The sequence below is a fragment of the Tasmannia lanceolata genome, unplaced genomic scaffold (genome assembly GCF_043159265.1).
Source record: "Tasmannia lanceolata isolate RefF3 unplaced genomic scaffold, GAP_Taslan_0.1 ptg000008l, whole genome shotgun sequence".
NCBI classification, from domain to species: domain Eukaryota; kingdom Viridiplantae; phylum Streptophyta; class Magnoliopsida; order Canellales; family Winteraceae; genus Tasmannia; species Tasmannia lanceolata.
In genome coordinates, this window is record NW_027518685.1 from 9,981,980 (window position 1) to 10,270,337 (window position 288,358).

The 288,358-nt window shown below is 38.9% G+C and overlaps 16 protein-coding genes and 5 pseudogenes across 27 annotated transcripts; 10 read left to right on the forward strand and 11 right to left on the reverse strand.

Annotated features, from left to right (window-relative positions):
• Positions 1-5,872: 5,872 nt before the first annotated feature.
• LOC143884298 (septin and tuftelin-interacting protein 1 homolog 1-like) lies at positions 5,873-19,415 on the reverse strand. Of its 6 annotated transcripts, none has more exons than XR_013252809.1 (3): positions 19,314-19,415; positions 16,566-19,188; positions 5,873-6,982 (listed from the first exon to the last, which is right to left on the reverse strand). XR_013252809.1 is itself a non-coding variant. In XM_077387794.1 (2 exons), the coding sequence occupies exon 1, from the start codon at positions 19,154-19,156 to the stop codon at positions 16,619-16,621; it is 2,538 nt and encodes an 845-aa protein (XP_077243909.1). In that variant the 5' UTR covers positions 19,157-19,360; the 3' UTR covers positions 5,873-6,982; positions 16,613-16,618. The 6 variants fall into 6 exon arrangements, 1 of the variants encoding a protein (XP_077243909.1); XR_013252812.1 differs by having other exon boundaries at positions 5,873-6,532; positions 6,715-6,982; positions 16,566-19,360; XR_013252810.1 differs by having other exon boundaries at positions 5,873-6,589; positions 6,715-6,982; positions 16,566-19,360.
• A 4,224-nt stretch (positions 19,416-23,639) lies between these two features.
• On the reverse strand, positions 23,640-36,333 carry LOC143884299 (uncharacterized). The gene is made up of 7 exons (XM_077387796.1): positions 36,156-36,333; positions 31,548-31,758; positions 26,483-26,623; positions 25,190-25,298; positions 24,935-24,996; positions 24,446-24,549; positions 23,640-24,078 (listed from the first exon to the last, which is right to left on the reverse strand). Exons 2-7 carry the CDS (start codon positions 31,638-31,640, stop codon positions 23,970-23,972), a joined length of 618 nt encoding a protein of 205 aa, XP_077243911.1. The 5' UTR covers positions 31,641-31,758; positions 36,156-36,333; the 3' UTR covers positions 23,640-23,969.
• A 19,889-nt stretch (positions 36,334-56,222) lies between these two features.
• Positions 56,223-58,264, forward strand: MYB62 (myb domain protein 62). Its single transcript, XM_077387799.1, has 3 exons — positions 56,223-56,645; positions 56,754-56,883; positions 57,494-58,264. Exons 1-3 carry the CDS (start codon positions 56,498-56,500, stop codon positions 58,077-58,079), a joined length of 864 nt encoding a protein of 287 aa, XP_077243914.1. The 5' UTR covers positions 56,223-56,497; the 3' UTR covers positions 58,080-58,264.
• Positions 58,265-63,855: 5,591 nt separating this feature from the next.
• On the reverse strand, positions 63,856-74,103 carry LOC143884300 (alpha/beta-Hydrolases superfamily protein). 2 transcript variants are annotated; one of them, XM_077387798.1, is made up of 8 exons: positions 73,429-74,103; positions 71,280-71,324; positions 70,967-71,114; positions 70,679-70,748; positions 70,462-70,510; positions 70,016-70,113; positions 65,259-65,394; positions 63,856-64,211 (listed from the first exon to the last, which is right to left on the reverse strand). In XM_077387798.1, exons 1-8 carry the CDS (start codon positions 73,798-73,800, stop codon positions 64,053-64,055), a joined length of 1,077 nt encoding a protein of 358 aa, XP_077243913.1. In that variant the 5' UTR covers positions 73,801-74,103; the 3' UTR covers positions 63,856-64,052. The 2 variants fall into 2 exon arrangements, with proteins under 2 accessions (XP_077243913.1, XP_077243912.1); XM_077387797.1 differs by having other exon boundaries at positions 70,679-70,766.
• A 5,498-nt stretch (positions 74,104-79,601) lies between these two features.
• Positions 79,602-82,050, forward strand: LOC143882686 (transcription factor BEE 3-like). The gene is made up of 6 exons (XM_077386135.1): positions 79,602-80,100; positions 80,210-80,329; positions 80,458-80,523; positions 80,632-80,700; positions 80,792-80,860; positions 81,802-82,050. The coding sequence occupies exons 1-6, from the start codon at positions 79,708-79,710 to the stop codon at positions 81,895-81,897; spliced, it is 813 nt and encodes a 270-aa protein (XP_077242250.1). The 5' UTR covers positions 79,602-79,707; the 3' UTR covers positions 81,898-82,050.
• A 16,325-nt stretch (positions 82,051-98,375) lies between these two features.
• Positions 98,376-104,723, forward strand: LOC143882687 (acyl-acyl carrier protein thioesterase TE3, chloroplastic-like). 2 transcript variants are annotated; one of them, XM_077386137.1, is made up of 5 exons: positions 98,376-98,686; positions 99,264-99,364; positions 103,805-103,914; positions 104,082-104,216; positions 104,308-104,723. In XM_077386137.1, exons 1-5 carry the CDS (start codon positions 98,484-98,486, stop codon positions 104,425-104,427), a joined length of 669 nt encoding a protein of 222 aa, XP_077242252.1. In that variant the 5' UTR covers positions 98,376-98,483; the 3' UTR covers positions 104,428-104,723. The 2 variants fall into 2 exon arrangements, with proteins under 2 accessions (XP_077242252.1, XP_077242253.1); XM_077386138.1 differs by having other exon boundaries at positions 98,383-98,686; positions 104,121-104,216.
• Positions 104,724-106,452: 1,729 nt separating this feature from the next.
• LOC143884302 (universal stress protein A-like protein) lies at positions 106,453-111,732 on the forward strand. 3 transcript variants are annotated; one of them, XM_077387800.1, is made up of 4 exons: positions 106,453-106,782; positions 107,563-107,654; positions 108,289-108,407; positions 111,440-111,732. In XM_077387800.1, the coding sequence occupies exons 1-4, from the start codon at positions 106,554-106,556 to the stop codon at positions 111,516-111,518; spliced, it is 519 nt and encodes a 172-aa protein (XP_077243915.1). In that variant the 5' UTR covers positions 106,453-106,553; the 3' UTR covers positions 111,519-111,732. The 3 variants fall into 3 exon arrangements, with proteins under 3 accessions (XP_077243915.1, XP_077243917.1, XP_077243916.1); XM_077387802.1 differs by having other exon boundaries at positions 106,454-106,740; XM_077387801.1 differs by having other exon boundaries at positions 106,457-106,749.
• A 232-nt stretch (positions 111,733-111,964) lies between these two features.
• ENDO2 (endonuclease 2) lies at positions 111,965-115,499 on the reverse strand. Its single transcript, XM_077386139.1, has 9 exons — positions 115,197-115,499; positions 114,828-115,002; positions 113,998-114,099; positions 113,635-113,690; positions 113,446-113,529; positions 113,265-113,357; positions 113,044-113,111; positions 112,382-112,455; positions 111,965-112,295 (listed from the first exon to the last, which is right to left on the reverse strand). Exons 1-9 carry the CDS (start codon positions 115,302-115,304, stop codon positions 112,201-112,203), a joined length of 855 nt encoding a protein of 284 aa, XP_077242254.1. The 5' UTR covers positions 115,305-115,499; the 3' UTR covers positions 111,965-112,200.
• Positions 112,853-112,946, reverse strand: LOC143885659 (U6 spliceosomal RNA; annotated as a pseudogene).
• Positions 115,500-119,185: 3,686 nt separating the features above from the next.
• Positions 119,186-122,336, forward strand: LOC143882689 (uncharacterized). Its single transcript, XM_077386140.1, has 3 exons — positions 119,186-119,552; positions 120,567-121,040; positions 121,877-122,336. The coding sequence occupies exons 1-3, from the start codon at positions 119,188-119,190 to the stop codon at positions 122,160-122,162; spliced, it is 1,125 nt and encodes a 374-aa protein (XP_077242255.1). The 5' UTR covers positions 119,186-119,187; the 3' UTR covers positions 122,163-122,336.
• LOC143885714 (small nucleolar RNA U3) lies at positions 121,494-121,687 on the reverse strand (annotated as a pseudogene).
• Positions 122,337-127,179: 4,843 nt separating the features above from the next.
• Positions 127,180-151,293, forward strand: LOC143884303 (uncharacterized). Its single transcript, XM_077387803.1, has 9 exons — positions 127,180-127,694; positions 128,732-128,966; positions 129,264-129,433; positions 131,908-132,050; positions 132,265-132,442; positions 132,612-133,191; positions 133,921-134,033; positions 150,190-150,433; positions 150,859-151,293. Exons 1-9 carry the CDS (start codon positions 127,504-127,506, stop codon positions 151,084-151,086), a joined length of 2,082 nt encoding a protein of 693 aa, XP_077243918.1. The 5' UTR covers positions 127,180-127,503; the 3' UTR covers positions 151,087-151,293.
• A 3,288-nt stretch (positions 151,294-154,581) lies between these two features.
• Positions 154,582-155,868, forward strand: LOC143882690 (uncharacterized). The gene has a single exon (XM_077386141.1). The coding sequence runs from the start codon at positions 154,775-154,777 to the stop codon at positions 155,732-155,734; it is 960 nt and encodes a 319-aa protein (XP_077242256.1). The 5' UTR covers positions 154,582-154,774; the 3' UTR covers positions 155,735-155,868.
• A 5,527-nt stretch (positions 155,869-161,395) lies between these two features.
• Positions 161,396-162,389, reverse strand: LOC143882691 (VQ motif-containing protein 8, chloroplastic-like). The gene has a single exon (XM_077386142.1). It carries the CDS (start codon positions 162,183-162,185, stop codon positions 161,592-161,594), a length of 594 nt encoding a protein of 197 aa, XP_077242257.1. The 5' UTR covers positions 162,186-162,389; the 3' UTR covers positions 161,396-161,591.
• A 3,770-nt stretch (positions 162,390-166,159) lies between these two features.
• On the reverse strand, positions 166,160-166,296 carry LOC143885738 (5S ribosomal RNA; annotated as a pseudogene).
• Positions 166,297-195,152: 28,856 nt separating this feature from the next.
• Positions 195,153-198,363, forward strand: LOC143882707 (uncharacterized). Its single transcript, XM_077386156.1, has 4 exons — positions 195,153-195,448; positions 195,545-195,788; positions 196,008-197,348; positions 198,355-198,363. The coding sequence occupies exons 1-4, from the start codon at positions 195,153-195,155 to the stop codon at positions 198,361-198,363; spliced, it is 1,890 nt and encodes a 629-aa protein (XP_077242271.1).
• A 49,074-nt stretch (positions 198,364-247,437) lies between these two features.
• LOC143882692 (adenylate isopentenyltransferase-like) lies at positions 247,438-248,794 on the reverse strand. Its single transcript, XM_077386143.1, has one exon. It carries the CDS (start codon positions 248,465-248,467, stop codon positions 247,490-247,492), a length of 978 nt encoding a protein of 325 aa, XP_077242258.1. The 5' UTR covers positions 248,468-248,794; the 3' UTR covers positions 247,438-247,489.
• Positions 248,795-258,851: 10,057 nt separating this feature from the next.
• On the forward strand, positions 258,852-258,977 carry LOC143885660 (U6 spliceosomal RNA; annotated as a pseudogene).
• A 1,119-nt stretch (positions 258,978-260,096) lies between these two features.
• LOC143884304 (alpha/beta-Hydrolases superfamily protein) lies at positions 260,097-268,338 on the forward strand. Of its 2 annotated transcripts, XM_077387804.1 has the most exons (8): positions 260,097-260,403; positions 260,573-260,602; positions 261,148-261,277; positions 261,881-262,027; positions 262,451-262,581; positions 266,112-266,249; positions 267,345-267,443; positions 267,932-268,338. In XM_077387804.1, the coding sequence occupies exons 1-8, from the start codon at positions 260,161-260,163 to the stop codon at positions 268,148-268,150; spliced, it is 1,137 nt and encodes a 378-aa protein (XP_077243919.1). In that variant the 5' UTR covers positions 260,097-260,160; the 3' UTR covers positions 268,151-268,338. The 2 variants fall into 2 exon arrangements, with proteins under 2 accessions (XP_077243919.1, XP_077243920.1); XM_077387805.1 differs by lacking the exon at positions 260,573-260,602.
• A 1,046-nt stretch (positions 268,339-269,384) lies between these two features.
• On the reverse strand, positions 269,385-277,456 carry LOC143882708 (NADPH-dependent codeinone reductase 1-2-like; annotated as a pseudogene).
• Positions 277,457-280,555: 3,099 nt separating this feature from the next.
• On the reverse strand, positions 280,556-283,522 carry LOC143882693 (zinc finger protein STAMENLESS 1-like). 2 transcript variants are annotated; one of them, XM_077386146.1, is made up of 5 exons: positions 283,319-283,522; positions 283,103-283,227; positions 282,678-282,806; positions 281,659-281,712; positions 280,556-281,233 (listed from the first exon to the last, which is right to left on the reverse strand). In XM_077386146.1, coding segments are annotated over exons 1-5 (699 nt in total). In that variant the 5' UTR covers positions 283,321-283,522; the 3' UTR covers positions 280,556-280,844. The 2 variants fall into 2 exon arrangements, with proteins under 2 accessions (XP_077242261.1, XP_077242260.1); XM_077386145.1 differs by having other exon boundaries at positions 281,631-281,712.
• Between the last annotated feature and the right edge of the window lie 4,836 nt (positions 283,523-288,358).

Sequence of the window (288,358 nt, forward strand, 5' to 3'; positions counted from 1 at the left end):
AAAAATGAATGGTTTGGATCACCCAAATAATGTGGCCCCCACTGTATTTTAAGCTAGTGTGTAGATAACTTATCTACACATATGTGTAGGAACCGTTTTCTCTCTCTCTCTCTATATATATATATATATGATAATAGAGTTCCTAAGGTGTCACCTCATATAGCTTATATGAGGTGGCGCTCACAAAACATAAGGGGCCCACATTTTTGGGGTGATCGAAACCACTCATTTGAAAGGTCCTTAGATGGATATGGTGCCTACAAAAAATCAGGTACATAGGATCATCCTAACCCTTCCATTTATGGAGGTTTATACCCATCCATTTCAACCTCCACAAATGGAAGGGTTAGGATGATCCTATGAAGTTGATTTTTTGGGCACGCCCTATCTATGTGAGGGCCTCTCATATGAATGCTTTGGATCATCCAAACAAAGTGGGCCCCTTATGTTTTTAAGCACCACCTCATATAAGCTATATGAGGTGACACCTTAGGAACTCTATTCTCATATAAGCTATATGAGGTGACACCTTAGGAACTCTATTCTCATATATATATATATATATATAGAGAGAGAGAGAGAGAGAGAGAGAGAATATATATATATATATATATATATATATATATATATATATATATATATATAGAGAGAGAGAGAGAGAGAGGAAAGTGAGGCTACATCGCCGGTGTAGCTAACTTAGCTACACCGCCGGCTTAAAATACAATGGGCCCACATTGTTTTGGTGATCCAAACGATTCATTTGATTGGCCCTCACATAGATAGGGTGTCCACCAAAAATCAGCTCCATAGGATCATCCCAACCCTTCAAACTGTGGAGGCAAAAATGGACAAATTTGTGAAGGTTTTTACACGTTCATTTTTGCCTCCACAAATCGTAGGGTTGGGATGATCCTTTGGAGCTGATTTTTGGTGGACACCCTATCTATGTGAGGGCCAATCAAATGAATTCTTTGGATCACCAAAACAATGTGGGCCCATTGTATTTTATGCCGGCGGTGTAGCTAAGTTAGCTACACCGGCGGTGTAGCTTCACTTTCCTCATATATATATATATATATATATATATATATATATATATATATATATATATATATATATGAGAAAAGTGTTTCTAAGCACGTGCTTAGATAGCTTATCTAAGCACGTGCTCAAAAACACATGTGACCCCACATTTTTTGGGGGATCCAAAGCATTCATTTGGAAGGCCCTTCCATGGATAGGGTGTGTACAAAAAATCAGCCCTATAAGATCATCCTAACCCAATCAAAGGTGGAGTGGAAAATTGACAAACAATGTGTGACCATGTTTCTGTCCATTTTTTCCCTCAACAGATGGCAGTGTTAGGATGGTCCTATAGGACTGATTTTTTGTACACACCCTATCCATGGAAGGGCCTTCCAAATGAATACTTTGGATCTCCCAAATATGGGGCCAGATGTGTTTTTGAGCACGTGCTTAGAAACACTTTTCTCATATATATATATAAGAATAGTGTTATTGCGCAGCTGCTCAGATAGCTTATCTAAGCAGCTGCTTCAAAAACTCTTGTGGCCCACATTTTTGGGGTGATCCAAAGCATTCATTTGGAAGGCCCTTTCATGAATAGGGTGTGTACCAAAAATGATCCCCCTAGGATCATCCTAACCTTGCCATTTGTGGAGGGAAAAAATGGTCAAAAACAGATGAGTTTTTGAAGCAGCTGCTCAGATAAGTTATCTGAGCAGCTGCGCAAGAACACTTTTCTCTCTCTCTCTCTCTCTCTCTCTCTCTCTCTATATATATATATATATATATATATATATATATATATATATATAGAAGAAAGTGTTGGTGAGCTTATGGTGAGCTTAAGCGCCCAATCACATGGGGGCCTACTTTTTTAGGATGATCCAAAGCAGTCATTTGAAAGGCCATTACATAGATGGGGTGTGTACCAAAAATCAGCTCCATAGGATCATCCTAACCCATCCATTTGTGGAGGTCAAAATGGACAGACATTGTTTGTCCACAAATCTGCTCATTTTTGTCCTCCACAAATGGAGGGGTTAGGATGATCCTATGGAGCTGATTTTTGGTACACACCCTATCTATGATAAGGCCTTGCAAATGAATGGTTTGGATCACCACAGAAAATGTGGGACCCATGTGATTGGGGCGCTTAAGCGCACCATAAGTTTGGTGAGCTTAAGCTCACCAACACTTTCCTCATATATATATATATATATATAGGTTGTGCCCGTAAAATAGGTTGTCCCCATAAAATCATTTCTATAGGCTGATCCTAGCACTCCAATCTATAGAGGTTTCCATAATTAAAAAAGCATAAAAGAGGGGGGTAGGATTGAAATTATGTGGCTTTAATGGGTGCCTTTGTTAAAAAGCATAAAGGAGGGGGTAGGATTGAAAATATGTGAGTTGAATGTGTGCCTTTGTTAAAAAAGTCAAAAAAGTGATGTGTAATTCTCATAGAATTTTGGGAGAAATTCAAATAATTCTCTCATTTTCTCATCTGCTATATAGTATAACTAGTAAGACCCGACGTGCGATACACGACACGGCAAAAAAAAGGAATATGATACAAAAGAAACAATAAGCAAAAAAGTATGTATAACCACTTACCAAGTAATGAAAAAAATGCAAAAGAAACAGTTTTCTAGGCCGATAAAGAACTGTACGGACCACAGTGTAGGTTGATCCAAACCGTCGATGTGATGGAACACAACATCAATCGGTTGTGCCCATGAAATCATTTACATAGGCTGATCCTAGCCCTCCAATCGATGCACAGGCCGACAAAGAACTGTACGGACCACATTATAGGTTGATCCAAACCGTCCATGTGATGGAACACAACATCAATCGATTGTGCCAGTAAAATCATTTCCATAGGCTGATCCTAGCCCTCCAATCGATAAAGGTTTCCATAATTGTTATTCCTCTTCTGTTGCTCGGAATCCGTCAATATTTTGCAAGTTATCCTGCATGCTTAATATGAAGTAGCTTTTTTGTCATTGTCATATGTCTATACCTCTTCTTGGTAGTCTGTTCCTTAATTGTCATATACAAGCACCCTATGTCGGTACTTTTCGTATTAAATGACAAAGCAATTGACGAATTTACCCTCAAATAATTTCTCACAGCTATAGATGTTAGATAGCAGCAAAGGGGTTAATGGTAAAAGTGTAATGCCGACGTGTAAAGGTGATAAGGATTTGAGGGTAGAGGGGGTATTTGAAACTTAGAGGCGTGGGAATGTGAGGGCATATGAGGCATTTCTGTATTTTGGCTGGGTTGTAAATTCGACAAAATTTTGAGAAAATTCAAAAAAGCCTGGGCTTTTCCTCCCAGGTTATTGTAGTAGATAATATAGATAGATATATTGGATCATCCTAACCCCTCCTATGGAGTTGATTTTTTAGGGGAACGAAAGCATTCATTTGGAAGGTCCTTCCATGGATAGGGTGTGTACCAAAAATCAGCCCTAGAGGATCATCCTAACCCTGCCATTTGTGGAGGGAAAAATGGGCAGAAACAGTGTAAAGTATCAAATAAAAGTCGGTGAAAAAATTATTGAAGAGAGGAGCTTAGCTTAATTAGTAAAATATCAAATAAAAACCTACTAAGGTAACTAATTAAGAGATAGACATTCAAATATCCTAGGCAAGGAACAGATATGGTACTGATTTTAATACAAAACATTCTTAGTTATGCTTCCGTCCTACGACTGGTTGTTAGATTCATACAAGATTTCTTGATTTGCTTGAGATGGAAAGATACAACTTCTGTCTCTATGAACCTTCATGAGAGATGCCTTCTATTGAAAAAAATGCAATGAATTTATTTGAGAGTATTAAGAGCGTGAAACAACAAATTACTTCAAAAACTTAAGCAGTGAACGTTGGTGTTATTTAATCATTTATACTAATACTTGTTGGGTATATAGTATAACCGTAATTATGTTCTAATATAAGCCCAATAAGATAATGGACCGGTGTAGTGGGCCTACATGGGCTAGAGTCCATTAACCAGTCAATAACCCTAGTGTATCTCTATATATAGGGGCTGGAGGCAGCAAACTGGGTATTCCACACTAGATACCTAGGGTGTAATGCTTCAAGCACTCTTTGCTTGAATTAACAATACCTCCCCTCACGTGTGGCCCCTCTCTTTTTTTGGGTTGGTCATTCATGTGGATTTTTAATATCAAATAGTTGTTGGGGGCATAGAACCAAGACCTCACTGCAATAGTTCTGATACCTTGTGAAACAACCAATTACTCCAAGAGCTTAAGATGTTAGAGTTGGTATTATTTTATCATTTATACTTCAACCAAAAAGAACTGTCTCAACAAATTTGACTGTAGATCAAACATTTTTTTTCCTCTTTCTTTCTTTTGGGATTGTGTTGAAGGCTGATAATTTATGGGGTCTCAATGAATATAGAGAACAAACCAACATAGAGAAAGAGAAAAAAAATGAAGAATGTTCAAAAGGAAAATGATTTGATAAATGCTTTTCTCAGCTACGAATTGAAACTTAACAAACTAGGTTCTAAAAATTTCAAAGGCATCTATTGCCCTGAAACTAGGGTCAGAATCTCATGGAAAACACAAATGCCTTGAACAGAAGGAAAGCAAAACACTTCAAAGAAACCACTCTCAAGGAACTTCAATAGATTTATGAATGAAATTAAAGGAAAATAACAAAAGCATAAATCGCAGAAAAATTCCCCAAAAGAAAAACGATCATTGTTGTTTGAATGGAATTTACATAGATACAACTGTTATTATTATTTTGGTAGGTAAGCTGGGATCGAACCTGAGACCCAGGTTGAGATACAAAGCCTCAACCAGTGAGCTACAGTTCCAACCCCACCAACTGTTATTACTTATCATACAAGGAATACAAACGGAATGCCTACAAATGGAATGCCCAACCCCACCATTGAACTACAGACCCAAACCCAAGCAAAGATAATAATGGGGTCCACACTAATTTGTAAATAATAGTGGGGGCCGCACTACTTTCTTCCTTTACTTATCTACTAGTACTAGTATGGCTACTTTCTTCCGTTACTTATCTACTAGTACGGGTATGGCTGACACGGGGTCGCACCAAGAAAAGAAAACAGAAGAATCCCCAAAGTTCAGAAGTTGAGGAAGAGCCTGAGAATAAGAAAGTTTAGCCAGAAGATGGCAGACCTCGTGGATCACAGTAAACATGGCTTCACCTGAATATGGGGACCGACTCTAAGGATCGCGTGCCTCTCAAGCCCCACCAATTGTTCAAATTCAGCCCTTATATCTTCTTTTCTCTTGCTTGTTTTGAGTTTGTCTTGAAGGGTATCATGACCCTTGTTGTTTGGCTTCTTCCTTAGACATTGTTCTAAAGATTGGGCAATGCTCTTGTTCCTACTATTGTCGTCTTTTTTTATTTTATATATAGGTAGGGGTCCGCCTGACCTCAGCTTACCCATCAACAAAAAAGGGACACCCGCCTAACCCCAGCTTACCCATCAAGAAAAAAGGGACACAATTTGATCTATGGCTTCCACGAAACTCGGGATAGTTCGTTGCAGCTTCAAAAATGTTACCATGGATACTCTAGAATTATAACGACACAAATTATGCTTCAAAACTGGAGATTGTTTTTACAAAGGGAAAAACATATTCGCCTCCTTTTCTTCCCTGGGCCACCCCCTAGAGTGGAGTCATAAATAGAGAGGGGATTGGCCCAACGAAAAAAGAGGCAGCTAATATATCACTTCCCTTCTACAAATCAGAAATCAGATGTGTAAATTAAAGAGTGGCCAAAGCAGGGAGTTCGAATTTCATTATTTTCCAAATTTAATGAATTATTTACTTCACAAAAAAATGTCAAATTGATGGGCATTATTGTAGCAGGTTAAAGGAGAAATGCAATAAATCATAACATTAAAAACATGCAGAAGGAAAAAAACAGGACCTTTACTTAATATCACGAGCTTAATATATGAATCTAGTTATATGGCCTTCAATGAATTCTGTGAGTAAAACCAAGTTCAACCAGGACCAACTTCAAATTAGAAACCGGGCCCATCTATTGCAGTTGGTAAGTGTGTTAAATGCCAATTCTCTTCTTTACTCATTCTCTTTGGAAGCTTGGTTGAGCAATAGTTATTCTTCTGAAGGCACACTGCCAGGATCTCCGTTGATCCAAGGATTACGATAATCAAATCAGTGAGATTTTCTAAACCATAGCCCATTAAAAGAAACCAGCAGTAGATGGAGAACATCAAAGCCAACAGTAGATTGAGTATATCAAAACATTCCTGGCAACTGTTTTTTTTTTGTTCTTTTTTTTTTTCAATGGTACATTCCAGATAACTTTTGTGCTATCAGTCTTAGACTTTCCAGCTTTGAACATGCTTCAAAAATCTTCTTCAGCTACAAACAGCACAAAGTTCTCTGAACTTGAGACAGAGGCATCAGCATCAACAAGTGAGTGAGTGACAATAGCACCTTCTTTTTTGCCTGTTGAGAAGCAAAATTCCAATAGTTCCCATCATTAAGAGAACTAGAACTTTGTTCCTGCAAATTCCAACAGAGATTTCTAATGGAAGAATACCACAATCCCCATCTTTCAAATAACAAAATCCCTGAAAATTTTGATAACAAATGCTCAACATACTGAAAAAGAGAAATTGGAGAATAACCATGACTGGGAATTGTGCTCTGTATGGGGTGTTCCAGTTTTGGAGGCTTATTAGCTGAGCATTTCCAAGTATATAATGAGGCAGCAACTATGCACATTGCATTGTTCATATGCATGAGGATATGGTTTGGGTTAAGGGTCACAAATAAAGTTAATTGTTGGTGAGCTCAACATTCAGGCCACATTTCTTCGGCTTGAACCAGCTCTTAGCATGCAGTTTTGTTGAGACACTCAACTGTAAGATCCTATATCACATATTACATTCCAACCTGAAAGGAAAGAGAGAGAAAATGGAGGATTACATTAGATAAGTTTATGGTAGTGTGGCTAATGAGAAAGACAGATAATGTATAAACTATCAATACAAAAGAATGGAGTTTAAAAGTGCCAGCTGACTTCTCTTCTTTGGATAAAAAAGGTTCCTCTTAGTAATGCTGCAAAATGGCCAGAAGAAAATAAAAATGCCGTATCAGATTGTAGGACACTTAGCATTTCACATAGAAGCAACCCTACCACAAATAGTAGTAGATTTACCAGGAGGGGAATGGTAAGCCCAATTGCACGACTAGGATCAAGTGGAATGCCCACCCATACACATGGCAAATAGGTGTGTGATTAGGATTATGTGGTCTTGTGGGCCCCCACAAGAGTGTAGGGGTATGCCCAGTCCCAAGTCAACAAGAGATCCCACCAGCTCAATCAAGGCCTGCAAATATCTCCAGAGCATGTCTAGTTCTAGAAGTGGCAAAAAGACTACCCAACCACAATAAGCTCTAGAAAGACGTTCACTATGTGCTTCTTGTATGGAAATGAAAAATGGTATTTATCTCCAGAGCATGTATAGTTCTAGAAGTGGAAAAAGACATCTCATCCATAATAACTGAGAAGGCAAAGGGATCTTCCACATTGTCTTCAGTTAGAAAGTTAGTAGGTAGGTTTATGCTACCATGTTCTCTTGCAAAATATCATTAAATGACACTTCAATACCACTATCCAATAGTCTAAGATTTTATCCAGACTGCATACTAATCGTCATGGATCTGGATCTCATCCATAATAACTGAGAAGGCAAAGGGATCTTCCACATTGTCTTCAGTTAGAAAGTTAGTATGTAGGTTTATGCTACCATGTTCTTTTGCAAAATATCATTAAATGACACTTCAATACCACTATCCAATAGTCTAAGATTTTATCCAGACTGCATACTAATAATCGTCATGGATCTGGATCCCACTTCAATACAGATGTTTGACATCGAGTCTTCATGCAATGGCTTTTTGGTTAAAATATTTACAAGAAAATTGTAGCCCTTTCAAGTGTGATCAACTCTCAACTTCATTTGAACTTTGATGCCAGAAGAGTCTAACTCAATTTTCTTACAGTTTTTTTTTTGAAAAGCGACATATTTCATTAATATTGAATTAGCAATTGGAAGCAGTAGTCCCAGCCTGCTATTACAACATGATAAGGGAGACCTGGGCACGCCCAAGGCCAATACAAGGATAATATACTGGAGAAGGATTACAGTAGCCCAAACTCTTCAGATTTCCCTTCTAAATTAAGGATAGGCTATTACTTCCATTCCCTCCCTTTGAGCTCCAGCCTTCGCTAAGTTATTTGCCACCTCATTCGCCGATCATCTACGATGCTCGATCCTCGGGTCAAGCACTCTCATCAGGTCCAATATTTCGGTCACTTGATCCTGTAATCTCCAGGGTCCCTTGGAGGATTCAGGCACCCAACCTCTGATTTCCGCCTCATTAGCATCACACATACCTACTGGCCCAGAAAAAGTAGCGACTATCGAAAGTCGAAGAAGTAGAATTTCTGAACACTCCTCCTATACCAGCTTTCCCCGGGTTACCCAGTGAGTAGCCGTCGAAGTTACATTTTAGCCACCCCGGTGGTGGTGGGACCCATGTTGGTTTAGGTTTGGTTCTGATTGCCCTGTCCCAAATGACAGCCCACCAGTTTCTTACAAGGTCATCAATTCCATAAGTAAACTGTTTCTTGACTTTTGTCCAAGAAATTAGCTCACTTTCAATATCCGCTGCTAGATGAGCACGAGTTCTACTTTTTCCACAAATATCCTCCTATTTCTTTCCTTCCACACATTCCAAATTATAGCATAGGGAAAGGTCAACCATAGAGCTTTACCAATATCTCCAAAGGGGCCAGATTGCTAGCCCAAAATCAAAGAACTGATTGTCTGAGGGCATACCTAGGACATACCAAAAGCTCCCAACGCCTCTACCCATAGATGGTATGAGTATGGGCAGTGTAACAGAAGATGATCCAGTGATTCCTCATGCTGTGTACAGAGAACGCACATGCTGGCCAAGCTAAAATGTCTCCTCTTTAAGCGATCACAAGTGTTTAATTTCCGATGAACAACCGTCCATCCAAACGTGACCATCCTTGGAGGTGCAAAGGATTTCCATATGTGACTGATTGGAGAGGGTTGATTATCATTTAATGTCGAGAAAAAGGATTTGGTTGTAAAGTCACCATTAGGTGTCGGCATCCATATCCTCTCATTCTCCTTAAACTGGGTGTAGTGCTTCGACTCCAGTAATGAAAGGAGTCTCTGTAAGTCGAGAATCTCCTCCTCCTTCAGGTTCCTCCTTAATCTTTTATCCCAGAAGCCCCTGGCTGATTGACATTCACGCACCATATAGTCTGACACTGTTGCCTCCGGATTGACAGCAGTTCGAAATAATCTCGGGAATTCCATACTTAATAGGGATTTCCCACACTAGAGGTGTCTAGCCAAAATCTCACATTCATGCCAGTGCCCACATTATACCTGATTCCACGATCAAACTCATCTTTGACGGAACATATGGATTTCCATGCTCTCGATCCTTTCCCTCCTACTATTGGTTTCTTACTATTCCAATCCCCCCATTCGGATCCGTATTTTGTCCCAACTACTCGGTGCCATAGTGCTGATTTTTCTAGCCCATATCTCCAAAGTCATTTGCCAAGGAGAGATTTATTCCTCAGTCTGATTTTGCCTATCCCAATACCTCCGCTCATCTTGGGTTGGGTCACCTTCTCCCACTTAACTATATGTCTCAGCTTTTTTGCTTCGCCATCTCCATCCCAGAGGAAATAATTCCTCTGAATTTGTTCAATTCGCAAAGCAACTTTCACCGGAATCTTATAAAGGGACATAAAGTAGATCGGCAAATTACACAATGCCGCTTTTATTAGAATGATTCTGACCCAAATGAAATGTACCTCCTCTTCCATATGGCCAATTTTCTCTCAATTCTTTCTACCACTGGGTCCCACTGGGCAAGATATGGGATTCCAAACCCTATGGGAAGGCCTAGTTATGACAACGGGAAAGAACCAACACTACAACCAATTGTCCTTCACAAGCCTCTGGATCTCAGACGGATCCATATTTATACCCAAAAGCATGCTTTTGTTGAAGTTGATTTTTAAACCCGAGGTAGCCTCAAACCAGTTGAATATCTTCATAATATTAGAAATAGCTTGAGGGCTATTTTGCAGAAATACCAGTGTATCAGCCGCAAATTAGAGATGGGTGATATCCTCGGCATTAGGTCCGGCTTGAAGGCCCCGAATGAGTTCCGAGCTACTTGCTTTAGACAGCAACAGACTAAGAGCCTCGACCACCATATGAAGAGGTATGGAGCTAGGGGGTCCCCCTGGCGGATAATTTTCTTACAGTTTTTAAATACTCAAATCCCAGCCAGCCTCGAATTGCCCATCGAGGTTGAGCTTGAGAGTGACAACCGAGAGCTATTTCCATCTTGGTGCTATCATCCAATTATTTTTCCGCTCTATATCCCATTGCAATGCAAATCTTGTACCTTAGCACGCCAACTTCCTTGCCATTGTCCATTAAGTAACCAAGCTCTCGATCCACTCCACTAATTATAATTTCACAGCTAAATATTATGTTATTCATCTCCTTCCATACTGACAACATGTCCTACAACTATACAAGAAGACTTCCCATAAGATATAAAATTCTACACAAAAAAGGATGCCCATCGAACCTTCAGATGGTTCTCTGAATACCTTGCTATGAATATCCATCTCATTCCAATAATATGAAAGAAAGAAACACCAGATACATCTATTTTTCAGATTCTTTAACCCATTGCTGTCAGAGTGGGAAGTGGCTGCAAGAAGCGGTATGGGAAGCAAAAGCAGGAAGCGAAGGGCTTAGAAAAGTGAAAATGTGGGAAATGAAAATCTCTAAAAATGAGGAAACTAGTGGGAAACGTCATCGAAATTCACCATGAAGCATGTAATAAGCCTTATTAGAAGCAAACAAGTGTTATGAAAAAGAGATTGGGTACAAAAAAGAGAGTAGGGGTACAATAGGTTAGCGTTAATATAGGTCAAGATTACAACCAGTAAAGATTACATCATGACTGATTATAATTACAGGTTTTAGGGACTAATAATTTACAATGTTTTATTCATTTTGGGTTAAATATACATAACGATTACGAGATACTTCATGACTGATTAGAATTACAAGTTTTGGGGATGTATAGTTTTATATGTTTTATTCATGTAGATTTAATGTTAAGTCTTTGGAAAAGATCATTCAAAACTTAAGATGAGTTTTTTAGTTTTAAATACACTACTTTTTAAAAATATGCTCCTTCGGCACTATCAAAAGGAGAAAACACTCCTTTAGGAAAAAATAATCACTTTAATAGGAAGCAAACTCTTAATTAAGAGGAAATGTGAAGGAAGAGTGTGGGAAGAGTGCTTCCTCTAAATATGGGAAGCAAGAAGAACTTAGCTTCTGAAACGAGTTTCTGAGGAAGCAAGCTACCCATCTAAGTTGGAAGTTTCTGGTAACTGCGATTTAACCTAATTCTTAGCAAAACATGAGATAATCGAGAGGGGAGACACGGTGAAAAAAAAAACAGTGTCGAGTTGAAGGGGTTGCATAATAAAAGCCAGGTCCGAACTTGCATCTCTTGGATCAAAAGATTCTATAGAGCAAGAAGCAAAAAATGAGGAAGATAATGTGACACTGACTACAAGTTCCTAATGAAATCCTACTAAAAATATAAAGAATCGACACTTGAATCGGTGGCTTGAAACAAGTGAAGCTGGTGAAGTAGAAAGTGTCAAAACATCTTGAAAGGGATGCACATGCCACTAGTAGGCTGCTGTTGCGGCTAATAGTGCATAACAAGTGGCGTTCCTTTTGTAAGAGTTATCCATGGTTTGCAAACTCCAATGTTTCACCGGTTCGTTTGTAAGAAGAAAAAAGAGACATGGGCAAATGGTGAAAAATCGATCACATATTGTTTTGCAAATACGCAGTTCCTTTTAGGGAGGCAAATGGCCAAGAGTGTGTACTAGAATGTACAAACTACTAGAGAAATAAAATTATCAGCCCTCATACAGCTACAGAGATAAGCAAGGCAACACATCATTTCCAAATTAAGACTTCATCAATCACTAGTTGAAGGAATTTGAGAATCTCCGATTAGGGAAACAAAGATGTTTGCAAGGACAACAAAGATGAGTAGTCTAATCCTTAGAAGCAAGAATCTTCCTCATGGGTGCCGCTCCCAAGCTATAACCGTGATTCGGCACTCCTCAAGAAGGAAACCGCTCCCATGGCGCTCCTGAAGAAACAGGCACCACGCCCTTGACACTCCCAAGTCCCAACCTATTTCTATTACTCCATCAGTCTTACCATCACCAACTAACTTGCATCAAATTCCTCCAACTCTTCAAAGTACTTCATTAGAGGAAGCACAAAGGCGTCTTCAGAAGCATGAGGAAAGAGGAAATAAAAATGAAGATGATTAGAAATTACTATTTTTTTTTATGTACTTAGAATTTGAAAGATTTATAAATGAAGATGGTTAGAAATTACTATTTTTTGGTGTACTTGAATTTTAAAAAACATATAAAGAAAATATTACATAAACGCTCTCATGGCGCTCCCAACCATAAGACTCTTGTAGCTCCCCCCCCCCCCCCCCCCCCGTTTTCGTGCTTCTAAGGATTAATCATAACAATGCTGATAATGGGCGTAAGCTACTTAAGCGAATCTGTTAGTACTTGATATCAATGTTGTAGAAGAAACTACTAGAACACTGTCCTCATTCTTCATGTCATATGAATACATTTGCATTTAGTTCTTCCACGAGTAGCTCCTCCGCAAAGCACATTTTTCATTGCCAAAAAAACCCCACAAAGCTTTATTTCTTATGATCAGATTCCCTACACCAAGGCCTTCCCTTCTTGGCCCAACATAGTCCATCCCACTTCACCAAGTATCTGAATCTCTTCCCTTCCTCGTTTCCTTTCAATAAGAAGTCCCTTTGGAGCCGTTTAAAAAAAGGTCCCTTTGGAGCTTCTCCAACCATTGTTTTTGCCCAAGTTGACTCCTTTTTACCTTGGCCGAGTTATCGTGTGAGTCGGAGTTTTGTGCTACCATGTCATTCAAAAACGCCTTTGACTAGGCCGAGTTAAAGAAAAGCCGAAAGCGCTAGTCATTGACTTCCCCAAGTCAACTCTTTTTATCTTGGCCGAGTTCGAGTTCGAGTTCGAGTCCGAGCTTTCAAACATTGTCTCCATCCTTCGAGGTTCTTGCTATTACCTTAGAAATCTTAAAAAGGTCCACCCTTCTAGATATTTCCTTAGGAATCTTAATCTTAAAAAAAAAAAAAGACAATATGTTGGAAGGATGGATAGAGCCACCTTAAACTGAAAGATCGGAAACACTTCTGGAATCCTGCCATAACTTCCTTTCGATTCCTTCAATATAGGTTACTATAGGTTATTATTGCGACTTAGGATGTTTTTCCGCTCTCAAAGGCCAGGTGGTAGGATATGAGGAATACTTCCACCTTAATTCCAAACATGTTGGCTAGCTCCTCAACCCTCACCTTAAACTGAAAGATCGGAAACCCTTCTGGTATCCTGCCATAACTTCCTTTCCATTCCTTCAATATAGGATATTATAGCGACTTAGAATGTTTTTCCGCACTCAAAGGCCCAGGTAGGATATGAGGAATACTTCCACCTTAATTCCAAACATGTTGGCTAACTCCTCAACCCTCCACTCCATAATATTAAACGCTGCTATTGAGCTTTTCCCCGCATTTACCATTAAAGCCTGATACCAACTCAAACCACATCAAAGATAGCTTCAAATTTATCATGTGCTCCTCTGATGCCCTCTTCAAAGATCATTGAAGAAGAAATTTAAGAATTGTTGGTGTTGAAGTCTCTACTTTGTAAGCAGTAAGTGAAAGACATTGTTATCATTAAAAAAAACAATAATTGAAAGACATTGTTTGTAACTTGGGTTCGGCTAAATAATGTACTTTACTACTTTATAACTTTAAAATGTAATAATAACCTAACTTTGGATCTCATCAATTGTTAATGCTACGTCTATAATTTCTTTTGAAATAAGTATATTGCCAAATTACTGTGTGAGCCACTCAAGTTAGAGCTTCAAGTCTAAGTCTTCATCATTGTAGTCTCTATTTTCAGAATTTATTTGTTTCTTTAGAGAAATTATTATATTTCATATACAGACTTAATGGGTATGGACTTTATATTATTTTTTTCACATACAGTCTTCATCAGAATTGTAGTCTCTATTTTCAGAATTTACTTGTTTCTTCAGAGTAATTATTATATTTCATATACAGCCTTAATGGGTATGGATTTTATTTATTAATCCTGCCTTCATTAAGTCTGAAGCTCAAATCTCAAATTTTAAGAACAGGTACACAATTTGTATAGTGAGCGAAAGGAAATAGGTGGGTGAATCTTCTAGAAATAACAATACCCATGGGAAAGGATAGTATTGATCCCAGAAACACACAAAGAATGAGAAAACTGCAGCTTCACAATGATACCATGTAAATGGACAGAAATCATTTTATATTGCTGCTTGGGTACAACTTACAAGGATGGCACCCAGGTTATGCTTTCACATGCTTCATGCATTCTTTCAAAATTGCCTTTATTTTTTGACAAAGCACAGTCGACTAATACTTCTTATGTATTAGGTACAACAAATATGCACATATGCTGAACTAAAAATAAGTCATTCAGAGCAGGTTTCTTATTTCTGTTGTTAAAGTTGGGTATTCTGCTTCGGAATTATTAACCTGGAATATACAGTCCGTTACTCACAACTCACAGGTCAAGAAGCACCATTTAACATATAAAGAAAATATTGTTGCACTCAACATCTCTCCCATGATTAATCCAAATCTATCTTAGAAACTAGCGTTAAGGAATAATGTAAGCTTTCCACTCTGCACAAAACAAAATTGAAGTATGACAGAATCTACATAAGAGGAACACATGTCCTCGTGTCCACATTAAAATGTTCAGCATTCAGTATATCCAACCTAAAGAAACTTTACGTCTTTACACAATGACAACATTTGAAAAAATTCATAAAGCTATGGCAACCCCGTTCACAACAAGCTATGGTTGAAGTGGAAGCTTGCCTCAAGAGTTTTGTGCGATCGTAAAAGCCCTACCAAGTTCAAGGGAAAGTTTTATAAGACAGCTGTGAGGCCAGCCATGCTGTACGGCTCAGAATGTTGGGCCACCAAGAAGTAGCATGTGCATAAGATGAGTGTAGCAGAGATGCGTATGCCTAGATGGATGTGCGGCCACACAAGGTTAGACAAAATTAAAAATGAAGACATTCGTAAAAAGGTGGGGGTGGCTCCAATTGAGGAGAAGATGAGAGAGCACCGCTTAATATGGTTTGGACATATCCAACGTAGGCCTTTGGATGCTCCGGTGAGAAGAGACGACTCGTGCCAAATTGATGGAGTAAAAGGAAGTAGGGGCAGACCGAAAACAACTTGGGTAGAAACATTGAGGAAAGACTTGATAGCTAGGAAAATAACATAGAACATGACCCCAACTAGTTTGGGACAAAGGCTTTGTTGAGTTGAGTTGATATACAGCCTTAATGGGTATGAATTTTATTTATTAATCCTGCTCATCTTATTTTTAATTTTTCTTGTTCAAATTCTAGCGTAATTTGTCTTTTGCCGGTAATTTGAGTCAACAAAATTTGATTGAATCTAGAATCTCCTCCAGGTTGAGCCTTCATTAAGTCTGACTCAAATCTCAAGATTTAAGCACAGGTACACAATTTGTATAGTGAGGGAAAGGAAATAGGTGGGTGAATCTTCTAGAAATAACAATACACATGGGAAAGGATAGTATTGATCCTTGAAACACACAAAGAATGAGAAAACTGCAGCTTCACAATGATACTATGTAAATGGACAGAAATCATTTTATATTGCTGCTTGGGTACAACTTACAAGGATGGCACCCGTGTTATGCTTTCACATGCTTCATGCATTCTTTGAAAATTGCCTTTATTTTTGGACATAAGCACAGTGGACTAAAACCAGTATCGCTTATGTATTAGGTACAACAAATATGCACATATGCTGAACTAAAAATAAGTCGGAGCAGGTTTCTTATTTCTGCCATTGAAGTTGCATAACTGGAATACACAATCCGTTACAACTCACAGGTCAAGAAGCACCATTTAACATATAAAGAAAATATTGTTGCACTCAAGATCTCCCATGATTAACCCAAATCTATCTTAGAAACTAACGTTAAGGAATAATGTAAGCTTTCCACTCTGCATGAAACAAAATTGAAGTATGACAGAATCTACATAAGAGGAACGCATGTCCTTGTGTCCGAATTAAAACGCTCAGCATTCAGTATAGCAACCCCGTTCACAACGATGCTATTCATAACTAAACATGATTTAAGATATAATGATTAACAATCAAAGAAAAATGAGTGTTAGCAGACCAAGCAAACCTTGGATTTCTCAACTGCTTCATTGGGTACAATAACAATATTCATACCAAATTTCAGCGACGCCCCACACTCGCTTTATGATGCATCTCCAGCAACCATTCAAGGGATACAGCACGCCACACCCCCTCCGTTTGTGCAAGGAGTTTTTTCTTTACAGAATCCACACATATGCTTATGTTGCCAAAGCCATATACCTGAAGATTATCATGTGTTCTACCGAATTTGGGCTTAAACTCCAAGTCATTATCCTGTGCATAGGCCTCAATAACTTCCTTCAAGCTTAACTGAGGCACACTGCCCATACCATCCATATGGCCCCCACTCCCAAGTCCAGCAGAAGCACGCTGCTGAGCGTTTGCTGCCGCTTGCTGCTGAGCCTCAAACTGCCTTTGCTCCGTCACTCTAAGATATGTAATGTTCTCTCTAGCTCCAGGTTGGACCACCTCCATACCTTCCACAGCTTGATTCATCATGTCAAGCCCAACATTTAGCAGATATCGGATCCGCTCGTTTGCCAACAGTTCTGGTGGGAAAAGTCCTTTCCATCCCAAAAACCATTGTGTGACTTCTTCAAAATTTGGGTTCGAACACAACCAGTGATACAAAACCTGGTGCCACTTGGCGAAAAAACCTGCCTCCAACATTGCAACCATGTGCCGAATTGGGACAGCGGATGCCCACAACATGACCCAGTAGAACTCCTCGAGCTTCTGATTTGCTGGATTAACTTGGAAATCTTGCAAGACATTCACGAGTTTTGGGACTATGTACATAACAATAAGCTTTTCCCAACTTGCTGGATCAAAGACTGTTTTCCACGGAGAAAGTATGGCATGGGCAGATGCATCGCTTGCATGCCAAGCACGAAGAACGACACCCAGTTTGGAACATATTCTATGATACAAAATCTCCAATTTCTGTCCCATCAAAGGTAGCCACGGATGCACCCAGCCATGAATTGGGACTGTCTCTCGGCATGGATCCCATGTGTCCACAGCTTCTGATAGCTTTGGCATCACCACATTATCTAAAATGTGGTGAAGAACTGGCGGAGGCAGCAACTTGTCCCATGACTCCAAAAATCGAAGCATTGGTTCGGGGTCCCTTGCCATCCATGTATTTCTCCCTGATATCCCAATAGCAGGCAAAATTACCTCCATGACCAATTGGGTATAAGGAGAAGCCACAGTAGCTTCTGAATAATCATAAGGGTTATCTCCCTGCAGTAGACTCTTCCACAAAGACATCAACTCCAATCCGTGCAAGGGGTTCTGGAGTGGTTGCCAACCTTGAAACACTCTAATCAATAATGGAAATGCAAATGAACAGGCAATACAAGATAAGTTACACAGCTTGTAATCATCGCCGAATCTCTTCTGCAAATCACGAAACATTTTTGCAAGTGAATCCAATGTCAATGTCCCCAACGACTTTTCCTCGCCTAATCTATCCAAAACTCCTAAAATCTCCTCCATATTATCCAGCTGTTTCTTTTGTCGAGCTGCCTCCTTTTGGAGCTTCTCTTTCTCTATCTGCAAACCCGCAACAGTTTCCCTCTCAAGCCTCAAATCCCTATCCAACTTCTGAATATCGAGTTCCACTCCATCAAGGATCAATCTCACGTTATGTTGAAGCTCAGGCATTGGCACCTGATTTTCCCTTGCCTTCTCTTCAGCATTCAAGTTCTCCAAATTTGTCAAAATCCGAACTTGCGGTCCCCTCATATCAAGCACCTTCTGAACAACTTCCAACCCCTGTTCTTCCTTCTTTGCCAACAACTCGTCCACCGTGATATACCCTTTTTTCTTCTGCCGATTCTGCTTCGACCAGCGCTTCTCTTTGGGCTGAACCAATGCCGCCACAGGCTGCTTCTCTTCTGCTTCTTCCAAAACAGGCAATTTCGCTTCTTTGAAATCATTAAAACCCATTCCCATATTCTTAGGCCGCAATTTCGCTTCAATTGGGGCAACAATCCCTTGCTTGTTCTTCCCCAACCCACCACCTCTATACCCCATCTTTTCAAGCAATTTCATCCCAATCCCCTTTGTATGCCTCTCGAATTCTCCCACATCCCCAATTTCAGGCTCCCTCTTCCCACGAACTTTCTTATCCGTTCTCGATTTATCCCTTTCTCTCTCACGCCGCTGCGCACCCTCCTTAATCATTCTCCCAAACGCCGTTGGGAGAAACTCATCATCTTCATTAACTTCTTCCCCCTCATCCTTCTTCATCGATGAATCCTTACCAAACCCTAACCCTACCCCTTGAAACCCTAACCCTAATCCAGCCTTCTCTTCCCCATTCTCCTCCGAATTCTTATCAATTTCCTGATCTGGCATCACGGTTCCAGTCGAGACGAAATTAACAGGCTTTGTAAGATCAGATTTCTTCGATAAATCTCTTCTCCGCTTCTTCGAGGACGAATCGTCAACATCGGAATCAGAATCTGCGAAGACGCCGTAAAGGACGTCTTCCTTGTTCTGTGCGCGCTTCTCCTTCCTTTTCCGGTAGTAGAATTCGCCTCCGATCCATTGTCCGTCTTCGTAATCGTTTTCCATACCGAACCGCTCCATGTTTTGATATTCATCCATGGAATCTATCTAGAAATTTTCTGCTAGAGAGGATGAACGAAAGAAAACCCTAATTTTCTTAGAGGGATGAGTTTCAGCTCAGTTCTGTTGTGTGTGTTGTTTTCTGAAACCCTAATTTTGCAGAAATTTTAGAGATGAAGAGAGATTTGAAGCGTACCTGTTGGAGGATGGAAGCTACGGCTTGGAAGAGGCTAAATAAGGGACACGCCCCTGTACCCATATTTATATTTTATAGTCGACTCAGTCGAGTCAATATGATAAATATTAGTAATTAACAAAAAGTTGTGTGTGTATTATGGTCATTAAAACTTATTGATACATTCGAAATTTTGAACCACCCACCCACGCACTAAACAAAGACCCATAGTTTTGCTTCCGTTTGGTTGCCGGAAATTTTTTGGTTCTTGGGATTTTTGTGGAACAAAAAACTCCCTGGGAGATTGGTGGAAAAAACACTCCTCCGAAGTATCCCGGTAAAATAAAAATCTCATGTTTGGTTGACCGGACTATTGCTTGAACTGTTGGGAAGAAAAAAATTATTCTTTTGGTTATTTTGGTTCCTAGGATTTCGTGTCGCTGCTCCGTTTGGTTGCCAGTAAAATTTTTGTCCTATGAAGTTTTAGTAAAATTTTGGTCCCATCCCATGTTTGGTTGCCTTTTAGCACTAGAATTTTTGTAATCCCACTCTTGTACATGATTGCTTGTGTGGTGAATTTTTTTAATCCTACTCTTGTAAAGATTGCCTTTTCATCCCAGGAACCAAAAATAAGCTTGAGAAGAATTTTTTTCTTCCCAACAGTTCAAGCAACCAAACAAAGTTTTTTTTTTCCCATCATAGTCCGGTTAACCAAACATGGGATTTTTATTTTACCGGGATACTTCTAAGACTTTTTTTCCCCACTGATCTCCTTGGATTTTTTTTCCCCACTGATCTCGTTGGATTTTTTTTCTCCCACATAAATCCAAGGAACCAAAAAGATCCCGGCAACCAAACAGAGCAAATCATTTTGGTTCCTGGGATTATTTTGGGCCCACTATATAACCAGCAACCAAACGTGGGTTTCCAGCGGGAATTCCTCAGAAATGTCATCAGCACTACCATATTTTGATGATCGCACTCCTCACTTTATTAAAAAGTAAGGTATGGCCCGCACCATAGGATGATCCAAACCTTCCATTAGATGGGTCACAGCCTAAATAGGTTGTGCCCCAAAAATCATTTCCATAGGTTGATCGATCCTAACCCTCCGATCTATAGAGGGAGAGATCGGAGGGTTAGGATCGATCAACCTATGGAAATGATTTTTGGGGCACAACCTATTTAGGCTGTGACCCATCTAATGGACGGTTTGGATCATCCTATGGTGCGGGCCATACCTTACTTTTTTAATAAAGTGATGAGAGAGATCATCAAAATATGGTCATGTTGCCATCGTGATGGGTTTTGCTACTTTGAAGAAAAAAATCTCAAAACATATGTAAAAATCTAAATGTATATGTAAATTCAAGCTCCCAAGGGTAATTAAATAACGCTTAACAAGGCACTTGTTAGCAAAACCTTGCTAGTCTGTCGCATGTCAGACCACCGGCCTCTTGAACGGAGACAATTAATAACTAAGTAAAAGAAAACAATTAATGACTTTTCTCTACTTATTTAATTGTCTTTCATAGATTTTTCTCTATCAAACATTCAAACTCAACCAGGAAAATATAATACAAAGTCGGTCCTATGCATTGTACCTTCAATGCACACATTTTATTTTCCTTTCCCGTGCATCACATGTGCCTCTTTTACTATTGAGTTAGAAATGGAGAGATAGTGTGTGGTGCAAATACAAGGCCATGTAAATAGGGATCTTTTTTTTTGAAAAGGGCAACAGAATATATATATATATATATATATATATATATATATATATATATATATATATATATATATATATATGTAAATAGGGATCTTGTACTATGGATGCCCATATTTTTCCAAGAAAAAAAATATGAATGAGGAAGTAAAAGCAAAAGGTGGGCCCTTCTTATGGATGAGCCAGGGTGGAAAATCTACCTCCAATTTGTGGGTGGAGGCCTTCTTGGTGAATAGGGACTGTTGCTTTTTTATTTTATAAGCTAAAACATGGATTGTGCATTTTTAGGATTGTAAAATCCAAGTTTTAGCTTATAAAATCAATTTTTAGCTTGTAAAATCCATAATTTTACAATACTGCATTATAAAATCCTTTATCCAAACGGCTCCTTAGGGTTAGAATAGCCAATGGGAGTGGATTTTGCTCTATGGCTCATCCAAAGCAAGTCCTAAAAATAAATCAGACCAAAATATTAGTTCAACCTTCAATCATCCAGTAGCGGATTTGAAATCAAAGCGAAATGTTAATTCAACCTTTGATAGTCCTACATCAAATTAAGTGTACGTCCCAACCTTTGATCGTCCCACATCACCCATGTACTCTTTACCCTTTTTGCAATGTTAGGAAAATCATGTCAAGTATTAATAAATGCCACTATGATGCAACAAAGAAAAAATGATTTATATTATAGCTACTGGAAACAAACTTGTTGGATGGAAAGCTTGCTTCTCTGGAAGCTCTCCTTGGAAGCCAAGTACTTCTCGCTTCCAAATTTAGGAAAAGCACGCTTCCCATACGCTTCTTACGTGTTTCCTCTTAATTAAGAGTTCTCTTCCTATCTGGGTAATCGTTTCTTTTTAAAAGAATATCTTCTCCTTTCGATAATGCTTAAGTAGCATATTAAAAAAAAAAAAAACAGTTCATTTAAAACTTGAAAACTCATCTTAAGTTTCAAATGAAAATTATGTGGATCTTATCCCAAAAGTTTAACATTAAATACACATGAATAAAACTCGTGAAATGGTAAATTCCTAAAACTTGTAAGTCTAATTAGTCGTGAAGCCTTCGTTTCTACTTGTAATCCTTACTTAATAAAACCCTTCCTCCTTAACCTAGTACAATCCTTCTCTTTCTATGTAATTCTTATTTGCTTCCAATGAGGCTTCTTACATGCTTCATGTTGACTTTCAATTAGGCTTCCTAGACATTTTCTCTTTACTTTCTTTAGAGCATTTCGCTTCCTGCGTTTTCTTTTCTAAACCCCTTGCTTCCCACTTTTTCTTCCACTTTGGCAACTATGGTTTATTATATACTTCATCCTCAATAAGCTAAAGGTTGAATGTTCTTTCTTTTTTTTAATGACAAGGCTGATAGTTTGTGTTCTTTGCTTCTATTTCATTTTAGCAAGTTAATTGACTTTCTTGATGACTGACTTTCTTGCAGGTATTCCAAGTACTCAAATTGCAAGTAATGCTTTAGCCATGGGAAGAGCTGCTGTTCTTCCATTGTATTCATTGTGTTCTTTGCTTCTATTTCATTTTAGCAAGTTAATTGACTTTTATGATGACTGACTTTCTTGCAGGGATTCCAAGTACTGAAATTGCAAGTAATGCTTTGGCCATGGAAGAGCTGCTGTTCTTCCATTCCATACTCTCACGGTGAAGGCTCCTAGAGCTGAACTGGTAAATTTTCTTTGACTGATCTGGGGCTATAACATATATAGTTAATCATGCCAAAACAGTGACCTTGAATTTGATCTGAAGGCAATACATGTGTTCTTTTTCTTCTCTCTACTACAATATGAGCCTGAACTGCTTAGCAGACTTGCAGGCTTCCTCAACGATAGCAAGTTTGTTACTGAATTAAATTGCTAGTTTTCGCAATGTGATTGATTTGGACTTCATATGCAGACCATTAGAACCATTGAGAGTAGCATACCTTAACTTGTGCTTGGGTTCTGTATGTATATTTTCTATCTCTCTCTTGGACATCTGAAACCTTGGGGTTCTGTATTTATATCTTCTGTCTCTCTTGGACACCTCAAATTTTCAAATAAAAGACAGGACTATGGTAGCATGAAAATCATGGCACTGCAACCATGAAAAGTTGATATGGAGTCATTATGTGCAGAAAATGAACCCCTAAATGCAATTAATGGCAAGAGAAAATCCCAATTTTAAATAGTAGGAAATTTTAGAATTTTTTTTCCTTCAAAACTTTTCCAGAAAATTCCTGCAATCCAAACAGGATCCTCGGCCAAAACTGCAGAAGAAAAGGGTGTTAGTAGTACTCGTTCCCTTTACACCCTGAGTCAGGGATATAGATATCTTGCATGGGAACTAATGGAGATGAGCTCTTCAATTTGTCATCTTTAAAATCTGAATGGATATAAAGGCAGAGCTAAATTATTCCAGAGAAGTCAACATAAGTTGAGCAAAATCAAAGCAGACCACTTACCCATGTCAACAAATTACCTTTTCCACTTGCAACAACTAACTGTTCATATCATTATCTTGTGACCATGTGATTGTCAACTTCTGTGATGAATTCCAGGTTTCTGTCTACCATGTACACAGGAATTATAAGGACAATGATCTTAACATGGAAGGGTATACATATACTTGGATTCAGATTATACTTGTTGAATGCTCAATAATTGGTCTATGTACATATTCTCATTCAAAAAACTTGTTATTGATCATGAAAAGGCAAAATAAAAAGGAATAGAATTGTGATCAAAACAATCCCAACTCTGATTTCAAGACAAAATACAATTCCAATAAAATGTAGTAAAAGGCTGCAGCAAGCTGCCAGGAAAGAATTATATCCACGATTTGATATATAACAACACCGATTCTCCATTCAGATTGATTTATCCCATTGCGATCTTCAGCTGAAGTAAGATTTCTGGATCTTAGCAGTGGTTAAATGGTGTGCTTAAATCACTTTGTCTAAGCTGATGCGGGGCCAGCCACCCCTGCACGGAGTCTTAATGTTTCTGTGCGCTTGCTTCTCTCCATGACGTCCACTAACCACTCTATACCCTCTTTGATACCCATCCTGCAAAACACAGCTCTTCGTTTTCAAGCATTAACACAGCAATGTGGTGGTGTCACAGGCAAAAGTTTAAACATAAAAGCACTAAAGCAATGGATATCTCTGAAACAGGTATTCAACTCTTTCCTATTAGTATTTCGAGACGAAAGCTTTTGACTTCAACTTGTTCCATTGAAATTTCAAGTTTTAATTGTGCAGAAAATAGATTAATCAAGGAAAGAAAGATTAATATAACACCAATAAAATTGCCTTTGTGTGGCCATATGGGGGTGCGAAAGGGGACAACTTTATGCAGTCTGTTTCTTTTATGAAGGGGGATAAGGTACGGCCATTTTAATGGGACTAGTGAAATTTATGTAATTCTACTTACCCATCATATGCAGAAACAGCTTCAAACATGTATAGTCTTTCATCCAACTCTTTGAGATCCAAATATCTGGCAAGTTCTTCTGCTGATACAGCACCAGCAAGATCCTGCTATCAAATCTATCAATATGCAGCTAGGATAATAACAAATGCATAATCAAGGAACCCAGCTAAGTTTCATATCATAGATCACCCATCTCAGAAAAAGAAAAGAAAAATAAGCTCAATTTAGGTGCTTGAACACGGAAAGAAAAAAAAATGCAAGCTTCTCCAAGTTTCGGGGTAACGACAAAGAGAACTCCAAAACACATTCTTGATTTCCCATTTTGTCTGTGTGAACAGATCCATATCATCAATCACTCCACCTATTATATGACATGGTTATCTGATTTTTGATTTTTCTGCCTACAGTCACACCAATTCTTAAAAAAATGTGGTTTTACAAAACATTTTATTTGGGTCTGAAAGCAACAAACAGAATTGATGATACCACCTGCTTGTTTGCCAATATCAAAAGCGGGGCTCCCTGTAAATCTTCATGCCGAAGTAGTTTCTCTGATCAATAAACTCAAGGCATCAGTCCAACATCAAAAGATCAAATCTAATACTTCCAAGTAAGAAATTTATTATGATGGCATGTGAAGTGATATATTCACCCTTTTCTCTTCCTCGGGCCATCCCCCTTATAGTGTAAGAGTAGTCATAGATACAATAGAGGCAAAATGGGGTGAAAGAGAACATTACTAACCCAATGCGGACTTTGAATCTTCAAATCGTGATGGGCAAGTAGCATCAATTACATATATTATAGCGTGCGACTCATCATAATATTTTTCCCATATGGTACGAAGGCCAACCTGCCACCAAAAAAAAAAAAAAACCATGATCATATTGAGCAAGCCGTAAAAACCAAAAGATATCACTAAGTTATAACAAGAAACGTCACAACACACTTGGAAAGCATGCTAGTTGGACACCATCACACCAGTCATAAGACCTTGTCCCAAGGTCAGTTGATGGTGTAGGCTATGTTACCTTCTTTATTTTTGGTAGGTAAGCTGGATCGAACATCCGACCTCCAGGTTGAAGAACAAAGCGTTGACCATTGAGCTAGGGGCCCAATCCCAATAGGCTATGTTTCTTGTTCAAAAATAATAATAATGTAGGCTATGCCACTCTGAAAAACTCTTTGGACCCGAATCAAAACCATTTGATGCTGATTATTGAGAAGCTGATACTTGCTTGTGGGACACTTTTATCTTTTACCCAACAAACTGCCTAAAATGCTGTGTGTCAACTTCCAATTCAGAAACGATGTATTCGTGGTTTGCTTATTTATGTATTCCTGAGTAATATTCACGACATAGCAGATAATAGATGCAGTTCACATGATTAGAAATAGTTTTTTTTATCATAGAAAGGTCGACATTGCTGACCCCAACTAGTTTGGGACAAAGGCTTAGTTGAGTTGAGTTGAGAAAGGTCGACATTGCTTCTTAGTTTATTATAGCTTTGTGAGAGTTAGCACCTTATATTAAATACCCATTTTGAGGCAAGATGGTGGAAAAGTCAATTAGCTTCTTATCAGATAAAGGTGAACCAGTTATACATTACATGTTACCTTATTTGAGCATTCATTTTTCCAATAATTGAATCAAACAATCAATTAGCTTGATTGAGTGATCGACATTATTATATTTAAAATATGGTATATTCAGGTTTCCCTGATACCTGTATCATATATCTCAGCTCTGTCTTCGACACAAGTGTCCATGTCAAAGGTAGATAGATTTTTAACGTTTGATACTTTGATATGCTATCATAGAAGAAACTGATACAGAGATTTCATTCTAGGTATAACAATGCATAAATTTTGGAATGGAGCATGGCGTCTCCACAATTCATGTTATGAGTTCAAGACTTTCCATACCAAAATGCAGGAAATTGAATGCATTTCATTTTTTAATAGAAAATTTAAAATCTGCCAACCCCTCAGAGGGATTAAACAAATTGAATGAATGAGTGGAAACAGTTTGCATACCTGACCTCCTAGGTCCCAAAACACAAGTTTTGTCTTCGATGCTTCGATACGACCAATGTTAAGCCCAACTGTTGGAACAATTCGATCAGGGGGGAGCCCTTCCAAGTTTGAATACAATGCCTTCAACTTCTCCAGCAATGTCTACAGTTTTGGAGATACCAAAATGAGTACAGATGAAGCATCTGAAAGCAACATACAATGGTGAAACATATCTAATAGGGAAATATATCACAGCAAAGCCAAAAGAAGAGATAATGAAAGAGTATCACAGGAAATAAAAACACCCATAAAAAACACAGGAAATAAAAAGTTTTAACTCGAAGTTAGTAAGAACATTTATGCAATCAACTGCATGGTTCTCCTGTTTCAAGCTGGATTTTTTTTCCAGTAAAGCTTGCACGGTCATCTGTGATTTTCATTTCTACCAACAGCTGGCCACTGCATAATCAGTGGCTGATGCACATTAAGTGTATCAGGAAATACAGAATGAAAATCAATACATTTTACACAGGCAAATTAGCAGGCACACATAAACGACATATGTAAAGCAGAAGGCTCAAGTATCCTTACATAAAAGACATTATATTTACAAGAAAGGTGAAAAATATTGAGCAAATATTAACACTAATATCCCAGACACTTCCCCTCAGGCCAAATGTTTGTGCACATCAGACTTTTCACACATGAAAACATATCGAGTGTTTTAGCAAAAACCATATGCAGACCTAGGCACATCACGGGCCAAAAGGCGGCCAAAACAAATCCAAGTTGACTTGGCACGGCGCAGCAAGTACTCGGTTGACGCGGTCAAATAACTTGGGAGAGCCAAAGAATTTTTGATTGACTCTGTAGAGCAAAATTTATCTCCACGCTTGAGTAGAGTGTGGCAGTACAAAGCAAATCCTCATTGGCCTCCTTTGGTGCGGTTAATATTTGCTTCACCACGCAAGCAAACAATGTATCTACATCATTTAGGGGCTCATCATCGTCATCAGTGAATTCGTCGGCCTCCTAATTAGGATCTTCCTCCTTGGCTGTGACATCAGCCTCCTTCAACGCCTATGAGCAAATTCTTTGAAGGACATTGAAAAGCATAATGACCATTTCCTCTGCATTCAAAGCAACTATAATCACCACTACTCTTCTTGATTGATTTGTACAATGGCATCTTCCTCGTAGGTTGCGCAGCTAGTGTTGCTTTAGACCCACTAGGCTTGGCATTGTTGGCATTGCTGAAGGTGAGAGCCGAGTCCCAATCAGGGCTGAAGGTGAGAGCTGAGTCCCAGGCAGGGCCGAAGGTGAAGCCTCGACGGCTACTGTTGGCGTTGCGGCCCCAAAAGCACTTGGCCATGACGTGGAGGACGACAACAGCACACCGCGGCCATGACCCCAGGTAGTTATGGACATGTGGTTTGAGTCTGCAAACGAACTATCGCTAAAGAGCAAGATAGAGGAGTAAGTGAGCTGTGGGTGGGAGGAAGGTGACAAAGAAGAGATGTGCGTAGGAGGAAGGTCACAAAGAAGATAAGAGGATTTTGAGTTTTGAGGAGGGGACGGAGGTCTCTGCCGATTCGATTAGAACAGGGCAAATTGAACTGATCTTTTCGTAGTTATGACTAGTCAAATTTATAAAATTATTTTATTCTCATGTAGAATTTAACAGAGGGAAATCTGATATTCTGGGTTGAGCCTATTCCCAATAGCCGATGGATTTAATACTTCTCAAACAATCTTCCAGCAAGAAAAGAAATCCATATCTCTTGCATTAAATGTTAGAAATGATTGCTCATTAGATTCTATGTTATTTAATGAAAACCATAAAACCACATTAGTCAAAAAGAAGGGAAGTGATATATTCACCCCCTTTTCTTTCTTGGGCCACCCTTTGCTAGTGTAAAAAGAGTAGTGCTAAATACACTAAAAGGGAGTGGCCCGGGGAAGAAAAGGGGGTGAAAATATCATTTCCCAAAAAGAATTGCAGATAGGCAACTTAAAATATCGATATCTCTCCCTCTCTTCTCTGATTGAGTTGACGTTTGCAGATATATGAATCCTTTATGCTTACCAATTCAAAAAGAAAAGAATGAAAGACCATGTGCTCTAAAAGTACTGTACGGCTCAAACCAATGGCTAAGGAGAGTACTCTAGCCATCTTGTGCAGAAACAAACCCTACAAGGAGAGTCTTGAGATGAAATGATACAAGCTGTTCAATCATTTATAAAATAATGGCTACCACATAGCAGCATGTTGTATAGTGCTACAGATCGTACTGCCCTAGGGGTTGAATCCTAAAGATCATTGTTAACTTACCAACTTCTCCAAAAGCTTAAGCTGTTGGAGAAAGGCGTTATTTATCTTTTATACTTTAACACTCCCCCGCACGTGTGGCCCACTTGGCAAACACGTGGCACATGTGGTCCCACTTTGGGCCGACCATCGCATGTGGACTTTTCCTATCCGGGAGGTTTGAACTCGAGACCTTTGGCTTTGATACCATGTTAACTTACCAGTTAACTTACCAACTTCTCCAAAAGCTTAAGCTGTTGGAGAAAGGCGTTATTTATCTTTTATACTTTAACAATCATCATCGGTCTCACATGGGGCCTGAGCATTTAATCTGAACTGTTGATCTAGTGGGTCATTACAAGGTGCCTCACATGGTCATGTTCACATGCCAATTGGACAAGGAACTTCTCCTTGGGAACTGAACAACCTCATGGTGGACTGCCTCATGTTCTTCTCAATCTTCAAGGCCATCTATAAGGCATCTTTCAGATCATAGATACACATGGTAGCTATCTCCTTCCGAATTTCAGATCTCAACCTAGTCTTAAAGTGAGAGAGGTTTTTGCCTTGAATTTCATAACTTTCGCACCGAATAGATAGCTCATCAAACTTGCACTTATACTCAGTGACAGACAAGCTACCTTGCGGAATGTAAATATCTGATCATAGAGTTCATCACGAAAATCAGGTGGTAGTACTTTCCTTTAAGATTTACCTTCAATCCTTCATCTCCTCCCAAATGGTAACTGGAGGTTGCCCAAAGTACGTTGTTTCCTCTCCAGATTCCTCCACCATTCCGACCAATTTCATCTTGGCAAATCTAACTCTCAGTTCATCCATCATGTCATAACAGTCGAAGTACCCCTCCATGGCAGCAAGCCAATCAACGCACCTTCTTGGTGATATCTCGCATGGAATCAATAGACTCACATCTGTCCCATCCTAGCATATCACATACTTCATCACTCAAGGTGATTCCAGGTATTGGAGTCCTTACTCGGACAACCCTAGTGGTTGCTCTAAGGTTGGGAGCAGTTGGCTGACCTTCTTATTAAATGACTGAAAGTCCTGTGAGACCACCATCTTTCTGCCCATCAAGATCTCCAAGCTCTTTTATTTATTTATTTATTTTGAAATTGTAAATCTCCAAGCTCATTAGTTGATTCATGCCTTGGGGTACTGATTGATTAGGGACGACTTAGGTATGCTGATTTTATCATAGTGTAGGGAATTAAAAGGAATGGGTTTATATTTGCCATTCACGAAAAGGGAATAATGGAACAATTTGGATAAGTAACTGGCTAAAGTGGCAATACTGTAAGAGAAATCTGGACTGTTTGGACAGTTCAAAACAGTTTGAACAGATCTGGACTGTTCGCATAGCTAGGGATAAATCTGGGTTGCTGGGACTATTTTGGTGGACTGCTTGGACAGATCTGTGGACTGTTTTGGCTTGGATTGGATAGAGGTATTATGGACAGATCATTGACTGCTCTAAAATTTTAGTTGTTTAGAAATTTCTGCAATTTATGACAAATCTGAAAAACAAATATGCAAGGTCTTTTGGAATCGGAGAGTAGGGTTGGATCTGTGGTAGGGATTTGCAGGAAATTATCAAGCTTAGAGGGACCGGTTTGGTGATCGATAGGGACCAGTTGCAAGGTTAATAGTGTAGGGATAAGGGACTGTAGGTGCAGGCTTTAGGAGTGTTGGTTAAGATAGATCCAGAAATTGGGTCTGAGTTTTTATGTTCTTGGATAGGTAAGGGAGTAGGGTGTTTGGTGGATGAGAAATAAATATTAGGGATGTGGGCTGAGAATAGATGTGGAGTAGAGGTTTGGGGACTGTTTATTGAATCTTTAATCAGATCATAATACATCTATGAGAATTGGCAATTTGGTCCTGTCCTGTCCTTTTTCATCACTTTACAGGTGACATCGTTGAAATGGTTCATTCCAAATGTATACAGTATGGGATGGTTTGAGGGAACGTTTTGATTTGTAAACAATAAGAAACTTACATAAATCTTTACAGAAGAGTTTCAATGTTTCAAAAATGTATTGAGCATAAGATTCTCAAGAATGTTTAGCAGTTTGATTTTTAGGCAAATCTACAATTGCATGACATTGCACATAAATAAGAGAAAAAAAGGCTTGTTCTGACACACACGCATGCACTCACATGCACACAAGTATGAGGGCTAAAGAAACCATAAGCATAATACATCTATGAGAATTGACAGTTTGGCATGTGTGCTAGCATGCACAGGTAAAATGGAGGTTTAAAGCACAGCGAGTAGCTATATATCTAATGTATTAAGCATGTGAGAATTGCAAATAAAACCAAATACGAATGAAATTAATATTTCAAAGTTCAAACACCTTTGAGGAATATTATGATATACAAAGTGCTTATGGATTGTATTCAAGAAAGTGAATCAAAATAGAATTCCACTCATCAGTCCAGAGAACTAAAAAAGGGCGGCCCAGTGCACGAGGCTCCCACCATTGCGGGGTCTAGGGAGGGCTAGATGTACGCAGCCTTACCCCTACTTTGCAGAGAGGATGTTTCCGTGACTTGAACCTGTGACCACCAGGTCACAATGGAGCAACCTTACCAGTGTGCCAAGGCTCGCCCTCTAGTCCAGAGAACTAAGTAGAATTAAAAAACAAAACTAAATAAAAATGCAGTGGGAGAAAACAAAAAGGGAAAAGAAATAATAATAATAATAAATAATATGCCATTCAAAAAAAAGGAAAAAATAATAAAGTAGATTACTGTTTTCCCAGCTTTGTCGATTCCAAGAATAAGAACATGGAACTCCGTCTTACTGAAAATGTACTTCCAAAGTCCATAAAACAATGAGAACATCTCTTTGGCCTTTTGTATTCCTTGTGATATAATTTTCTCTACTATTATCTTCAATTGCCAACAGGCAAGCCTTTCATAACTTGTAACTTGATGTGCTTGTGCCTATAATTCCATCATCCTGGACATCAAAAGAGCGAATTAATGTTCTGAAGCACTATGTATGATAAAAAGATAGTGAAGGAATTTGACCATAAACGAGATTAATAAAAGAATGAGTCAATATCTACTACAATGAAACCGACATATGTCGATTTCGTCCGACATGAGTCGAATTCCATGGATATCGAAGTTTGAAGTTTGAGTCTTTGCATGCACCTACACAACCATAAAATCTCCCGTATATCTTGGAAATATTAATGCACATTCTATTAATAAGATAAGTTGAAAAGCACGATCACCAACTTTCAAAATATGTGAAATATCTATGTTTAGAATGAACCCTACTGTTAGTGCATGTCACTATTTTTACAAGATTTCCATGGACTTCCATATACTTTCATGAAATAGTTACACTTTCTTGGAGCCCGAAGTCTAGGATGAAATGGAAGTTCGATTCCTTGCTACATGTCAGTTAAAACAATGGCAAGTATCAATTGACCATGTACCCTTCCAAATTAACCAATCTATCGGGAAAGTCCTTCTAATACGAACAACTGGTTGGTGTATGATCACTATTTGAAAAAGGCATGATGCATACACCCAAGGCATAGGAAAAGCACCAATGAAGCATAAGGCTGCAGTGTAATGGTTATAAGTGTACACCATCAACCTCGAGTAGAGGTACATGCATCTCAATCGAGAGGATAAAGCTCTAAATGTAAAAAAATATTATCGTTAATTGTCTATTTATTTGCTACTTCTTTGCCCAATTATGTCCTAAATCCTTACGATCAGATAGGGTAGCATAGCACTTTTGAGGGTTTATTCAACCCATTTGTGTCTTCTCTAATTTTTCGTTTTAAGAGCTCAGAGCTCACAGCTTGTGCAGCGCTTTTGTAATTCTTGAATGATCATCCATAATGGTTTAACAACATTGAACACCTAGCGACATGCGTCGTCCTGCATGTCTGATAATTCAATACATACCACATTTCATATGTATAAATAATGCATATATTACATTTTACATTCAATTCATATAAGCTTCGGTATCGGTTTCCGTGGGGAGTAAAGCGGAAACATTCCGGTCATTTCATGTTGGTTTCAGTGGAAATTTAAAACCCAATGGAGTAGTGTAAGAGCCTCTGGTTGGAGAGGTATTTCATTTAGTGCCGTATAGTTCGAATTATGTAACTTGCTTAGTGTTTTTTTTTTTTTTTTTTTGATAGTAATCATCTCGGCCATCCACTTATATTTTCTTTTTATTTAATAAAATTGTTATTTCAGGATAGCTTTGTAATTTCAATGCTTGTTAAGATGAATCTTTTAGAGAGTACATATTTCTCTTGGGTTTTGAGAGGCTTATGGACTAACATGTGTGTGTGTGTGTGTGTTATTTAGTTATTATAATTTCATGTATACACTTCTTTTTGCTGGAAGTAATAGTTTTGGCTTTTGGAATGAGAATTTTAGATCTCTAATGAGTGCAATGCTACATAACTTGAATGGCATGATGTTGCTTAACCAAATTTTTAGTAAGTTCTAAAGCTTTTTTTGAAATGAGTTAAGGGGTTCTATTTTTTTTATTTTTTTTTAGAGAAATACGGTGATTTTTAACTGATATTTAGGTTTCTTTAGGTGAGAGGTAAATTTATTTGAAAAAAAAAAGTATTTCCTTCTTTCTATTTGAATTTTAACCACCATTAGGTCTTTGTTTAGGTCGACATTTGGAGGGTGCCATCTTTATGATTTATAGGGCTTTTATGATTTTCAATTGAATTTGAGATATAAAGGTAAAAGGTGAATAGAAAAAATTGAGGTGAAACTTTGGTGTTAGGGATAGGAAATTTTGTGACAACCTGGGACTTTCTTTTCTTATTGAGTTCGGGCTTTTGGAGTTGCTTGATCTTGTTCATATACATATGTGTGTGCATATATATATATATATATATATATATATATATATATATATATATTGTGTGTGTATCTGCACGTGTGTGTGCGTACACAATATTATGATTACAATGAAACTTTTATACTGTTTGCTAAAGTGGAAACACTAAGAACTTACTTCATTGTCCAATGAGAAAATGCGTACAATGTTTTATATTTCTTAGTAGAAGCATTTATCATGAGCTAAAAACAAATATAACTGGAATCAAGTTCAAAAGCAAGATACTGGGATTTAGTAACATGTGAGTCTTAACAAATCGTAAAGGATCTACAAGAAGAAACCCGAATCACCACATGGAAATCCATCCAGTCTAAACATCAATTCATGTATCTCTAACCCGTACACAGTATGTTGGAAGTGAAAAGTCACTTCAATGAAGGAGAGCGCTTGGCCAAGTGAAACAAGTAATATCATGTAGAATCAAAGGATCAGATAGCTGACATACTGGATAAATGATTACATTGTGCTAGTAATTGTTGACGTTCCAACAAGCAGGGGCGATGCCACTTGTAAGGAAAGGGGGGCAATTGCCTCCCTTATTTTTTGGAAAAAATATATATATACCTTTATTTTTTAATATTTTTTTATACTTACCCCTTTTTTAAAAATATGCCCCCCTTTCCCATCATCCCTAAGATAGAAAATAAGTTTAAAATTTTAATGTTACCATATTTATCTCCCTTCTTTGTGCAAAATTTACTATAATTTTTGCCCCCTTGTGCAAAATTTTAGATAGAAATTTTTTCTATCTTAATTTTAAGATAGATAAAAAATTACTATAATTTTTGCCCCCCTTGTGCAAAATTTCTGGCATCGCCCCTGCCAACAAGACCTGATGCAACAGTAGTGATACTCAAAGGGTAGTGTTACGGGGATAAGCTGTAACTTCCCTATTAATTATAAGACTATAAATAGTGGCCCTTCATATTTTTTTACTACTAAGGGTGCACTAATCAGTTTGACTGGTGGTAAATTGCAGTTACCTTAATAATTGCACTAGTTATAATAAAATTTTGGGACAATCACTTTTGTTTCTTGATGCTTTCTACGTCTTAGATATAATTTTGTTGAAAAACTGGAAGCTCTTCATGCTTGGCTTCTCCAAACTCCAACGTTTTTCCAAAAAAGGTACAACTCATAAACATCGTAACAAGAAGAAAATGATGAAAGTCATAATGCACAAGAGAAAATAGATCCTAGAAAATAGAAATGACATGTCACCTCGTCCTTGGGGCATTGTCCATTTTTTTTTTCTTAATGCTATTTCTCTTTGCCATTAGAAAACAGAAATGACAAGTGGAATTAGTAGGAGACCGGTGCATAACCTAAAAAATAAGCAAGTAAGAAGTTACATCTATGTCAGAGTGGTGTTTTGTTGCTAGACCAGCTTAATGAGACGGGTTACAAAAAGAATATATAATCAAGGCTGACACCTTGCATGAAACAATGGAAGAAGTAAAACCAACATCCTGGTCTGGCCGGGGTGGGGGAGTTTTGAGAAATAAGTTAGGGGAGGTAATAAGGGCCTTTGCAGGTCCCTTAGGGGTGGTGGATGCTATGGAGGCAGAGGTGCGTGCAGTCCATCAAGGATTGAAGTTGGTGGCGAGAGATCGTCTAAATAACGTGGTGGTAGAAAGCGATTCATCGAATGTTATCAGGTGGCTTAAAGGGTAGCAAAAGCTTCCATGGAGATTTGATAGATTGTTTGATGAGATGTTAGATTGGGTGAGATCTTATATTGTTGTATTCCAGCACGTCCGTCGCTCCGCCAATAAGGTGCAGATAGTCTCGCTAGAGATGGAGTGTCAAAGGAGGATTTGGCATTATTTGATTCCCTCCCTCCCTCGTATTGACCATCTCAGTCTTTCTTTGCAATAAAATTGGCTATCATTTTCAAAAAAGTGTAACCACTTTTATGTGTTCTGTGTGGCTAATTATGTCGTGTTTCCTAGACTTGAATCAAATGATGAATTTTTGGAGAAATACAGTAAAAAAAAAAAAAAAAAAAAAGGAGATCATATCTACATTGGTTCCTTGGGAATTGGGATGACCTCTCTGCAGTTCCTCTGTAAATGAATGGCGCATCAAATTCAGATGAAATTGTGAGGAAATGAAAACCAGAACTTGTGAGAAAGTTCAAGCAACAAAGGAAAAAGCACCAGATCTGGCACAACCTATATATCTACTGCCAAAATAAATCGAAAGAAAACATAGAATACGGAGTTCAAAACAGCTAAAAAACTCATCAGAAGAAGAGAAAAAAATCCATAGAAAAAGATAACCAAAATGCATCGCATAACAGATCTTCCAGACAAAACCCTAGTTTCTTGTACAAAACGAAACAACTAAGATAACGATAAGAAGTACCAATCCAAGGAAGTGATAATCATATCTCTTAATTTTCATCGAATAATGAACAGGAATAGAAACAAAAACAAAATAAGAGACAGAGAAATAGATACCTTGCAAGATCTTCGTTTATTGTTTACAGATTGACAGATTCCGCTATCGGATTCTCCGATTTAGGCAACATTGAACCTGAATAATTTGTTAATTTTTTATAGACTTACAGTTCGTAGGGAAATGATTTCGACACACTCTTATTTTGATAAGAGGCACATTCTACGCATTTCTGAACGGGAAACGCGCTAAAAAGAAACTCGCCTTTACGCTCTTTTTAATGCAGGGATTCGCTAGCGTCCAGCGCAAAAAGCCATTACGCGGATGGTCCGTTGCATGTGACAGACCTACCGCGAAATGCCTTTTGCGATGGACGCTAGCAGGTCCTATATAAAAATAATAGAAAAGGAATTAGATATTTGAGGAGAAAAATTCATTTGGTTGCCATTTACTAATCAAACATTGTTCTGGGGCTTTACGGTCCTGAGTGGGGGCTCATGAGTGGAGGCCTGCTTGGGCTTGGGACTAGATGGGAACCAACCTGGTATACGGGATTGGTTTAAAGGGCTTGCCACAACGTATTCCATCACTCTAGATATACTCAGGGCACTTATAATTAATATTTTCGGTGCCTTATTTTTATACAAAATATTAGAGCCTAAAAAGTAACAGGAAAAAAAAAATTATCACTCAAATTTTCTTGAAGTTTCACCACACTTTACATTTATTTCATCTTTAGCATTTAATCAATGCTTTAATATTGATAGAGAGAGTAGGAGGATAGAGATGAGGCTTACACTTGTCATTTCGAAGAGAAGGTGATGAGGCTTACACTTGTCATTTCAAAGGAAGAAAGAGATGAGTGTATTGTTAATGCTCTTTCACCAGCGTCTTTTTTCTTCATTCTCCTATTTTGCACCAGCATATAGTAAAATGCATGTACTTTGAACAACATTTTCTAGAAGGTACTATCTTATATCTTATATTACTTACATATTTTTATTTTTATTTATTAAGTATTAGGAATAAGAGATTATAAATTACCAATGTAGGAGCGATGCTGGTTCCTGGTCTAGCAACAGGATATAAGAGATTGTAAATTTATAGAGCATTAATTATGAGCGCCCCAACTGCATTTTACTGTAATGGTTAGTACCTAAAATACAGTACCAAAGCAACTATTACGTCACGTGTTCGAGAGGCAACTTGTGGAGAGGCTCACTTTGAGAGAGAGAGAGAGAGAGAGAGACCTGTTTTCCTTTGTGAGGGATTATTTTCCGCTCAATTTAGGTGAAATGCGAGCTTCAATTTAAGGTGCCACCTTAGCCGACAGGGCATTTACAAAGATTATGGGGGAAGTCAGATTTTACTTCTGCCAACCAAATGAACATTCAATGGCAATTGATCCGGAAAATCATGTGTCGTCCTATTTTCTTGATTTGCACGACCATTAAATGTACCCTTTGGGATTAGGATGCATTTGGATGCACCAAATAGGAAAAACCAAAGTAAAAGGACATATTTTCTTTTTCCTTTTAGTTGTCCTTTACTATTCGCATGACAGTCCTTGTGTAAATTTTCCAAATGCAACACATTTCTTACCATTTGACTTTCCTCTCAAATCAAGAGAAAAATGAAAGTTTATTAACAAAAAGTCATATAAAAAAGGAAAAATTATTAAAAAAATGCAAAGTTTTGTCTAAATTGTGAATAAAGGGTAGTGATTTGAAAATTATAAAAAAGGTGTTGTCAGGTGAGAGAAGATGGCTTTTAGGACAATATACCCCTCCTAATGGTTCCGGGGTATAAAATGTGGTTCCCTAATGGTTTCGGGGTATAAAATGTGGTTCCCTAGTGGTTCTGAGGTATAAAATGTGGTTCTGTAGTGGTTCCGGGGTAGAAAATGTGGTTCCCTAGTAGTTCCGGGGTAGAAAATGTGGTTCCCTAGTGGTTCCGGGGTAGAAAATGTGGTTCCCTAGTGGTTTCGGGGTATAAAATGTGGTTCCCTAGTGGTTCCGGAGTAGAAAATGTGGTTTCCTAGTAGTTCCGGGGTATAAAATGTGGTTCCCTAGTAGTTATGAGGTATAAAATGTGGTTCCGTAGTGGTTCCGGGGTATAAAATGTGGTTCCGTAGTGGTTCCGGAGTATAGAATGTGGTTCTGTAGTGGTTCTGAGGTATAAAATGTGGTTCTGTAGTGGTTCCGGGGTATAAAATCTGGTTCCATAGTGGTTCCAGGGTAGAAAATGTAGTTCCCTAGTGGTTCCGAGTAGAAAATGTGGTTCCTCAGTGGTTCCGAGGTATAAAATGTGTTTCTCTAGTGGTTCCGGGGTAAAAAAATGTGGTTCCCTAGTGGTTCCGAGGCATAAAATGTGGTTCGGTAGAGGTATAAAATTTGGTTTCCTAGTGGTTCCGGGGTAGAAAATGTGGTTCCCACGCCGAGCCCGTATGGGCCGGGTCGACCCGCGTGTCACCCTGATTTTTGCCGTATTTTTTAAGATGTTTTTGGGAAATGTTAACTGCACTACCGTATTTTGATGAGGACACTCCTCACTTTATTAAAAGTACGGTATGGCCCGCACCATAGGATGATCCAAACCGTTCATTAGATGGGCCACAGCCTAAATAGGTTGTGCCCCAAAAAGCATTTCTGTAGGTTTATCCTAACCCTCTGATCAGAATGTTAGAGGGTTGGTAAAAGCATAATTGCAAATGATTTTTGGGACACAACCAATTTAGGCTGTGGCTCATCTAATTGACGCTTTGGATCATCCTATAGGGGGCCATACCGTACTTTTAATTAAATGAGGAGTGCCCTCATCAAAATACAGTAGTGTGGATAACATTTCCCTTTTTTGTATGGGAATTTGCTAGCCACCTTTGCCGAGGCAACTTCTCGACTTGTGGCCCATCCTTTGATGCAAAGATTGGCAGAAGTAATATGGGTGCAAAGGTGGCTAGTAAAAGCATAATTGCAAAAAATAGTAATCATTACGGATTTGTGGCTGAAGTGCTAAGTTTTAAATGAAAAATTACAAAAAAAATGGAACAAAGTATTAAAATTACGAAAAAAATACCAAAATGATGCACTAACATATGACAATTACCGAACTACAAAGTTTGATTGTCTTCCATCGGAAATCCGAACGTTTGTTCGGAAGTCCGAAGTTTTGTTCGGACTTCCGACGGAAGCCGGTAGAATATGGATAATTCCAAAGATTTTCATTTTCAAATTAAGTAAAAATTCGAAGGATAATAGGGATATACATTGTGATCTTAGTGTCATGCAGGCAACCATAAATTGAAGCTTGATTTTGATGTTTTAGAATAAAAAAATGCAAAGAAAATGGATTTATCTTGAAAAATGGGGAAAACAACAAAATTCAGTTTTAAGTTCAAAATTCATTTTCTTTGCATTTTATAACACTGCTTCGATAAGTTTATCATGAATAAACCCTCATGATTACCAAACCCTGTTGTAAATGGCAACCTTCAAAACCCTTCCATGGACTTTTCCACGTTAGAAAAGTCTTGAGGAAGAAGAAGGTGGTAGGTAGGTGAGAAGGTAATAAGTGCATAGGGATAGGTGCAAAAAAGGTGGAGAGAAAAAAGAGGTAGGAGGGGTATATTTGTCCTAAAAGCCATATTCTCTCACCTGACAACACCTTTTTTATAAATTTCAAATCAATACCCTTTGTTCACAATTTCACATAAACTTTGCATTTTTTTTAATGATTTTCCCTTTAAAAAAATGTGCTTTATTGGTTTGTCATTTAATATTCTGTTAAAAACTTTCACAGTAAAAAACACACCATTTTTTTAGGAAAACATTTTAAATATTTTAATTGGCCAATTTTCCAACTTTAACCCACTATATTTTGTAAATGACAAAAACTTTAAATGCATTTTTTTGTCTTTCCATTTTTAACCAATACTGTATTAAACTCGAATTTTCCTGTTTAGATTTTATTTGGGAATCACTTTTTGCTAACTTATTATCAGAGCCCCAATGTGATCATCCCAGTTTGATATTTGGACCCTCCAAGTCTAAGCCCTATTTGTTTTGGATTTTGAGAATTGATTTTGAGCCCAAAACGGATTCTTGGAATAATTAGCATTTGGTTTGCAGTGTAAAATCAGTTCGGACTCATTTCGATTCTACATGCCAATAATTTGCATTTTTTTTGGGAAGTAGAATGGGTTTTAATCCAAAATAGATTCTACAATTGTGAACCAATGGCAAATTAACTATTCTCATTATGTGCTTCACAGAATAGGCAATTTGAGCTGAACAGAATTTGTAGAAGCGATTCTGGTTCTCTTTGTAAAATCCACATTTTTATTTGCACTCGACAGTCGGCTATAGGATAAGTGGGCCAAGCATGTCAGAGTTACCAAAACGTAATTCGGCAAAATAAAATAAAATAAAATAAAATAAAGGATGGGAAAAATTCGAGTTTAATACGGTATTGGTTAAACAAAGCAGTTAAAAAAATGGAAACACAAAAAAAAAGTGTTTAAATTTCGTCATTTAAAGAATATAGTGGGGTAAAGTTGGAAAGTTGGCCAAAAACAATGTTTAATACTATTAAAACTTGTTTTAAACATGTTTAAAACATTTTCTTAAAAAATATAAGCTTTTTTATGTATAAGTTTTAAACGGAGTATCAAAGGGCAAAACAATTAATGTGTGTGTGTTTTTTTTAAAAGGGCAGTTTAAAAAGGAGTTTTGCATACTATGCTCCCACCCCACTCCACTCCATGGGACACAAAAAATAAGGAAAAATTGCCAATGGGGGACATCAAAATACGAGAATTGCCAACAGGGGACACAATTTTCAAAAATTGTTAAAGAGGGTTGATAACCTCCTTTTGAAAGTTTGATAGCCCCATTTAGAGGGCCGATAACCCCCTTTTAGAGACTCGATAACACCCATTTTGTCGCTCTCTAACAACTTTTCAAAAGTCTGTTCCCCGTTGGCAATTCTTGTATTTTGATGTCCCTCCATTGGCAATTTTTCCAATAAAAAAAAGCAGAAAATTCAATTTTCCCAACATCAAAGGAAAGGACCCAAACAGCCAAATTTGCCAAAAATGGGTCCTGGACTCAAAATCCAAAAGAAAATAATAGGCCTATGAGTTAAGACTCCCTAGAAACCATCATCGGTTCTCTGAAATCTCTTCAAAATGTCTAGTCATAGAATTTCCAATGTATACTAGTTTTGTACTGAACCGTGGCCTTTGGTATCACCGGGAATTGACTTCCACATTGTGAGTCATGTGTTGGGACAAAGAAGCTTTGAAAATGTGGTCGCATATGCGTACAAAGTTGATTATTTGGTATAACCTTCCTAATCCTTTGGTTATACATACGTCTAGACTAATACCTGCACTACCATGTTTTAAGAATTGCACCAACTCACCTTGTCTTTTCTTTTTCAACTGCCTTCTTGAAGTGTTTGGGATTGTAATAAGCTTTGGCAGCTAGTTAAATAAGAAAAGACAAGGGGTGTTTTGATATCTGCACGACCATGTGTAGACACCCCATTTTGACAGCGTCCTAAACCCGTGTATCCGAATGAAATCCCGAGGTCAGGCGGAAAATGAATGGAATTAATCTGAGCCTAACCCGATTGGCAGTTGGAAATCTCAACCCGAATTTCACGAATCAACCCAGGTCGCACCCCAACCCGTGTCTCGAGCTCGAGCCGGGCGTAGCTTAAAGAAATATAAAAGGGAGGGTGAATTAGCAGGGCATGGGTGTGTCAATACTAGCTTACCATAGGCAAATCAAAAAAAATTTATTTTATTCCGCCCCCCCTTTTCTACCCGAGCCCCCCCTGTAAGGATAAGAGTAGTTAAAATACACTGGATAGGGCTGTCTAGAGCAAAAAGGGGGGGTCAATCATATCATTCCTCAAAATAAGGGTTTGGGCAAAGAGGAAATCAACCCATCTTTAAGGGTATTCTTGGATGTTCTCATTGCTTGCTTGAGAAGCAATGAGTCTAAGCCATAGGATCAAAGAGGAAAATGTATGGGTAGGATGAGGTGAGGAAGAGATTTTCTAGGGTTTGTAAAGGCAATGGACGAGATCAAGGGTGGAGATCACCCAAGGAGAGGAAGATGCCCCATAGAGGGTTAGGATTAGAGTTAGGGATTCAACCCTAAGTATAAAACAAAGAGGGTTCTTGCATGAAGGAGAGGGCTTAATTCAAAAAATAAAAAATAAAAAGAAAAGAAAAATCAATCAACAGAGGGGAGGGAGGATTTTCTTTCAAAGAAAAAAACCAAGAACAGAGGGAGGGGAGCTGATTCTCGTTGAAGAAAACACAGAGAGAAAGAGGCAGAGAAAAAAAAAAAAAAAATCCGCAGCCGCCACCTTCTTCTCCGGCAAGCCTACCCCCCACCTTCTTCTTCTTCCCTTCTTCCATTGCCAACCACCACCACCATCCACCCACAGCCGCCACCTCCTCCTCCATCCTCTCCATTCTCTGCAACCTCCACCACCAGCAAGCTTCCCCATCCTCCACCCACCTCCACCATCGTCTACCTCCAGCCACCACCACCCAACCCTTCGAAAATCCCCTCCATCTCCATCCTCACCTCCCTCCAAACCTAAAACCGAAATCCCCTTCCTCTACACCCCAAAAAAAACGAAACCCATTTCAAATAAAAAAAAAAAACCAAAAAGCCACCACCGGACTATTACCTCTGCAAATCCGGCAAGCCTCCCCCTTTGCCTCCACCAACCCACCTTCTTCCACCTCCAACCCACTCCACCGAGCCACCACCTCCATCGGCCGCGACCTCCACCATTGCAGCCACCATCATCAAAAAAAAAAAAAAAAAAAATCCGAAACCCATCCACCATTAAAACCAACCTCCACCGCACCAGCCGCCATCCTCAATCCCCAAGACCCAAACCCATTTTCTCCACTCCATCCACCTTCTTCCACCTCCAACCACCACCACCCTCGAACCACTTTTTTTGAGCTCCAAACCCCATCCCCATCGATTCCGGCGACTTTGCCGGAATCCAACCCACCGGCCATCCTCTCCTCCCTCATCTCCATTGACCACCGCCACCACCGGTCACCCTCTGCCATTTTTCCGAACCTATTTCAAAAACCCAAATCATTTTTTTTTAACCTCCCCCACAGCCGCCGGCTATCCACCCTTTTCCGGCAACCCCCATCTTCCACCACCTCCACCTTGCCCTCTCTTCCACCCAACCTCCATTAAACCACCACCACCTCTACCCCCCTTTTCCCAAAAAAGAAAAAAAAGAAAAAAACCATCTTGAAAACCCACATCTGCCGTTCGCCCATCAACTTCACCGACCATCTCCGGCGAGCTTGCCGGAATCCGGCAAGCCTCTCCACAACCCATCAAGCCTCTCCACTCCCACCCCATCTCTGCCCCAACCCATCTCTGTTTTAAAAAAAAAAAAACCATTTCGTTTAATAAGTTCGAGCAGAGAGAGAGAGAGAGAGAGAGAAGAGAGAGAAAGAGAGGGAGCTCGACCCTCAACTCCGTCTCCTCCAGTCGGCCTCTGCCCATCCACCAATCACACCCATTTCCACCGATCATACCATTCTGGCATCCCGCCATCAGAACTGAGTTTGTAGCGATCTTCAGGTACATCCCTTTCTCTATTTTAAGATCCTATTTCAAAGAAAATAGTGCCTTCAAGAGATAGTTGCTAATTTAAACTTTGCTAGAGTCAGCCTCAGTTTTCCTTCATATATATTTTATATTTACATTTGTTTAGTATGTCACATGCTTTAGGTAACGATAACCGATCCTTCTACATTTGGATTTTTGTTTTGGTCATTGTTTGAGCGGTATCTGATCTAAGTACATGCATGTTAATTTCCGAATAATGGGGCATCTGATGTTGTGGAAAAGGTATAGAGGGTTGGTGGTGTAAGTTCATTTAGTTATTTCAGCCCCATGTTTCGGCACAGGTTCGGCCTCGTTGCTGCCCCTGTTTCAGCACTATACTAGTCCGTTGCTGCCCCCTGTTTCAGCACAGGCTCAGCCCGTGCCGTTTGTGACTCAGCCCCTGTTCATTTCTGTTTATGCTGATCTTATAATTTTAGTTCTGGGGAGCGCGGGTTCGGTCGCATTGATTTATGGTATATATTCTTTAAGAAATATATATGAATATGTTGGTCATTTTCATTAGTCTCGGGCCCAGAAATGTAGAACCTGTATTGAATCCTATCTTGCTCAAGGTCGTCCGAAGCGGATATTGTGTCAAAGTGCCCTGTGCTTGTACTTTTATCTCCCCTTTTTCTCACCAAAAAATGAGGTCAATGACATCCCCTTCCACTTCAAGAGTTGTCCCATATGCCGGATTCGTCTGCTATTGAGCGCCATTATCTTTCGCTTTCCTTCCCTTTCGAGGCTTCTCTTAGTTTTAGAATTTTTCCCTAGATCTCAGGGTTCCCATTTTGTCCATCGATTTCAGAATTTTTCTGTCGGGTCTGGGCTATGACGGAATGTATCTTGAGCCAACCCCTTCCCTTCCTGCCTTAGAGTTTTCGCAGGTTAAGGGATTTCTTCCTCTTTAGAGTCAGTCCTAGAGGGTTTAGGAGTCTGTCCTTCCGTCTTTCAGAGTCAGTCTTCAGCATAGGATTCAGTCCTTCAGTCTTTTAGGAGTCTGTCCTATCATCATAGGGGTTAGGATTCTGCCGAACCCCTCATCAAGTCATGTGATTTTATCCGCTCCTGCAAGGTATAGGATGCTGTCCAACCCTTGCGGAGCTGTAATTCTGTTCATTCCCCCCCGCAAAGCATAGGATGCTGTCCAACCTTTGCGGGATATCGGGAGTCTGTTGTACCCTTATGATGATAGGGTCCTGTCTTCTCGTGTCAAAAATTCCAAAAAAAAAAAAAGGCATTTCAAAAACACTCAAAAACTCAAAAACATCTAAAAATCAAAAACCTCAAAATCTCGAGTCATTAGGAGTAGTCAAGTCCGAACTACGGATGGCTTGATCCCTAGCTGAGGGGTACGTAGGCAGCTCAGGCGTGCTGCTGGCATCCTGAGTGCAGTCACCATTTTGCAAATATTTCCCCCAACTTCATAACTTTCACAACTTCAAAACCTTCCAAAACTACAAAAATTCTTCAAAATAACTTTACCAACAATTTTCAAAAGATCCTCCCATAGAGTTAGGAGTCAGTCCTAGGCGTTTGGGGGTGTCGTAGAGTGGGGAGTCTGTCCTGATTGTGTTGCTTTGTCATGTCCGGTCGTGTGAGTGTCCCTAGAGTTAGGAGGCCTCAGGTTGTGGTCGGTTAGACACTTAGTCGAGCCGATGGCTAGACTAGAACGCGCTTAGATAGCCCACGGTTTTCCTTAGGACACACAGCCTAGTCACACCTAGGGTGTAGGGTTCACTGGCATTAGTTAGGGCATACAGGGAGTCCTAAAAATCACCATGCACTTGAACTTAAGTAATGTCGCAAGAAGCTTTAAAAACTAGTCGGGTCTAGTTAATCGAGTCTAGGATAGCGGTTCTAGAGGGTTAGGCATTGTAGTTTAGCATAGGTCGCCGAACTACGTTGGCTCTGATTCTTCCCGAGGCTGGGATACGTAGTGCAGCTAAGATGGATGACCATCTTGGTCCGAGTCAATTATCGCCTTAGAGTTTAGGGTGTGTCGTGTCGAGTCATTGGTTGTGTTGTATGTTTTGCTGTGTTTTCTTACTTTCATGTACAGATCCTATACCTTTAGATGTAGCATGCATGTGTGTGCCCACCAGAACTTAGACACCAATTAGGCATGGCACTCATAATCTAGCTATTCTTAGGTGACATCTTTCATTTCCTTTTTGTGCTTCTTATTCATCTCCGAGACATGCATGATTAGATAGACGTTATCTCGGAGATCTTCGTTCCCATTTCGCGTGATTTTCGCCCAAAATTCTTCAAAATTAATAATAAATGGCATAAGAGACCAGGTGCTCGCACTTGGGCGAATTGGGGGCGCCTAACCCCTTCCCCATTCGTCATCAGGCACAGACCTTTTATATATCTCTGGTTATCTGTTGCGACAGAGCACAGCATGGGATCCAGGGCCTACTTCCTTGGATGGCGACTCTTTCTTTGTTTAAGGTGCGTCTCGAATCCGGGCTAGTCCCCGAATCGAGAGGTATCTCACTTCACATCGCCGCTCATGCTGTGAGGGGCACTCTTTCGAGAGTTCCTTGGCGGAGCTCTCCTTCACGTGGATGATCCCGAGACTCGCGTGGGGGCACGTCCCCCGCCTCTCTCGGATCGGGTTCCACACTATGTTTTGATAATGGGCCAACCCAACCTGTTTTACATTGTTTTACTTTGCCCCGTTTACACAACATTTTGTCGGCCATATTATCAAAACATGGTCACTATTTGTAGCTAGCACACATATATGGCCATGGGACTTGCTTGGCAATTTCGCAGAAAGCAGTTTTGCATCTTATTTTTTCAGGAGAGAACAACCATCTCAGATGAATTAAATGAATAAGACAAAGTAGGCTACGAGGTTATTGAACTCCCATGAAAAAGTGGGCCACGAAATGGCTTTATGCAAAACTGTCTAGCAAGTCTATTTATAGGGACTATCTAGGCAATTTTTCAAAAGCATTTTTGCAGTCAGAGAAGTATTACCTCATATTAATTAAATGAATAGACAAGTTCGGCTGTGACTCTGTGAGGTGGTTCTTCTCCCTTGAAAAGGAGGGGCCACGAAATGGCTTTGTCTGAAATTGTTCAGCCATGCCCATATCAATGCCCCTTTTTAACCAGCGGTCAAAAGTTATTAAAAATTTCCCAAAAGGCTCTTAGCAGCCGATTACTAAAGTGTAAAACAAGTGTAAAACAAGGTGATTCGTCCCGTTATAAAAGTATAGTCGTGCTGATATCAATGTCCTATGTGCGTGTGTCATTTTCTATATTGGATGACGTGCTTGTCACTAATTTTTTTTTGGGAAATGATAAGTGCACCCCTTTTCATTACATGGACAGCCAATAGAAGCGTACATGGCAATCAAATCCGTTGAATCCTTCACATGTGATGAGAGTTACAACACCCCTTTGGAGTCATAGATACACTGCATCTGGTGTCCCAAGTAATGAATGAAAAGGGGCGCATTTGTCACTAACTTTTTTGGGATACTGACTACCATGCTTTAATAATTGCACATGCACAGCTTCTCTTCTCTTTTTTTAATTGGCTTCTGATAGCTTTTTGGGAACTGTAATAACTTTTGGCTTCTATTTAAATAATAAAAGACATGAAGAGTTAGTGCAATTATCAAAACATGGTAGTGCCAGTACCAGTAGCATTTTTTATAGCGAATCTTAACAAATTCTAGAAATTCCAGTTATAGCCGCTTTATCTTTCCACATTTAATTAGTCAACTTGATTTATCCATACTCAACAACCTCAACAACTGACTAAAGACCAAGAACCCAAACATACGAGAAACTAATACGAAATTTTTTTTTTCAAATTCGGCCCACCTAATTCATCATAATATAAGGATAAATTAGATGGGATGATCATTATCATGATAATCTAATGAAAGTAGCCCACATGCTTAATTTCTATGATATAGACAATCTAATCATGAAAAGGAGCTCAAAATAGTCGGCTAGAGAGACTTTTATAGCACCATAAATGGAATCAGTGACCAAAAATCAAAGAACAAGGGTTTTCCACAAAAACATCAAAGCAGTAATTCAAAATGTAGATACCGGTCAAAATGCGGCTGAAGAAAAACCTAGTCGACTCGGCACAAACCATTACGCGGCTGAATACTAGGTTGACGCGGTCATAAATTGAGGGAGTCAAAGTAGTTTTTATTGACTCTGCGGGACAAAACGCGGAATGTGACCAAGGTAAAAAAGGGAGTCAACTCATGGGAGTCCACGAAGACGTGTGTGTTAGGTGGGTGGGTGGGGGGGGGTGAAACCATGCATCAAATGCTTTCTCGGTGGGTGAGATCAAAGTTACGGAGTTTAGATTTGGGAATCAATTCCCGAGGCAAATGTTCAAAAAGATCTGGAAATGCATAGCCACAGTTCCGAAAAATTCGGCAAAAACCCACTTTTTTAATATTTACTTTGCATAAATATATTGTACATATATTTGTTTATTTATTTTTAAAATAAGACACAACAAAAGGCATGAAATGATGGTTAAATGTAGGTGTTTGTTAGATTAGGATGTGGGTTCCATTTTCATTTTGAATCTCTAGTGCAATATGTGTATCACATATTGCACTAGAGAATTTAATCATCATCTAAATTCATGATTTGTAGATCTAGAATGTATCACATACAATAGAACTAATTAAAGCTGTTTTGCAGATTTATTGAAAACTAATCTAATATAATCTAATTTAACCATGCATATTCTAGAATAATAATAAACGAAAAAAACAATATCGTGTACCTTGGTCGGCGATTGAAGATCCTTCACAGCATTTGGCGGAGACGATTTCAATCAATTTAATTATCATATAGTTAAACTTAGGGCGATAATAAAACACCCATGTTACACTAGGATATATACTTAATTAAGAAGCACTAATTACCCTAATATACTCTTTAATGATCACTTAATCAATGAGTAAATCTAAAAACTCCACACTTAATCTCACTCTTCAATCCACACCGTTGATCAAAGATCATTGGGTTGCTCACATGAAATCTCTCTTTTTTTCTTTTTTTTTATGGGCAAGCTGGGGTTAGGTATGGACCTCTACCAGATTTTAAATGAAAATAGAAAAAACATTGCAATCTAATATAAGAGGCTCCATTAGAGTCCTTAAATACAATCTCATCAAGCTGAATGGGAACCAACAATGGGTTGATGTCTCGGCCTTTAATGCCATATACAAATAAGGGATTTGTTAGGGACAATTGCAGAAAGGCATTTCACGGCTGGCTATTGATTTGAGTCCTGCCACCTCAGATGAATTAAATGAATAAGACAAAATCTGCTGACAAGTGAGCCTGTGTGGTTGCTCTCACATGGCCAGCCATGAAATGCCTTTCTGCCATGGTCCTTAGTGTGAACACTTGAATTCACCACCGACTCAAGAGTCCTGGTCTATTTTGCATTAGAGTTTTCTTGTTTTGTGTTTTTGCTAGAATGGTTTGGATAGGGTTAAAAGAGTTGTGTTTGTGACTTTGTGTAGGATAGCTAGTGGTCGATAGGATAGAGGTTATCTATTTTGGGTTTGCTATATTTGTAAAACAAGAAAGAGAAGTGAATGATTATTCCACAAACCAGTTCGTATTCACGTTTTTTCTTTTCGGAGTACTGTAACGTTTATTGTTTGCAACTCTTCACTCTTTTCAAGAATAGATTTTCTTCTTTCAAAGAAACCAAAGAAGGTTTACACCTAGCAAATTCTTACAAATAATACTCGAGAAATTGTAAAATTTGCGACTTAGAATCATGGTTTTAAATTTCGACCGAAATCCGAAATTTCGGATTTTGGTGGAGACAGACACCGAAACCACAAAAAACCGAAACGGTCATTTATTTCGGCTGGAATTTCGGAATTTCGGTCGAAATTTTGGTTTTTCCAAAATTTGACCCAAAAAAATCTGTTTTCTTTTTAATTAATTTAATATTTCACCGAAATTTTGACCGAAATTAATATTGAATAAAATATTGGTTTCGATTTTTGTACCAGATTTCGACCGAATTTTCGAAATTTCAAGGTCCAAAACCGGTACCGAAACTGAAATTTTAAACCTTGCTTAGAATTATTGGAGAATTTTTAAAGCTTAAAATGGGGATGAAAAATTTAAGAATTTTTGAGAAATTTTCAATTCTATAGAGAATATTGTGACCAGATGGAAGACATACGATAGCCCTTTAAGTTACATGGGGCCACTACCAAGCAAAAGGAAGAGTGTCATGAACATGGTTGTTGGAGGCCAAGACACTTTTGAAGGACGGCAAGGCCTTGTGAGAGTTTAGTCTCTTCACGGGTCCATGTGACATGAAACCAGGATTTGATTGAAAGGTGTGTTTCAAGCTTCAAACATAAATGAAAGTTTCTCTGTTTTCTCCCTCCACCAAACTTTTTTTTCTTCTCAGGTTAGTGACGCTCTCTACAGAAGTGAGGTCTCTTTCACAAGAAGAACTCTAGGGATACAATTTATGAGAATGCCTTCTTCCCAACAAACATGTCAAGTGGTTAACGAAAAGTTCGTTGGAAGTAATCTTTTATAAAGAAAACTGAAAAGAGAAGCCTTCACATACACAGTTCCCCTTCTTTTTAAAGCAAACAAAATCTTTCTCTTTGGTCAAGGAGCCATTCATTATAGATTGTTCAAACGATCTACATTTTGCTTACTTTTGCTTGGTATGGGCCTGTGGTCCCACTACTTTCGCCTAGTATGAGCCATAGATAGCAAAATACCTTTTTTAATGGTGTTTCTAGAAGAAATTCATTTTTAAAGCAAAAAAAAAAAAAAAAAAAACATGTATTTTTCTTTGAAGAAAATGTTTAAAACACGTTTTAGATATATTAAATGTATTTTTGTTTAACTTTTCTGCTTTACCCCAATATATTTTAGAAATAGCAAAATTATCTCCAGAGAGGGGAAACACTTGATGTCTTTCTTATATCTATAAGTCAATAGGTTTTTGCAAGATTCTTTAATTTTTATATTGATGTTAATCATATTTTTAAGATGAGACCCCACAAATGGAAGGGTTAGGATGATCCAATGGAATGGAGCTGACTTTTGGTACACAGGGGCCTTTCAAATGAATGCTTAGGATCACCCAGAAAATGTGAGCCCACCATTGTTTCCTTGAGTGCAGGAACTGTTTTCTCTTGTAAGATTTTCATTTTACACATACATTGATACATTTATTAATACACCCGTTCTTTAAATCCATTTATTTAAAACTAATATGCGTTAAACACATTCTATTATTTGAAAATTTTTTTTTCCATGTGTCTGTTTATTTGACCTTTACTACATTTTTTTTGAACCAACACCTTATTAAATCCGAATTTTCCCCTACCGTTTTCTTTTTTGTATCAAATGTTTATCCTGTATATATTGTTGCCAATTATAAACATCTCCACAATTATAAATATGCTAAAGCCTAACCCATTTGGTTAAGGCATACCCTATTCTAGTCTTTGCATGTTATCAAAAGACAATCCCCAACCATTGTTTAAAAGCTTCTGATTGACTCCCCCATTCTTATTACAGCATAAACACAATTACATACAGCACATGATGTTTCACTCCCACTTAATTGTATCGTTTTTCTTCACTAAGACCATGTTTGGCAGCCATAAATTCTTTTTTTTTCCATAGAACATTAGTCTATCCAATGATGAGAGAGGGCCAAAGAGGGTGGGAAGGGAGAGAATTGAAAGAGGACGAGCGAGGAGAGGTGTGAGAAGTGGCAGAAAAAACCGAGAAAATTAAGAAAACTCTACTCAAGGTAGAGTCTTATTTTTCCTAATTTTCAGCCACTCGGCACAATGTCCTCACTCATGCCCTCTCGATTCTCTCCCTCTTCCACGCTTTTCACCCCTCTTAACTTTGCAAACGTATATTCCCTTAAAAAATTGGGAAGTGATATATCCGCCCCTTTTGATCACCAGGAACACCCCCCTGTCAGTGTATCAATGACTAAAGAGGGGCTGTTGTACTTATGTCAGAAGAATTCAATGCCCCTGATTGCCACAAACACTGACAGGGGGTGTTCCTAGTGATCAAAAGGGGTGGATATATCACTTCCCAAAAAATTTCATGGTTGCCAAAATGAGGTAACATCCTCCACTCTTTTGCCGGACCTATCGGAATCACTAAATTCCTGTTCGTTTAAGATTATGTCGTTTAAGATTATGACAACCGATTGTCAGCTCCAAACCAATTATTGGGCTCAAAATTACATTTAAATTTGAGTCCAGTAATAGGTTTGGTCCATACAATCGGTTGCAATAATCTTAAACAAACAGGGCCTAATTCTAGCGAAGCCGAGGTCCATGCTCTCCACAAATGATTGTCTATCTTTATTAACATGATGGAGGGGAGTTTGGAAGTGGAAAATGACTCTTCAAATACAGTATTGTGAGATAAAGGGATTCATGTCTGTCCAACGAGACTTGCCAATCTATTGGATGTTATAAAAGATCCTTGTTTACATGGCATGCATTTCTTTTTCCCTTGTACCCAGAAGTGACTGATTTCACTTAAGCTTACCATCTTGCCAAATCAGGGGCTTCTAGTGGAGCTTTTTATATGGGAAGTGCAGTTGTAATTCGTTCTTATATTGTGTTAATGAATTGTTACCTTTACAAAAAAAAATGGCCTTTTAAGTCTTTTGTTCATCCAGGGTGTTACCTGATGTAAAAATCACATAAATTACTCTTGTCGTTTGCTAATTTCTGGGTCCCTTGGTGTAATAAATATGATTAAAGATCAATCCAAATCCTGGAGTTATTTATTGCTTAAAAGGAATTGCCGATAGCTACCTGATCCCCCACTTGGAATGGAGTTCAAGAATCAAAAGCTGTTCTTGAGGAATAAGGTTTCCATGCTTCACGTCTGGATTCAAGTACCATCTCAATCTGTAACTCTTGCCAGTTCTCGTTAATCCTACAAAACTCTAAGAACCCATGAAAGAAGAGAATGATGACGACATATTACACCTATTGTATAAAAATCACCTCTTATCAAGAGGGTCAGTTGAAATTTACCAAAACATCTGGCTAACAAATTCCAACGACCTTCACCATGACAAGAAATGTAGTGAATGAGAAGACTATCTTATTCATGAGTTCGATCATGGCCCTTTTCTTTAGTTCAGTATCTTGCATCCCCTCTTAGTAACAGTATACATTCCTCCTATCTTATAACTTCCAAAGATTAAAAAAAACCCAGAATGGTAAGAGGTTTTTAGAGTAGCTAAAAGTAAACTGTAAACCCAACAGGAGTTTTATCCCAACAAATTAGCAGTGAAGTAAACAACCTGAGATTTAAAGACTTTCAACAAGGTAATCAAATCTAAAACAAGATAAGTTTTGAAAGACTAGATAAAAGTAAACCCTTCTGGAGTTTCCACTCTTTCCATCTGTTTCTGTCCCATTAGAAGAAGAATATTGGAATTTTCTAGTGACAATCTCAGACCCAAATGGCCAAGATAGGAGAAAAGTGAGCAGGAAACCTGGGTTTTGCGGGGAATGGGTCATTTAAGAAACGTGTTTGATTCATAAAACAGAATTACAATACAGTGATATTGTAAACGTGGGGTTTTCTGGTTTGACTATTCTGGCGGCATTTCGGCTGTTAAAAGTCTATAGACAAAACCCTTGTGCTTCAAGTTCAAAGGATGTTACCCATAAAAAAAAAAGGTTCAAACGATGTCTGATACATACAAGAACAGTGCTTTTTCCTATGCATTCCTGTTCCTCTACGGCCAACAGACTTAGTGATGGAGACAGGAGGGGCAAAATAATATATTTGTCACTGGGGAGAGAGGCCCCGAGTAAAGTGGGTCCCTCAAATCCCTGGAATTAGCCACTCGATCTGCTAGATCATTGGCATTCGTAGGAACATGAACAAAAGAAATTAAATAAAACTATCTTTAATCATAGAACTAATCTCAACAGAAAATTTAGCTAATTGATCTCTATGGACCAATGCTCGTGCCTTGAACCCAAGAAATGACAATTGAAGAATCTCCTTCTACCTCCACCTTATCTTCCAATTGATCCCAAGATAAGCTAATACCATAGTGAAAGACATAAATGATATGTCATTGCAATATGTGTCAATCGGTAAAGTTCGTTATTCACAAAACTTCTTAAACGTGTCAATCGGTAGCCCCTCTCTCTCACACACACAAATTGGTTGAGACCCAAATTTTTGCTTTGGATTTCAAGAATCGGTTTTGAGTCCAAAGTTGGAATCAAAAATGAGTTTAATTGAGTCCAATATAATAAGTTTTGGAACAGAATTCATTTGAGCAAAACCGGGGAGGGAGAGAAAACCCAAAACCAAAGAATATTTACACAGTAGGATTGGAGCTATACCTCCCACAGTACGGTGTGCCAGTGAAGACGTTGGACCCTAAGGGGGATGGATTGTAAGATTTCACATCGGAAAGGCAGAGAAAGTTTCTGGGCTATATATGTGAACTCTCCTTCTCCCTGTGGAGACATGTTTTTCAACATCGCTAAGGGACGAATCGCTGCGGAGTGGGTCGGGCACGGTTAGTGTTGATCGAAAACAAAACTAGGGAGGATGAGAAAACCCAGAACCAGACAATATTTACACAGTGGGATCGGGGTGTGACAATTAACATAGGGAAATTTTATTTCCTTGTTATTGTGTCATCCTAGGAAGACATGTCCATGTCACGGATGTCCTTGACAGCCCACTTTGATTTTCCATTTGCATTTTCATGATCAAAATTCCCTTCTTTTTTTTTATGAAATGAGAAGCATCTCCTTCTTAAGGTATACTTGACAATATTAAGAGGGCTGTGTATCTTGGGTAAGGGTGCAACTTGTTGAAGTATAAATAATTAAATAACACCAACTCTAACAACCTAAGCTTTTGGAGTAAATGGTTGTTTTACATGGTATCGGAGCTAGAACTAGTGCCAACTCCTTGATATTAAAAATCCAGGGGGGGGGGGCATATGTGACACTTGAGAGCCTATACTTATAAAGGGGGGGGGGGGGGGGGGGGGGGGGGGTTTGAAGTATAAACGATTAAATAACACCAACTCTAACATCTTACGGTTTTGGAGTACTTGGTTGTTTCACACAACTCGGGTCTATTTTTCGGAATTCAAGTTAAGCTTTTACAATAAAATCGGGTGGGGTTCGGGTGAATTCCAATCATTTTTTAGCAAAAGCTCAATCAGACCACAGTTGCATCCCCAGCCTTAGGATCATTCTCCTTTGTTACTGTTGTTAGGATTGTCCCAAAATTATTATGCCCTAGGAAAAAAATATCTTTAAAATAAAATAAAATAAAATAAAAATAACTGTCATTTCAAGCATATCATCACAATAATTGTAGGAATATAGCACAAGAGTGAATTTCACATAGGGTTCCTTCTGTGTGCTTTTTATCCTCAAAATCAACTCATGAATGAATTTGTGACTCAACCTTCGAAAGAATCTGTAACCCAAAATGGTACTCCTTCCTTTCTAAGAAAACAGCCACATCTTCTCTCCATCAATAATAGCACGTCATATCATTCCTTTCATGCTCATCCATAGACTCCACATTTACCTTCTCTAAAACATATTCATCCCCTTTTTTCAATCCTTGCCCCTTCTCTAAATCTGAAAACACAAGATCATTTTCTAATGTTAAAGTATAAAATATTAAATAACGCTATCTCTAACAGCTTTAGCTTTTGGAGTAATTGCTTCTTTCACATGGTATTAGAGAAAAGGTTTTGAGTTCAAAACACCTTGATATTAAAAATCCACATGCAAAACTCCTTGATATTAAAAATCCACATCCAATGGCCAACTCAAAAGTGGGGCCACACTTGTCACATGTAGGCCAACCCAAAAAACAAAAGATAGGCCACACAAGTGAGGGGAGTGTTAAAGTATAAAAGATTGAATAACTCCATCTCTAACAGCTTGAGCTTTTGGAGTAATTGGTTGTTTCGCATCTAATAAAACAGCCAGCCTCAAGCTCTGTTTTTCTCTTTATTTTTTTACATTTTCAGACACCCAAGGAGAAAAAGTATGTAAGAGAACAATACCCTTAAGTCAAATTAAGCTGCACTGATAAATTTAAGCATTACATTGGAAGAATATTAGACCCCTCTTGTCTCTTTCTATAAACTTGATGGCTGTGGAGGAACAGGATTGTATAGGGAAAAGAGCTGTAGTCTTATGAAGCAGACATCCTTTGAAACTGAAGCAAAAGTGTAGAGGCACTGAGATTTTTAATAGCTGAAATGCATCCTGATTAGGCAAATCAGAAAAACCCATGTTTATAAGTAATAAATATGGTGATGCTTTTGTCCAGTCAAACACGTTTCACATAAAGGGAATCTAGAAGCCCAAAACTTGAATGACCCAGTTCCCATAAAACCCGGGTTTCATTTTCAAGAATAACCTTTCTACTCTCTTGGGCCATTTGGGTCTTTGAGATTATCTCTAGAAAATTCCGCTCTGATTTGTTTTAAGGCCAAAAACGGATGGAATCTGTGTAAACTCTAGTTGGATTTACTTTTAGTTACTTTGTCAAATTCATACTATTGTAGGGAAGGTTTGCCATGTTGGAAGTCTATAAATATAAGGCTGTTAGTTTCACTGCTTTAGCATTAGACTCTAAATCCTTAATACCTTTTTTGGGTTTGGGTGTTGGAGTGTTTGAAAGTAGTGGCAATGTCTGGTCTTACTAAGAGGGGAAGCAAACAAGATGAAGATACTGAGCTGAGAAAAGGGCCATGGACTCTTGAAGAGGATAATCTTCTCATTCACAACATTGCTTGTCATGGTGAAGGCCATTGGAATCTGTTAGCCAGATGTTCAGGTAAGATCCAACCAACCCTAAGGATAAGAGGAGATTTTAATAAGATAGGTCCATGATTTAAGCACCTCCATTATCTCCTCTCATGGGTTCCTTCTAGTTTATTTGCAGGACTGAAAAGAACCGGTAAGAGTTGCAGATTGAGATGGTTGAATTACCTAAAACCAGACGTGAAGCGCGGGAACCTTTCACCCGAAGAACAGCTCTTGATTCTTGAACTCCATTCCAAGTGGGGTAACAGGTAGCTATCCATAATTCCTTTGAATTACTAAATAATGCTAGGATTAGGGTTAATCTTTTGTTACATTTTTTATGAAGATAACAATTTTATTCAATAATAATGGATTACATGTGCACTTCAGGGGTAAGGATTGCCCCCATATAAAATGATTTGCTAGAAGCTCCTAATTTGGCTAAGCGATCAGCCAAATCATTAGCACTTCTAAGAATAAAAAAAAAGAGCAAACACCAAACAAACACATATCTTTTATTTCATCCATAAGATTAGCAAGTCTCCATGGACAGTCGCTAGTCCCTTTAGCCCACAAGCACGCAGGCAATCGATAAATGTAACAGAAACATTCGAAACCATTGAACAGATGATAAGTAAAATTAAGGAAGGTAGAGCTTCGAAACTACAACAAGGTCTTCACCAATTGAACTCTCCTTTCACCCACGTTTTAAGAATAGTTGATTAATCCAATCAAAGCAATGATTGGATAAGATCAAAGCAATGATCTGTTATATTACATTATTTACTCATCTATTCCTGTTTTCATCTTTACAGTTTATAATTATTCCCACCATTTTCATAGCCAGGATGTTAACTTCATTTTCTTCCATTTTTCTAGGTGGTCTAGGATTGCACAGCATCTCCCTGGAAGAACAGATAATGACATAAAGAACTACTGGCGAACGCGGGTCCAGAAACAAGCACGGCAACTAAAGGTCGATGCAAACAGCGCTAGATTTCGTGATGCAATTCGTTGTTATTGGATTCCAAGATTGCTTCATAAGATGGAATCTTCTTCATCCATCAAATCTCTAGAGTCTACTCCAAGTCTATCTAACCAAACTTCTCAAGCATCCCCACTAGAATCACTTAGCACAAATGAGCAAAACTATCTCAGCAATTCCAATTCTTCTGATAAGTCCCATTCGGAGGATTGTAGCCCCAGCACATCTTCTGATCCCATGGAATTAAATCAACTCCTTGAAATTTCAGAACTCCCAGCAAGTCCTCGTGCCTTTGGAAACATGCTATACAATCCATTTTTAAAGGTTGACTATAATGACACCATCGATGACCTGGGGGCCTTTAACCTAGAATCCATTTCTGCACCAAGCTTTAACTATCCATTCCCCGATTGTTCCATGACAGAGAGCAATTGGGTTGATGATTTTGTAGACAATCTATGGACCATGGATGAGTTATGACATGTTAGGAAGCTATAAGGGAGAGAAAGCTGGACCTTGACATGTGATATCCCACTATCAAGTTGTGAGATGGGTCTCTATTGGAAATGCAATTTATTTGTTAGAATTTCATTGAATTTCCAGTGTTCAATTTGGAGGTACTGTAAGTTTAATCATAAACTTTTCTTTTTTTTTCTTTATGGGTACTTTTTCATGTGTTGAAAAAAGGTTGTTGGATGAAAGAAGAATTTTACGGGTAAGGGTAACAATTAGGGGTGGACATGGTTCGGTTTGGTTCTGGGGTATACCCAGAACCGAACCATATGCAATCGGTTCCCATAATTTGGAACCAGAACCGAACCATATATCTCGGGAACCGAACCGAACCAGAACAGAACTTGATCGGATCGGTTCGGTTCTCGGTTTACCCAACCTTTATTTTATATTTTTTTCACATAACGATTGAGATTTTATTTGTTTTTAATAACTTATGATTAAAACTTTAAAAGGCAAAGGGTGAATTTATCCTCAAGCAGTAAGTGTAAAGTCTAAAGCATTTTTTTTCTCACGAAAACCGTACTGGGGAGTCAGGGTGATTTTATCCGATTTGGGGGGGGGGGGGGGGGGGGGGGGGATATGATCCTACTCAGTTCTCGGTTCGGTTCTCAGTTCCAGGATCCCAAACCTAGAACCGAACCGCATTCTCACGGTTCCAAGAACCCAGAACCGGAACTGAACCACCAAATCCTAGAACCGAACCGAACTAAATAGGCCTGTTCGGTTCTTCGGGTTGAACCGGAACCATGTTCACCCCTTGTAACAATTACCCATTGACCATAGGGCTCTTTTATGCCGACTAAGAGGGTTTTGTTCAGTCACTTCATTTGAAAGAAATTGTTGAAGGAGATGGGAAAGATAGAGGTCCCCCAATCTTTTTTTCCACACCATTCCTTTTTCTCAGTTGATTATATACTTTCTCCCCTTCATATTCCTGGCAGCTTGCTTGATTTAATTCTAGGAAACAAGTTTTCCTTCCAGTATGTGTCTGGACTTCTCTTAAGGAGCAGACCCCACAACTATAGATGTCATCATTAGGACGACAAACAAAAATGATGGAAAATTTTTCCTTAGAATAAAAAATAGTAAACCCAAGAGGAAGTGATCAACCATAGAAGTTTGAAAAAATCTGCCACAATATCTCATGGGTCTCTCTTACCCTCCTAAATTCCTTTACAAAGTTCAGTGGAACAAGGCTTCAAATGGAATTTTTGAAGCATCAACTAATGTAAAGAGATGATCTTTGGAAAGCTTTAACCATGGTCGTTATCAAGAACCTTATCCTTAAAAATGGCACATCACCATGTGACATAAGGCTAAGCTATCTCTTGGCCTTACAGATTGAACTCACCTTTAAGTCAAATCACCCTTTCCTTGTCATATAGACCCGTGAAGGGACTAAACTCTTGCAAGCCTTTGCTTGTCCTTCAAAAGAGTCTTTGGCCTATTCCTTGTCCTTTAACATTTATAATGCAAGCCAATGTCCACGTTGCATGAACTCTACTTTTCTTTAGTGGTGGACACATCACCTATGCGGAATGAAGGGTTCTTGGAGAATCACTCAATGCCTGTGTGAACGGGGCCTCTTTCGCTATCTCAATCTCCCAACTCAAGTTCGTAAGGTTGAGTTGAGCATATGCAATGGCTATAAGCAAATTCCTATGTACTTTCTAATAATGATTCTGGAATCCAATTCGATATAAGGTACAGATGGTTCACTTTATGAAAGAAACATTTAGGTTAGTCACTAACTACAAATCTAGCATTGGGAAAATTGCAGAGGAACAGAAGAAGAGAGATCACGTCTTGTTCTTTGGAATAATAGCATTGAATCCAATAGAGAAGAATAGGGCTACTTTCTCAGAAAACCATTTCGCGCCCGGCTTTTGCATGTGATGAGAGCCATTTCGTGCCCGGCTTTTTGAATCACTCAATGAATTAAATCTGTTTTGTCTTACTCATTTAATTCATCTGACATGGCTCTTATCACATGCAAAAGCTGGGTGCGAAATGGCTTGCGCGAAAGTGGATCTTTTCCCTTGAAAAAGAAATGTTTGGGGTTGCCTGTATAGAAATGCTAGGCAATTTTGCAAAAGCTATTTCAGCTGTCCCTCTTTTTCAAGAGAGAAGTGCCACCTCGTATGAATTTAATGAATAAGACAAATTTACCCATGAGGTGGATCTTCTCCCTTGAAAAAGAAATGCCACAGAATGGCTTTGTGCAAAATTGAAGGGCGAATGCACTTGCAAAAACAAGTCGCAGGGGCGCCCCAATTGGACCTAGGTCACCAAAGTGCATTATCTCTTTGAGGTATTCTAAACTCACAGGTGCCCTTGCTGAAAAGGACTGAAAGGGCGCGCCCATTGGCTGAACGTGGCTGCATTTATGATGTCAAAAGTGAAAAGTACTAAATGTAGCCACGTTCAGCCAATGGGGGCGCCCTTTCAGCCTGTGAATTTAGAATCCCTCTATTTCTTTTACCTTTACACTTTTCAATGGTATCATAAATGCATTTTGATAGTGTGGATCCAATGCGTGCGCCCTTGCCCCTGGTTTTTGCAAGTAGGCCCTTCAGTTTAGCGTTCTTTGTACACAGTACATGGAAATTGGGGACTGATATCCACATGACCATCTTTTGATAATGGGAGAAACTCACAAGCTGTCATAGGCTAATCCCTAGGAATTTGTTTTTGCCAAAGTATTAAAGATTAAAAAATGGGAAATGTTATCAGCACTACTGTATTTTGATGAGGGCACTCCTTGCTTTATTAAAAGTACAGTATGGCCCGCACCATAGGATGATCCAAACCGTCCATTAGATGGCCCCAAAAATCATTTCCATAGGTTGAACCAAACCCTCCGATCTGAATGTTAGAGGGTTGATCCTAACCCTCTATAGATCAGAGGGTTAGGATCAACCTATGGAAATTATTTTTGGGGCACAACCTATTTAGGCTGTGACTCATCTAATGGACGGTTGGATCATCCTATGGTGCTGGCCATACCGTACTCTTAATAGAGTGAGGAGTGCCCTCATCAAAATAGAGTAGTGCTGATAACATTTCCCTAAAAAATAATCAAAATACTTTGTTAATTAAAAGAAAACTTTGTTAAAAGAAAAGAATAGACTAAAAAACATTGAATTGGCTTACAACAATAATTACTAAAAATAATAAAATAAACAATTAAAAATTGATATAAGCCCCCAATCCAATAGTTTGGATAACAAGTTATGCCCGTTCGAAGTTTTTAACTCTCCAAACTGCCTTCTTTTGAACTTATACGTTTAGAAACTCTTTGATACGATATTCTACATCAAAATCATAAATATTGACTGGCGATAATCACGGCTTGATTTGAATTTAGAATAGATTAATATATCTTTGACAATTTTGGATTAGAAAATCCAGAGTGGGATTAGTTCAATAACAGTCACCAAAAAAGCTTATCCCGAATTTAATAGCTGTTGATCTAGTTTAATGGAGTAAGACAGAGTCCCATCACTTGAATTTGAAGGATTTGTTTCGTTTGATTTCCTTAAGATTGTGATTGGTTATCATAAAACTAGTGACATGCACGTCAGACCCACACAAGTAACTGTGCTAATCAGAGCTGATATTGAACCTTTTACCTTGTTTTTATTCTTGAAACATGTGAAAGATTAAGATACTCCCAACCTGGTAGAAAATAAGAATCGTGTTGTCACACGTAATTCCAAAGTTTGCCAGATTATCAGCTGAAATATATTGGCTAGAAAATAAGAATCATGTTGTCACGCGTAATTCCAAAGTTTGCCAGATTATCAGCGAACTATATTGGGTTGGGGATTTTCCTTCCCCTCTCTCTCTCTCTCTCAGGCATAGAGAGAGAAGGGCAGTGGGCCATGCAAGGTCCTCCCGACGCGATGGCTTTAACTCTAGCCTTTTTTTTTTCTCAAAGTAGCTCTTTCTAGGTAGTGCTCTCCACAGGTCACTCCTTCGGTAGCAGCACACTTTGTGATAACTTCATTCTGGCAGCTGTAGGTAGTGCTTTCAATAGGCTTCCGTGATTACTCGTGGAGCCCGCTGATAGAAAATGTTAGCTATCTAACCAATACATGCTGGTAAACATATCCCATACCAAGTTGGGTTTTGCCTAGTCCCATACCTAGGCAGGCCCCCACTTAGGGGATCTTAGAAAAAATGAATTAAACTGCAACCATCACATTCTTTTAAACTTTTAATTTAAAGGGGGCCCCAAAATGAGTCTATTTGTGATAATACTGCCACATTTCTGGAAAACTAGGGCTGATCTTAGATTCCTTTCACTTCTTTTTTTCTTTGAATAGGTGAAAGATGTGTCCAAAATCTAAAGGGAGAAACACGCCATGTTCTTGATGGGTCATTTCAAATTTTTGTCAACTTATATGGCAAAATAGAGATGGAAATCATGGGTTGGAGGTGGATATAGAGAGGGAGATGGAAATGAAGATGTGTCCAAATCTTAGCTGGAGTGTCCCTTTGAAACTGAGAATAGACATGTCCAAAGGTGGTGGAAATCATGATAAGTAGAAATTCCACTTCTACTTATCATGATTTTGATAAATTGAATTTTACTGTCTTTTCCTCCTGTAAAATTTTTATTTGAAAAGTCGAATTTTACGTTTAATACTCTTTTCTGCTATAAAATTTTCATTTGAAAAGTCAGAATTTACCGACAAAAGCGACTTAATTTTTACTCAGATTTGGATGTAAGATTTTTTCAACATAAAATCATGATTGGGCTCCCTAAAGATGTTTAAGCAACTATGTAAACCCTGATTTGCAGCGAAACGGTATGTTCACACGGTTAAAGTGGGTCTAATTAAAATGCTGAATGGTCAAACCAGGTTGAGCCGGGCGGTTCTGTCCAGTTTTTAAAACATTGATACTACGAGAAGCCTCTTAAATTGCATGAGAAGCTAAATCCATGTCCATCTAGTGTCATCCAAATCCTTCATTTGGGAGGCCTGTTAATTGCACCAGATTATGAAAAATCCCACAATCAAGAACCATGAAGAAGTAGAATCGTTTGAAAGAAGTCCAACAAAAGACTTCCCTTTGATAGAAGGTTGCAGCAAATTCTAGAGAGAACCCATGTTGTAAGAATTCAAAAGATATGAACTTCTGATAGAATTGCACAAAACCTCAGGTACTTAGTCCCCATTTGATGATGATAAAATGCATGATTTCTTGAGCTTTTACTTGCTCGGAACCACCCCTTGCAATGGTGGTGGAATACAAGGAATTTCTAGAAACTTTTCAAGGCAATTTCCAGAGATGTAATCAAGATGCGAATAGACAATGCGAAGGATAAATACTACAAAGTAGATGAATATGTAAAAAGGAAAAGGGTATGTTCAGCAAAATCTTGATTGAAATGGTCATTGACAAGGACCCCCTCTGGTCCATTAAATATATTGGCAAGAGCTTCAACCTTAGGTTTTTGACTTGAGGCTAAAAGTGTCACATCAATTCAGAGAAGCTAACAAATTTGCTGACTCTTTGGCACATGTTGCCTGGAAAAGAAAAGAGAATCATACATACTGGTAGTGGAACTGTGGAAGGACCATCCTAGAAGTTCCAGGGGCACCCTAAAGACCACTCGCATACATATAATGCAGGTCTCCTGTCTGCATCTAAAGGCATGCTTTCTCAACCCACAAAGTAAACTGAACCTTGTCACAGTTTAAGACTTCAGTTTCTCCCAAATGTCAAAAAGTAATAATTAGAAAGGACAAATATATAAAAATTAAATCACCATTCCTCTAGTTTTCATGCTTGACTTCACGTTGGTAGTCTGCACAATTCTTTGAAGTTATGCATTTCAAGAACAATTAAGATTTGCAGATTCCATATGCACAGGAAAGCATATGAGATTAAGCATCAGAGGGCATTAGGATTTTTTTATTGAAGAAATCAGTATATGTTTTGTTTGTCCAAACCTTTTAACCATGACAAAATTACTAGTGCTCCTTTCTCCCAGGAGGTATCCAGCATCATATCATGAGCAACTCCTTCCACGCAGACCGGTTGCACCCCATAAAAATGGGCAGTTTCGCTAAGCCCTTCACCATCCTACAATTTCGAAACATCAGATGTCAAAGTAGACCGTGGTTTGATGACCCATTTGTACATGAGTGAGAACTGAGAAGCCAAATATATACGTACGTTTATATCTATGAATCCCTGACAGCTAATAGTAAACATTTTGTTTGAATGGTAACTTCACTAATAGTAAACATTTAGACAAGATTTAGATAGAATCAGTAAATGTAACAACCTTGAAGAAGTGCAAGGCTTGGTAACAAGTAGAGAACAAAGTCATCTACAGTATAGTACAATTCACAAGTATAGGGTATTTAGAAATGCCTGGATCTTCAACGCCTTCTATTAAGTAACAGGTCCTTCATCACCTTAACATCGTTGAAGTTGCAAGGAAAAATGAAAAAAATAAATTCCATTTGTGTTGATTCCTGTGCTGCGGCATTATGTAAAACGTGTATAAAAGGTAGAAATAAGATAATAAATGAATTGATATACTCTCTTGGTACCGTCGTTCCTCTACTTAAACCAAATTGGATCCTCAAAATAGAGACTAGACCATTCTTCCCAAGCTTTGGTAATATTATGATAATCTGCATCAAGACCATGAATGCTTACTTGTTTTTCCTTCCCCTCATTTAATAAGAATCAAGACTCCAAATTCATTTAATTTAACACTTCGATATTTTATGTTGAATGATTAGGCCAGGGGTAAGAAGATTGATCTAAACACGTGCATAAACATGTGCATCATACAATACCCAGAAGAATGACCGAAGGATTCATGTCTCATGCAGAGTGGGTCAGTATGATAAAAGAAAAGGCTAAATATTGAAAAAGTAACTCATGATCGAATACCACATGTTCATATTTGATGTGATTTTTTTCACGTTGGCAGTCTATGTTCATCAAGTTTTAATTGTTCCACCAATTTATGCTCTGTATTCTTCCCAGCCTGAGTTTGTATTTTAGTAATAAAGGTGGAACATAATTCAAATCCTCTAACAATGTGACAGTTTGTTATAACATATCATCAATGAAAGAAGAAAGACTAGACAGGAGAATCAGACCAATGCTCACCACTATAAAGTCATCAGTTGCTCCCAATACAAGTACTTCTATAAAATTTCTTGGTACTGAAGGCGGCAATGATGCATTAAGGGTCTTCAGATCAAACAATGGCATCCTTGAACTTTCTTTCATTAGCTCCTGATAACTGTAAAAAGATGAACAGAAGTTTCAGCAAGCTTTACGTTCCAGACTGCAGTCCCATTCAGAAAACATTCGCTTCCTTGCCATTTTTTATTCTATGGACAAATTATAAAGTCACTATTCATAAACGGGTATCATTCTTCTTGATCCACCCAATGAAAAAATAAGAACGCAATAAAACAAGCCAATGGAGAAAAAGGAAATATGACATTAACGAAAATAAGGAAAAAATGAAAATTACTCTGGTTCCACTTCAAACAATGTAATCGAACCATTCAGAAAAAATGATGCAGCATGACCTTCCAAGTAGGAGAATAAGAACAATAAAATAGGAAAATACAACAATTGTGGTTATCATTTTTTTTTTATTTGATCATTCATTTTATCAGAGCCAATGTTCTTAACAATGTCCACAACTCATACTAGACTTGTAACCTCCATAAAAGTGGATGACGAAGCTGACGAAAGAAAGTCAATCAATCACCTTAAACAATCATAGCTGGATATTGATAAGGCAGCCTGGAACAACAATGCTCCAAAATTTTATTTCTATGTATAATAATACAAGGGAGATCCTTCTTGGTACAATTGTTTGATATGGAATTCATGATCTATCTCTTGGCCATCAATTATAGCTCCCTTTTCATTATGTAAGCAACAATATATAGGGTGTTGTGAAGACTGAAAACAGTCCATCTAGGGTTCAATGAAAATGCAAACTAACAGAGAAATTAGATAAAAAGCACAATCGAGAACACAAGATATTTACATGGTTCGTCATGTGTGACTGTGTCCACGAGCGAAAACGATCCAATAGCTTCCACTGTAGGCAAAGATTATAAACTACAAGTTACACAAAAGGTCTGCAACCAAGACCTTATATAGAATCCCAATCATAATCCCAATGCAACAGCTTTACCCAGACATGGAAATTATAGATTCCCACATGAAAAAGTACCCCCTATTTTGTGCTCTGAGGGTGCTACCCCCAAGTACCCTGCCTGGGACATTGGTTGAGATGTCATATGGGGTAGGGGTGTTCAATCGGTTAAAACAGAACTGAACGAACTGAAAATAACCGAACCGAAAATTTTCGGTTACCTAAAAATTTAAACCGAAACCGAAACCAAATTACTGGATAACCGAAAAGAACCGACACCGAAAAATACGGTTCGGTTTTCGGTTAGTTCGGTAAAAACCGAATCCAGAGTTGTAAAAAACAACTTTTTACAAGCCGATTGCCGCTATATGTGATTCAGAGTTGTAAAAACTAAAAAAAAAACTTTTTACAACAGATCCGATTACATCTGGTTGTTTGGATACAAGGATTTTAGAATCCAGAGTTGTAAAAAACAACTTTTTACAGAGTTGTAAATCCAGAGTTCTAAGAAGGCAAGAAGCCAAGAAGAACAAATACAACAACATGTGGTTTTAAATTTTGACCGAAATTTCGGAGTCCGACACCGAAATGGTAAAAAATTTCGGAACGAAATTTCGGAATTTCATTTTTCCCGAAATTTGAGCAAAAAATCTGGTTTTGTAAAAATTAATTAATATTTCACCAAAATTTCGACCGAAATTAATGAATTTCGGTCGAAACTTCAGAAATTTCGGTAATTTCGCCCGTATTAAATTAATATTAAAGCGAATTTCAAAAAGAAATTTCGATCGGCCGAAATTTTCACCGAATGTAATTCCGACAGTACTTGATTTCAACCGAAATTTCAGAAATTTGAGGGTCCGAAACCGAAATTTTAAACCTTGACAACACATGAACAGACACGAGAAAAAAAAAGAATGAAAATAGAACTAGGGTTTTATTGGGTGTATTACCTGAGATAGAGAGACCAAAGATTCAAAGATTGAGAGAGAAAAACTCGGATTAAGAGGAAAAAAACCCAAAACCTGAAAAAACCCAAATCGTGGATTTTTGGTTGTCACTGCCCGCTGGCTGTCGGAGCTCGGAGTTGGAGTGGAGGTCACCGGTGAGGCGGAGATGGGGTCGCCGGAGTCGGAGAGGCGTCGGAAGACTCTGAACAAATCCAAAACTGAAAACCCTAGAGGAGAAGATAAGAGAAGAGAGAATAGAGAAGGGGAAAATAAAAAACCCTAGCTAACGAAAGGGTTTTTCGATTTTGATTTTTGAGTTAAAATAAAACTGTTGTTTTTTTACTCGGGATAGCCCCTTGTCTTGTCTTTTTCTCTAGTGTAGGGTTGCCTAAGTAAAAACAAAGGGGCTGGTTATATCATCTTCCTTTAAAAATTAAAAGACGTAACGGTTTTTCCTAATTTCGGTTTTTTCGGTTAAACCAAATTTTTTTTGTTTGGAACGGAAACTGAAACCGAAAACCGCTATTTTGCTACCTTCAAAACCTAAACCGAACTGTTATACCCCATAACTGAACCGAATTAACCGAACCAATTCGGTTCGGTCGGTTAATTCGGTTTCAACCGATTAATGCACAGCCCTAAGATGGGGGACCTTCAGGCCCACATTTGTAATCGTGGAGGCATAGGAATATGCATGTGATAGAGTTCAAGAAATAAATATAACAAGATCCTTCCTAATTTAATGGTTTAAACTCATTAACAAAAACTTTACTGGTGTCTCTTGGATAAACGACCTCCCTAACAAAGCTAAACATACATCCAACTATTTGCACGTGCCAATCCTTCCCAATTTAATGGTTTAAACTCATCAACAAAAACTTTACTGGAGTCTCTTAGATAAATGACCTCAACATCAATACATAAGAAGACCCCCACAACAAGACTAAACATACATGCAACTATTTGCACGTGCATCCTTCCCATTTTAATGATTTAAACTCATCAACAAAAACTTTACTGGAGTCTCTTAGATAAATGACCTCAACATCAATACATAAGAAGACCCTATAAATAAACTAAACATACATGCAACTATTTGCACGTGCCAATCCCACCCCTAGGTGGTCTTTACCCTGAGTCGAGGCAAGCCAGTTTGGCGGTTTGGCCTAGGCAATTGCCTCGAAACTGAGGCAAGTACCTGGATCTAGGATGGCTAGCAATAGACCTCTGCGTGGGCACCTTGGCAGCAACCCTTGTCAACAAAGTCTTGGAACCCCTTTTCTTCACATGCAAAAAGGGAATGCAAATTGAAATTACCTATACAATAGTACCATCTAGATTTAATAGTATCAAACTTGACCTAGAGATCTTCTTTAGTAATTGGATCATTGCACCCATATATGGAAGCAAATGCCCAACAGAAACCACATAATATCCAAGACTGCTTCCCCTTAAAGCCAAAGTAGGCTCCCAAATTAATAGAAAACCCCCAGCCAATCCAATAGAATATAGGCGGATCAAAATACAACTCCTTGCCCCCAAACAAAGTCACCACTAGTTTATTTGTACAGTCTAACTTCATTTCCTGGATTGTCACAATGTCCGCTTTTTGCTTAATCACTCCATCGCTGCGCTTTTTTCTAATGCCACCACCCCTCACGCTCCACATAATTGAATCCATCTGAATACAGTAGATACACTTATCTCACACCTACCCCTCCTCTTCAATCATATGCTCATAATCTAACTAGCTTTCTTGTCATATTTGACCAAGGGTCTGTTTGGTTGCACAAAAGGCGGGCTTTCCTAGGGATTTACTAAGGTTCTGGTGCCACGTCATCAAAACACCATGTTTTGTTTTCTAACTTTATGATCAACACCATGTTTTCTTTTCTAACTTTATGATCCCCTTGACTCATCATCCTCTCTATCATGATTTAAAGCCGTAATGTATGTATTGATGCCCCTTAAGTCAACTACTGAATGGTCTAGAGATGAAAATCATTTGGTCTTTGTTTTCAATGATATGTGCCTTTCTTTTCTTTTTCTGTCTTTCAAATGTTTCCTATTAACTTTCCATATTTTAGGATATTCTGTACTCAAATAGTTACCATTTATTAAAAAATTTAGTCTACAATTAGAATAGTTTATAAGGTGTCATGCGCAACAACTAGCCATGTCCAACACTGACGCGTGCTTGTGTCCAAGTTACATAACTGGATCCATGAATATTTTTCCCTACTTCATAATCTGTTTTTTACCTATTTAATATATCGAAAAATAGCCAAACTATTGTTTTTCCACAGAACAACTACTGTTAGTTTTAACGAGCATCGCGAAACATTATGCTAACAACTCAGCAAACCATTCCTTGGATACAACATAAAGAAGCATGGCACTAACAGGTTATTCAGGACATTCCTCCAGATGTAGCATAAAGATAACATGATACCTACAGCTCACTTGTGAACTTACCAGAGAGGGAAAGAATGTCAGACAATTATTGACACCTCCAAACTAATGCAGACAAAATTTTAATTAACCAATATCAGTGTTTCAAAATGCAGCTGCAAGACAGAATGCTACCAAAGAAAATCCCAGTCAACTCAAACAGTACGGCCAAATACTCAGTCGATGCAATCATAACTCAGGAGAGTGAAAGGAGTTTTGGTTGACTTGGTAGGGAAGAGGACTCGGACACGGTAAAATCCTGAGTCAACAATTGGTTTTGAAACAGTAAACAATAATATCTGTTCATTTTAAATGATAGAAAAGGAAAGCCTTCAAGGACGAACCTCTGGACAAGATGGTCTTCCATTCCTGCTGAGAAAAATGTTTCCTTACAAAGGGGCAAAGAAGTTGCAAATGCTTTCGCAGCCAAGCTAAGTGTCACCTGGTAAAGAGTTAAAATATCAATAAGGAAAAACTACATTTCAATGTCCGCTTCTGGAATTCAGGAGAAACACAATAAGATAATATATATGGATTTGGTTTCAAAAAATTTGAATAATTTTTTTATTTTATGTTGAAATCAAATGAGAAGTTCAAATAAACTACAGCATCTAACATAATGATGGTGATCAATGATTACTGATAAATAATTTTGCTCCCATTTCTCCTGCTAGGAAGAGTACAAATAGTTGCATGGTAAGCCAGTTTTCCAGTAGTTATTATCTTCCCATCAAGAAAATAAAATGACTTCAATATAAAATTGAATTAGTTGAAATAATGAAACAAATACCTTGAAAGCAGCAATAGGTTTGGTCAACAGATACCGCCATACTAAACCACTAAGCCAAAGTAAAACAAAATGCATTAGTGGTGGTGTGTGTGTGTGTGTGTGTGTGGGGGGGGGGGGGGGGGGGGTGGCGGCGCGGGGGGAGGGCAGGTGGGAGTGGACGAAGGGGCAATCACATTCATTAAAAAACCACTAAATCCTACACTATATAGGGAGTCACCTATTCCCTGAAGGAGGTACTGAACAGACAAGGACAGCTCCAGCAAGTGTTGGGTGTGAATTATCCTTCTCCGCAATTGACAAAAACCCTTTATGCATACAAGAACAAAACACAAAGTGAAAAAGACAATCATACAACGTGAAGTCATTTTATGAAGTTGGTTCAGAAACCAAGCAAAAGCCATATTGCCACAATATGGGTGGACAATAGCAGTACAGGTACATTACCAAAAGAGTTACCAGACATTGTAAATCAAACCAAGAACAATTATTTGAAACACTAACCCACCATAACTAGATGGTTTGTGTGAGAGATCTTGAGACGTCATATTTGAGATGTAAGACTGAACAATAAGTCCTCCAAATGAATGTCCAAGTAAGACTGGTGGTACCCTAACTTCTTTCCTTATGAAGTCAGCTACATCAGTTGTGTGCGTCTACTGCATAATATATGAATGGTTATTAAGTGCAATGCATTCAGTGATGAAAACCTACTATTTTTGGAAAAATATAAAATAACGAGAAAACCATCCAACTAGAAGCAACAAGGGAAGTTACTGCCAAAAGCCACAATTCAAGATAGCAAAAGGACGGGATAATACCTGAAGAGTACCAGATGCTGGGCCCATTGGTGTATCACTTTCACCCTGACCATGCAAGAAATTAACGTTAAAATATGCAGCATCTTTGCAATTATAGTTTGTAAACAAGAATATTAGCTAAGACTAGTGCTTACACTAGGCATCACTATTAACTTCCTTGTATCGTAAATTTGACACCTAAAACTCAGCATGCAAGTTAGTTATGATTATTCTGTAAGAAAGCATCAGTTTGCAGAGGAGCTACAGAAAATGTCACCTAGAGTAGGAACTGAATAGAATAATCCAATTTGTTAATCACTGTTTCCATGATGTAATCTTCAACAATTTTTAAGAAACTCGTACTTGATTAAGAACTCACACAAGGCAAAAGTAGGTTAACTTGGGTGAGTCAATGGTGAGATTTTATTCACCCAGGTGGGTCAAACAAGTTTTGGTTTGACTCAGTGGAACAGAAATGAGTAGTCTCAGGTGAGTCACTGATTGACCCAGTGAGTTTTTAAAATTTTACCTTGAAATATTTTTAACAATTAAGAGTAGAATATTATATTTGATAAAATAATCTGGAGTATTTTCCAACCTCAGCCTTTTGAGTTGTCTCGAGTGAGTCAGCGATTGACCCAGAGAGTTTTTAAAATTTTACCTTGAAATACTTTTAACAGTTAAGAGTAGAAGAATATATTTGATAAAATAATCAAGAGCAGTTTCCAAAAACTCAGCCTTTTGAATAAGATTTCATGCACAGATATTGAATTGCAAGGAGCTGGATACCTACAACTAGAAGCAACTCACAATGAGGAGGCAACTCTGGTTTGCACATCCCAGAAAATTTGCATAAACCTTAAGGTCTTCATCTTGGTGTTAATATTAAGTCATTTGGTATTCTTCCATTACTCTTTTGGCCAAGATACACACAAAGTGAGAGACATTACTATGAATACTGTTAATTGCATTGAGAGAAATGCTACAAATCTTCAATGTATTGAAGGCAGTAATAAGGAGGCATGCCTTTCCATCTGTGTTGCATGGGTATGGGTACAAGTGTCGAACTCCAACACGAATACTGAATGTCAAATTCGGTAAACCTCAAGGAAAAGGATTCATGGATTAGACAATATATTTTAATCAATTCTAAAAATTAATATTTTATATATTAGGGAAATGATAAATCCAACCCTTTTCATTACTTGGGACACCCAGCTAGAGTGTATCTATGACTGCAAAGGGGCTGCAACAAAAATCTTATAGTATTTATAATATGAGCAATAGTGCATCCAAGTTGAACCTTTCATCACTTCAAGGATCACTGCTATTATGCTGCCTTGTATAATACAAAGCACATTGCGGCATAGCACGACTAGTTCTCAATCAAGATAAGTATGTTCCTTCTAACATATCCTACTAAACCCCCAGCCCCAACCTTCCCTAGATTACCTTTAGCAGCCACATCAAAGTAGAGATTTAGCCTATCCCCTAACAGTTTGTTCCATATAATTGAATCAATTAACTGTACTATAATGATCTCGATTTTGCTTAATTCACATCAAGTATCTTTAAATTGTATGGTTGAAGTCCTTAATTTTAGACTAGCTTAACAACTAGGTCAGGATCAATTCTCTTCTCTTCCAACAAAAATAAATTTCATTCTTTACATATCATTCAAACAGTGTATAAGAAGATGGATTTTTAAAATTGTTCTATTGTTCCAAATCTAATATTGTAAATAAAACGCATTATTCCCATTCGCATGTCTATTCACCACGAGTTCATCATACTCGTTCATCAAAATTGTTCTATTGCATAATGGGATTTGCAAGTTTACAAGATACCAAACCTAAATCTGGTTCAATCCATTACTCCACACAATGACACCCAGCTGAATTTAATAATACATGAAAACACAAATTGTGAAACAACCAATTACTCCAAAAGCTTAAGCTGTTAGAATAGGTGTTATTTAATCATTTATACTTCAACAAAAAGGCAAGATAATTACTCTTGTTTCTACACTCAAATAAAGAAAAGGTGCCCAGATAAGGGTTAATCAAGCTAAACTAAGAAAACCCCACTAAATTGAAATGGACCTAGAGCATAGAAAATTAGAAATGCAACTACAACAAGTAGGGCAAAAAAGGAAAAGGAGAAAAATTACCTGGCCCAAGAGGCTAATGGCATAGCAATCGTATCCATATCCGGAAAAGAAGGGCATCCAGTGCTCAGCCCAACACCAAGCTGCATGGAAGCTTCCATGGATGAATACAAGAGGTACCTGAGGGGGTTTTGTTGAGCTCTTTTTTCCCCCCTCATCTGGGTCATTTACAAGACCCTTTTGGAAGATCACCTCCATGCTCAAACCAGAGGGAAGATTGTGGAAAAGACGAGACTGCCCTTTGTTCAGCTGGTAGGGGACTCGCATTTTGTGAGACCTGTTGAGGACTGCAACCGGCTTTTTGGTCTTTTGGGGGGGTTTGAATGTCAGAAAGAGAGGAGATTTGGGTTGTGACGAGAGGAGGACAGCAGCCATAGCTGCACTTCACTTGCACACTATTCAGCTCTTCTGGTTTCAGTCGGGAAGTGATATATTCGACCCCTTTTCTTCCCTCTAACAGCCCCCTCTAGTTTATTAATGACTACCTTTTTACACAACAAAGTGCTGACCCAAGGAAGAGAAAGGGAAGAATATATCATGGGAAATGTTATCAGCACTACCATATTTTGATATTTGGACAAACCATCTTGTCTTTTCTCTTCTAACAGGGTCATGAGAGCTCTCGGAGGTTATTACATTTCCCAAACTGATTCATGACATGTGCATTGGGAATATTGGGAGATGATGAATCAATTTGGTGCAGGTCACTTACTAAGTGGTTGGCAAATATCTCACCTGGTATGAGAGGGTAGTTATCTTAAGTGTGTATGTGTGATTGATGGAGACAAGTAACGTTAATCCTGGTCCTTTATATGATAATAAATAGACCTAAAAGATAGGCCATTTTGGAGATGAAAAGTCTCTATGTTGGAGATGAAAAAGTTTCTCCACTGGAGCTGTTGTCCATAAGCAACAACCTGACACCAAAGGAGTGTATATCCCTGAAAATAAGACAAATAAGTTTGTGTTGTAAAAATCCACACCCTAGAAAACACTTGGGTACCTTAGGCTACCGTGAAATTTTTTTTTCCTGAAATATCAGCTTACCCAATGGTAAAGGACGATGGGAGAGGGATAGATAATAGAGGGGATTGAGTGAGGATAGGGCAAGAAAAGCCTGAAAAATCAGGAAACAAAAAACTCTACTCAAAATATGATCGATTTTTTACTTATTTTTGCCACTTCTCACTCGCATATAATCCCATCTCAAATCTCTTTCTTTCTCCCACCTGCCCTACCCCTCTCTCACCATTGGAGACACTAATTTATCATTAAAAAAATCATGGCTGCCAGACATGGCCTTGTTTGGCTTTATGAAACCTAAAGAAATGAGAATCTATATTCATTTCCTTTTACTTGTATATTAGGTGGATCCAAACGGACCATATGGAGAATGCAAATGTTCTCAAGTAAAAAATGATTTACAATTAATTAAGGCCATGTTTGGCAACCATGAATTGTTTTTCTATGGAATATTAGCTTACCCAATAGTGATTGAGGATGGGAGAGGCATGGACCTCAGAGCGCTGACTGAGAGGGTAGGAAAAGGCTGAAAACAAGAGGAAGACAGTCCATTCAAAAATAAGATTTATTTTTTCACTATTTTTTTAGCCAGTTCTCACTCCTCCTCATTCGGACCCTCTCAAGTCTCTCCTTTTCCCACCCTCCTTGTCGCTCTCTCACCACTTGATAAGCTAATGTTCCATGGAAAAACAATTTTGTGGTTGTCAAAAATGTCTCAAGTGTTTCAATGGCATGGGAAAAAAGGTGATTTTTCTCTCTAATAGAAGGATTTTATCCTGGTTAAGGTTAGTGAAACAACAAGAATAGATATGGGTGATTGAGTTTAATGGGTAAGGGGTTATTAGTTTATAGAGGACTAACTCCTAATGATTTACTATATGCCGAATGCCACCTGCAGAAGCTAGGGTCTGCAACCATATCCTAAAGACTCACATATCAGAAGCATCCCTTCTTTTGCACCGCTATTTCCCTTCTTTTCTAACTACTGACATGTCATTTTTTTTTTTCTAAGGGTGAGTGGGGGTGAACAAAACTTGGCTTTCGAACAGTTTGGAGGAAGTTCCTCTAGTACCCTCTAATAGCAAGGGGTGTGGAAATATCAAATCCATGGCTACTTTTTATTTTCAAAAGGATTTGATATTTCCACACCCCTTGCTATTACACTATTAATAGCAAGGGGTCTGGAAGAACTTCCTCCAAACGGATCTGAAGCCAAGTTTTGTTCAGTAGGGGTGGGGGCGATTTTTGGGAATTCGGGTTGAGCTTTTACCATAGAATCGAGTTGGGTTCGGGTTGATTCTGATTCATTTTCTGGCAAAATTAAGCTCTGGCCAAAGTTGTACCCCTAGGCGGGTTTAGGGTGCAGCTGCAGACACTTCATCTACAACTAGCATTGCTCTTAGAATACACGCATACTAATTGGTGCGCCGGTTCTACTTTTCAAAGTAATTTGGCGAAGTCAATTAATTTATTGTGGCTTGTATAAGATTCTCACCCAAGTCACAATCACAATCTCTCAGCCATGCTTCTTTGCCATTCAATGAAACAAAAAGGGTTAACATACTATCTATCTAACATTCCTCTGTAGTGAAAAACGAGCTTTTTAACGATCAAATCTTCCCTTCTCAAACCGTTTTGTATGGCTAAGGGCTCTTCAATTGAACTCGCATTCTAATTCTAGTTATGGACTCAAAAAATCCACAATCACACTCAATCGCCTATTTATGTTATTCAGCATTTATCACGTGGATTTCTTCAAAGATCTCCTAAGGGCCAAGTCTTCAAAGAAGGAACTCTTTAATGAGAGCTTAACTTGGTGTTTTTCCTCGCACGTTTTGTGGGTGTGCACAAGCACGTGCATGTCGTTCATTTTGTAGGTGCGCAAAACAAATGGGTCATGCCATGACTAAGTTGGCATGCACCAAACTTTCTAGCATGCGAATTCTTTGTTTATATGAGGAATGCTAGACTGAAGGGAGCCCTTTCATTTGATTTTTGCAAGGGCTCCCTTCAGTCTAGCATGCCTCTTGTTATATTTATGTCTAGGACTCTCCTCCTATATTGGCCTCTTATGATTCCAATATGGGCTTGAAGGGTCCACAATTGTAATGCCAGTTAGGATATGTTTGGTTTGTCTGTATTTTACATTTCCACGGATCCTTGATCGACTTTTTACATTTACTCCTCTTGTGGGCATGCTCTCAATCTAGTGGGATAATCAACATCATGCATGTACGTGACTCGGATGGTCATCGAGCTTGTTGTTCTAGCGGGTCACCAATGTGATCGACCATGGGTCAAAAGTCGAGATGATTGAACTATATCACTTCAATATATAGCCTACAATTGTAGGGACAAAAGAAGTAGAATGAAAAAAGATGAGAAAATCACATTTAACAGGCATTGGAATTGTTTAATTGCCAGATTTTGATATACAAATATGGGTGCAACTCGGGTCGATTTTTTGGAATTTGGGTTCAGCTTTTAGCACAAAATCGGGTTGGGCTTGGGTTGATTTCAATTCATTTTTTAGCAAAAGCTAAAACAGACCTTGGCTCAAGTTGCACCCCCTAGATATAACTCTTCCACATGGTAGCCTATTAGATCAACGGCACCAACCATAATTCCCATATATACATGTCCAAATCATGAAGATTGCCTTATTAATACTAAAGTTAATGGAGTTTGATTCTGAAAATGAGAAAGGTCAAAATGTGGCAATGAATCCAATGGAGAAGTTATACATCTATTGTGTTAAATACTCTTTAATGAATGACATACCAAATTCTCTTATGCCAATGTCAAACACTCAGACTAAATGAAAGCGGTTTTAAATGTGGGTGGACTTAAAATGAGAAGTAAACCATAGTTCTGAATACCCATTTGAAGAAATCACCGTCCCTTTTTTTGGACTGGATAATGAAGCAGAGACCTAAGCTCTTTTGGAAAAAAGTGGTTATGGGAATGTGAAAAACAATCTCATCCCCACACTCTCATGCTTCCTTTGTGGGCAGAACCATATCTCTGAATATCTTTGAATTCTTGAATTTTTTATGCAAGACCCATAACTTCTTTCTTTCAACTTCTTAGGGTAAATGTAGTCCTTTCAAACTTTGTGGTTAGAATACAATCTAGGATGGACTTTATCCTTTCCTGCCTTCGAGCAGGACAGTTTTTGTTAGCCACAAAAAATATTAGGCACGTGATATCCGCACTAAATTTTTTGATAATGGCGACACTGACTTTGTTTTACACTTTTCTGATTGGATGTTGGTAACAATATATTAGTGAGATCGAGTTTACAAAATGGCCAAGACATTAATTGGCTTGAAAAACCACCTCCAATTAGTGAAAAAAGGCAGTTTATGGTTAAATCATTCAAACCATTTGAACTTCTAATAAATCCTTGGCATATTGAAAAACTTGAAAATTTAGCTGATATTCGCACTACCGTGTTTTGATAATGGGGCGAACTCACCTTGTCTTTTCTTTTTAATTGGCTATTGAGAGCTTTTTGGGAACTGTAATATACCCATTGACACCTAGTTAAAAATAAAAGACAAGTGAGTTCACCCAGTGATCAAAGCATGGTAGTGCGAATATCAGTAGCCTGTTAGTTAACTAACTAACCAAAATTTTGAATCTTTTCAAAGCTTAATAAATATTAAAGCTTAAAACATAATAGTAATTTTATCTTTCGTAATTTCCAGTTAGAATAAAAAGGGCGGCCCAGTGCACGAGGCTCCCGCCATTGCGGGGGGTCTGAGGAGGGCTAGATGTACACAGCCTTACCCCTGCTTTGCAACTAGAATATAATTTTCCAACTAGAATATAACTCATAAAATAGAATTAAAAATCTATACCTCATGTCTCCCTCTCTTCTTCTTTTTTTTTTTCTCTTTTAAAACACCTCCAAAACAGATTTCTGTTCGGAAAAATAAAGACAAAATTGAAAATGACCGTCGATTTGGCCAATTTTCCTTGTTTTTTTTATTTTTTATTTTTTGGTTTTGGAGGGGATTCGAGTTTTCCTCCTTGTTATTATGTGCATGTGTCAAGACAGAGAACGCCATCTTTTTTTACAAAAACAATTTCGGTTTTGCTAGTAGCTCCTTTTCTTATATGTTAGAAATCAGAGGAATGCTAAACTTAGGGGCGTCCTTGCAAAAATAGTATGAAAGGGCGCCCCCATTGGTTGCATACTTGCATGTCATAACAAAGCAATTACTGTTCTTTGACTTTTACATATTATAAATGCATTTTGGTGACGAGTAACCAATGGGGGTGCCCTTCATCCTATTTTTGCAAGGGCACCCGCGAGTTTAGCATTCCGCTATAAATAATATATCCACCTTTTTTGGTCTTTTCCTAAAAAACACTACATTTCCCATCTCTCTTGAAAGGGTTTGAAATGCTGGAAAATGTAAATTATATTATTTTTTGAGATTTGATAGGTACCATCGCAGAAGGCATTTTTCGGAGCAGCTGTTGCATGTGAGAGCGGTCACCTCAGATGAATTTAAGACAAAATTTGAGCCTATGAGGCTGCTTCTCATGCAACAGCCGCTCGGCGAAATGCCTTCTCGATGGTCCCTAGCAAATCCCCTATTTTTTTTATATTCAGCTCACTCTAAAAACTATTTGCCCAGCCATCTTCCTGGACATATTTGAAGAAATGGACCCAACAAGGAAGCAGAAGCACAGAAGCTGGAACTGCCACGTGGCTGTTTTACTGCTTTAGAGTTTAGAATACACATACATGCACAATACCATCCCTATACATACTGTATCTATAGGGAAATGTTATCAGCACTACTGTATTTTGATGAGGGCACTCCTCACTTTATTAAATGTACGGTATGGCCCGCACCATAGGATGATCCAAACCGTCCATTAGATGGGCCACAGCCTAAATAGGTTTTGCTCCAAAAATCATTCCCATAGGTTGATCCTAACCCTCCGATCTGAATGTTAGAGGGTTGACCCTAACTGTCTATTGATTGGAGGGTTAGGAATGGAATTGATTTTTGGGGCACAACCTATTTAGGCTGTGGTCCATTTAATGGACGGTTTGGATCATCTATGGTGCAGGCCATACCGTACTTTTAATAAAGTGAGAGTGCCCTCATCAAAATACTGATAACATTTCCCAACTAAAAACTCCCACATAAATGTCTCCCTCCCCCTTGCCTTATTTAAACACCCTTTGGGCTTTCTCTGTTAGAATTGAACACTCTTCAAGCTCTGCAAATCGAATTCATGGCTTCCTTCTCACAAGATTTTCAGAGCTTCAAACCCTCCCTTTCTTTCTTAGAGATAGATTCAAACATGGAATTAATAACCCATTTTTCAGAGCTAAATTCCAGTGTCACAGAGAACCCCATACAGAGCTTAATGGGTTTCTCCAATGGCAATTTCTTGTCTCAGCAACCCGATTTTCCAGCGTCTTTTGGGGATAATTTTCCGGGTTTTTTCGCTGTGGATTGTCCGAACTCCGCGCTCAATCCTCACTTCATGGCTTCAGTAATTGATGAGAATCAGGCAAATAAGAGGAAGAAGGAGGTGGCAATATCAGAAAGCAGCTCTGGGAATTCTTCAACTCCAGTGTCTGAAACTGTATCAGGGGAAGAAGAGAAGAATAAAAGAAAAAATGTGTGTTTTGCTCTGTTTTTTCACTCTGTTTTGTTTGGTGTATTTTTTTGAGTTTGGCTTATGTTTTTATAGGATTGACGTGATGGGCTTTTTCTTTTATCTTGTTCAGAGCTTAGGGAGGGGGAAGATAGGGAGAAGCAATGAGAAACAAGTGGAGAAACCAAAGGAGGTTATTCATGTCAGGGCAAGAAGAGGACAAGCTACTGATAGCCACAGCCTAGCTGAAAGGGTAAAGCAGTAAATTTCACCTCAATCAGCTTGAAAGAGAGTTAAAAGGGAAACTTAAAATGTATATAGAAAATAGAGTTCATTTTATTGGGACATGTTATTGAACTCTATTGTTCTGATGTGGGTCAGGTAAGAAGAGAGAAAATCAATGAAAGAATGAGGTGCTTGCAAGACCTTGTTCCTGGCTGCTATAAGGTAAGGATTAAACAATATTGAGTTTTTGTGTTAATTATATTGGAGTTTATAATTATTTATATATTTATTTTCTAATATTTTCGCTCATTTGCCGATATTGGATTGTAGACAATGGGAATGGCAGTAATGCTAGATGAGATAATTAATTACGTTCAGTCACTGCAGAATCAGGTCGAGGTGAGTTGAGTCTAGCCGTAGATGGGTTCCTTGTGAAGATTCAAAAATCATTAATATTGAATTCTAAAATTTTACTTTTTTGTTTTTCTAGTTTCTTTCCATGAAGCTCTCAGCAGCCAGTTCATATTACGACTTCAGCTTGGATATGGGAATACCACAGGTAGTCTTATACCCTGCGCCAACTCAATCGACACATATTTAATAACAAATTTGGCTTCGTTAAAACTCGATCGCCTTCGAAAAAACGAAGAGAAGATTCAAAATTCTGTTTTTTATTTAGTCTATATTTCTTTCGACGTAAAATGAGTGTAAAACAAATTTTACGCTCATTTTTCAACTAAAAAATGGGCGTAAAATTCGTTTCAAGCCCATTTTAAGTCAAACGAAAGAGAGCCCTCTTGTAACTTCAAATAGTATGTTAATATGTTCTCCCACTTTTGTTTATATTTTACCTAAAGTGGCTATGTTTTCACCTCCTTTGTCATTTTTCATATATATTTATATTGGATTTGCTTGGGATTTTCGCAAAAAGGCATTTCGCGGCTGGCTGTTACATGAGAAAGCAGCCACACAGGCTCACTCTTCAGCAGATTTTGTCTTATTCATTTAATTCATCTGAGGTAGCTGCTCTCTCATGCAACAGCACAGCTGTGAAATGCCTTTCAACGAAAGTCCCTAGGGAATTACATATTATATAGATACATATATGGGATTTGCTAGGCAATTTCGCATAAAGACATTTCCGCAGCTCACTTTTTCAGGAGAGAACAGCCACATCATATGAATTAAAAGAATAAGGGGGCATGAAAAAATCATTTCCTATACACTGCCTTAGTTTTTTTTTTCTTCCATTTTCAATGATCTTCTATTGATTATGTCATATAATTGTAATAAGGTGGAATGCACCAGATTGTAATTTTTCTTTTTTATTTAATAAAGTCAGTATGGGTCCTACTACCAAATTCCAACTTTTCTACTTAAAAAAGCTTTTGAGGAATTATAACAACCTTTAACAGCTAATAAAAAATGGTTGCCATTATTAAAAATGGAGTGCGAATATAAATTCTGTATGCTAATGACATTGAATGTTTTATGTTGTAGGGGACAGATGCATATGAGGTGCAAGAGGTGGAAAGGGTGATGAGAGAAGGAGGATATGGAGTTCTCACAGGCTTCCACTCGACATTGCCCCTTTGACTCCACTTTTGGCCCTTACTCCCACATCCAAAAACGAATATGAATGTGCCTCCCTCATGCCATACACTCTGCATACGTGCAAACAAAACATGTATCACCCCACACACGTGTGGGCCTCTAACTTACTGATAAATAAGATCCCTTATATTATTAGCTGCCTTTCTTATTAACTTGATTGGTTTCATATTTGTTTCCCTTAAATCGATGAACAGTTTTAAGGTATGAGGGATGTCGGAATGGAAAGAGATTGGATTAGACAATGAGACTTGATTAGGGCTGTCATTTCTTTTACTTTTGGTGTAATCCATAGCCTATCAATGGGTAGTAATAATGTTGCACAGAAAGCCAGGAATTTAAGACATTTAACTGAGCTTACGATAATATCATTAGACTATTTAAAGATAGGAAAGTGACACACTCACCCCCTTTTCTTCCCTTGGCCAGCCTTCCCCTAGTGTATTTAAAATGGGCATAAAATTTGATTTAGGCCCAATTTACCTAGAAAGAAACATAGGCTAAAGGTACTTTTTTCGTGTGGGTTGACATTGAGATAGAAAGTTTGGTGGGTTAAAGAGCAATAAAATAAAGAGAATTTATATGATGCCATACAGTCAAAATAGCAAGGGCTAGGTGGCCTTGTAAATTTCCCGGTCGGCCATCATATAAAAACTCTAAAATAAAATAAGTAAAGGGGGAATGATATTTGTTTGAAATTATATGGTTTCTGCGCATTTTGGTATGTCACATTGTTGTCACCCATGTCATTGGATCAAAACTCAAGGGCGTCGACCTGATTATAAAAACTCGATATTTCCACCCGGTTTTCATAATTTCCATGCTTTTGTCTCTCTTTTCCTAAAAATGGATGCATTTCTACTCCCTTTTCTTGTTAATGACATAATTATCAGAAAAAAATGACAAACAAAAGGGGGTGGAAATAATTAGAGGGGGGGTGAAAATATCATTACTATAATTAGTTGTTGAGTTGAAGGGCATTTTTGTAGAAGAAAAGAAGATATATCTCACCATTGATTTTTATGAATTTTTAAAGTGGTTTCTCAGTCTTATTCATGATGTTTATTTGCAACTATGGATAAGAGACAAAGGAAAGAGTCCCAAAAAGAGGGTAAGAGAGGGACCCAAATATCAAATAATTGGATAAGTGGTCATATATATGAAAGGTACTTGCCTGTAAAACAAACATAACTTCGAGATCTACATACTGTTTTGAAACCCTGAAATATTTTCCCACATGCTTTGGCGTATGTTACAATAACAATATAAAAAAGAGTTCAACTAGGAAAACTGGAGTGTGTTTTCTGTAAAAAGAAGAAATAATGTCAAACTGCTGGGGGTAAATCCGATTTTCAACCAAATGACTTAACTCGATCGGCTATATATATATATTTTTTAGAAAGATCTGCTTGAAACCTTGGCCGGCCATGCAAGACCAACACGGATCGACTGTAGATTTTGGATCGATCATTTTGCTGGTATCAATGGTATCACCTTTCGTTTTAGATTATGACAACTGATTGCCAGTCTAAAATCTATGATTGGACTCAAAATTATGTTTAATCCTTCTTGTTTATGTTCTATATTTTTCTAAGGGCAGTGATAAATCGACCCCCATATATCTTAAATCGAGAGCCGATTTAAGATATATGGGGGTCGATTTATCACTGCCCTTTTTCTAATTTATGAATTGATAATGGCCTAAATGTAATTGTCTATGTTATACTACAAAATAGCGTGTGTGAGCACAATTAAGTGACATAGATGCAGCCACTAAATGAACAGTCTGAATTAATGCCCTATAGAAAGATTAAAAATAGAAAGAAAATGGCTTTTGATACCCTCAAAAAAGCAATTTGCAGATGATCTTATAAGCAAATAATGGTTGTAAGAGTTTTATATCTATCTTAGTTAAATGTCTATATTCCAATAATGGTTAGAAAATTAACTTAGGTTAACCTGTTTTGCAAATAGGACCAATTTTGGTGGCATTCAAAGAGGCCCTAATCTGTCCAAAATATAGCTGAATTTGTAAGGAAATTTTAGCCCTGAATAAGTGAATCTGTTAGAAAGATCTCACTGTAAGATTATTAATGAAAAAAATTCAAAATAAATGAGATGGGTAGCAAAAACCAATACACATGGCTGGTAAACAAGGGGGTAGATTATTGACTATTTTCAGTAAATTAACCATTGAATTTTCAATTTCAAAATCACAACCCTTTAGAAATCTATATGAGACTATTTGAATGGACCCCACTGTCACAGATGGTAGTGACAAGTACATACACTGAATTATTAGTATATACCCTTTATGCACTCTACAGTAGATCATTGTTACAGATAAACTAATCATTCCCTTTAATTGGGTTTCTCCCCAGTATATCTGATTAAATTAAGGATATATTCATTCTGTGTGGCTTAAAGGGTTTTCATGTACTTATTCTTCTTCTTCTTTTTTTCCTTTTTTTTCAATTTTCTAATTTTTGGAAGTTACAGTATAATGCGGCGCAGACAATACAATGCCAATGGATATCTGTGATGTAGCCAATTCAGTCTGTGAATGATGAGAACGAGGAAGTTTAGGGAATGATTTTTGGGGAATAAAAAGGGGATAGCAGGTACATTGAATCCATGGATTTGGGATGGAGGAAAAAAAAAGGTAAGACAGCTTCAATGGGCCACACTTTGTCCACAAGAAGATGGGTAGTGTGGGTTCAAAACGTCAAATGATAGAGCCTATGAACCTTTACATCATCTTTCTAAAGCCTTTTCCTTTGACCCCTTTTTGACCAGTTTTTATTTCTATAGCTAGCATGCATGCACAAGGAGGAGCCCATGGCCCACATTAACTAAATGGATATGTCATTTGTTCAATTTGAGTCACACCCCCCTTGTTTGTGGGTTCTGTTTATTGAGTGAAGTCGGTAAAACAACTACTGTGGGCAAGTTCAAGGATTCTACTTCAGGGGTTCTTCATCTAATTCTAAGGACATGATAGAGGTTGTTAGAGAGTCAGAAAATCATTTAAAGCTACACATAAAACAAAAGTTGCAGGAAGAATCTTGTTTTTTTTCATAGAATAGGAAAATGAGTGGATTTTCCAAAACAAAAGTAGAAACATATCTCCTCCTTCAGAAGATTAATGGTGGCTTGTTGGGCAACGTGGAGAGAGAGAGAGAGAGAGTTAAAAGTGCCGTCTAAACACAGCCTTAGGCCGCATTTGTATTGCCAGAATCAAGAATCGGAATCGACATCATATTCTGATTCTTCCTTAAATGGAATGATAAAACAATTCTAATAAAAAATCCATTCCCGGTGCGGCAAATTAGAACACCCCCTCTTGTGAGGGAAACGGATTCCAGAATTTCTTTACCCCCGTATTTCCTCAGTGTCAATTCTGCCCCTTGGTTCCGTTTCTTTTTTCAACAAAACGCCGGAATCAGGTGGATTTGGAATCAGATCCCAATTCTATCAAGTGACTCCAGCAATCCAAAAGCTCCCTAAGGCCCTGTTTGGAAACAGATCCCAATTCTATCACGTGATTCCAGCAATCCAAAAGCTCCCTAAGGCACTGTTTGTTTGGATTTTGAGAACCGATGTGAGTCCAAAGCTGATTATTAGAGTCAAATAACAAGATTTGGACTCACAATTGGTTCTCAAAAACCAAAACAAAAAGGGCCTAAACAGTTATTTAATAGGGGTAAGCTGAAGATCCAGCCTAGTATTTCGATGAAAATGCTATGAAAACAGTGCAGATTGTTGGTCTCTTTCCCAATAGCTGCTTTTTATGGTGTGGTTTTGTTAAGTTCCAGATTTTATGGGATTTTTAGTACGATTAGGAGATCCAAATAAATTGTGGGGAGTGGCTACGATTAGGAAACCTAAATAATAGGGTTGTTAGTATCGTATTTATCTTTTTATTATTCTTAATTTTGATTGGTTGTAGAGTCCTAGTTGTGTTAATTATTGAGATCATTGTAGACGTTTATATTTTCTTATCTCTTAATGAAATGGCAGAGAGGATTTTTAACTTAATTTCGTGCTATTGTACGAGGGACTGGTTTCCCAAACGAACCATAATTTCACCTTCTTTTTATCTACTTTTGGGTACCTATCATTTTGGTATCAAAGCTGGTTGATCTTGGCATGACAAAAAAGAGTCAACTCAAGAACAATTCAGCCATAGAAGAGAGAGTGGAGAAGTTGGAAGAGACCGTTAACAATTTGGCAGAGATGTTTCACAAATTTATGGAAAGTCAAAAGCAGAAATCCATCGAGGATGAGGCTTCCCATGGCAAGGTTACATATTAGGAGGAAACAACGCATCAGGGTCTGGAACAAAGGGAGGATCTATCCAAGCGAGGTACACTCAGTTGGATTTCCCTAAATACGATGGATTAGAAGAACCAACGGGATGAGTATATCGCGCAGAACAATTGTTTCGCTTCCATCAGACTGCAGAAGATATGAAGGTACCTCTTTCATCGTTCCATCTGGAGAGTGAAGCACTACAATGGTTTCAATGGTACGAGAAAGTCCACAAAAATATGGAGTGGAAGGACTTGAAGTTAGCCTTGCATGTTAGATTTGGCCCTACAGACTTCCAAGACTTTGATTCGGCACTCAGCAAACTTCAGCAAACAGCTTCGGTACGGGAATATCAAAAACAATTCGAGAGGTTGTCTAACATGGTTGAAGGATGGACTAAGAAGGCCTTGGTCGGGACTTTTGTGGGAGGTCTCAAGGATGAGTTGGCAGGAGAAGTTCAAGTCTTCCGTCCGAAGACATTGAATGAGGCTATTGGGTTGGCGCGGATGATGGAAGAGAAGATCCAGCAGAGCCAGATATTTCAAAAGGGTACAATGATTGAGCATGAGTACCCAACATCAGATCCGAAGGGTCCTCGAAGGCTTACAATGGGCGAGATGAAGGAGAGATGTTCTAAAGGGTTGTGCTACAACTGTGACGAACGATTTGTTCCTGGTCACAAATGCAAGTTTCCTCAATTTCAGTTAATTCAAGTTCTTGACAGTGAAGAAGACGAAGAAAATCAACAGCCTTGAGGACAAGGCTATTTTCAAGGGGGAAGGAGTGTTAAGTTCTAGATTTTATGGGATTTTTAGTTACGATTAAGAGGGAGTGGTTACGATTAGGAAACCTAAATAATAGGGTTGTTAGTATCGTATTTATCTTTTTAGTATTCTTAATTTTGATTGGTTGTAGAGTCCTAGTTGTGTTGATTATTGAGATCATTGTAGATGTTTATATTTTCTTATCTCTTAATGAAATGGCAGAGAAGATTTTTAACTTAATTTCGTGCTATTGTACGAGGGACTGGTTTCCCAAACGAACCATTATTTCACCTTCTTCTTATCTACTTTTGGGTACTTATTAGGTTTACCGAAGTCCCCTTTTCTTTTGATGTAAAATGGGCGTAAAACAAATTTGTAAAACAATTTTTACGCCTATTTTTTCACTTAAAATCTTGTCAGGTTTGGTTGTGGTACCTCTTGATGATCTGACCAATCTATTTGAGCCTACATTGAATGATCATGTGATTACTTCTGAACATAAGATCTTTGAGCTCACTAATCACAAAAAGTCAATCAAAAATTTCCAAAGTATTCTCGTCAAAATACGTTCATGTGGACCCCGATCCGAGGACGGCGGCGAGGGAACGGGTCCCCACACCATCCGGATCATCCACGTGTGAAGGAGAGCTCTACCAAGGAACTCTCAAAACGGATGCCATCCTCATAGCATAGCACGAGTGGCGATATAAAAGAAAGAGATATGTCTCGATCCGGAACCGAGGTTCGAAACCGAGACATACCTGAAATAAACTCAGAGTCGCCATCCATGGATATGCCATGGAACCCTAAAATCAAATCCTCTGTACAATGGATAACCAGAAATATATATGGGTTCGTGCCTGGTTACGAATGGGGAAGGTCTGAGAGCACCCCCGATTCGTCCGAGTGCAAGCACTTGGTCTCTTATGCCATTTATTATTAACTCCAAAGAAGTTTGGGTAAAAATCATCTGAAATGGGAACAATCCTCAAGAATCGTCTACCTAAGCATGCATTTCCTGAGGATAAAAATAATAAACACATATAAAATAAAATGAAAGATGTGCCACCTAAGCATAGCTAGGTTATGAGTGACAAGCCTAATGGGTGTCTAAGTTCTGATGTGCAAACACATGCAAGCTATAACTAAAGGTATAGAATCAGTACAATAAAGTAAGAAAACACATCAAATCCTACAATAACAGCACAACAAGTCCTAAGACTCTAAAACATTAGCCCGAGTCCTCGGATGGTCTGGTATTCATCCAAAGAAGCCTACGTATCCCCGCCTCCACGAGAATCAAGGCAACGTAGTTCTTCGCGCCTATTCTAAGCTATGATGCCTAAGACACCTAGCCCTCTATCCTAAACTCGATCTAAAAGACCGGACCAATTATTAAAGTTTATTGTACGATTATTTAAATTCCAGTGAATTGTGAATTTTAAGACACCCTATATGCCCTAACTAAATGCAGATTAGCCCTAGGCTAATGCAGGTAGTTCTTACAACCTATGTGTAACTAGGCTGTATTTCCTAAGGAAAACCAAGGGTGGACTAGCGTATCCTACTCTAGTCATCAGTCGGCGATGTGAATCGCCAACTGACCGGACGGAGGCGCTCCTATAACTCTAGGACAGACCCCTAACTCTAAAACAAGCACACGACAAGCAAACAAACAAACAACCTATCAAAAGACACAACCTAACTCTAAAACTCTCTATCTAGGAGAAACTCCTAACTCTAGAGGAAGATCTTTTGAAAATGAAAGTTTTAAAGGTTTTTAAAGAAAGTTTAAAACATTTATTTACAAAAAAAGTTTGGCTGGACTTGGGATGTAAATCCCAAGCTGCACTACGTACCTCGTGGAAGAGGATCAAGCCAACGTAGTTCGAAACGAACTCTCCTAACTAATACTTCTAAAACACTCAACACTTTAGGCTTTTTTAAGATTTTTCGAATGTTTTTTTTTTTTTGAGTTTTAAAATATTTAATGTTTTGGGATTTTTAAATGTTTTAATATGTTTTTGGATTTTAATTGTTTTCACCCTTTTAGTCAAAGACTTAAGGGAAATACACAAAGCAAAACCCTAGGGCTAAACCTTAGGGCAAATAGGGGAAACCCCTAAACAAATAACACTATCAAAAGCAAAGGTAAATGAATCAAAGATTCTCTAATAACACTCCTAAAAGGACAAATGAGTCAAAGACTCTCTAATAACACCGCTAAGAAAGACAAGAGTCGAAAACTTTCTAATAAAACTACTAAAAGGACGAATGAGTCAAAGACTCTCTGAAAGAAACAGAAACACGATTCAAAGACTCTCTAAGAGAGATGAAAACACGAGTCAAAGACTCCACTGACAACAACTAAAGGATATACGAGTCAAAGACTCTCTAAGAGAATGAAAACACGAGTCAAAGACTCCAAAAAACACCGACTAAAGGATAAATGAGTCAAAGACTCTCTAAGAGAGAAAGATTGAGTCAGAACTCTTTAATAACAACACCTGAAAGACAAATGAGTCCAAGACTCTCCTACAACACTACCGAAAAGACAAATGAGTCAAAGACTCTCTAATAACACTATCTAAAGGATGAATGAGTCAAAGACTCTCTTAATCAAGGCTGACTCCTATGCGAATGGACTATCGACTAAGGAGAAGCTTACAAGCAAAAGGAATAAGAGACCTTGTGCATATTTGGCAAAGGTAAAACACCCAACCGGGCCGGACAGCTACCTAGCCCTAGGGTGCAACAAATGTGCAACCCAATACCCATAAGGGTAAGGGTATGAAGCCAAGCCGAGTAGGGTGTTCTTCCAAAACCAAACGGCACACAAAGAGGAGGTTTAGCAAGAGAATGAGACCGGGCGGGTCTAAAAGGAATAAAAGACCTTGTGCATATTTGGCAAAGGTAAAAACACCCAGCCGGGCCGGACAGCTACCTAGCCCCAAGGTGCAACAAATGTGCAACCCAATACCCATAAGGGTAGGGGTATGAAGCCAAGCCGAGTAGGGTGTTCTCCCAAAATCAAAAAGCACACAAAGAGGATTAACGAGAGAATAAGACCAGGCGGGTCTCCCAAACACACACAAAGATGGGCTCCAAGTAATCTTATCATTGCCCCAAAGGGGTAAGCAAGGCTAAGATAACTAATTGACCAAATTGGTCTCTAATTAACAAAGGAACAAACTGAGGTGCAATCTCAGAGAAGATTCTACAAATGAGGCTTGCCTCCAAAGGAGGATTGCCTAACGAGACAGAGTATGTCTCCTAGTACAGGTTCTATTATCTAAAGAAGTCTAGAAGACTACGCTAGTCTATCCAAAGAGAGAAGAAAAAGGTTACTAAGTAAACTCAAATTTCATTCAATTATTATAAAAACAAATCAAATATCCGCAAAGTAAGATCTACAACTAAAGAGTGCACAATCTGTAATAATAGCAATCATACAATGATAAACAACGTTAATTAGTCCAGACCAGCCGCTGGATAGCCTAATAAAGCAAGAAACAACATTAAACACTTCTATGCCCAACCACAAGTACCACTGCCCCGATATGGGGGTGAAATCAGATGATGCTAAAGTAATCATCTGATATCACAAATACACAGGATAATATTTCTAAGCCCGCCTTGAGATCAGACAGTACTCATATCGATAATATCGAATAGAGTAGTCATCTGATCTCCTTCTTTCCTAAAACAATTTATTTAAGTAAAAGACAAGTTTATGAACCTCAAGAGAGTCTCACCTGAACACCATTTATTACCGTCTTCAAACCCTAACTCAAAGCTTAGTACAAGAGAAGAATATTAAAAAAATTAACAGATTATACAAATGCATGCAATGATATTTCTGATTTTTATAAATTTTGATGCATAACAGGGGGCATATCTGAAAGGTTGGGTGAAGAAATACTTGCAACAACACCATGCCTCATAACTATATCAATTCTCTTCAGACTTTAAAAATAAAAAATACAAAATAGTACTGATAGCAGAAGGAGAATTAAGCTAATGTAGCTTTGTAATGCAAACAGTGAAAAAAAAATTGATATTGTAAAAACTGTAAAATGCCAAGTATTCCGTTTGATCCATCCATTCAACACAATTCAACTCCAAATCAACAAAGAATCGAACTAGTGTACAAGTATATGAATCATTAAAAACTTGCACCAGTGAAGGGCCATATAAATTAATAAAAAAAAACAGAAACAGTGAAAAACTATATAAATCGGTGAACACTGGACCAGTGCATAAATCTGTGGAACAGTAACTGAATCAATCAAAGGTCTCAACTATTACGCATATACCCTTGTTGGACAGCAGTTATGCGTAGAACAACAGCTATGGACTATTTATTACCGAAATAAGAGCCCAATCAAAAACTGTATAGTGACACAACAGGTGCCCAATTCTTGAACTGGAATATCATGAATTATGGGCCACATCATGGGCCACCTAGTGCTAAAACAAGTTGAAACGTGAACTGAAATTTTGTGTAAAACAGTGCGACAAATGTGTGAAGTTCTGTGCAAAACTGGGTATCCAGTTCTCTTTCAATTTTTACTCCAATGCAAATCAGAACTGAAATCCAGTAAGCAATAGGACCTTGATTGGTCCTGCACAGGAGGTAACACCTCTCATTTTTAACATAAATGTCATAGCAAGGGTGAAGGACTGCACATGTCAACAAAAGGATTATGGCCGTCACTAACAAAAAGGGTTGAACTGTGCTTAGACATGTGCATTAATACAGGAGGGCATAACAGATCATAGAACTGTGTCAAAACAGGAGCAGCAATGTGCTAAAACTGGGTAATTTTGGAGATCAAATCTGTACAGAAAATGAGCAAGATTTATACAAGGATTGGACATATTTAAGGACAGATTTGTGTATTTGAGCCATACAAAACAGGAGCTAATTTCAGTCATCATACAGAAATCACCTCAATTTGCATCATTCAATGAACTCAAGATTATGAACAGACCCTAATAAGAATTAGATTCTAGAAATTTCAACTATAACTCCAAAAACCTTGTAATCCATTCAAGTTGAACTTCAAGATGAGCAAGTGAACATAGAGCTAAACCTATGTAAAGAAATAAGACATCTATGATAACCATTTGACATGTGAGCACAGTTAAGTTACCAAATCAACCACTATTACCTCAATCAAATGAAACCACTTTGGTGTATTAATCAGTCATATCTAATAAAATCTGGGAACATTTTTAACACTAATTCTCGTTCTAATAGAAACTAGAACTACAAAAATTTGGTGATTATACCCAAAAGAAATCCAAACAGAGAGCCTGTTTCAACAAAAAATTTCAGATCAAAATAAAAATTATCTTGAACAAAATAACCATCTCTTCTCAGGTATTTACAAAAAATCCACGATGATAAATAAATCAAAGTATCTGAAAATCAGTCCTATTCACATTAAACAGCATTATAACACGTAGATTTCCATCCAAAAACTGAATTGAGAGACACACCATAACATCCACAGATTTTCTTTAGATTTCTTATACCATCGGTATGTAACATATAACTATGTGAGAGACTAAACTTAAGCTTAAAATAAACACAGAATTAGAAAGGAGGAGAAAAATAATTAAATAATAAGAAAAAAATGGGAGAAATTCATGATAAATACGAACGAGATTATGATCAACAAAATAATTGAAGAACATCTCTCACCTCATGCTTAAGGTTCAGAAAATTATTTTAAACGTGAGATCTGGATTTTCATTTTAGCATTAAACACTATGCTCAAATAAATTGATTTAACCATATTAACAATCACAACATCATTTTAAAGCACTAGCCATGTGACCAGAGAATAAAATCAAGCTCAAAATTCTAAGGAACCTACTATTAAGATCTGATTCAAGAGAAATAAGAAAATGATAAGACCATTACCTTTTTGCTGATTTTCTTCACCTTCCCCTCAAAAATTGGTGATTATTCCTGCTAATCAAGCTACTACTTCTATCTTTGCTCTTCCAGAAATCAGATCAATCGGATAAGTGCTGGAGAAAGACAAGCAACAGATTTCCCCCAAATTTCCTTCCCTCTCTCTCTTTCTCTTCTCAGATCTGAGATCTGAGATCTCAGATCTCACTCCCTTTCGAATTTGCAACGAAAATGGAAATAAGGCTTTGAAACCAATAGATCTGAGATTGAAAATTGCAAACCGAGATTTGTAATCGGAGATCGGAAAATGATCAGAAAATGATTGGAACAGAAATGTAATCGGAGATCGGAAAATCGGCGAGAAGAAGATGAAGGAGATCGGAGAAAAAGAGTGTGGAGATGGAGGAGGTGCTGCCGGCCGGAGACAATCGGACGGAGGAGGATCGTAGATCCGGTCGGATTTGCAGAGAAAAGGTTGGAGGAGAAGGAGGTTGCTAGAGGAGGAGATGGATCGGAGAGGAGGAGGATCGGTGGTGGAACCGGTGGATCTGCAGAGAGAAGGTTGGAGGTTGCCGGAAAAAGAAGCTACCGGAGAAGGTGAAGGAGATGGCCGGTATAGGAAGGCTGAAGGAGGTGGATCGGAGTACAGATCGGATGGTGAAGGATGCTGCCGGAGCAGATGGAGGCCGGAGGAGAAGAAGCTTGGTCGGAGGAGGAGGATTCCAGTCTCGATCTACCGGAGAAGGTGAATTTGGACGGATTCCGGCAAGAGATCTGCCGGTGAAGGAGGTAGACCGGAGGCGATGGGAAAGGAGAAGAGTTGATGGAGATCCGATCGGAAAATCTGATCGGAGAAGACGCTTGGCCGGAGGAGGAGGTTGCCGGAGATGTTGAACGGCGATGGTAGAGATGACCGGAGCGATGGAAAACCCAAGCTCTCTCTCTCTCTCTCTATTTCTCTCTCTCGATTTTCAACGAGAATGAACAGTAAAATCGAATTTTTGGGTTTTTTGCATATATATAAAAAAAAATTTTTTGTTGATATCGGCACTCCACTTTTGGATAAGGCGCGCGAACTACTAGTTGCACTCTTCCCGCTTTGTCTTATTAGACAAAAGGCAAAACCTCGGCTATTTTACAAAAGGACACCCCCCTGTGCGGATAATTTGCCCCCCTTCTGCATTTATACTACGACACTGACTCGGTCCGTTCGCAGGGCAAACCAACTCGGATTTCGACGAAATTTTACAGGGACCTATGGGGGACCCTAACCTAGCTTAGGGTGTAATTTGAGGCCCTAACTCACTGGTTTGGCGAGGTTTCGCACCAGCGACACGAACTTGGGTCCGGTCAAAATGGGGTGTCTACAGTTCATAATCAATTGTAAAGTTCAATAGATAAGATCTTCCTAATTTCATTAAGATTCTTCCCATCAAAGAAAAAAATGATTGAACACTCAAATATTCGATCATAAATATATTCAATAGATTTTGGAGATATCTTTTGAAATATTCTAATCTTATTTCCTTGATATGGTCTATTCAATGTCTAACTCTTGTCTTAGCACAACATGAGACGTATATATAATAGCAAGAAATGAGAGAGAATAGAACTCCCACCCAGTAAGTCCGGACAAAACATTACTATAGAAGATATAGAAGTTAGAAGAAAACATGAGAAAGATGAATGAAGGCAATGCTCATAGCTTTGATGTTGATGTCATGTGGCTTCTTGCAATGCACTAAATAGTTTTTAGTACATTGGACTTCTCAAACCTCATAGACTCGACAACGGCCAAATGACACAATTATTCTGTGACCCCTGGATGCCGACTGCATCCTTGGGGTGATCCCATGGGTTTGCTGTTTGCTTACTGGCGTCATATAATTCAGGAAATACTAGTTTTCTCGAAGATTATTCAAAGGTCATTGGCGGATGCAGCTTTGAAGTGGTTATTAACACTTCACAAATCTTAGACTAGGACATGGAAGGATATTTCCTATCGCTTTGTAAGCCACTATTGGTACAACATGGATGTTGAAGTGACACATGTTTATTGTTTTTCAAAATAAAAATGAATTTGAAAAGGTCTTGAAAATAAAAGAGTTTTTAATTTATTAAAGCCACCATTAGCTTTTTCTTTACTTTTTTGGCTCTCCTTTATAAAATTTCCTGCATCAGTTTGGTATCAGAGCACCCCTTTTGATTTTTTTAGCATCATAAAACCTTTATGTTGAAGAATTCCATTGGCATAATATTTCCAGCATAATATGAATGACTGCTACCCAGCATCATAAAACCTTCTAGGTCTGCTTCCAGCATTGCCTTCAAATCTCAATCAGACCTCTGGAGCAATTTCCTCATGGGCAGCCATGACACAATCAAGATTCCTTCCTGGTGCCTCTTCAGGCAGGCTTGTCACTTTCATGACTTTTGATACACTATGGTCTTAATTTTTAATCTCTACGTGGAATGAATTCCTCACTTTGGCATGGGATAATTCATTATAATTGAAGTTTCTGAACATTACTCCTTTTATCTAAAAGTTGAATGAGAAATTTGACAATAAAAGAGAACCATCTTCAAATTGAAACATACGGGTGCTTTGGTCATGCTAATTTTGCATACCCGAATTGGTGGTTTGCCCGATTATATACCATTCAAAAAGTGGAAAAATAATGATGCTTGTTTAGGGCAGAAGCTACTCTCCTTCATAGCTAACAATAAATAAGTACACACCGATCGCCAGCTTAAATATGCAGATGATGTAATGCATTTTGCTTAGGATAATCCATGACTAGTATCCACGTTCTCCTCTATTGATACGTAGCATCCTCATTTCATGTAATTATTAGTGCAAACTTGTATCCACTAGTTGCTCCGGTTCTCAGTCCAATGCTGCATTTCTCGATAATTCAGCACCTTGCTTGCGAATACTTACATTTAGCCTTTGTTTAGAAAACCAAGACACGGCTCTCTGATCACCCATTTCCAGTGTGAGTGGTGGTTTGTCTATTTTCTTATGAACATGGTTTTAAATTTCCCCCGAAACCAACACGAAACGACCTAAATGTTTTTGTTTCTATCCCCTCTGAGACTAAACTGAAACGTCCGAAATGAATAAACCAAAATTGTAAGTGTTATAGAAGTATATTATATCAATATGCATTACATAATTATATTTATATGAATTGCATGCAAATTGTGGTGCATGTATTATGCATACATATTTATACGAATTACATGTGAAATTTGGTATGTTCTAAATTATCAGACATAACTGTCTGTGCAAGCCAGCAGGTGTTCAATATTTTTAAACCATTATATATGATTGTCTCATGGTTTCTAAATTTGTATTTGTGCTTATTCTAGCATTTCCTAAATTTCCGTCTTTAAATTTCATCATTTGCATGTATTTCCATATATTTAGGAGTTTTTACAGGATTTCCACTGAAATTTCCAACCCAAACCAAAATGTTACCATTTCTGTGGCCACAGAAACCGAAGTCTAAAGCCTTGCTTATGAATGAAAGACCATCATCTTTACACGTGGAAAGGCTAACTTTTCATGTTGGCAAGAGTCAAAACTATAATCAAATCGGTAATATGAGTGTAAGTGTAACCATCTCTTCTTTTTTTCTCATTTCCATATCATATATCTGCTAAGAAACATTTACGATCCTTTCAGCTGATTCTAACCAATTTCATTAGTTTTTACGTGTCCCCCTCATAACTTTACTCTACTGATGGTTTTAGTGGTTGAAGCATAACATAACTATGATCAATTTGCAGTTCATCCACGTTCTCTTTGGTGAATGGTTAAATGCAGTCCCTGTTTTCTCTTTTGCATCTTTGAAGTTAGGGCCCGTTTGGATACCGCCCATTTTGTATTTGGATTTGGATTTGAGTTTTGAATACAAAATGAATAGATCCGGCAGCTCATGTAGAGGGAGACAGAGAGGGAAGGGGGTGCTTCCTACTGGAGGGGAGAGGTTGAGGAGCAAAGAGGGTGAAGGAAACTGCCAAATCTTTAGATTTCCAATTTCTTATTTCAAAATTTAGAAATTTGATTTTTTTCACTGTCAGCTGCTGAATTAGAAATCCAAGAATTTGATAATGCAAAAAGGCTGCAAATGTGAGAAATCCAAATCAAAATCTTCTTGGCATCCAAACGGGCCCTTATTGATAGCAATAGATGCTTGAATTATTAGTGTATAATTTGGATCTGTCGCCGTGACTTAATTGTTAACTGATCGAACTTTCTCTGTTCTTGATGTGTTAGTGGCAAGCTGAAACAGGAAAACTACTGTCCAAGGCACAATCTTTTTGAAGTTTATTCAGAAGGGGGCAAAGGTTTGGCCTATATCATATATAATTGGGCAACTGATTTCTCATTTCATTTCTTCTTTCCCTGACAAAGTTCAGAAATCAATTTATAGAGCCATTGCTCTTACTGTATGTAGTGGCAAATAGACCCATTTTGGAATGACTGGTCAAATGATCCACATAAGATAAGATTTTATATGGTGTGTTGCACTAAAGTCCAGTATTTTTCAAAATGTACAGTGGGACCCACTTCGTAGGATAATCCAAACCATTCATTTGTTGGGACACAAACTATAAATAGGCTGTACCCTAGGATGACCCTAACCCTCTGATCTATTGAGGTTTCCATAATGTGCAGTCCTTTAACAGATCGGAAAGAATGTACACTTCATAGGATGATCCAAACCGTTCAATTGTTGGGCTACAACGTACATAGGCTGTATAAAATCTCCACATAAGATAGCCTTTAACTTTAGCTTCTTCGAAAACTACTCTCCTTCTATGTTAGCCCAAATTTTGCAGCATGAGAATATACAGAGCAATTTTATGCGTGAGTAGTTTCTAAATTGAACTGTCTTTAACATAACCATTCAACTACGGGCCTGCAGATGGACTGAATAAAAGGAAGCTTAGCAGAAAATGAGAAATGCTGACATTGAGTTCGGCAATATCATGCCGAACGGATGGTTGGGTTGCTTCCATTTTCCATATAGCAAATTGGCCCACCAGATGAACGGCCTTGATCACTTGGAGCTTTGTAATGTTTTTTCATGTTATATTTTACATGGTGTCACATTTATCTTCTAGGAATTTGGCAATGAGCCACAATTTATAAGGCCTCCCTTACCTATGTACAATGGGACTCACCGTCCATGCCTGCCCAACAACATGTTGGACTGGGCCACCGAAAAGGCATTGGGCGACCATAACTTGGGACTTGGACATGAACTTGATCATGGGACCCTGATTGGTTGTAATCAGTTGGGGCCCACTCAAAAGTAAATAAAACTGCTGGCTACATAATTGTGGACCCTTATGTTTTGAGTTTTTGTACCATCTGTCTCTTCATGATATAATTTCTGTGGGAAGTGATATATTGCCCCCCTTTTCTTCCCTGGGCCACCCCCTTGAGCTAGTGTACCCCGAGGACACGCTAGTCTTTGTATTTTATTTCCTGGATACTCACGCCTGAGGAAGCCTCTCTCTCTCTCTCTCTCTCTCTCTCTGATCGATAGGAGAAGACGATGCAGGCTCTACTCTCCAGCAGGCACGTGACCTTCTCGGTCCCACGTGCCAATTCTACGTCCCATGTCAGCCACAGCTCTGCAGTACAACTCCTTCCCATTTCTCGGCCTTTCCAAAACAGCAAGCCTATCTCTTTTCCACGTTTCCGATGTCTTCCTACCGTGAGGAGCATGCACGCATTTGATTTCCAAGGAGGAAAAGGGTAATTATTATTATTATTATTCTCAGCCGATTCTTTTCTCATTACTCATTTCTCATTTCTCATTTTTGGGGGGCAGTATATCTAATCTGATTGTGAATTGCAAGCATCGTAATAAGACCCACAAACAATTATTTGTAATTCTTTTGAGTATTTAGAGTTTGGAGATGAATTTAATCAGCTTATGAGAGGTTTTAGGTGAATTTAAAAAAATGAATGAATTCGTGAATTTATCGGGTTCTAGGTGCCACCCAATTCGTATCTTTATCAATTTTCATGTGTTTTTATCTTCATTCAAATTTTGGGGATGAATTTGTGGATTTCTGATTTCAGGCTCCACCCAATTTGATACCCTTTGATTGGCTTCTTTTGGGTTATTCTTACTTTTGGATATGATGTTTTAGGTGTCACCGAATTAATTAATTTTTTATCTATTCGTTTTGGGTTTTGTAACCAGAGGGTAGGAACAAAGGCATGGACTTATCAGGTTTTAGAGTTCATCCGAGCCAATTGTTCATTGTTTTCTTTTTATGAGCTTGGATTTGATAGCTGAAGTTGATGCTCCACTTTTTCTTCTCAGGATGAATGAGTTTCTTGATGTGGAGCTCAAAGTCCGCGACTATGAACTAGATCAGTATGGGGTTGTTAATAATGCTGTCTTTGCTAGTTACTGCCAACACGGTGAGGCTTCTCTTCGACTGAATTTTATTACAGATGTTCAATATAGATATAAACTACGCGTCTACGCCACTCCACTAATTTCTTATTTTACGTTAACGCAATGTTTGATTATCTTGGTTGCCCATGGATTTCCTTTTTTCTGATTCCAGAACTACATAGAACTGTTGCAAGAAATGAGCAGTTTGTGTGAAATTTCTTGGATGAAATGAAATTTGTTCTTTTAATGTGTGCAATCTTTTTCCTACATGTGGCAGTTTGGTTCTTCTTTTCTCATTTTTTCCCAGGTTGTTCTTTTCTTGATGTTGTGAATTGCGAAGGCATCAAGTCTGATGTGCACTACTCTAGCGCCGCAAAGACAACTAAGATGAAATTCTAACATCCATCTTTGATGGGGTTCTTGTATAGACCAGTAGTAGAAAATAGTTATTGTATTTCCTATGTGGTGTTAAGAACTTCGGCTTGGATTTTTTAGTTTCGAAACGGGAGCACTGTCACCGAAGAAAAAGAACACATTCATTGCCTTTAGAAACAGAGGCATCCTTACCATTCCTCCTCCATTGAATGAGGTCGATCTTGTTGTCTAGTGCAATTTTCCCCATCCTCACCTTTTTCTCTTAGAGACTCGATTATTCCTTTCTTTCTATAAATGCCATATCAGAGCACATGACACCATTCACCACAAAGCCTTTCCATGTCACCAGACAGTCACCAAACAGTCACATGACACCATTCACCACAAAGCCTTTCCATGTCACCAAACGGTCCCCCACTCCAATCCAGAATGATGTTCTTAATAGAACTTTAAAGGGGTCACTATAGTTCAAAGCTTTTAATGATGTGCATCCAAAGATGATAAGAGAAAGGACAATGTACCAAATAAGTTCTCTAAAGATTCTTCAATGTTCTTGCAAAGGACACGCCAACTCACAAGACGAATTTTTCTCCTTTTCAAGTGGTCACTTGCATTGATCTTTTTGTTGCCACCGTCCAAGCGAAAGCTGCCACTCAGGCAGGAACCTTAGATTTTCATACCCTCGCCCATTGAGATTCTTCCCTGTTTATTGAGGCCAACCTGTAAAAGAAAGATCGAACCGAGAAATAGATAGAAGGATCCGGCATAGACTCACAAATTGACCACCATGCATGCGAGCCTTTTATTTTCTGCCACTAGAATCCAAGCATCGATCTCCTTGAGAAAAGAGAATTCATGAGACAACTTTCTTTCGGTGGCATGTAGTTATTCAGAAAACATTTTGTAAATCCAAGAGAGATATGCAGTAGGAATTTGAAATTTTTGTCACCAATTTTTCTTTTCTAGGCAAATGATGGTGCAGACTCATATCCTGATGATTTTTGGATCCACCTTTTGCGAGAGAAATAGGAAAAGTGAGTGAGCAAGGTTATTATCTGTGTAGGGTGGTTCAAAAATTATGAGGTTGCCCAATGTGGGATGCAAGAAACAAATAATTGAAATCCTTTATTATGAATCTATGATTTGTGGTTAGAGATGGCCAGAAAATACTTTCCTAGCTAGTGGATAGTGTAGAGTCTGCCATTGTTCTGTTCTAATATTTTTTGTATGGCAATTATTTGTGCTACTAGGCTTCATAACTTTTTGGACCTCTTTGGCTTTGAATGGCATGGTGCCATTCAACTCACAAAGGATTCCCTTGTAGAGTTTTAGTTGTATTCTTGTCTCTCCAATGAGAGCCAGAAGACATCTCTGTACCTCTCACAAGTTATAAAGATGAAAGTTGTCGGTCATTTGAACTTGGCATCCAGTGAAATCTTCTTTTTACCAATGCTTAGACCAAACCAGCTCCTCTCCTTTTCCATCATTTTGGTATTCAAAAGCATCACTAGGAACCCTGTCCCATTATTACCGGGGTCGCCATCCCACCTTCCGACCCACGATCTGGGGTTGCACGATCCCAAACGTGATTCGTTTGTGACCTGGACCACAAAAAATGGTGACCCGCGGGAGAGAAAAAAATGAGATGCACATATGTTGCGAGAGCGAAAGAAAGGGAAGAAGGCAGGAAGGAAATCAAAACAAGCACCCTTTCCAATTTTCTGCAGCCAAAATAACTGCTTTGGCTATTGTTGAGAGAGAGAGAGAGAGAGAGAGAGAGAGAGAGAGAGAGAGAGAGAGAGAGAGAGAGCATTGGTTTGTAAGGGCATACCTTCAATATTTTTCTTGGACGGCAAGTTTAGACGACCAAAACGTCACCAATGAGGATAGATTTTCCCTTCTCTTCACGTTCTTTGCATCGCTGATTTCATTGATTTCATTGCTTGCTGCGCATTTTGGTACTAGTTGGTTTTCTTAATCTTCTCTTCCTTTTTTCATATGGGCTTTTTAATGGCAACTTTCTTTTCCTCTTTTATTCATATGGGCTTTTTAATATCTGCCTGGTGGTTTGTGAGGGCAGAAGAATAACAGAGGTTTTTTTAATGACAACTTCCCTTTCTTTTCTTTCCTTTTTTTTGAAAAGAGTGGAGGGAATGCTCAAAATGTGAAAGGCAGAGTTGAAATTCCCTAGGTATGGGTTTTTTAATGGTAACTTCCCTTACCTTACAGCCCGCCGCTCCACCCCCCGGCAATTAGTCGGGTAGTTCAAAAAGAAAAGCGATGATTCTGGAATCGAAAACTCGCATTTGATCCTTCTTTGGGGAAGGCGTAGAGCGTGGAAGGAAGGCGCAGAACTTTGAAGGACTTAAGTACAGAGACAGAATGAAGAATGCCTAACACTAAAGATACTCCTAGTTATTAGGTCCCCTCCATAGATTTTCTGAAATGACAAGAATAGCTGACCCAAATCTTAATACAATAAAATTTATAAATCGTAAGATATACTCACACGCCGATATTCACACCCCTGTTTAGAGAGAAAGAGTGTACTGATGCGACCCGAATTAGCACTCCAAAATGACCTGCGACCTCAAATAGCAAACATATTTAACCTACCCTCATCGTACTGCATACCAAAGTACCATCATACCCCATACCCATTCCACCGTGTACCAGAACGAACTGCACTCCTAGTAACATTCCCTGTCCTTTTGTTTCCAATTGTGGTGAAAGCAGCACAAGGATGGGAAACTGCAGGGTTAACTATGATCAGAACTCCAAAATTGACCAGAGATGAGTAGTTATGGATTCAACATTGAATCTCCAAAAGCAAGCACTGAAATCGTCTTATGTTAGAGAGATAACCATTTCAAGAACAAGGAGCTTGTAACAATACATTAAGAGTAATCCTGTGTTATACTTTTAGTTGTGGTGAAAACAGCTCTAGGTAATGGGGTGAAGGGTCAACCGAAGACACTGCTGGGTTAAGGATGATCAGAACTCCAAAGTTGTTCCAAGATGAGTACTTACAGATTCAACAATGAATCTCCAATTGCAAACTCTGAAATCATACGTTGCTACTGGTAACAGTAACAGTGGATTAAGACTACATATCTTTTGAGAATGTTAACCAATTTCACTAGAAATAGAAAAAAATTACAAGGGCTAAAGCTTCCCAAAAGAAAACGACAAGTGGGGCAGAGGTTGCCTCTCAAAAAGAAATGCTGCCAAAGCATAAGTGATTTCATTAGCCTCCCTTAACGTATATTTAAACATGATGCTCCCCTCCCTCGCTATGTTGATGATCTCCTTTATTGTGAATCCCAAGTGCCAATCGGAGTGGCATTCGTGTATCAACTAACCTGAAGTATTTTTCACATGTAAACTCGAAACATTTTTCACTTGAAGCAAATACCTAAAGCCTGGTTCAATAAAGTCTAGTTGGTTCAATAAAGTCTAGTTGTTTCACTCGCAAGGATTTGTTGCCTGATATACTGAGCCATATGCTTTAGTTAATTATTCCCTTGAAGGAATAGTTGCATGTTTGTTAGGTCATCTAGGTTCGCCTTCATCTTTCTCGTGTTTCATGCATTAGATTTTATGGATGGATACTTTTCGCATGGAAGTAGTTTTGGTATTTCATTTGAAGAGCCTCACACCCCTGACTTTTCACAAGCTAACGTCAAAGCTTTAATACTTATTGCAACTATGGTTTATCTCCTTATGATTCTGGATATAATTGTCTTATCCCGTAATGTTTTAGATCTTCCCTAGGTTCCATCGAATGACTTTGAGATAGACTTTATACCCTAGTTTTTCTTCGCTCCTAAGCGAATAGAATATGCCGGGGTCTTCTGTATGATATGCTATTAACTTTTCAGAAATACTAAAACTAATGGTTCATCCACAATTTATTTCTCTGCCTAGACATGCCATCTAATTATAACCATTCTTTCCTGCCATAATTTTTTGTTGCACTACCTTCTTTGTAACATTTTTACAATGATTCCCTGTTTTCGGTGCCTCATCATAAAAAATATATTCTATGCCTTGAAGATTCTTCTCATATGTTCCTTGAAATTGAACAGGTCGTCATGAACTCCTTGAAAGGATTGGCTTGAACGCAGATGCAGTTGCTCGCACAGGTGATGCACTTGCACTATCAGAGTTGTCTCTCAAATTCCTTGCACCTCTAAGGGTATACCTTCTTATCCAATCTTAAACATCTGAAAGTCATTACCATCTGCAATTTCTCAAACAATTAGCTCACTTAATATGTTGCTTCAGTTCTATGCATCCAATTTCAAAACTAAATTTTGTAGCTGCTAAAACCAATTACATTTTTATTCTACAATCTACACCCAGAGCCCTGTAACTGTTCTAATGGTGTTCATGCACAGCCAGAGTGGTGAGAGGTTTGTTGTGAAGGTAAGGATCTCTGGCTCCTCTGCCGCACGCTTGTTCATCGAGCATTTCATCTTCAAGCTACCAAATCAAGAGGTCGGAATTTGTTTTTAAGCCTCTTCGCCTCTGATTATTTCTTAATGAAACCCTTTATTCATACTAAAATCTCTAGTTCATTTTGGTTTAGCCCATTTTGGAAGCAAAGGCGACAGCTGTGTGGCTCGACAGAAATTATCGGCCAGTACGCCTTCCATCAGAAATTAGATCCAAGTTGGTTCAGTTTATTCGCCATGAAGAGGCAAACTGATTTACCACCCTATGATATTGTGCAGAGGTGGCAAAGAGAGTCCTAATTTTCCAATAGTTATTGAGGTTTGCTAGCTGCAGACCAATTGTGGTGGCCATTCATGTGGCATTGTTTACTGTGGTTGGAACTGTTAAAAAAGTGGGCTTCACCGTGGACTGGAACATGGGGCAAAAATTGCACCACTCTGATGATTATAACCATTGATCAATTACTTTTGCCCCTCAAATGTGAAACATTAGCCCCTCTATCATGGGGCACAAACTGAACTTATGATGATCTACATGTTTGTTCTACAAGTTCAACGGTCTTGATTGCACATGCAAGTCCCCATATGGGACCCATAATTGATCGTCACCATTGATCCAAATCTTCACTGTACACGTGTATTCTGCTTGTAACTTTAATATGCTTGACCTATAAATGACAATTAACCAGTCACAAAGTTAAGATTTGAGAATAAATCGGCGAGGAAAATATTTGGAAAATTCCGGAAATGTTTGGTTATAACCAAGGTTTTAAATTTCGACCGATTTCGGTCAACACCGGAACCGAAATTTAAAACCTTGATTATACCTAGGGAAAATTCAGAAATATGTTTTCTCTGTATTAGCTTAATAGCTTGGCTGTTACACACATATTTACTATATGTACTTTTTCTAACTTAGACACAACAAGAAATAGTGAAGAATGTTAGATTAGGGTCTAAGTTCTGCTTCGGTTTTTTTTTTTTTTTTTTGGGGGGGGGGGGGGGGGGAGGGGGGATTTACAAATAGTATATGAGTAAAGTGATGAATTATTGGTTCAAATCACATTTAAATCAGAAAATTTGGGTTTCATTCGTTCTGCAATTAAATCAAGAAATTTGAGATATTTTGAATTATTCATATTTAAGCTTCAACCAGCTCAAAGAGGGTCTGATCCAAAGGACTTGGAGTATTTGAAGTTTTTCCCAAAGATGACTGAACTTCTACCATTTGGTTTCGAAATGAATGTTAGCCCCCAAATGGTAGAAGAAGGAGATCTAAGCAGACGCTTGATTTTGAGAAAGGGTACCATCCCAAACCAGGAGTGTTAAGGAAATTTCGTACAAGTTAACCCCTCTTTCGATTTCTCCTTTTTCAGGAGAGAAGTGTCACCTCCTATGAATTAAATGAAAAGACAAATTCAGCAATGAGTTGGCTCTTCTCTCTTGAAACATAGGGGCATCTAAATAAACATCATGTGAAAATTTATGCAAGTGCGTACGATGTGTAATGAAATTAAATTTTGAGCACCGTGAATCCGTTTTGTGAAAAAATATGGTGTCCGACCGTCAAGTGCCGTCAAAATGGTACCGCCATCCAAGAGCAGCGCACTTTTTAAGATGCTGATGTTGGATTAAATATCAAGGGTGGTACGTTTTACATGCCACCTTAACGGGACTTCATGGTCGGCCACTACATAATTTATCGGGAGCTCAGGTACCCATAAAGCAAAAAAATTAAAAATTTTTTTTTTTTTGAAAAGGGCCAAATCATTCCTAATATTACTCTCGTCTTTATTTCCCACACCGGATCCTGTTTTGAAAGTGTTTCCTTTATGGGTTTTGTTAACAAGCGCCATTGAAAATGTAAATGTACATATTGTTTGAGGGAAAAAAAAAAAACTCAAAAGCCACGTAAATTTATTATAAATGTAATAAATTTACATTTTCAATGGACCATTTTTGTACATTTGCATTTTTAATGCACCTTAACAGGGAAAACCCTTCCTTTATAATGAAGTGGATCAGTTGTCAAGGTTCTCCTTTCAATAAGACAAATTCAGCCGTCCCTCTTTTGCATGCGCGAGAGAGACTTTGGATGCCACAGAAATGAGGTGGTGTGTGAGATGGAGAGTGGAAAAGAGCCCACGGAAATGAAAATATAGAGAAAGAGCGGTGTGAGACGTGGCGTGCTCAAAAAGGAAGAAGCTGACACATAAAGCTCGCGTTTATCTCCACGTCAGTCTTTCCGTTACAAATCGCCATCTTTTGTCCCAAGTCACCACACAAAACAAACCCTGGAAATACTTATTCTTCCCTTTCCCGCAACTACAAGAGACAGGCTTCACTTGTTCTTCTGCGGGAAAGAAACCAAAGCCTAGAAATGGCGGGGGAAGAAGAAACGAGTGAGAAGAAGGTAATGTTGACGATCGATGAGAGCGAGTTCAGTCTCTATGCTCTTGAGTGGGTTCTAAACAACCTACGTGAATCCATCTCTCCACCCTCACACCTCGTTATCTACAATGTTCAGCCTCTCTACAACCTTGGATACGTCTATGCCGCATCTCTTGGTACTGCTTGTAAGTTCCCTGCTCTACTTCTTTTATCCAACAGTTACGTATTCTTTGCTTTTTCATTTTTTTTTCCTTTCTCTTGAGTTTGGGTTCAGTTATGATTCAGTTTCTGTTGCAGAAAAGTGGGTTCTTGTTAGTTTTACTTTTTAACCCCCCTCAGTTAGAGCATGAATTTTTGTGGATTTTCATCCATTTTAGTTTAGTGGTTATTTTCCTTTTCTGTGATGGCACTGTAAGGGGTTTGATATCGGCGCGATTTGATTGAATTTCGGCCCCTTTTGGATTGCAAGAAAACATTTTATGATGGATTTTTTCTTTTCTTTCCATGATTTAGAGGAAACTGATATTGTTATGGTTAATTTAGAGGGATATCATCATAAATTGAAGTTCACTCTACAAGAAAATAGAATAGGGTTGGTTCAAGTTTTTATTTTTCATGTGTAAAAAGAGTAGGGGATTGTAGAAATATTTTTCCATTCCAAACTTTTCTAGAAAATTTTATGGACAAAAACAAACCATTGAAAGGAAGTTAGCCAAACTAAGTTAGGATTGCAATTTTCCTATAAAATAGGGAATACGTTTGATTTTGAAAAAAAATCCATGGAAAAGTTAGCCAAACGCTGGAAAACTCAATTATGCTGGGATTTTATCTTTTGAATAGATTTTATGTGTGGGAGAAGGATTGAAGGGGTCTGAGCACTGGTGGGATATTGGTTTTACTTTCTCTCTGTTTTGCTCTTCACGTTTTTCTGTTGTCGTTGTTTGGGAAACGGAGATTTGTGCAGAAATAACTAATATTTTAGTCTTTATGTATCGCAGCTCCGGAGTTGATTCAATCTATCCAAGTGTATCAAAAGAAGATTTCATTGGCTCTCTTAGAACGAGCAAAGGAGATCTGTGTGAAAGCAGGGGTATGAGTATTTTCCTTTGCTCTTTTTACTGAAAGTCAGTGTAGCTGGTAAAAGAGTGGCATATCATTGTTTAGAGGTTCTTAGCCGTAGGCCCTGTTCGTTTCGGATTTTGAGAATTGATTTGGAGTTCAAAGATGGTTATTAGATTTTGAGCCTATTATTCAATTTTTGACTCAAAATCAATTTTCTAAATCTAAAATGAACACAGGCAGGGAACATGTCCCTTTCTGGCATGTAATTCAAGTGTTTAGTGCTTTGATGAAATATTCATTCACTTTTACATGAATTTAGTAGCAGTCAACTTAAACCATCCCTGTTCTTTGTTAAATAAATATTAGAGGATAGAGCTGCCCATGGAGAGTAGAAGAGATTTCATCAAATACTTCATATGCTTTGATCATTGAAACACATTTGTGACATAATAGCTTATAACCCATATCATTGTCTCTTGTCCATTTCATTAACAAGGGAAGGGATTAGATTATCCCTTTTATTATGTCAGATGCTACTGCCTGCTCAGTGGGTAGCTCTTTCATCTTCCACATATATCCAAACATGCAAGCATGCCAACACAAACATCTATCTTCCAAACCTACGGTTATTGAGTGTAGGATTCATTGTTTGCTCACTACAGGTCACTCCAGAGTTAATTACGGAAGTAGGAGAGCCAAAAGAGGCTATATGTGAGGCAGTTGAAAAATTGAAGATCAATCTACTTATCTTAGGTAGCCGTGGCCAGGGAGCCCTGCAGAGGTTAGTTACCTGTTGCTTTCTAAATTTGGCCAAATAAAATAGTGAATGCTCACTGCTTCTTTTAGTTGTTTCAAACAATATTTGGTTATGCATTTGCGACTCAGTTACTGGGATGGGTTTCAGCCAAGGCCCCATCCGTTTCAGATGATGCCAACCGATTGTCAGACGAAAACCTATTATTGGAGAAATTTGAGTCCAATAATAGGTTTTGGACTTACAATCGGTTGTCATAATCTGAAACAAACAGGGCGCAACTAATATTACTTAATAAGATTAAATATCTTAGGTAACCATGGCCAGGGAGCCCTGCAGATGTTAGTTACCTGCTGCTTTCTGGATTCGACGAAATGAAATAATGAAATGGCATGGTGCCTTTAATGCTCGCTGCTTCTTTTAGTTATTTCAAATAGTATTCTGTTATGCATTTGCGACTAAGTTACTGTCACAGGTTTCCTCCAACTAATATTACTTAATAAGATTTAAGATTTTGTGAATGCTACTTCTAGTTGATACACAGCATTATGTTTCAAATAAAATAGAATAACATAAGCAGTGCCACAAATTTACTCTGAAACACTAATAATTGTTGAAAACCATGAGATGGTACTACTCTTAGGGTGGAATAATTTCTATGCAGCTTATTTCAATGAACATCATATGCTTGATACATATCCACTACCTTGTAGTAGTAAATGTGCTCCCCATGCATTGTAATGCGACGTGACATCACATGGATGGCAATATAAGTGAAACACAACATAAATCATTTTGGGATACAACATAATGATTTGGCCGCTGACTTGTGGGCGGACATCATTTTGTTGCACCATTTTCAAATCTCATTTTCGTTATTTCACGGAAACTTTCCTGTGCACGTGATAAACAAATGCACAGAACTTCCAAAAGAAATATGAATCTTTCAAAACCCATGCAGTCAGAGAGACACTTCAGAAAATCAATTCACCTGATAGGAAATTTCACCATATGGGTAGAACCCTATGTCTATTGCAGAGAGCTATCTGAGACAACTCACTCTTATACTTACAAGAACTCGTCGACTTTCTGATATGCAAAATTCATTAACTTTCTGATTGACAAAATTCATGATCTTCAAGTAACTTATGACTGCAGTCCGAAAATGTGCTATGGTAAGATTTTTTTTTTTTTTTAAATTGACTATAGTAAGGATTTTCATTCACTTACAAAGATCTTGTGAAGCAACCAGACAACACAACCCATGGACGGCAACTTTCTTTCGGAAGAGAGCATAGAATAGGTTGGTGTGAACCTTAAAAATTGTGAAACTAACAGTTACTCCAAAAGCTGATGGATATGGCTTTATTTTCTATACTTTAACACCTCACATGTGGCCCCTCTTTCTAGGGTTGGTCTACACGTGGCACATGTGGCCCTCTTTTGGGTGTGGCCATTTCATGTGGATTCTTGCTATCAAGGAGGTTTGAAATCAGGACCTTTGGCTCTAATACCATGTGAAACTACTAGTTACTTGAGCTTTTGGAGTAACTGGTAGTTTCACATGGTATCAGAGCTCAGGGTGTGGTAACCCTGGTTTGCCTCTGAGGGCGGAAATGTCCCTAGGGGAAGATCCCGGAACCCAGTGTAGTTTTATGTTCCCATGTTGCCTCCACATGGAGGGGCGAGATTGCCCATGTTGCTTCGGTGTGTGGAGGGGCAAAAGCAAATCATCCCACATCGGAAAAAACGGGTGGATGTGGATGGGCTATAAGGGAATGTGCACCCTCTATAACGGCTACCCGGTTAAATTCCCTACAAAAATAAAATATAAGCATTCAACCCATAAAAATAGATCATCTGTTATTCCAATATGTTTCTCTCATAATATGATTAGGTGTGCCTGTCATGCAATCTTGTTCCCACCATTCTAAAAGAAAGATATAAATAAAAAAATCTTGCTCCCAACTTTTTGCAATCCTGACAATCCATATGTATGTGACCTACCTCAGGTTTCCCAGGGCCCAAAATCGACCATGTTTGGACAATCCTATGTTCAATCGTGATGCTGCAATTGGATGCAAAAAATGATAATGCTGGCTAATGTCATGATTTAGCGGCTAAAGCTCACCAATTGGATGGTCGGGATTTACCAAACAGACTGGTTTTTGCCATCTATAGTCTTAATTGAAAATTATGCCACACGCGCCTCATGTACGGAGGGGGCAACTGAAAAATAAAAATAAATAAATAAAACCAAATCACGTGACTGGTCTTAGTAAAAAACTCAATATATAAATGAAGGTCTAAACTAACTGTGCAACTGCATGCAGATATGCAGAAAAAACAGAATACAGGGAAACAGAGGAATTTTCAATGCAAGTTTCCCCGTTTGTTCTCCATGATATGAAGCATTCTCACTATATACGATCATTGAATGTTGATATTACCGAATTGATCATTAACAACTACCAGCTATTGCTGAATGTTGTAAAATCGAAAAGGAGGAAATCAATGGACTCTCACAAGTTGCATGATTTTTCTTTTCATAAACCCTCAGGATCAAAATATTACTAGCCAAATTGAATATGCTCAACGGTTTCCACACAATAATGAAGGTACTTGTGTTCATAACAACTGATCATCGCAATTTGCTCTCATGATAAATTTGGTTCATATGTGTGAATCTTGCCTTTATAGTATATACTGCATCCATACACTTTGAGAACACACATAAATTATTCATTGTTTTATATAACTTTCTCATTTGAGTCATCTGATATTATTGTGTGCCTCCTTACCAGTAGTAATTGTTTTATATAACTTTCTCATTTGAGTCATCTGATATTATTGTGTGCCTCCTTACCAGTAGTAATCTGCCATACTGTTTTGGTTCGTTAGGCCATTGGTAGTACATAGGAAACATGCATTATGCTACTGCATGGCTTGATTTGATCTGGAAATGAGGGTATACTTTTCTGTTATTCTTTGAAATTCCCAGGTGTGTAGAAATTGATTGTTTTCCTGTTTGGATCCTAAATTTGAATGTGATGAAACAGGGTTTTCTTGGGCAGTGTGAGCAACTACTGTGTGCATAATGCCAAGTGCCCTGTTCTTGTTGTGAAGAAACCAATGTGAAGGAGAGTCTAATACTTTCCTCACTACCGTGTGCAACATGCCAACTGCCCTGTTCTTGTTGTAAAGAAATCAATATGAAAGAGAGTCTATTCCAAACATGAAATATGATAAGGTGAATATGGGATGTGTTGTTTGTTAATATGCAGTGTGCTTTGCTTATGAAATACTCTGTACATATGAATAGAAAAGGTTCAATTTTATTTAGCCTTGGATCTATTTCCATGTCACATTTGTGTTCCACGTGAGAAAAATATTTTAGTTTTCCGGAAGCATCAAATAAAACAAATTGATCTATAATAAGTGTGTAAACTAACAAAACAAATCTTATTTTATGAACTCATACATTTCCTTATGTGATGTCCACTGGATGTAACAAGTAGTACCGTTGCCACTATCTTTTTCACCAATATTGGAGTATATACGTATAAAAAAACGGCAACAGAAAATTGGATGGATGAGCTATTTTGAAAATCATATCGATTTAGTAGTCTAATTTTCATGCAATAAGGAGTTCCAGATGAAAATGAGAATACTGTTCTGAATCTTGAAAACATATAACGTCAACATTGACATTAAACTCTGCCAACTTTGCTAAAACCCCATGAAGACTAATAGAATCTGGCCTTAAGTTCTTATTCTAAAAAAACCCCATAAAGACTAATAAAACACAGGTCTGGAGGTGTCATCCAAATATTCGATTGAGTGTGGCTGCCAATCGAACTCCAGCTTCAGCTAGCTGCAAATAGACTACCGGTAGACGGGATAGGAAATACTTATCTGCATACAGTTCTCAGATTATCTTTCTTCTCTTGAGAAACAAAAGGAAACATACTGAAAAGAATAATGGTATGGAGTCAGCTTACCTTGTAATACTGAATCTTCAGTTACATTTTTGTATGCCCAATTGCAAGCTGCTGTAATACTTTCGGATGCATATCTGAAAACAACCATACCTTAATCAATCTACGGACTGTTAAATACGAATCTATGAAGCCATTAAAAAAAATATATGAATCTATGGATAGTTGCTTGTTGCTCTTGAAATATGATCATTATGCAGTCTGCCGTACTGCAAAGAAAAAAGCCAGGAAGTGGGGGGCCATGGGAAGTAGGATTAGTTCTATTCACTTTAACATATCTATGCATAGGTTACACATCCAGATTTATTAACTATGAACTATTTTCCAGATGTTTAACATGAATTATCAAGTTAAAAAAAGAGTCATATTGATGCTTAAAAATGTTTTAGTAAATCACTTGAAGTTTGTCTTAGGGGCTCTATGAATATGGCCATCTTTGCCCCCATAAGCGCATTTGTAATCCCTTTGCTTCCTTTAATTTTAGTTACCATTTTAAAAAAATCTTGCCCAGGGACCATGTTAATCTTACCTGTATCATTCCAATTTTATCGGATGTCTCCGAAGAGACAATAAACTGGACATTTTCTTTCTATTTGTACTTACTAAACCATCCAACTCATACCAGAAGACTTGCCACTAAAACTTGTAGCGAATAGAAAACATACATGTCTGGACATGTGGTCTTATTTCCACTGCACGTCTCCCATTTCTTAACTTGATCTGCCCAGTCACCCTGTCATTGGAAACAGTCTAAGACAAATGAACAGAGTTGAAGAAATGGAAGTAAATACTAAAGATGATATGATGTAAAACTTAGTTCTAAGACATTTTTCTTTGCAATTTCTCTAATAGTTGACCATATTTATAGGGTTTTTAAGTATAATACCGTAATATTTTGTTTGATCTCATCAATCAGATCTTCGACACTGGAACTATAAAACCTTTCTTCTGCAGTCTCAATTATGCTGTCATCCCAAACCTATATGATTTACATCATGTTTTCCCTTATTAGTAGTGATCTTTCTTTGGATTATTGCCTGAACTTAGCTACAACTGCGAGAACTCACATGATGGAGAACTGCTTTCCTTGTGTACCAATGAACATTGATGGTATTGCCTCCCCTATCCGAAGTAAAACCTACATGCAATGGCTGGAATTCACCAACCCTGTCAGTCATAATAAGAGAAAACAGGGACCTGAGACTTGAGCTAAAGACAGAAATAATAACAATTTTCAAAGGAAACAAACTTTGAACCTGGTGGATGTCTCCCATGAGGTGAGAAAGGAAGAGAAGTGCTTCTGTTAGATTATCTGGTAGTTCAGTCAGGGATCAGTAATCACATCTCTACTTATTTCAATATGTTTTTGAGTTTGCAATTCCAATTTGGGAATTGATATGTTCGCCCTTTTTTAAAAACTTGGGACGGCCCCCTCTAGTGTATTTATGACTGCTCTTTTACACTAGAAGGGGCTGTCCCAAATAAAGAAGCGGGGCGAATATATCATTTCCCTTCCAATTTACATGAATGATATTGGTTTGTAGAAATGCCTAGAAAGATTCAAGGCACCCACTTCTAAGAACAAATCTGGAGTATAGAGAGGAGTTGAAAGGGTTTACATTGAGAAGATGAATCTCCATAAGTAAGAAGCTGACTGGTGTAATTGTTGATTGCTCCAGAAACACATCTGTCAATTTCTCCCGTTTCATCCTTGCAGTCCCCTGCAAATACAGCTAAATGTGATACTAGTAATTACTGTTGTGTTGTGGTACTGGTAATTACTGTTATGTTGTGGCCGCTCTTATTGTCGTTCTTGCTCTCTGGTTTTGCATTGTCTATTTGTGGTGCGGTTTAGTTTTTGGGTTGTTTTGATTTTTGATTCACATAGATGGATGAATGCATTTAATGGAGAATTATTATCGCCAACATTGGTCATTCCTTGACCTCAATCAGCGAATTAGCTGAAGAATCAAGACCTAGTTTGAATTTGAAAGGACTTGCTTTATTGGCCGAACAAAGAAGAACGAAGAAGACTTGATTCAGACAATCAAATGAAACATTTGAAATTTTTATTTGATCCCGTTAAAACTATCCAAATGATCAAACTATTACTATTAGAAATAAATCGAGAAAATTGACAAAAAGGTTCCTCAATGGTCATATAAATTGACTCAACTCAACTAAGCCTTTGCCCCAAACTAGTTGGGGGTCGGCTAATGAATCTTTGGAAAATTTTCATGAAGAAGGTGAAACGATCTACCCGGCTCAAATTGACAAAGTCTAATCCTGACACTAGTTGGGTTTGTCTACGTGGATTATTTTCTTCCATTCTCTCCGATCCAAGGTCATGTTCTCTGTTATGTTCCTAGCCCTCTAGTAGTTCCTCACTGTTTCTACCCAGTGGTCATATAAATTGAGAAGACAAGAAATTCATGGTGTAGGAACTCACTGTCATACTGGTAGTTGCAGAGTTCATCGGGAGTATCAATGTAATGAAGAGATCTTGACCAGTGATACCGGAATTTCACACGGTCTGCCCACAAACAGAGGCTTGCCAGATCATTATCAGCATAGTCCGGAAGCAGCTGCTTCACAGCATCCGCTGCTGTTTTGCTCAGTCGACTCTAAGAACAGAGGGAAAAGAACTCAGAGAGCGGATATGAAGTAAATAATTAACAGAGAAACACAGCAAACCATAACTAAAATGTATAGAGAAATAAATAGATTAAGCATATGTAAACAATAGCTTGGAAACCCAGTAATTTGAATTTAAAATAAGAAGTTATAGAGGATGATTTGGGATAAGAAATTGAATAACCTGTGCTATCCTGCATACAGTGAAATGCCCATCTATTCCCCAGCCAAGAATGACTGGAAATAATAACATTACTGTGAAGAGAACTGTTATTTTGACGCAGAAAGCCATCTTTACAAAGAAATATGAAGTGAAAAATGATGGGGTGTTCTCTTATAAGAAGAAGAAAGAAGAGCAGAAGAGGGAAGAAATCCAAAGATGATTTGGCATGAGGAACCATGTAATGGCTTTTTGCTTGAACATACCAAAATAAGAATGATTCCAAAATAATCTTCCGTCCGTTGGGACAACAGAGAAGAGGAAGAGGGAGAGAATCCTGCAAGTTTAGATTGTGTTTTTATGACGATAATATCCTTGTCCAAATCATGTCTTTGAAATGCCCAAAATATCATTGAATTATAATTCATGGATTATTGAACATTAATTTAAAATTAAAATGTTCAGTGGGCTAAAAAATCTACTTCATTTAATTATTTGTTGAGAGCATTTTGGGAATGGTAGAAATCAATTAGAAGCTAGTGTAAAGTAAATTGTTTAGTGACATTATTGAATTAAGGGTCTGTAAATATCATCTCCCTTTTTTTATTTAAATTTAAATTTAAATTAGAAAGCTAAAATTAAAATTTTAAAATAAAGTCCCCATTATGAGGGCATTTTGGGAAGAGGAAGCGTCATTTTTGGGAAGGGGGGTTTAGGTGGGAAAGGAAAGTAACGTTGTGGATTTGGAGGCACAGAAGGGAGAAGAAAATGATTATCTTTCGGCGTTTACTATTTTGTCCAGATTTGATACGGTAAAAGCCCCGCACAGCTGGCAGTTTAGATATACAGAAAGGTAAAGTTTGGAAAATGAAATTCCAAAATTGCAATCTTCTTTGGTTGCCGGGTTTTTTTTTTTTTTTGTTCCTGGGAGTTATGTGGGAGAAAAAAACACCCTGGGAGATAGGTGGGGAAAAAAAAGTCCTAGAAGTATCCTGGTAAAATAAAAATCCCATGTTTGGTTGACCGGATTATGATGGGAAGAAAAAAAACCTTTGTTTGGTTGCTTGAACTGTTGGGTAGAAAAAAAATTCTTCTCAAGCTTATTTTTGGTTCCTGAGTTTATTTTTGTTCCTGGGGTTATCTTGGGATGGGATGAAAAGGCAATCATTACAAAAGTGAGATTAAAAAATTCATCCCACAAGTAATCATTACAAGAGTGGGATTAAAATAAACCTAGTGCTAAAAGGCAACCAAACATGGGATGGGACCAAAATATAACTTACTCTCCCACATAACTCCCAGGAACAAAAAAAACTCGGCAACCAAATAGAGCCGACGCTGGAAAATTTGTTTTTCCGGGAAAAACAAATTCCTGACTGGATCTAGGGAAAAAAGAAATTACGGAAGAAGATATTCTACGGAAAGAAAAATTCAGGATTTCGATACAAAATGAATTGTTTTTATTTTCGGAAAAAAATCCAGGAAAATTGAGTTAATTGAAATTTTATTTTTCGTTGACAAAATTATCCATACAAGGTTCAACAAGATTGTTTGTTCACAGGTCCCGGCATAGAGAAAGGTGCTTATATACTTTGCTCAACTGAGAAAAGTATCTCTAGTCGGCCAAACCAAAAACACAGAGGACCCTAGAAGCTAAAAGAGGGTATCCTGAGCAATTGCAATAATTGGGTTCATTGATATTCCTGGTATAGTAGATGCTATCACACATACAATCATACTCAATTCAATGGAATTGTTTGATCTTAAAGGAGATCTTCTATAATTTCGCACGTGAGGGGTTATTTCTTGCTTTCGCCCAGTCATTAATAATTTGATTATTTTTAGATAATAGTAGATAGAAACAACGCTCGTAAGGAGTCCTATTGAAACCAAGAAATATAGGCCTGCCTGCCATCCACACCAGAATAGATGGAGTTTTCCGAAAAAACCTGCTAGTGGAAGAAGACCTCCTAGGGATAAGAGACCTTGTGGAGGTTAAAAATGGACATATTAAAAACACACTGAGCCCACATTGTTTGGATGATCCAAAGCTTTCATTTGATGGACCTTGGCATAGATAGAATGTGCCCAAAAGTTATCTCCATAGGATCATCATAACCCTTCGATTTGTGGAGGTTAAAATGGACGTGTATAAACTCCACAAATCTGTCCATTATTAACCTCACAAATCGAAGGGTTAGGATGATCATATGGAGCTGATTTTTGGCGCACACCCTATCTATGCCAGGGCCTATCAAATAAATGTTTTGGATTATCCAAATAATGCGGGCCCACTGTGTTTTTGGTCGGCAGACTAGAGAAGGTTCTATAGTCGGCAGACTAGAGAAGGTTCTATAGTCGGCCGACTAGAGTCACTTTACTCCAACCCAACTGAGAAAAATTAAAAAGGAAATTGCTGAAAAAAAGAGGTAGTGTCGTTATGCTCCACTTCTTCTGCCTCGTGTATATGATTAGATCCAGTGATCTGACGGCAATTGATCAAATGATTCTATGTCGTTGATCCACTTCTTCATTTACGGTTCAAAGAAATTACACTGTTGATTCTTGTAGTGATTTATCTTTCTCATGGGATGTACGCTCAGGATGGTACCGAGGCCAATCTGATGATGTTCCACAAGATTAACGGTCTTGATTGCCCCAAAATTGCATTTTACAGTTGATCTTAAAATTCAGTTCTTGTGTAGTCTTTTTTTGATGGATAGTCTTTCTCAATTAAAAAATGGAATTTGCTAAAAGACAGGGTCTATTTTACTCTTTAATAAAAGACGCTTATAGGACCTTATGGCAACCATAAGTCGATCAAATGTCATTGATAACACCTTGATCGGATAATCATAGGCCCTTGATTCAACAAGCCTCATTTAATGCTCCTTCGGGAGAAGCTAAACTATTGAACTTTTTTTTTGGGCAATGATAAATTGACTCCCCTAATGGATAAATCGACTCCCCATGTGTCTATCTCTCTCTTCTTTCTCTCTCTAACCTAAGGAGAGAGAAAGACACATGGGGAGTCGATTCATCAATTTGGGGAGTCGATTTATCACTTCCCTTTTTTTTTTGTCCTTTAATCTTACCTAGATGATGTATGTTCAGGATGGGACCTTGATCTCACACACGTGCCCCATCTATGCTCCCGTGTAGAACCTCAAAAATGAGCTAATGATAGTGAAACAAAACCATAGTAGATTGTTCTTTTGGAATCTTTGAAATGTATTCGTGTGCCCTATCCTTAAGCTGATTAATAATCTTCATAGACTCTCATGGTATGTCCTAGATCCCTTTCAAAAAAAAAAAAAAAAGCTTCTACAATGTATTGTCTTAAAACTCATCGTAGAAATTTGTAGTTTAAGTAGTGCAAACAAAAGAAATAGTATGCGGTAGGAAGTACTACTGGTATTGCTTGTAATAAACCATTTTGCTCGTGCAAGAGAATTGTGACTGTCTCAGATTATGTCAACAGTACATGCATCCACAACAACATTAAAGCGTTCATTTGATGGGCCCAGACATAGATAGGGTGTGTCCAAAAAATCAGCTATGTGTGGACGAACCGTCAACTGAGGGAGCCTACCTTATACAAATTGTAACCACAGGGGTCTACTTGTTACTTTTTAAACATCAGGGCTTAAGTAGAATGTGTCAGAAACTACAGGGGTCTAAGTGTATTTTTCCCTTCATTTTTTTCAAGGGAAATTATATCAGCACTGCCGAATTTTGATGATGGCACTCCACACTTTATTAAAAAGTAAGGTATGAGCGGTACCATAGGATGATCCAAACCGTACATTAGATGGGCCACGGCCTAAATAGGTTGTGCCCCAAAAATAATTTCCGATCCTAATCCTCCCATCTCTGGTGAGTTAGGATCAACCTTCTAAGAAAAGGGTATTGTATTTCCTTTTGCTTTTAAATAGAAAAGAGAAATTTTAGGGCAAATGAATCCCTTCTTCCCTTGCAGCTGAAGAGAGGACGAGAAATCCAAATCCAAATCCAAATGCTAAAGCCAAAGTCAGTCTCTTTTTCTTCTTCGCCATCTATTATCTTCTTCCCTTTTCCTTTCTCCTACAAAACCATTGATGATTCTGCTACAGAACAATCCTCCCTCTCTTTTCCTAATCGCTACCATTTCAAGCGATTTCAAGCATGTGAAAAAACCCCTCTTTGCATTAAGAAAAGAGGTCTCTCCTCCTCGTCATATTCTCAACCCCACCACGAACAAGAAGAAGAGGATTCTTCACAAGGCGTGAGATTTGTTCAAGGTAAAAAGCTTCTGAAGGAGTTGGGTACTTGGGGAATCGGTGGTCCTTGCAACTACTTCGTCCAAGTTTTCAATCAGACCCAACTCGTTTCTGTTATCAGGTCGTTTTCTCATTTCGCCAGGAATGTTATACGGTCAGACCCATCTCACTGATAGAAAATCAGACCCCATTATTTGGCTGCATAAGAACTGTTTCTGTGATCAGATGAGTCTGATAAGGAATTTATGGACTGAGGCTCCTAGTCATCTTAAAACTTAGTATAAAACATATCTAGGATTTGGAGTTTTTTTTTTTTTTTTTTTTTCTTTAATGATTTGATTTGGAGTTTTGTTATCATTTTTTTAGGGAAAAATACAGATACACCCCACCCTCTCAACTTTCTTAAAATTTTCAACGATAACCTGACTTTTCGAAGTCATCAACGACCAACCTAGTTTTCAATAATGCTTGTTATGTGACGAGGTGGACGGGAATGAAGAAATTGTCAGGGTGTCTTTGATGAATTTTGAACTATAGGGTGAAGAGTCAGGGTCTACTTCATGGACGGTGAAAAGTCAGGTTGGGGAGTTGATGACTTTGAAAAGTTAGGTTATCATTGAAAATGTTAGAAAGTTGCGGAGGCGTATCTATATTTTTCCCTTTTTTATTGTTATCAATTAAACAATGATGAATTTATCTTTTTTTTTTTTTTTGAAATTTTAGATTGATCTGTCATGAAGGTCAATAAAAAACTGTTCTTGACATCTATCTATAATGTAAATTGTTGGATTGGATATATGCAAAAATCGTAATCAATTTAGCCTTAATGGGATTAAACCCCATGGGTATGGGGCGTTGTCACGTTCCTAGCCGTGTTCTCTGGGTAAGGGGCGCGATAAGTCTGACCATATCATTCCCATATTTTTTAAACCTTGTTGAGTGGAAAATCATCACACAACATGCACAACCATCTGAGGTGAGCAGATCATCTGCAGTTTCATATCAGGTTTACACCATTAATCAGTGTATAATTCCAAGATTGAGGTGGACTAACATACTACCCATTTCTTTGTTCTCAAGTTTCTGCAATTTGAACTGAAGAAATCATCTGAGTTCGACTTCTATGTATGAGCAGATACTGTTTGAACCATTCCATACGGTTTCTTATCATCGGTAGAGGCTCGAACTGTCTCTTTGATGACCATGGATTTGATGGGTGCGTTATACTTAATCGAATTGATTTCCTTGAGAGAACTGAAGCTGGTGTTTACAGAGTAGGTAGTGGTTATCCATTCAATCGGTTAGGAGTAAAATGTTCCATGGAGGGGTTCACGGGTCTTGAATTTGCTGGTGGTATTCCTGGCACAGTAGGTGGAGCTGCTTTTATGAATGCCGGAGCTGATGGACAGGAAACTGCGGATAGTATTGATAGTAGTGAGATTGTTATGACCGATGGAAGCCATCGAAAGCTGAATAGAAGAGATCTTAGTTTTAGTTATCGGGGATCGCCCTTCCAAGAGATGGAAGACTTGGCTGCAATTGTTGCTGTCACTTTCCGATTGACACCTTCAGCATTGGCTAGAGAAAGGCAGCAAGCCTACTTGGAAAGGTAACATTTTAAAACAAACTGGCCAATGACGAGAATATTCTTCGTGGTCTCACTGTCATGGTTTTAAATTTCCACCAAGACTGACGCGGAACAACCAAAATGTTTTTGTTTCCATCCACATCGAAACCGAAACAACTGAAATGCATAAACCAATACTCAAGTGTAATAGTGAAATGTATTACATAATTATATTTATATGAATTGCATGTGAAATTTGATGCATGTAGTATATATGAATATTTCTATAAATTAGATGTGATATTTGGTATGTAGTAAATTATTAGACATGAGCAACAGTGCATGTCACTAGGTGTTCGATGTTTTTAAATTATTATAGACGGTTGTATTGCTTATTGATGATTTCCAAATCTGTATTTGTGCTTATTCTATCGTTTCCTGAAGTTTTATCTTTAAATTCTATCATTTTTTTTTGAATGGTTATTTTATCTACGTGGTCTGTTAGACAATCGTACGATCACCCCAGCCAGAGAACTGACTGAGAACGATCCTCTAATGCCAAGATCTCCAGATGGAAATCTCAGCCGTCAATCACGCTCTGATCGGACGGTCATATTTCATCAACCAGACTTAGATGTGTTTCTCCTTAGTGCATAAGGATACGGAAGTACGAGCCTAAATTCTATCATTTGCATATATTTTCATAATTCACTGAAATTACCAACCGAAACTGAAATGTTTCCGTTTCCGTTTCCGTTTCCATGGCGACCAAGACTGAAATTTAAAACCTTGCTCACCTTAGAATTTCTATTGATACAACCATGAATCATTTGCTTCTACTTGGACCCATACTGATTAGAAGCTGTTTTCATCTACAGGCGGAGGAAGTCTCAACCAATCTGGGAACAAAGTGCTGGATCAGTATTCCGGAACCCTCTGGGTTTTGAAATTTCAGCAGGAGAGCTGATCGAGAAGGCGGGATTGAAAGGTTTAAGAGTAGGAGGTGCGAAGGTTTCTGATGTCCATGCCAATTTCTTCATCAATTGTGACAACTCGACTTCTAGAGACATGCTGGAACTCATCAACATTGTTAAAAAAGAGGTATATTCGAAGTTCCGTATCAAACTAAAGGAAGAAATACTATATGTCCCCTATAATACTTAGAGAAGGAAAGGTCCATGAGAAATGTTTTGCCCGTTGGATGTTTCAGGCTCGACTAAAGAAAAAGTAGATTATGTATAGAAGAAGTACATCAGCTGCTGTGATAATGTAAATATAGTTGTGATTAACATGATTGACGGAAAGTTTTATAGAGAAGCTAATGCCTATTAACTGCCACCCCTATGTTTCTGTTTAATAGATGATTGGGGATTGCTGGAATTGGAATATTAGATTGCTAGCTTCGCCCTCGTTTCCATAGTGATTGAATGTGATTGATGTATCTAAAAACTAAACTTTCAGATGTCTTAAAACAGGAGCATACAAAATTGGGGTTTTCTCTTGCCATCAATTGCATTTAGGGGTTTATTTTCAGCACATAATGACTCCATATCAACTTTTCATGGTTGCAGTCCTGTCTTTTATTTGAAAATTTGAGATGTCCAAGAGAGACATAGAAGATATAAATACAGAACCCCAAGGTTTCAGATGTCCAAGAGAGAGAAAGAAAATAAATATACAGAACCCAAGCACAATTTAAGGTATGCGACTCTTAATGGTTCTTATGGCCTGCATATGAAGTCCAATTCTATCACATTTCGAAAACTAGCGATTTAATTCAGTAACAAACTTATTATCATTGTGGAAGCCTACAAGTCTGCAAATCAGTTTAGGCTCACATTGTAGTATAGAGAAGAAAAAGAACACATGTATTGCCTTTAGATCAGATTCAAGGTCAATGTTTTGGCATGATTTACTATATATGTTATAGCCCCAGATCAGTCAAAGAATATTTACCAGATCAGCTTTAGGAGCCACCACCGTGAGAGTATACAATGGAAGAACAGCAGCTTTTCCCATGGCTAAAGCATTACTTGCAATTTGAGTACTTGGAATCCCTGCAAGAAAGTCAGTCATCATGAAAGTCAATTAACTTGCTAAAATGAAATAGAAGCAAAGAACACAAACTATCAACCTTGTCAATAAAAGAAAGAAAAGAACTATCAACCTTTAGCTTATTGAGGATGAAGTATATAATAAACCATAGTTGCCAGAGTGGGAAGCGAAAGCGGGAAGCAAGAGGTTTATAAAAGAGAAAATGCAGGAAGCGAAATGCTCTAAAGAAAGTAAATGTCTAGGGAGCCTAATTGATGAAGCATGTAAGAAGCCCCATTGGAAGCGAACAATAAATAGAAAGAGAGGCTTGTACTAGGTTAAGGAGGAAGGGATAATATTAGTAAGGATTACAAGTAGAAAAGAAGACTTCATGACTAATTAGACTTGCAAGTTTTAGGAATTTACCATTTCACGAGTTTTATTCATGTGTAGTTAATGTTAAGCTTTTGGGACAAGATCCACATAATTTTCATGTGAAACTTAAGAAGAGTTTTCAAGTTTTAAATGAATTGTTTTTTTTTTAATATGCTACTTAAGCATTATCGAAAGAAGAAGATATTCTTTTAAGAAGAAACGATTACCCAGGTAGGAAGAGAACTCTTAATTAAGAGGAAACACGTAGGAAGCGTGCTTTTCCTAAATTTGGGAAGAGAGAAGAACTTAGCTTCCAAAGCGAGTTTCCGGAGAAGCGAGCTTTCCAACCAACGAGGAAGTTTCTAGTAACTATAATATAAACCATTTTTCCTCTGTTGCATCATAGCGGGATATATTAATACTTGACATGATTTTCCCAACTTTGCAAAAAGGATAAAGAGTACATGGGTGATGTAGGATGACCAAAGGTTGGGACGTATACTTAATTTGATGCAGGACTATCAAAGGTTGAATTAACATTTCACTTTGATTTCAAATCTGATACTGGATGATTGAAGGTTGAACTAATATTTCGCTCTGATTTATTTTTAGGACTTGCTTTGGATGAGCCATAGAGCAAAATCCACTCACACTAGCTATTCTAACCGTAAGGAGCCGTTTGGATGAAGGATTTTATAATGTAGGATTGTAAAATTAAGGATTTTATAAGCTAAAACTTTGATTTTGCAATCCTAAAATTGCACAATCTATGTTTTAGCTTATAAAATCCAGGTTTTAGCTTGTAAAATCTCGGATTTTACAATTCTAAATGATTAAATCTTATATCCAAATGACCCCCAAAAAAATATAACTTATATCAACTATAGTAAATCTTAGAGCGACCTTTGATTTATGATAACGTTCCTCTAAATTATCTAAAATCATGTCATTTCTTTCTAAATTGTGAAAAGAAAAAAAATATTGTTTCGCCCTACACGGGCGATGAGAATATAAAACAAACAACAGTCCCTATTCACCAAAAAGGCCTCCACCGACAAATTGGAGGTAGATTTTGCACCACTGCTCATTCATAAGAAGGGCCCACCTTCTGCTTTTACTTCCTCATTCATATTTTTTTTTCTTGGAAAAATATGGGCATCCACAGAACAAGATCCCTGTTTACATGGCCTTGTATTTGCACCACACACACTATCTCTCCATTTCTAGCTCAATAGTAAAAGAGGCACGTGTGATGCACGGGAAAATAAAATAAAATATGTGTACATTGAAGGTACAATGCATAGGACCCGTAAAAAAACAATGCATAGGACCGACTTTGTATTACTGATTGAGTTTGAAAAATTTATCTTTTCAGAGAAAAATCTATAAAAGACCAAAAAATAAGTAGAGAAAGTCATTAATTGTTTTCTTTTAATTAGATAAATGGGATTTGCTAGGGTCCATCGCAAAAGGCATTTCACGGCTGGTCTGTCGCATATTAGACCAGCCATCTCGTGAGTGGAGACAAAAGCTGTTGTCTTCATTCACGAGGTGGCTCGTCTAAAATGCGACAGACCAGCCTTGAAATTCTTACCTTATTATTATGAGAAAATTGTTCCTGCACACGAGTGTAGAAACAGGGTGGCGGCCCACATTTTTGGGGATCAAAATCATTCATTTGGAAGGCCCTTTCTTGGATAGGATGTGGCCCAAAAATCAGCCCCATTGGATCGTCCTAACCCAATCAAAGGGTTGGAGGGGATGGACAGACATTGTGTGTCAATGTTTCTGCACATTTTTCCCCTCCACAAATGGCAGGTTTAGGATGATCCAATGGAGCTGATTTTTGGGCCACACCCTATCATGGAAGGGCCTTTCAAGTGAATGCTCTGGACCCCAAAAAATGTGGGCCCCCACCCTGTTTCTACACTCGTGTAAGCTCACCTACACACTTTTTTTTTTTTTTGATGACGTAGGATGTCCCCACGCCCTTCGGGAGTAGGACTAGTCCCTACGCATACACGCAAACCCGTGACTTTATGCCGAAGAGCCAATGCCTCGGTGGGTTTACCTACACACTTGTGCAGGACAACAACCTCTATTATTATATTAATATTGGCCCATCCTTTTCCATACTTTTTATTATTTATTATTTTTCACTCTAGTAGTATCATAAGACAAGAATCTCCTCGGACACTTTGAGTTTTTTGCTCCTTGTTTTTACTATTTTTATGCCATTAAAACAAAATAAATGTGCTTATCGTCCTATTAGGAAAAAAATAAAATCCGTCTTCTTCTTCACCAAGCCTTGACAAAGGCGAAGGAGCAGAAACACATGGACACCTTACCAAAAATATTTGAAAAATAGATGACAAGCTTGACTTGGGGTCCACCAACACAATGCCAACATGATCTAGACCCTTCATCCACCGCCTCAGACACATACGTGAAAGATCACTCCGTTCAAACATCTCTGACCCTTGGATCATAAAAATTGAATGGGGATGGTTGCTCCTTTTTTTTTTCTCAATTAATTTGTAAGTAAACGTCCAAATAATTTAGATCATCCAATCACGCTAATCTCACGATAAGGCCTATGAAATGAAGGGTCCTGATCATGCTAATGTTTTATGGACACCCATGGAGATTTTGAAGCTGACATAAAATCCAATGAAAATTTACTCTTCTTTCTGAAGAAATGTCACCTCAGAAGAAAGAAACATCGATTGTATTGCACCAACAACTTCAGGTTGGCATAATCCACACATCTACACAATGGGGCCTACCATTTGAACGGTCCAGATTGAAGTGCACACGGCCAGATGTACATCAGAGATGCATCCAAGTGTCAAACTGGAATAAAAATACATGTTGATGGTGATAAGCCAAACTATGGGTCCAGTTTGAATATTATCTTGGCATGATTTTTTAGTGGGGGGGGGGGTTGTTCAAATGTATCAAATGGGTTTCTAATGACCATAATGCCCTCAAAACTTTTGTTAATTACTAATATGTATCATATTGTACTGTTCTTAAAAAGACTAAAATACCCTTTTCTTTCTATCCAGAACTTATACACCTGTCAGATAAGAGAGTAATGATCACATTAACAAAACATGTTTACATCTCGGATTCTGCCATAAATCTACTGTTTTTTTTTTTTTCTCGCGTTTTCTTTTCTGCGGAAGCCACCAAACACCGAATTAGAAAAACCGTTCATGGCAGATTCCTTTATGCCTTACTGTATTTCGTCACCCTTCTCTTCTCCTTATCGTTCCCAACAGATAACAAATTCTTATCAATCTCAACTCCTCGGATAAGAATGAAGACGATGATAAAACTTGGGTAGTTATGAGTCCTTTTTCCAATTTCTTCTTCTTTTAATCGATTTTGATTCTTGGAGTTCACGTGGGCTTTTAGATTTTAGATGGTAGAATATTTCTCAAAAAAAAAAAAAAAAAAATCTTGTTTCATACAAAAGTTTAAAACGGTAGGAAGAAAGATTTTGGGTTTCTGAGAAATGGGTAGGTAATCTGCTTGTGATACAGAATTTTTTTTGGTGAAATGGGTTTATCAAGAAAGATCCGAATTAGTAAAGCTGTGGGTGAATTTGGGCCTAATGAATTTTGTTGGGTATTGAGAGAAGCCTTTTAGTGTAATTGGAATTTGGGTTTTGAGTGAACTCTTGGAATTTGGGTGCTTTTGTTGAATTAGTAAAGCTGTGGGTGAATTGGTTCCTAATGAATTTTGTTGGGTTTTAGTGGAATTGGAATTTGGGTGCTTTTGTAGGTGTTAGGGTGCTTTTGTTGAATTAGTAAAGCTGTGGGTGGATTGGTTCCTAATGAATTTTGTGGGGTTTTAGTGGAATTGGAATTTGGGTGATTTCGTAGGAATTAGGGTGCTTTTGTTGAATTAGTAAAGCTGTGGGTGAATTGGTTCCTAATGAATTTTTGTGGGGTTTTAGTGAAATTGGAATTGGTTCCTAATGAATTTTTGTGGGGTTTTAGTGAAATTGGAATTTGGGTTGAGTGAACTGTAGGAATTAGGGTGTGTTTTTTTTTTTTTTTTTCGAAATTGGTGTTTGGCTGAGAGAGAGATGACGATGATGAGCAAAACAAGAAATATACTGGAGGGTCTTGTGAGGGAAGGGTCATTCAAGTGGGTGCTGAGTAACAAGAGTACTTTCGATGAGGAATTTGAGGAAATGGAGAGATCTCCATCCGGTCGGAGGAAGTGGATGTCCGCGCTCTCTCCTATAGCCAATGTAATCGTTGGCCGATGCTCACGGTACGTCGTCTTCTTAGCATGCTTTGTGATTTGTTCTTGCTTTTCTCTCTGCTTGGAGTAATGGTTGTGCGCTGTTATCATACATGGCAATTTGTATTTTTGATCGAATTTATGATGGATATCTCTATTTTCTTAAATTGGCTTCAGTTTTCTCCAGACACTTTCATTTTGTGATTGTTTTTGCCTTGTATGGAGTCATTTTAATGACACCTTCTGTTGCCGCTGAAATCTGGACTGGACTGGACCTTGGAAAGTGAACTGTGCTGAGCTGACTCCTATAAAGATGTCTTGCGACTCCGGAGGGACTCTCCGATGCCCAAGTCTGACGTGGGAACAAGTACGAGCTGAGCTCTTTGAGGGCTCAAGAATGAGAGAATGTGATTGTGAATGCGTACCTTAGAGTTTGGTTCTAGTAGAGTCCTAGGCAATGAAGGAAAGTTGCCTTTTCTAGAGTCTCACCTAGCCTGATTGGTCGAGTTTCCCGGAATTTTGGTTTCCGAGTTTGTCCTTTATGGTGATTGTAGTTTCTAGGGCTTCCAAAGATCTGCGAAATTAACCCTTCACCCTCTCTAGGCTTTTGAGTCTATGGGTGCCACATGTCGGCCTCTGATTGGATGCAAAATTTTACCCCCAACACCTTTTTTTTATGATTGTTTTTGCCTTCTATGGTTAGCATTGGAGGACTTGGAAACGTATTTTCATGCCCATACTTCTCTACTCTACTTTAATTTGCATTTGCATTTATAAGCTGTCCAGGCTGCACAGTGACTTTTGAATGGGAACTAGGAAAATCAGTTGAAATTAGTTTTATGCCTTACATTTACATAGCCTTTGAGGCTAGTTTTTCTGCGACAAAAAAAATTAAGTAGCAATGTTTGTACCTTGAATAAGAAAAAAGGTCATGTTCATTTGAAAATTTGATTCCTTTATTTTTTTTTTCTACATGTTTTTTCTTGAGGTTTTTAATTTTTTATACATCAATCTTGTATCATTTCTATTTGTTTCCTTATGGACCTTTTGGTCCGACTACAATGCAGAATTCTTAATGTTTCCATGGATGAGCTTCAACAAAACTTTCAAAAGGAGGCTTCTGAATCTGTAAAGCATCCATCACGGTATGCAAGGAACATTTTGGAGTACTGTTGTTTCAGGGCTCTTGTTCTCTCTACTCAAGTAACAGGTCACCTTGGTGATAAGAATTTTCGGCGCCTAACTTTTGATATGATGCTAGCCTGGGAAGCTCCTGGTGCTGCCAGTCAACCTTTACTTAAGGTGATGGTCATTCATGTATTTCATTGTCAGCTAGTTAGTGGAAAACCATTCCAAAGAATCATTTGAAAGTGGTTAATGGGTTTAAGTTGTGAAGAAGATCACAGTTATCCTTCAATTCTCTTCTTTTTAATGTTGTTATTAACTAATGCCATCTGAGTTTTAGATCCACATAAGTTCTCCACTTCTCTAACCTTTTTTGAATGACTTCTCATGTTTAATTTCAAAAAATTGAGCTCTTGAAATAGAACACTTTCTTGCTATCAGCGTGGGAATTCATTGTTCTCATCTTTTTGTCAGGTGGATGTTGAGAATACTGTTGGGAGAGAGGCTTTCTCTCGGATAGCCCCAGCAATTCCCTCCGTTGCTGATGTAATTACCAGCGCTGACCTTTTTGAGGTACTTACAGCTTCAACTGGAGGACGGCTTCCTTTCTCTATCTATGAAAAGTACCTTGGCGGATTAGAAAGGTTAGCTCTCTTCAGTTACTTGTTCTACTTGCTCATATATCTTGTATATAAAAAGTGTATAGTTTGTTTGCTGCAGTTTGAATTCTCATACTACAGCAGAATGTAAATCCAATTAATAGGAATAGAGCTATTCCCTGCTGAAAATTGATCACTAAATGGAGAGGATCAAAGATAAGATGATTGGAATCGACCGCAATCACAATTTCATTAACAAAATACAGTAAAGAATTTGAAAACAAAAATCTGCAGAAATCCATCTAAAAAACTAGTGTATATGGACCTTCTCAAACCTCCTTAAACTTACTACTTCTATTTAAGGACAAATCCTTAATTGTTCTTACTGCTAAGGCATTTCAAAAGAAGAACTCTAGAATACCATAACTCTTTTAAAAATAATGACTGCTGTGTAAACAGTCCACAAACTCGAAAATGCTACTTGTAAATTTCTTGAAATTTCCTCTCTTTTTGTGATTTCGAGTGTCCAGACAGGCATTTGCGGACACTTGAAATCACAAAAAGAGAGAAGAACAGTTGTGTGGCTGAGACTGGGCAGACATTATGAAGACATGATGGTGCTTGCCACCTGCTTTCTATTCTTTTTCTTCTATGAAATGTGTTGAGATCCAATTCCTATTAAGCATCAGGTAGACATATTTCAATATCATACAATGAATTTATGTATGCCTTACTCTTGTCACGTCATTTCTTAAATTCTTACACATTTCTAATTTATTTTATATTTAAAAAGCATAGTTTAAATGCACAGGCATTGCCTCTTCTTGGTGGATGCTTGTTATCAAAATCTAAGTGACATATCTAACTCAAAAATAGATAAATGTATTTTTTTTTTTTTTTGAAAAATAACTCAGAATGATGAGAAACGATATGGATAAAATACATCTTTTGAACAAATTGACTTTATTCAAAAGAAAACTTCTTTAAATTGGGTGTTGATGAATACTTTGATTTGCAGGCCTGTTTTCCCTCTATCAGATGCATCATAAAGGTCTGGTCTGAAACCGAGTCTTTCCAGCCTAGTTTGTAGTCAATGCTAGGTGCCTTTATAAGCTTGGAAACCTTGGATTTTATGGATCTCTGTAGCGATGAATGGCGTAGAGCTCAGAAAAATGGTGCCAAGGAATGAGATGCTATGGACAATGATCAACAACATATAGAGATAATGCATAAATCAACCACACTTTACAATGAAATTTTAGCCTTTTGTATATCACCAAATGTTTTCTCGTACAGTACTTACACCTAACTGTACATTTGTTATGTATTATCATCCTTAGATCCCACATAGGATCTTCTCCTCTACGCATCTTCTGTGTTGAAAAAGAATTAGAGGAAATAAACAAAGTATGGGACATAACTTCTGATGAATTGACAATGATTATATATTCCCTCCTCTAAATATACTTTTGAGTGATGAATCCTTAATGAAAATTGGTTTTTGAAAAAAGGGCGACAATTAATATGAGTGCATTACTAAACAAACTAGGTTATATTGTTTTTGTCTTCAGTATAGAGTTGTTAGACCTAAGTGTTATTACTACACTCAACTAAGCCTTTGTCCCAAACTAAGTGTTATTACTAGGCTATTTATATTTGCAGCTTCCCCCACCCACCCACCCCCGGTCCTCTTTTATTGGGGCAGCCCCCTCTAGTGTATATATGGCTACTCTTTTACACTAGAGGAGGCTGTGTCCCAAGTAAAAAAGGGACGAATATATCACTTCCCTTCCGGGAATTATAATAGCTTTTGACAGCTGATTAAATAATAAAAGACAAGGCGAGTTAGTCTCATTATCAAAACATGGTAGTGGGAATATGTTTATTCTCATAATTATTCAAGTATTTTTTTATCATGGGTTTGTATTGATTTTATGAAGTTGAATTTGCCAACCGGAGAATAAGCCAATCTCTACTACATCCATGTTAGTAAGAGGCTCACGATAGGTCTGTAGTCAAGTCCTTGTCTTGGGGTGTTCTTTGTTATCAGCCACCCTATATTGTTTGATTTAATTATAGGGAAATGATAAATGCGCCCCTTTCGTTTCCCGAATTCGTTTCCCACCCTGGTAACTATGCTATTAACAACACTCATGTTTTAGTTTTGGGAAATGATAAATCCGCCCCTTTTCATCACTTGGGACACCCAGCTACAGTGTATCTATGACTGCAAAGGGGCTGATGTACTTCACATTTGAAGGAATGAAGTGACCTGATTGCCACGTACAATGCAGCTGGGTGTCCCAAGCGATGAAAAGGGGCGCATTTATCATTTCCCTAATTATAATGTCCTGTGTGCTTCCTGCATACAGTTCTTTGCTAGGATCTGAAATGTGCTTTTCTTGTGTCAGCTTTTTTTTTCTGTCTCGAATATTTCCTTCTATTAATGTTTGCGAAGTATGTGATGATCTGAGATTGACATTGACTTCCAAAATTTAAAAGTTTGCTTTTATATACAGAGCGATAAAGAAAATGAAGTCACAATCACAATCATCTCTTCTTTCTGTTCTTCGATTGCCCCGAGGAGAAAGGATCCTTGAGGTGGATGGCACAGTCACCACACAGCCAGTACTCCAACATGTGGGGATTTCTACATGGCCTGGTGAGTTTTTTGGTTTAGTTTTATCCCTTTTCCTTTGTGGATTTGACAAACAGTGTAAACTGTGGCTATTATGCATTTTATTGTATGTATACATCATGGAAAGACAAAACCTGGCATCAGTATATAATTTTATGGTATCTCTATAGAGTTCCACATATAGTTTAGTCATGTAAATTTTCCCATTTCTGGTTATCTCAATCTTTGTTAACTGCAGGCCGATTAACTCTGACTGATCATGCGCTTTACTTTGAAGCACTGCGAGTTGTTTCTTATGACAAGGCAAAAACATATGACTTATCAGATGATTTAGGACAAGCTGTTAGACCAGAGTTGACTGGACCTTGGGGTACACGACTGTTTGACAAAGCCGTCATGTATAAATCCAATTCCTTGTAAGTAACAGAATCTATCAATCTTTGTCATGTATATGTTCAACCGATCAATTTCATTATTTTTTCCGTAATTTAAGTGCTTTTTTTTAGAGATTTATAACATTTTTTTTGAATGGTAGATTTATAACATGTTAACTAACAATTATCATTATCTTTCCTTTTCTCATAGACCAGAGCCCGTTTTCATGGAGTTTCCAGAGCTTACTGGGCATTCTCGTCGTGACTATTGGTTAGCTATTATTCAGGAAATATTATATGCGCATAAGTTTGTCAGGAAATTCCAAATGGAGGGTGTTGAACGGGATGAAGCACTTTCAAAGGCTGTACTAGGTATTCTGCGCCTACAGGCTGTTCAAGAATTAGCTCCTGTAATTCCACTTCGTTGTGAAGCACTTCTCGTGTTTAGTCTTGCTGATCAACTTCCCGGAGGCGACTTAATACTAGAAACACTTGCTAGTATGTCGGCATCACGGGAGTTTGACCGGGCAAATGCTTGTACTCCCAGGAGTGGAATGTATTCAATATCATCTCTGGCTATGTTATCCAACTTAGGGGCTGTATTCGGAACAGAACCACGGGTTGGTAATGAGGCTGGACTTCTGGTGGGTGAGATAGTTGTCGGGGAGATGACTGCATTAGAAAGAGCTGTTAGGGAGTCCAGGGATAATTTTAAAAAAGTGGAACTGGCACAGGCAACAGTTGATGGAGTTAAAGTGGAGGGTATTGACACCAATTTGGCTGTAATGAAGGTTTGAAAGTTTTATTGCATTTCCTTTCTCTAAGATTAATTCAGATGATATTTCCAGTATTTACTTTTAATCTCTTGATCTGGTTGACGTAGATTATATTCTTAAAGTTTCCGTTGATCAATTTCAATGAGTATATATAAATAGCATTTACTTCCAACACTTAGATGGTTCATAATTCTCTTGATTAGCGGCTTGGGATGAGTCTCAACAATTACCTGAAATAGCTTGTTGAAAGATTTTATTTGTTGGAGGACTAGTAGGCACACTACTTATTACCAACTTATTGCTAATACATGACAAATGGAAGAAGCCATTTCTGTTAAAAAGCATACTTCCAAAACACCATTGTCTTCCACTTATAGTCTTTATACATGTAGTTTTCGTCATATGACGACTACCCCCCTCCTCTCCTACAATACGATAACAATAATATCTCAATGGCAGAAATAACCTCGCAAGATGCATATACATGAATAATGATGCTGAACTTACCTTTCCATTATTACTTTTAATCTGTCAATCTAGTTGACATAGATTATATTCTCAAGTTTCTGTTGATCAATTCAATGAGTATATATAAATAGCATTTACTTCCAACACTTGGATGGTTTATAATTCTCTTTATTAGCAGCTTGGGATGAGTCTCAACAATTGCCACAGCCATTAATATATAGCCTATTTTCATCATTCCCTCAATCCAAAGTTTCTGAATTACGTCTTTTTTTGCAGGAGTTGCTATTCCCGGTTACGGAACTTGGAAAGTATCTTCTATTTTTAGCATCTTGGGATGATCGTCTCAAGTCTTTGGTGTTCTGTTCTGTGATGTCATATGTCATTTGCAGGTTTGTTGTTATTATAGTTATAATTTGTAGTGGATCTCTCTCTCTCTCTCTCTCTCTCTCTCTCTCTCTCTCCAATACTGCAACAACACAACCATAACTAGTGCAGATGCTTCTTAATGTGTGCATATGCTCTTCCACGCCTGCACCCACATGCACTTTTGTATTCATGTGCCACTATATAATACATATTTGTAGGTTATACCCCTTTGGATATACATGGTCGTGTAATTGTTCATCCAAAGATGCACTTCTTAGCAATGTGACAAATGATCTTTTAATTGTTAATGCTGGTTTCAAGGTCATCAACTCACTTGGCATGCACGCTATGTTTCGTTAAGGGTCGTTTGCATGGCTTCTGATTCGAGTGTCATTTGAAAATGACAACAAACTGATATTCAGGACTGGTAATACTCGTTGCAATGAGACAAATATGAGTTCTAGTTGTTCTTGTGTTCCACATGGTTTCAAAGTTACAACTCCTTGGCATGCACATTATGTTGTCTTAAGGGTAGTTGGCATGGTACCTGATTCAATTGACAAACTGTGATTTTCAGGACTGGCAATACTCATTGCATACACAGGTCATATACACAAACAGACCGAAGTTTAAAAGAGAATAATACTCTTTGGTTAGGGGTGGACATGGTTCCGGTTCAAACTGAGGAACCGAACTGAACCGGCACATCTGGTTCGGTTCAGTTCCACATCTACATGGTTCGGTTCTGATATCCTGGAACCGGTGGAAATTTGGTTCGGTTCTGGGTTTGGGATCCCAGAACCGAGAACTGACCCTCATCATATAACTGTTTGTAGATCATCATGGAGCAGAAAACCACACGGAAATTTTGGTTTGATAGAACTGTTTGTAGTTCATATGTAACTGTTGTATAATTGTTTACATAACTGTTTATATAACTCTTGCTCTTATATAACTGTTTGTAGTTCATCATGGAGCAAAAAACCACATGATTAGGCAAAATATCTACATTTGGTGAAGGTTGGGTAAACCCAGAACCTAACCGAACCGATCAATTTCGGTTCTGGTTCGGTTCGGTTCCAAACATATATGGTTCGGTTCTGGTTCCAATTTCCGGGAAACGATTATATATGGTTCGGTTCCGGGTATACCCCAAAACCGAACCGAACCATGTCCACCCCTATCTTTGGTAGTAAAAAATCCATGGTGAAAAAGGTAAAATTCTTTGGGAGGTAGGCTCTTATGTTATTCTTTGGCAGCTTGGGAGGAATGTAACAACTGAACTTTGAAGATATGTCCAGATCAGTTGATAGAATGATTTTGGGACATTTAAAATCATAGATATTATTCCATGAGATATGGTGTTACAAGTTAATGACGTTTTCAAGGAATCGGAAGGAAGTAGCCTTATGCAGACTGCAGAGTAGTGAGGCCTAGAGTGCCCCCCCCCACACACACACAAAAAGAGTCACGTCCTCCTTATGTTAAATGCTATCTTGCTAGTTCTTGTCGGTCTCTTGGAAATGAGGACTTATATAGCCCCATGCCACAACCATGTGCAAATGTATGCCCTCCAGAAGTTAGATGTTCTGCCCCTTGATCTTTGTCAAATTTAAAAGCCCCCCACCTCTTGGTTTTGAATTTCCACCGAAACTGACACAAAATGATCAAAATGTTTCTGTTTCCATCCCCACCGAAACTGAAATACATATCGAAATCAAAATCATAAGTGCTTTAGTGGTATATTATATCAGTAAGTATTACATAATTATATTTATATGAATTGCACGTGACTTGTGTTGTGTGTATATATATATATATATATATATATATATATATATATATATATATATATATATGACGAAAAGGATTGTACGCTTGAGTGTACCTAACCTTAGTTACGCTCGAGTGCCAAATCACATGGGTCCCACATTTTTTGTGGTCATCTAAACCATTCATTTGCAAGGCCCCATCATAGATAGGGTGTGTACCAAAAATCAGCTCCGTTGAATCATCCTAACCCCTCCAAAACTGGAGGGCAAAATGGGCAGATTTGTGGACAAACAGTTTGTCCATTTTGACCTCCACAAATGGATCGGTTAGGATGATCCTATGGAGTTGATTTTTGGTATGCACCCTATCTATGATGGGGCCTTGCAAATGAATGGTTTAGATGACCACAAAAAATGTGGGACCCATGTGATTTGGCACTCGAGCGTACCTAAGGTTAGGTACACTTGAGCGTGCAATCCTTTTCCTCTATATATATATATATATATATATATATATATATATATATATATATATATATGAGAAGAGAGTAGGTACTCCCTGGAGTAGATAACTTATCTACTCCCTAGCTTAAAATAACAGTTGGGGCCACATTGTTTGGGTGATCCAAAGCATTCATTTGATGGCCCCCACATAGATAGGGTGTGCCCAAAAATCAGCTCGATAGGATCATCCTAACCCCATGACTTGTGGAGGCAAAAATGGACATGTATAAACCTGCACAAATCTGTCCATTTTTTGCCTCCACAGGTCATAGGGTTAGGATGATCCTATCAAGCTGATTTTTTGGGCACACCCTATATATGTGAGGGGCCATCAAATGAATGCTTTGGGTCACCCAAACAATTTGGCCCCAACTGTTATTTAAGGTAGGGAGTTGATAAGTTATCTACTCCCGGGAGTACCTACTCTTCTCTCTCTCTCTCTCTACACACACACATAAAACTTTCCTATGAAGTACATGTGAAATGTGGTATGTATTGAATTATCAGACATGCACGACATCGCATGTTACTAGATGTTCTATGTTGTTAAATCATTATGGATGGCTTTCCGTTTTCTTGTGCATGTGATAGTTTCTAAGTGTGTATTTATGCTTATTCTAGCATTTCTTAAAATTTCATTTTAAAATTTCATCATTTGAATACATTTTAACATGTTTCTGTGTTTTTATAGGATTTTCATCGAAATTTCCAACCAAAATCAATACCTTTCCATTTATGTGGTGACTGAAATCGAAATTTAAAACATTGCATAGATGTTAAGGGATTTGAGATTGCAGAGCCTTTTTGCTTGAAACCTCAAGAAAACTCTTTAGCTCTTTATGGAGTAAAGCAGGCACCTAGATTTTTGTTCAAAATAATTCATCAAACAATTAAAGGAGGAGGATATAAGAGGAGTAAGTCAATAACTTTATCAGACACATTCATGTATGTTGCTTGATCTAGTTTATGTAGATGACATCTTAATCACTGGTAGTGATTGTAATGAGATTCAGAGGCTAAAAGATAATCTAGAAGGGAGGTTTGATACGAGAGATCTTGGAAAGAAGTTACTTGAAGTTCAGAGGACAAAGGAAGGCATGTTGTTGACACAAAGAAGTATGCTATTGATCTCGTCATCAAATTTATACAATGAATTTTAAACCTACTAATACTCACTGTACTTTACAAATAGTCATGATCAGGTTGCGGAAATCTTCGTGAAACGTCTCACCACAGATCATCATATGCGTTGTAGTAGCAATATCATGTTCCAAGGGACACATCAGCTGGAGTGGGTGTTAGAAATATTTGTGACATGGTTTGTGTAGGTGTTTAGTCAAATACTCTTCATTACGGGCATTTTAGTGTTCTCATTAGTGTGTATATACACCAATTTATTCTTCACATTATGCCTATGGAATGCAAGTATTTCATTCTCCATCTTATTCTAGAATATCACTGCATTATTGAAGATATCTTTTACTGGACTTCCTTATCACTTTTCAAAACTTTAGATCATCCCACTAAAAGCATTATAATCGAGTCTGAGAACACCCAAGTGATACCAAAGCACTTCCCAAGAATTGCCAATGCTGGTTTGGATATTAAATTTTGTCATGTTCTTCCAAATTCATGATACAGCCCCTCAGTTTTCCTGGCAAATATAAACATATGCTGCTCCACAATGAAGATGACTGCAATTTAACTGTTAGGCCTAAAATTGGTAACAGGTTATGGTAGGGCTGGATGGTCCGAGCTAACAAGTCACGACTGAAGGGCTGGTTGAGTCCTGCGCTGCACAAGGGTACAGACAAGAAAGAAAAGGGTCAGAGGACCAACCCGGAGTGATACTCCGGACGGGCGCTTCGACACTCAAGTCAGTATGAGCAGGAGTGCAGAGCAATGTCAGAGCAAAAGCTTAGAGTTTTGATTCTCAGATTTCAGGACCCTCACCTTAGTACAAGTGAAGGCTATTTATAGTGATTCTGAGCCACCTGTCTAGGACAGGTGGTAGTTCTGAGCCACCTGTCCAAGACAGGTGGTGGCCTCCGTATGGACCAGGTCTCATACCAAAGGAGGGCAGGTGGAAGTCCCTGATTGGTCCAGGTGTCACACCTAGTAGGGACAGGTGTTGGCCTTCCAACGGTCCTTGTGAGGGCCACGTGCCAGCAGCCAATTGGATGCTGAGTTCGGACCCATCAGTGCTGAGTCCGGATTCCCTCAGTGCTGAGTCCGGACCCCATCAGTTGCCCCCTGGTTCTTCGAGCCATGAGAGTGGCTAGAAGAAGCAAAGAGAAGGTAAAGACAGCGTCTGGCCGGCCTTAAGGCCTCTGGGCAGCTCAGGCCGGACTCAGATTCAGCTAGGAGAAATCGTGGCCGGACAGGAGCCTCCGGGCGCCCTGGCCTGGCCTTGAAGTTTGGCCTGAAGGAGCACGGCCGGGCAGAAGGCTTTCGGTTATCCAGTATGGCTAAATTTTGGACCAGAAGTCTGGCCGGCGAGGCTTCCTGGGCGTCATAGCCGGGCGTAATTGGTTCAGGCGGTTCATGCGGTCCTGTCCGGCTAAGGCTGTGGACGGCCAGCCGGGCAGGTCTTTGCCTTCTAGCGCTTTTTGTCGTCTAGCGCTTTTGTCGTCTAGCGAATGCGCCATATCCTGTCCGGCCAGCCGGACAGGTCTCTTGTCTTCTAGCGCTTTTGTCGTCTAGCGAATGCGCCATATCCTGTCCGGCCAGCCGGACAGGTCTCTTGTCTTCTAGCGCTTTTGTCGTCTAGCGAATGCGCCATATCCTGTCCGGCCAGCCGGACAGGTCTCTTGTCTTCTAGCGCTTTTGTCGTCTAGCGAATGCGCCATATCCTGTCCGGCTGGCCGGACAGGTCTCTTGTCTTCTAGCGCTTTTGTCGTCTAGCGAATGCGCCATATCCTGTCCGGGCAGCCGGACAGGTCTCTTGTCTTCTAGCGCTTTTGTCGTCTAGCGAATGCGCCATATCCTGTCCGGCCAGCCGGACAGGTCTCTTGTCTTCTAGCGCTTTGGAACCCGTGCCTTGTATTTAATGCGGACGGCGCATTTAATGCGGACGGCGCATTTAATGCGGCAGGTGACGTGGCGCACTCCGGCTGGCGGGAAAAGGGCGGGATTTTTCCCGCTCTTCCCAGCCTCTCTATATATACTGAAGTTTACTCTTCATTATTTACTTTTCATCTTTTACTCTCCTCCTCTTCTGTTCGGCTATTCAAGTTTTCTGCCCGCTTCGGATCAGTGAGCCCGGAGATCTTCGTCCAACACTTCAGTTCGGTAATCTCTTTTAGCTTTTCTTTTCTTCCCTTTTTAATGTCTAGCACTAGTTCGGAGACGGACTCTAGCTCAAAGGAGTCCGGTTCGACCAGTACCACCACGGGGTCCGGGGCGTCAGAGAGGGCGGTGCCGGCCTCACCTATGGAGGCCGGTGTTGAGGACGAAGAGATAGTAATCGTATTAGACGAGGAGAGCGGTGAGGAAATGAGTGTGGACTTAGACACAATCCCGGTCCGTGGGGACGGACCGGACCGGGTAGAAACCAGCGACGATGAAGAAGACGTTGAAACGGTAGTTCCTTGCTCGCCGCGCATGCCTGTCGAGGTGATAGCGGAGGCACAGATGGAAGCCAACCCACAGTATAACATCGGGGCCCTGTACGAGGTGAACCATCTGTGGCCGGGCAAACTTCAGACCGTCAGGGACAAATACTGTATTCCTAGTCGGTACATTTTGAGGGCGGCCGTTGAAGGGGACCGGGCCAGCAACGATAGTGCAGACCTCTGCCTATATGAAGAGGCCTTACGGGCCGGACTTAGGCTCCCCTTCCACCCCTTTTTTGCTGACGTACTGAATTATTACGGGCTGGCGGTTACACAGGTCGTCCCAAACTCTTGGAGAACGCTGGTCGGCTTCTTGTACCTTCTGGGAGTCCGGCTCCGTAGGAACCCCACCGTGCCCGTCTTCAGGATGTGTTCGCACCTGAAGAGGCATAACGACGGCGGCTGGATCTACATTAGCCAGAGGCCTGAAGTGAGAATGATCACTGGGATACCTACTTCCATTCACACATGGAAGAACAGGTTTTTCTACGTAAAGGACACCGTGCCGGGCTCCCACTGGCCGTTCTCATTACAATGGAGAACGCCGGACACTCGTCGCCTTAGTAAGAAACCAGCCCTTGAGGACTATGACCATATGACCTTCGCTCTGATCAAAGAAGAGCTCAAGCAAGGTCAAATACACTGCTCAGAGTTCGAAGAGGAGGCCGAGCTGGTAGCGCTCGGGGTCAGTCGTGCGACGCCGGCACGTATGTAGACTTTTTAGGCCAGCATTTTATTTTCCTGAACTGTTCTTCAATTTTTCATAGTTCTGACTGTGTTCCGTTCTCTCTCGCAGAAATGGTGAAGCAGATGTCCCTGTTGGACAGAATCAAGCAGACCTCCCAAGCGTCCCCAGCGCAGGAGCAGCCCCAAGCCAAGGGCAAGAAGAGGAAGGTGCCGGAGTCGACTCCGCCGATGGTCGCACTGGCTAAGCCTCTGAAAAGCAGCCGGGCGACGCATAAGCTTGCCTTATCGAGCCGGGCAGATACCACGGGTCAGAGCTCCAAGTCTGGAGGGACGACAGGGCCGCAACACGGCGGGGCAGTTCTGGGCATCGCTGCCGCCACGACGGTTGGAGGCGACAACGTCTTCCGCCCGAACTGGGCCGTGCAGAAAACGGACACCGGCCTGGGGGATACCCGGGTGGCCACGGAATTGATGTACAAGGGCGTCCTCCCACGCGACCGGTTAGAAGTCGAGAAAGAGGTGCCGGAGACCTGCGAAGCGGCAATCAGCTCTGCCCTCTATCAACTCCAAGTCTACTCGAGGGACATGGCTAAGAAACGATATCTCTTCTCTGAGACGATCACAAGGATCGAGTCCGAGAAGGCCCAGCTCCAGAAAGAGAACAGCGAGCTTACCGAAGCCGTCCAGATCAAAGAAGCCGAACTCAACAGCTTACAGGACGAACTGCAGAGGGTCAAGAACCAGGCCGTGCAGGATCTCCTAAGTTCGGCGGAGAGGGCCGGAAAGAAGGAGAAGGCGGCCGTGGAGAAGGCCGTGAAGGAGACCGAGGAGAGGAAGGAGGCTCAGCACTTCGACTTGGGCCTCCAGGCCTATAGGGCGGGTTTCCTTCTCTGCTCCGAGCAGGTGAAGAGGCTTCACCCCGGCGTTTCCCTGGACGGACTGACCGTTCCGTATGCACCTCCGGAGAGGGAGGATGACGAAGAGGAAGACGAACCGGACTCCTCCCGGCCTGTTGAGACGGATGCGGAGGTGACTGTGGCCGCAGTCTCCTCTGCTGAGGTCGGCGAGCTTGCAACCCTCACTCCCACAGAGGTCGTCACCGAGGGAGTGGCCGACGAGGAGGCCTGAGTAGCAGCCCTCTTGCTCTTATCTTTCTTTTTGGTGGCATGTTTTTTGCACAGTTCGTAAGGCCCATTCTTTGTAAGCCAGCTCGGCGAAGAGAGCAATTTTGTAATATGAATACTATGAATACAAATACACTTTTGTTCAACTGTCTGTACGGCATTCTTGTTTTTTGTACGCATAATTTCTGTGCTGCTTTCTTCTCTTTCTGTCGAGCCGGAGTGGTTGTCCGTCGTTGACCGAGAGGGTCTGTGAGCCATTTACAACGAGCCGGAGTGAACCACTTCAACCCCACTTCAACGACCGAGAAGGTCTGCAAGCACCGAGCTGGGAGCTAAGTATGCAAACACTTAGATTCTTTGGAAGTGGTTTCAACTACGGGCGTCCTCGGCTGGAACTGATCTCCAAGCCACTAGGATGAGCCGGAGTGCACCACTACTGCTCGTCCTAAGTCTGCGAGAACCAAGCTGGGAGCTTGGTACGCAAACACTTAGAAAATATTTGAAGGTGGTTTCCACTGCGGGCGTCCTCGGCTGGAACTGATCTCCAAGCCACTAGGATGAGCCGGAGTGCACCACTACTGCTCGACCTAAGTCTGCGAGAACCGAGCTGGGAGCTTGGTACGCAAACACTTAGAAAATATTTGAAGGTGGTTTCCACTGCAGGCGTCCTCGGCTGGAACTGATCTCCAAGCCACTAGGATGAGCCGGAGTGCACCACTACTGCTCGTCCTAAGTCTGCGAGAACCGAGCTGGGAGCTTGGTACGCAAACACTTAGAAAATATTTGAAGGTGATTTCCACTGCGGGCGTCCTCGGCTGGAACTGATCTCCAAGCCACTAGGATGAGCCGAAGTGCACCACTACTGCTCGTCCTAAGTCTGCGAGAACCGAGCTGGGAGCTTGGTATGCAAACACTTAGAAAATATTTGAAGGTGGTTTCCACTGCGGGCGTCCTCGGCTGGAACTGATCTCCAAGCCACTAGGATGAGCCGGAGTGGTCCAGCGCTGTATGTTGGTGTTTATATAAGTGACTCAAAGAGGGACACTTGTTCGGGAAACTTATTTTATTCATTCCAGAACTTGGATAATTACAGCAGTTCTTTACAAGTCTACGAAGGCAAACAAAATTACTGATAGTAGATCCGAAGATTCCTAGAATTCCAGGCGTGCGGTAGCATCTGTTCGTCAAGGGACTCTAGCCGATAGCTTCCTGGGCGGATGACTTCTTTGACTCGGTACGGCCCTTCCCAGGTCGGAGAGAGCTTGCCTACTCTTCTTGGCTGGGAAACGGAGGCCTTCCTCAAGACTAGGTGGCCGGCACGGAATTCTCTTGGTCGGATCTTGACGTCATGATATCTGGACACTTTCTGCTTATAGGCCGCAGCCCTGATCTGAGATTCCTCACGGACTTCTTCAAGCAAGTCAAGGTTGGCACGGAGTCCGTCCCCGTTGAGCTGCTCATTGAAATGGACGATCCTTGGGGAGGGGACGCCGATGTCAACCGGGATCACTGCTTCTGTTCCGAAGGAGAGATTGAAGGGTGACTCGCCTGTAGCCGTGCGCGGAGTAGTCCGATACGCCTAGAGCACATGATACAGTTCGTCTGCCCAACGCCCGGCCTTGCTATCCAGTCTCTTCTTTATCCCCTGCAAGAGGGTCCTGTTCGTCACCTCTGTCTGCCCATTCGTCTGAGGATGTGCCACAGATGTGAACCTCTGCTCTATCTGCAGGTCGGAACAAAACTTTCGGAAGTTCCTTGAGTCGAACTGCTTGCCATTGTCCGTTATGAGGACCCGGGGGATTCCGAACCTGCACACTACTGATTTCCAGAAGAAGTTCTGTACATTCTGCTCTGTGATCTTGGCCAGAGGCTCTGCTTCTACCCATTTGGTGAAATAATCGATGGTGACAACGACGAACTCACGGCCTCCCGAGGTCGGCGGGAAGGGGCCCAGAATATCCATTCCCCATACTGCGAAAGGAAGGGGACTGATGATCGGGGCCATCGGAACTGGGGGCTGGTGGACGGCCGGAGAGAACTTCTGGCACTTCTCACACTTTTTCACAAGGCTCAGAGCGTCCTTCCTCAATGTAGGCCAGTACAGACCTCTCAGGAGGACTTTAATGGCGAGGGCCTTGCCCCCGAGGTGCTCTCCGCAGATCCCTTCATGGGTTTCCTGCAGGGCTAACAAGGCATCACTGGGGCGAAGACACTTTAGATACGGGAGGGTATACGACCTCTTGTACAGAGTCTCGCCATCCAGTGAAAACCTTGCTGCCCGCTGCATGACCTTACGGGCCTCCTTTCTCTCTCCCGGGAGCTCTCCGCTGCGCAGATACCCGATTATCTCATCCATCCAGCACGGCTCATTGTCGATCTGCATCACTACGGCGGACTGGCCATCGATACTGGACCTCTTCAGAAACTCCATGCGAATTTCTCTGAGGGCGGTGTAACCTGATGCTGCAAGCTTCGATAGCACATCCGCCTTTACATTCTCTGTTCGGGGGACTCTGACGACCTCGAAGCTCTTGAACTTGTCAGCCAGACTGCGAACCCTTCCCAAGTACTTGATCATCCGCTCTTCACGGGCTTCATATACCCCCTGGATCTGACAGACGACCAGCTGTGAATCGCAGTACGCCTTCAACCTCTGAGCACGGGTCTGCACAGCGAGATTCATCCCGGCTATGAGCGCTTCGTATTCTGCTTCATTGTTGGACGCACGGAAACCAAACCTCAGGGCATAATTCAGGACGAAGTCCTCTGGTCCAGTGAGAACTAGTCCTGCACCACACCCTGTCTTGTTCGATGACCCGTCCACATACACTTCCCAGAGCGGCTCTCCCAAATCTGGATGCGCGATGACGGACTCAGTCCCGGGGGGCGGTGCTGCTCTGGAAATGATTCGCGGCTCCGGTACAGCCAGCTCTGCTTCTGGAGAAGGAACTGCTACCAGCCCGGGGTCTGGGTCCGGAACTGTGCACTCAGCTATGAAGTCTGCGAGAATCTGAGCTTTGATCGCCGGCCTGGGCAGATACTTGATATCAAACTCGCTGAGCTCCACGGCCCACTTGACAAGTCGGCCTGAAGTGTCTGGCCGGTGGAGGATCTGTCTGAGGGGCTGTCCTGTCAAGACCCTGATCGTGTGCGCCTGGAAGTACGGCCTTAGCTTCCTGGCCGCCATAATGAGGGCGTACACGAGCTTCTCTACTCGCTGATATCTGGTCTCTGCATCGTGGAGGACCTTGCTGACATAGTAGATCGACTTTTGCTGGTTAGACTCTTCTCTGATCAGTACTGCTGCAACTGCCAAGGGTCCCGCTGAGAGATACAGAATCAGCTCTTCTCCTGGCTCCGGCATGGACAACAAAGGGGGAGAGGATAAGTACTGCTTCAGCTCCTCGAACGCTGCTTGACATTCCGGAGTCCAGGGCGCGGTTTTTATACCTTTGACCGCGTTGAAGAACGGGAGGCATCTTTCGGCGGATTTAGAAATAAACCGCCCCAGGGCTGCCACCAGCCCGGTCAGCCGCTGCACTTCTCTGATAGTATTGGGAGGAGTCAGCTCCATTACTGCCTTGATCTTCTCTGGATTTGCCTCTATTCCTCTCTGGCTTACCATGAAGCCCAGGAATTTGCCTGCCCCGACGCCAAACGTACATTTAGTCGGATTAAGCTTCATGTTGTGTTCCCTCAAGACTTGGAATGCCTCTTTGAGATCGGAGACGTGGTTGGAAGCACTTCTGCTCTTCACTAGCATATCATCAACGTAGACCTCCATGTTCCGACCGATCTGATTTCTGAACAGCTTGTTGACGAGCCGCTGGTAAGTGGCTCCTGCATTCTTCAGTCCGAAAGGCATCACCCGATAGCAATAGGTCCCCTGGTCAGTAACGAACGATGTCTTCGGGATGTCTGACTCGTACATTCTGATCTGATTGTATCTTGAGAAAGCATCCATGAAACTGAGCAGCTCGTGACCTGCAGTAGCGTCAATGAGCTGATCTATTTTTGGGAGTGGGTAGCTGTCCTTTGGGCAGGCCTTATTCAGGTCTGTGAAGTCTATACAGGTCCTCCACTTCCCATTGGACTTTTTTACCATCACCACATTCGCGAGCCAGTCCGGGTACTGGATCTCGCGGACGAAATCGGCCTTCAAAAGGCTCTCCACCTCTTCTCTGATGGCTCTCCGCCTCTCAGGTGCAAAGTGTCTCCGCTTCTGCTTCACGGGCTTGCAGGTCTGATCGACACCGAGCACATGGGTGCTAATCGACGGGTCGATGCCGGGCATGTCTGAAGGAATCCAGGCAAAGACATCTGCATTGGCTTTGAGGAACTGAGCGAGATCCTGCTGCGCGGCCTCTGGCAGGGCAGAGCCGATCTGGACAACCCTCTGTTCGTCATCGTTGTTCAATTGAATAGAGATGAGGTCCTCTGCGGGCTCGTTGACTGTGATCTGCGCTTCGTCTCTCAGATCATATAGCTCGATTGGCAAAGACTCAGACGCATTCTTCCCTCTCAGCGCCGCCGCATAGCACCGTCTTGATTGGGGCTGATCCCCTCTGACTTGACCTACGCCTCCTGGCGTAATGAACTTCATCTTCTGATGATAAGCGGAGGGAATAGCTCGGAGGAGGTTCTGGCCAGGGCGTCCTAGAATGGCATTATAGGCTGACTTGGCCTTCACCACCAGGAAGGTCACCATGGTGAAGGACTGGCAGGGCGGCTCCCCGATAAGAACTGGAAGCTCAATCTGCCCTTCAACCTTGACAACTTCTCCTGAGAACCCGAACAGATCAGAGTTGGCCGGCTTCAGACGGTCAGTTCCGATCAGCATCTGCTCGAAGGCGTGGTAGTAGAGGATGTCGGCGGAGCTCCCATTGTCGACCAGGATCTTCTTCATTTCCCAGTTCGCCACTAGCATGGTGACGACCAGGGCATCATCATGCGGGAGGATTAGGCCGTCAAGATCTGCTTCTGAAAAGGATATCTCGTTTTCCGGCTTGGCCTTCTTACTGCAGGCATGGACGGCGTTGACCTGCCGGGCATAAGTCCTGCGGGCCGATGAAGAGGTCCCTCCCGCGGTCGGCCCTCCTGAAATGGTACCAATAACACCATGAGGTTGAGGTTGAGGTTGAGGTACCTGAGGAGGGAGAATGGCCGGGGCAGGAGCTTGGATGCGGTCGCCCAGAGGTTGGGCGTCTCGGGGGCTTCTATCTCTGGGCCTCGGGTTGTCCTGGCGCTCCCTTCTGTTGTCATTATTTTTTAAGTACCTTCCGAGGTACCCTCTGCTTATCAGCTGCTCGATCTCCTCCTTGAGATGAATGCATGCATTGGTGTCATGGCCGTGACTCTTATGGAACCGGCAATACCTGGACATATCTTGCGTGCCCGCCTCCGATGTTTGCTTCTTCGGCCATCGGATGAAGTCTTCCTTCCGAATGGCTGCCAAGATTTGGGCCCTGGATGCGGTGAGCGGGGTGTAGCGCTCCCTCGGCGGGGGGCTCCTCTCCTTTCGGGGCCGGGGGGAGCTCCTTTCCTTCCGGGGGGGGGCTGCTCTCCTTCCTCTGAGGCCTATCGTCCCTACGTTGCTTGGCAGGGTTCTTCTCCTCGGGTCTTCTCTTGCTGACGGAATCCAGGGCGGCGAGAGTTTCCTCGACGGAAATGTACTCTTCCGCCCCGGTCATCAGATCTGCCAGGGACTGCGGATTGTGCCGGGCAACTGCTCTTCTGAAGTCAGTGGACCGGGCTCCGGTCAGAAGAGCATTCGTTGCCGCGGAGGGATCCAGGTTGGGTACCTGCAGGGCCTCCCTGTTGAACCGGCCAACGAACGCTTTTAAGGCCTCACCGTCTTCCTGTCTCAGGGCCATCAGTGAAGCTGTTGTCTTTCGAGGTCTTCTACTGCTCATGAAATGTCGGGCCAGGTCATCCCCGAAGTCGTCGAAATTGTCCACAGACTTGGGCTTCAGCCGCGAGTACCAGTCTCTCGCGGCTCCAGTTAATGTGGTGGGGAGTGCCCTGCAAAGGAACCCGTCCGACGCCCCGTGGAGAAGCATCGTGGTTCTGAAAGTCTGCAGATGATCCACGGGGTCGGTGGTCCCATCGTAGTGCGGGATCTGCGGCATCTTGAAGCCCATGGGGACTACCGCACCGAGTACTCTGTCTGTGAAAGGAGGATTGCTACTGAAGATCCTCGAAGCAGGGCGGCCATGATCTCTGGCCAGCTCTTCGATTCTATTGTCGATCTTCTGGATCCTCAGTAACATTGGATCATCCCTCTGCTCGGCCTGACGGGCAGGTCTGCTCCTTATGGCTGATGGGCTCATTGCAGAACCGGACTGGCTGAGCGGACTCCTTCGCCGGTGCCGCGATCCCTCTCCGTGCATGGGGTCTCTCTTGCTGCCACCCTTCTGCACGGAGGGAGATCGTGACCGGTGATGCTGACGAGGCTCGGGGCGCACGTTCCTGTCCCGCGAGCGATGGTCTCTTCTTGTGGAGTGACGAGTCTGGTCCCGGGGTGGAGATGCGCGTTCTCTGCGGGAGCTCTCTCCCCTCTGAACGGGTCGAGAAACCTCGACTGGGTGTTGCTGGAGTGCGGGGGCCGCGTTCCTGAACTGCGCAACTACAGCAGTCATTTCTTGAAAAATGGCTCGCATCTCCCTCGGGGTCGGGGTAGGGTCTGAGCGGTCCGAGTGAGGCGAAGTCCGCTCCACGGCCGCCCCGACCTCTACCTGCGAGGCCAGTCGCTCACTTCGCCCTTCGCGGGGGGCCGTAGCCCGGGTAGCCCGAGAAGTCGGAGGTGCTCGCTTGCCGGTCTGTCCTACCATTGTTTCTTGAGTAAGATGTCGAACAGCTTTTTGTTGCGGCCGTCCCACGAATGGCGCCAAATCTGTTAGGCCTAAAATTGGTAACAGGTTATGGTAGGGCTGGATGGTCCGAGCTAACAAGTCACGACTGAAGGGCTGGTTGAGTCCTGCGCTGCACAAGGGTACAGACAAGAAAGAAAAGGGTCAGAGGACCAACCCGGAGTGATACTCTGGACGGGCGCTTCGACACTCAAGTCAGTATGAGCAGGAGTGCAGAGCAATGTCAGAGCAAAAGCTTAGAGTTTTGATTCTCAGATTTCAGGACCCTCACCTTAGTACAAGTGAAGGCTATTTATAGTGATTCTGAGCCACCTGTCTAGGACAGGTGGTAGTTCTGAGCCACCTGTCCAAGACAGGTGGTGGCCTCCGTATGGACCAGGTCTCATACCTAAGGAGGGCAGGTGGAAGTCCCTGATTGGTCCAGGTGTCACACCTAGTAGGGACAGGTGTTGGCCTTCCAACGGTCCTTGTGAGGGCCACGTGCCAGCAGCCAATTTGATGCTGAGTTCGGACCCATCAGTGCTGAGTCCGGATTCCCTCAGTGCTGAGTCCGGACCCCATCATTAACTATTTGTTAGAGGAACAAAAAAATTCAAAATGAAAAGTTGTCAGTATGGTCTGTTCCAACCAGCTGGATAGATGTAAAATCACACACTAAAGTGTCATTGTATTGAGAGTTCTAGTCTGAATTAGATGTGAAAGTAGGGATCGGTTGTAGTTTCTGTTTACATTTGGGGAACGCCTGACCCCTGTGATGTAATGCAATTACACCAATTAATAAAATTTGTTACATTTTAAAGCAAAAAGTTCTTACTTTTTTTTAAAAAAAAGGCAAAAAGTTCTCAGTAGTCACAATAACAAGTTTTAGTTGAACAGCTCCTGTGGCACATTCAAGTTCTCAAGAAGCAAATCACTACCAGTGGTATTATTACGTATGGCTTTGTTCTTGAAGTGCTTTCATTAATTCATCATGAATTTCACTTGTATGTATAACGAACCTGAAAGAGATCAATTATGGAGGCCATTAACCAAAAAAAGCGGATCTGCTGCTCTCTTGAATTAATGCAGATGGATTCATATAGGGCATAATTCTTCTGAAAATCTAAGATAATTTTGACAATTCATTGTTTGAATAACCGACTGTTTTCAGTAATGGATGACTGGTAGAAATTCCATCCATACCTAAGAAACTTGTTATCCAACTACATGACCTGATGCAATATGATCGAGGGCAGTGCTTAGCAGAAGAACTCTTCGGAATTGAAGATATGTTCTTAGAAGTAAAACATGAATGAATAATTATTGTCAACATAAATAGTCACTAACCCCAGAGATCAATCACCGTTTCACGTTTAGTGCTAGACCCCTTGGACCTAACTTAAAATACCCTATTCCCTTAATGCTGACTTATTAATTCTATATACATATCATGCTAGTATTACCCATTAATTACTAAACACTCTGACAAGCTGATGCATGGATTTGGTAAAGAGGGAAATATTCTAAATTGCCTATGTGGTGCTCTAGTTGGATTTGGTGAACTTTTGCTATGCCATCTGCCATCCATTCTATTCTGACAGTAACAGATCGGATATACTAATTTGTGCAGGGGATGGATTGGACATGCGTTTGGGCTTCTGCTTGTCTTTATTGCAATCTTTATGCTTCTTACTAGATGGTGCAGCCAAGGAAGGCCAGTTGATGAGGTCAAGGTAAGAGCCCCTCCTACAATGAACACTATGGAGCAGCTCTTGGCCGTGCAGAATGCAATTTCGCAAGTTGAGGAACTCGTCCAGGATGGAAACATTGTTCTCTTGAAGTTGCGAGCCTTGCTGTTTGGTGTTTTCCCTCAGGTCTCACCTTTTCACCCTTACTAGCTTCACCAATTTCATTATTTTTCGTTCGGGTCGAATAGATCAATTCAGGGTAATGGTAGCATGGCTATGGCTTCCCTCTCCTATCCCTGCCACTGAAAATAGTAAGATCACCAGCGAAGTTTGAGAAACAAAGTGGCGTATTTTGGTGACTTAGCGTGGTTGTTAGTTAAACCAATTAAAATTTGTCATTTTGGTGGCGAACTGTTTACCAATCCTGTGCCCATATTGGATTATTGTGGCCTAATACAATTCTTTGGTATGCTACTAGTAGTTCTTTTAGTAGCAAGGGTAGTATTGGTTAGTGAGTTAACTTCCTGCTTTCTCCTATCTGATGAACTTTCAGTTCGGAGCTTGCTTTTGTACTTGTGATAAATAGCTTTCTGTCTTTCTTTTAATGGCAGGCGACAGAGAGAGTTGCTATGTCTCTGGTTCTTATGGCTTTGATTTTCGCGTTCCTACCTGGTAAATTCATTCTTCTTTTGGTGTTCTTGGATATGTTCACGCGAAATTCTCCTCCGAGGAAAGCCAGTACTGAGAGATGGACAAGAAGACTGAGAGAATGGTGGTTCAGCATTCCAGCAGCTCCTGTTGTACTTGATGGTGCCAAAGATGAAAAAAAGAAGAGATGAACTCTCTAGAAAACTTGGCCAACTACATCTTATAGTGTAACTATGTACATATGAAAATTTTCTGGTTCTTAGACAGGGAACTGTAAATAGATGGGAGTCATGTATTTCTTGCAATTAACAGGTTATGATGGAACCAAGAACATATGTTGGATTAAAAGAAGTATGTTTAAGAAGAATAAGTAAAATTCTGTGTGAGTTGTGCTTGAAGATGGGTGTTTTGTGGAGACGCTATTTGAAATTTCTAAGGGGTCTGGTATACCATCCTTAATATTTGTCTTATGAGTAAAAAAGTAAGAATATATAATATTGTAATAAAAATTTCAGCACCATAGCCTACAGTTAGAACCAAAACTAGAACTTTCGATGCAGAAGCTAGGAAATCCTGCTGCTTCAAATGATGGAAAATAATTATAATTTGTACAAGTGAGATGATATTTCCACCCCTTATACAAGTGAGATGATATTTCCACCCCCTTTCCCATCGATTTCACCCATTTTGTTTGCCTTTTCTTGCAAAGTGACTCTTTGGCGCCGTTCATTTTAGATTTTGAGAATCGATTTTGAGTCCAAAACTTATTATTGAGTCTAAAATGAAGGTCGTTATCTACATATTTGAGTGTCACCCTCTTTTGAGGATAGAAGTGCCACTTCATATGAGATAAATAAGGCAAATTCAGGTATGAGGTGACTATTATCAAGAGAATGATGTCGGCACTCCCTTATTTTGATAATAACAGTCATATTCTGTAAACACGTTTTATTGGCTTTTCATAGCTTTTTAAGAATTGGAACAACCATTAATAGTTAATTAAAATGAGTAAATAAAAAAGGATTGACATTATTAAAACTAGGCAATGTGGATATCATTTCCATGCTATATTATTTTTATCATTTATTTTATTAAATAAATTAATCTTTTTATTAAATAAATTAATCTCTTCCTTAAAAGAAAAACTATAATACAAATTGGGGAAATGTTTTCTGCGCGAGACCTCAGATAAGTTATATGAGCAAGAGCTCAAAAAAACATATGGGCCCACATTGTTTGGATGATCCAAAGCATTCATTTGGATAGTCCAAAGATAGATAGAGTGTGCACAAAAAATCTGCTCCACAGGATTATCCTAAACCTTCAATTTGTGGAGGTTAAAGTGGATGGGTATAAACCTCCACAAATTTGTCCATTTTTAACCTCCAAAAATTGAAGGGTTAGGATGATCCTATGGAGCTGATTTTTTGGGCACACTCTATTTATGTAAGGGCCTATCAAATGAATGCTTTGGATCATCCAAACAATGTGGGCCCACATGATTTTTTGAGCTCTTGCTCAGATAACTTATATGAGGTATCGCGCAAAAAACGTTTCCCCATACAAATTATCATTCCCACTAAAAATATATAAGAGCAAAAAAGAAACGGGTGGATACCAATATAATATATTAAGGTTATCATCAGTTATTTATGATGAGTTTTTATATGGTGGCCGACTGTCCACCATCAAGGGCAGAGAGAGAAAAAACTCTCACCCTTGATTTTTGATCCAACATAAGCTTTCTTTTTTTGACTTTTTGTTGGATCAAAAATCAAGGGTGGTTGATATTCGCCTTTTACATGTAAAGGGCGGCCACCATATAATTTCTCATTTACTATAATTTCACTAATTTCATGAGGAACTAATCTAATGATGAATTATAGAGCCAAGGGCGCTCTTGTATAATGAGTCGGAAAAGGGCCCTGGATTGGAGCCACATCATTTATGCAACTGGTTTTACTTTCTCAGCCCATTTTAAAAGTTACTGAAAATGATGCGATCGAATCTAGGGTCCTTAGCTCTATCATTCCTTCTAATCTCATTTATATTGAATAAATTGAGCTCTTGTTTAGGCTTTCCAAAAAAAAAAAAACACAAGAAATCATAAGAATTTTCATTTCGCATTAATAATATAAAAATAAATTAATTGAGTCAAATAATTTAATTTCCCAACCACTATGTCTCTTTTTTTATATGATTAAGGATATGTACGATGGAGTAGTAATTAGTGCTAGAACTACCGATGATACGTCTAATGAGTTTCCAATTATAAGAGGACTACACCAAGGATCAACTCTAAGCCCTTATCTTTTTACTCTAGTTATTGATGAACTTACGGAGGGTATTCAGGACGAGGTGCCATAGTGTATTTTACTTGCAGATGACATAGTATTAATTGAAGAAATCAAACAAGGAGTTAATGCTAAGTTAGAGTTATGGAGAACTACTTTGGAATCCTAAGGTTTTAGACAGAGCAGGACTAAGACAGAGTATATGGGGTGATGATGTAGTAAAGATGACTGGACAAGAGGTCTGTAAGAAGGATATCTTTCGCTATCTTGGTTCAATCCTACATAAGAAAGGAGTGATTGAAGAGGATGTTAACCACATAATAAGAGCAGGTTGGTTGAAGTGGCAGCATACTTCAGGAGTTTTGTGCTATCGTAAAAACCTACCAAGTTGAAGGAAAAGTTTTATGAGATAGCTGTGAGGCCAGCCATGCTGTACGGCTCAAAATGCTGGGCCACCAAGAAGCAACATGTGCATAAGATGAGTGTAGCGGAGATGCGAATAATTAGATGGATGTGAGGCCACACAAGGTTAGACCAAATTAAAAATGAAAACATCCGTAAAAAGGTGAGGGTGGCACCATTTGAGGAGAAGATGAGATAGCACCGCTTAAGATAGTTTGGGCATATCCAACGTAGGCCTTTGGATGTTGCAGCTGTGAGAAGAAGTGGCTCGTGCCAAATTGATAGAATAAAAAGAGGTAGGCGCAAACCGAAACACAACTTGGGTGGAAATAGTGAGGAAAGACTTGAGGGCTAGGAACATAATAGAGAGCTTGACCTTGGATATGATAGAATGGAAGAAAATGATCCAGGTAGACGAACCCAACTAGTGTCAGGAGTAGACTCAGTTAATTTGAGTCGGGTAGATCCTTTCACCTTCTTCATGAAAATTTTCTAAATGATTCATTAGCAGACCCCAACTAGTTTGGGACAAAGGCTTAGTTGAGTTGAGTTGGGTAGGTCGGTTCAGATCTCTTGCTATTTTAAGTACCTGAATTCTACAGCTTTAATGAAATAAGTCTCTCCTACGTTGGTGGGACCCATCATCAATTATTATGGGAACAAACATAAATTCGAGCGTTGTCAAACCATTATCACCACGTGTCAAATTATCACCAGGTGTGTGAAACACGATTGATAAATTAGAGGAGCCCAGATCCTCATCCACACTTTATCTGAAACCGAACAAACGGTCCAGATCTCCCGACGTTCCTAAGCTGACCCAGCACACTAATCACGTTCTGACTCACCAACCCAATCTCTTCATTCCAAGAGCGAGCTTTCCTGACGTGGCAACTCCTCCTCGTTCTAGTCTAACCTATCGACCAATCAATATCTTCCACATCATCTCTCTTCCCTCGTTAAAAACCCCCTCCCTTCCTCTTTCTTTTCCTTTTTCTCCTTTTCTTCTTCCGCATGCAATCTTCTTCACATTTTTCACCTTTGCATCTACGGTTTTTTCTCCCCTTTCCATATTCCTTTCTTGCCCCACCAAAAGCAGTTTCCCGGTTTTCCAAAACCGCTTACACCCACATCTTCTGTATATATATACAGACCTACAAATTACAAAACCATCTCCTTTGCCATGGAAATACCAATTATGAGTAGAATAAGCGGTTTTGAGTCTTCAATAAACCCCTTACAGAACCCTTCTCTCATTTCTCGTATATTTCAGCTCTCTGGAATTGACCAAATCCCTGAATTCTACACCTTCTGGACATGGGGTGCCCTAATCCTCGCCGCCATTGCTACTCTCACCAGCCTAACAAACAGACCCAATCTGGTATTTTCCAGATTGCCCAAGGGCAATTCCGTCATTTCACCTCCTCTTCTCCGTTTTTCCAACGAAGACGACACCTGCTCCTCATCGTCCGAGGATGACGACGATTGCCACGAGCTTACGAGCGAAAATTTCCTAGTGGCAAATTCCAGTAAATTTGACGAATACCAAGGGCAAATTGGTAAACTGAAGAGATGGCAGCAGTTATCGGCAGGTAACGGTAGCGTTGTGAAGTTATGGGATGGATTAGGGTTGGGATTTGAAAATTCCAACGGTTATATTTCGATGTGGGATTTGAATAGAGGAAAAATAATAAGGTCGTTTATAACCGGACAGGGTCAGATTCCGGCGATTTGTCTGAAGTCTCCGGCGGTGGTGTTGTCGGCCGGGGTTGGGAATATCGGAAAAGTAGCATTAAGGGTGTGGGACTCGAGGGTCGGAGGTCAGATTCCGGCGACCGTGGCGGAATGGAAACCTCGCCGGCGGGAGATTGTGGGCATCGATTCCGGCGGGGTGGAGAAGGTGTACGTAAGGGATGACGTAAGATCGGAGGTAGTGGTTAGGGACTTGAGGAATATGAGAGCTCCGTTAGAGGGATTGACGGAATCTGACGTACAAACGTGGTTTGATGCTGACGCCGTTATAGTTGGTGACGGCGATGAGGATTTTGATGACGTGACGACGTTGGGATTGGCGGAAAATGGATGTGGGTCAGATTCCGTGGTCTCACGGTGTCGGAATGCCGTGAAGTCTTACCTGTTTTAGAAGCGGTGGTCAAATTGGGAATTTGTGGGGGAATATGCTGTTTGTAAATATAGACTTCCAAGTTATGTTTGGCTGTCAACGCTAAGCCTATTTAATCTTTTAATAATCATATTTAATGGGAAATGATATTAGTACGACTATGTTTTAATAATTGCACAAACCCAGCTTGTCTTTTCTTTTTTTATTAGCTTGTCCGAGCTTTTTAATAACCTTTTGACAGATCTTTATTATATAGTAAAGGACAAGATGAGTTGGTGAAAATATCAAAACATGGTTCTGCTGAGATAATTTTCCTATTTAATAATGCTTCTTAAGGGAAGGGGTTGAAAAAACATATTTGTAAATTAAGTCGGGATGATGAATTGAAGCATGAAATATGTTCACTGAAAGTGGGCCCACTTGTTTTGGGGTTCTACCCACCGTCCATTCTTCATCCTCCCACTTGATTGGGCATATCTTTTTTCTTTGTACAGTATGGGTCCCGCTTGCTGTGAGACTTGACAAAGTGGTGCAATCAAGTAGGGCCCACTTCCTAATGCCAATTTCTGTTCCTCACTAAGTATTAAGATATGGTTAATTTTCGATAGTAAAAAAAGTAAGAAGAAATGTGCAAGAAATCAATTAACCATACGTTTGTGAAGAGGATATAGACTTTGCTTTGTCTCAAAGACTGGGTAACCCGTGGATTTGAAAACAATAATTCAATGCTTTGATTATTTTATCATTTAATTGAGCATAAATTTTTGCAAAATGGTGGGATTCGAGCTACTGATTAGATGGCATGTGATGTTTGTAAAATGGTGGATTAATTGGACGGCCTGGATTGAGGACGGAGAAGAGAAAGTTTAGAAAAACAACTTCGTAAAACCCTCTCTGAGTATCCCATGTTAGAGGAATGCTTTTTGTAAGGCCTAAACTCAATGTAATAGAAAATGGCGCACGCACTATAGACTATTGGGTTCCTTGTATGACTGATCTGGACCATCCAATTGATAGCCCTTCCTTTGGATCCCCTATCGCTCGAAGTTTTTCTTTTTCGTTGAGCATGGTCAGCCAAAAACTACATACAAGGTTCACATTAGAAGGCGAAAACAACACATGATTTAATGTTACAATCGCATGATTGGCCTAATTTTTGAGCCAAAATGATGCCATCAAGTGGGCAGTTTAGAATAAGTACCTTGTGTCAGGATTGAGAAATTCCATGGCTGGAATCTTTAGTATTCTAGTACTTATCACTTGTGTCTATTATTTAGGTAGAATTCCGTGGCCTCAGGTTGCATTACAATGAGGTCAAGTGCCCTGCTGGACCATTCCTCTCCCATCTTAATTGTGCATAAGATTCCTTCGTCCCGCCTATTGACCTTAATGTTGCCATGCTGCCACCTAAACCACTAGGACATGATGCCTGGCCCGCCCAACCGTAGTTAGCAATAGACCTGGCAAAAGCGACCCTGCAGGTCGACCCGACCCACCCGCAAATTTGCGGGCACGGGTCTGAGTTTTAGTGACCCGTCAAAACTAACCCGTAAACCCACAAAAACACGGGTCGGGTCGGGTCAACCCGCGGGCATCCGCAAGTCACTTGGCTTTTTTAAGGGTGGTGATTTTATTATGCTACTCTAGTTAGATGGCTTTTTTTTCTAATTCAAAGGATGGTGATTTTGTCATGCTAATCTATTTTTTAAGGGTTTGATGCCTGAATAGGTTATGGCTGGCACCATAGAATATAAATAGGTTGTGGCTAGCACCATAGGTTGATCCCAACCCTCCGATTTGAATGTTAGAGGGCTGATCACTTGATCCTAACCCTCTATAGATTGGAGGGTTAGGATCAACCTATTGAAATGATTTTTGGGGCACAACCTATTTAGGTTGTGGGCCATCTAATGGACGGTTTGGATCATCCCACGGTGCCGGCCATACCCCCCTCATCAAAATCCAATGATAACATTTTCCAAAATAAAAAACTGTTTGAGTTTGCGGGTGACCCGCGGGTCACCTAAATTCTGACCCGCAAAAATGCGGGTCATCTCCTGACCCGACCCGTGTGACCCGCAACCCCATCACCCGGGGGTTGACCCGGCCCGACCCACTCGTTTGCCAGGTCTAGACTTAGCAAAACACGATACGCTGAAAAACAGGATGGGGAAAATTCGAGTTTAACACGGTATTGGTTCAAAAAAATGTTGTAAAGAAAAAACGGAAACACCAAAAAATGTATTTAAAGTTTTGTCATTTACAAAATTTAATGAATGGAAAGTTGGCCCAAAAACACATGTTTTATACGTTCAAAATGTGTTTAAAACGTTTTGCTAAAAAAAACGGGAGTTTTTTTTCACTTTAAAAGTTTTAAACGGAGTTTTAAACCAATAAAACACGTTTTTTTGAACCTCTTAAAATGGTGTTTTGCTAACTATGCGCCCAACCTTGGCATAATTGTTCCCATTGAGAGAGAGAGAGAGAGAGAGAGAGCTGTTTCTTTGGATGTAAAATAGGTGTAAAATTCGCTTTACTCCCATTTTTCCATTTAATATGTGCTTGAATTTTGTTTTAAGACAATTTGAAGTCGAAAGAAATGGAGCATTGGAGCGTAGGGGTCCAAAGTATCATTTCCACCAATAAGGGTGAATTAAGGAAAATAATGATCGCATGGATCCATTGCCACGTGTATGTACGGTGAACAGCTCCATGAAAACTGTTAGGCATCACAAGTCTAAGCCTATTGCCCTTGGCCCCACTTTCCTCGGATGATTCTAGGTCTTTGATCAACCTTGATTTAATAGACATTGTAAAATGTCTTTAAGCCGTTTATTCTTTGCATGCCCTCAATCTCGCCCATAGGACCCCATTTGCCATTAAGTAAACTACGTTGCCCTGTGACCCATCAGAGCAACGGTGCCCTTCACATGGGATGGGGACCGTGTGGAACCGAACAAATAGCCTCGTTAGCAATCTTTCTTCTTCCTTTTTAGCATCCCCCCCCCCCCCCCCCCCCCCCCTTCTCTAAAATGGCAATACTACCCCTCTCATTCCATGAGACATGTGGGGATTTGTTCTTTTCCCCAATCAGTTCCACGATCGGTCTCTTTAGCAGCAGTGTTTTTTTATCTTCGTTTACTAGCTAGGGACTTTTCACATTAAGGCTTTTCATGGCTGGCTATTGCAAGAGATACAAACTCATTGGGGCATATAAACCACATTCCAAGAATGCCCCTTCTTAAAGAAGAAATTCCCAAGTGATTTTAAATCACTAATCCAACAACAGTCACCTCAAATGAATTAAATGAATAAGACAAAACCTGCTGAAAAGTGAGCCTCTGTGGTGCTCTCATGCAACAGCGGAAATGCTTCTGCGAAAGTCCCTAGCAAATTCCTAATTTTTTCTTGAAATAAGTTCTGCAATGCATTGAATTTCGCTATACATGAGCAGTGGACTCCCGTGTCTTGTATAATGTACATTTCTAGAAAGTCTATTTTAGAATTGGTAATGCGAAGCTGAATGGCTTTTTAAAATTAAAGATGTGAGTGAAAAGTAGAACAATACCTCGGATGTGTAGACCATAACATCATTTAGTTACTAAGAAGCATGCAAAAATGGTAATGTGAACAAATATAGCCAAAAAGATGCTTTTCCTTCTACACATTATTGTAGTGGTTGAAATTGATGCATGCACTTTTCTCTTTAGTGGACTTACTCCAAGAGTATAATCAACTAATTAAAGATAGAAAAAGAGGTGTTCATTATTCGGTTATAACCGAACCGAACAGAACCGAGCTGAATTATTTTGATCGGTTCGGTTTCTTCCCATTTCGGTTCGATTATTGTTTTGGAAAATAATATATTTCGGTTTTCGGTTTCGGTTACGGTTAGTAAGGGAATTAATACGGTTCAACCGAACTAACCGAATTATTACTTAAATCATTAACTGTGTTAGTTTTTAAAGGGAAATGATGACCCACACCCCCCTCTTTTTTAACTTGAAACAGCCCCCACACAAAATACCCATTCACTGACTTGCGTATGGGGTTGTGCCGAGAAAAAAATATGGAAGGCCTCCAACAACAGCTCACTTTTTGAGGATGGGGTTCAAGTGTTCCAAGGGCACATCATCATATAAAAACTCTTCAAGTTGTATATATTTGAGGAGCTTCTGTTTGAAGGCTTGTGTATATAAATTGTGTATATTTTAGGTACACTAGTGAGACCATATAAAAACTCTTGACATTATGTGCAACTGTGCCTAATTCGGTTATAACCGAACTAACCGATTAACCAAAAGTTTATTTCGGTTCGGTTAGTTTTGGTTAACTTTGTTAACCAAAAGTTTATTTAAGTAATAATGAATTATTACTTAAATCATCAACTTTGTTAGTTTTTAAAGGGAAATGATGAACCCGGGAAATGATGAACACCCCCCCCACCCCCCCTTCTTTTAACTTGAAACAGCCCCCACACAAAATACCCATTCACTAACTTGCGTATGGGGTTGTGTCGAGGAAAAAACATGGAGGGCCTCCAACAGCAGCTCACTTTTTGAGGATGGGGTTTAAGTATTCCTACGGCCCATCATCATATAAAAACTCTTCAAATTGTATATATTTGAGGAGCTTCTGTTTAAAGGTTTGTGTATATAAATTGTGTATGTTTTAGGTACACTAGTGAGACCATATAAAAACTCGTGACATTATGTGCAACTGTGCCTAATTCGGTTATAACCGAACTAACTGATTAACCGAAAGTTTATTTCGGTTAGTTTTGGTCCGGAGAAAATTCGGTTTCGGTTTCGATAGTGATTTTGACTAATTGAAATTATTTCGGTCAGTAAAATAAGGGCAATTTGGTTCGGTTATAACCGAATAAGCAGCCCTAGATAGAGATATGGAGAAGATGTCCTCTATCACGCCATGGGAACCTACTATATGAGGTAACTCCATGGTTGAAAATTGCAGGGGCCAGATACCAAAGAGGAACTCATTTTATATTGTTTGATGTGTCTATAATCATGCCAATTTAGATTCAACTTTGAGGTTTTGTCTTCAACTTTGCTTTAAAAGTACGACCTTCCGCTTAGTTTTCTTTATTTTGGTATTAGATGAAAAAATAATGTCAATTATGATGTGATACTTCTCTCCTTAAGAAATGTATGTTGAGAGAGAGAGAGTACTTCCTTTTCAAGGTGTAACAAAATCCACCAAAATTTTACCTAATTTTTCTGCCTAGGGTTTTCATTTACGTGAAAAAGCTGAATCAAACGCTAGAAGAGGAGGAGGCAAAATCTAATGCCCAAGGCTGGAGCCATGAATTTACACTTTGCCTGCATTGGTCATTGCAAGGCCGTGGCCATATCACTTGGAATTTCTGCACATATCGGTACTAATAAAAGCGATTTTGCAATTCATTGGGGGTCGTACCCCCAGGGTGCAACTCGGGTCAGGTTGGGACGTGTTGAGGCCAACCTGACCCAAGGAACTTTATGGTTTGTAATTATTTTGTTCATTAAAAGAAGAAGATGCTTCCCTCAAGAACAGCAACTTTGCTCTCACCCGAGCCATTAAAAAAAAAAAAAACTTTGCTCTTACCCGAGTCACCCCGGGATGTGTACGCGCGCGTGAACTAAGAAAGTGAATTCTAGCGTTTTCATGTGGTTCATCAGTAGGAAAAAAGTAAATTATACAGAAATTACACCGTGTAAAGGAAAACCAATCCAATTATTTCCAATCATATGGAGGTAACAAAAAAAGAAGAAGAATAAAGTTATAATTTTTGACATTTGATGCTCACTAATCTTGAGCATAAATTAATCTGTGCAAAGAGCGAAGAATCGTCTCACATCAAAACAAAGCAATCTTAATTTCAATACTCGGGAAACGCTTTGAGAAACTCGATAACAGAAGGCGAGATAGAGCTCCCCATATTGGCAAAAGGGAAAATTGAATCTGAATAACTGTAAGACTGATGAGGTGAGGAAAAGAAATCAGAAGAATTGGGGGTGAATAGAGGGATATCAGAGAAGTAAGGGTTTGACGGAATATTAAACACCGGCGATACAGACGAAGAGATCACGTGCACATCACAATTCTCATCAGTAATAACAGACGATGATGTGGCATCATCGAAGACGTTAATTCTCGAATTATTCCCATCGGAGGAGGCATTCCCAGCATCCAATGGTGGATCTTGGTATTTGGAGAATCCAGTGAGCTTTTGAACGATAGCCATGAAATCACGTGGGTCGGTCCGAATTACTTTAGGCGAGTGAGTATAAATTATCACCGGGTGGTTTCGTTGTGGTGGAGGTGGCTTTGCACCACCGGCAAAGGATGACTTGGAAGATGAAGATTTCTTGTGGGTAACATGGGATTCTCTGTTGATCTTCAATGGAGAGGGACGCTGGCCGTTGATCTCACGTCTTGTCATCTGATCAGGGTTAGATTGGGACGGGCTCATTATTGATAAGGAAAGCCCCAATTGAGATGTGTAAGAGAGAAAGAGAGGTAGAGGAAATGGTTCTGGTTTTCTCTGTAGTTTTGTTGAGTTTGTTTTTTTTTAGGGCTTCTTTTGGGTTGGGGGAGGGATAGAGATAAATAGGGGGAGAGCCAGCTATTCTGACCGTTGACATTGATGTCTGTTGTGGGACTTTTAGGGTTTAGCGGGGAAGCAGTTTTGGGAGGGCGAATAGATGTTGTTTTCGCCTCTATAGTCAAAAGTCGTGAAGAAAGAAACGGCGGAGTTGGCGCTTGGCGGGTTGAAGATTGGATTTTTCTGGTTTTTATTTTTGGTAGATGGTAAATTCGCACCCCATATAGGATAATTCGCACCACTTTTACCGTAAATTGACGTCAAAAAGCGTAAAAAAAGAGGGTATGCGGCTGCAGACTTTAACGCTTTTTGACGTCAATTCACTTTCAAGGGGTGCGGATTATCCTAAAGGGGGTGGGAATCATCTCCCCTATTTTTATAGACTACTTTAATAGTATTTTATTAATAAAGTTACCAGTACACGTATTTAATAAGATTGTTACGTAGAATACAAACATGTGATTATTTTTAATATTCTTTTTAAAATAAATAAAGAAATTCGGGTATTGAATATCGGCGTAGTCGTTCACATCTGATGGCTAAAATGTAAAAAGAAAGAAAGTGTTAGGCACCCTCCTAATCGACATTTATTAGGACAGGACCCACTTCTGCTTCTTCTATGTATGTGTGATCAGGTACGTCGATCCAAATGGAAACTATAAGCTTTGACAGGTGCGATTGAGATGATCACGTGGGCCCCCTCATGATGTTCTACAAGATCAATGGTCTCGATTTTACATTTGTATCTTCTGTGGGACCCAAAAATTTGTCTTTTATCTTTAAGGGCAGAAGTGACTTTTTGGTTAGTCCTTCATATGGGGAAGTTGGTTTTTTTTTTTTTTTTTCAACGCGGTTTGAAGGCTTTGAGAAACAAAGGATGGTCAGAAAGAATAGTAGAAGTGAGCTGCCAATATTGAAAGGCACCGTCACCAATGTCAACGGCTATAAAAAAAATTTGAATTACCATCATCTTCGTAATCATCATTACGTGGAGCCTGGGACCTATGGTGGTGAGTCCGTCTCACATACACCAATAGGATGGTTAAGATTGTTTGATTTTAGGGTTTTATATAGGCTGGTGATATTGGCACTACCATGTTTGGATAATTGTACTAACTCACAGATCTTAGAGCTGAATAATATAGAAAAGACAAGGTGAGTTAGTGCAGTTATCAAAACATGGTAGTGTGAATATCATTGGCCTTTTTCTATATCATGATCTAATAACAATAGAGCTAGACCTGGCAAATGCGACCGCGCCCGCGACCCGCGCCCACCCGCAAATTTGCGGGCACGGGTCTAAGTTTTAGTGGCCCGTCAAAACTAACCCGCGGGTGACCCAACCCGCAAAAACACGGGTTGGGTCGGGTCAACCCACGGGCAACCGCGGGTCATTTGGCTTTTTTAAGGGTGGTGATTTTGTCATGCTAATCTATTTTTTAAGGGTTTGATGCCTGAATAGGTTATGGCTGGCACCATAGAATATAAATAGGTTGTGGCTGGCACCATAGGTTGATCCCAACCCTCCGATCTGTGTTAGAGGGTTGATCACTTGATCCTAACCCTCTATAGATCGGAGGGTTAGGATCAACCTATTGAAATGATTTTTGGGGCACAACCTATTTAGACTGTGGGCCATCTAATGGACGGTTTGGATCATCCCAAGGTGCCGGCCATACCGCCCTCATCAAAATCCAGTGATAACATGTCCCAAAATAAACGACTGTTTGAATTTGCGGGTGACCCGCGGGTTGACCCGGCCCACCCGCGGGCCGTGCAGGTCACTTAAATTCTGACCTGCAAAAATTTAATTAACTGAATGACTATATTTCCCCAAAATAAAATACTCTACCTAAATCTTTTGAACTTTCCCAGCTAATGAAGAACTTTTAAGTACTTCCAAGCGAAAAGTTAAGGCCCTCTTTGTTTTGGATTTTGAGAATAGATTGTGAGTCCGAAACTGATTATTAGACTTCAAATCACGCTCATTCGACTCAAAATTTAACATAACTTTGATTCTAATAATCAATTTCGGCCTCACAATCAGTTCTCAAAAACAAACAACGCCCAAGGAAACTCCTCATCTTACATTTTGTAACACTCTTGGAGCTCAATACTTCCCTATGATGATAGGAGTCCATTCATCTGGGCGGCTGCCAATAGACTATACGTATGTGTCCTACAACAAATTATTGACCCTATCTTTACAGCGATTATGTATCTTATACTTGTCAATTTGAATTTCTCTACTATATAGTAAATACGGTATATATATGTACATTTCTTTATAGCTATTAAATACCCTAAGCTATGGTTCTATTTTTATCATTGAAACTTCTATGCTGAAGTCTATTACAATGAATGGCTTAGATTAATCATGCTCGAGGTCATATGTACAAACAAACTAGTCAAAAGGCAACCCAATCTATTTCTTGAATATCACCAGAGTAAATGAGGACAAAGGGATTGGGAGTCAACCCAAACCCGGTTCCGGTTCCGGTTCAGCACCGTCACCATAATTGTGGGCCCCTCTTACCTCTTCCAACCATGTGTAAAGGTAAAGTGGCTGTCCATCTCCACCGTTAAAGTCTACAAGTGTAGGCATTCAGAACAGGCAAAGAGATGGGCCCTACTTTTCAATTGCTGACTTTCATTTTACTTAAAGATCTAATCGGATTACTGTTTCTAGTTTTCAATGCTGAAATGACGTTGGAAGAGTAAGATGCAAGAACAAAGACACAAATTGCTATATTTTAAAAGGGAGCTCATATTTCGCTCCCCTTTTAGACCAATCCACTCCAAGTTCGAGCGGATTGGTCTAAAAGGGGAGCGGAAATATCCAAAGCATAGGGGAGTTGATATTTCCGCTCCCCTTTTAGTGGATTGGTCTAAAAGGGGAGCGGAAATATCAATTTCCTTTTTAAAATTGTAACAATGCTAATCTCAGTAAATGAACAACCACGAGTTTTGAAATTTCAAGTCTTCTTACCAGGCCCATATTGTCAAACATATAATTATAGAAAGCTGTTAAAGTAAAACTCAATTGCATTTCTTTATTTTCTTTGATTTACTTCTCTTGATATCTTTGAAGACTGAAGAAGGCTTCATAACTCAACAAAATAGTAATACAGGGCTTACCATTCCAAAGTAGAATTATTCTGAGAGAATTCCACCATTTCCTTGTTCAAACCTTTCATCTCTACATGTCTATCATGCCCCGGAAAAGATGTTACCCTTTTTTGGGTTGACATTGGATATTGTTACACACTAAAGGGGAGATGGTCAGCATTTAGCAGAAAATTTCCACAGACTAAGATTTGGATGCATTATGAGGAGAAAGTGAAAAAAATTCAAGAAGAAAGAGGGCTAAAGAAGAGATCCCAAATCTAAAGTTTCCTTCAAAAGGGTTTATTCTTTATGTGAACGGATTTGATTCTGTGGCGTGTCGTGTGTTTATTCACTTCATGAGATCCTAATCCATTAGTTACTTCTGTCAATCAAAGTTGACTAGACTGTTTGAAACTCACAGTGTCTATTCAAAACAACAATTAAAAAAGGAAAATGATTTGAGGACTCCACAGGAGGATGATAGGGAACCCGTACAGGTGTGGTTCTTTGGCTTAAAGTCTTTGGTATGCGCCCCAGAGACGGAAGTTCGAATCCACGGGTGATTGCGCTCAACCGGAGGGAATTAGGCCCAGTCTACAAAGTGGGGTGGGGACACGCTACGTCATCAAAAAAAAAGGAGGATGATAGGGCTTGACATCCAATGCATGTGGGCCAGACCTGCTAGCAGTTCTTTTTAAATAGAGCTCTTTTTTTTATAAGGTGAAAAAGTGACAAGGGTGCAAACACGATGACTTCCCAAGAGGTCACCCTTCTCGAGAGGTCACCCATCCTAGTACTACTCTTGCCTAAGCACGCTTAACTTCGGAGTTCTGATGTGATTCAATGCATTTGCACTAGTATAATCGCAGCCTTTTTTAAATAGAGCTTAACAGCGCAAAAAAGATAATGAATGATCTAAACCATTCATGTCTCTGCAACGGGCAGGCCATGTCCCAAAATGTGGGTCATAGGATGATTCTAATTGTACCATTTGGGGAGTTTTTCTATTATGTCCCATCAAACAATATTGGTCACAAATTGAAGGGTCAGGATCATCCTATGCTAGCCCCCATTTTAGGGGCATGGCCTATCTACGGTAGAGCCAAAATATGAACGGCTTAGATCATCCATTAACATGGGACCCGCTGTACATTTGGGGCTATAATAGTAGAAAGATAGCAGGCTATTTAGGCCTCCCAAGGCAAATTTTATGAGTAATTAACTTACCTCATTCTAATACAATTTGGTGCTCCGATAACCGCAATGTGGGTCCCACAATTAATAGATCCAAACCGTTCATTTGATCAGCGATGGCCTTGGATTTCCTATGCTAATAACGCATTCATAATGGCCAATAATGTGTATGTTTTTTTTTGGTAGCCTTTACAGGTTATTGGATAGGGAAGTGATATATTCACCCCCTTTTCTTACTTGGGCCAGCCCCCTCTAGTGCAAGGAGGGCAAATGAGCCGAGCCGAGTCTTGGGGTGTTCGGGCTCGGCTCGTTTAGTTTTTATGAAGGCTCGTGTTCGGCTTAGCTCATTTAGTTTTTGAAAAAAGCTCGGCTTGTGAAATATTCGAGAAAGCTCGGCTCGTTCAAGAAGACAAGATTGATAAAAACATACATTTTGTGGGATTTGAACCCAAGCCCCCTCTAAATCCGACACTTTAACCACTCGGCCAAACTTTCATTTGTGATAGACAACCTACAGTCTTTAATTTCATATATAAAAAACAAACATAATCCAGCTTTAAAGCTTCGCTCGGCTCGTTTATGAACCGAGCCGGAAAAGCTCGCGAACTATACAAAGCTCAAATTCGGCTCGTTTATTTGGCGAGCCTAAATTTTGGGTTCGGGTTCGGCTCGTTTAGTAAACGAACGAGCCCGGGCCGAGCTTTTAATGAGCCGAACCCAAACATGTTCACGAGTCGGCTCGGTTCATTTGCAGCCCTACGCATTTATGAATTATGATTCCTCTCTCACACTAAAAAGTGATGGTGCTAGGAAGAAAAAGGGGCGAATATATCATTTCCCCATTAGATATTATTCTTATGGTTAAATTATGAGTCCAATTTTTGGATCATAGTGGATCGAAACCAAGGCCTATTAAGTGAACGGTTCGGATCAATCAATCGTAGGCCCACATTATGCTACAATGAGGAGTGGCCCTACAGGGCAATTGTCTCCCATTTCTTTTGTTTCTTAATTTTTCATTGGTTTCTACGTTTTACATTCTTCCGGGGGTAGAAATAAGGAATATCTAAGTTCATAAAAGAAGTATCTAAATTCATGGGTGGCAGTACCATAACTCATCTTATGAAAATTATACATGGATATTAAAACAAGGTTAGTTAGCGACCCAAAAAATCAGGCCTGACACCTATCTAAAGTGAATGCAAATAAAAAAAAACAAAGTGACTTTATTCAAATGCCTAAACTTGGGGGTGTCATTTCCAGCTCCCATGAAAAAAATTCTATATAAAAGAGATGGTGCCACAGACAAAAAGGACTTGGTGCCAGTACCAACTCTCTACCCACATGTATATTTCTTATAATATGTAAAGAGATGAAATGCAGAAATCGTTTGCAAGTTGGGAAGCTCCAACTATCTTCAAGAAGCCGCATTGCAGCACACATATAAGCAATGTATATTATTTCCATCAAAGTCTCCTAAAATAAGGCTTTTAACTGGGAAATTCTCAGTTTTCCCTGCCTATGGAAGCTATGATTTTCTAATAATGGAAGCTGTGGTTCTCTAATTTTCATTGCTGTAAAGCAATGGGAAACTCAATTACACAAATAGTTAGGTGGCCTTCTTTACAAAATGAGGGAAGTCCCTCTTAGTAAAATCTTCTTTCTTTTCAAGAGCATGAACCCATCATATGCCAAGCAAGGCCTATCCAAAACTTTCCTAAATCCCTTCAAATACCTCACTCATAAGAAAATCATCACCAACTCACCATCTTTCTATCTATTCTCCTAATCCCCACCAAACCCACATTTCAAAACTAAAGTATAAACCACAGACTACTCATAAAACTACCATTCCTCAACCATTCCATCCATTCTTTCCTCAAACCTCTATAGCAATGGAGAAAAAAAACCCAATTCCATTGGTTCTTGCACTAACAGTTTCACTATTCCTCCTACCATGTGGTAGTCAAAGCCAACCTTTACCTCAGCCTCTTTGCCTACCGCAGTTCGCTCTGGCCAACCAAGCGTGCAGCTTTCTGAGGCCAGGCCTCCCCGGATCGCCAATGGAACCGGAGGAGCACCACCACAACCATCACAGAGAGCACCATCAGGAAGCTGAGGACAACCCGTGTTGTCGTAGGCTTAAACAGATTGATGACATATGTGTGTGCCAACTCATGAGCCACTTGCCAAGGTTCATCATAATTCCAACCCACACCATCACGATCATTCCCGTGGAAGGATGTGACATCACCTACAAGTGTCTGAGGGGTTGAGGGACCTACTTTTCGCACTTCCCTGCTTGGTAAACGCTGTTACAATTCTGAAAAAGCTAGTAATAACCATTCTAAGTGTTTAATAAAGTAAGGTGTCTCCATTTCAAAAAAAAAATAAAAAAATAAAGTAAGGTGTCTTTATCAAAATATGAGTATGTGGATATCATTTCCTAATTGTAAAGCTTGCATTTCGTATAAGTCAGATTTATGTCCATAGGAGAAGTAAGCATGCCTCATTGCTTCATATGAAATGGGGAAGTGAATGTTCAAGTGAGTTTCCAGACATTGTATTGGGTTTCCATTTAGCACAACTAGATTATGTACTAATTTATGTCTCTATCAAGAATTTCAAGTTTTCAGAGATTGTATTGGGTTTCCATTTACCACAACTTGATTATGTTTTAATTTCAGTCTCCATCAAGAATGTCAAGCATCTGACAGTAATCAACAGTTACGTACCATTCGAAGAAAAAAAAATCAACAATTACCTAGGATGAAGACATATAGATTGGATCAGTACTCACTACTAACAATGGCATTTGGGTTAATATCAAAGGAGAAAAAAACAGAATGATGGCCAAGATGAATTCAAAAATCTGGGTTCTACATCCATTTGTGAAGCACATCATAATGGCATCCAAATTTGCATTAAGTAATCAAAACCAGAGTTCATAAAATGTTTCTGCTTTTAGAAGGGAAGAGAAATAGTGCCTTGCTTGAGTATGTGGAAGTGGAACACTTCAAGAATGAATGTATCTTGGAGGCGTCAAGCCTAATGCCACATAAGGGGTCAGGATTCAGAACGAAAGTGGACACAACCTTTGAGTCCATGGTCTCCCAACTTACCCATGAAGGATAAAAAATAGAAATATCATGAAAAACAGTTAAAAGAAAATGTAATTGATAAAATGTGAGATGTCCACAGGTCGATATCCATAGTTTTTTATTGACAAAATGTGTACAATGGCAAGTCTTGTGATTGACAAAACGGAACGATGTTTCAATCTCCTTGACACCGTAACTTCATCCAAAATAATAAACTCTGTGACAAATTTTGTGGACAAATCTTTGACAAAGAATAAGATTATTGATGGCGATAATGACAAATGACGAATTGGAAATAAGATGATGACAGAGGGCATCAACTGTTCAATATAGAATCATTAGACGAAATGACATACCAGACTTTCAAACATACAAAACGAAGACCTGTACTGCCTCCCATGGGGCAGGGTATACTACAGTAAGTCAGTAAGATTCCCCTGATGACTTCTAGCGAGCTCATTCTCTAATAACACCAATACCCGTCTCAGTTGGATCAGTAGCATGAAACTTGCATTGAATGCCATCGAATTATCTCCGGAACCTGTGTTTTGGAACTAGAATACATCATATTCTTTCTCACCGTAGACGTCTCTGTGGATCTCCTTACCAATCGATGAACTTGCTATTTTGGCAATTCTCCTCTGTTACAAAATCAAAGAATTTTGTAAACCACATGAAAGAAATAGCATTTGCATCTCTGCACATGCATGTATGGTTAATCATTAATGTTCACATTTGAAACTACTGCCTGAATTTTGAATTCATGATTTAACACCCAATTTGAATACACAATGCTGAGTACTTTTTTGTATTGGGTTGCAGTCTTAAGATAGTCACAAGTATAATCAGGCCCCACTGATGTAGCTTATCCTTCTATTGCACTCACTTCTGATTTGGGGTTTCTGAATCAAAGTCAGATTCAAACAAAGAAAAGTTGGAGCAATTTGCCATGTTCTTAAGCCTTAACAAAGGCAAATATGACAGGAATTGTTCTCGCAAAAGGGAGAAGAAAAAATGCAGCAGAATGTCCTTATGTTTCAGAATTTCCTTTGGGGTCACTCGTCTGCTGGACGGTGCCCATTGGACCAAAAACTGAAAATTGCCTAATTAAAGTGATGTTTGACTGGCTAATATTTATCGCTAAATTCAAAATTTCTGTACTAGGAGTTTCCTAGCTTTCAAGTTTCAAATGGGTGCCAAGCTTGCGACTCCAATCAAGGAACATAGGGGTGGCCAGAACCGAACCAGAACCGAAGAACCGAACCGGAACCGAAGAACCGAACCGGAACCGAACTGTAAAAAAATATTTTTGGTCCGGTTCGGTTCCACTGATGAAGAACCGAAAAATTTCGGTTCGGTTCCGGGTCTAATGTTCTCGGTTCGGTTCCGGAACCGAAGAACCGAACTTTGAATATATATATATATATATATATATATATATATATATATATATATATATATATATATATATATATATATATATAATATTTTTATATTCTATTATATATATATACTTAATAATATAAATTACTTATAATATTAATAAGTAATAGTTAATACTATTCTTATAATAAGAAAGTAACTTATATTATAACTTTAATTAAAAGTTTTTATAAATTATAATTAATAATTAATAATTAGCCATTAGAACCGAAGAACCGAACCGGACCGAACCGATTATTTTCGGTCCGGTTCGGTTCGGTCCTACTGTGTACTACGGTTCGGTTCGGTTCTTACGGTTCATGGAACCGAGAACCGAGAACCGAAAAAAAATGAACCGAGAACCGAGAACCGAACCGGTTGGCCACCCCTAAAGGAACAGATGCTCTAAGGCTAGATGATTCTTAAGCTTGAAGCTTCATAGTGATAGACATTGCCAATGTCTGAAAGTAAATCCAATAGCAAAACAGTAAGCTTGTTGGTGTGAATTAAGCTTGTTGGATTTGAAAGCATGGCCTTTTTCCTGTGCCCTAAACCTAAAATATAAAATGAACAGAGCCTAAATTATTTTCGTCATTCTTATTCTAGAAACCAAAATCAATTCTAATTTTTTTGTGGTGCTTCCGAAATTAGAAACACGTTGTTTAATTCATTTAAAGAAAAATTTTCTATTTTTCTTTTGGAGAGAAAATTACAATAGATCATGGGAAATGCTATAAGCACTACTTATTTTGGTGAGGGCACTCCTCACTTTATTAGAAGTACTGTATGGCCCCGCACCATAGGATGGTCCAAACCGTCCATTAGATGGGCCACAGCCTCAATAGGTTGTGCCCCAAAAATCATTTCCATAGGTTGACCCTAACACTACGATCTGAATGTTCGAGGGTTGATCATAGGCCTCTATAGATCGGACGGTTAGGATTAACCTATGGAAATGATTTTGGGGGCATAACCTATTTAGGCTGTGGCCCATCTAATGGACGGTTTGGATCATCCTATTGTGCGGGCCATACCTTACTTTTAATAAAGTGAGGAGTGCCCTCATCAAAATACAGTAGTGCTGATAACATTTCCCTAGATCATTCCGAAAAACATTAGCATATTTTTCTTATTTTTTGAACTGCTTCCAAAATTAGAATCACGTTTTTTAACTCATTATTGAGAATCTATTTTTTCCATCATAGGAACCACCCCCTCATTGTATGCAACTCAAAAGTTAAGATGAAGGACACACGTGTCTACTTCAACTACCAAAGAGATGGTACACATTACAGAAGCTGACAAGCACTAGTCATCTTGTGTCTGCTGTTTCCAATCACCCATGGAGATCATAAAAATAGTGTTAAATATTGTATTGCTCATTTGATGTTATAAACTAAAAATTCTGAGGGTGATAGATGGTTGTTCTAGGGTGAATTTGGAAGTCTTTGATTTCTTCCCCTTGAGACCACTGTTTAAAAACTCATTGACACGACAAGGAACTCGCCCGAATTTGTAAATCTTTGATTTCTTGGCCGCATCTGCATTGCACCACATCCGCATTCCGCGTTTTGCCCTATAAAGTCAATAAAAACTTTTTTGACTCTCCCGAGTTATGACCGTGTCTCTCGAGTTATGACCGTATCAACCGCATTCTTGACCGCGTCCGTGCCGAGTCAATAAGGATTTTTCTTGACTGCATTCTGCATCACATCCACATTTTAAACACTAATTGAGACGTATTCTTCTTTCGGTTCTTCTCTTTACTTGTATTGTTTTGTTCTTCTCGTTCGCAGGGTCTCCCGTATATCTTTTTCTTCATTAATTTAATTATTTGCAGTTCAAAAAAAAAAAAAAAACTAAAAATTATGTATATCGAAGTCCTATGGATTTGAGCAGCAGGATAGTGAGGTTCTTGAACGCTCTTTCTCTGAGGAAGAAATTCAATTGGGGTCTTTTCATTGAGCAAAGATAAGGCACCTGGCCCTGATGGCTTCTGCATTGCTTTCTTTCAAAGATGTTGGGAATATGTGACATCATAAATTTCTTCAATAAATTCCATGAAGGCATGGAACTAGATAAAGGAACGAGTGCTACGTTCTTTGCTCTTGTTCCTAAAGTCAAGGGGATTACTAGTGTCAAAGACTTCTGTCCTATCAGCTTGGTTGGGTGCCTCTACAAAGTATTAGCTAAAGTGCTTGCCGAGCGCATGACGAGAGTGCTGCATAAGATCTAAAAGTTATATTACGATGCTACGAAGTGATCACTGGGCAAAGATTAAACTTTCATAAATCAAAGGTGTTTGGTATTAATATGAGTCAAGAAGCAATATCTGATTTGGCTGGCATTTTGGGCTGACAGGGAATCCCTGGCTTCATCCTATCTAGGACTACCACTTGGATCGGGCTGTCCTAAGAAAGAATGTTGGGAACCAATTATTGAAAGGATGGGAAATAGGTTGGATCCATGGAAAGGGAATATGCTTTCCAGAGGGGGTAGAATCACTTTGATCAAAGCTGTCTTAGCAAACATCCCCATATACCTATTATCTTTGGTTAAATACACTGGTCATAAATACACTGGTGCCTGGTGGGGCGGTCCCAAGTTAAAAAAGGGTGAATATATCATCTCTCTCTCTCTCTCTCTCTCTCTCTCTCTCTCTCAACAGTAAAAAGCCTAAGAACCATAGAGTGCGTTTGGATTGCTGGAATCAGGATCTGACTCCTCCTGATCCAAACATTTGGTTCAAAAAAACACATGGACTAATTTGCAAGAAAAATATAAGTTAAGTCTGCTATAAATAAAATTATGTTAAAAATTCTTTACTAGTATTTTAAAATCACATTTTATTACTATTATTTTCCCCAAAGTAAACCCGCTAATGTTGAAGACACGCACGGTAGACAAGTGTAGACACCCCATTTTGACCGTACCCTAAACCTCACTTGTTTGAGCAAAACCTAACCAAACCAATGTTTTAAAACTCCAAATTTCACCCCAAGGTAGGTTAGGGTCCTAGCAAGGTCCCTGCAAAATTTCATCAAAATTTGAGCGCGTTTGCCTAGCGAACGAGCCGAGGTAAGTGTCGTAGTATAAGCTCGAAAGGGGGGTGATTTTATCTTGAAGGGGGGGGGGCGAATTTATCCTAAGAGGGACGTGCATGGCCTAATAAAACAAGAATTGCGGGCGCGCTTCATCAATTTTCCGCGCGCCCAATCAGCATGGAGTGCCATTATCAATGCTCATTTCCCCCTATAAATAGCCACTTAATATCTCATTTTTTTTTAAAAAGGAAAGAAAAATCGCAGAGAAGGAAAGAAAGAGAAGAAAAGCTACCGATCCCCAAATCTCCAAACCCTAGCTTTTCCTCGGTGTTCTTCTCCGATCAAATGTCGGCCGGATTTTCCCCTCCTTTCATGTTTGCTATGCATATAAATTTTGATTTTGCATCTTATTTTGAACTTTCTCTTGGATCCTCCCTTCAAAATCTTAGATCCATTCATTAAAACCTTAGATCTAAGTCATTTTATTGGATATATAGTTATTCTTTGCAGATTTGAACATAATATCTCATTTTCCAGTGTTTTTAAGAGAGAAAGTCTGAGAGAGAGAGAGAGAGAGAGAGAGAGAGAGAGAGAGAGAGAGAGAGAGAGAGAGAGAGAGAGAGAGAGAGAGAATAGATTTGATTGTTTTCTCTGGTAGTTTTATCAGGAGCTCCGGCCATATCTGTCATTTGTTTGATCATCTTGCTTTACTAGCTTTCATTGCTCTGATTTCCTTCTTATTAAACCCTAAGATTCCAAATTTCAAACACTAGCCATTCAAACCTTAACCTAATCTCTTAAAGCTTAAATCTGCAAATAAAACCTGTACCTATATTTTCTTCTTTGCAAATCCCGCATCCGAGCCTCAAAATTCTCAGATTTGTGGCTATCGGCTTAGAAACTCTTAGATCTATACTAGATCAAACATTTTATTGTGAAAACTCTCATTTCTTTGCAATATCAGTAAAAATGGAAAGCTAAAAAGAGGAAGGCGAATCTTATTTCATGTTAGTAGATTTTTGTTATTGAATTGTTGTAATATAGATAGCTCCATGATTGTTCTTGATATGCTTTTGAAGTTTAGATATGTGGATATGTTTTTTTTTGAAGTTCAGATGTGTAGAAACTCTTTAAGTCTTGTTCACTTTCTTGAGAGAAATGACATAGTTGTCTTAGAAGCTATTATTTTGTTTAAAATTTTGAAGAAATCTCATTAAAATATTCTTCATGATGCTGATCCATGAATTCATGTTCACTGATGTGTTTTAGTTTTAACTCTAATCTATGAAATAATTTTTAAACAGAAAAGAATTTGTTTGCTTTATGAATCTTGAGTTGTAAGAAGATATAAATAATACATGTGTAAAAGAAGAAGATGAAAAGCAGATATATAAGGATTAGATTGAAGGAAAATAGCTATTGTGATTCTATTAATTGATTTTTAAAATTCTGGGACGGGGAATTGTTAGAATCTGATGGATTGAATAATATGTGTATAGTCATTATGAGTTTTTTTTAAAAATTTTAATCTAGAATGATTAGCAGATGTGAAAAATAAATAGCTATTGTATAAATGATGCAGGGATAGGACAGCGTATTTTCTCATTTCATTTCATTCTATTTTGAGTAGTGAATAACCTGTAACCATCGTTTCATTTTAGCTTTTGATGTTTTTATTGAAATGAAAGAATGACTGAATTTGATTTTATACCTTATGTTGTCTAAGTGCTTAAAAGAAGAGAAAACTTTAGGATATTGATGAAGAAAAAATGATAAAAGGAAAAGGATTTAAGGGATAGCAAGGTAGGCTAATAGAAAGGAAAATGGTGAATTGATCAAAAGAGAAACTATATTACAATAATAGTCATTATGCTTGTGTAGATGTTTTTGCTGGAAATATTAACTTTTTAGAATTTTATGTTGGAATTGCTAAATCCTGTCAAGGAAAATTAGTAGGGGAGACATGACTGAGATTTAATTCCCAATTTTTTATACACATTCATGTCTATCTTGGAATTATTGTCTATAGTTCTCAAGCATTCAACTTGATACGAACAAGGTTTAATTTTCGTCAGACCTTAGTCAACTTGAATGCTGTCTTTTCCTTAAGTAATGACTTGAAGGGTAAGAGAAGTAGATGATTGTGCTAGAATTCCAACTCATTCGCCATTTCTTTTTATTCTTCACTCTAATGATTTTTGTACATGTCATTAAATCCATTTATTATATTTATGAGTCATTGGACCCATTTATTATACTAGTAATTCCATATGGTTTGTGTCAAGTAATTCAAAATCTACTTTATGATCAAGCATGACATTGTAATCTCATTTGTGATTAACTGCAGTAAGTGATTAACTGCAGTAAGTGTACCAGTTATGTTTAAGCCTTTGAAGGGTAGCAATATATAGTTTTATTAATTGCATATAACCTATTAATTGAAATGAATCCTTTGCCATTAATATAATCTGCTATTTTTCTCGTTTGCTTTGGGTAGGTTATATATGGTGCTTGTGACTTTAATAATTTTTCATAATTGTTTTGGGCAGTCAACATGGCCATTTTTCTTTAAGTAGGGATATTGAATCAAATGGTAGGGAGAAGTTTAATTGATCTATAGGGCATTAGAAGTTTTATTACCTTGGTAAAATAGATTCTTTAACTTCTTAACATTTTTTTATATTATTATGTTGGAGTTAAATTTAAATAAGATTATCATATTTACTTGTTGGCCCAAGACATTTATAGCTAATTTTGCTTATCTTAGAAAATGAACTCAAGTAGTTTCACACTGTAGTAAAAGTTCTGTTTTATTAATAGATTAGGATATTCATGATTTATTTATTTTTTTGTGCTATGAAAGTAATCCCACTTCTTTGGATTCAAGCCTTTAGTGATTCAGATGTAGTCATAATCCATTGGTCAATGTTCATTTCTGTTACCATGAGGACCTTGGTATCTTTTGAGGTCATTTTGAGCATAATTTTGTTTGGGTATTCATAAAATCAGCACTTCTATATATACAGTCCAGCTATGTATCTATCAACAAGTACAGAGTTCAACCCATTCTTCTATTGTTTACAGCCCACACATTTTTGCTGTGTTGATTTCTTTTGTACTCTCTATTCGAATCATCATTGTAATCCCATACCCATAAATCTCACTCATGTTGAACTGATCACAAATTGGATGGTGAGGATCATCTTATAGAAAGGATTTTCTAGGTTCTATTAACTGTATAAACTTGGTTGATTTTGGAAAACTAGCTTTTGGCATCTTTCACACTATTTTGAAATTTACGGCCCTATGGCTCCCTTTAGTATTTACAATCCATATACATATATATTTTATAGCAGCCCCCTGTGGACCCCGATCCGAGAGAGGCGGGGGGACGAGCCCCACACGAGTCTCAGGATCATCCACGTGAATGGAGAGTTCTACCAAGGAACTCTCGAAAGAAGTGCCTAATGGCGATATAAGGTGAGATACCTCTCGATTCGGGGACTAGCCCAGATTCGAGGCGTACCTTAAACAAAGAAGAGTCGTCATCCAAGGAAGTGGGCCCTGGATCCCATACTATGCTCTGTTGCAACGGATAACCAGAGATATAAAAGAAGGTTCGTGCCTGGTTACGAATTTGGAAGGTCCGAAGAGCACCTCATCCGCTCAAGTGCAAACACCTGGTCTCTTATGCCATTTACTTATTGATTTTGAAGAGTTTTGGGCGAAAGTCATGTGAAATGGGAACACATATCTCCGAGAAGACGTCTATCTAATCATGCATGTCTCGGAGGAATAATAAGCACACACAAAATAGATGAAAGTAGTGTCACCTAAGAATAGGTAGGTTATGAGTGTCATACCTAATTGGTGTCTAAGTTCTGGTGTGCAAACACATGCATGCTACAGATAAAGGTATACGGTCTGTACATGAAAGTAAGAAAACACAGCAAAACACACAACACAAATCAACTCTATACATGACTGGACAAGATGAATCCTAAAACTCTAATGCAGGACTTGACTCGGACCAAGATGGCCATCCATCCCAGCTGCTCTACGTATCCCGGCCTCGGAAAGAATCGAAGTCAACGTAGTTCGATGACCTATTCTAACTACGTTGCCTAACCATCTAGAACCGCTATCCTAGACTGGATCCACTAGACTCGACTGATTTTTAAAGCGTTTTGTACGATTGCTTAACTTCAAGTGAATTGTAATTTTTAGGACTCTCTATATGCCCTAACTAATGCAAGTTGATTAGCCTTAAGCTAATGCAGGTGGGCCCTACATCCTATGTGTAACTAGGCTGTGCATCATAAGGAAAATCATGGGCTGACTATATGCTTCCTAGTCTAGCCTTCGGTTTGACTAAATGTCTAACCGGCCAACTTGAGGCCTCCTAACTCTAGGGACACTCACACGATAGGACACACCGTATCAATACAAATCAGGACAGCCTCCTAACTCTAAAACACCCCAAATATCTAGGATAGACTCCTAACTCTAGGGGAAAATCTTTTTGAAAAGGTTTTGAAGAATTTTTGTATTTTTGGAAGGTTTGAAATATTTATTTTCAAATGTTTGGCTAGACTTGGGATATGAATCCCAAGCTGCACTACGTACCTCGTGGAAGAGGATCAAGCCAACGTAGTTCGGAAACAGACTCTCCTAATGACTGAAGATTTTTTAGATTTTTGGTTTTTCAGATGTTTTTGATGTTTTTGACATTTCTGAATGTTTTTGTTGTTTTTGGCACAAGAGGACATAATCTTATCATCATAAAGGCAGGACGGACTCCTGAACATCCCGCAAAGGTTGGACAACATCTTATGCTTTGCGGGGGAAAAGAACAGAATCACAGCTCTGCAAGGGTTGGACGGCATCCTATACCTTGCAAGAGTGGATAAAAAATCACAATAATTTGATGAGAGGTTGGAAAGAATCCTACCCCCTATGATGATAGGATTGACTCCTGAAAGAAGGACTGACTCTCTAGCTAAAGAAAAACTCCTATGCTAATGGAAAAGAATTTCTGGCTAAGGATAGACTCCTATACGAAAGGACTGATTCTTAGTGCACAACCGTAAGAGGGAAGTGGTAATGAGACTAGGTTAGTCTCCTAAAAGAAATGGAGATAAAGAAGGGTGCTAGTGAGACTGGAAAAGTCTCCTAGAAGAGAGAATACTATGAACAAAGAGACAAAGCCTGTCTCCAGAAGGTTTGACCTCTATGCTGAGACATAACTTGTCTCCCTAAAGATGGGCTCAAGATGACTCTTTCATCGCCCTTGCAATGAATGGGTTTCTAATGTTCAAGGGTATACATCTAAAAGACTGGGCAAGTCTTTTAAATGAAAGAGGGGGATGCTACTTGTTGGGAGCAAGTCCCCTAGGGATGGGCTTGGGCCAGCGCCTCCATCGCCCCTGCAATAAGAAGGGATATGATGACTAAGGGCTGTCTAAAAGATTAGAAAAGTCTCTATAGAGAGAAGAAGAAAGAAGGGGGTACTACCGAAATTAAGTAAGTTTCCCTAAAGATGGGCTTGGGCTAACGCCTTCATTGCCCTTTCATAATGAGAAAGGGCAAGGGTTCGAAGGGTGTCTAAAAAAGCTAAGAAACTTCTATCTAAAGAAGGAGAAAGAAAACAGGGGGGACTACCATGACAAAGCATGTCCCTCTAAATATGGGCTTGGGTTAGCGCCTTCATCGCCCTTTCAATGATGAGAAAGGGCAAAGGTTCAAAGGATGTCTAAAAGCTAAGAAACTTCTATCTAAAGAAAGAGGGAATAAAAGGAAAGATGGTACTACCACGACCGGATAAGTCCCTCCAATGATGGGCTTGGGCTAGTGCCTTCATCGCCCTTGCGATGACTGGGTAAAGAATACCAATGAGACTTAGTTAGTCTCAGAATGACAAGAGATGAGGCGAAAGAAAGGATAAATTCTAATAGAAAAATTATGGTAATTGATGTTGCCTGATCAAGGAAAAGAAATATCTCTCTCACAAAATTTATTCTAATTTAGAATCGAACTTAGAATCTATACCCATCTATCATCATATTAATGGTTCTTTGGGTTTATGCTCTCCCATAAGCTAATGATAACTTTAGATTGACGACCTTTAAAGAAAAACATTCAATAGGTATTTCTCATAACTAATTTGTACAACCAAGAACAGTTCATGCCCATTTGAAATTACATCTCATTAGCTTCTACAAAAACCATATATCCTGGCAATGAATTTCAATTTCAAAAACCCCATTTTCATATCACACATCAATTGAGAAGATAATTCTGCATTGTGTAAATAATAATACAGAAGGAGTAAATCCTAGCATATTTTCGATGAAAAGTTCTAGTATTATTACAAGACATTAACACAAGATATTATCCCCATTATCAGCACATACAAGAAAATGTTGATGTCCAAATGATTTACAGGAAGAAAATTCAACATCATGTATTGATCCATTTGACTAGTGCCCTGTTTTTGGTAACCATCAAAAGATAGCAGGCTTGCATTTTTGGACGATCCAAACAGCATGGGTTCACATTGAGATAACAATTTGACTATTAAGGAAAGTTATCCATTCGTTGCTCATTCAAAATTACTATGCACTGAGCCTTATAAATCAGTCTTGGGATGGGGGAAGCTCACCCAAATGGGTGCCAAAATCAAAACAACTTGAGGCAATTTATGACTCCTCATCTATGATTCATTCCACTGTGAAAATAACACTCAAAACCTCTAATGAAATCTCAACAAATGGCACACAACATGAACATCCAGCAAGTACTAGATAGAAATTTCTAATTCACACAACTGCTATGCAAATCAAGACAATTGAATTCATTCATCCCAACAACAGGAGATGAAGATATACTTACAAGCATATAGAAGGGGTTAATTAGGTGTAGAATATTTAATGGAAATAGAAAAATCAGAGATTATAATATCATCAGGTTATAAGTGCATCCAAACGACAAAAACTAGCTTCAGTTCTAGTGAACATACTCACAAAATGAAATTAGATAACCCCTATTTAGAAACAAGTTGGCTTGGAAGATTCTTGGATAATCAATATGTAAAATTCAAAATGAAATCCAACACTTGGAATTTTATAAATCCATTTCGTTTCTCTTATCAACCACCATTAAAACATCCTTTCAATAGATCCATCTTCGAGATTAGGGTGCTTCAGTAACATGCATTAACTTAAAGTGTAGATTTATTTGCACAGCTAAGGTGATGACAATAACAACTTCTAAAATGCATAGGAAAACATCCACTAGATGACACAAGGAACAAGATTTTGAAAATTATTTTTTTGACTTGAGAATTAAATTTAGATCCATGACATGAAAAATGAAAAGAAATGTAAATGATTTTCGATTTCCCTTCCCTTTCTTTGAAATTTTCTTGAAGCTCTTACTCAAAATAAATTCTAATAAAATACAGATACATAAAAAAAATGAAGAATTACTCATCCAAATGCAATATTATTAACTTAATTTCACAAATAAAAAAAAACTAAAGCTCAGATCTAAGAACATGCTTTTTAATATTCCTCAAAAATTAAATGAAATAGGGATGATGACTTACCTCTGCCACACTGCAATTCGTTGCAAATATCTATTGAAATAATAGAATTTCTGAGAGCTGAGAAGAATTTCTTTGTTGAAGTTTCTCGATTGTTCAAGAACGCCACAATCATGAGATTCAAATCCTCTGTAAGTTTCAGATCTGAGAAGATAAATATCTTCTCTTCCTCATTCATTCAAGATCTGTCAATCTTTCCTTCTATTTTTCACTCTACTTATTATTATTATTATTATTTTCGTTGAAAACTAGCTCCAATCGAACTAAACACAGATCTATGGGAATTACAAATACAGAACCCAGAAATTGACCAGAATCTGGTCGGATCTGCCGGAGGGATGATCGGAGAGGGGAAAATTAGGGTTTCAAGGTTAGTGAAATAAAAGATCTAGGATTTTGACCTCAAATCAAAGGTTCTAAACTAAACGATAGAGCAGGAAATAAAGCAACAATACAGAGATGACTCGCCGCCAGTAGGAAATGACTTCCGGCTCAGAAAATTGACCGGAGAAGATGAGATTTGATTTTGAGCAAGGATGATCGAAAAAAACTGAGGAATTCAACTTGAAGAAGAAGAAGAAGAGGAGGAGGAATAGGAAATGATTTTAGCCGGAGCTTTGGGCCGGAATCGTGACCGGAGATTGACGGAGAAGATGAGATCCCCTTTATCTCTCTCTAGCTCTCTCTCTCTCTGTAAATTTTTTTTTAATGAGCTTTGATTTTCGTATTTATAGAATATTTTGGGAATTGATAATGGCACTCCAAATTTGATGGGCGCACCACGGATTCGTGTCTTATCAGATTTGGATCACACCGTTCTAGTATAAATTCGCCCCCTCTCAGGATAAACTCACCCCCCTTTTCCGAATTTGCTCTATGATTTTGCTTGACTCGTTCGCTAGGCAAACGCGCTCGGATTTCGACGAAATTTTGCAGGGACCTTGGTGGGATTCTAAGCTCGCTTGGGGTGAAATTTGAGACCCTAGCTGATTGATTTGGTGGGGTTTTTGCATAAAATTGGAGATATTAGGATACGTTCAAAATGGGGTGTCTACATCCCCTAACCCTTTTTTATAATGGCAGCCTCTGCACCTTTTTTATAATGGCAGCCCCCATACTTTTGCTATCGGCAACCCTTATACCTTAATAATTACACCACTTGTTTGTCTTTTCTCCTCTAGTTATATGCTCACAAGAATTGATATTTACACCTTATTTGTAGGACCAAAGACATTTTCTTTTCTTTTAAAATATTTTCTTGGGTGTATGTACCATAGCTACAGTATAGATAGGTCTTTATTTTTATTTTTCTAGAAGTCCAAGGTATTTTTCATGTCTTATCATTTTTGTTCTAGTAATCAAAGTTGAGTAGAGTTGGAGATATTGTTGAGAGGGAGATAATGTCTATGACCTATTAAATCTGTATGCCTTTATACATATCTGAATTCAATAGTAAGTTCAGTCATCCTTTGATTAAATGCTAATGTAATGGTCAAGGAAAAACAGTAGCTGAAGGGTGCCCAAAATACTCATAATAGCTGAAGTATATATGACTACTTATATGATTGGCATTACCGAGTAAAAAATAATTGCTACAAAGAAAATATCTTGTTATGACTGTCATGTTTGGACTATGGAGCATATAATGATATTGAAATAATATCGAATTGTATCAAATACAAGAAGTTAAATTGATTTGTGGATTGCTGTTTTATTCATGTTCTGTTAAGTAGTTCCCTGTGTATTTTATTGAATTACTCCTTGGAATGATAACGCACGTTTGGATAAGCAATAGTTAAAATGTTATGCTGATCAATGCCTGATTCAAATTGACATAAAATTGATGATACGTGGATATAAAAACAAATCTCATATTGGCATAGTCATTGTATTGAATTATTTGTACTGGATATATTGATAAAATAAAAGTCAGAATTGACATGAGTAAAACTGTTATGATAAATTAATTTAGATGACATGTTTCTGTGGACCCCGATCCGAGAGAGGGGCGGCGGTGGGAGATGAGCCCCCCACGCGCTAACAGTCTCTATGGATCATCCACGTGAATGGAGAGCTCTACCAAGGAACTCTCGAAAGAATAATGCCCCTCACAGCATGAGTGGCGATACAAAGGTGAGATACCTCTCGATTCGGGGACTAGCCCAGATTCGAGGCGTACCTTAAACAAAGAAGAGTCGCCATCCAAGGAAAAAGGCAAATGGGCCCTGGATCCCATACTATGCTCTGTTGCAACGGATAACCAGAGATATAAAATAAGGTTCGTGCCTGGTTACGAATTTGGAAGGTCTAAAGAGCACCTCATCCGCCCAAGTGCAAACACCTGGTCTCTTATGCCATTTACTTAATAATTTTGAAGAGTTTTGGGCGAAAATCATATGGAATAGGAATGAATATCTCCGAGAAAACGTCTATCTAATCATGCATGTCTCGGAGATGAAATCAAAGGCACACAAGATAAAATAAAAGAAACATGTGTCACCTAAGCATAGCTAGGTTATAAGTGACATGCCTAATGGGTGTCTAAGTTCTGATGAACAAACACATGCATGACACACCAAAAAAGTATAAGGTCTGCGCAATAAAGTAAGAAAATACTGCAAAACATAGAAAAAGACTCGATACCATACAACCCTAAGACTCTAATCTATACCTAGGCCCGAGTCTTTAGATGATCTGATGTTCATCCAAAGAAGCCTACGTATCCCTGCCTCCACGAGAATCAAGGCAACGTAGTTCTTCGCACCTATTCTAAGCTATGATGCCTAAGACATCTAGACCTCTATCCTCGACTCGATCTAAAAGACCGGACTAGTTCTTAAAGCTTCTTGTGTGATTATTTAAATTCCAATGGATTGTAGATTTTAGGACACCCTATATGCCCTAACTAAATGCAGGTTAGCCCTAAGCTAATGCAGGTGGTTCCTATAATCTATGTGTAGCTAGGCTGTATATCCTAAGAAAAACAATAGGATCTATCGCATCTTAGACCTAGTCATCAATTGGCGATGTGGATCGCCAACTGACCGGACGGAGGCGTAAAACTCTTAGCTAGGACTCACTCCTAACTCTAACACAAACAAATAAAACACACAACAAACAAACAACGAACGAGGGAGCAACTCCCGACTCAAAAACTCTCTAACTAGGACAACCTCCTAACTCTAGAGGAAGATCCTTTCGAAAAAACAATATTTTGAAAGATTTTTGTAATTTTGAAAGATTTAAAATGCTTATTTTTAAAGGTTTGGCTGGACTTGGGATGTGGATCCCAAGCTGCACTACGTACCCTGTTGAAAGGATCAAGCCAACGTAGTTCGGAACAGATTTCCTAACTACTTCTAATGACTCAAGATTTTTGAGATTTTTGGTTTTTCAGATGTTTTTGTTGTTTTTAAGTGTTTTTGACTCAAGGGGGACAAATCCTATCATCATAAGGGGAGGACAGACTCCTGATATCCCGCAAAGGTTGGACAGCATCCTATGCTTTGCGGGGGAAAAGAACAGAAACACAGCTCTGCAAGGGTTGGACAACATCCTATACCTTGCAGGAGCGGATAGAAAAAACACATGATACGATGAGAGGTTGGATAAAATCCTAACCCCTATGATGATAGAATTTGATTCCTGAACAAGAGGACTGACTCTCTAGACTAAAGACGGATTCCTATGCTAGTGGACTATCAAACTAAGATAAAGTTCAACAAGTAATAAGGAAAAAGAGACCTTGTGCATATTTGGCAAAGGTAAAACACCCAGCCGGGCCGGACAGCTACCTAGCCCTAGGGTGCAACAAATGTGCAACCCAATACCCATAAGGGTAAGGGTATGTAGACACCCCATTTTGACCATACCCTGAGCCATCCAATTTTGTGCAAAACCCCCATCAAATCTTTGAGCTAAGGTCCCAAATTCCACCCTTAGCTAGGTTAGGGTCCCGGCAAGGTCCCTGCAAAATCTCGTCAAAATCGGAGTGCGTTTGCTTAGCGAACGAGCCGCGAGAAGACTGTTGTGTAAATCAGAAAAGGGGGCGAATTTATCCGAGAGGGGGGCGAATTTATTTTGGAAAATACAGCTTTGGGCCGAAAAAGACGCGCAATTTCGCGCGCCTATCAAAGGTCCGCGCGCTTCATCAAGTGGGTGTGCCAATATTGTTTCCTTTTTTTTTTCTATATATATAAAAAACCAGGCTAATTTTCGAAAAAAAAAAAAAAAAAAAAATTCGCGTAGAGGGAGAGAGAGAGATCCCCGCACTTACCTTCTCCGACGAGATTTCCGGCGAGCTCCGATCTTTCAGATCTCCCATTTTTTCTTTTCTTTTCAGCAAAGCTCCGTTTTCTAATCCGATTGGAGACTTGTTCTCAGATCTGAGAAGCAGCAGAGAGTAAGAAGAAGAAAGAGAAGCCAGATCTTATCTAATCCCGAGCAGATCCGATCATCTTCTCCAACGAGGAGCAATTCTTCCGGCTATTTCTTATATATATCCAAGATCCGAGGTCTACAGAGGAGAGAAGCATCTGAGGGAGAAATCTGGAAAAAAAAAAAGGCGATCCAAACCTTAGCTTATTTCCTTTTCTCCTCCGATCAGATCCGTTGGAATTCCGAGCTCCGGTCAGCGACTACAGACCTAACTTCATTCATCATCTTCGATCTCCGATCTGTATTTCACCTTCTTCTCCGGTAACCTCTGTAAGTTCCGGTAACTCTGCAACTCCGATCATGTTCTGTTCTAGGTCTACGAATTTTGAGAAAAAAATAAAGATCTGCAAAGAGGATTTGTAAAAAGAGAGAGGGATTTGTATCATCTTCATCATCTTCTCCGATTGCTTCTCCGACAACTTGCCAGATCTCCGGTTGAACATTCATTTTTCTCCGATTCTGTGTTTGTTGAAAAGAATGATTAAAGATAATTTTAAGTGAAGAGGCAAAGTTCTGATAGGGAGAAGAAAAGGATAAGAGAAGAAGAGAATTGCGGATCTCTTTGCCCTAACTTTCTCTGATTTTGAAAAAAAAAAGTAAAATAAGAAAAGAAGAGGATACATCAAAACCTACTCAAGTAAGTTACTTCTACCTCTTTTAATTTCAGATCAACTCTCTGCTCAGATAATTCTCTATTTATTTATTTTTTATATTTATTTTATTTTATTTTATTTTATTTGTCAATTCGAAGATAGGTTTATAATTTTGATTACCTTATGGTTTGCTTAATTTACATTTCATATTGATGAACAAGCTGTTGTTCCTTACACTGATTTGAGATGATCATTTGATTTGTGTTCATTTCTTTCTATAGATTTCTCTATATCAATTTCAAGTTTCAGTTGTTAATATTTGATTGAAATTTGATATAGATGTTTGCTTGGAAATTAATTAAAGTTGGAAATCAAGTTTTTGTTAAAAAAAAAAAAAAGAACAAGGCAAGTCAGTGCACTTACTAGGTCACTAAAGTGTAAATATATCTGTAGACAATTAGTCTCGTTTGATTGAACTTTGTTAATCTTATATCTTGTTTCAATGCCTCTGAACGCAGTGTTAGGGGCTGGCAGTTGTAGAATATTATGTTACCTGAATAAGGTTGTCTGTATCAGATATTGGGAGGACGTGCTAAGGGGATACTCAAAGTTCCAAAATATATTAGGATGCAGATGCAGTGATGACCATAGTGCTGTCCTGTTTTAATACGAATGCTAGTCCATATTGTTGTCTTTGTTTTGACATAATTCAGTCACAGTTTTAGCACAAAACAGCTCTTGTTTTTTTTTTTTAGCATGATTCAGCCCTAGTTTTGGTACAATTCTGTACATGATTCAGCCCCAGTTTTTGGTACGTTTTTGCTCATGATTCAGCCCCCAACTTTGGCACAATTTTGTCCTTAATTCAGCCCTAGTTTTGGTGTAATTCTATCCACAATTCAGCCTCTGTTGTGACATTAATTCTGTCTGTGGCAGCCCTCTCATGCCTTTGTGATAGTAGCAACCCTTGCATCGTTAATAATGGCAGCTGTGGGACTTGGGAAGTCCATGCCATGTGCCTTCTGTTGAGATTTCAATAGAGAGCTTAGGTGCCATTTAATAGTAGCATAAGTGGTAGAGAAAGAGTCTTAAATAGCACCAAGTTAATTTTGGCACTCATCTTGTGAACTTCTACTATTTCAAAACCAACTTAGAAAGCTTAGTACATGGTGGTTTGGAACAAGTAAATTTTTCTAATAGTCAGTTCATTTTCTCAAATTGAATTCATCTAAAGTGACAAGAATTTATTGTCTTTTCTACTTCTCATATAGCATAGCTCTTATCTTTGAATTGATCAGACAATGTTTCTTTGCTATAATCTAATGTAGTTGCTTGCGGAAAATAATGCTAAACTCATTTATCTAATATTGCCTTGATTGTGTCACACTTATTTTTGTTTGATATTTTGGTCTATGATATCTGTGATTGAGATTCATTTGTATATTTGTGAACTGTGAACCTAAAATTGTTCATTAGGGATGTGTAAAGTGATGGTTTAAGAGGGGCACTCACATTTGATTATTTTAATGATTGTCACTGATTCCTTATATACTATAGTGGCTGCTTATAAAAAAAAATGATGTTAGAATAAAGGTGTAGTGTTGCATGTATATGCGATCATAGCATTTTTTTTATGTTTGTGTCTACATCTTTAGAGGGACTTACTTAATCATGGTGGTACCCTCTCTCTTCCTTCCCCTTCCTTAAGTAGGGATTTCTTAGTCTTTTAAATATCCTCGAACATAGGTTTCCATTCATTGCAAGGGCGATGAAGGCGATAGCCCAAGCCCATTATTCTATACATAAACTGCTGCCCTTTGATCTTTTTTCACTAGCATATAGCTGCTGTCTATTAATGGTTCATTACTTGCTACCTCTTATTTTGCATAAATTGCTGCCCATTGGTTGTTTCACTAGCACATAATTGCTGTCCACTGATTAGTTTACTACTTGCTGCCTTATTTTATTTAAATAAATTGTTTAATAGGAAGAAGGAGATCAGATGACTACTCTATTCGATATTATCGACATGAGTACTGTCTGATCTCAAGGCGGGATTAGAAATATTATTATGTGTATGTGATATCAGATGATTACTTTGGCATCATCTGATTTCATTGGAGTCCCCGTATTGGGGTTTGTGGTTGGTTTAGAAGTGTTTGATATTGCTTGTTTTTACTTTATTAGGCTATCCAGCGGCTGGTCTGGACTAATTAATGATGTTTATCATTTTATGATTGCTTTAGATTGTGTATTGTTTTTTTTTTGAAAATTCTTCTTTGCTTAACAATTGATTTATTTTTAGAGTGAAATTTGCAATTATCTGGTAGTTTTTTCTTCTCTCTTTGATAGACTAACACAGTCTTTTAGATTTTTGTTAAATTCTTTAAATATTAGAATCCCCTCTCGTTGCATGGGCGATGAAGGCGCTAGCCCAAGCCCATCCTTAGGGGACTTGCTCAGTCCAAGTTGCATACCTCTCCTTTGTATATAGGAGACTTGCCTAGTCTCTTTCTCTTACTAAACCTTCTCTTTGTGCGTCGTTTGGTTTTGGGAGAACACCCTACTCGGCTTGGCTTCATACCCCTATTCTATATGGGTATCTGGTTGCACATTTGTTGCACCCTAGGGCTAGGTAGCTGTCCGGCCCGGCTGGGTGTTTTACCTTTGCCAAATATGCATAAGGTCTCTTTTTCCTTGTTAGTATTTTCTCTATCCTACCTCTGTGTCTAAGAGACTTACCTAGTCTCTTTCTCTTACTAAACCTTCTCTTTGTGCGTCGTTTGGTTTTGGGAGAACACCCTACTCGGCTTGGCTTCATACCCCTATCCTATATGGGTATCTGGTTGCACACTTGTTGCACCCTAGGGCTAGGTAGCTGTCCGGCCCGGCTGGATGTTTTACCTTTGCTAAATATGCACAAGGTCTTCCCTTATTACTTGTGAGTTTTATCTCAGCTTGATAGTCTCACTAGCACCCTTCTTTATCTCTTTTTCTTTTAGGAGACAAGCTTTGTCTCATTAGCACCTCCTTCTTAAGAATCCTATTTTCAGAGTCAGTCCTTAGCCTAGGAGTCTGTCCTTAGCTAGAGAGTCTGTTTTTTTCAGGAGTCAGTCCTATCATCATAGGGGTTAGGATTTTATCCAACCTCTCATCAAATCTTGTGTTTTTTCTATCCGCTCTTGTAAGGTATAGGATGCTGTCCAACCCTTGCAGAGTTGTTATTCTGTTCATTTTCCCTCCGCAAAGCATAGGATGCTGTCCAACCTTTGCGGGATATCAGGAGTCTGTCTTCCCCTTATGATGATAGGATTTGTCTCCCTTGAGTCAAAAAACACTTAAAAACATCAAAAACATCTGAAAAACCAAAAATCTCAAAAATCTTGAGTCATTAGGAGTAGTTAGGAAATCTTTTTCGAACTACGTTGGCTTGATCCTCTTCCACGAGGTACGTAGTGCAGCTTGAGATTCTTATCTCAGGTCCAGCCAAACCTTTATAAATAAATCATTTACCCATTTTAAGAAAAAATACCAAAAATCTTCAAAACCTTGTTTTCAACAAGATCTTCCTCTAGAGTTAGGAGTTTGTCCTAGTTAAAGAGTTTTAGAGTTTTGAGTTTGTCTTTGATGTGTTGTGTGGTTTGTTTGTGTTTGTGTTAGAGTTAGGAGTTTGTCCTAGAGTTATAGGAGCGCCTCCGTCCGGTCAGTTGGCGACCCACATTGCCAATTGATGACTAGGTCTAAGATGCGATAGATCCTACTGTTTTTCTTAGGATATACAGCCTAGCTACACATAGATTATAGGAACCACCTGCATTAGCTTAGGGCTAACCTGCATTTAGTTAAGGCATATAGGGTGTCTTAAAATCTACAATCCATTGGAATTTAAATAATCACATAAGAAGCTTTAAGAACTAGTCCGGTCTTTTAGATCGAGTCTAGGATAGAGGTCTAGATGTCTTAGGCATCATAGCTTAGAATAGGTGCGAAGAACTACGTTGCCTTGATTCTCGTGGAGGCGGGGATACGTAGGCTTCTTTGGATGAACATCAGATCATCTAAAGACTCGGGCCTAGGTATAGATTAGAGTTTTAGGGTTGTGTGGTATCGGGTCATTTTCTATGTTTTGCAGTGTTTTCTTACTTTATTGCGCAGACCTTATACTTTTTTGGTGTGTCATGCATGTGTTTGTTCATCAGAACTTAGACACCCATTAGGCATGTCACTTATAACCTAGCTATGCTTAGGTGATACATGTTTTCTTTTATTTTATCTTGTGTGCCTTTGATTTCATCTCCGAGACATGCATGATTAGATAGACGTCTTCTCGGAGATATTCATTCCCATTTCATATGATTCCCCCCCAAAGCTCTTCAAAATTATTAAGTAAATGGCATAAGAGACCAGGTGTTTGCACTTGGGCGGATGAGGTGCTCTTTAGACCTTCCGAATTCGTAACCAGGCACGAACCTTATTTTATATCTCTGGTTATCCGTTGCAACAGAGCATAGTATGGGATCCAAGGCCCATTTGCCTTTTTCCTTGGATGGCGACTCTTCTTTGTTTAAGGTACGCCTCGAATCTGGGCTAGTCCCCGAATCGAGAGGTATCTCACCTTTTGTATCGCCACTCATGCTGTGAGGGGCACTTCTTTCGAGAGTTCCTTGGTAGAGCTCTCCATTCACGTGGATGATCCTGAGACTTAGTGTGGGGCCCGTTCCCCGCCTCTCTCTCGGATCGGGGTCCACAGGCTGGCGACTCTGCTGGGGAATTCTTGGAACATTGCCTAACTCTGTTAAAATGCCATTTGTTATTAATTTTGAAGGATTTTGAGCTAAAATCATTATAAATGAGAATGTAATCGCTTAGAATCCAGGGGCACCAAATAGGTGTTTAAAACAAGGGATTCACACACTACACAACATACATCATTTTTTATTTTCATTTTTCTTTTATTGATTTTTGTTATTATGGGCTCCACGGGATAGATACAATGCGTGCCAGATGGGATGTCATTACCCTACTAGTACTATTGTATCTATTTCCAAGCTATGCGCCAGAGCTGCAGCCGTAGACACTGGGTGTGCTGGTGTTCTACAGCAGCCGATGAGCGATGAACATACTCTGTATAATGCTGGGTGTGCTGGCATTATACATCAAGGGTATGGTCATAAGCATAGTACCCTGCAGAAATGCCTGGGCCTTACTTTTATTTCATTATATTATGTATATATATTAGCTGCTCCCTTTAAAACCAAAATTAGGGAACCCTTGCTAGGACATTATATATATGTACTCATATAGGACGAACATGTGCGACCAGCATATGTGAGCCTAGGATAGAAGTTAGCCTACCCATGTAGTGTAGAAGGGCAAGTCACGCCGTGATTGCCCGCCGCATTATCTAGTACACTCACAGACACTTTTGAGTCAAGATTTTCTTGGCTCTGCTAGATCAGGTTAGGGCTGGTGCCCCTGGTTAGGGTATGTATGTATATATGTACGTGCATGTATTATATCTATTTGTAGATTAGGACCTGTATCCTAGATTAGGTTTCCATATCTATCTCAAGTCGTGTATTCCTTCGGACCTGATCGATGACATTGCTTTTACTTGGTCGTCACCTGGGTCGTGATCTATCCTGTGATTTTTTATCATATGATTATTCCAGTATCTTAGGTTTATGTCCAGAAGATTTCTTAATCTATTATTATCAGTTAGAGCTTTCTTGTTCTTTCAGTTGTGGGTTTAGCCGATGACTTTCTTTTATCACCTTTTATGGCCATGATCTAATCCCTGATTCCTCGTTGTCCTGATCGGCCTTTCTGCTAACCTGTTAGACCAGGTTCTGTCTGTCAATAGAATTTTCTGGTCTAACTGTCAGCTACATAGCTTCATTCTTCAGTCTTCCAAAATGGTTAATCGTTTTCCCCGGTCTTTATCCTGATCATGGTCTATGTTTTGTCTCCTGAGTGTATGGTAGTGTTCCTTCGTACATGTACTACTCATTGAGTCGATGTACAGTTTTGCTATCTTCTTGTACATACCCTATTTGTCGAGTCAGTCGTTCAGATTAGGTCCTTTTTGCAGTAGATGTTCCAGATCTGATTCATCCTATTTGCAATCTTTTGATGCATTTGATAGTGTTTCCTCTACTTTTGTTGGGACTATATCTGTCATTTTGTCTTTAGATTATGCGAATCTCTCCTATATATTCAGTTTTGTTGGTTGGTTAGATTAGAACCCTTTTTTTCAGTGAGGGATTCCTGGTTTAATCAATAATATGTACATTCTTTCAGAATCACCTAATTAGTGGTTTGTACTTGTCGCTTCCGTGGCCATGATCTTCATTTCCCTCTGATCGTGAGTTCATTCATGTTGTGTACACAGATCCATGTCATGTATGTATATTATACTTCGATTGTGTACCTTTTCTTTTGATGTGTCATAGATCCATGTTGTATATGGATATTACTTATTGGGTTGAATTTTGTTATCTACATGCTCTGTCTTAGATATGGTTGATAGCCTGTTCGCTATCTCTGTGACCATGATCTATCATTATCGATCCTCTTGATCATACAGTTGTCATTGTCCATCATCAGATTTGAGATCCAGTCTATGACCTACTTCTGTCATTTTGTGGCCGTGGTCTACTTTTCTGATCTATTCGAAAGTCTATGATTATTGATGAGCAAAATCAGTGTCGCCAGTTGTATCCTTCCCATATGATTGGTCAAGTTTATCCCCGTTATTTCATTATTCAGGATCATCTTCACTCTTTTCTGATCTTATCCTATCTGCGATCAGGTTGAATCATGTCGAACAAAGTGATGAGGAGCTGGATAAGTGAGTCAATTCAAGCTCTTCCGCGCGAGCGTGCAGAGTGGAGTATGGCCGACAAGTTCATCAGCACGTTTAATCATTTGAGCGCATCCGGTGTGAACTGGCAATTTCTTCAAGCAGCTGCAAAACTTTGGGATCCTATTCTTCATGTTTTTCAATTAGGTCCCTTTGAAATCTGTCCTATATTCGAAGATTGGTGCGCCCTGTTAGAACTCCCACCTGAGGGACTCTGGATCCAGCCTTCGAGTATAGCGTCTCCTCGTTCCCTTTTTTGTAAGCTTTTCGAGAACAAAACTGTTGATGCTATACCCTATTTCAAGGAAACGTACGTGCAATTCGATGACCTCATTGAGCGTTTTTCTAAAAGCATTGACCCTACCGATTCCCGTTTTCAAAATTGTCGGCGCAATGCTTTAATCTTTGGTGTCCTTGCACGTCACGTTATTCGTGAAGACTCCAGTATTGCCCCAGTGACTTTACTGAGTGTAGTCGACCAAATTAGCGAAGGAAGGAATCCTGTCCCAATCATGCTAGCGGAAACCTTCTCTGGGCTGGATCTTATTGCTCGGCAAGAGGTTAAAAATAACTTCCATGGGTGTGTCAAACTGCTTTATCTGTGGCTTTGTGAAAAACTCACCATCCTTCGGCCGCGGAGCTCCCTTCAGTACACCCTCAAGGATCACCTTTCGTGGCAACCAATGGCCAATAAACCCAAATCCATTGATGAGTGGCATAATTGGTTGCAGCACGTGGAGAAGGATCAATTCCACTGGGTGAGTCATTCATGTTTATACGTTATCACTAGTACTTACCCACACCCATTTGTGTATCTTATGGGTTTGGAGAAGTCAACCTTTTATGCACCCACTCGTTTACTTTACCAGATCACGGGAAATCCATGTCCTCCCGGATTTGTAAATCCTCCTCCTTGCGAAAAGCTTACTCCCGATCTCATAAAGTCTATTGTAGCTGCTTGGGGAAACAAGGTTACATATAAAAGATTTGCTTTATCGTCTAAGGTCCATCGGAAAGAGTTACCAGAAGAGCCCGTGAGCAAGAAAGCTCGGATTGAGGAACCTTGAAAATCTATATCATGTTTTGTTTTTGTTTTATTTCTGCATTTCACATCATTGTCAGTCTGCTTATCCAGCTGTGATCAGAGAACAATAGTTTTTATCCTTTGTAATCACAATTTGAATTTTGTTAATGAAAGTGTGTTTTTGTTTCTTTTGTCATTGTTTGATCAAAATAGTTTATCTCGATTATCAAAATTTTAATCTAGTGCTTATATTTCCATAACAGGATTCTTGATTGAGCAGCCATTGCTCCTAAAAAAATCCTCGTTTCAAAATCAACCTGGTCCCGTCAGTCCGCTGATTCCAGGCTGAGTCGTTTTTCTTCCTCACCAATTTCTTTTACCTCCCCTGCATTACCTTTCTCCAATATCCAGGAAATCCCTTCGCCTGTCCAATTTCCTATTGCACCGATGGCTGACTCTGGAAACGCTATAGCTGAGATGAGTGAGATGATGAAGGCTATGCTTCAACAGATGAATAATATGAATGAAGAGATAGCCCGTCTGAAAAATGACAGAGAGTCTACTTCCAGAGAGCATGTAGCTCAGCACCCATCAGTTATACCTCCTCCCCCCCCTGCAATGGCCGGGCCTGCTGTCTTGAACGTCGAAGACGATCTTGATAATGAGCAGTATGAAGAAGAAAATCGTCATCCTAATCTGAATAGAGCCAATGAGGACAGAGCGATGGCGGACAGAATGGATAGGCTGGCCCAAGAGATGGAAAACATAAAATTTCAAGGCCCGAAAAAGTTGAACATGGCCGATTTTATGTTGTATCCGGGAGTCACATTGCCTCCTAGATTCAAAGTTCCGGACATGGATAAATACGATGGGACCGGGTGTCCTCGAAGCCATCTAATGTCAGTTCTTCCGCTTTTACAACAGCATGGTCTATCTCCGGAGCAAGTTGCTCTATTATTTCCTAGATCCCTTGTTGGAACAGCTAAGAAGTGGTTCCTGAGTTTGAAAACAGAGGAGATCCGAACTCTAGAGAGTATTGCAAACAGGTTCGTCGAACAATTCTCTATGGAAGAGGGGATCGATGTAACTAAGAGAGATTTGAAGGCTTTGAAACAGGGCCATAATGAAACTTTTACTTCCTTCATCCGTAGATGGAGAAGGAAAGCTGCCCAGATGACTCATCGGTTGTCAGATGAGGATCAGATCAAGATTGTGGTGAAAAATCTATCACCACAATATTACCACCATATGGCTATCCAATATTTCCTTGATTTTAACCATCTTATTAAGACTGGGACTCAGATAGAAGATGCATTGGCTAAAGGCCTGAGATCTAGAGTACCATCTGATGGCAGAGAAGGGAAGCGACCTGTGATGGCGCCGAAAGAAGTCCATAATGTCAATTATGTCAGGCCGCCCCCACCCAGAGTAGTTACTGAAGTAAGAAGGCCGACAATGGAGCAGAAGCCTCTTCGTCATTTCGATCCCCTTCCGTATTCTTTGTCCGTAGCTTTGAAGAAGCTATTGAAGGACAAGAAGATCAAGTTGCCTGACATTAAACCTCCTCCCAACCCGTTGCCAAGAACCTGGAGAGAAGATCAATTCTGTGATTACCACCGTAACACTGGCCATATCACTGACAGGTGTTTAGCTTTGAAACACCAAATTCAGAACATGATCGATAGGAAGGAACTGTCAATCCAGTTACCAAATGTAACTAGAAACCCCCTTCCTACACATGCAATGCCGCCTCCGTCCTCGGTCAATGTCATTTGCGCCGAGGAGTCTATCATTGATCCGGCTTCCTTCATATGTGCTGTGGAATCCGAAGAACCCTATGTCTGGAAATTTGAAGAAGAAGATCAGTGGGCAGAATCCGAAAGGCCGTATGTTTTATCCTGGAGCGACCCTGATGTGGCTGGGCCATCAAACCAGTCATATGTTTTCCAGTGTGAGGATGAAGAGAAAGAATCCGAATCTCTGTACGTCTTAAGGGTGAGTGATGATGAGGAAGAAGAGATACAAACCCCATACATCCTTAAGATAGATGATGAAGATCTGTTACTCCTAAACGATCAATGTGATGAGCTCCGCCACGTCACACGGGGTGGACGAGTCTTTAAGCCAGCTGAACTCAGAGTTGATAATCCCGCTGAAGTTGCGAGAGGGGTTGATAGTCAGAGGCAGAAACAGAGGCTTGAGGAAGAAGAAGATAACTTGTTGAATCAGCTTAAGAAGACACAAGCTAATGTGTCCATTTGGGGTTTATTAATGGCATCGCCGAAGCACAGACAGGGTGTACTTCGTGAATTGAACTCGTCCCAGGTATCAGTTGAGATCACTCCTGACGAGCTGGTCGGTTTGGTGGCCATGACCAAGGCTTCAAAAGCCTTATCTTTCTCAGATGAGGACTTGCCTTCAGAAGGAAAGGATCATACTCGTCCTCTCAAGATTACCCTGCTTTGCAATCAGAAGAAAGTATTAGAAGTACTGGTAGACAATGGGTCAGCTTTAAACGTGTGTCCTTTGAGCACTGCCACTACTCTGGGGTTTGGGCCTGAAGATTTCATTCCGTCTGAGCAAGGCATATTGGCATATGATGGGACTCGAAGGGATGTTATCGGAACATTGGCTACTGAGATTGTCATTGGAGGAGAAACCTTTGACATTGAATTTCAAGTATTGGATATCAAGACTTCTTTTTGTCTATTGCTTGGTCGACCTTGGCTGCACAAGGTTGGAGTTATCCCTTCCACACTTCATCAAAAACTGAAATTCATTCGAAACAATCGGGTGATCACAGTCAAGGGAGATCCCGAGCCAGAAGTCGGACAAATATCTCAAGAGCTTGTTACTGAAAACACAAGAGATATCAGCCTGACAGGATTTTCAGTGGAGGTTTCGGCTATCACCATGAAAGAGGCTATGAGTGAAGAAATTATGTTTCTCTCTAGCACCAATACTCGGGTAGTCAAGATGATGCGCCGATTTGGATATCTCCCAGGGGCAGGTTTGGGGAAAAATATGCAGGGTCCGACTGAGCGGCCCGAGTTGAAAGCATCCGATGGTTTGTTTGGGTTGGGATACAAGCCGACTCGCAAGGAGGTGCAGGAAATGAGAGCCTACATGTTTAAATGGGCAGAATGTCGCCGCAAAGGTTTAGAGTTTCCAATGGGACCTTTCAGCAAAGTCATGAATGGTAGATTCCGAAAAGAGGGAGCTGATTGCCCTTATTATGGTTTCTCAGAGCCATGGTATGATGAGAATGGGACCAAGCTGCCGGGTCTTGAGATTTTCTTTGCGGATGAGCTGCCAGCGGAATTTTACAGTAAGCAGATTGCAGAGGCAGTAGTGACAGAGGAACCAGACTCGGACTGGGTTGAGAACTTTGAGCCAGAACTCCTGAATTCTTTGTTTCAAACTGAGGCACCGGTCATTGCTATGATTGGAAGAGACGCACCTTTTGTGAACCCAGAGGACTATATCACCCCAGCCGAGGGACCTCTGGATAATTGGACCTCACAGGTTATACCCCAAGTAGTCCTTCAGTATACTCCAGTCTCTTCAAAAGAGTCAGTTGTTTCAAAATTTGTGTCAGTTTCTGAGTCCGTCCCAGAGTCTGTCATTTCTAACTTTTCTTTTGATGCAGGTACTGTAGAGGTCGGGTCTACCTTTGGAGTGGATGACGAGTCTGTCCTTGATAGCGTTGAGTCCGAGTCTGAGGGCATATTCATTGATTCTTTGGCTGTACATGTTTCTAGTTTTGTCGATACTGATGTCGACTTATTTTTTCATCCTGTTTTAGAGTCTGTAACGCCTGATGTGGGCGAGTCATCTGATGTAATCATTGATTCTGATGAAATAAAAGATTCTTTTGCTTATATTCCTGTAATTGTCTCTTCTGCTGATTCTGCTTCTAAACCTGATCAAGTAAGTAATAATAACAAACAAGACTCCCCCTCTAATGAGGAAGCCGATGAAACTCCCCTTGAAATCAAGCATATGATTCAACAAGAGGAGAGTCGCCGCGCTAAACCACTTGAAGAGGAAATTGAAACCGTAAATATAGGTGATGAAACCTTAATTCGGGAAATACGAATTGGCAAAATTTTATCTCCTGAGGAGCGTGAAGAATTAATCACCTTACTAAAAGAGTTTAAGGAGGTTTTTGCTTGGTCTTACGACGACATGCCAGGATTGAGTGAGGACATTGTCCAACACAAATTACCTCTAATCCCTGGCATCAAGCCGAAGAAGCAAAAACTCCGAAAGCTTAAAACAGAATGGGAGTTGAAAGTTCATGACGAGGTTAAGAAACTACTAGAAGTGAAATTCATCGAAGTAGTTGAGTACCCTGAATGGCTTGCAAATATTGTACCCGTACCCAAGAAGGATGGGAAAGTCAGGATGTGTGTCGATTTCAGAGATCTGAACAAGGCCAGTCCGAAAGATGATTTTCCGCTTCCGAACATTGATCTCCTGGTTGACAATACCGCTGGGCATGCACTTTTATCCTTTATGGATGGATTCTCAGGGTATAACCAGATCAAAATGGCGCCTGAGGACATGATGAAGACGGCATTTATTACTCAGTGGGGGACATATTGCTACAGAGTAATGCCATTTGGTCTCAAGAATGCTGGTGCCACCTATCAGAGAGCTGCGACTACTCTTCTTCATGACATGATTCACAAAGAAGTCGAGGTCTATGTAGATGACATGATTGTCAAAGGCAGGACTCGGCCAGAGCATACAGTCTCTTTGAGAAAGTTCTTTGAGCGAATCCGAAAGTTTCAGCTTCGCTTGAACCCTAATAAATGTGTATTTGGAGTCACGTCAGGGAAGTTGCTTGGATTCATGGTCAGTGAAAGAGGAATCGAAGTGGACCCTCAGAAGATCAAGGCTATCCAAGAAATGCAACCACCAAAAACAGAAAAGCAGATTCGTGGATTTCTTGGTAAAGTGCAATACTTGAGGAGATTCATATCTCATTTAACTATGACATGTGAACCAATCTTCAAGTTATTAAAAAAGAATTCCTCCAAGAAATGGAATGAAGAATGTCAGGAAGCGTTTGAAAAGGTCAAGCAGTGTTTGTCTTTGCCTCCTGTCTTATCCCCAGTCATTCCTGGTCAACCGTTGTTGATGTATTTGTCCATCACGGATACAGCAATGGGTTGTATGCTTGCTCAGCAGGAGGCAGGGTCTAAGAAAGAAAAGCCCATCTACTACATCAGTAAGAAAATGTTGGAATATGAAATCAAATACACTGTCTTGGAAAAGACGTGTTTAGCATTGGTCTGGGCGACTCAAAGGCTTAGACATTATCTTCTGTCGAACAAGATATTTTTGCTCTCACGGATGGATCCGTTGAAGTATTTGTTCGAAAAACCTGCTCTTACTGGAAGAACAGCCAGATGGTTGCTATTGTTGTCTGAGTTTGACATCACTTATGTCACTCAGAAATCAATTAAGGGACGGGTCATTGCTGAACAGCTGGCTGATGCTCCTATTGAAGAGAATGCTTTTCTGAAGGCTGATTTTCCTGATGAAGAGATTATGGACATTGAAGAAGAAACTCTGAGTTCCAAGTGGCTTATGTACTTTGACGGAGCTGTCAATAATCACGGTCAAGGAATAGGGGCAGTTTTGGTATCTCCAAAGAAGGAGTACATTCCATTATCCATCAAGTTGCAATTTGAGTGCACCAATAACATGGCAGAATATGAAGCATGCATCGCAGGACTTGAGGCAGCTTTGGCTTTGCGAATTCAAGACATCGACGTATTCGGAGATTCAATCCTGATCATTTGTCAAATAAATGGGGATTGGAAGACAAAAGAGGCGAGGTTGATCTCATATCATACTTATCTCGAATCTCTGGTCAAAAAGTTCAGGAATGTCACCTTCACTCATCTGTCAAGGACGAGGAATCACTTTGCTGATGCTTTAGCCACCCTGGCATCAATGTTGGACATTTCTGCTACAATGGAGGTTCAACCTTTAGCTGTAAGGTTGCAATGGGCTCCAGCACATGTGAATGCCATTGAAATATCTGCCAGGTGTCCAGATGGAAAGCCATGGTATACAGATATCAGAAATTTCATTTCAGGCAAGGGGCATCCGCCTGAAGCTTCCAGCAAAGAGAGGAAAACTCTTCAGAAGTTCGCTGCCAACTTCATCATTTGTGGTGAAGAGTTGTACAGAAGGTCATTTGACGGTATTCAGCTTCTGTGTGTTGATGAAGATCAGGCTGCAGAGCTCATAGAACAAACACATGAAGGTGTTTGTGGTCCTCACATGAATGGAAAAATGCTGTCGAGGAAAATCCTTAGACTTGGTTTCTATTGGTCCTCAATGGAAACAGATTGTTTCGCATTCGTGAAGAAATGTCATAAATGCCAAGTATATGCGAATCTTATTCATGTGCCTCCGTCTGAGCTGCATTCTATGACCTCGCCATGGCCATTCTCAGTATGGGGAATTGATATCATTGGCAAAGTCTATCCCAAATCGTCAAGTGGGCACGAGTACATCTTGGTGGCCATTGATTATTTCACGAAATGGATAGAAGCTGCTTCATATGCTTCCATAACTTCCAATACAGTTGCGAAGTTCATCCGTGCGAATATCATTTGCAGATATGGAGTACCTCATGAATTGATCTCTGATAATGGATCTCACTTCAAGAAAGAGGTAGTGCACCTGTGCGAAGAATTTAAAATCAAGCATCACAAGTCATCTCCTTACAGACCGCAGACAAACGGGGCGGTAGAAGCAGCGAATAAGAATATCAAGGTCATAATCAGTAAGATGACCGAGACTTATAAGGACTGGTCGAACAAGCTTCCTTTTGCTTTGTGGGCTTACAGGACATCGATCAGATCCTCTACAGGTGTAACTCCATATTCTCTAGTGTATGGAATGGAAGCAGTCCTCCCTGTTGAAGTGAGAATCCCGTCCCTAAGAGTTATGATGGAAGCGAATCTGTCAGAGTCTGAGTGGGCAGGAGCTAGACATCAGGAATTACAGATGATTGATGAAAAGAGGTTGAGAGCCTTGTATCACATCCAAGGGTATCAGAGAAGAATTGAAAGAGCCTTTAACAAGAAAGTCAAGGTCCGGGACCTGAAACCAGGAGATCTCGTCTTGAAGTCTTACAGGGCACCGGTGTTTGATCCCAGAGGGAAGTTCAGACCAAATTGGTCTGGTCCTTACATTGTTGATGAAGTCCTGCCTGGAAAAGCCGTAAGACTCCTCAATGAAAATGGAGAAAAATTAACAGAACCTACAAACCTGGACCAACTAAAAAAGTACTATGCTTAGATACACCAGGAGGCCGTCTTTGATCGATCAGAGCTCAAAAGCCAACAACCTCAAAGTCAAAAAAACCATTTGCAAACACTTTGGGCCTAAATAAAAAAAAAAAAACACTTTCATTCTTTGATAAACTCAAACCAGGGGCATCTTTTATGACTTGCGTCATAAAAGATAATAGCCTGAACTACGTCATGACCTGATCCTTCTCTACAGGGTACGTAGGTAGCCTGATTAATTCGGGTTCGGTCAAATCCTTCAAACCTTTCAAATCCTTAAAAAAAAAAAGGAAGGAAAGAAAGAACAAAATAAACAATTTTTGAAACCCAAATGGGCGAACTACGCGGACCTGATTCTCATTTCTTTGGGGATACGTAGGCAGTCTGGAGGGCCAGATTCGGTCAAATACATGAAAACTTACCAAATGTTAACCTGTTTGAACCCAAGCCTACCTAAAAGTCCTTCTGGTGTACTTAGGCCCAAGTTTGTAGAGAAACAGAAAGAAAATAAAAAAATATATAATGGAGTCTTAGACCCGCTAGACTGAAAACCCGCAAGGGCGGTCTAGGCAAAAGTTAGGGTCATTTGCCCGCTAAGCTGAAAACCTGAAAGGGCGGCTTAGGCAAAAATTAAGGCATGCGGTCCGCCAAATCGAAAACCTGAAAAAGCGATTTGGTCATGGCAGTGACTTCATAAAGGACAGAACCTCTGAAAGCCAGCAAGACTTTCATTTCTTCGGCGGCACTACTTCAAAAGTCTGAGTAAGCACCGACAGAAATTCTTCTGACACTCTCAAGGCTAAGGGGTTAAGACTAAGCAATCCAAGGGAATAATAACCATGATGGAAATACCGGAAAAATGAATGAAACACCTTTAAATACGGTTTTCAAAAGATTTTAAGAGTGGTAGACTGTACCATTTTAAAAATATTTATCAGACTAAGAAGCAGATTCAGTCTCTCTTAGAGTTCAGGTCATTGTGCCCGTCGAAGTCCTCGTTTGCTGGTTGTCCAAGTCTTTTCTATGTCAAGTCAAGTTTAAACTCCAAAGTCCTGTGTATTTAGTATCTTTCCCAAGGCTGGGGTGATGAGAAAAAAAAATGATGAATTTGTATCCCCTCAAGGGTGATGTGCAGCAGAGTGAAGTTCAGAAGATGATTGATTCTCAAATCCATATGGCAGTCTTCAAGTCCATATGAAATGGCAGAGATCGTCAGAATTGAAAGGCAATTGTCGGGCAGATACAGCCTGTTGTAAACCTGAAAGCTTTGTAACCTCAGATGTTCAATGAAATGAAATTTTTTTTTTTAACCATTTCCTGTGTTTTGCTCTCTTATGAATCTGTTATGGAAGTATTTCATACTAGGGGCATCTTTTATGACTTACGTCATAAAAGATATCAAGCGTGATAATAACTAGGATAGCTATTCTCAGCAAATGAAAACCAGAGAAGCTTGAGTACAATCTTTGAGCCAATCTCTTCAATCAAATTATTTTCTTTTAAAGTCAAGTTTTCAGAAAATTTTATCCCTAGCGGAGTTTAGAATTTGCTCCTGCGATCGTCAAATCCTCAGCAAAATATTTTTCACTCATTCTAAAGGGTCAATACCTGAAATTTTCTTCAAGTTCCTTGAGTTTTATCTTCGGCGAAGATCATGCATTTTCAATCATTCTTGGCAAAGAATGACTTATTCACCTTGTGAAATCGATCAAAGTTGGTCATTTCTTCAATCGTTTCAATGAATTTTCCTTTCATTTAAAAAATATATGTCCGCCAATGGCTCCGCGATTTGGAGTTTGGTCTTTTCTTTCACCATTTGAAAGATTTTTAAAAGTTGTTTTCGCCAATGGCTCCGCGATTTGGAGTTTGGTCTTTTCTTTCACCATTTGAAAGATTTTAAAAGCTGTTTTTGCCAATGGCTCCGCGATTTGGAGTTTGGCCATTTCTTTCACCATTTGAAAGATTTTTAAAAGCTATTTTTGCCAATGGCTCCGCGATTTGGAGTTTGGTCATTTCTTTCACCATTTGAAAAGATTTTAAAAGCTGTTTTTGCCAATGGCTCCGCGATTTGGAGTTTGGCCATTTCTTTCACCATTTGAAAGATTTTTAAAAGCTATTTTTGCCAATGGCTCCGCGATTTGGAGTTTGGTCATTTCTTTCACCATTTGAAAGATTTTAAAAGTTGTTTTCGCCAATGGCTCCGCGATTTGGAGTTTGGTCATTTCTTTCACCATTTGAAAGATTTTAAAAGATGTTTTTGCCAATGGCTCCGCGATTTGGAGTTTGGTCATTTTCTCTCATCATTTGAAAGATTTTATTTCAAGGTATTCCAAGTCCGTTTTCACACGGCATTCAAGGTATTCAAGTCCGTTTTCACACGGCATTCAAAGTCATTTAAGTCCATTTTCACATGGCATTCTAAGTCCGTTTCTACACGGCATTCAAATCCATTTTTTCTCCAAACTTCAAGATCATTTACAATCAAATCTATCATTTAATGTTTTGCAAGAGAAGCTATCTCGCCCATATATCAATTGTTGAGTTACGAGTTGGAGAGAGGCTATCTCACCAGCATTTGCAGAGTCAGAATCCGGTAAAAGGCTATTTCACCGTGTTATCTTTGTAAATATTATTTTCAAAAAAAAAAAAAAAAAACAAAAATCAAAATTTGATTTGCTTTCTTTTTTTGGGTCGGCCAAAATGTGTTGTCTGTTCAGCTTTGACATACGCGCGACAAGCGCTCTGCCAAAGAGGGGCATCTGTAGACACCCCATTTTGACCATACCCTGAGCCATCCAATTTTGTGCAAAACCCCCATCAAATCTTTGAGCTAAGGTCCCAAATTCCACCCTTAGCTAGGTTAGGGTCCCGGCAAGGTCCCTGCAAAATCTCGTCAAAATCGGAGTGCGTTTGCTTAGCGAACGAGCCGCGAGAAGACTGTTGTGTAAATCAGAAAAGGGGGCGAATTTATCCGAGAGGGGGGCGAATTTATTTTGGAAAATACAGCTTTGGGCCGAAAAAGACGCGCAATTTCGCGCGCCTATCAAAGGTCCGCGCGCTTCATCAAGTGGGTGTGCCAATATTGTTTCCTTTTTTTTTTCTATATATATAAAAAACCAGGCTAATTTTCGAAAAAAAAAAAAAAAAAAAAATTCGCGTAGAGGGAGAGAGAGAGATCCCCGCACTTACCTTCTCCGACGAGATTTCCGGCGAGCTCCGATCTTTCAGATCTCCCATTTTTTCTTTTCTTTTCAGCAAAGCTCCGTTTTCTAATCCGATTGGAGACTTGTTCTCAGATCTGAGAAGCAGCAGAGAGTAAGAAGAAGAAAGAGAAGCCAGATCTTATCTAATCCCGAGCAGATCCGATCATCTTCTCCAACGAGGAGCAATTCTTCCGGCTATTTCTTATATATATCCAAGATCCGAGGTCTACAGAGGAGAGAAGCATCTGAGGGAGAAATCTGGAAAAAAAAAAAGGCGATCCAAACCTTAGCTTATTTCCTTTTCTCCTCCGATCAGATCCGTTGGAATTCCGAGCTCCGGTCAGCGACTACAGACCTAACTTCATTCATCATCTTCGATCTCCGATCTGTATTTCACCTTCTTCTCCGGTAACCTCTGTAAGTTCCGGTAACTCTGCAACTCCGATCATGTTCTGTTCTAGGTCTACGAATTTTGAGAAAAAAATAAAGATCTGCAAAGAGGATTTGTAAAAAGAGAGAGGGATTTGTATCATCTTCATCATCTTCTCCGATTGCTTCTCCGACAACTTGCCAGATCTCCGGTTGAACATTCATTTTTCTCCGATTCTGTGTTTGTTGAAAAGAATGATTAAAGATAATTTTAAGTGAAGAGGCAAAGTTCTGATAGGGAGAAGAAAAGGATAAGAGAAGAAGAGAATTGCGGATCTCTTTGCCCTAACTTTCTCTGATTTTGAAAAAAAAAAGTAAAATAAGAAAAGAAGAGGATACATCAAAACCTACTCAAGTAAGTTACTTCTACCTCTTTTAATTTCAGATCAACTCTCTGCTCAGATAATTCTCTATTTATTTATTTTTTATATTTATTTTATTTTATTTTATTTTATTTGTCAATTCGAAGATAGGTTTATAATTTTGATTACCTTATGGTTTGCTTAATTTACATTTCATATTGATGAACAAGCTGTTGTTCCTTACACTGATTTGAGATGATCATTTGATTTGTGTTCATTTCTTTCTATAGATTTCTCTATATCAATTTCAAGTTTCAGTTGTTAATATTTGATTGAAATTTGATATAGATGTTTGCTTGGAAATTAATTAAAGTTGGAAATCAAGTTTTTGTTAAAAAAAAAAAAAAGAACAAGGCAAGTCAGTGCACTTACTAGGTCACTAAAGTGTAAATATATCTGTAGACAATTAGTCTCGTTTGATTGAACTTTGTTAATCTTATATCTTGTTTCAATGCCTCTGAACGCAGTGTTAGGGGCTGGCAGTTGTAGAATATTATGTTACCTGAATAAGGTTGTCTGTATCAGATATTGGGAGGACGTGCTAAGGGGATACTCAAAGTTCCAAAATATATTAGGATGCAGATGCAGTGATGACCATAGTGCTGTCCTGTTTTAATACGAATGCTAGTCCATATTGTTGTCTTTGTTTTGACATAATTCAGTCACAGTTTTAGCACAAAACAGCTCTTGTTTTTTTTTTTTAGCATGATTCAGCCCTAGTTTTGGTACAATTCTGTACATGATTCAGCCCCAGTTTTTGGTACGTTTTTGCTCATGATTCAGCCCCCAACTTTGGCACAATTTTGTCCTTAATTCAGCCCTAGTTTTGGTGTAATTCTATCCACAATTCAGCCTCTGTTGTGACATTAATTCTGTCTGTGGCAGCCCTCTCATGCCTTTGTGATAGTAGCAACCCTTGCATCGTTAATAATGGCAGCTGTGGGACTTGGGAAGTCCATGCCATGTGCCTTCTGTTGAGATTTCAATAGAGAGCTTAGGTGCCATTTAATAGTAGCATAAGTGGTAGAGAAAGAGTCTTAAATAGCACCAAGTTAATTTTGGCACTCATCTTGTGAACTTCTACTATTTCAAAACCAACTTAGAAAGCTTAGTACATGGTGGTTTGGAACAAGTAAATTTTTCTAATAGTCAGTTCATTTTCTCAAATTGAATTCATCTAAAGTGACAAGAATTTATTGTCTTTTCTACTTCTCATATAGCATAGCTCTTATCTTTGAATTGATCAGACAATGTTTCTTTGCTATAATCTAATGTAGTTGCTTGCGGAAAATAATGCTAAACTCATTTATCTAATATTGCCTTGATTGTGTCACACTTATTTTTGTTTGATATTTTGGTCTATGATATCTGTGATTGAGATTCATTTGTATATTTGTGAACTGTGAACCTAAAATTGTTCATTAGGGATGTGTAAAGTGATGGTTTAAGAGGGGCACTCACATTTGATTATTTTAATGATTGTCACTGATTCCTTATATACTATAGTGGCTGCTTATAAAAAAAAATGATGTTAGAATAAAGGTGTAGTGTTGCATGTATATGCGATCATAGCATTTTTTTTATGTTTGTGTCTACATCTTTAGAGGGACTTACTTAATCATGGTGGTACCCTCTCTCTTCCTTCCCCTTCCTTAAGTAGGGATTTCTTAGTCTTTTAAATATCCTCGAACATAGGTTTCCATTCATTGCAAGGGCGATGAAGGCGATAGCCCAAGCCCATTATTCTATACATAAACTGCTGCCCTTTGATCTTTTTTCACTAGCATATAGCTGCTGTCTATTAATGGTTCATTACTTGCTACCTCTTATTTTGCATAAATTGCTGCCCATTGGTTGTTTCACTAGCACATAATTGCTGTCCACTGATTAGTTTACTACTTGCTGCCTTATTTTATTTAAATAAATTGTTTAATAGGAAGAAGGAGATCAGATGACTACTCTATTCGATATTATCGACATGAGTACTGTCTGATCTCAAGGCGGGATTAGAAATATTATTATGTGTATGTGATATCAGATGATTACTTTGGCATCATCTGATTTCATTGGAGTCCCCGTATTGGGGTTTGTGGTTGGTTTAGAAGTGTTTGATATTGCTTGTTTTTACTTTATTAGGCTATCCAGCGGCTGGTCTGGACTAATTAATGATGTTTATCATTTTATGATTGCTTTAGATTGTGTATTGTTTTTTTTTTGAAAATTCTTCTTTGCTTAACAATTGATTTATTTTTAGAGTGAAATTTGCAATTATCTGGTAGTTTTTTCTTCTCTCTTTGATAGACTAACACAGTCTTTTAGATTTTTGTTAAATTCTTTAAATATTAGAATCCCCTCTCGTTGCATGGGCGATGAAGGCGCTAGCCCAAGCCCATCCTTAGGGGACTTGCTCAGTCCAAGTTGCATACCTCTCCTTTGTATATAGGAGACTTGCCTAGTCTCTTTCTCTTACTAAACCTTCTCTTTGTGCGTCGTTTGGTTTTGGGAGAACACCCTACTCGGCTTGGCTTCATACCCCTATTCTATATGGGTATCTGGTTGCACATTTGTTGCACCCTAGGGCTAGGTAGCTGTCCGGCCCGGCTGGGTGTTTTACCTTTGCCAAATATGCATAAGGTCTCTTTTTCCTTGTTAGTATTTTCTCTATCCTACCTCTGTGTCTAAGAGACTTACCTAGTCTCTTTCTCTTACTAAACCTTCTCTTTGTGCGTCGTTTGGTTTTGGGAGAACACCCTACTCGGCTTGGCTTCATACCCCTATCCTATATGGGTATCTGGTTGCACACTTGTTGCACCCTAGGGCTAGGTAGCTGTCCGGCCCGGCTGGATGTTTTACCTTTGCTAAATATGCACAAGGTCTTCCCTTATTACTTGTGAGTTTTATCTCAGCTTGATAGTCTCACTAGCACCCTTCTTTATCTCTTTTTCTTTTAGGAGACAAGCTTTGTCTCATTAGCACCTCCTTCTTAAGAATCCTATTTTCAGAGTCAGTCCTTAGCCTAGGAGTCTGTCCTTAGCTAGAGAGTCTGTTTTTTTCAGGAGTCAGTCCTATCATCATAGGGGTTAGGATTTTATCCAACCTCTCATCAAATCTTGTGTTTTTTCTATCCGCTCTTGTAAGGTATAGGATGCTGTCCAACCCTTGCAGAGTTGTTATTCTGTTCATTTTCCCTCCGCAAAGCATAGGATGCTGTCCAACCTTTGCGGGATATCAGGAGTCTGTCTTCCCCTTATGATGATAGGATTTGTCTCCCTTGAGTCAAAAAACACTTAAAAACATCAAAAACATCTGAAAAACCAAAAATCTCAAAAATCTTGAGTCATTAGGAGTAGTTAGGAAATCTTTTTCGAACTACGTTGGCTTGATCCTCTTCCACGAGGTACGTAGTGCAGCTTGAGATTCTTATCTCAGGTCCAGCCAAACCTTTATAAATAAATCATTTACCCATTTTAAGAAAAAATACCAAAAATCTTCAAAACCTTGTTTTCAACAAGATCTTCCTCTAGAGTTAGGAGTTTGTCCTAGTTAAAGAGTTTTAGAGTTTTGAGTTTGTCTTTGATGTGTTGTGTGGTTTGTTTGTGTTTGTGTTAGAGTTAGGAGTTTGTCCTAGAGTTATAGGAGCGCCTCCGTCCGGTCAGTTGGCGACCCACATTGCCAATTGATGACTAGGTCTAAGATGCGATAGATCCTACTGTTTTCCTTAGGATATACAGCCTAGCTACACATAGATTATAGGAACCACCTGCATTAGCTTAGGGCTAACCTGCATTTAGTTAAGGCATATAGGGTGTCTTAAAATCTACAATCCATTGGAATTTAAATAATCACATAAGAAGCTTTAAGAACTAGTCCGGTCTTTTAGATCGAGTCTAGGATAGAGGTCTAGATGTCTTAGGCATCATAGCTTAGAATAGGTGCGAAGAACTACGTTGCCTTGATTCTCGTGGAGGCGGGGATACGTAGGCTTCTTTGGATGAACATCAGATCATCTAAAGACTCGGGCCTAGGTATAGATTAGAGTTTTAGGGTTGTGTGGTATCGGGTCATTTTCTATGTTTTGCAGTGTTTTCTTACTTTATTGCGCAGACCTTATACTTTTTTGGTGTGTCATGCATGTGTTTGTTCATCAGAACTTAGACACCCATTAGGCATGTCACTTATAACCTAGCTATGCTTAGGTGATACATGTTTTCTTTTATTTTATCTTGTGTGCCTTTGATTTCATCTCCGAGACATGCATGATTAGATAGACGTCTTCTCGGAGATATTCATTCCCATTTCATATGATTCCCCCCCAAAGCTCTTCAAAATTATTAAGTAAATGGCATAAGAGACCAGGTGTTTGCACTTGGGCGGATGAGGTGCTCTTTAGACCTTCCGAATTCGTAACCAGGCACGAACCTTATTTTATATCTCTGGTTATCCGTTGCAACAGAGCATAGTATGGGATCCAAGGCCCATTTGCCTTTTTCCTTGGATGGCGACTCTTCTTTGTTTAAGGTACGCCTCGAATCTGGGCTAGTCCCCGAATCGAGAGGTATCTCACCTTTTGTATCGCCACTCATGCTGTGAGGGGCACTTCTTTCGAGAGTTCCTTGGTAGAGCTCTCCATTCACGTGGATGATCCTGAGACTTAGTGTGGGGCCCGTTCCCCGCCTCTCTCTCGGATCGGGGTCCACAGGGTATGATGCCAAGCCGAGTAGGATGTTCTCCCAAAACCAAATGATGCACAAAGAGGAGGTTTAGCAAGAAAATGAGATTGGGTAAGTCTCTTAGACACAAAGGTAAGATAGAGAAAAATGCTAACAAGGAAAAAGAGACCTTGTGCATATTTGACAAAGGTAAAACACCCAGCCGGGCCGGACAGCTACCTAGCCCTAGGGTGCAACAAATGTGCAACCCAATACCCATAAGGGTCGGGGTATGATGCCAAGCCGAGTAAGGTGTTCTCCCCAAACCAAAAGACGCACAAAGAGGAGGTTTAGCAAGAGAATGAGATTGGGTGAGACTCCTAAACACAAAGATGAGCTCCAAGAGAGGTGCTGACAAGACATGGCATGTCTCCTAAGGATGGACTCACTAATGAGACAAAGCTTGTCTCTAAAGGATACAACTTTCTCTGTCTGAGACATAGCCTGTCTCCCTGAGAGGGCTCTAGAGAACTCTTTCATTGCCCTTGCAATGAATGAATTTCTAATTTCTAGGGGATACACACCATAAAGACTTGGACAAGTCTTTAAATAAATGAGAGGAGTGCTACTTGGACTAAGCGAGTCCCTTAAGGATGGGCTTAGGCTAGCGCCTTCATCGCCCTTGCAACGAGAGGAAATTCTAATATATAAAGAATTTAACAAAAATCTAAAAGACTGTGTTAGTCTATCAAAGAGAGAAGGAAAGTCTACCAGATAATCACAAATTCCATTCTATTCTTATAAAAATAAATCAAGTACTAAACAAAGAAAAATTTTCAATAAAACAATACACGATCTATAGCAATTATAAAATGATAAACAACATTAATTAGTCCAGACCAGCCGCTGGATAGCCTAATAAAGTAAAAACAATATCAAACACTTCAAAACCAACCACAAACCCCAATACGGGGACTCCAATGAAATCAGATGATGCCAAAGTAATCATCTGATATCAAATACACATGATAATATTTCTAATCCCGCCTTGAGATCAGACAGTACTCATGTCGATAATATCGAATAGAGTAGTCATCTGATCTCCTTCTTCCTATTAAACAATTTATTTAAATAAAAAAGAATGAGTATAATGAGCTTTGAGATAATCTCACCTGAACAATCCATTTATTACCGTCTTCGAACCCTAACTCAAAGCTTAGTATGAAAGAGAAGTATTAAATTTCCAACAGGTTATAGAAACACATTAAATGATATTTTCAATTTGTATAAATTTTAATACATAACAGGGCATTATTTATGTCATAATTTTGACGTCAGCACCATCATGCTCAAACAATTATTTGCTTCATCTTGTCTTCCTTAACAGATCATGAATATTCTCAACAGAGAGCAGAAAATCAACTTAAGCAACAAAGACAACAGTAAATGATAATGCTAGCATCCACACCTACTGACAATTTATTCTGATAATTGCATTACACATGAGGCTAAACTACGTGAACCGATATACTCTTCAAGACAAGGCAATAATCTCCATGTCAGCATAGGAGCCTAAAGCTCAAATAGGAATGGATATGGGGCATTAACAGAGGAAAATGGGCATATATAGTCTTACTGGACTGCTGATATTCATACTACTTTGCTCTAATATCTGCACCAACTCATCATTTTTTTTTTATAAGTGCAAGAAGGGGATCTCGCTAACTGATAAAGAAAATACAAAATGATTTTGTACAACAATTAAAATTGAGCAATGTTGACATCAAAACATGAGACAAGCATTAATGTGCACACCATAATAGACCTTAGAATTTTAATTACTCATCTGACCTTGAAGCATTATCTTGAGTAAATTGCTAAATTACTCCTAAACATGATCACTAGTCCAAGCACAAACACAACAAGATCCATTACATTCTATGCTCGATAATAGAATCAGTAAGAAACCTTAATTAGATCGAACACCAAAACTACCAGGGAATGGAAGGACTTTCCAAGATTGATAAATCATGAGGTATTGAAACAAAGCTCAAATAAGAGATACAAATCATGAAATGCAAAGCATGATAGAAATCAAGCGTCAGATTTTCTAAAAGGTGCAGGATTTCTACGAAGATGGAATTTAAGTGCAGAATGTTAAATTTTCTATGAAAACACTGCACTCTAAACTTATTGACTAAATGAAATGAAGAAAATCAACAGCAAGATGCAGAAAAAATTGAAGATAAAAGAGCAGAACATTTAAAAGGAAAAGATGAAAAGTATTAGAACCCCATACCTTTATCTTTAGTCTCCCCTGACAAATCCGGTTCTTTGCTCTTTTGTGACTCTGTTCAAGACGAAACAACCTTCTCTTCTTCTTCTTAATGTACAGAGCTAGTTTCCTTCTTCTATTTTTTTCTTAAAATCAAAGTAAGATTTTCAATATTCTCTAAAATTTTCAACAATTACATAGAGCATCCAGATCTGTGAAGATCTATGCTCAGAATTTGATCGGAATTCCGCCGGAGATAATCAGAGAAGACGATCGATGGATGGAATTAGAGTTTAAAAGTTTTAGATCTGAGATTTAGGGTTCGAAAAATCTCCAAGATCTGCTGAAAAGAGGTGATTTCAACTGGTGAAAAAGAAGGAATTAACTAAAGATTTTATCAACTAGAGATCTGGCAAGTGACCGGAGAAGCAATCGGAGAAGATGACCGGAGTTGGTTGGAGAAGAAACACAAAAGAGTTAGGGTTTCGTTTGAAAAATAAAAGAAAACAACAACTTCAAGATAAATCAGGGAAAAGAGATGAAGAAGATATGCCGATTTAAACTTGAGCTCTTCGGAGAAACAAGCCGGCCGGAAAATCAACCCGGAATTGACCGGAGAAGATGATTTGGTCTGAGATCCCCTTTTCCCTTTCTCCCTCTGAGATTTCTCTCTCTCTCTCTCTCTCTCTCTCTCTCTCTCTCGCTCGATCTGCAGATCTGGGATTTGGATCGGATCGGAATTAGGCCGGATCTCCGATCAAGATGATCGGAGAAGAAGAACGAAGGAAAATGGGTTTGAGAAAAACAAATTCAAAACAAAAGGAGAAAGAACAAAATATCGGAGATAAATTCCAGCCAACAGTTAACCGGAATCCGGCGGGAATATGATCGTGTAGACACCCCATTTTGCTCTACCTTAATCGATAAAGAAATTAGGGTTTGTTTTCCGTCGGTTTTCCAATGTCTTTCTTTCCCGCATCCGTTTGTTACATTTCTAAATATTTTTGGTCATTTCCGTCGTGTTTCGCATTTTCCCGCTAAATGTTGAGATGGATTATTCAGAAAAATCTAAACTAGGGAGAATTTGTACCCGTTTGTGTGGGACCCGCTGGTGTGGGACCTGCTAGTGTGGGACCTGCTAGTGTGGGACCCGTTTGTGTGGGACCCGCTGATGTGGGACCCGTTTGTGTGGGACCCGCTGATGTGGGACCCGCTTGTGTAGGGCCCGCTGATGTGGGGCCCGCTTGTGCGGAACCCACAAAGTGGGACTCACCATTAGCATGACTTAACTTTCTCTACCATTTCCACTAACTTCATTTTTCCCTTTAAAATAATACCATTATCTCCATTACCATTATATATTCCATTATCCCCACCACCATTATCTCCATTACCATTATATATTCCATTATCCCCACCACCATTCCCACCATTACCATTATATATTCCATTATCCCCACCACCATTCCCACCATTACCATTATATATTCCATTATTCCCACCACCATTCCCACCATTACCATTATATATTCCATTATTCCCACCACCATTCCCACCATTACCATTATATATTCCATTATTCTCCACCACACCCACCATTCTCATTTTTTATTTCCACCTCTCCACTAAGTTTTTCACTATATAAAGAGAGGTGATGAGAGGAAGAAAGGAGGAGAAAAACAACACATTGTTTTTGGATAGTTTTCTCTTTCTCTCCCTCAATATCTCCCTCCCTCAATATCTCTCACTCTCTCACTCTCACACTATCATTATCTACTTTCTCTCCTTATTTGTTTCTCCCCATCTCTCTCCCTTGTTCCATATAAAAAAAAATATAAAAGAAAATAAAACAAAGAAAAAGAGAAAGAAAGCGGAAGCGGATCAAGCGGCGGTGCGATTTTCGAATTTTTCGGCTCTCGGATTCGACGAGGATTTCGATCACAGGTAGGTACTTAATTTTTAGATTTTTCTAGAATTATTTGGTATATTTGCATGATTTTTAGTATTTAATTGGATTTAGTTGAAAATTAAATATGTATGCTCAAAATCATGATCTCCATGAGTGTTTCGAAAATAAAATATATACTAAATGAATTCCAAAATTAATGAAATTTCGTGGGAAACTAATATGATACCAGTACATTCTACCATGAAATTTTGAGAATTTGTAGAATTTGTTTGGTATATTATTTTATGCTTTCTTTGAAATTTATCAGCTTTTGAAGGAATTGTTACTGACATCAGATCACAACTAAAATTCTTAAAATTTTTACAGTAGTCTTCAATCTCACATTTCTAGTTACTGTAAAAGTTTCAAGTGATTTGGATCTGTTTTCATATGGGATGTAGGGTTAATTCATAATCTGGTCTGAAAATTAAAAAATCTGAAACTGATAGTAAATGGTTTCCAAAATTCATGAAAATTTCTCAGTATGTTATTTTTACTTATATCTTATTACTGTAGAAATTTCATTGAATTTAGATTCATATTTCTAGTGGTTTCTGTGTTATTTGTGCAATCTGGTCAATCAATTGTTAAATCGAAATTAAATATGAGCTTAATGTAAAAATCTGTAAAACTCTTCCCGTAAGCTACATTTCATCATATCTTGCTGCTGTAGAAATTTCAACTCATTTCGAATTTGTTTGCAATAATTTCACTTGTAAAATCACTCATATGCTTAAAATTGATAAAATCCATTGAAAATTCGAAATTAATTAAAAATCATTGTGAAAATTTCCAAAGAACCTTAAATTTTGTCACATGTTCACTCCTTAATCCATTGAAACAGAAATTTTAGGATCTTTAGATTTTCCTGGAAAAATGGCCAGTGCATCCATAATCGTATCCCAATTGCAACCGATCTTTGACAATTTGAATACTTAAGCTATAGCATGTTGTTGGCTCCGAGGTTACTGTCCACGGAAATCCTGAGATATGCCAGGCAATAAGATGTTATAACCTAAGTATTAAATTGCGCAAGGAAAGAACGCACGATTCCCTTCCTTGGATGCTATTCTGGGCCGAAATTGGTGAACCCTAGAACCATTGGTAATCCTCAAGTGTCCATAAATCGAAAATCCATGAAATCTGAAATTAATTAACTTCAAGAATTTGAATTGATTTGTCTCGAGTCTTTCGGAACCATTGGATTATGGTTTCCAATCTAAGAACCATTAGAGCCCAATTTAGGAACACTAGTGTTGTGTCGTGTCCTAAATTTTAGGGAGTCCTAGAGTTAGGAGTCCAGCCTCATCACGGACGCTTGCTATGTATAGCAACCGTACCATAGGTCTAGTTACACTAGTCACCCAATCTTTCCTTAAGACAAGCCTAGTAAACTAGGATGTAGGCAAACCTGCATTAGTCTAAGGGACAACTTGCATTCAGATAAGAATCATATAGCATCTTAGATGAAATCCTAAGATAATAAAATCCTCAACTTGAATTAAATAATTCCTCTTAAAACTGTTGAAACAGTCAAATCCGTCTAAGTCGGTGTCCTAGTTGAGTTAGGCATATGTAGCTTAGCTTAGGTGCACCGAACTACGTCGACTCTGATCCCAGTGAGGCTTGGGTACGTAGGCAGCTTGGATGTCTGACGGCATACCACCCGCGAGTCGGCACCACAACAAATTGTGGTGTTTTGGATATTAATTTTCTTGTAAATGCTTAATCAAATCATTTAGGGCTTTCCATGAAATTAGAATTCTAGGAGAACTTTCACTTAGAATGAATCCAGACAAATTAATAAATCAAGATACACATCTAGGATTCACATTGAAATTAGATTCTAGGATGCATGTCACTTAGTTCGCACATTAACATAGAGTTGAATGAGCCATTTAAAATAAATTTAAAAGAGTTAGCTTTTGGAATCGAAGACCGATTATCGGACAAGAATGGTGCATGTGGTGGATAACTCCCCATACCTTCCATTCTCGTAACCAGGTAGCGAGTCTAGATTTCTGGTTAATTATGGGTCCTAGATCCCACATCTAGGTGGCGACTCTGTCAGTCTCTTTCGTGTGGAATTCAGATTGCCTTAGTGATCCCAAGTCCACAGGAAAGACGAATTCAAATCAATATTAAAATGCACACGCCAATCGCGTGGGAACGAGAGACCAAAGGAGAGCGCGCGGCGGCTCGCGCCCCACGCCCCTCTCGCGGGATCATGTCCCACAGTCTGGCGACTCTGCTGGGGACCACCTAACTTCATTAAAATATCAAAAGATAATTCATTTGAATTTAATTTAACTGGCTCATAAAAACTCTATACTTGTTAGATTAGTTTGTCTCGTTTTATTTTCTCATCACATTTTACTCGAACTTAATTTAACAAAACCTGAAGGCATCATAGATTGCGCGAACTTATTGCACACACTTACATCACTTGCATCTAAACCCTTGCATCTCACATGCACACACGTCCTATTTTAGGAACCCGGAGTGTTATCTAGCATGGTTGACTGGGATTTCATCACCTGGTGCCTCTGTGCTAGAGAAGCATTCCACCCTTAGCCTAGTACCTTTATGGTACGTAAACGGATCTCTTGTTCACGTACTGATACGCCGGACACTGGTACAGTATATCGAACAGGGATTCACGCTAAGGGAACTCTTGGCCTTACCCCTAGATTAACCCACACATGCATGTAGTATACGAACACATGTGCATCACGTGTGTGAGCCTAGTTTAGGATATCTTACCCATTTGTGTCTAGATTAGGCCGTAGTCCATTTTCCAATGGCTACGATCGGTCCTTAGATACACGAACAAAGTCATGAGTCGAGATCCTCTCTCCACTCCGCTAGATTAGGAGTAAGGTGGATGCCTTCAGGTAACACTGATAAAATGTGTGAAGATTAAAAATTTTCCCTTTGGGGTTAGGATATAAATCCCATCATTTTCAAAGATCTCATAGGATTAGTCATTCATGATCTATCTGTTGAAAGCAATCTTATACTATCTCATCTAATCTCTTGATCGTGCGTCTTTCATTCTCCTGTCATACGATTCGATCGTATCTTCATGCCATCCCCTAACTGGCAGGAGCAGAATCTCACAATCTTTCGATTGTGCAATCTCATGATCTGATCATGCCTGGTCCAGATGATCCAATCTTGCTTGTACCTTTGGTCCTTTCTTACTCTAAGGGCAACCTTTTTCAAGAATATTTTGCTAAGTCCTTCAGAGTTCACTATCATAATCCTTGAACTAGGGGCATTCCCCTATGCGAATCAGTCATCATGGTCAGTACAATTGTTGAGTCCGGTCTTACATTTCAAGGTCAATGCCTAGTCCAGGCAACTCATCTCTCTTTTTTATTTAGAGTTGTGAATCCTGAGCATGTTCAGGATAGGTCGTGTCCAATAATTCACTTGTGTCTGTTTCTTAAGTTTGCTTCTGATCTTAAAGTAAGACTCCCTCCTCAAATGAGGACAAAATTGACGAAACTCCACTTGAGTCACAGCAATTACTTGAATAAGAGGAGGAGCGCCAATCCCAGCTTTTCAAAGATGAAATTGAAGTGGTAAACACTGGCACTGAAACTTTGATTCAGTGAATGCCGATTGAAAATACATTACCCTCTAAAGAGTGAAGAATTGATAAAATTATTTCAAGAATAAGAAGATTGTCTAGAAAAGCTACAACCGATACCAGGGGCAAGATATAGATGGAAAGCTCAAAGAAAATGAAGAAAGTGAGAAAATATATGCTATACAAGGGGCATAGAGTGGAAACAACTTTCATATTTCCAATCAATGACCTTGGTTCTCAAATTCATAACATAAAGCCAACAAATTCAAGATAAGAAGTTCAAGAGCAAGCATTGAAAAGTGATCATCAGATATCAAGAGTTACAAATCCATAGATGGAGGATGTCAAAGAACAAGTTTCGCTTTATGAAAGTCGAAAGTACGCATTGGAATCTTGGAAGAAGAAGATACATTATCTCTTACCTGGAAATTCCGTCAAACTCCATGAAAAAAAAAAGAAAAATAAATAAATAATCAGTACCAGAGAGACTCTAGTAACCTAGATCGATTCTCATTCTGAACATCGGAAGGCCTCCTTTGGCCGAATAAATCCCAAAATCAGAACCCAACGTCAAAAGAATACCGGTTTGCAAACCCTCCGAGCCTGAATCAAATTTTCTTGAAAACCCATCAAACTCGGGGCATTCGCCCCGAACTACGCGAGACCTGATCCCTACACTGGGGTACGTAGGCAGCTCGGTTAAACTGAGTTCGGTCAATTCAAAAAAGAAAAGCAATTCAATCAATCCAAAAAAAAAAGAAATTCAATCCTTTCAGAAAAAAAAGGGGACAAGTTCCTAAAGAAGAGAAGTCAATTATTCCAGAAAGAAGAAAAAAAAAGAAAAATCAATAAACTTTCGAACAATTTATCTTCAAACTAGGGGCATTCGCCTTGAACTATACACGACCTGATTCCTACCTTGGGATATGTAGGCAACCTATTCACAGGTTCGGTCGAAATCTTTGTTGAACCTTAAGCCATTCTTTGAAAAGCCCTATCCTACCTATAAAGTCCTTCCGGTGTTCAGAACTAATGATCTAGGTCCCGAAAAAAAAAAAAAAAATGATGATGAATAAAAAAAAATGGAGTTTGAAGATCTGCTAGACTGAAAACCTGAAAGGGCGGTTTAGGCAAAATTTAAGATCATTCCCCTGTTAAGTTGAAAACCCGAAAGGGCGGCTTAGGCAAAAGCTAAGGGGATAGCCTGCTGAATCGAAAACCTAGAAAGACGGTTCAGGCAAAAGTTAAGGCTACCACGGTCCGCCAAGTTAAAAACCCTGAAGAGGTGACTTGGTCACGGTAAGAGAATCATTATAAGAAGGCTACAGCCAGTATCAAGACTGAAGATCAACTGAAGTTCAAGCAAATTTATAAGAAGGTTACAGCCGGTATCAGGACTGAAGATCAATTGAAGTTCAAATAAATTCAAGTGACATCCTCAAAACTGGGGGCATTGGAGCTAAGCAATCCTAGGAGTTGTAATTAAATCATTGAGGCATTACTGTTTTAAGGAAAAAGTCCAGTGTTTACCAATTGAAAAAAATATTCCTTGAAAGGATAGACTTACCAAATAAAACGTTAACTAAGTCAGAAGCATTACTGTGTCTGTCAGTGTAGTTAATCAATCGTTGTTATTCTATGTTCACTCCTTTAGAGCTCCTCAATCCTTTGAGTAGTGCCTTTTATCTAAGTTTTCTATTTAAAAAGAGTCAATCGTCATCCATATGTCCAAATGATGCAACTGTCTCGGTGAAGGAGGCCCGGCCTCGTCAGCTCCCTGCGATTGTACCTGAAAAAGTTCGAGAATCTAGTCAAACAGCTATATTTCAAAGATGATCAACCCAGAAGAATTCAGAAGTAGAAACATCAGAAAGCCCAGCTTCCATAAAAAGATCATACCCCAGGAAGGCATCTTAAGCTTGGAAGAGCCTCAGATGCAATGATGGTCGAGCCAATTTCTCAGAAAGATGAACCGTTAAAATTCAGAATTTCCTTCCAGTTAGTTAAATACTTTCCTGGTCAAGAAATGTTTATCTAAACACCTATCAAGAGGCAAGTCCCACTTTTCCATGATTATATCCAAGAGAGCCGTTGTTCTAGATTACCAATTTCAAGTGTCTTGTTCAAGGTTTCAGTCATCCAAATCCCCAAAGACAAGACCAGCAGTCTCTTTGAGAAAAATCTTGTTGAAGTTTCATAAAAGTGTTTCTAATCCATTCTTGTTAGTAATGGTTCTTCGGTTTGCCGTTTCATCATTCGTCAAAGTCCTAGTTTCCGATATCTTTGTCAGGCACGATCTATAACATCCTCGATTTCATTAAGTTCAAAAAATCAAAAATTCATCAAATCCAATCTTATGTCAAATTCAAGTTCATGAAAAATCTCTAAATTCTTCGTTATTGAATTCATCAATCAAAGCTATCTTGTTTCTTTGAGCCTGTTTGTGAACGGTGCCTCTTTTCTCGAGTCCATTTGTAAATGGTCTCGTCTTCTCCTTGAACCCGTTTGTGAACGGTGTCTCATTTTTCTGAGTCCATTTACGGTCTCATGTCCTCCTTGAGCCCGTTTGTGGACGGTGCCTTATTTCTGAAAAATCAAAAATTCATCAAATCCAATCCTATGTCAAATTCAAGTTCATGAAAAAACTCTAAATTCTTCGTTGTTGAATTCATCAATCAAAGCTATCTTGTTTCTTTGAGCCTGTTTGTGAACGGTGTCTCTTTTCTCGAGTCCATTTGTAAATGGTCTCGTCTTCTCCTTGAACCCGTTTGTGAACGGTGTCTCATTTTTCTGAGTCCATTTACGGTCTCATGTCCTCCTTGAGCCCGTTTGTGGACGGTGCCTTATTTCTGAAAAATCAAAAATTCATCAAATCCAATCCTATGTCAAATTCAAGTTCATGAAAAAACTCTAAATTCTTCGTTGTTGAGTTCATCAATCAAAGCTATCTTGTTTCTTTGAGCCCGTTTGTGAACGGTGCCTCATTTCTCGAGTCCATTTGTAAATGGTCCCGTCTTCTCCTTAAGCCCGTTTGTGAACGGTACTTCATTTTCTGAGTCTATTTGTGAATGGTCTCATGTCCTCCTTGAGCCCGTTTGTGGACGCTGCCTTATTTCTGAAAAATCAAAAATTCATCAAATCCAATCCTACGTCAAATTCAAGTTTATGAAAAATCTCTAAATTCTTCGTGGTTGAAGCTATCTTGTTTCTTTGAGCCCATTTGTGAACGGTGCCTCATTTCTCGAGTCCATTTATGAATGGTCTCATGTTCTCCTAGAGCCCGTTTGTGAACGGTGCCTCGTTTCTCGAGTCCATTTGTGAATGGTCTCGTCTTCTCCTTAAGCCCGTTTGTGAACGGTACCTCATTTTCTGAGTCTATTTGTGAATGGTCTCATGTTTTCCTTGAGCCCGTTTGTGAACGGTGCCTCGTTTCTCGAATCCATTTGTGAATGGTCTCGTCTTCTCCTTAAGCCCGTTTGTGAACGGTACCTCATTTTCTGAGTCTATTTGTGAATGGTCTCATGTTTTCCTTGAGCCCGTTTGTGAACGGTGCCTCGTTTCTCGAATCCATTTGTGAATGGTCTCGTCTTCTCCTTGAGCCCGTTGGTGAACGGTACCTCATTTTCTGAGCCCATTTGTGAATGGTCTTTTTATTCTCCTTGAGCCCGTTTGTGAACGGTACCTCATTTTCTGAGTCTATTTGTGAATGGTCTCATGTTTTCCTTGAGCCCGTTTGTGAACGGTGCCTCGTTTCTCGAATCCATTTGTGAATGGTCTCGTCTTCTCCTTGAGCCCGTTGGTGAACGGTACCTCATTTTCTGAGTCTATTTGTGAATGGTCTTATGTCCTCCTTGAGCCCGTTTGTGGACGGTGCCTTATTTCTGAAAAATCAAAAATTCATCAAATCCAATCCTACGTCAAATTCAAGTTCATGAAAAATCTCTAAATTCTTCGTTGTTGAAGCTATCTTGTTTCTTTGAGCCCGTTTGTGAACGTTGCCTCATTTCTCGAGTCCATTTATGAATGGTCTCATGTTTTCCTTGAGCCCGTTTGTGAACGGTGCCTCGTTTCTCGAGTCCATTTGTGAATGGTCTCGTCTTCTCATTGAGCCCGTTTGTGAACGGTGCCTCATTTCTCGAGTCTATTTATGAATGGTCTCATGTTCTCCTTGAGCCCGTTTGTGAACGGTGCCTCATTTTCTGAGTCCATTTGTGAATGGTCTCTTATTCTCCTTGAGCCCGTTTGTGAACGGTGCCTCATTTCTCGAGTCCATTTGTGAATGGTCTCGTCTTCTCCTTGAGCCCGTTTGTGAATGGTACCTCATTTTCTGAGTCCATTTGTGAATGGTCTCATGTTCTCCTTGAGCCCGTTTGTGAACGGTGCCTCGTTTCTCGAGTCCATTTGTGAATGGTCATGTGTTCTCTTTAAGCCCGTTTGTAAACGGTACCTCATTTTCGAGTCCATTTGTGAATGGTCTCGTCTTCTCCTTGAGCCCGTTTGTGAACGGTACCTCATTTTCTGAATCCATTTGTGAATGGTCTCTTATCCTCCTTGAGCCCGCTTGTGAAAGATGTCTCATTTTCTTAAAAAAAAAAAAAAAAAAAAAAAAAAAAAAAAAAAAAAACCGCTTGAGAACGATCTTTGTTCTTTCTGTTCGGAATCCATTCGAAAGTGGTATCTCATTCTCTCGTTGCCCGTTTGTGAACGGCACCGCATCAGGATTTCTTATTATGTTCTAATTCTAGGATTTCATTTAGGGCCTTGCATTAGGTAGTAAATGTTTGCGTCTAAGTTCCGTTTGTGTAGAGTCTTTTGTCGATTAAAGCTACGCAAAATGGCTCTGTCATTTTGACTTTGGTATTCGATGACTACGTCATCTCTACCAAAGAGGGGCATCTGTAGACACCCCATTTTGCTCTACCTTAATCGATAAAGAAATTAGGGTTTGTTTTCCGTCGGTTTTCCAATGTCTTTCTTTCCCGCATCCGTTTGTTACATTTCTAAATATTTTTGGTCATTTCCGTCGTGTTTCGCATTTTCCCGCTAAATGTTGAGATGGATTATTCAGAAAAATCTAAACTAGGGAGAATTTGTACCCGTTTGTGTGGGACCCGCTGGTGTGGGACCTGCTAGTGTGGGACCTGCTAGTGTGGGACCCGTTTGTGTGGGACCCGCTGATGTGGGACCCGTTTGTGTGGGACCCGCTGATGTGGGACCCGCTTGTGTAGGGCCCGCTGATGTGGGGCCCGCTTGTGCGGAACCCACAAAGTGGGACTCACCATTAGCATGACTTAACTTTCTCTACCATTTCCACTAACTTCATTTTTCCCTTTAAAATAATACCATTATCTCCATTACCATTATATATTCCATTATCCCCACCACCATTATCTCCATTACCATTATATATTCCATTATCCCCACCACCATTCCCACCATTACCATTATATATTCCATTATCCCCACCACCATTCCCACCATTACCATTATATATTCCATTATTCCCACCACCATTCCCACCATTACCATTATATATTCCATTATTCCCACCACCATTCCCACCATTACCATTATATATTCCATTATTCTCCACCACACCCACCATTCTCATTTTTTATTTCCACCTCTCCACTAAGTTTTTCACTATATAAAGAGAGGTGATGAGAGGAAGAAAGGAGGAGAAAAACAACACATTGTTTTTGGATAGTTTTCTCTTTCTCTCCCTCAATATCTCCCTCCCTCAATATCTCTCACTCTCTCACTCTCACACTATCATTATCTACTTTCTCTCCTTATTTGTTTCTCCCCATCTCTCTCCCTTGTTCCATATAAAAAAAAATATAAAAGAAAATAAAACAAAGAAAAAGAGAAAGAAAGCGGAAGCGGATCAAGCGGCGGTGCGATTTTCGAATTTTTCGGCTCTCGGATTCGACGAGGATTTCGATCACAGGTAGGTACTTAATTTTTAGATTTTTCTAGAATTATTTGGTATATTTGCATGATTTTTAGTATTTAATTGGATTTAGTTGAAAATTAAATATGTATGCTCAAAATCATGATCTCCATGAGTGTTTCGAAAATAAAATATATACTAAATGAATTCCAAAATTAATGAAATTTCGTGGGAAACTAATATGATACCAGTACATTCTACCATGAAATTTTGAGAATTTGTAGAATTTGTTTGGTATATTATTTTATGCTTTCTTTGAAATTTATCAGCTTTTGAAGGAATTGTTACTGACATCAGATCACAACTAAAATTCTTAAAATTTTTACAGTAGTCTTCAATCTCACATTTCTAGTTACTGTAAAAGTTTCAAGTGATTTGGATCTGTTTTCATATGGGATGTAGGGTTAATTCATAATCTGGTCTGAAAATTAAAAAATCTGAAACTGATAGTAAATGGTTTCCAAAATTCATGAAAATTTCTCAGTATGTTATTTTTACTTATATCTTATTACTGTAGAAATTTCATTGAATTTAGATTCATATTTCTAGTGGTTTCTGTGTTATTTGTGCAATCTGGTCAATCAATTGTTAAATCGAAATTAAATATGAGCTTAATGTAAAAATCTGTAAAACTCTTCCCGTAAGCTACATTTCATCATATCTTGCTGCTGTAGAAATTTCAACTCATTTCGAATTTGTTTGCAATAATTTCACTTGTAAAATCACTCATATGCTTAAAATTGATAAAATCCATTGAAAATTCGAAATTAATTAAAAATCATTGTGAAAATTTCCAAAGAACCTTAAATTTTGTCACATGTTCACTCCTTAATCCATTGAAACAGAAATTTTAGGATCTTTAGATTTTCCTGGAAAAATGGCCAGTGCATCCATAATCGTATCCCAATTGCAACCGATCTTTGACAATTTGAATACTTAAGCTATAGCATGTTGTTGGCTCCGAGGTTACTGTCCACGGAAATCCTGAGATATGCCAGGCAATAAGATGTTATAACCTAAGTATTAAATTGCGCAAGGAAAGAACGCACGATTCCCTTCCTTGGATGCTATTCTGGGCCGAAATTGGTGAACCCTAGAACCATTGGTAATCCTCAAGTGTCCATAAATCGAAAATCCATGAAATCTGAAATTAATTAACTTCAAGAATTTGAATTGATTTGTCTCGAGTCTTTCGGAACCATTGGATTATGGTTTCCAATCTAAGAACCATTAGAGCCCAATTTAGGAACACTAGTGTTGTGTCGTGTCCTAAATTTTAGGGAGTCCTAGAGTTAGGAGTCCAGCCTCATCACGGACGCTTGCTATGTATAGCAACCGTACCATAGGTCTAGTTACACTAGTCACCCAATCTTTCCTTAAGACAAGCCTAGTAAACTAGGATGTAGGCAAACCTGCATTAGTCTAAGGGACAACTTGCATTCAGATAAGAATCATATAGCATCTTAGATGAAATCCTAAGATAATAAAATCCTCAACTTGAATTAAATAATTCCTCTTAAAACTGTTGAAACAGTCAAATCCGTCTAAGTCGGTGTCCTAGTTGAGTTAGGCATATGTAGCTTAGCTTAGGTGCACCGAACTACGTCGACTCTGATCCCAGTGAGGCTTGGGTACGTAGGCAGCTTGGATGTCTGACGGCATACCACCCGCGAGTCGGCACCACAACAAATTGTGGTGTTTTGGATATTAATTTTCTTGTAAATGCTTAATCAAATCATTTAGGGCTTTCCATGAAATTAGAATTCTAGGAGAACTTTCACTTAGAATGAATCCAGACAAATTAATAAATCAAGATACACATCTAGGATTCACATTGAAATTAGATTCTAGGATGCATGTCACTTAGTTCGCACATTAACATAGAGTTGAATGAGCCATTTAAAATAAATTTAAAAGAGTTAGCTTTTGGAATCGAAGACCGATTATCGGACAAGAATGGTGCATGTGGTGGATAACTCCCCATACCTTCCATTCTCGTAACCAGGTAGCGAGTCTAGATTTCTGGTTAATTATGGGTCCTAGATCCCACATCTAGGTGGCGACTCTGTCAGTCTCTTTCGTGTGGAATTCAGATTGCCTTAGTGATCCCAAGTCCACAGGAAAGACGAATTCAAATCAATATTAAAATGCACACGCCAATCGCGTGGGAACGAGAGACCAAAGGAGAGCGCGCGGCGGCTCGCGCCCCACGCCCCTCTCGCGGGATCATGTCCCACAGATCGGAGAAGAAAAATGGGAGCTAGGGTTTCAGATCTTGGGGATCGGTGGGTTTTCTCCTCTCTGCCTCTTTTTTTTTAGAAAAAATGAAGTCCCTTCGTTTGTAACGAATAAAAAGGCTTTATATAAGAAAATGCTAAATTCGCACCTCCTCCATTACTTTGGACAGCCCCATCTAGGATAATTCACCCCCCTCTTCCGGTTTACGCTATGACTTTGCTTAGGTTCGTTTGCTAGGCAAACGCGCTCGGATTCTGACGAAATTTTGCAGGGACCTAAACAAGACCCTAACCTAGCTTAGGGTGAAGTTTGAGGTCCTATCTCATTGATTCGATGGGGTTTTACTCAAACTGAAGGGAATGTTTAGGGCACGGTCAAAATGGGGTGTCTACAGTTTCATATGTTAGTTTAAAATTTTTGCTTCATATTGATACTACCTTTATCATAAACCTGTGTGAATGACATGATGATTTTGTTGATCTTGCATTAGTCATATATATATAGGATTTGATATTGTATTGAATGATAAGTGGTCTAAAATTGGAACTGTCATTGTTGAATGTTGACTTTATTTTGGTACTATATAAAAAGGTATTATGCAGAAATTACAATATTGTCTTGAATTGGATGTTCATATTATTATACAGTGGGTGTTGCGTTCAGGTAATGGCATGGTTTAATTTTGCTAAATATTTTGGGTTAATTTGGGCAGAGATAGTTGCTTAGTTATGATATCAAGTTCAGCAGGAATCATTAGAGTTTTTCCGAGACTGACTAAGTCTCCTTGGTATTTTATTTTTTTTATTTTATCAAAAAGGGCAATGAAGGTGTTAACCCAAGCCCATCCATAGGGGACTCACTTAGTCCAAGTAGCACTCCCATTGTTTATTTTTTTAAGACTTGCCCTGTCTTTTGAATATCCTTAAACATTAGGAGCCTTATTATTGCAAGGGCAATGAAAGAGTCATCTAGAGCCCACCTTTAGAGAGACAAGCTATATCTCAGCAGAAAAGTCAAATCCTTTTGAGAGACAGGCTTTGTCTAAATAGTGAGTCAGCCATTGGGGATTTCCTTAGCTTCATTTATAGAGTTTATCTCTAAGATAGAGATCGACTTGGTTTAATAGTTGCCTTGATCTCTATCTTATCATTGCAAGGGCAATAATAAGGTTACTTGGAGCCCTTCTAAGAGACATTCGGTATCTCATTAGGGATAGTTGTTCCCCTATAGGAGACAGGCTTTGTCTCATTGGTCATAGTTGTCCTCTCTGTTAGGAGGCTCGCCTAGTCTCACCAACATCCCTCTTTATCTTCTTTTCTTCTAGGAGACATACCATGTCTTATTAGCACCCCCTCTTAGAGTCACTAGTCTGAGAGCCAGACCATTAGTATAGGAATCTCTCTTTAGCTAGAGAGTCAGTCCTTCAGTTTCAGGAGTCAGTCCTATCATCATAAGGGTTAAATTTTCGTCCAACCTCTTATCAAGTCATGTGATTTTTCATCCACTCTTACAAGGTATAGGATGTTGTCCAACCCTTGCAGAGTCGTGATTTTGTCATTCCCCCCCCTGCAAAGCATAGGATGCTATCCAACCTTTGCGGGATATCAGGAGTCTGTCATACTCTTATGATGATAGGAATTTGTCATCTTGAGTAAAAAACACTTGAAAATTCAAAAACATCTAAAAACCAAAAATCTCAAAATCAAGAGTCATTAGGAGTAGTAGGAAAATCTATTTCCGAACTACGTTGGCTTGATCCTCTTCCACGAGGTACGTAGTGCAGCTTGGGATCCACATCCCAAGTCCAGCCAAACCTTTCAAAATAAACTTTTCAAATCTTCCAAAAATACAAAAACTTCTTCAAAACCTTTTTCAAAGAGATCTTCCCCTAGAGTTAGGAGTCTGTCCTAGATATTTGGGGTGTTTTAGAGTTAGGAGGCTGTCCTGATTTGTATTGATATGGTGTGTCCTGTCGTGTGAGTGTCCCTAGAGTTAGGAGGCCTCGAGTTGATCGGTTAGACATTTAGTCGAACCGATGGCTAGACTAGGAAGCATATAGTCATCCTATGGTTTTCTTTAGGATGCACAGCCTAGTTACACATAGGATGTAGGGCCCACCTGCATTAGCTTAGGGCTAATCAACTTGCATTAGTTAGAGCATATAGAGAGTTCTAAAAATTACAATTCACATGAACTTAAGCAACTGTACAAAAAGCTTTAAAAAACTAGTCGAGTCTAGTGGATCGAGTCTAGGATAGCGGTTCTAGATTGTTAGGCATCATAGTCTAGAATAGGTCATCGAATTACGTTGATTCTGATTCTTCCTGAGGCTGCGATACGTAGAGCAGCCAGGGTGGATGGCCATTCTGGTCCGAGTCAAGTATTGCACTAGAGTTTTAGGATTCGTCTTGTCGGGTCGTATATAGAATTGAATTGTGTTGTGTGTTTTGCTGTGTTTTCTTACTTTCATGTACAGACCCTCTACCTTTAGCTGTAACATGCATGTGCTTGCACACCAGAATTTAGACACCAATTAGGTATGACACTCATAACCTAGCTATTCTTAGGTGACACTTATTTCACTTCTTTTATGTGTGCTTATTATTCATCTCCGAGACATGCATGATTATGTAGATGTCTTTTCGGAGATATGTGTTCCCATTTCACATGACTTTCGCCCAAAACTCTTCAAAATCAATAAGTAAATGCCATAAGAGACCAGGTGCTTGCACATGGGCGGATGATGTGCTCTTCGTACCTTCCAAATTCGTAACCAGGCACAAACCTTCATTTATATCTCTGGTTATCCGTTGCAACAGAGCATAGTATGGGATCCAGGGCCCACTTTCTTGGATGTCAACTCTTCTTTATTTAAGGTAGGCCTCGAATCCAGGCTAGTCCCCGAATCGAGAGGTATCACACCTTATATCGCCACTCATGCTGTGAGAGGCACTTTCTTTCGAGAGTTCCTTGGTAGAGCTCTCCATTCACGTGGATGATCTGTAGAGAGAGATATTTCTCCGTGGGGACTCGTCTCCCGCATCTCTCGGATCGGGGTCCACAACAAGACACCAAAAAACCCAGGAAGTTTCACTGCAACGGTTCTTGGAGTGTAGGAAATGGGAAAATTAGAAAGCAACTATACTCGTTTTGTCACTTTATTACATATGAACCTCTATTTTTCTATTTTATATGATGAAGTGACAGAAAAACCCACTCCGTGGGTCGGGCTCAACCCGAACCCGACTAGTTCAACCCAATTTTGGCTCGCGTTGGGTTGACATTTCCTCGTGTGAGGGTTGGGAAAAGCCAACCCGATTCAATTTCGGGTTGGGTTAGGGTTGAGACCTTGGCAACCTGACGTGACCCAAACCCGACCTCCGTCCTCTAATTTTATCTTGATTTTCTTACGGTTATGGTTTTTCCTTATATTTTTCTGTTTGTCCCTAGGCGAACCCGAACCCAACCTAACTCAAACCGACCTGATTTAAAAAAAAAAAAAAAGAAGGGTTAGGTGGTTTGGGTTAGTGTTGAGAGATTTAGAGGCAGGTTGGGTTAGGGTTTACCATCCTCAAACCGAGGCTCGAGTTGGGTCGGGTTAGGATTGTGGGAATGCTAACTCCGGTTGGGCTAGGGCTGGCCTCAACCTGATCCAACCCGACATGAGTTGCACCCCTATCCTGGAGGTAGCAGAGGTGATCCCAATTCATTTGATTGCCTTGAATTTGGAACCTGAATCGACATCTTATTCCAATTCCAGCGTTTGGTTTAAAAAACTGTAACGAAACACTGGGGTCGAATCGGGGGGGGGGGGGGGGGGGGGGGGGGGGGGGTGCGGGGGTGTTAGTAATCGATTGGTTCCTCACTATAACTGGGGAAAGTGGTCAAACAATGGGTTGGGGGAGGGGAGAGAATGTTGGAATCTGTTTTGCTATGCAAGAGTCGGTGTTCTGTTTCCGTCCATGTTAGAATGAAATTTTTCTTAGACTGTTTGGATTAAAATTTCCATTTTATTTAATGTTCCATTTCATTTACAGGAAATAAAAATAGGAATTAGAATAAGATATCCATTTCAATTCCTACTTCCAACAATCCAGATGCAGCTTTAGAGGTGTCAAAAGGAGTTGGATACTACCAACATTGATCCATATATAAAAATAAGTTTATGTTAAGTTAATCTTAATTGTAAATGGGACATTAAATCTGAAGCCAATAACCATTAATAACATTCTGACAGATATTATTTACAAATAATTATATTTAACTTCAAAACTATGTGCATATAAGATTACTGAAAAGGTAAGAGTGTTAACGGATCCACATCGGGTCAGATCCTCTTGTGTCTTAGTCATGAACCATTCCAATCCCTATTGGTTGGATCGGATCCTGACTGTTCTTCGGATCCTACTTCCCATGTCACGGTCACAATCCATTTCATATCGGACCATCCATTGGAGAGTCCTAATAGGTCCTACTTCCATTGTACATAGTTAAGATTCTCAGAAGAGACGAGGGTGAGGATGAGGGCGAGTCCTCCTTAATCCTGCATTCAAGCACCCACGAAGGTTACTACAAAACTGTCCAACGAATTAAGTCAGTTTTTAATTGGAGCAAAATGAGAAGAGATACTAGGGACCATATCAGGCAGTGCGACACATGTCAACGCCAAAAATAGGAAAAAACTTCACCCTCAGGCCTGCTTCAACCGCTTCCCATTCCCACATAGGTATGGACGGACCTATCCATGGACTTTATAGATGGGCTTCTGAATTCAAAGGGTAAATGTACAATTTTTGTGGTGATAGATTGTCTATCTAAATTTGCCCATTTCATTCCCATCTCCCATCTCCCATCCATACACATCGACATCAGTGGCACAGGTTTTTTTACCATATCTTTAAGTTATATGGAATGCCAAAGACCATTATTTGTGACAGAGATCCGGTTTTCACTAGTGCATTTTGGAGGAGTTATTTCGTTTACAGGGTACGGACTTCAATTTTTCATCACCAAACCATCCATAGACCGACGGTCAAACAGATGTACCTCCGATGTTTCACTAGTGACAAGCCTAAGGACTGGGTTCGATGGATCTCATGGGCCGAGTATTTCTACAACACAAGCGTGCACACAGCTACAAAGAAGACGCCTTACGAGGTAGTCTATGATCGCGCCCCACCCACACTATTATCCTACGTGCCAGGCACAACGCAAGTGCAGTCCGTTGATCGGGAGCTCAAGGATCGTGATGTAATTCTCAAGCAACTATGAGAACAACTGCAAGTGGCTCTAAATCGAATGAAGAAGGCATATGATGTTCATCGAACGGACAAGAGCTTTGATATGGGGATTTCGTGTACCTACGCCTCCAGCCCTATCGCCAAGTCTCTGCTACACTTCGGAAGAATCTCAAGCTGTCCCCACACTACTATGGGCCATTTGAAGTGATTCAAAAAGTGGGACCAGTGGCATACAAGCTCAAGATGCCTAGTGGTTCAAGAAGTCATCCTGTTTTCCATGTATCATGTCTTAAAAGAAGGTTGGATCTAATACTTCAGTTCAAGATGAACTTCCCAGCCTCCAAGAAGAAGAATATTCAATCTTATCCCAGCCACAAGCTATTCTAGATTGTAGAGTTCGAAGGCAACGAAAGGAGGTTCTTGTGCATTGGTGAGGGATAGCACCAGCTGACGCAACAGGGGAGAACTTGGAGGAGTTGAAAATGAGGTTTCCTGAGGCTACCCTTGAGGACAAGGGTGAACTTTAGGGGGGAGGAATGTTATATTGTAAATAAATAAATGTACACGTATGCAAGAGGAGTGGGTGTAATTTGAATTAACGTGGTGAGTAATGTGAGTCTTGCAGTTAGAGTCAGTTGGAGTCAAGTGAGGCCATCCTTGTTGGGGAGGTTTCTAGTCTAGTTAGTGGGTACAGGTAGTGGGTAAATCATAAATGCTAGTCTAGTTAGTGGGTGAAAGTAGTGTGGGTAACTGCTAATGCAGTAGTGGGTAAATGGGTAATGGAAGAGTTAGGAACGAACTGTTTCACGTAGGTGTCGTGGTTTAACCGTTTCAGTGTTGTGGTTATAATGGAAAAAAGGATTGTAACTGGATGCTATTATGATCAATGAATGCAATCTCATATGGAGGTAGTTTTCCTCGAAGAAACTGTAATCTTCCTTCTTCCCTTACTTTCCTAATTTGATTTCTTCAAAATAGGTACAAAGAAGAGTAAGAAGGGAATCCGAGAGCTAAGTTACTTGGGTCAAGATCATATCCGCGAGACTCACCTCTTCCATATACACGATCACTCGGTTGAGAACATAACAATTCCCTTAATATATATATATGATTGAGCAATGGGAGGTCACAACTCTCACTAGTAGGGCCTTGGCAGTGGGTTTTTCTTTTTCTTTTTTAGGGTGTAGTTCAATCCTACATAAGGAGAGACTGAAGATGATGTTAACCACAGAATAAAAGCAGGTTGGTTGAAATGGAAGCATGCCTCAGGAGTTTTATGCGATCGTAAAATACCTACCAAGTTGAAGGGACGGTTTTATAAGAAAGTTGTGAGGCCAACCATGATGTACGGTTCAGAATGTTGGGCCACCAAGAAGCAGCATGTGCATAAGATGAGTGTAGCGGAGATGCGAATGCTTAGATGGATGTGCGGCCACACAAGGTTAAAAATGAAGACATCCGTAAAAAGGTGAGGGTCGCACCAATTGAGGAGAAGATGAGAGAGCATTGTTTAAGATGGTTTGAGCATATCCATTATAGGCCTTTGGATGCTCCAGTGAGAAGAAGTGACTCGTGCCAAGTTGATGGAGTAATGAGAGGTAGGGGTAGACCGAAAACAACTTGGGTAGAGACAATGAGGAAAGATATGACGGCTAGGAACATAACAGAGAACATGACCTTGGATAGGATAGAATGAAAGAAAATGATCCATGTAGACGAACCCAACTAGTGTCAGGATTAGACTTAGTCAATATGAGCGGGGTAGATTTTTCACCTTCTTCATGGAAATTTTCTAAAGGATTATTTAGCCGACCCCAACTAGTTTGGGACAAAGGCTTAGTTGAGTTGTGCTGATGAAGGTATAGTTTGGAAACCGTGCTTGTACCCTGGCAAGCCAAAAACTTGCACCAAACAAATATAAGCACGTGCATCTTTATTTTGTTGAGCCACTGAATGAAAACCTTTGGGTTGCATTACAACTTGTCATTTGCACCTCTATCTCTGGAAATACTGAAAGCATATATAATGTTTTGTTTGCAGCATCTGCAATCACAGGCCCCATTGGAAAGGAGTGTGCTGATCTATTGCCCATAATTGATAATGCCAGATAGAGTTTTGCCTCATCCAGTGCTTGTTCTTGATATGTGCAACGAACAATTCCCAGTTTCTTTTCTCTGATAGATAATCCATACCTGTGTATAAGATTTGATCTGGAAGTAAAAAAGCAAACTAATGATCTAGAAGTATAAAAGCAAACTAATGAATGGATATATATTCATCTCTCTCTGTTTTCTTATCTTATTAGGGGGAGATGGGATGGTGAATGTTGAAAGAAATTTAGTCATGTGATTTTCCAACTGTTTGTAGGGCTCACGTTGGATGATCTAGTGATATTTGCATTAATTTCACGTAAATTTACTAAAATACCATGATAACTATTAATAAGGTTGGTCATTTTCCAAAAAAAAAAAAACTAATAATAAGTTGGTCTATAACAGATACGAGCATTTAGGTTAAACTAAACCATTCCAAGTGCACCCATTACTTCAGAAAATATAGTTTTTTTTTTCTCCCCAGTTTTTTCTACTTGTGTTCTTATTAAAACTTCGATCATTTTTAATATGAAAAGAAGTTGATTGAAGGACATTTTATTAAACAGGTTTTTTTTTATCAAAATTTTAGACATTATGTCCACTTTATAATTTTAAATCTAATATCTAATCTAACAATCCATTATAATATAGCAGGATGGGGGTTTCACTGTTCATGCTGACGTGGACAGTCAATATGATCCTGGTAAGAAAAACACCAAAAAGAACAAGAAAAACCCAGTTGATATGATCCTGGGAAGAGAAACACCAAAAAGAACAAGAAAAACCCACTTCCGGGTGAAAACCTCAGTTTATTATCTTTGAGAAAAATTACACATACCCTTTTACAACAACTTCACCCTATTTGTATATTTCCTCCCCTGTCTTGACTCTAACTGATTCTTGCTGACTAAACTAACAGAATTAACAACTATGCTGACTAGACTAACATAATTAACAACTAACAGAACCTTGCCACTAATTACTTATTGTTAGAATTTTTAAACAAAATAATAAAAAGATTTGAAAAGTCAAAGATGTTTTTTCTTTTTGTTTAAAAAATTTGGAAGGAAGATTCAAATTATGTTTCCCTCTCTTGTTTTAAAGCAAAAGACTTTTGCATATGTGGGGACTTGAACCCAAGACCTTGGTGAGTGTGCTTGTGGTGTGTTTTCAAAACCAAAACCGTTTTTGTCTTTTAATGGTAATTAAGAGAGAAACGTTTATGTCTTTTAATGGTAATTAAAAGAGAAACGTTTTTGTCTTTTAATGGTGAATAAAAGAGAAACGTTTTTGTCTTTTAATGGTGATTAAAAGAGAAACGTTTTTTGTCTTTTAATGGTGATTAAGAGAGAAACGTTTTTTGTCTTTTAATGGTGATTAAAAGAGAAACGTTTTGGTCTTTTAATGGTGATTAATTATCCTCCAACAGTCATATTCTCATCTATAAAAAGAAGAGAACAGCACCATTGGAGAATATAGTTTTTTACAGAAAAAACATCAAAGTTTCTGCTTGTCTTCTTCCTTTCCTCCGTTCTGATCTGAGCACAGTTCTACGGTGATTCTGGGTGGACCAGTCAGCGAGTGCACGTGGACTGGAGCCAACTTTGGTTGTTTTATCTTGGAGCATCGGTTCGCGGATCCCGGTTTGCACCGGTAGGGGGCGGATACGATTCTTAAGGAGAGTGACCAGTGGCACGACTCAGCCTTCTTCTTCTCGATCTGTTTTACAGAAACATTTTTCTACAAAAGCTAAGTACTGATTTATTTACATTTCTAATTTCTAGATTCAATCAAGCCATATATCATACCCTACTGGACAACATCTAATTTGTCCAACAATCTTAAGAATCGTATCCTTCAAATCTGATCATATCGCTTCTGATAATCCGAAACCAACTTCTGTTGATACCATCTCTGTTGAGAATTCCAATCCAACGGTTGTTCGCACCTCTGTTGTGAACAGAATTCTCAACACCATTCCATATTTTTTCAAGATCGAACGCCTTACTGGATTGAACTATAAAAGATGGAAACAACAGATCTTGTTTGCTCTACAACAAATTGGTGCCGCTTTTGTTCTTACACAATCAAAACCATCTGAAAATTCTGCTGATTTTGAAAACTGGAATAATGCTGATTATATTTGCAAGAACCATCTCTTGAATGGTTTGTCAAATGACCTTTATAACGTATACTATTCATTTGAACATGCTGCTAATCTTTGGAATGCATTGGTAACTAAATATGATTTAGAGGATGAAGTGGAAAATCAGTTAGATAGAAGAATTAAAAGACTTAGAACAGATAGAGGTACAGAATACTCTATAACTAAGTTCTGTGATGATAATGGTATTATCCATGAAACCACAGCCCCGTACCAACCTGAATCAAATGGTATAACAGAACGAATGAACAGAACATTAAATGATATGTTTAATGCTATGTTGATAAGTTCTGGTTTACCCTTGAACTTGTGGGGGGAAGCACTTCTTTCAGCTTGTTATATATATAACAGGATACCTCCAAAGAAAAAGCGTCAAATACCATATGATCTCTGGCATAACAAAATGCCTAGTTTATATCATTTGAAAGTTTGGGGTTGTTTGGCTAAGGTTGGAATACCAGAACCTAAGAAAAGAAAACTAGGACCTAAAACATGTGATTGTGTATTCATAGGATATGCTCAAAATAGTACAGCCTATAGATTTCTAGTTTTGAAATCAGTTGAAAATATCCTTGAATATAACACTATAATTGAATCTAGGGATGTTGAGTTCTTTGAACATCACTTCCCTATGAAGAAAGAAATTCCTAAAAAACCTAGTAATGATTCAAGAAATCAACCTGAAACTGAAAAGAAATTGGATTCTGAGTTTCAAGAACTCAGAAGAAGTAAAAGACAAAGAAAAGAAACAAATCTAGGAGATGGGATGTTCACCTATCTAATAGATAAAGGTCCTGTAACTTACTCTGAAGCTGTAACATCTCCAGATGCTGTATTTTGAAAAGAAGCTATTAAAAGTGAATTAGATTCCATAATAGAAAATCACACTTGGGAACTAGTGGACCTTCCACCTGGAACAAAAGCACTAGATAGCAAGTGGATATTTAAAAAGAAGCTAAGACCTGATGGGACAATTGACAAGTTTAAAGCAAGACTAGTAGCTAAAGGCTTTAGACAGAAAAATGAGATAGATTATTTTGATACCTATTCTCCTGTTGCTAGGTTGTCCACCATTAGGATATTATTAGCTATAGCTTCTATTCATAAATTCGTAATACATCAAATGGATGTAAAAACAGCTTTCTTAAATTGAGATTTAGAAAAAGAAATTTACATTAAACAACCTGAAGGATTCATTGTGTCTGGTCATGAAAACAAAGTTTGTAAACTAATTAAGTCATTGTATGGTTTGAAACAAGCACCTAAACAGTGGAATGCCAAATTTGATAGTGTCTTAATTACAAATGGGTATAAGATAAATGAATCCGACAAATGTGTTTATAGTAAGTTTATTGGGGATAAAGGTGTAATACTTTGTGTATATGTAGATGATATACTAATTATTGGTACTAATTTGGACATAGTAAAATCTACTACGAGATTTTTATTGTCAAATTTTGAAACCAAAGATATGGGTGAAGTTGATGTAATCTTAGGGATGAAGATCATCAGAAAAGAAAATGAAATAATATTGTCTCAGTCTCATTATGTAGAGAGCATTCTAAGGAAATTTGGACAATATGATAGTTCACCTGCAAAGACACCTTTAGATTGTCAGGTACACCTAAAGAAAAAAAAAGGTGAGTTGGTATCCCAAAAGGAATACTCAAGTATTATAGGTTCAGTGTCATATTTAATGAACTGTACTAGACCTGACATTGCTCTAGCAGTTGGAAAACTCAGTCAACACACTCATAGACCAGGACATGAACACTGGCAGGCTTTGACTAGGTTGTTAAGGTACCTAAAGGGTACAATAAACTTTGGACTGCATTTTAAGGGGTATCCTGCTGTCTTAGAAGGCTATAGTGATGCGAATTGGATCTCTGATTCAAGAGATTCAGTGTCTACCAGTGGATATGTATTCACCCTTGGTGGTGGTGCGATTTCTTGGAAATCGGTTAAACAAACTTGTAGTACAAGTTCCACTATGGAAGCGGAATTTATAGCCTTAGCCCTAGCAGGAGCTGAAGCCGAATGGCTCAGGAATTTTATGGCAGATGTGCCTTTATGGCCAAGGCCGGTTCCCTCAGTGTCTTTACACTGTGATAGTCAAGCTGCTTTAGCCAAGGCCAAAAGTAAGACCTATAATGGCAAAAGAAGGCATATACGCCTGAGGCATAATTTGGTAAAGCAATACTTGAGTGAGGGAACAATAGCACTCGACTTTTTAAGGTCGGAGAGGAATCTGGCAGATCCTCTGACAAAATCACAGATAAACAAGGTGGTTTATGAGACATCGCAAGGAATGGGGTTAAAGCTCGTGGCATGAATCATTAGTGATGGACACCCAACCAATGTGAAAGGAGATCCCTGGAATTTGGTTCAATGGGTACTAACAAGTCACCGGATGGTTTGTTAACACTATCACCCCCTACTCCTAGATGCAAAATGATGAAAGATAGTGTTCACTGCAAATGAGAGAGGATGAGTTATAGACTCTTAATCATATCATAACCTGTATTGGGTGGTATGTTACTTGTAGTGCATACTTGATGACTGACCTAAGTGAATGTGGAGGTAAGGCCGCTTCCTATGAGAATTTAACGAGTAATTCTCTAGAACATTCATGAGAACCAAGAGGGGAACAAGGCCAAAATGTTCCAAAACTGTGAATGAATCACCAAGGAATCGAATGTAGAGTGTGGATAACAGGTTAGTCAGTTACACCCACGAGGAAAGGTTGAAGGAGTCTAACTCTACCCGTACTCGGTAACGTAATCTGTTTATCCTAAATATCGGTTGAAATCCAAAAGACACCGGTATGAATCCACTATATTTTCTAATGTGCTCAGATACTTCCGTTTTCAATTTTCAACTGTATTTTGAATCTTGTGAGGAATTGTTATAATTTTTAAACAAAATAATAAAAAAATTTGAAAAGTCAAAGATGTTTTTTCTTTTTGTTTAAAAAATTTGGAGGGAAGATTCAAATTATGTTTCCCTCTCTTGTTTTAAAGCAAAAGACTTTTGCATATGTGGGGACTTGAACCCAAGACCTTGGTGAGTGTGCTTGTGGTGTGTTTTCAAAACCAAAACCGTTTTTGTCTTTTAATGGTAATTAAGAGAGAAACGTTTATGTCTTTTAATGGTAATTAAAAGAGAAACGTTTTTGTCTTTTAATGGTGATTAAAAGAGAAACGTTTTTGTCTTTTAATGGTGATTAAAAGAGAAACGTTTTTTGTCTTTTAATGGTGATTAAGAGAGAAACGTTTTTTGTCTTTTAATGGTGATTAAAAGAGAAACGTTTTTTGTCTTTTAATGGTGATTAAGAGAGAAACGTTTTTTGTCTTTTAATGAGAAACGTTTTGGTCTTTTAATGGTGATTGATTATCCTCCAACAGTCATATTCTCATCTATAAAAAGAAGAGAACAGCACCATTGGAGAATATAGTTTTTTACAGAAAAAACATCAAAGTTTCTGCTTGTCTTCTTCCTTTCCTCCGTTCTGATCTGAGCACAGTTCTACGGTGATTCTGGGTGGACCAGTCAGCGAGTGCACGTGGACTAGAGCCAACTTTGGCTGTTTTATCTTGGAGCATCGGTTCGCGGATCCCGGTTTGCACCGGTAGGGGGCGGATACGATTCTTAAGGAGAGTGACCAGTGGCACGACTCAGCCTTCTTCTTCTCGATCTGTTTTACAAAAACGTTTTTCTACAAAAGCTAAGTACTGATTTATTTACATTTCTAATTTCTGGATTCAATCAAGCCATATATCAGACCCTATTGGACAACATCTAATTTGTCCAACACTTATTGATTGTTCTAACTCACCAACAACACAACAACACAAAAACATAATTTCAGGTCTTTCTAACGCAGTTGGATCCGGAAGCATTATTCAACGATCTCGAAGATTGGATAGATCTGATTTTTTTTCTCTTTTTTTAATTTTTTTTGTATGAAATGATAGATCTCGATCTACACCACGAGCGAGGGGACGCACAAGCTTGATCAAGCACGGAATCGTCGGATGCTTTGATCTACGCCATGAGTGAGGGGACACACGAGCTCGTTAAAATGCAAAATCGAAGTGATGACATTCTAGCATTCAACAAGAAATTGAGAAATGAAAGATATGGAATCAAGATTAGAACACTAATCTCCAAATCCCATAATCCTAAGCGGAAAAAAAAAAAGGATAAAGAGAAGAGCCAAGCTCTATCTCAAATTTCTCTCCAAAGATAATCTTTCCAAAAATTCCAATTCTAAAACTTCTACAAATGAGAGGGAAATAGGCTTTATATAGGCAGCCCCTCATACATCATGAAATTCCTAAACTACCCCTAATGAAACCTAAAAGACCATTAAGGGCAATTACAACAATTAAAATGTCTGAACAAGACATCACATGGACAAGCAAAGACACCTACACTAAGGGGTCATGTAGGAGGTGATGTGTATCAAGGAGATGCTCCTGCAACATTTTCCAACGGACACACATCATTCCACCACCCTTAAAAACAGACCTTCTCCTCAAGGTTGGAAATCTGAAAACTGTTTTGCAATGTAAGACCAGTCCTCCCATGTTGTGTCTTCTCGTAATGAATTTGACCTTTGTATTAAAAATTGGGCAATTGCTTGGTTGTTGCGATTGATCATTTGGCGGTCGAGAACTGCAATTGGAATTGACCTTCATCATTAACCGGTGTAAACTCTGTTGTACAGAACGATGTTGCCCAACTTTTTTCTTAAGAAGCGACACATGAAAAACTGGATGAATACAAGAGGCAGAAGGTATTTCCAACGATATGCCGTCTGTCCAATTTGTCGGAGTACACGAAATGGACCAAAATAGTGCGTTGTGGGGGGTCAATCTTAAATTACGTCGCATGGCCAAGCACTTCTTGCCCTAGAGTTTCTCCTCTCTACTCTTCTTAACACCTCGAGGAACGAGCCTTGTTTTGCTCCACCACAAAAACCCTACTAGAGCCCCAAGAGAAAACCCCCTCTCAAGTTCTTCAACTTTCTTTTCAACCCTTTCTTGCTTTATGTATCTACAACATACCCCACTTAAAGACCAAGTGAGACCCACTCCAAGAAAGAAATAAAAACAAAAGAAATACAAAAATGAGAGTGGTGATTATACATCACCGATTCAACAGATTAAATCTCTGGAAAAAAATACATGGTTCTTCATTTCCTTTGCCCAAGCCAGCAAGCTGACTAATTGACTATGATACCGATTGTTATGATTTTTGTGGAAAAATTTACACCTACAGAGAAGCTGGGGTTTCAGGAAGCCATAGACTTGAGTCACATGCTCTAATAACATACACGAACAATGAACAGTAACGAACGGATTTGTGAAATTGCCTAGTGATTGTGAGAGAGGATTTTGGTATAGATAAGAAATGATTTATATAGGGTTACAAGATGTACATAATCTATTGAAATATAGGAGATTATATTCTAGCAATCTACCTATATAGATTTAAAATTTCAAATCAACAACAGTTTGGATAACTGCTCTGATTTCGTTGGACGAGTGAATCTTGTCCGTAACATGGATCAAAGGGATTTTCTGGAGATGTTACATGGTATGTAGGTGGTCATAGTCCTCAACATTGATCAAAGGGATTTTCTTGATATCTACACTCCTTTGGAAAATTAGTTATTTGATTACGTGGTCATAGTCTTTAAACAATTTTCCACCCACATGCATTGCATGTCAAAGATTCTACTATATTAGGATTTGAGGAGGATGTGAATCCTCTTCCTACAACAACTAGGCCCTGCTTGTTTTGGATTTTGAGCACGGATTGTTTGTCCAAAACTGATTGATGGAATCAGAATTAAACATAAATTCGAACCAATAATCAGTTTTGGGCTCTCAATTGTTTCTCATAATCCAAAACGACAGGCTGTAAATTTGAGTCAATTTGGACTCATAATCAGTTCTCAAACTCCAAAACAAACATGGCGTAAGAGTGAAGGTGAGGCAGGTTTTTATGCAAGTTGCAAATTGTGAAATGTATACCCAAACCCGAATCAACCAAACCATCATCCCCAATCGGCAAGGTTTGAAAGTTGCTTGCACTCTAGAAAACATTAAAAAAAAACTAAGCTAACAGTCGTCAAGTAATTCAACGATAGAGGTTATATTAGCGGATTTTAGGATTTTTAGCCACCAATAAAACATTAAAACTGATGCGGGAGCATCCCCTGGAATATCTAAAGAAGACGCCGGATAAAACGGATTTCATCATTTTTTGCCTTGAAATTCAAGGTTTCACCTACCTTTATCAAAATTCAGCATCCCCTTGCAAGTTTTTTCACTAAGAAATCATCAAGAAGAGCTCTCAATTTTGAGATTCTGCCCTAAATTTCAACGTTGCCGGACATTTGATGCTTCCGCACGTTTTATCCGGCGTCTTCTTAAGGTAGGTGAAACCCTGAATTTCAAGGCAAAAAATGATGAAATTCCAAAGAGGAGGTGAAACCTAAAGAAGACGCTGGATAAAACGTGTGGAAGCATCAAATGTCCGGCAATGTTGAAATTTAGGGCAGAATCTCGAAATTGAGAGCCCTTCTTGATGATTTCTTAGTGAAAAAACTTGAAATTCAGCAAGGGGATGCTGAATTTTGATAAAGGTAGGTGAAACCTTGAATTTCAAGGCAAAAAATGATGAAATTCCAAAGAGGAGCTAGATTTCCAAGCTCAATTTCTCCGTTGGACGAAAATTGCACAAGAAAATCCTCTTTGGAAGAGGTTTTCCCTTCAAATCCGCTAGATCTAAGATCTAGAGAAAAATCCTCTCTTTTCAATTTCAAATTCAAATCAAGGTCTCCTTAGAAATTGAATCAAATGGCCTATTTATAGAACCCTTACATGAGAAAAGACTCAAATACCCCTACTTACTCAAAATAACAAAAGATGACATGAAAGATAGCAACAATGACCAAGCTATCTCTACTTGTGACCATGGCTAAAAAGACTACAAAATACCAAACTACCACTACAGGTGTAAATGAACAAATGCAGCAAATGAAAAGAACTCCTATGCTAATGAACACGAAATGGCCAATGTAGATATTACAGGGGATGCTCCTGCATGGAAAACCCACCTTTGTTGTAGCTGATAAATGGCGACCCGGAACTAATGATAAGACACACAATCCTCACTTATAACTACAGAGCGGCCGCTAATAAAAACACATCAAAAACCTGCGGAATAAATAAACTTGAAATTAACTGCTAAATAAAGAAAGGGGGAGGACTTAGTTTGGATGAATGATCTATCTCCCCTTCAATATGCCCCGACACTTTCTCATCTCCATCTTGGAAGCCTCTAGCCCAAACTACCTAAGGTCACTTAACTATAAAAAGTGGGGGATTTGCTATGCAATTTCGCAGAAAGCCATTTCGTGTCTTACTTTTGCAAGAGAGAGCCACCACCTCAGATGAATAAAATGGATAAGACAAAATCTGCTAAATTGTGAGCCTGTGTGTCTGTTCTCACATGGAAAAAAAGTAGAGACAAAATTGCCTAACAAATCCCTAAAAAGTGAGATGTCACAGTCTTTATTTCTTCATTTTCTTAGAGGGCAAGTAGAATGAATAGGCCCACATAATTGAAAAACTGAAATTCAACCCTAACCCTATAGATTAACCAAGTACCAAACTCTCATATCTGGCACAAGTGAACAAAGAAGAGGCCACCCAAGTGCTATTTTTGCTGTTTAATGAGTTCTGGGACCTACAAACGATGAACAAAACAGGAAAAAAAAAAAACAAGTCAAAGTAGAATACAAACCAAGAGAAAGAGCTATTTTGGCCGTTTATGGCTTACGTATAATTAATAACACCCACTTTCTAACTATCTTTTGTGGAGACAAAACAAGGTATCAACAGTAGTCAATACTTTTTTTATTTCTTATATGCTTTCAACTGTTTACTACTCTCGTCTCAATCCAGTTGGAACTTACATATATATATATATATATATATATATATATATATATATATATATATATAGAGGAAAGTGAAGCTACACCGCCGGTGTAGCTAACTTAGCTACACCGCCGGCTTAAAATACAATGGGCCCACATTGTTTTGGTGATCCAAACCATTCATTTGATTGGCCCTCACATAGATAGGGTGTCCACCAAAAATCAGCCCCATAGGATCATCCCAACCCTTCAAACTATGGAGGCAAAAATGGACAAATTTGTGAAGGTTTTTACACGTTAATTTTTGCCTCCACAAATCGTAGGGTTGGGATGATCCTTTGGAGCTGATTTTTGGTGGACACCCTATCTATGTGAGGGCCAATCAAATGAATGATTTGGATCACCAAAACAATGTGGGCCCATTGTATTTTAAGCCGGCGGTGTAGCTAAGTTAGCTACACCGGCGGTGTAGCTTCACTTTCCTCATATATATATATATATATATATATATGAGGAAAGTGAAGCTACACCGCCGGTGTAGCTAACTTAGCTACACCGCCGGCTTAAAATACAATGGGCCCACATTGTTTTGGTGATCCAAATCATTCATTTGATTGGCCCTCACATAGATAGGGTGTCCACCAAAAATCAGCTCCATAGGATCATCCCAACCCTTCAAACTGTGGAGGCAAAAATGGACAAATTTGTGAAGGTTTTTACACGTGCATTTTTGCCTCCACAAATCGTAGGGTTAGGATGATCCTATGGAGCTGATTTTTGGTGGACACCCTATCTATGTGAGGGCCAATCAAATGAATTCTTTTGATCACCAAAACAATGTGGGCCCATTGTATTTTAAGCCGGCGGTGTAGCTAAGTTAGCTACACCGGCGGTGTAGCTTCACTTTCCTCATATATTATATATATGAGGAAAGTGAAGCTACACCGCCGGTGTAGCTAACTTAGCTACACCGCCGGCTTAAAATACAATGGGCCCACATTGTTTTGGTGATCCAAAGAATTCATTTGATTGGCCCTCACATAGATAGGGTGTCCACCAAAAATCAGCTCCATAGGATCATCCCAACCCTACGATTTGTGGAGGCAAAAATGAACGTGTAAAAACCTTCACAAATTTGTCCATTTTTGCCTCCACAGTTTGAAGGGTTGGGATGATCCTATGGAGCTGATTTTTGGTGGACACCCTATCTATGTGAGGGCCAATCAAATGAATTCTTAGGAAAGTGAAGCTACACCGCCGGTGTAGCTAACTTAGCTACACCGCCGGCTTAAAATACAATGGGCCCACATTGTTTTGGTGATCCAAACCATTCATTTGATTGACCCTCACATAGATAGGGTGTCCACCAAAAATCAGCTCACATTGTTTTCCTCTATATATATATATATATATATATATATATATATATATATATATATATATATATATATATATATCTAATAGTTTCTCATTAGAAACCTGATTAGCTTTTAATATAGATTAATTAAAGAGTTCATCTCTAGTGCAACAATCCCATCATTCATACCAGCTTCATAAATGGACTTTTGCCTCTTTAATATAGACCGTTGTTCATAATTTTTTATTGGGATGACCTCATTGTTATACAGTGAGGATCCCCCTCTACCACACATTGGGTCTCACCTTTGACTGATCTGATCCGTTCATCAGGTAAGATTTGCCTTGAAAGCCCTACTACCCAAAAATCAAGTCAATCACGCAACTATAACATTGCATAATGTCCATTTTTTTATATTTTTGTTGAAAATGGATGGTTAAGTAAAAATACACATCATTAGATGCGAAGATTGCATGATGGCTATGATTTTTGGGACATGGAAGATCCAAAGCAAAGACTACTAAACGGACGGTTCAGATCAATCAAAGCTAGGACCTACTGTGTAATAGTAAGGCCACTAATGGTTTAGATCAATCAAATGTAGGGCCCACTCCTTTATTAGGAGCTAGGGGTGGACATGGTTCGATTCGGTTCGGTTTTGGGGTATACCCAGAACCGAACCATATATAATCGGTTTCTTGAAATTGGAACCAGAACCGAACCATATATGTTTGGAACCGAACCGAACCAGAACCATATATAATCGGTTCGGTTCTGGGTTTACTCGACCTTCACCAAATGTAGATATTTTGCCTAAACGTATTTATAATCGGTTCGGTCCTGTTTATATATGAACTACAAAGACTAACATGCATGAATTTGGAATAATCAGGCACAAATTTGGGCAATGCAAAAATTATATATGACCTACAAACATGCACAAATTTAGAATAATCAAGCACAAATTTGGGGGGTGAATTAAAATTTTAAAGGCAAAGCAACACGTTAAAGAGGGGTGAATTAAAAGGGGGTGGGGTGATTTTATCAAGCGATGAGGCATTGGGTTTTAAGGTGAGGGTCGGTTCTCGGTTTGGTTTTCGGTTCCGGGATCCCAAACCCAGAACCGAACCGAATTTCCATCGATTCCAGGATATCAGAACCGAAACCGAACCATATAAATATGGAACCGAACCGAACCGAACCATATGTGCCGGTTCAGTTCGGTTCCTCGGTTCGAACCAGAACCATGTCCACCCCTATTAGGAGCACAGTAGTAAAGTTTGGGTTGAGGAAAATATTTAAAAAAAATCTAAAAAATGGTCGCGAAGATTTCGGGGAAAAAATTTGTAACTATTTTGTGATCAGGCAGTGTTGAGTAACATATACATGGAGACTTGGTGTATCATTCGTCATATAAACCACTATATATACATTGCTGATTATGAGTGAACATACACATGCACTTACACACTAACATACATAATAGAATTGTGTATGTGCGTGGCAGTATATACATGATAATATGTGTAATGGGTTGTAACGGGGAGAAAAGCCACCTCGGGATTCTTTATCCTCGCATACACAGGCGTCCCATGTAGTGCCCCAACCTAAAAAAAAATACAAAAAATATATTCAAAAAATGCATAAATAAAAATAAACACAAATTTAGCGTGTGAAGGAACGACGGTTGCTGTGAATTTGGGGCCCACCATTCACACCCAAATTGTGATTACAGCACCCCAAACTCCAGAAAAAGAAAAAAAAAACTATCAACAAAATAAAAATAAAAAGAAAATAACAGAGAAATAACTAACCAAATTCAATATTTCTGTTTTTTTCCTCCATTTCTATTGGGTTTTCCCAAATCCACCCCCCATCTTTCCAGAGGCGCCCTAATGCCCCAAAATCGGCCGCCTCTTTGTACCGGGATGCCGAAACGTTACGGGTACGAAGATCTTTTTTTTTGAATAATATAGTAATCAGAAGGGAGATATAGGAAGAGAGAGTTTTAGAGTGAGACGGAATCGTCTAAGAATCGCTTCACGATGTTGACGCTAGGTTCCATCACGTCTTTTTTCCAAACCTCCAATGAACCGAATTCATCTGACGCCAACGCAGCACGGAAAGAATCTGTACCGTCCATCCTCCGCAAATCCCATCCGGCCGATCTCAACCGTAAGATCTTTCCCAACTGACGCTTCGCCAGCTGACACGTGTTGTCCTTGATAGCCCCCACCGCTTCCTCGAAAAACTTTCGCCTACCAAAATCTCCCTCGGGCCGAGGGCTCCGACTATTGTAACACTTTGGCGGGAATCTCTGAAAATATCGGTCAAATTCCGGCACGCCAATCGCCTTCCTAAGCCCGACACGTGGCGTAACGGCCAATACGGGGTCGTAAATTTCGGCTAACTCGGGGAACATTCCCGCGTCCAGCATGTCCTCGACCCTTTTTGATAGATACTCGAAAAGTACCTCCAACGACACGTCCACCCATAAGAAGCAGATTTTGTATCGGAATTCGGACGTAACGGTATCGGGTTCGTATCGGTCGGAGACAAGGGCATGGATGAAAGAATTGGAGCCGCCGGCGATGATGGGGAGGCGATTCCGAGTGGTTATATCGTTGATGGCGGAATCGGCGAGTGAGCGGAAATCGGTGGGGGAGAGGTCGAGGTCGGGTTGAAAGTCGCCGAGGAGGTGGTGGGGGATGCCACGTCGGTGGGGGAATGGGATTTTGTTAGTGGTGATGTCGAGACCTTGGTGGAGTTGGATTTTGTCGGCATTTACGATTTCGGAAGGGAATCGGAGGGCGAGGTCGACGGAGAGACGGGATTTTCCAGTACCGGTAGCGCCTAATATGATGACGAGTTTTTCCTTGCGACAGTCCATCCGGGCCCATCTGTTTTTGTGGTGGGGGGTGGCTGGGAAGAATGGGAGGGATTGAAAAAATTGATCTCGGCAGGTGGTGGTGAAGGAAAGTATCATAGAAGAGAGAAATATCAGAGAGAGAGAGAGAGAGAGAGAGGAAAGAGAGAGTTTTAATGGGTTCTCTTTATGGGTTTTGTTTTGTTTATTGGTTTAGAATGTGTGAAGAGAAAGAGAGAGAGATAGGGAGAAACGAGGCTCTCTGTCTGCAGCATCTGCACGCCAACTGTTTGTCAGAAATTCCTCTCAGGGGAATGCCATTTCTTAACGCTCATTTTCTTTTTTTTGTTCCGTCTCTCTCTCTCTTTCTTAATGTAGAGATATAATCATTCACTTGCTTCTCTTCTTTCGTCTTCCATTCATCTCCCTTCTCTCCATGGATTAACAGATTTCATTTCACACAAAACCCACATTACTAAAACTCATGATCACAAACCTTTATATATATATATATATATATATATATATATATATATATATATATATATATATAGATATATATAATAATAATATTTGTAGACGTTAGAAGCTATAGCCACGAGGCCTTTGTCATTAAGGAGAAAAAAAATAACATTTGTTATTGGGGAAGGTTTCTTGAGTTTTTATATGATACCTAAGGGGAGGCGAGGGGAGGGGATGGGACCAACCATGCCTTGGGACCCTTGGTGGGACCCATTGCATTTTTGAGCTTCTACACATGGCCCTGACGCTTATGCGACTATCACCCACATGGGCCAAATAAATAGATTCTGCCCCCTTTGCTTAAACTGTGTCACCGCTTTTAGTGTGTTATAAATTGCTGCATTCATGCTTCGTTTGCCCAAAGGGGGATAACTTTCTTCTTATATGTTTTAGGAATAACATTATTTTCTATAGCCATACATTATATTAATTTTATCCTAAGATCTTATTATTGTGTGCGTATCTACACTGTTGACTCATTGTTGAACAAATCTGAGACCCAAAAAAGACTGAATGAGATGAAAGATATCGATCTTTAGACATGTCTTGCCTCATCAAGACATGTTTGTCTTTCAACACAAGTTTTTCATTTCAAGTCATTAGACAACATAAAATTACCATGTGGAAAGAGCACCCTAGACAGCATAACAACCCTTCATATGGAACATGCACACAACATATACAACCACAAAATTAAAAAAAAAAAAAATTAATATTTTAGCATAAATGAATTTAATCTACTTTGCCTATTCATCTCAAAGTTAAGAAATTTGCATTACAAATTAATATAGACGTTCACGGTTGACTCTTAGGTATTTTATTCTTTATGACGCATTTTAATTTCTTGAATAGCTCCTTTAAAAATTTGAATTTTGAGATAAATATAATTTAGCCTTTATGATAAAACCCATGAAAATTAAGAATAATATTCAATAATAACAAACATATGTCTAATATCTTTATAGATTGCTGTCCTATTTGCTCTAAACAACTGGTATTTTCTTGATGTAGTGGCATTGCTATATAAGCCATGTCTTATGGTTACGGGTTGTGTGGTTTTCTTTGAATTTTCTTGGCCGTGAGATAAAGATAAAGGGGAGTTTTGTAACCCCAAAAGAAAATAGTGAGGCTTTTCTCTTGTGGGCGCAGACACATTGCTAAACGCCTAAACCACTTAAATCTTGTGTTAATGCTTTGTCTGATTGTGTTTCTTGGATCTCTTCTTGACATTTGATATACATCGTGTTTGATCCTATTTTGAGAGATTGATAATCAATCTCTCATTTTTCTATAATACAAAATAGAGAAAGTCACCAATTAATTATATTCAACTCAACCGTAATTCAAATTTTAGAGATGAATTTCTCTCTTTCACTATGAAAAAGAATCCTGTACGTATATATAGACCTTAATTATAGATGTTCTTAGATCTATTCGATATCTAGAGCTCTCTACAGAGTTATAAGTGATTAGACTTCCTCTAAAATATTTTAGGAGACGACACTTCTCTCATTTCCTTCTACCAAATCACGGAAGTCTATGAAAACATCCCATGCATGTAAAATAAATTGACAATTAACTAAACTCATGGAGAAATTTCATTCAAATTGAAAAGATATTTCATCATAGACTCCTCTTTAATCGTACGAATTGAATATGAATAATGCATGTTGAATATTTTTAAACGCTCGATAAACATTTTTTAAGTGCTCGATAAACATGGGCATGCTTAGGCTTCTGAACTCACCAATTCAAATTCCAAATGTCCCTAAAAACAAAAATAGAAGGAAAAGAAGACTCGAACATAACTATTTATGATACTTGTCATGTTGATGTGTAATTGCCTTTGTTTTTTCTCGAAATTGTAGTTATTTAATTGCTTTGCTTAGGGGAGGGGAACATGAAATATAAGTATGTTCATAGTTTAGTAGACACCTAGGTTTGCCAATTGAGAGCTACTACAATGGACCCTCACACTAGAGAACTGTCGTTTTGTAAAACTCAAAATCGTTACCTTTCTGACCTTTTTTTTTGTTTTGAGTTAGGTAATTAGTTTAAGATTATAATATTATTCTGAGGTTACAACGAGATGATGCTGTCTCCTATCAAAACCTTGTAAAATACTTAGCAACCTGTAAGCACATGCGCTTGCATGACATGACATGAGAGAGGGTAGGTTAGGAGGAAATAATTAAGGGAAATGATATATCCACCCGCTTTTTTACTTGGGACAGCCATCTCTAGTGTAAAAGAGTTGTCATAAATACACTAGAGGGGCTGTCCCAGGTAGACAAAGGCGGCGAATAGATAACTTCCAAATAATTAATTAGATAATAATTTGGCTAATGTATGAGAAGTAGCTAGACTCCCACGCTTAGCTAAGTCAAAAGGCGTTGGATTCAAGTGTTACTGGTAACGGGGCTTAAATCTCATAAGGCTACAAGAAACACGAGAGCACGCGTTCTTGTCGTACAACGCATGCTATAAAGAATTTCAAACAAACCCCAATCTAAAAAAAATTATAGTGCATATGCAATTGAAAGCAAAATGGGTGTCGTGTTCAGTGGGGGTGATTTTTTTAGTCAAAATTAGTATCAATCAATTCGTTGAGGAAGAGACTTATCTGATGGCTTAGGTGAGTTGATTAGACCGATTTGACAGTGCAGAAAGAGAGAGAGAGATGGGTATTGATTTAAGATATTAGGGGGTCAATTTATCACTGCGCTAAAAATGTTTTATTTGTGTAAATGAGTGTTTTAAAAGAGAAGAAAAATACTTGGGAAGGCTAAAAGTTTAGTTCAACATAAAAAATTGAGAAAAGTGAAGAGAGGTTAATAAGTATCCCTCCACTTTTTTCACTTGAAATTCAAAATTACTTTTGCAAATGGTGGTCCGATTGTCCGTGCATGCATGACATGGGATGTAGAGTATTTTTTGGCGCACTTTACACTTCACATCATCACGAGGAGAGATTGTAGCGCTTAAATTTCCTTAGATTTGATCTAAGACGTTGATCGTGATCTTGATTGATAGGTGTAATCAGATGCGGATTGATCTCAAGCGGGGGATGTCACGGCCTTGGACCTTACTAAGCCAACCGTGCCGGCACTTAGCACTTTTCACCCCATTGGTGATGCTAAGTCAGTCTATCAAGCAGAAGTGGGCAACCCAAGTAGATGAGAGAGAACACAAGAGAAAATAAATAAGTTGTATTGCCCTAGAAGAGAGAGCTTACAAGTTTCTGAAGTTATTCACAAATGAGGGTACTCTACCTCTTTTATAGGCCTTAAGGGGACATTCTAGATCCCTTTCTACATACTTCTTTCTCTACATTATTCTAGGAATATTTCAAGTATATTCTTTACAAATGTCTACCCCTCTTCCAGAATATTCACACACTCCAACTTCTAGAGCCTTCTACCCTTCTACCAAGCTCTAGAAACTTCTAGAATAACCTGCATAATTGTAGAGTACTCTACATAATTCTAGAGATGGTTCTTCTACGTTATTCTAGAAAACCTAGAGAACTCTTGGAGGTTCTAGAGTGTTCCAGGATCTTCTTTTTAAATCTCCTTTGCTTGTGGATGATCCATTTAGTCCAGGGCGTTACAAGGAGCAATCTAGATCACAGGATCATGTTGGGATGTGATCGGGCGGTTAGACTTGATCGGGTGCGATCCAGATCGTATGAGAAGTGTACGATCGGATGTGATCTAGATCGTATGATAGTGAGAAGCGGGGTACCAACAATTGATGTGATTCAGGCCAAAATCACATGAGAAGGCACAAAAAGGTATATAAATAGACAAAAAATACACCGTTTGTGATAGAATCTGAGATTCCATTGTAGATACCATTCTCTTGAGATTTCCATAGCCTTCTTTCTCACTCTAGAATTTTCTAAACTATCTTTTTAATCCATTTTCGTTGTTTTCTTTCGTTTAATCTGTTTTCTGCAAAAACATAAACCTGTATTTCAGACTTACCAAAATTCGAGTGTATTTCTTGGGTCTGTTTCTGTTAGTGAGTAACAACAATAGGCACATATAGGTATATAGGTCTGCTAGACTTCATTGTATCTTGGACACAAATTCAAGGATCCCGACATTAGATTAATTACTCGAGTGGTAGGATCGAATGTTGTCTTAAAGAAAGCGACATCAGTAACACGCTCCTTAAGCATAATTTATTTTTTATCTCTACCAAAGATTCATCATCCTTGGAACAATTTCATCAGCAGAAGGAAATTGGATCAACCCGGCTGATTCAATTAACAAGTACGTAAATTTTGAGATGTTAATCCTAGCCATGGTTATTAGAATTAGATGTTAATATTCGGTTCTACTATGGAAATTAGATGGAAATGTCAAAAAAAAAAAGAAGCTATCCCAAATGCAGCAAAAAAAAGTGAGGAGAAGGTTACTAAGAGAGGAAGTCAAGACCCATTCATGAAAGAAAATTTTGCTTTCCTATTTCACCAAAACACTGCCTCTGACATTAACTCTTTCATTTTAATTTTGTGGGCTGTCTTCAATCGTCCACTGTAAGATTGTGAGTTGTTTTATTTCTCTCACTTTTTTAACTCTATTCTTCGATCATTTACATTTTGGGAAGACTACTCATCATCATCATCTCTCTTTCTCGTTATATGTAAATATTAAAAGCGACTGAAGTTCAACACTTCTACTTACATCTCATAAAAGAATGGAGGAAGTTTCTCCGACCAATCTGTACCCTACATGTGGAATTTGTTCAATGATTGAAACTGATGATTTGGCAAGGCCCATCAATGATGGACCCCTTTCCTAGTTATTGAATTGATTGAATGATAGTGACCATCCAGTCAACATCAGCCGTGGATTGTTGATCATTTTACATCTATTCATTTGCAAGCCATTGATGAAAAATATGGCTAGAATTTTCTAGCAGGCCCGACACAGATGACCATTGGCGTAGAAGAGGCTGCAGAACAATTTTTAAAGGACTAAGGTCAAAAGAAGTTGGATCGGAAGATCAAAACTTCAGGATGGCCATGACTTTTGATCTAGACATTTGATAAGGATGCAAGGATGATCATATATTCGTTGGAATCGTCTCGGCCCGCACTACTATTAAGAGAGCAACTGATGGAGTCCGTTGTGCCTCTACATGCAAGATCTTATGTGGGTTACCGTTGATCTAACTACATGCAAGATCTTATGTGGGTTACCGTTGATCTTAGATCAACGGTCTATACTGATGAGTAAGATCAAGTATGAAATAACCGGATTTACCCATGACCAATTGATCGATAAGGGGTATAAGGGAAATCACTGTAGCTTATCTTAGTTAGAGGCAATAGAAGATCCAGACCAAATCGATCAACCATCATAGTAGACTGAGGTAAGGATCTAATCTTCTTTTGTATTCTAGTAATTTGTATGGTTAGATTAGTATAATTCCCGATAGATCTAGAAAACCAGCTTTGATTAGTTGTGTTTATGTGATCATGGCATTCTAGAAAATCAGTTTTAATTAAATCCAATTGGGTGTTTTAAGTGAACTAGGTTTGCTTTTACTATTTTTGGAAATTTTATTATTTATTGATTTTGTTAGTTCCTCTTGTGAAATTCAAGGTGTTTCTTTGAGGTTGTCGATGGTGATCTTCTTCCTACTCTGTGCACCGCAGAAGTGGCATATGTGTATATAACATAGATTGGGACAAGTAGACAGAGGATGGAAAGCATTTAAAAATCAAAAATCTGTTACATGGAACTCTTCTATTGACCTAATTCCATGCTGGATTAGTTTAGTAGTTAATTATTTTAATTAGTCTATTACACTATTGACCTAGTGTCATTATCTATATCTCACTCACCACTCTTTTAATAGCTTTTTTTGGTCTAAACCCATCTTTATTGCCATACAAATCCAAGTTAGTTAATTAAGATACATCTTATCTAGTTCTATTTAGCTCTTATCAACTTCAATTTATCTTCATTTCTAAGCACCATACTTTTAAAAATTAAAATGCTTCTCAAGAACAACTAGCATTAAAAGCCATAGCCCCCTACCTTCTAATAGGACAAAGCCTTATATTAGTGTTTGTTGTGGCAGCAACCTCCCTTCCCACGGCTACTGAAGCTTAAAATAAGGGAGATTGGTTTCTGTACTACCTTATTTTGATAATGGCACTTCTCTTTTTAATTAAACTTCTCTTGTTGGCTGTTGATAGCTATTCAAGATTTGTAATAGCCAATCAAAAAGTGAAAAATAAAGTGGTGTCAATGTCAAAAAGTTTCAAGAATTGTAATAGCCAACCAAAAAAGAGTGAAAAATATAGAGGAGTGTCGATGTCAAAAGGTGGAATTACATGTCATAATAATGATAATAATAATAAGGGATTTGCTAGGGTCCATTGCAAGAGGCTTTTCACGGCTGGTCTGTAGCACATGAGACCAACCACCTCGTGATTGGAGACAAAAGTTGTTGTTGTCTTCATTCACGAGGTGGCTTGTCTGATGTGCGACAGAACACCCGTGAAATGCTTTTTGAAATAGGCGCTAGCAATTCCCTAATAATAATTATAACTACTACTACTAATAGGATTTGCTAAGCTCCATCGCAAAAGGCTTTTTGCTCAGTCTCCATTCACGAGGTGGCTGGTCTGAAGTGCGATTGACCAGCCGCGAAAAGCCTTTTACGATGGATGCTAGCAATTCCCTAATAATAATAAGAAGAAGAACTACTACTAATAATAATAAGAAGAACTACTACTACTAATAATAATAATGGATATGTTAGGGACCATCGCAGCGGGCCGGCTGTTGCATGAGAGAGCATCCACCTCATGTGAATTAAATGAATTAGACAAAACTTCTTGAAAAGTGTTAGCACGGTCCCTAGCAAATCCCTAATAATAATAAGGGATTTGCTAGCATCCTCCCAGAAGGCATTTAACAGATGGTCTGTCACATGTTAGAGCAGCCACATAGACTCACTTTTTAGCGACATAAGCTCACTTGTCATATCTCAGAGCAGCCACCTCGTGAATGAAGACAAAATCTGCTGAAAAGCAAGCCTATGTGGCGGCTCTAACATGCGACAGACCATCCGTGAAAGTCATTTCGCTGCTCATTTTTGCAGTAGAGAACAGCCACCCCGTATGTATTAAATGATTGAGACAAAATCTGCTAAAAAGTTAGCTTGTGTGGCTGATCTCTACTGCAGCACTGAGCCGCGAACTGGCTTTGGGCAATTTGCCTTGCAAATCCCTAATAATAACAGGCTACTAATATTTTCACTACCATGTTTGGATAATGACACAAACTTGCCTTTTCCTTTATTATTTAACCAGCTGCGAGCTGTCCATAGCTATTACAATTCCCAGAAAGCTATCGGCAGTGCAGACATCAGTGCCCTAATAATAACAGCAATAGTAGTGTCACTAAAGTTAAATAGGTCCAGCCAATATATCTCGTCATCAAATTGAAAACTTTCTCTTAATCATATTGAATAATTAATCAAATACAATAGCACGGTGGTGTGAAAATAGGTGTAAGCCATCGATAATTAAAAATATTTTCACAACAATGGTAAGCCCAACCAATCATGATTACCGAAATAACAGGATTTATTGATTGGCAATTTCTGGCTGACTTTCGCAGGAGAGAACATCACACCTCATGAATTAAATGAATAAAACAAAACCTGCAAAAAAAAAAAGAGTCTATGTGGTTGTTCTCTCGTGCAAAAGTCAGTCGCGAAATAGCTTTCAATATGATGTGAACTGTTGCATATAAGTTGTTTTTAATCGTCAATGTTCAACATAAAAAATGACACATCAGAGGATCTTAGGATTGAATAGTTGGCATGATCTTTGAGCGATAAGAGATGCAAAGGAAGGCTTAAAAATGAAAGGGTAAGATTAATCAAAGGGCGCACTATGCCGTAGTGAAGGCGCCGATTGTGCCATAGAAGCATTAATCCCAACTAGGATAGTAAAGGTTTGGTTTTAATATGGGTTTGGAGGATAGCGGAAAATAAGAAATATCAAGAGGTAGGAGTGATTGCTATCAAGAGTGGAGAAATATCATGTAGAAACTCTAATCCCAAATAATGTTATGTTTCTAAATGTAGTTGGAGAAAAAAATAAGAAAAAATAATTGTACTTGGAGCAAGACGTGTAATTTGCAAAGGGAAATGATATCTGCGCTAAGTGTTTTTGATAAATATGTGCTCCACGTGTTTGTTGTGTAGTACTTAAAAGGATGTCAGAGGATGCTACGGTTCTCAAAAAGCGCTTAAAACCCTTTAAATGCTAGAGGACAAACAAGTGGAGCGCATGTTTGTCAAAACACTTGGCGCAGATATCATTTCCCTTTGCAGATTACAAGTCATGTTGCTATCAAGAGTCGAGGCTGACTATTGACATGTCATACATGAGGTAGGAGTGATTAGATGAGCGGGGAGATTGTGCATTTTATATTCGAGGGAACTAGGTTGGTAAGTTTGGAATCTGTGTTACTTACCAGTATTTCCGCCCCCTTTTGTTTTGCCTTTTCCAGAACATTTTCCCTCCCTTTTGTTTGTCTTTTCCTGAAAATAATGTTTTTGTTTAGAAAAAGACAAACAGAGGATGAAAATGCTAAAAAAGCTCTCTCTCTCTCCTACAATCTCTCTTTTTCACTAGAGAAATGCCACTTATGTAATGATGTAAGAGGATTAAATGAAAAAACTTTGTCAATGCATACATCACATTTCACTTGGCGCAAATATTAAATATCTTGGCTATATAAAATAGACCACTCTATATTATCCCACCACATAATTGCCTGCTGTTGTGAAAAGAAGCCCAATTAACAAAGAAGAGATTGGACCCGAGTATTTTTAGTCGCATTATTAGCAAGGCCCTTAAACTCAAATTCTCAGTATTTGCGCGCAACTGTTGGTTGCTTACACAAGCTCTAGCAAAAGACATTAGAGCCAACCTAGTCACAATAGAGCCTATTAGACTTAGGATTGTCAAGGTATCAGACCCAATGAACGTCTTAACATGCTCACAGGAGGGAGTAGGGGTAACCATGAGAGAATGATAGTTTTTTTTAATATCGGGAATTTATGTAGGAACCCGGCCTCATCTGAAATTTTATTGATAAAATAAAAGAAGTACAAGAGGGGGACTGCAACCTTAACTCAAAATCAAAATAAAAGAAAATTACTTACAACGAACACTATGTATGCCCGAAGAGTCACATCTTAAAGTGCCCCTGGCCTTTCTAAGAATGTCGTTGCACTCCCAGTATGTATATGGCTCTCTTTTCTTTTACATGCAATGTCAGCAATCTGGTTAGCCTCTATGAATTGACGCCATACTTTCGATCTCAAATCTAAAACCAAAGACTGAAGCTCCTGCCAATAATAGTTTATGGACCATGGGGATCCTTCTTGTCAATGATCATATCGATCAGTCTGCTTCAAGCCAAATGTTAGATAGACCAAATACTTGACAGTACCTCAGCCCATCTAACATAATTCTAGTCTCCGCCTGCAAGTTAGTTCAATTATCATTAAAATGGGAGAGAGCAAATACAATCTCACCTTCATGGGTTCTTATGATTCCTCCTCCACCAGATATGCCAGGATTGTCTTTGGAGGTGCCAGCCGCATTCAATTTAAACTCATTCTTCTTGGGCTTAATCCAACTTCACTTGACCCGTCCTCGAAATTTTCACTGGGTTAGGCATCAGATCTATAGCCCCAAGGTCTTGTAAGCCAATGCAAGAACTTGACGACAAAAGAAAAAAGAACCCGGAAGGGGATAAACCTCAACACCAATAAAAACCTTGGTGAACCAACGTCTTTGATGGCAAATTTATCACCAAGGCATCCAATAAGACAAGTGAAAGGTGCAGCCTTTTCTAAGTAAGAATGATGTCGTAGACTTTGTAATTAGTTTTTATTTTTTATTTTTTGTTCTGTATCTTTGGGTTTTCCCTTTCGGGTGTCCCTTCTGTTTCTTTTATAATATATGCCATTTCAAAGAAAAGAATGATGTCGTCGACATATCAAGAAGGATGGCCCCTGCGCAAGGATGACACGCACAAATCGAGAAATGGTCCAAATTTAACCTTTGAAAAAGAAAAAAAACATATACAAGAAGGATCAAGATATGTTCAGCTTGCAAATGATAACCATGGGCATAGCAATCAGAGTAGGAGCCAACAAATCCAAGACTGTATAGAGAAATACATTCAGACATGTGTACCAGGAATGCAGAATCTGCTTGAGATCGTAGATGGCATTGAGAAGATGACACACATATAATGGGAAGCGAGAGCCTGTAAATTCAGGAGCTGAGCGATGTAGAACGTCTCATTGAGAATGCTATGGAGGAACGCGTTGTGGATATCTAGCTAGTCATCTTAGCGGCCAGCCATTGGATATAGTGTAATAGAGAAGATAACATGACTGGTCGTTGGCTTAATAAGGCTGAAGATTTTTCTGTAGTCGATCCCTTGCTGTTGGGTGAAGCATTTGGCAACCTAGCGTGCCCGTAACGTACAACAGTGCCGAGTGCCATCCAACATGCATTTGATCTTTTAGGCCGGTTTCCAACCAACATGATTTTGTAAAACCAGCTGGTGTTGCCTCGGCCAATTAGGAAAGTTGCCTTAGTCCTCTTTACACAAAGTGAGAGTCCTCAGCCAATTGAGAAAGTTGACTCTCCAGGACTTTCCTAATTGGTTGGCTTTCCTGAAAATTAGGTTTCCACCTACTACTAACATAGTGTACATACCCTAATTTTCCTCTAATATACTAGACTATGCACCACCTCACTAGCATTGGGCAACATGAGGTTAAAGAGGAAACATTACAGCACAAATAGGGTAAATGAACTAAACCAACCAAAGGTCCAAAATCCCTTGTTGTTGGGTGAATCATCCATCGTAGACTCTTTATTAGATTTCAATAATATGAAGCAAGGCAATTGATAATCATACCTCCAATTTTTCTGCCCGAGCCTAATTAGATACTTTGGTCTTTCCAACAATCCAAGAAAACCAAATCCGGCCCTGGCAAATTGGCCATTGGGGCAACAATCTTAAGATCTAATTGTAAGCCTTCTCGATCAAAGGTTCAGATCAATCAAAAGTGGGACCCACTATGTACCAAAAGAGCTCATGTCTTGTAAGCAGCATAGTGGGGCCCACCAACATATGGTTTTTTTTACTAAAGGGCACAAAATAACGTTGACCTCTTTAATTTGAGCTCCAAAGTCCAAAATCCACCTCTGCTCTCCTCTTCCTCTCATGGACCTCTCTCTCACTGCAAAACTCTCCGCCTTTTCGACAAAATCAGGCGTCTCAATCGCGAAATCGAAAATAAGGGCACGGAATTTAGTCGTCATCGCGGCGGCGAAAAAGAAAATCGACGGTGTCAGCGATGATTTAAACGCAATCGCTTCAAAGAAGATGGATTTCGCACCTGCACGCAGGCTCGTGCGAGCAGCTTTCTTCGACTTGCAGCAAAATCTCGATCATGTCTTGTTCAAGGTTCCTTTCTTTTTCCCCCAATCTTATTCGTTTTAGTCAAGAATAGGAAAGTAAATCGTGTCAGTTACAATGGCTGATCTTAACCGTCTGAATCTGGTCGACATAAATGCCCTTACTTTTTTATTTATTTACTGATTCCATGTCCATAAATTCATGCTGATTGCTGCAGATGGCCCCCCCTGGGATCCAAACAGAGGAGGTGAGCAAAGAAATTCTTTTGTTATATGAAGGTTATTTTCGTCATTTTACAATTTCAAAGTGTAAAGACTTAAAAGACTACCTTCCTTTTGTAAAGGTTCACCATAGCATAAAATTCATTCGATATTTGCTAGGCAATTTCGAGGAAAGCCATTTCGCGGCTCACTGTTGCAGGAGCTAATAGCCACATCAGATGAATTAAATGAATAAGACAAAATCCGCTAAAAAGTGAAGCCTGTGTGGCTGTTCTCTCCTTCAAAAGTGACCCGCGAAATTGCCCAGCAAATTGCCTAATGTGGATCCTTTTTGCACGATCAACCGGCTGTTTGCTGGTGATCCATGGCCGGTTAGGATTGATTGGTGCAATTTTTGTGCTGTGGCCTATCCAAGAGGAATAGCTGAAATTGAATTGCACGGTCTGGATCGATTGATGAGCAACATGGGCCCATTGTGATAAAGATGATCATACTCTCCAAATTAGAGAGATTAAGTTATCATTCCTTCATTTTGAAAAAAAGTTGGTGGGGTTCTCTTGCATGACTACAGAGCTACGTAATAAATTCGAGGGGATTGGAGATTTTTTGCAAGAAATGGTTGCCAACACCAGGGATTCCCATCAAGGGTGCTGTATATTTCTGCCATGGATATGGCGATACGTGCACTTTCTTCTTCGAAGGTAAGCCTCTTAGCAATGGTAGAGATAGAGAAAATAGAAAATTATGAGAATTTTTGGAAGGGAGATGATATCCACTCTTGTTCTTGTTAAAGACAATACATGGGACATGGGCTATTTTTGTCTTTTCACATATTAGGAACTTTAGAGTTAAAGATCTTGGTCGTTGCGATATTTTGTGGGCGTTGAAGTGGCAAAGTTAAGGAGTGGTATTTGTCTCTCTGCGATATTTTGTGGGCATTGAAGTGGCCAAGTTGAAGAGTGGTATTTGTCTCTCTTAGAGGAAGTATGTGAAAAGACAAAAATAGCCCATGTCCCACATTTATTCTCTTTAACAGTTCTGATATCAGCACTCCTCTCTTTATTTACACCTCTCATTGGCTGGAACAATTCCCTAACAAGCTTTCAATAGCTATGAGAGAATTTTTAAACTATTAGTGTGTGAATATCATCTTTATTTTTGGAACCATATGGAGCCTACTTTTCTTTTTCTTTTTTGAATGATGATAAGGAGTTTACTTTACACTTAAAATTATCCTCTTACTGATTCTGAGATCAAAATTCGATGAAATTGAGATGGTGATGAGTGGGAATTTAGAGTTTCAGGAATAGCCAAGAGGATTGCTGCTTCTGGGTATGGAGTTTATGCTATGGATTATACGGGTTTTGGCCTCTCTGAAGGTCTGCATGGCTATATTCCAAGCTTCGATGAATTAGTCGACGACGTTATCGAGCAGTATGCAAGCATCAAATGTAATCATCTACCATTTTATTATTACTATACTTGTTCTTTCCACCATCTTTGTTGCTGATGTTGTAATTAAAGATCATATCTTTAAGAACTTGATTTCAATTGGGTTTAACTTAATGACAGTGCTAAACACATAAAAGAAACACACGCCACTAAAAAAATCAATAAAGATGACAAGCAATATACGTGTAAATCTATGGCTTCCATGAACTACAATGATAAGCAGAGCTCAATCAGTAAATGTATTGTACATGCCACACTGTTACAATGTAATCTGGTTATTGCTGCTCTGTTTTCCACTACATGAATAGAATATGTAGTCTCAAGACAAATCTTAACCTTTTGATTTAAATGATTCTTGCAAAGAAGAAAGCAAAAAAGAGAAACAGATCTTATAGATGATGTTTCCATTTGGTGGTCTGCAGCAAGTTCGGAAGCAACTGGATTACCCCACTTTCTCTTGGGGCAGTCCATGGGAGGAGCTGTTGCTGTAAAGGTTCATCTAAAACAACTACATGAATGGGATGGATTAATTCTTGTTGCCCCCATGTGCAAAGTAAGTCATTTGACATTTCTGATGATATTCAACTAGTCATTATTTAGTCGTCTATGATATATCTAGAATAAATCTACTTCTCTATATCCATTGGATGAATTCCAAAGCATGTTATTGTAGTCGGTAATATTTGTGGTTAATTCTATGATACCCAATTACGGATACAAACACGGACATGGAAACAGAAATACCGCTCGGCATTTTTAAAATGTAGGACATGGATACGGGTAGTCCATGCCATAAGATAAGACACAAGACTTCTATAAACAAAATACCACAAAACCTAACTAGATTTAGCTTAGAGGATGGAATTATTAATTAATTTAAAATTAGCATTTGTAAAACTCATACGCTCAAAGTTGTAATTGCAAATACAAGATAGTTAATTTGATAGTTAAAAAATTAAGATATCATCTAATAAGCAACAAATACGATAGTTAATTCTAATAGAGGGGCATATATTTGAATCAACAAAATTATTTGACAAACATGAGTAACCATGAAGTATCCAGGTGTCATGTCATGTTTGGCATGGTACGTTGGGCCTCAAAAAATATACGAGTATCGCTGGGTTAAGTTTGTCGCTATAATTGGCTTCTTGTTGCGTCGACATTTTGCAAAGAATTAAAGTACCCATTAAGTAACCAGGTATCGTGTCATGTCTAACATAGTACGTTGGGCCTCTAGAAGTATCCGACTATCATAGGGTTAAGTTTGTTGCTATAATTGGTTTCTCCCTGCATCAACATTCTGTAAAGAATGTAAGGTCAAACTTTAACATTTGCATTTTGGCCTTTGTTTTGTAAAGATTTAACTCACTCAATGCTCGTTACCTTGCCCAAATCCCTTTCCTTGGAATCTTCTCTTCTGTCTTTTTGAAAAGACGGCAAAATTTCATCACGAAAAAAAAAAAAAAAACAGTAGTAACTCTTTGCCCCAAAAAATAGAGAGCTTCTATGACCACCCGCTTGGCCCACGAATCTGCTACATCATTGATATTCCCTAAAGTATGAGAAAAGAAATTGTCCTTTTGCAGTTTCACTTATACACATCTAAAACTATGTCGATCTAGTACAGCAGCCTCCCCAACCTGGGCTATGGCCAAGAGCCCACGAAATAACATTGGATACACCATCCTCCAATGGTCTGCCATCCAGGTCCTCAATGAATTTTTTAAGAACATTTAACAACTCAAATGATGAGGTGGGGAAAACCAAGGTTATTTCGCCTATAACATTCTTAAGCTGCTGTACTCAATTATAACTCTTATCAATTAATCCAAGCATTTGAAATTTTTGTACTCGTACCTTTCCGAAGTTGGTAAACATTTATGTTCATTACTAATCTTGGATAAGGTCGGATTCCACTGCTAATACCTTTTTCTTGAGCAGTGATATTCACCTCAATGTGTTTTTCTCTAGCATGGAGAACTAAAACTAGATGCAAGTTGAGTACCACTCATTCTAGTATCTTTGTAACAGAATCCATCAATTTCTTTTTGCCTTCTAAGAGACACAGTATTTAGTATTTAACAGAAAAAGTTGCTGCTCGAGATATTTTCATTTGATGATACCACGATAAGCTGCTTCATTCTGAAAATAAGAAATAGAGTCCACACAGAGGATATGCACATAAGGTTAGATGGATACTATGTTGTCACATATCCCATGTAATCTGCGTATGCAAATCCAACCAACTCCAAATTCAAGTTATTACTTGAAAGGTTACAAACTTCATCGTACCTTTCATGGACTCGAAATCAAGAGGTTTACTTGGTCCGTTTATGGATTGGCTTCGAACACCAAAAGATTTGCTCTTGTGATTATGAATTAGATTTTCTAGCAACTTGAAATTTTTTTTACCATTCTGGCAACGTTCACCATCACCATCTTCAACGTCATATCTGCTACAAAGTTCTCATGGAATTGCTGTTATCCATCCCATATTTTTCTAAGGTATGGGACGCTGTTTTAATGGATAAAAATTCCTTGCAAGAGAGTAATAACTTAAATATGATGTACAACTTCCTGAGTTGTTTGTTCTCAAATCAATAGGCTCATTTGTTATCGAATGAACAGCCTAATATATCTTGCATCTTCATAATTTCCTCCAAATCATCATCCAAGTTGATTGAACTATAAACATATTCGAGAAACCTTTTTTCTTTTCTCAAAATATAGAGAAATATCTGCAAATGATATGGTAACTACCTGATGAATGCAAGAAAATTCAATGATTTTAACTAACGAACTAATCCCAGTCTATTTAGTGAGCCCAGAAGAAGCACTGTTCATAAATGAACCGCTTTATGTCAAGATGTCATAAATGAACTGCATTTTCAAAAAAGAAAAAAAAAATGTTGTTAAACACCTTGCCTGCTTCATGGAGTTTTGATTTTGAATTGGCTTTGGCGGTGACCCGTGAAATCGAAAGGGAAGTACAAAGTCAACTTCATCACCAACAGAAAAGATGCCGTTATGCAGAACAAAACAAATAAGCATCTCGACAAAAAACTATGAGAGAGCACACACTCTTCTCATGACTTGGATTCCTAAAAATTATGTTGCTAAACTTTCTTGGCTTCTGTACTTTTTTTGGTCTGATGGGATTTGATGTAGTGCTTAGCAATGACCTACAATAACTCTTTTATACTCTAATGCTTTAATTTCCCCTGTCCAACTCTTTACGAAAAAATCTGCACCAACCAACACATGCATGAAGTTTTAGGCAATGGAAAATCTCAAAAAGCTTTGAACAACCGAAATATGAAAAATTTATAAATGGAGGGGTCTCACGGAAGCTCAAATGGTAACCACAGAGTAAGTGGCATATTAATCATGCTTGGGAAACTGAAATAGGCATAACTATCGGGCATTGAATAGCCAAAAGACCACCAAAAGTTGGTTTTTTTTCCGGAAAACTGTGAAATTTCTAGAAGCTGCCACATGGACTGAGAAAATCCTGTCCACTCATCTATCAGTCAGTACTCTGATTCTTAGCAAATATAATATAGTATGGTGGGATAAAGAAACACATCATTTAACACAACCTTAGCCATTCAAAAAAAAAAAAGTTTAACACAACTTTTGTCTTTAAGAAACAGAGGTAATATGGGAAATGGATGAAGTACTAGTCACTGTGGATAGCAAGACTGTAGTACCTAAATTGGCATAGCTCTGTATCACACAGTCTAGAATACTTCAAACTTAGCATCGTGATTCAACCAATGGCTTACTAAAATGAAGGTAGTGATTCTCCACTCTTTTCTATGTGATAGCAACGGATATGTACCTACTTTTTTCTTATTGAGCAGTTTGAGTTTTCATCATAAATTCCTACATATTAAAAATGCTCATGGATCCACTGATGAAATGAAAAATATCGTTTTGCTTGTCTATTTCCATCCCATCGACCTAGTCCTCAGTTCCAACTTCCTACATCATATATTTTGGTCAACTTCAAGTTAACTTTTCATTAATGAAGTATGAAAAAGAAGCTATGAAATCTGCTGACATTGTTGAACCAACAAGATTGCAGAGGATGTGACACCCCCAAAAGCAGTTTTGAAGTTGCTGACTCTCATGTCGAAGGTTGTACCAGAAGCAAAGTTGTTCCCACAGAAAGATCTCGCAGAGTTGGCTCTCAGAGACCCCAAGAAAAGAAAAATTGTATGCTTTTTATTTATTTGTCTTATATCAGTAAAAATATGCTACCATTCAAAAAGAATAATCAGTACAAATATGCAAAATGGAATGGTACTAGATCTCTTACTGTTGTGTTACTAGAAAATTGGTTTCTTTAACATGCAATAAGGGATCCAGTCAGACAATCTGTCTCGTGGAGTTATGCAGTACTAGAAGTTAAAAATACCTTAGAATCAAAATTTTGAAAAAACCAGAGAATGGGAATGTGACCCTATAAATAAGGTTATGTTTTAGCATTATTTCTTGAAAAATGAGATATTACAAGATTTTCTTTATTTCATTTCAAAAAAAATAAAAATACAGCATTTTCTTTATTACAAACACAAAAAAGAAAAAGATGTCAAGTTTAATTTCTTTTCACGGACTTGACAAATTATCTTCGGAAATATTCTCTGTCTGTCTATAGCCATGTGGCTGGAAGGTACACTAGATGGAAGTTCAATTTTATTTCATTATTGTAAAGTATGGTAGTAAAACTATGTTTTCTCATTTCCATGACTATGATTGATTAGTTTTAGTTGTTCACTACTTTTAAGTATAAAGTAGAGTAGGGGTGGAAAAGTTTTTCATTTTTTTATTATTGCAAAAAAGAAAAAGATATCAAGTTTAATTTCTTTTCAAGGACTTGACAAATGATCTTCGGAAATATTCTCTGTCTGTCTATAGCCATGTGGCTGGAAGGTACACTAGATGGAAGTTCAATTTTATTTTCATTATTGTAAAGTATGGTAGTAAAACTATGTTTTCTCATTTCCAAGACTATGATTGATTAGTTTTAGTTGTTCACTACTTTTAAGTATAAAGTAGAGTAGGGGTGGAAAAGTTTTTCATTTTTTATTATTGTTTGTGTTACTTCTATTCTTGTTCTCCACACTTATTTTACAGTTATTCAAAGAGTTTTTTTTGCATCATATGTGCCATATGTGCCAATCTGTGAAAACCAGGACCCTGCCAAGGATTGTTAAAACAAAGAAATCTGTCCTTTTTATTCTAATATCTTCTTGTTTCTTTTGGTGAGAAATTCTGAGGATCACATTTCTACTTATCCTGATGATTTAGGCCGACTATAATGTGATCTCATACTCCGAGCAAATGCGATTAAAGACTGCTGTTGAACTTCTAAAGACAACATGTGAAATTGAATCGCAGGTGGAGAAAGTAAGCTTTCTTCCATATAGAACTAATTATTTCATCTGTAGTACTTAATGAACAATTTAGTGTAACATTTAAGTATATGGGACAATGATCTACTGCTCCTGACAGAAGCGTGTAATCCAACGTCACCAAAATCCTGCAAGTTTTGGACATAATATTGCACTATATGGGCTAATTGGTATGTCCAAATTGTGGGCCTTGTCCGGATTGGCCATAGTATGAAAATTGCATCAATCAGTTGAGCCTAACCATCGGGTAATTGAATTTTACCCATTGGGCATCATCAAACAGTTAAAATCCAGTAATCAGATGGCAGTAACTATACACATAGTAATAATAAATAGAATTTATCAAGTAGGTCCCACAAGTCTCGATTAACAAAAATGAGCTATGAATTTCTCTAGCCATGGTAGAATGTTATGCCATTTCAAGAAATTTATGTGAATTTTTATGCTTAACAGTTTAATATCAATCCATTGTACAAACTGCAGGTTTGTGCTCCATTGCTGGTTCTTCATGGAGCTGCAGACAAGGTGACAGATCCTTTAGTGAGCAAGTTCCTTTATGAAAAAGCTTGTAGCAAAGACAAAAGTCTGAAGCTATATGAAGAAGGTTATCATTCTATTCTAGAAGGGGAGCCTGATGATAGGATACTTGGAGCCATAGATGATATTATCTCCTGGTTAAATTCTCATCGTGCCCTTAAGTAGGGTTGCTTCCTCTGCTTCTTGATTTGTGTTGTTTTGTGGCATTTTCCTTGTGCCCGTTGTCTGTTATTTTTATCTCTCAAGATTTTTTTATTTTTATTATTTTTGAGAGTTCTCAATCTTATTTAGAGATTACTATGAATCATCAAGTATAACTAAATATCTATGATTTAACCAACACTTTGAATTTACTATCGACATGCATGTTGACACGAGTCGACACTGGCATGCGTGTCAGCAGAAATCGGCACTCCTTTCGTCACTTATAAATTGACCGTTTGAAGTGTCAGACTTAATGTGGGTGTGTTAGCATGTTTTTGTGTTGCGCCAAATGTGACATTCTGTTTCTTTAGGCAAATGATACAGGCACGACCATGTTTTGATAATCAGCACTAACTCAACTTGTCCTATATGCTTTAACCAGCTGTCAAACGCTGCTGACAGCTTTTTGAGAATTGTAACAGCTACTCAAGCATATAAGACAAGGTAAGCTCGCACCTATGATCAAAACATGGTTGTGCTGCTATCATTTACCTTTTTTTGTATTGAAGATTATGTTTACCTCCTCTTTTATTATTAACTCTTTTTTAACTAATATTTATTGTTAACCCCCTCCCCTAAATTTGAAACCCTAAACAAAGTCTTGTCCCAATATTAAATTCATTGTATCTTATTAGTCTCTCTTTGTCGCTGCGTATCAAAGACTGAAGAGAACTAGATTAGATTGATGAATGCTTTGTTATTTGATTATCTTATGTTTGTTTTAGATTTGTTAAATGAATATCATAGTTATCTTGTTGAAAATTATTATTGTTAATCAATTATTTTATATGTGTGTGTGTGTCGGTGAGCCCCTGTTTCTGTATTTTTAGGGGTTGCCGTGTCCGACACCACGTATCCGTGTCAACACTTATACATGAATCTGTTTTCACATATCATATCTAGATATATTTAAAGCTTTGTGGCGTCATTTATTTGTATATATGTATGTATGTATGAATGTATGTTAATCAGTACATTTGACTCACAATGAGAACATGAAGCGTACTCATGCATGAACTAGACCATACACAAAGCTACAAGATGTGGAACTAAACCCGCATGTAAAAATATACCACTAGAAAGACTTGGACTTGGATATCCTAAACAATGCTGTTTATTTGATTTTTGCCCATGATAACAACTATAGAATCTTAGTGAAGTAATAACATATCACCATTCAAAAAACGTGGAGTTATCACATCTCTCCATCCCAAAATTCTTCAGCAGACTTGAACATACCATCTGGAAACCCAATCTCTGGTCCAGTTGGTATCCTCCTCTGTGGAATCTGGCTAATCTTCTCCAACTCCTCAGTCAGCTGCCCGTCAAATATCTCCAAGTTTTGCTTCAATCTACCCTTGTTGTAGCTCTTGGGAGTCAGAGTCACCCCTGCTGGAATCCCCTTCTCAAAGCAATCTGTTCAAGCAAACCACTTTTAAAGACCCTTTCTTAACTAGTAGTACTAAGAAAGAGAGTGAAAGAAAGTTGATCTCTTGTGAAATATCCGCATTGAATCTCGGTGTCATACATTGTGAGAAACCAGGCAACTTGATTGAGAGGGATCTTGGCATGGGCACAAGGTATTCTGTAAGCTTCTTGTAGGTGAAGTTGCTAGCTCCTATGGACTTTGCGAGTCCAAGCTTATGTATCGCTTCCATGGCTTCCCAGGTGAATTTCATATCATGGGGGAGCATGTCATTCTTCTTTCAAGTCATGTCCAGTATCCCTTCAATCTTACAGGGAAATGAATCAACTCCAAATCCACATAAACCAACTTTAGCTTCCTGCAAAAAGACCAAAAATGCAATTTTCTTGGCAATCAGATTATAAAATATGACAAAACATCTGGTCGTTCATTCTCTTCTGAAATATAGTACTCCCACACTTGGATGGCATCTATATATCCTTTTGAAAATTACACTTTTGTGCATTTAGAATGGCTAAGAAGGCAAAAAACTCTTGCATGGACAGTTCTACTAATCATAAAAACAGACTTCTATGTGTTTATGCATCGTTTTAGTCATCTGACATGCGGCCAGCAAAGAAGTCACCTTCTTTTCTGTAAAAAAAAACGACAAAGAAATTTATACTAATAAATCTCAAAGAAGATGAGGATGGGGAAACATTCGAATTATGGTTCAAAATTTTGGAAACTCGACTCAACTTGAAAGTTGGTTGAGTCAAGTTAAGTCGAACGAGTGATTGCTGTCCCAATAAAAGAACTCAAGGACATTTTCCTATTAATGTAGAGATTTTATATAGATATAGTAGTATATCTTACATTTTAAGGAATAAAAGATGCAGGCTGCAGTAATTACATTCATTGGTGGTTGTGTGTTTGAGTCTTCTAGTGGGTTCTACTCTTTTCATGCCTGACAATTTATCTGCGAGTCCCCTCGGCCGAGTTTAGTACTATTACCTAGTGATTCATGAATAGGAGGGAGGACCCAATCTGGGGTGCGAATTGCTGCACCAGAGTTTGGTTGTGATGAAGAGCCTGTGTCAGCTCTCAATCCGACCCCTCCCACGGCTTTCAACAATGGCGACTCCGAGGACCTGTTTCCAATTAACAGAGGTCGCTTTGCAATGAATGAAAATATAAGATAGATGCTTCATCCGATTTGCAAACATAGCATTTGTTCGGCCAAATGGAAATGTCAATCTTTTAGCCTGGTTTTGCTAAAATTTTCGTCCAGAAGAAAGCTTGAAGTCTAGCTAGGATGACTAAAGGATCTCCAAATTCTCTAACAAGGAAAGATGTAGCTATGGGGTTGCTCAAGAATCTGAAAAATCATTTGACAGATAAGATGCCACTAAATTAACGGGTCTATATCCACTGATTTGGTTAATATTTTAGGATGCAATAAACCTCCAATCAACAAAGAAGATTTGTATAATTGGCAAATTCAGGGTACGATAGATTCCTACACAACTCTACCCCCAAACCACTTTCCCCACGCTTCAAAATATTCTGAGACTCACACTTTTATCCTTAGCAATCCTAAAATGTCGAAAAGTTTTGGGGTAAAGAGAAAATATCTAAGCATCTTTTGCTCCAAAACCCCACTCATGTTACTTCTCCTGTCATAAATCTAATCCCTTGGGTAAAACGGTTAAAAATAGATAAAATAGATTTCCAAACCCTGTTGACTCCTGCCCAACCTACCTACATCCCACATATCCCTTGCTTTCCTATACTTGCATTTGATAACTTTTCTATAAAGCACACCATTGTTGTTTATAGTTGTTTTTTGAAATGCCAAATTCCTTTCTCTAAAAGGGTCATGTTTCTTATAACCGAATTTCCTACTCTCAAACTCCCTTCTTTCTTTGACAAACATACTAGTGCAAATGCCTTGTATTCTGGTAGTGATTCATTATTCCATTGGCACAGTTAGCTGGGCGGTCAGCTTGATATGGGTGTGGAGCAGCGCCATGGAAGGAAATTTTAATTTTTTTGGTTTTCACTGTAAAGGTATTTTGATAATTTCTTAAGGGAAATGATTTCAGCACCAAGTGTTTTGATAAAATGCACTCCACTTGTTTGTCGTGTAGTATTTAAAGGCCTGTAAGAGCATTTTGAGAACTGTAATATCCTCTGACATCCCTTTAAATACTACACGACAGACAAGTGGAGCGCATGTTTATCAAAACACTTTGGCGCAGATATCATTTCCCTTTCTTAATGTAGTAGCCATAATATATAAGTCACATATTAGGATTACAGAGGTGATTTTTTTCTTCTATGTCTGTTGTTCGAGACGAAAAAAATGAGATTTTTGTAACTCAAATTGAAATTGTGATGTACGCACATTGCTGAACCACTTAAATCTTGTGTTCTTGCTTTGTGTGTTTGTATTTCCTGCACCTTGTTTGTCGTTAGTTGCATATTATGTTTAATCATACATTGATAGAATAGAGATATCTCAATTTTCAACAATACTCTGTCTCAATCTAACCAGTGCCTCAGCTTCTTACCTTCCTCATTACCTTCTCATTGAAAATTCCTTTGTAATTTCTCCATTTTCTTCAATATGGAATCTTAAATAATGATATGAAGGGATGCCTTTATAAGAGTGATGCATCCCCCATGGAAAGAAGGTTTTTGCTCCGACCGGTCAATTAGGCGAAAGAGAGGATAGAATGGCTGAAAAGGGAGTGAAGCAGATCCCATTCTTACACATGAGATGTCGTTGTGGCTCCTCAACAAGACCTGGAAATATCAACACATAGGCCCGGTTTTGATTGAAAGAAAAATATTTCTGCTTGAAAATATTTTCTTGGGAAAAAATTTGCTTTTCATGATTTTGAGAAAAAATGCTATGATTATGAGTAATTTAGAGGTATATTAAGTAGGGGTGGCAACGGGGCGGGTCGGGGCCGGATGTTGGGGTCCCCTTCCCCTTCCCCTCTGCGGGGAATTTTCCCCCTCCCCTTCCCCTTCCCCTCTGCGGGGATGGTGGGGAATCCCCCTCCCCTCCCCGCGGGGAATATCTAATCCCCTTCCCCTTCCCCTCCCCGCATCCTTCGGGGACAAAATCCCCGCCCCGCCTCCTCTTTGGAACCCAATCAAACCAGCAAACAGAGCTTCTTTCTTCTACGTCCATTACAGATAATATTGTGATGAATGCTATGATTCTATTCATGTGATCAACAAACAGATGGACAAAATCAGAAATGCATGGATGAGACAACAAACATAAATAACAACAGGACCTCATCTTTCAGCAATTTTCTGCATAAATTATGGAATGATAAATAGGAAATGAGCACCAAGATTACCTTCATTAACAGATAGCCAATGTGCAAAAAGTAACTATTTCAGTAGTCACAATGAACTTTAAAAGTCCATAAGTGGGCGCTCACACACGCAAAATAATGTTCATTACTTCATTCTGTATAGCATGTTAACCCCCAGATGAGCATGAGAAATGAGAATGGAGAAGAGAACAAAATCAACAAATGACTTTCTTTAACTGCAATTCAGTCTAGTGCTGACATGAAACAAATTTCTAGTAGCTAAATTTTTCTTGTTGAAAATTAAAACCTGCAATCCAACCCTAAAATTTTGTTGGCACTACGATTTTTTGATAATTGCATACACTCAGCGTCTCAGGCTCTCAGCTTGTCTTTATTATTTCAACATCTGTGAAAAGGTTATTATAGTTCCCAAAATGCTCTCAGAAGCTAATTAAAAGGAAAAGACAAGCTAAGTTTATGTTTGGGGGAATCTTGTAGCCGATCCACAGAGTTTCTAGTAGTTTTCCTTAAAAAAAACACTTAAAAATTTACAAAAAAATGACATTGATTAGCGGGGCGGGTCGGGGTGGGGCGGGGACAACTCCATCCCCTTCCCCTTCCCCTCCCCGCACCGGGGAATTTTTATAATCCCCTTCCCCTTCCCCTTCCCCTTTCAAATCGGGGAATCCCCTCCCCAAACGGGGCGGGGCGGGGCGGATCCCCGCTTTTTCGGGTGAAATTGCCAGCCCTAATATTAAGTAAAAATTGATTAGGGTTGGGTCAAGCTATCTTTTTTTGTGAGGCAAAAAAGTAAGGAATTTTAGAAATGTTTTTTCCTTTCACTATTTTTCCAGAAAAATTCTGCAATCCAAAGCGGGCCCAGGATGAAATCTTAAGGGCCCGTTTGGATAACTCCCATTTTATATTTGGATTTGGAATTGAGTTTTGAATACAAAATAAATAGATCCGGCAGCTCATGTAGAGAGAGAGAGAGAGAGAGAGAGAGAGAGGGGGGGGAAGGGGGTACTTCCTAGTGGAGGGGAGAGGTTGAGGAGCAAAGAGGGGGGGTGAAGGAAACTGCCAGATCTGATATGTGGATTTCCAATTTCTTATTTCCACATAAAATTTAGAAATCTGATTTTTTTCACTGTCAGCTGCTGAATTAGAAATCTAAGAATTTGATCCGATCGAAATTACAATGCAAAAAGGGCTGCAAATGTGAGAAATCCAAATCAAAATCTTCCTGGCATCAAAACGGACAATCTTTTATTATTATTATTTTTATCGGTGAAGGACAAACTTTTGAGTGGCCCACACGATGAACAATCCCAATGACCAAGCATTTGAGGCCTAGATACGTGGCCAAATGAAGATCTCTATACTCACCACGTAAACAGATATTGGCATGATACCCTTCTTTTTGGCCTTCCCTTAAAAAGGAAAAAAGATGAATTAAAGCAGTTACAGAGCCCAACAGCCGCAATGTTAAGAAAGAAAAAGCAGTTCAGCTTCGTAAAGCAAAAAAACATCTAGCTTTCTTTTCTTATTAATCGCATCAATGCCTGCTAGTACCCTAATAAAACAACAAATAAAGCAGTGAGAATCGGAAAAGGCAGAGATTTTAAGCTCTCTTAAATCTTTATTTTCTTCTTCTTCCCAAAGCAGCTGGTTAGGGTTATCATTAAAATGTAAAGTAAGGAGAGAGAATGATAAAAAGAAAAGGTAAGATATTTAAAGGTGTTTGGACTTTGGATACGTACTCACCCACATGCAGGTCTTAAACATTCGGCCTTTAACTTTTTCCCGTTGCATAAAAGTGGAGCTCATTAGCCCTCCACTTTACCGCGTGATTGTGATCTCAATTTTCGATGAAACACAATTCCCCTGCAACATTCCGGAATGGCAACTCCATTGAAAGTTGCACCCACCCACCTAATCTCTCTCTCTCTCTCTCTCTCTCTCTCTCTCTCTCTCTCTCTCTCTCTCTCTCTCTCTCTCTCTCTCTCTCTCTCTCCATTCGTATATCTCGCGACATGAATACAAAACAGTGACTATCAATTACTTTACAAAATGGGTAGACTCCCTGTTGTGCACATGCAGTTCGTCAGCCATGGAGGCTAAGTTCTTCAAGAACAATGTTTTTTGGCATGTGTTACCTCATGTGCTGATATTACACAATGGGTTTCACTTGAGGTTGCCCATTTTTTAATTAATATGGAATCAAAAGGCATAAGTCTTCATAAGTCTTCATAAGTCTAAGATGCTGACAGATGGTGTAATGGAAGTCATAAATAAAAAGTTGAGATCATTATAGCAAAGATGGCTAAGGCTATCAACTATACCAATCTGGGTAAAGACTATTTGGACTGCATCTAAATTTTTGGAACCCGACTGGCCTAAGCAAAATCACTAGCTAGTTCAATTAGAAAACCATTTTATATGGACTTTAAACTGTAGAAACCTCAAGGTTGAACTATGCTCAGCTATGTGTGGAAATAGAAGCTGGATCACCACTCCTGGATTTCATCGACATTTCTACCCCAGCAAATGATCGAACAAAAAATCGAATATGACTGGAAGCCAACATCATGTAGCGTTTGCAAGGCCTTTACCCATACGACAGAGGCGTGCTGCCTCGATACCAACTCAAAGACACGGAAATAAAGCTCAACCAGGAATATAGGCCAATAAAATCACAAGAGGACACAAAAATAAAGATGAATATATAAAGAAGGCTAGCAAAACTGACCAGCCACTGCAAAAGGGCCAAGAAGAACATCAAAAGGACTCGGAACAATTCCAAAATATTAGAAAACCCAGAAGAAGACATTGGGGGTAAAATTGAACTTGAACTAAGCAGAAAAACTGGAAACACAGAAATTCACAGGCCAGATGAAGACCACCCTCCTTCCCTAGCAGGTCTTGAGGAGTAAACCAAGGAGAGAGAAGTGAATAGATCTCAAGTCAAAATGCCTTAGAAGACGAATTATTAACAGAACATGAGGATACCAAAGGTGAACCAAGGCAGAAGGTTACAAAGAAGAAATACCCCCACATTTCTTAACTAAGACGTTCCTAAAGATCCCAAGATGCACCCATCAAGCTAGCCAATTATGCAACTCAGCACTCATCCAATGAGTGTTTTTTTTTTTTTGGATGGGTAAGCTGGGGTTAGGCAAGACCCCGACCAAATTCATTTAAGGGGGAAAAAAGGATATACATGAGGAGTGAAAACAAAACCCTATCACACAGAGGATACGGGAGACACAACAATAAGATAAAAAACATGAAAAGAAAGTTCACCAACGCCAAACAAATAACAAAAACCAGAAGATGATCGCTAGGCTTCGGCAATATAAGACACCACAATCTTAGCTTACCTAAGAACCAAGAGCGTCTATCATCCTCTGACTGAATTTCCTAGCTCTTTGGCTCTTCCGCAAGTTCTTATGATTCTTTCTACTTACCTCTTGCCACGCTTCATTGTCATGGGGAGCACTCAAAGACATGGGTGGGTTCTCCACTGTCGAGTTATGGCATTACCGAAAGAATTACTAGAGAATATCTGCCTTGGTTGTGGAGTGGTCTCTCCATTATGGATTGGATCAGGTTCAAAATCCTTTAGAGCCGAGAATCTATTTCCTTCTGCTGAGGACTCAACCTGATTCACTATAGCATCGATTGAAGTACCATTTGAAGAATTCCCCAAAGTGAATTTGCTTCATTTGGATGTGTTTCAACAGATTGCAACGTTTTTTTTGAACTGGTCTCCATTCCTTTCTCATTTGGGGTGGGTATTTCCTGGGATGTTGGATGCATTCTTTGGTTCCATGGTCGAAATCTTTGCAGGTGGAACATGCTTTAGGCTTCCAATCATAGATGCCTGGTTGGATAATCTCTCCAAAAGAAGTTTTGAGCTTGATGGAATCGGGAAGGGATTGCGGCACTTATTTGGATGCACATTCTTGCATAGTTGAGTCCGGATGGTTCTGCTGTACGAGTATCCATATAAAGCGGTTTTCCTATCAAACTTGCAATCCTACTCAAACAATGCTAAGTCCAGAATTTAAGATGAAGACCAGGAAGAGGGATCCAAATGGGTATATCTGGGAGTTGCTTCTTTTCCAGGGAGGAATCGGAATCCCATCTCTGAAGGATCGGGGGTCTTCCTCCATAATTTTGGCCAGCATCTTCTAAAACCCAAGTGCATTCATCCGCATCAGAGAACTTGAAGAGAATGAATCCATGTTCAAGAGTGAACATTTGGAGAGATCCAGTGAGTTTTCATTTGCGAGTGAGGGACTCTTTTAGAGACAGGAAATAGGGTCTTTTGCCAAGGAAATATCCAACCGGGCAGTTGGCCCATTTCTTTTCAGATTCGTGTACTTCTGCATCTTGAAAACTTAGCTCCATGCTCGATTTCTCATCCTCTACTGGCAGGATATGATCAAGCTTTGTAGGGGCAGGTGGGGGGTTTGGTTCTTGAAGAGATTTTTCCAAGGGTCCACGGGAGGAAGAGCCATCCATTGAGTGTTGAGCTACATCCACAACATATTGGATCATAGGGAACCCATTTTTTCCCTATTTTCCTTAGCTACTCTCTCTAGGGTCAGTTTGAAGAACTTGGATTGCCTGAGATCATTTATCCCCCTCCTTTTTCTGTTCTTATGTTATCAAGGAATGGGGGTGGTGCTTTGTGTTCTTGATTGTAATATCTGTTTTTATTACTAATACACTAGTAGGGGTCTTGCTTAACCTCAGCTTACCCATAAAATAAAACGATGGCAGATATCCATAGAGATATTGGTCTTATAATCTTCCTTAAACTTTATGACCCTGCAGAAATGAGGGCTACTCAATTTTCATTGGTATATGGAATGGAAGTGATACGTACTCTTAATTGAGATTGAAGTTTCATTGCTAATGGTTGTGATTGAAAGACAATTATGGAAACACGTATTCATACCACATTTTTTAGATCACACAAGGAATGAGCAACAACACAAAATAAAGATCACACAAGGAGCGACTAAATCATCTCATGGGGGTTTGAAAACTCATCCACGGTTTTGGAGGAAAAACTCAAATGTAACACATGAAGGAGCCAAGCTCCTTCAAACCACGTGAAAGATCCAAGGCTCTCTTCACAAATGATGTTCCAAAAATTTATTTTATTCAAATCAATTCCTCATGTCATCACATTATATAGATGTCCAAACCCCAAACAAAGAATTCTTAAATGCTAACTTATACATACACAATTAAACAGAATCGTCCATCTAAAATAACCTAAATAAAAGACAGAAACATGACTAAGATAATTTTAAAACTTTTCTTGATTCTCTATTTCTTCCTCCAAGATTATGAAAATTGGAAATTGGTACTCCAATTTTCATAATCTTAAACCATGATCAAAGAATCTGAGAACTAAGAAAATTAAGATGATGGATTTGAGAACACAGAAGAGATAGAGAAGGGTTCTTTTGAATTTAGCAACTATCTTTTAGTTTCTTTACTTAGATCTATCTTGGGAGTTGAGGATTTTCATCCTTAATTCTCAAGATTTTGACATGATCTCAACAAGGAAATTAAAGAATAGAAGGAAAAGAAAAAAAAATCAAATTCTAGGATTTAGCCCAATTACTAACCCTAATTATCTTGGGGAAGGCCTTGGAATTTAGAGTTGTTAGAACCCTAATTTTAATGGATTCCCTCCCTCCCCCCCTTTCTAGCCTCTAATTGATTCGAAGAAATCTAACTGAATTTAAGAGAGAGAGAGAGAGAGAGAGAGAGAGAGAGAGAGAGAGGTTGGCTTGATCTGGGTGAATTTTGGGGCCCAAGGAGTACAGAATTCCACTATATTTTTCTTATACAAAGAATTATTAGTCATATGTTTAAGGAACGAAAATCGACCGAATTCCTCATTGGAACAATCCTCCTGGCGACCTACCGTCAATCCAATCTTAGGAAAATGGGGTGAATACAGATGCCCCTCTTTGGCAGAGGTTGCTCAATGCATGAATGCCAACTGCAAAAAGACAATAGCATTTTTACCAAGTCAGACTGGCGGTAGGGCGTAGGCCTTCTTGGGTCCCGGGACTTAGTTCCTTGCCCAAAATTCCAACCGTCAGGTCATCAAGTCGGAAATTTCTTGCTGACACTTAAACTTTTGAAAACATTAAAGATTGAAATAGCTAGGCGGGTCCTCGAGCGACCTCTCTCCAGCTTCAAACTGTTGCGAGAATGAGGGGTCGGGTCCTTGCATCTGAAATCTCTCGCCGACCATTAGACTTTTAAAAACATTAAAGATTGGAGCAGATAGGCAGGTCCTCTAGATAATGTCCCTCTCATCTTGGTTCAAAATCTCGTTCTTTTACGATTCTAACCCTACAAGAGTCTTTAGAAGAGCCCCAAATATGGTGTGGGAACATTTCAAAATTTAGAATGGTACTAAATCTCTTAACTGTTGCAAAGCAACTTCAACTCACGGGGAAAAGAATGCATGTAGCAAGCGAAATAAGGTATGGGCATTTTATTTTATTTTTGAAATGGCAAATATTATAAAAGAAACAAATTACACAATGAATAGGACATCAAATAGGAAATTGATCAGACCAATTCATCGAGTTGCATAGCACCCCTCTTCTAGCCAACACATCCGCCTTCTCGTTTGCAGACCTTCTAACATGGATCAACTCAATATCTGATTCCGCCAATATATCTTCCATTTTGTCAAAAAGATCCAAAAACCTCCAAGGCGGAGCCATCCCACCCCTCAACCACCGGATAACATTAAACGAGGTATGGGCATTTTAAGGTCCCATTCCAAAGAGGTATGGGCATTCCAAGGTATGGGCATTTTAAGGTCCCATTCCAATGAGGCAGATATTAGAGCTGTGCACCAAGGAATCAAGTTGATTGATCGAGAGGTCTTAGACAAGATCATAGTAGAGAGAGACTCTATGAATGTAATAAAATGGTAGAAGGGATGTGAAGCTCATCCCTAGAGGTTTGATCGGTGGATTGATGAGATCACGGATTGAGTGACAGGATGCTCCATCTCATTTCATCATGTAAGAAGATCGCTAATAGAGAGACCAATGGTCTAGCTCGGAAGGGGTGTCTAGGGCAGAGTTGGAAGTGTTCAACTTTCTCCTCCCTTGAATTGTTTTTAAACTTTGTTATTTTTCTTTTATCCCTCCTTTGAATTGCTTTGATCATCTCAATTGCCGGGGTTCTTCCTAGTGCTTTTTTCTTCATTAATCCAATTCTTTGCCATTAAAAAAATGCATGTGGCTTCTAGAGCAGACCATAATTCAAACCTTTTAAAGTTTTACTTTAGAAACCTTAAAAGTTAAAATAACTAAATAGCTGAAACCAAGGGACTTAGACGATCACTCTCTATGTTTCTGCTTCAGGGGTATATGCATAGCTTGCACACCCATTGCTTGAAATTCTCCTACCATGAGAAAAAAGAACCATTGCTTGAAACTAATTGATGACCACAGAAGAGAGAGAGAGAGAGAGAGAGAGAGAGAGAGAGAGAGAGAGAGAGAGAGAGAGATGATAACGACCCATACAATTTTTCAGGTCAGTGCAAGATCTATTAAAAAACACAAAGGACTCACAACATAGCGAAAAATATCTTATAATCTCCAAACACAACTCAAAGTGTGAAAAGGCTCTTCAAACTTTCAGTTGCACATCTAACTTCTAGCCCATCTACCTCCAACCACTCTAATTTCCTTTTCACAGTGGTACACACACACTTTCAAAAGCATCTTAAATCCAAAAATACCTGGTGCGATTATGAACTTGAAAGCTTCCTAGCCATCAACCTTTTCGTTTGGATTCTCATTGAGATTGTTTAGAACTTGCACTTTCACTCATTCTTAAAATTTGTCATGAAATCGATCTACTGAAGAAGGACCCAAACCTTGGCCATCAGTATTGCTACAATTCCAATTTCCTCGTCCCACCTCATTGCCCACATTGATGACAGGAGCTCCCACGCAAGTGTAATTTGTATTCGAATGGGTATAATTTGGATTCGAATGGTGATACGGGGTGTTGCCAAATACGTGACCGATGTAGTAGTCGTTTGTGGGAGGAGGAGGATATGGAGGTTGGAAGGCGAGAAGGCTCGAAGAGGATGGATAAAGATGTGGTTGTGGAGGATGGTTATGGGTATAGGATGAAGTGGCTGAAGGAATTCTTGTATAGACTGACTGATAGGGCATAGATTGGTCTCCAATGCCACCTCTCTGGTGGAAGTTTGTAGAAAGGGTGTGTTGTGTGTTGCACCTGTTTATTTAAACAAAACAAACAATCCACTTAGAAGAAAAAGAAGAAGAAAAGAAGAGAAAAAGACCAAGATGCTTATGATGAGGAAGAGACCTAAGGAATAGTGAACTGTAGATATGTAATTTTCTTGCAAGTTTGATGAAATCTTTCAATCCACTTTTTTTTCAAAAAAAAATAAAAATAAAAACACGAAAAGAACACTCGAAAAGCATTATTTCGTTGCACAGATATGGTCGGGATCTTTTCTTGTTTAAATAAAAAATAAATACTTACCGCCGCCTTGAAGTAAAAAAGAGTGAATATCATAAAGCAAAGTATTTGTACCGACTAGTATAAGACACGAGCATTTTTATTTTTAAATAAATTAAATGGAAGAGTTATAGGGACATATTGTTACTCTAAAAGAGGGCCTTGTACTGCTAGACCTTCATTGCTGAAAACCAGCTGTCGAGCTCGGTTCAGAGTCTCTGTCTCCCTTTCTGCACCATGAAACCAAAACCCATCAAGCATTTTGGTAAATTCATAGCCCAAAATAGATAAAAGAAGATGATAAATTTGTTGGGTTAGTGATTTTCAGTGTTAATAACTCATATTGTAATCTAGATTGCAGTTGTTACTGATACTAATATATACTTTTCTTAGCTATCTTCTCCTCTCTCTCTCTCTCTCTTTTGAAGGGCATTGAATTATATTAAAGGGAAAAGAATCACGATAAAAAAGATCAACACAATACAAGAACAAATAATAAAACCACTACAAGAAAATGCTTCAGGGGGGGAGAGGAAATCAAAGACTTCCAAACCGACCCATCACTCGCAAGCCTATCAGCCTCAAAGTTTGCCAATCTCCTCACATGATGATATAAAATAGCTGTGCCTACCACCTGGTCGGATATTTCATCATTGAGAATGGAATATTAAAGAAATTCTTTAGATAGGGGCCTCTTTGAATGACTCTAAAAATTATTTGCGTATAATCTTTTATTCAAATGGTTCGAAGTTAAATGTAATTATTCGAGCAAGTAATGCTTGTAATGGTTTTATAATTGGTATAGTTAATGGCTTCCAAAGAGGACTAGGTGCTTAATTTGTAAATAAGATTAACTTATATGATTATATTTTCGAATAATGACAGATTTAGGTAGCATACAAAGAGGTCCAGGAAGTAAATATGCACCAATATTTCCCCTTGTAAATACGAATAACATAAATAATTATATTTTCAAATAATGACCATTAATAAGAAGATCAGCTAATTAATAGAGAGGCTGATAGTCGAGCTTGTGAGGCGGTGTCTAGGGCGCAGTTGGAAGTTTTCGACTTTCTCCCCCCTTATTTCTTTTTTGCCCCTTTTCTTATCTTCTTCATTAGTATAATTCCCATTCAAAAAGATGAAATAAAAAATATGCATTAATAATGGTGTTAGTGTGTTAACATTCTCTTGCCTTGGCGATGGCGATTCATATGTCCACCAAGAGCTTGAGATTTGCAGAACTTGAGAGAACAAAACCTGCATTCATAGATCTTCTCACACTCCTCTTTTCCCTCCTTCCCACTTTTCTTTTTCCTGCACCCTTCAATAAACCCAATAAAGCAACTCAGATGAGTACTAAGGAAAACCTGCGTCTCCAAAATTACTAATGAAATACAAAAATTAAATAATTATATTTCTTGTTCAACTCATTGTTTAACATAATAGAAAGAAATTTGAAGCTTAACTGAAAGAAGTGGACTAGGAAGAGAGAAAAAAAGATGCAGAAAGAAAATTGCTCTCTCTCTCTCTCTCTCTCTCTCTCTCTCTCTCTCTCTCTCTCTCGCACAAAGGAGATTTAATTTTTCAATTCTTCCTTTCTTTGTTTTCATTTCTTACTACTTGCATCTGTAGCTTCTTGTGCCACTCCAGAACTCTCCTCCAAGACCTGTTTCCCCTCTTTATATCGCTCGCTGTGCTCCTCAGGCAAGTTGTTGAGGTCTAATGGGCTTTCCTCCGGTCTCCTGCAAACAAAAAACACATATAGAAGAGATATAGTTTTTGAGAAGACAAAGCTAGAAGAGAAGATAAGGTGAGCAAAGGGAGCTAGCTTACATGGTACTTGGAAAGAAGACAGAAACGAGAGATGAAATATTAAAAAAAATTCAAAGATGATAACGAAAGCTTGAAAATTATAAGACTGCAGTTTGCAACTGCAATATAAAGGCTAGAGAGGGAGGGAAGGGAGCTTCAAAGTTATCTATCAGTTTCAATGTCTGGCCCTCAAGAGACACCTCTCTCTCTCTCTCTCTCTCTCTCTCTCTCTCTCTCTCTCTCTCTCTCTCTCTCTCTCTTATCTAGTGAAGATACATTAGTTCTCGTGACTTTATGGGGTGAGGGTTTTGGCTATTAGTCTTGTTCTTTGGTTGGTCGAGCAAGAATGAGAGGGACGTTACCTTTGTCTTCCCCTAGAAACCCTATGCCTCTCCCTACTACCACTACTACTAGTAGTAGTATCAAGTCCAATGATGTCTCAGATAACTTAAATCATGATAAGATCCTTTCCAAAAGCTTAATACCAGAGATCACAATCAAATAGTCATGTCTTTTTGCTCTTTCGCATTAAAGCATGTCTGAATAATGTAAAACGCTTTCTCCATGCCAATAAAGAGAAGCCGCCCCTTACTACATGCTGCCTGGTTACTAACATGAGAAGGGCATGCTAGGGTGGGAGCAACTAGTCTATGTTAAGGCCTCCAGGTACCCCTCACCATGTGATTATAAGCTAGAAGATATGGTATTGGTAAAACCCATAAAATAGGAAACTGATACTGAAACTCCCTTGTTTTGATAGATACACTAAGAACTCCTTCCATTGGCTGTTAGAATTCCCGGCGAGTTGTAATTAATTAATCGTCGATGAAATAAGCTCAGAAGAAAAAGAGCTAGGTATATATTTCTAAAAACAAGGGGGTGTAATTTGCAAGTAAAATTTCCTCATAAAATAATTTAGTGTTTAGGTACTATGGCAGAAGAAAATCAAATGATAATACGAGAAATTATATGACGATATGGATGGGCCATATGAACATGTACTCATCATCCCATCCTAGATATTTGATCCAACAGCAGCTCCTCAAAAAGTGAACTGCTGTTGGATCAAATATCAAGGGTGGTGGTATCTTTATCGTACGCCCTTTACGTGTTTATACGGCCCTTCATAATATAATCTCTCTGATAATACATAGCCTTTTTGTGGTTGAAACCTAGAGTTCTTAGTTATTCATGGATTGAAGGAGAGTTTTCATGTCTACTCATTTTCTACTTTGAACACAGACTAATACTCTAATGCTTCCAAGTAGGGGACATTTATCCTAAAGACTTCCAAAAAATAATAAATGTGGATGCGAACTATTAAACTCGTGTAAGAAACCAACTAGAATCTTCCCATCTTTCTATTTGTTTCTTTTATGAGAAATTGAATTAATATTGTCTACCTGTCTTAACTCCTAAGAACGCCAATATCAAATGTAATGCATTTGTTTTGGATCAAAGATATCTGATTTCTTAATTAGAGCAAAAAAGTAAAGATTGAGTATTGCATTTAGACTTGGTGTCGTTTGTTGTTGGATTGTATCTTGTACTCTAGGAGTTAAAGAACACTAAGGTAGACAATGAGAGAACATCACCAGAACCTAAAACGACAAAAAACAAATAAGCCAAAACTCCTGATATTGGGATATACATAATGCTGATCAAAGTTGCACCCTGTTTAAACGATATTTTTTTCTCATTCTCTTTATCCAAGTTCAACCCAAAACTAAGAGCTTAACTTCGTTCCGAAATAGGACAAAGTGATGTTGTTAAAATGGTTTTCTCATTCCATGTCTTTTGATCTCACTTGAAAGATGGCCAAGGTTTACCCTTGTTTTTTTTATCATGGTCTTGAAGCTATTGCAATGGATTGGACATAGATTTAGACGGGGACATCCTCTTATGTATCTTTCAGGACCACAACATAGCATAGTACCAAAACAGAAGACACACCAGGAAGTACTCCTTTGCATCATCAACATAACTTTGCCTACTCACATGTAGACATCCCCATAGGATGTTGACATCACTATAAAAAAGACATCATTTCTTTCTTCCATCCTTTTCTTCTTTTTCATTAGGTCAGCAAAGGGGTTTATTTGAATCAAGAGGTTATTGCACTATTACTATTACTAATTTGGGAATTGGTATTGGCACCATAAATTTAATTAGGCATTTTCCACCTTCTCAGTCAAAATTTATTTGAATTGTTTTTTTTTTTTTTTTTTTTTTTTTTACATGTAGGACAAACTGATGTTGCTGCAGTGCCTAATTTTAAGGGTGTCTATAAAATCCCCTATTATTATATTATTATTATTATTTAAAACTATGTAGATAATTAAATGACAGAGGTCATTTTTAAAATACAATGAATCTATATTAAATACTTAGGGACAACTTTAGAATAGATGGTATATTTTCTAAAGAAAAAAAAAAGGAATCTCCAAACAACTTGAGAAAGAAAATTACTCACATGGTTGGTGGAGCTTAATCCATCAACATCCTTATTTATCGGATCTGAAAGCCATCATTGTCACTAGGCTCTTCTCTTCTTCCACTCCATCATTTCCAGTCTGGATGCCTGAAGCTGATGGTACCTTCTCCACCAAAAGTGCATGGAACTCGATTCGATCCTCTCACCATTCTCCAGATTGGGTTTCATCTTTGTGGTTCCCTGGTCATATTCCGAAGTTCAGCTTCAATGCTTGGCAAGCAATTCAAGATCGTCTTCCAACCAAAGATAGACTCACCTTCCTTCCTATCAATGCTGATAAGAGATGCCTGCTTTGTAATAGTGTATCAGAATCTGTTAATCACTTTTTTTTTTCTTCTTCCTATTCAGCCTGGATCTAGCGAATACTTCTCAAGAAATTATCCCTCCGGAAAAATCAGAGAAAATCGTTTGGCGAAGAGGAGAGTTGGATCCGGAAAAAATTCAAATTCAAAGGCCAGAGTGGTTGTCTTGCTAGAATCCTCTTCACTGCTTCTGTTTATTACATCTGGTTAGAAAGAAATTGTAGGCTTCATGATAAGATAAAAACTCACAAGAGCATTATCTTAGATAGAATCTGTCGTGTTGCAAAGAGCCGTGTTCTCTTCCTTAAACTGAATGACGAATTGAATGAAGTAAACAGTTGTATAGCCCAGATTTGGAATCTCCCCCTCTTTCATTCTCACTCGGAATCTAGATTTTGCCAGTGGGTGCTACCTTCTCAAACTGAGTTAAAGATAAATACAGATGCTTCGATCAGTTCTGATATGGTTTCTTTGGGAGGTATCCTCAGAGACAGCAAAGGTCAGATCATCTCTCTCTTCTCTGTTGCCTATAACTCTGTCCCCATTCAAGAGGCCGAATTAGAAGCAATCATCAGGGGTGTTCAGCTAGCCAGAAACAATCAGGTGGAAAAATTTATGGATAGAATCAGATTCTCTCAACGCAGTTCAGATTATTAGAAAGCAATGGCCTTGCCCATGGAGAAAACTCCCTGCCCTTGGAAAGCTCCATCGAGATCTAATCTCCCTAAAATCTTGGAAAATCAACCACATTTGGAGAGAAGGTAACAGGGCTGCTGATTTCCTATCTAAAAGCAATTGCATTTGTAAAGGGGATCCCATTCCCCTATCTTGTATTCCATATGATCTCTTTGTAATTGCCTTAGAGGATTCCTCTGGGACCCTCTACCCTAGATTGTAATTCCTTTTCTGTTTAATATATTCTGGTCGGGGTCTGCCTAACCCCAATTTACCGAGCAAAAAAAAAAAAATTACTCACATAAATATGATAATGCGTCCAAATTTAGAAAATAGACTAAAACTACTTCATGCTTCTTCCCTAAGATTTTAATTTACAAATAATAGCATAAATGTGCCTTGGTTGGTACTTAACTAGATGCTACAGCCCTAGGTTGTTAGGTTTGCTCAAAGTCATGTACTGCAAACCGGTTCGTAATATGATTCATAATAGGAATTTGCTAGGCAATTTCGCCGATGACTTTTGCATGAGGGAATAGCCACCTCAGATGAATTAAATGAATAAGACAAAATCTGCTAAAAAGTGAGCTTGCATGGATGTTCTCGATAATATGTCAAAACCAGCAAATGATAGACCAAACATCAAAGGTTAACGGCTTTCAACTCTCATATATGTGTTCACCTTTCACTTTTGAGTCTAATCTTCCTGCCTCCCATGTATATAGAGGTTTAAGGAGAATTTTAATGGTTTCCCTAAGCATAACCAAAGACGATAACATCTAAAATCAAACTAGAAAGCATAAGTGAACCAAAGAAGCCGAAGCCTAAGCTTAACGAGATGGGTTCATATGAAAGTTGAGAACTGCAAATTACGAACGGGTGGACCAAGCAATATAGCTACTATCAATGATGACAAATTTTATTTTCGAAAAATTCTGTTTGTTTTAAAATTTTAGGAGATTTCCAATTTCTATAGGTTTTATTATGAGATGTCGAAATGTCACAAAAATGAAATAATTTTTTTAAATATAATAAATTTAACTTCTTTAAAAAATACATAGAGACAATATGGAGAGCTCATGAAAATATTGAGATATTATCACAGAAATACAAGAAAATCTAGTTTTGGTAAATAAGCACTGAAATGATAACACGAACATTTGATAAAGTCATAGTATCAAAGGGTTTTACGATAGAGGAGCATGACAAATATGTATCTAGTAAGTTTCTTGGCAATAATTAAAGGTGTAATTATATGTCTATGACATGTACCAATCTTGATATTATTGAAATTACTAAAGTATTTTTGTCATCAAACTTTGATATTAAAGACATGAGTATTGTAGATGTGATCTTGGGTATTAGAATTATAATATAATTCTAACTCAATCTCATTACATAAAGAAAATATTCAAGAACATTAATCACTTTGAATAGCTTCAACACCTTTGATTTAAATGCAAAAAAGTACCCTAGTACTGGTAGAACAATTTCTTAACTAGACTATACTAGAGTAATAGTTGGTTTAATATATGTCATAACATGCACTACCTGACATAGTATTTACAGTACGTAAACATATTAGGTTTA

Bases quoted from the DNA above. Each gene is read 5' to 3' on its own strand.
- LOC143884298 (XM_077387794.1), bottom strand. From the start codon at position 19,156: ATGGATGAATATCAAAACATGGAGCGGTTCGGTATGGAAAACGATTAC.
- LOC143882692 (XM_077386143.1), bottom strand. From the start codon at position 248,467: ATGATACTTTCCTTCACCACCACCTGCCGAGATCAATTTTTTCAATCC.
- LOC143884300 (XM_077387797.1), bottom strand. From the start codon at position 73,800: ATGGCTGCTGTCCTCCTCTCGTCACAACCCAAATCTCCTCTCTTTCTG. The intron at 71,115-71,279 runs GTATTATCCCGT...ATTATGCAGTAG, and splicing joins CAGCATCTGGTACTCTTCAG to ACGCACACAACTGATGTAGC. The intron at 64,212-65,258 runs GTGAGCATTGGT...TCGAAATTGTAG, and splicing joins CAACTGATGACTTTATAGTG to GATGGTGAAGGGCTTAGCGA.
- MYB62 (XM_077387799.1), top strand. From the start codon at position 56,498: ATGTCTGGTCTTACTAAGAGGGGAAGCAAACAAGATGAAGATACTGAG. The intron at 56,646-56,753 runs GTAAGATCCAAC...GTTTATTTGCAG, and splicing joins TCTGTTAGCCAGATGTTCAG to GACTGAAAAGAACCGGTAAG. The intron at 56,884-57,493 runs GTAGCTATCCAT...CCATTTTTCTAG, and splicing joins CATTCCAAGTGGGGTAACAG to GTGGTCTAGGATTGCACAGC.
- LOC143884303 (XM_077387803.1), top strand. From the start codon at position 127,504: ATGACGATGATGAGCAAAACAAGAAATATACTGGAGGGTCTTGTGAGG. The intron at 127,695-128,731 runs GTACGTCGTCTT...ACTACAATGCAG, and splicing joins ATCGTTGGCCGATGCTCACG to AATTCTTAATGTTTCCATGG. The intron at 133,192-133,920 runs GTTTGAAAGTTT...CTTTTTTTGCAG, and splicing joins CCAATTTGGCTGTAATGAAG to GAGTTGCTATTCCCGGTTAC.
- LOC143884304 (XM_077387804.1), top strand. From the start codon at position 260,161: ATGGACCTCTCTCTCACTGCAAAACTCTCCGCCTTTTCGACAAAATCA. The intron at 266,250-267,344 runs GTATGCTTTTTA...CTGATGATTTAG, and splicing joins ACCCCAAGAAAAGAAAAATT to GCCGACTATAATGTGATCTC. The intron at 267,444-267,931 runs GTAAGCTTTCTT...TACAAACTGCAG, and splicing joins TTGAATCGCAGGTGGAGAAA to GTTTGTGCTCCATTGCTGGT.
- ENDO2 (XM_077386139.1), bottom strand. From the start codon at position 115,304: ATGGCTTTCTGCGTCAAAATAACAGTTCTCTTCACAGTAATGTTATTA. The intron at 113,112-113,264 runs GTATTATACTTA...TTCCAATGACAG, and splicing joins AGATCAAACAAAATATTACG to GGTGACTGGGCAGATCAAGT. The intron at 112,296-112,381 runs GTAAGCTGACTC...AACTGTATGCAG, and splicing joins TGAAGATTCAGTATTACAAG to ATAAGTATTTCCTATCCCGT.
- LOC143882690 (XM_077386141.1), top strand. From the start codon at position 154,775: ATGGAAATACCAATTATGAGTAGAATAAGCGGTTTTGAGTCTTCAATA.
- LOC143882707 (XM_077386156.1), top strand. From the start codon at position 195,153: ATGGCTGACTCTGGAAACGCTATAGCTGAGATGAGTGAGATGATGAAG. The intron at 195,449-195,544 runs GCTGGCCCAAGA...ATTGCCTCCTAG, and splicing joins ATGGCGGACAGAATGGATAG to ATTCAAAGTTCCGGACATGG. The intron at 195,789-196,007 runs GTAACTAAGAGA...ACTGGGACTCAG, and splicing joins CTATGGAAGAGGGGATCGAT to ATAGAAGATGCATTGGCTAA.
- LOC143882687 (XM_077386137.1), top strand. From the start codon at position 98,484: ATGCAGGCTCTACTCTCCAGCAGGCACGTGACCTTCTCGGTCCCACGT. The intron at 103,915-104,081 runs GTATACCTTCTT...ATCTACACCCAG, and splicing joins AATTCCTTGCACCTCTAAGG to AGCCCTGTAACTGTTCTAAT. The intron at 104,217-104,307 runs GTCGGAATTTGT...ATTTTGGTTTAG, and splicing joins TCAAGCTACCAAATCAAGAG to CCCATTTTGGAAGCAAAGGC.
- LOC143882689 (XM_077386140.1), top strand. From the start codon at position 119,188: ATGCTAAAGCCAAAGTCAGTCTCTTTTTCTTCTTCGCCATCTATTATC. The intron at 119,553-120,566 runs GTCGTTTTCTCA...ATGTATGAGCAG, and splicing joins CAACTCGTTTCTGTTATCAG to ATACTGTTTGAACCATTCCA. The intron at 121,041-121,876 runs GTAACATTTTAA...TTTCATCTACAG, and splicing joins CAGCAAGCCTACTTGGAAAG to GCGGAGGAAGTCTCAACCAA.
- LOC143882691 (XM_077386142.1), bottom strand. From the start codon at position 162,185: ATGAGCCCGTCCCAATCTAACCCTGATCAGATGACAAGACGTGAGATC.
- LOC143884302 (XM_077387800.1), top strand. From the start codon at position 106,554: ATGGCGGGGGAAGAAGAAACGAGTGAGAAGAAGGTAATGTTGACGATC. The intron at 107,655-108,288 runs GTATGAGTATTT...TGCTCACTACAG, and splicing joins AGATCTGTGTGAAAGCAGGG to GTCACTCCAGAGTTAATTAC. The intron at 108,408-111,439 runs GTTAGTTACCTG...GTGATGAAACAG, and splicing joins GGCCAGGGAGCCCTGCAGAG to GGTTTTCTTGGGCAGTGTGA.
- LOC143882686 (XM_077386135.1), top strand. From the start codon at position 79,708: ATGGCTTCCTTCTCACAAGATTTTCAGAGCTTCAAACCCTCCCTTTCT. The intron at 80,101-80,209 runs GTGTGTTTTGCT...TATCTTGTTCAG, and splicing joins AGAAGAATAAAAGAAAAAAT to AGCTTAGGGAGGGGGAAGAT. The intron at 80,861-81,801 runs GTAGTCTTATAC...TTTATGTTGTAG, and splicing joins TGGATATGGGAATACCACAG to GGGACAGATGCATATGAGGT.
- LOC143882693 (XM_077386145.1), bottom strand. The intron at 282,807-283,102 runs GTAAGAAATGAA...GGTTTATTGAAG, and splicing joins AGAAGCTACAGATGCAAGTA to GGTGCAGGAAAAAGAAAAGT. The intron at 281,713-282,677 runs GCAAGAGAATGT...TTCATGGTGCAG, and splicing joins TATGAATCGCCATCGCCAAG to AAAGGGAGACAGAGACTCTG.
- LOC143884299 (XM_077387796.1), bottom strand. From the start codon at position 31,640: ATGTTCTCATTGTTTTATGGACTTTGGAAGTACATTTTCAGTAAGACG. The intron at 25,299-26,482 runs GTATGCAAACTG...TTTTGGTGGCAG, and splicing joins TTTGGGACCTAGGAGGTCAG to GTTGGCCTTCGTACCATATG. The intron at 24,550-24,934 runs GTGGTATCATCA...ATTTGATAGCAG, and splicing joins TGATATTGGCAAACAAGCAG to GATCTTGCTGGTGCTGTATC.